This window comes from Oncorhynchus mykiss, chromosome 26 (genome assembly GCF_057628025.1).
Source record: "Oncorhynchus mykiss isolate SJ-2025 chromosome 26, ASM5762802v1, whole genome shotgun sequence".
NCBI classification, from domain to species: Eukaryota; Metazoa; Chordata; class Actinopteri; order Salmoniformes; family Salmonidae; genus Oncorhynchus; species Oncorhynchus mykiss.
Window position 1 is genome coordinate 20021253 of NC_143047.1, and position 288358 is coordinate 20309610.

A 288358-nucleotide genomic window follows, 5' to 3' on the forward strand; every position below is an offset into this window, starting at 1 on the left:
AAACCATGATGCTGCCACCACCATGTTTGACAGTGGGGATGGTGTGTTCAGCTGTGTTGCTTTTACACCAAACATAACGTTTTGCATTGTTGCCAAAAAGTTCAATTTTGGTTTCATCTGACCAGAGCACCTTCTTCCACATGTTTGGTGTGTATCCCAGGTGGCTTGTGGCAAACTTTAAACGACACTTTTTATGGATATCTTTAAGAAATGGCTTTCTTCTCGCCACTCTTCCATAAAGGCCAGATTTGTGCAATATACAACTGATTGTTGTCCTATGGACAGAGTCTCCCACCTCAGCTGTAGATCTCTGCAGTTCATCCAGAGAGATCATGGGCCTCTTGGCTGCATCTCTGATCAGTCTTCTCCTTGTATGAGCTGATAGTTTAGAGGGACAGCCAGGTCTTGGTAGATTTGCAGTGGTCTGATACTCCTTCCATTTCAATATTATCACTTGCACAGTGCTCCTTGGGATGTTTAAAGCTTGGGAAATCTTTTTGTATCCAAATCCGGCTTTAAACTTCTTCACAACAGTATCTCGGACCTGCCTGGTGTGTTCCTTGTTCTTCATGATGCTCTCCGCGCTTTTAACGGACCTCTGAGACTATCACAGTGGAGGTGCATTTATACGGAGACTTGATTACACACAGGTGGATTGTATTTATCATCATTAGTTATTTAGGTCAACATTGGATCATTCAGAGATCCTCACTGAACTTCTGGAGAGAGTTTGCTGCACTGAAAGTAAAGGGGCTGAATAATTTTGCACGCCCAATTTTTCAGTTTTTGATTTGTTAAAAAAGTTTGAAATATCCAATAAATGTCGTTCCACTTCATGATTGTGTCCCACTTGTTGTTGATTCTTCACAAAAAAATACAGTTTTATATCTTTATGTTTGAAGCCTGAAATGTGGCAAAAGGTCGCAAAGTTCAAGGGGGCCGAATACTTTCGCAAGGCACTGTATATATTTTTGAAGGATAAAGGAGTTATACTCCAGTCTAGTAGGTGGCGGTAATGCAACATTTATCGGACGCCAACCGCAGTTAAACCTCATCTAAGAAGAAAGAAGCTTGTGTGTCTGTTATCCCTCCGATTCATATGATCACTCTTTGCTTTTTCTGCCATTCTGCGCCTCGATTCAACCATGTCTCTGTTGAAGTCCGGCAAGGTGATCTCCAGTATTGGGACTTTCTCCCCGTCCCTGGGAGTTTTGTCTACACGTAACAGGTAATACATGCAATATCTGCACTGTCATGTCTGACACGTAGCTACTTTGGTAGTTTGCCATTGAATGAATAGCTAGCAGCACTTAGTTAGCTAGCTAGCCATGCCGCAATGACTCAAGTGGCCTAACTTCAAGTTTACTGAATGGGGTCCGAAGCGGTCATGCACTTACGTCTCTCACCGTAGTTTAGCTATCTACCTAATATTTAAATTACATTTGCTAACTGACTGAAACTCGCATTCATCCATCCGCCGCTTGTCGTGACAGAAATTTCCCGTTCATATCTTTGGGATTGGTCAAGTTATACTTTGTAGACTTCAAGGCTCAACCAGTTCACTGACAGTCGAACTTCGCAAGGTTACTTTCCAACTATGGATACTGATACTGTTATTTGGTGGATCTGTAAAAATATTATTCAGATTTCAGTGGCAGACAATCTGTATGTTGTCAACATATAGTGATCATTCAGTATTTCCCGTGAAAGGAAAATTTATTAAAATATTTTTTATATTTTAGGGTCGCAGTGTCATTTAGCCTTTGAGATTCGACATATTTTCTCGGTTTGATCTCCCTCGCATACCGTAACAACCTAAATCTAGCGTGATCATTGGTTATCGTGTGCAGGCCCCTGGTCGTTGATTGGCCACGGGATGTCCCGGTTTCTACTGAGATGTGACGACAGTAACCGGTGTCCTTTCTCTTTCCATTTGGAGGGCAAACTCTGTTTCTCACTTATAAGATACCGCTTCACATATCTGGAAAACAGGCTGTGTTCGAAAAGCATCACCAAATACACTCTGCATCACTGTCGGGTTTTGTTAGAAAACCGTGCGCCGAGTTACATTATTCTCATAAAAAAATTATTTCGTTCTTTATTCAAGTGCATTTTAGGCCATTAGCAGGCTAAATTCAAGTCTGTGACTCAACATTGGATGGCCCTCATTGGTGCTGTCATCGTGGCATAAATAGGACTCAGTCACTGTACTCCCTGGCCTATGAAGTGTTTACCAAGCATATTTATATTTGCGAGACATCTCACAAGTTAAAATGTACAAAGGTTCTTTGTGTATGTAGTTCGCTGATAATATACCCAGGTTTTTCTCTCACTAACATATTTGTCAGAATCCGATAACAAGTATTAAGTTTTACTGATTGAGGATCTGATTTTAATGTGCAGTCCCAATGTTTCTGACCAGCTGAGTGTTCAATTTTAGTCACCTGAAATCTTTTTGATTTTGGACAATAGGCGTTCTATAAGGATGTTCTATAATGCTATGTAAACAGGCTCTATGACAGGTGACTGGTTCAGTGTGTTCCCTAAAACTCGATGTGGGTGTCATGTCGTCATTCTTGTCTATATTCTCATGTTGCGGTCTTGGCGTTGCTGCCCTTTGCGAAGCATTCGGCTCTAACTATTGCTGTGATTTCCAGGGTGTTTGAACACAACCGTTGAACCTGAATCTCAGTGAGCTGCAGAGTGTCACTGCTCACGTCATAGTGGCTCACCACTACATTGACATATCAAAACATACTACTGTACCAGTACGCACTGGTGAGTAGCATCAGACACAACACGGTTTTAGTGAGTTCATTATTACAGAAGGCTCCAATAGAAATGTAGGCTGTCTAAAACACATGTGATTCTCTGTTGGGAGTCTTGCTGTGAACTTACATTTTTTCCATGCAATGTTCTAAATGGATCTCTAGTTAAGCCTCAGCAGGCCTATAGCCTCCAGTACAGCAGTGAGAGGAATGTGTAAGATTAGAGGCCCTGCTTGCCCCTCTTTCAGAGGTCATGTGGATGAGGTCAGGGGCAAGGTCGTGTGTGTGTGTGTGTGTGTGTGTGTGTGTAATTCTATTAGTTCCTGAACTGGGCCCCTGCTAATTTTCTGTTCTTTCCTCCTCATAAGACACATTCCATACAAGGGGAGATAATCGTTTCGTGTGTGAGAGCATATGTTTGCAGTGCCTGACCTTCGTGTGTGTGGCTGTGGAAAGGGAAGTGTAAAGTATTGGATGGATAATCAGCTTGGTGGGGTCAGTGTGAAAGGAAGATCAGGCTGTAATGACTGGATCCAAAGATATGATGAATGAATGTGTTCTGAATTTCAAAGAACCAATCGTTGCCTTTGTTTCAACCACTCTCCCCCTGCCCTTTAGAGATGTCATTCTGGTAGTGTAGTGGCGATGGAGAGAAATGTTCATGTATTTAGTGCAGTACATCTCCTCCCTTTTATTGACTCCCCCTAATGCCATCCAACCCGGGCCCTTCACCTCGACAGACTTCAGCTGTGTGTAGTGGTGATTTTGTAGTGTGTGAGTGTGGCTTTTCGCTGTGCAGGGACTGGGGGATGACCAGGCATTCACCAGGTCATAGTCCAGAGTGTTGGTCTACTGTGGGTGGTTGGTGCTACTCTCCTCTGGTTGGGTGAGAGCAACCGTTTCTTGAGCAGAGTATAGAACTGTTTACCGTTGAGTTTTAGTCTTTTATTTTAAGTCCAGTTTCTTGGAGAAATATAAGCCTACACTGAGTGATTTAGAAAATGAAACTCGTCCACTATCAAACAAATAAGAACACAAGTCTGCAAAATGATAAATTAAGCTGCTTCTGTTTGTTTCTCCCCCTCCCTTCTGTTGCAGTTCATGGTGGGGTGGAGTGCAGATGGGGCCCCCTGACCCCATCCTGGGGGTGTCGGAGGCCTTCAAGAGGGACACCAGCCCGAAGAAGATGAACCTGGGGGTGGGGGCCTACAGGGACGACCACGGCAAACCCTTTGTGCTCGATTGTGTCCGCAAGGTAGGAATACCATGACAACCAGTGTAACTACCCAGGCTTTCACACACACAGGGACAAGATAACTATCCCCACTATCACCCAGCCATTCATATTGAGGCTCACTCCTCAGAGGAAAGGTGAGTAGATACGCCGGCTCTTATTGTTTTGTAATCCCGGGCTCAGCATTGGGGAAAGGCTAATCCAGTCACACGGCTACTAGCCCTTTTATGTAAGAACCGGATCAGTTAACAAACACGTAGAAGCGTGAAGAAGGTGGTTTCATGTTTTTGAGCTGATTCTCACTATACAAGCTTTTGTGGAGTTGCAGGCCTGTGTGTTTCTGATGGGTGCATTTCTGCTAGAAGTCGACAGATTATGATTTTTCAACGCCGAAACCGATTGATTATTGGAGGACCAAAAAAAGCAGATACCGATTAATCGGCCGATTTAAAAAAAAATAATATTTTTTTTTTTTAAATAAATAAATAAATAAATAAAAAATAATAAAAAAATATTAAAAATAAATTAAAAATAAAAAAATAAATAAAAATAAAATAAATAAATAAATAAATACAAATAAAATTAATAAATACATACAAATTAATAAAATATATATATATATATATATATTTTATTTGTATTTTATTTATTATTATTTATATATATATTTAATTTTTTATTTTTATGTAAAAATGTATTTGTAATAATGACAATTACAACAATACTGAATTAACACTTTTTTTTATTTAATATAATACATCAATAAAATCAATTTAGTCTCAAATAAATAATGAAACATGTTCAATTTGGTTTAAATAATGCAAAAACAAAGTGTTGGAGAAGAAAGTGAAAGTGCAATATGTGCCATGTAAGAAAGCTAACGTTTAAGTTCCTTGCTCAGAACATGAGAACATATGGTGGTTCCTTTTAACATGAGTCTTCAATATTCCCAGGTAAGAAGTTTTAGGTTGTAGTTATTATAGGAATTATAGGATTATTTCTCTCTATACCATTTGTATTTCAAATACCTTTGACTATTGGATGTTCTTATAGACACTTTAGTATTGCCAGTGTAACAGTATAGCTTCCGTCCCTCTCCTTGCCCCTACCTGGGCTCGAACCAGGAACACAACGACAACAGCCACACTCAAAGCCTCGTTACCCATCGCTCCACAGAAGCCACGGCCCTTGCAGAGCAAGGGGAACAACTACTCTAAGTCTCAGAGCGAGTAACGTCACCGATTGAAACGCTATTAGCACGCCAAAAGTCTAAATATTCCTGTTACATTGTACAACCTTCAATGTTATGTCATAGTTACGTAAAATTCTGGCAAATTATTTCGCAACGAGCCATGTGGCCCAAACTGCTGCATCTACCCTGACTCTGTTGCAAGAGAAGTGACACAATTTCCCTAGTTAAAAGAAATTCATGTTAGCAGGCAATATTAACTAAATATGCAGGTTTAAAAATATATACTTGTGTATTGATTTTAAGAAAGGCATTGATGTTTATGGTTAGGTACACGTTGGAGCAATGACAGTCCTTTTTCGCGAATGCGCACCGCATCGATTATATGCAACGCAGGACACGCTAGATAAACTAGTAATATCATCAACCATGTGTAGTTAACTGGTGATTTATGATTGATTGTTTTTCTTATAAGATAAGTTTAATGCTAGCTAGCGACTTACCTTGGCTTCTTACTGCATTCCCATAACAGGCAGGCTCCTCGTGGAGTGCAATGTAAGGCAGGTGGTTAGAGCGTTGGACTAGTTAACTGTAAAGTTACAAGATTGAATCCCCCCCGAGCTGACAAGGTAAGAATCTGTCGTTCTGCCCCTGAACGAGGCAGTTAACACACCGTTCCTAGGCCGTCGTTGAAAATAAGAATGTGTTCTTAACTGACTTGCCTAGTTAAATAAAGGTGTAAAAAAAGAAAAAACGTCCAAATCGGTGTCCAAAAATAACGATTTCCGATGGTTATGAAAACTTGAAATCGGCCCTAAATAATCAGCCATTCAGATTAATCGGTCGACCTCTAATTTCTGCACGATCATCCTGAGCTTAACTCGTATAATGTATACCCATATTGAACCTCTATTACTTTGTGGATGTGTGTTTGCATACTTTTTGTATGTAAGTTTGAGGTGCAGGCTCCAGCAGACCCATGTGTTAGACATCAACAGTATTTCTGCATAGTCGTTCTGAGCTCATCTCATACAGCCCTGCTAAACCCCAACTGTGTGTTACGCTATTAGCTCTGATTTGGCAGGGCTTTGGATCAGTCATGAAGTGTATGCTGAGAAAATGTAATCATTAAAAACCTTTCTACTTCCCCTCCCACTCACTATTTCTCTACCATCCTCCCCGACCCTCTCCAGGCAGAGGCTCTGATTTCTTCTAAGCAGTTGGATAAGGAGTATCTGGCCATCGGTGGTCTGGGGGACTTCACCAAGTCCTGCGCTCTGCTAGCCCTGGGGGCTGACAGCGAGGTCCTCAAGAGTGGCAGGGTGAGTGGATGTGTGGATGGTAGCTTGGAAGCACATTTGCTGTCGGTGTGTTCAGTGAACAATAGAAATGCTATTAACATCTCTCTCCTCTCTTTAGAACATCACTGTCCAGACCATCTCAGGAACCGGCTCACTGTGCATCGGAGCCAACTTCCTGGTAAAGACCCACCTCTTTTAGCAGCTAAACAGGAAGAGAATGAATGCACCTACACTGCCACGGTTGCATTTGGGCCCTTAGCCCCCTAGAACAGTGCACCAGCCTATACATGTCTAAAATGACTGCCTTCTCTATAATATATATTCATTACAAATGATTGTGTTCTATAAAACAATATCTTCATACCGGTAGTACTGCGGAGTGTGTATGGTGTCAGTCAGTTAATTCATTATATTTTTCTCTAGTCTCGTTTCCACAGTGCGTCCCGTGACGTGTACCTGCCCAAGCCCTCCTGGGGGAACCACACACCCATCTTCAGAGATGCTGGCATGCAGCTGAAAGCCTACCGCTACTACGACCCCTCCACCTGCGGCTTCGACTTCAACGGGGCGCTTGATGACATCTCTGTGAGAGAGGGATGGGAAAGGGGGGGTTGTATGATTCCACACTGACATGGAGGACCATTACCACGTCTTGTGATCTGTTTTTATATTGTTATGTTGACTTTATAAGGTTAAGGTGTGGGGGTCTATTTCCGTCATGACTCTGATTTGAATGTTAGTGTAACACTATTTTCCCTCTGATACAGAAAATGCCAGAAAAGAGTGTGATCATGCTGCATGCCTGTGCCCATAACCCCACCGGTGTGGACCCCAAGCCTGAGCAGTGGAAAGAGATCGCTGACCTGGTGAAGGTGAGTGTGCTTACCATAGATATGAAATACCTCAATGGTGATTTCTCTGTAAATGCCCTAACTGGCTAAAGTCTCTGTCACTATTGGGACTCTACTGCTGAAGAGCTTTACTGCCCAGTGCCTACAGGTGTTTTGTGTGAAGACTGACATCTTTACTGTGCCAGACAACTATTTACACACACGGTCTTAATAATAACTCCTCCCCTGTTCTGCTGTTCCTTCAGAAAAGGGACCTGTTGGTGTTCTTTGACATGGCCTACCAGGGCTTTGCCAGTGGAGATATTGATCGTGATGCCTGGGCTGTTCGTCACTTCATCGAGCAGGGCCACAACATTGTCCTGTCGCAGTCGTTCGCTAAGAACATGGGCCTCTACGGTCGGTCTCATTATATATATACATACACACAAAATCTCATATTAGAAGGGTAAAAAAAAAAACTCCCACCGGTATGGTATCTTACCCATGTGTTTTGACAGGTGAGCGAGTGGGAGGGTTCACTGTGGTGTGTAACGATGCCGAGGAAGTTAAGAGGGTGGAGTCTCAGCTGAAGATTCTGATCCGGCCAATCTACTCCAACCCTCCAATGAATGGAGCCAGAATTGCTGCCACTATTCTCAACACACCAGACCTTTATAAAATATGGTAAGTGTGTATACACACACACACAAATGTTGTTTGCCCATTTCACTGATGCTGTGATTTTATAATCTAGCTGACTGCCTAGGAAGGTATCGGAGTTCTCTTTGGAGTGGTCTCCTGTCTCTACACACAACTTCCATTCTGTTTCCTCATCAACCCCCCCTGATTAACCTCTCTCTACACAGGTTGGGGGAGGTCCACGGCATGGCCAACCGCATCATCAAGATGAGGGAGCAGCTGGCAGCCAACCTGAAGAGTGAGGGCTCCACTCACAACTGGCAGCATGTAATCGACCAAATAGGCATGTTCTGCTTCACAGGCCTCAAGCCTGAACAGGTACACACAAACGACCACACCCACTCTTTATATCCACACCTGTACCTTATAACCTTATGACATTTATTATATTAATGTTGGTCATATTCATCAGTTGGAATTAAGTTCTAGTATAATGATAAATTGCATTGACTCCAGGTGTTTGTGTGTGTCTACCCCAGGTTGAGCGTCTGACTAAGGAGTTTTCAGTATACATGACCAAAGATGGTAGAATCTCCATGGCAGGTGTCACCTCCGGTAACGTGGGATACCTAGCACATGGAATCCACGCTGTCACTAAGTAAAAAGGAGAATGCTGGGAGAAACAGTGGGGCACGGTGGCGCTGGACACAATCCTTAACAAAATAATAATGCCCACTCCACCCACCACCTTACAGAGGAGCTGGACATTCTTTAAGACTGTAAATTGTTCAACTTTGACCTCAACAACGAAGCCACCATGTCAAAGGTTGTTTAGTGATGGTCCAATGATCTGCCCTACATTTGACAAATGGTCTGATGTCTGTCTTCTACGCTTATTTATTGTATGTCAAAGTTTAATATTAATTAACTTAATAAATGGCTTAATAATGACAGGTTAATATTTTATTTTAAACCTGCTCTGCCTGCTGTGGTCCAAATTGCTGTCAGGCTACAGATGAGTTTACCAACACTTAGGTTCTGTTGTGTGTATGAACTGTGAACTCTTGTCTGTCATTGCATATTTTATGTAGGATGTGAAAGTTCAACTTTTCCTCAACACCAGTATTGTAGCAGAAAACTCAGATTTTCCAGATAACAATTAGTTATGATTGTCTGGCACTACTTTTAGATGAGATACGGTAATTGATGTTTTAATATGCTTTAGAAATGGACAATGTATGATCATTCTGTCCTTTCACTCAGCCTCTCTCTTGCATTATCTTGTCTTCCATATTCAATATAAATAATTATATTGCTGTACAAGTTTTGTGCTTTTTGCATGAAGAGCAGGGTCTATTGCGTTTTTGCTAAGTGCTGATGAGTGAGCAGTTAGCCAGCCAGTCTTAAATGCCCACTGAATGTCCCTCTAACCCCCCCAAGCACTTGGTTTATGAGGGTTTTAAAGGTGCATTATACAGAAATCGCTCTGCTATTTCCTGGTTGCTAAAATTCTAATAGTTAACCTAATTTAAGTTTGACAAAACAAGTAATGTGTAGAGAATCATTGTACCATCTAAACCGCTGTGAAATATATCTTAAATAACCAAAAGTGTTGTATTTTCAGCTGGTGTACCAAACAAAGTAAGATGCAAAAATGAAACTTTGGCACACAGAACAGATCTACTGTTTCTTAGACTTGTTTTCAATGACTGCTCTATAACTAAACATTTCTATGTGAATTTGGTCCAAAAAGTTACAAATTGCAGCTTTGAAAGGATAGACTGTCCTATGATGGTGCTCTTGTATTTCCACAAGAAAAGGCATTTCACAAGTGTTATTTGGATCACTGGGCGACTCCTATCCCCTCCGTTTCAGAACCAAGAGGTTATAGAACTTCTATTTATTTATATATATATATATATATATGAGAGAAAGTTGTAAAGACCAGTGTTTTGCTCTAATGATCAGCCTTCAGACATTTTCTCTGTGTGTGTCTGTCTGATTGTAGCAAGACAGATTGTGCAGGTAGAATCACCTTTCTGCTGTCTACTCATGAAGATTAATCTGCTCTGTCACCATGTTTGGGTTAGAGCAAAATAATAAAACAATATGGAGCATAGGTTGTCTTTCTCTGAACAATTAATACATATCTAGAATTGAAATAACTGGGCTTATTTTGTAGTTCTTTCTAAAAAAATAATATTGTCAAACTAAATGTAAGAAACTGAACATATACCGTTGGACTACGGCAGTGATTCCCAACCTTTTTAAGTTACTGTACCACCAACTGAATTTTGCTCTGGCTGGAGTACCCCTGAAGTACCCCTGGTTGGGAACCACTGGACTAGTGTAGGACATGATTTTACTATGTGAATCATTGGTTTTATTAGACACAAATCAAATTTTATTTGTCACATACACATGGTTAGCAGATGTTAATGCGAGTGTAGCGAAATGCTTGTGCTTCTAGTTCCGACAATGCAGTAATAACCAACAAGTAATCTAACTAACAATTCCACAACTACTACCTTATACACACAAGTGTAAAGGGATAAAGAATATGTACATAAAGATATATGAATGAGTGACGGTACAGAACGGCATAGGCAAGATGCAGTAGATGGTATCGAGTACAGTATATACATATGAGATGAGTAATGTAGGGTATGTAAACAGAGTGGCATAGTTTAAAGTGGCTAGTGATGATACATGTATTACATCAATTTCCATTATTAAAGTGGCTGGAGTTGAGTCAGTATGTTGGCAGCAGCCACTCAATGTTAGTGGTGGCTGTTTAACAGTCTGATGGCCTTGAGATAGAAGCTGTTTTTCAGTCTCTCGGTCCCTGCTTTGATGCACCTGTACTAACCTCGCCTTCTGGATGATAGCGGGGTGAACAGGCAGTGGCTCGGGTGGTTGTTGTCCTTGATGATCTTCATGGCCTTCCTGTGACATCGGGTGGTGTAAGTGTCCTGGAGGGCAGGTAGTTTGCCCCCAGTGATGCGTTGTGCAGACCTCAATTCCCTCTGGAGAGCCTTACGGTGGTGGGTGGAGCAGGTGCCGTACCAGGCGGTGATACAGCCCGATGCTCTCGATTGTGCATCTGTAGAAGTTTGTGAGTGCTTTTGGTGACGAGCTGAATTTCTTCAGCCTCTTGAGGTTGAAGAGGCGCTACTGCGCCTTCTTCACAACGCTGTCTGTGTGGGTGGACCAATTCAGTTTGTCCGTGATGTGTACGCCGAGGAACTTAAAACTTACTACCCTCTCCACTAATGTCCCGTCGATGTGGATAGGGGGGTGTTCCCTCTGCTGTTTCCTGAAGTCCACAATCATCTCCTTTGTTTTGTTGATTGTGAGGTTATTTTCCTGACACCACACTCCGAGGGCCCTCACCTCCTCCCTGTAGGCCGTCTTGTCATTGTTGGTAATCAAGCCTACCACTGTAGTGTCGTCCGCAAACTTAATGATTGAGTTGGAGGCTTGCATGGCCACGCAGTCGTGGGTGAACAGGGAGTGCAGGAGAGGGCTCAGAACGCACCCTTGTGAGGCCCCAGTGTTGAGGATCAGCCGGGTGGAGATGTTGTTACCTACCCTCACCACCTGGGGGGCGGCCCGTCAGGAAGTCCAGTACCCAGTTGCACAGGGCGGGGTCGAGACCCAGGGTCTGGAGCTTGATGACGAGTTTGGAGGGTACTATGGTGTTAAATGCTGAGTTGTAGTCGATGAACAGCATTCTCACATAGGTATTCCTCTTGTCCAGATGGGTTAGGGCAGTGTGCAGTGTGGTTGCGATTGCGTCGTCTGTGGACCTATTGGGGCGGTAAGCAAATTGGAGTGGGTCTAGGGTGTCAGGTAGGGTGGAGGTGATATGGTCCTTGACTAGTCTCTCAAAGCACTTCATGATGACGGAAGTGAGTGCTACGGGGCGGTAGTCGTTTAGCTCAGTTACCTTAGCTTTCTTGGGAACAGGAACAATGGTGGCCCTCTTGAAGCATGTGGGAACAGCATGTGGGAACAGCAGACTGGGATAAGGATTGATTGAATATGTCCGTAAACACACCAGCCAGCTGGTCTGTGCATGCTCTGAGGACGCGGCTGGGGATGCCGTCTGGGCCTGCAGCCTTGCGAGGGTTAACACGTTTAAATGTTTTATTCACGTCGGCTCCGATATACTCTTTTTTATAAAGATGTATCTGCAGTACGGTTTGTGGCAAATTAATTGGGGAGGATGGGCTCGTGATAATGGCTGGAAAGGAATAGGTGGAATGGTATCAAATACATCAAAAACATGGTTTCCTTATGTTTGTTGTCATTCTATTCGCTCTGTTCCGGACATTATTATGAGCCGTTCTCCCCTTAGCAGCCTCCTCTGCTGCAGTATCTACCCTGCTTAAAACCCTCTCTGGAATGATTTGTGTTGTTCTCGTGGCAGTAAACTACAATTCCCACCACGCACTAAATACGTAATGTTAAATCGTCACATGATCACATCCCAAACAAGTCACATGCCATCGTTGCTTGTTCAGCAGGAATTTCACAGCGCTTGCGGTTGTTGGAGAAAAACAAGCATCGGCGATGCAATAGAGAGGTATTTATCGAATATTTGAGTATATTATATGCATTTTCATATTTTCAACTGAATAGGTTAAAGAATATGAAGATGGGGAGGTCGGTAGCAGCTTTCGGAAACTATCAGCCAGCTAACAACAACTGACGATGATGCGGTGTCCAGTTTGCTATAATAACATCACCAATCAGATTCATTGTTGTGATTTGGGATTTTCTAGGCCTGTTGCTAGATCTGAATCTAAGATTCAGCTGCTTTATATGCAAAGTTGACTATTAGTAAAGCTACCAAATTTCTGTATTTTATTAATGTTTCTAGTCATTGTTTTTGTTTAGGTAGCTCCAGTGGCGTTTCTATGATTTGATTACATGTGGGGCTTAGCCCAAATCCAGAAGGGGAACACTAGTTGGGGGGGTCCGTGGTCATCCTCTCCGGAAGAAAACATTTTCGTTTCAATAGCTAAATGCATCAATCTGGTTAATTTTGAGATTAACATTGAGAGATTATAATTCATTATTAAAGCTGCAACATGTAACTTTTTGGGTGGTTGACCAAATTCACATAGAAATGTGAATCATAGATCGGTCATTCTCATTGAAAGGAAGTCTAAGTATGTTCTATGTGCGCTATTTCTATGCTTAAGTATCGTTTTTTTCTTTAGCTTTCAGTTTAGTACAGAAGCTTCCAAGAACTTAAATATATACCCTACCGGTCAAAAGTTTTAGAACACCTACTCATTCAGAGGGTTTTTACATTATAATGTAAAAAAAAACGATTTTCTACATTGTAGAGTAATACTGAAGACATCAACACTATGAAATAATACATGGAATCATTTAGTAACAAAAAAGTGTTAAACAAATCAAAATATATTTTAGATTAGAGTTTTTTCAAATAGCCACCCTTTGCCTTGATAACAACTTTTCACTCTCTCTCAACCGCTTCATGGGGTAGTCACTTGAAATGTATTTTTATTTTTTACCTTTATTTATTTATTTTCAATGACGGCCTAGGATAACAACTTTGCACGCTCTTGGCATTCTCTCAACTGCTTCATGGACTGAACTGAACTGCCTGTTCAGGGGCAGAACGACAGATTTGTACCTTGTCAGCTCGGGGATATGAACTTGCAACCTTTCGGTTACTAGTCCAACGCTCTAACCACTAGGCTACCCTGCCGCCCCAATTAACAGGTGTGCCTTCTTAAGTTAATTTGGGGAATTTCTTTCCTTAATGCATTTGAGCCAATCAGTTGTGTTGTGACAAGGTAGGAAAATAGGGCTACCAAATCGAGCTATTTTCCGTATACTAACAGCTCAAATAAGCAAAGAGAAACGACAGTACATCATTACTTTAAGACATGAAGGTCAGTCAATACGGAACATTTAAAGAACTTTGAACGTTTCTTCAAGTGCAGTCGCAAAAACCATCAAGCTTTATGATGAAACTGGCTCTCATGAGGACCACCACAGGAAAGGAAGACCCAGAGTTACCTCGGCTGCAGAGGATAAGTTCATTAGAGTTACCAGCCTTAGAAATTGCAGCCCAAATAAATGCTTCACAGAGTTCAAGTATCAGAAACATCTCAACATCAACTGTTCAGAGAAGACTGTGTGAATCAGGCCTTCATGATCGAATTGCTGCAAAGAAACCACTACTAAAGGACACCCATACAAAGAAGAGACTTGTTTGGGCCAAGAAACACAAGCAATGGACATTAGATCGGTGGAAATTTGTCCTTTGGTCAGGAGACCAAATTGGAGATGTTTGGTTCCAACCGCCGTTTCTTTATGAGACGCAGTGTGGGTGAACGGATGATCTCCGCATGTGTATTTCAACAGGACAAAGACCCCAACACACCTCCAGGCTGTGTAAGGGCTATTTTACCAAGAAGGAGAGTGATGGAGTGCTGCATCAGATGACCTGGCCTCCACAATCCCCTGGCCTCAACCCAATTGAGATGGTTTTGGATTAGTTGGACTGCAGAGTGGAGGAAGAGCAGCCAGCAAGTGCTCAGCATATGAGGGAACTCCTTCAAGACTGTTAGAAAAGCATTCTAGGTGAAGCTGCTTGTAAGAATGCCAAGAGTGCGCAAAGCTGTCAAGGCAAAGGTTGGCTATTTGAAGAATCTCAAATATAAAATATATTTAGATTTTTTTTTGTTACCACATGATTCCATGTGTGTTATTTCATAGTTTTTACATCTTCAGTATTATTCTACAATGTAGAAAATTGTAAAAAATAATAAAATAATAATAAAATAAAAATAATAAAATAAAGAAAACCCTTGAATAAGTAGGTGTTCTAAAACTTTTGACCAGTAGTATGTTTAGATGGTAGTGATTCTCTACACTGAGGGCTTGTTTTGTCACATAAACTGAAGTTAGGCAAACTATTTAGAATTTTTGCAACCAGGAAATGGTGGAGCGATTTCTGCATATTGCACCTTTTTAAGAATTTGGTAAAAAGTTATAATAAATGTAGGTAAACTATCCCGTTTTAAAATAGGTATTGAAGAAAGTCCTGCAGGAGATATATTTCCCCTTCAGAGGGTTTGAAAATGTTCATTATAATTAATTTCTCCAAGTCACCTCAACACAAACAAAATGACAAAATAATTGAGGTAAATATGTAGTCTATTTCCCTTTGACTAAATGAAGTGAGATTAAGTTGTTATCCACCTTGCATTTCAATATAACCTATTGTTATTTATGACTTACAGTCAACATGTCCATGACATAGCTTACCTACATGAATGCCTACAAAATGCATAGCCTCTGACAAGCACTAATAATTAGCCTTTTTAGTGTGCAGGTCACACGCCTGACCGAGTGAGGTTTACAACAGTTATCTACTGTGACTCACTGTGTCATCATGAGAACAGTGACCCTGATCACTGAAGTCTACTTTACTGTGATCCTTCTCAGGGTTATGAAGTGAAAATCTCTTGGGATCAGACCTATCTAAAACTAATGATTACATGTCTCTTTAGAATGTGTTTCCGAGGGATGCTGTAAAGCAGGGGTAGGCAACTAGATTCAGCCTAGGGGCTTTTTTTGTTTTTGTCCGAGCGATTGGTCGGGAGGCCGGAACATAATTATAATAATTTTGAACACTGCAAGTTGACCACAACTAGGCCCAAAAAGAGACTGTATTTGAAAATAACAATTTCATACCTTGATTACATTGAGACATGATCATGTCTCTTTTTTTATTTTTATTCGTGGGAATACTTGGGAACAGATTTATTAAGACGAATTCCTGGTGATTAGTCATTTTTTGACCAGTCTTTTTATTTGTTATTTTTGGTCACATTCTGGTGTTGGTGTGTAAAGCAAGGTCAGCCGACAGTACAAGGCAGGGGACCGGGGGGAGAACGCACTGACAAGAACGTGTAGGCTACTGGGAAAGCAGGTTGTAGTAAGCACTTAGAGAGAGCTGAGAAGGTGTCGAGAAGGCCAAAGCTGTAATGTGTGTTTGTCTTGTTGCAGATTGAACTAAGGGTTCACTGCTGGGTGACAATACATCCACTTTGAGGATAAACTGACAAGCAGTCATCTGTGTCCTGAATGTCACAAGAGCCACCACAAACTTTCAGACTGACCCCTCAACCCAAACTCTGAATACCCTCAACTCAGCTCTTTAGTGTTGAAGTCTGTGTTGAACAGAGTAGAGTGAATTTGGGGGTGTTTTAGGTAGTGTTTTTGGGGCTGTGCCAGCCGGGTGGTGTCCCATGGCGATTAACAGTGAGGCGGGGGACTGGGCCGAGGCTGGGAGTGAAGATGCTGGTGAGAGGGCGTGGCTACTGCAGAGCCCCAGTGTGGAGTCCGTTCGCCCCCCTTTGTCAGACAGGGAGAGGAGTGGAGGGGTGTCTGCCACAGCCGCTGTCTTCATTGTGGTGAACGCTGCGCTGGGTGCAGGACTACTCAACTTCCCTGCCGCCTTCAACATGGCTGGAGGCGTGATTGCAGGGGTGGTGCTACAGATGGTGAGCGCTACATACACACTTTTGAGACCGAAGCCTGCACACTCTGGCACTCCAGGAGCAGAAGTGAGAAATACTGCATATATATACAAGGATGTATTCGGTAACACATCCTTTTTTTGTGTGTTGTAGTCCATGCTGATTTTCATCATCAGCGGTCTGGTGATCCTGGCATACTGCTCCCAGGTTAGTAAGTTAATACCCCCCTTATGAACACACAATCTACAATTTAAGACGGTCTTTTCCAGCAGTACTCATCCTAGTGACCCTGTGCTGTTTGTCTAGGTCAGTAATGAGAGCACCTACCAGGAGGTGGTGCGGGCCTCGTGTGGGAAGGTCACCGGGGTAATCTGTGAGGTGGCCATCGCTGTCTACACCTTCGGCACCTGCATCGCCTTCTTTATCGTCATTGGAGACCAGCTGGACCGCTGTGAGTGTTTCTCACACATAGATAATCAACATGTGTACACACACATTTCTAAGTACTTTATTTGAATCCACAAATCACATTACAGTCGAAGAATTCAAAAGGACACGGATATCTGGACGCTTATGGATGCATTTACTTGAAAAGCAGTGCAGATGGTAACAGAATGACGGCACGCGGTTACTAAACTTAGCATCTGCACAGTTCTTCAGCTAAATGTGTTTTTGGAAATTGTTAAAAGTAGGCCTTGTGCATAGAGTTTTCTGGGTTGTTTAACTTTGCAATCATTGTTTTTTGTTTGACATTTTAAAGCGAAGACTTCGATTTTTCACATCACTCTGTTACCGTAGAATTGCCCACCAACTTCTCCAAACCGCTAAGCTGCCTATGACAGCTGACACACAAGGGGCTGGTATTTCAGCAACTTGTCAGCAAAGGTCTGCTCTACGTAGGAGTCAAAAGAGTAACCCACTTCCAGAATGAGCTCCTTCCCCACAACAACAATATCTGGCATATTCCGTATACAAGAAAACACATCAACATCAAACCAGCCTCCTCTGATGGGAATATTTGTGAATAAGCACTGATGGTGGTACTGTCTGTCTCACCTCACTAGCTATCAGGTTAATGAGGCGGTCATGTATAAGTCCTTGAATGAACGGCAACCATTAACAACATGCCATAGACTCCATTACGTTTGACTTGTGTAAAATACAATACAGATCATGGTTTGCAGGGTACCGGAGTTTCACTCAAAGTTGCAGATTGTAGCATTGGATAGCCTTTTTCACCAGGTTTCCGTTTCCTTTATATCTTCAAAAAAAGTTGGTCTCAGATGGATGATGACCCTGCTATCAGATAGCCAGCACTAAAACAATTCCACTGTAAATAAGACGGTAGTCAATGGAATGTTTTGTTTGCTCTGCTGCCTTTCCTCTATTTCTCTCACTTCCTCTACTCACTATCTTTGTCTTTCTGTAGTGATAGCTGCAATAGCTCATTTGCCAGACGGTGTGGTCGGTGGTCACTGGTACATTGACCGTAAGTTCACCATTTGTGCGACTGCTGTCCTGGTCATTCTGCCTCTTTCCATCCCCAAAGAGATTGGCTTCCAGAAATACGCCAGGTATACCTTCCCACATCACCCTTTAGTCTACAACTGATGATTGAATTAGAATTTGAAGCCTGCTTTGTATCAGTAGTCTACATGAACACAGGTCAGTCTGATAGTGCTGTTCTCCTGTTTGTAGTGCGCTGAGTGTTGTTGGCACCTGGTATGTCACCATTGTGGTTATACTGAAATACATCTGGCCTGATAAAGAGATGACCCCCGGCTACATTGCAACCAGGTACGCTAACTGAACTACAGTACCAGTCAAAAGTTTGGACACCTACTCATTCCAGGGTTTTTCTTTATTTGAACTATTTTCTACATTGTAGAATATTTTTTTTTATAGTATAATAGTTTTTTTTTTTGTGGAATTGATTTCCTTCTTAATGCGTTTGAGCCAATCAGTTGTGATGTGACAAGGTGGTATGCAGAAGATATCCCTATTTGGTAAAAGACCAAGTCCATATAATGGCATGAACAGATCAAATAAGCAAAGAGAAACGACAGTCCATCATTACTTTAAGGCATGAAGGTCAGTCAAACTGGAAGATTTCAAGAACATTTTTCAAGAAGTGCAGTCGCAAAAACCATCAAGCGCTATGATGAAACTGAGTCTTAGGACCGCCACAGGAAAGGAAGACCCAACATTAACTCTGCTGCAGAGGATAAATTCATTAGAGTTAACTGCACCTCATATTGCAGCCCAAATAAATGCTTCACAGAATTCAAGTAACCGACACATCTCAACATCAACTGTTTAGAGGAGACTGCGTGAATCGGGCCTTCATGATCAAATTGCTGCAAATAAACCACTACTAAAGGACACCAATAAGAAGAAGAGCCTTGCTTGGGCCAAGAAACATGAACAATGGACATTAGACATCTGAAAATCTGTCCTTTGGTCTGATGAGCCCAAATTTGAGATTTTTGGTTCCAACCGCCGTGTCTTTGTGAGACGCAGAGTAGGTGAACAGATGATATCCACATGTGTGGAGGAGGTGTGATGGTGTGGGGGTGCCTTTCTGCTGACACTGTCTGTGATTTATTTACAATTCAAGGCACACTTAACCAGCATGGCTACCACAGTATTCTGCAGCGATACACCATCCCATCTGCTTTGCGCTTAGTGGGACTATCATTTGTATTTCAACAGGACAGTGATCCTAAATATACCTCCAGGCTGTGTAATTGTTATTTGACCAATTAGTGATTGAGTGCTGCATCAGATGCCCTGGCCTCCACAATCACCTGACCTCAACCCAATTGAGATGGTTTTGGATGAGTTGAACCTCAGAGTGAAGGAAAAGCAGCCAACAAGTGCTCAGCATATGTGGGAACTCATTCAAGACTGTTGGAAAACAATCCCTCATTAAGCTGTTTGAGAAAATGCCAAGAGTGTGCAAAGCTGTCATCAAGGCAAAGGGTCGCTACATTGAAGAATCTCAACTATAAAATATATTTAGATTTTACAATTTTTTGGGTTACTACATGATTCCATGTGTGTTATTTCATGGTGTTGATGTCTTCACTATTATTCTACAATGTAGAAAATTGTAAAAAAATAAAGAATAACCCTTTAATGAGTAGGTGTGTCCAAACTTTTGACTGGTACTGTACATATACAATTCCCACTCATTCAGACCCGTTTCCTACACCCATGGTGCCAGACAGGACATAGAGTCCAGAAATGGCATTTCAGCCCACTGACTTTCATTAAAGCTCCAGTCTACATCAAACTACTGTTCCCATCATGCTTTGTTTGTGTTAATCAGCCAGTGTGTCTGTTACAGCCCGTCCTCCTGGAGTGCAGTATTGAACGCCATGCCCACCATATGCTTTGGCTTCCAGGTATCTGTCTGTGTTTGTGTGTATGAATGTGCAGGGGTGTGCATATGGCTATTTCTATTACTTGATTGAAAATGCTTGAAGTTACTTACATCCTCTCACAATCTCTCTCTCTTTCTCACTTTCTCGAAAGTGTCATGTGAGCAGTGTGCCAGTGTTTAACAGCATGAGAAGGAGTGAACTCAAGCCCTGGGGAGGTGTGGTCACCGTCGGCATGATCATCTGCCTCTTTGTCTACACTGGCACAGGTGTGTGTTTGTTTGTACAGTGTGTGGCTCTATAGTCAGTTTTGAAGCATCCGGGTTTTTTTTATGACATTGCCCATTTCTTGTGTGATTCGTTGATGTGTTAATAGTGCATACTCCCTGTGTCAGGTGTCTGTGGCTTTCTGTCGTTTGGGTCTAACGTCAGTCAGGATGTGCTGATGTCATATCCTCCTAATGACATCGCCGTGGCAATCGCAAGGGCCTTCATCGTCATCTGTGTTATCACCTCCTATCCCATTTTACACTTCTGTGGCCGGTGAGACACTAACCCTACACTACAAAGCACTGTGTTCCACCCATGCCATTTCAGTACTACATTGTTGTGTTGTGTAACTTGTTTCTTCAGGGCGGTGCTGGAGGGGCTATGGCTCCGTTTCCGTGGCGAGCAGGTGGAATTGTGTGTGAGGCGTGAGCGGAGACGCAGGGTGTTGCAGACGCTTGTGTGGTTCACAATCACACTCGTCCTCGCACTCTTCATCCCCGACATTGGCCGAGTCATCTCCCTCATCGGAGGCCTGGCAGCCTGCTTCATCTTTGTCTTCCCAGGTACGACCAGTGTGTCTGATTCTGTGTGTTTTTATAACAGCAATAAGCATAATGCCTGTATATAATGTCTGCTCTTCCCTGCAGGTCTGTGTCTGATTCAGGCAAAGCTCTCAGAAACAGAGGTCCGATCTGCTAGGTAAGACTCGACTCACTACCTGTACATAATCTCCTCTTGCGACTGTTACTAAACACGGATCTTCTCTCTCCCCATAGCTGGCATGGGATGGTGGTTTATGGTGTCATCATGGTAACCATCGGCACTTTCGTCTTTGGCCAGACCACCGTCAATGCAATCTATCAAGACTTCATCCACTATCCGGACAGCCAATAGAATTCTGACCAGGAAGACTCTTTGTTGGAGGAGGTCTATGCTGCTATTCTGAACTTTATTGACTTCTATCAGGATGTGGAGGATCCAACATACACATGCAAACACACTCCCTCCTGTGACATCTCCTGCATGCCGCACGTCTCGTTGTCTCCCTGACGATGAAACCGCTCCATAGCAAGCACTCGTGTCACCCATGGAGCGATGCTCTAGGATTGGACGAGAGTCCCGAGCGCAACCACTGACAATGACCTAACTTTTTTTTTTTTTTTAAGATTATGCAAATGTTATGTTGTTTTTATTACATTTTATTGTGGGAACAGTCCTCAGTGTTTTCACCCCGTTGTGGGCTGCAGTACTAAATCCAGCATACACCAACCACTGCACTACAGGTGGTATCCCATCCCTCAAGAAACTGGGCAGTGGGAGAGGGTACCTCACTCTGATGGGTGTTGTTACTGATGAGTAATGAACATACTGTTTTAAGAATGTGGCCAAACATTTCCATCCATTTTTATAGTCATTTTACAATTCCAATGTTTAAGTGGTTTAAAGACGTATCCTTCAACTGTAGTTCTGAAACCTGTGTAATGTGGCAAGTGTATTATAGTTTTAATTGATTTTGAATGCCTTTGAGATTTCAGAAGTCTGGGGTCTCAGTCTGATTCCTGTGGTTAAAAGATTGTATTGGGCCTAGCTTTAAAAAGACAGATATTTTAAATGTGCTTTACCGACAGAGAGAGATTAGCTCTAGGCTACAGAAAAAGGTAAGAAACATACATCTATCATGTTCAAAGGGATTGTTCCTCAGGGCAGCAATTACTGTTTTACAATGACTTGAATGAGATTGGAAATGCTTGAAATTCAATTACTTTTTGTTTTTATTTGTATTCCATAATTGGAGCCAAGGGAAATAGTTTTTTTCTGAACTGAACCAATTTAGTAATCTGGTTGAACAATAAGCAGTCTTATAGTATCATGAATTCTCCTGTTATCAATCTACATTTTAATAAACATGATGGTTTTGTCATTGAATTCAGATTGTCATAGTTTTGTCCTAAACCCTCATGTTAGTAAAAACATATTGTCTTATCAGGTGAATAGGTACAGTATACATATCTCCCTGGCATATTACATCAGTTATGCTGCAGCATACAATACATGGACTCACCTTGTGCTGTGCTCACTTGAACAGGAAGGTGGCGTGGCGGTCCTTCGTGGGCAAATTTTGTCATCCAAGTCTGCAATTTTCTGAATTTATGGTTCTTTCAAAACAACTGGGAACTCTGGGGAAAAAAACAATGTCAAATCATAATGACGTCATTGATCTTCAGGTTGTAGCTCTAGAAAGAGGATGGATTTACAATTCCGAGTTGGATGACCATTCAAAACATACTTTCCCAGTCGGAGCTAATTTATTCCGGACTTCCCAGTTGTCTTGAACTCATGGAAGTCAAGTTTTTGCTGTTCCGAGTTGTTTTGAGCGTGGAACAAATCATGCGTCATTGACAGCATGGCCAATGTTGAATGTTTATAATTTTAAACTTGGAAAAGAGCCCCAGAATCCCAGAAGTGGAACCACACAGCCACTGTCACTGATTCCATACCAACACACTCATTGTTGAATATGCGATTTACAACTTGTGTAATGTTTATGTCCAGTGGCCGATGAGCACCGGTACGTTTTATCTATTATTTATCTTCATATGACAAGGATTAGCCAGTAGATTGTCGACTTGATCCATGACAGAATTTGAGGTCTACCCTTAGACTTGGCGGTGACGTAGTGTCCCCATGAATGATAGAACAGGGCCAATCACAGCGCAAAGCTCCATGTTTTCTGCTGGCTTGCCCCGCCACCACAGAAAGCACTGAGCTAGGCTGAAACACCTGCATTTTGGTGCTGCCTTCCTCAAGAAAACAAAGAGACCATGTTTGTATGTGGCTTTATTAACTCTATATTTTTTTACAAAATGTGGGGCTTAAATGACAGGTCACCACTGGTGGTGTAGAGAAAATGTGAAAGAATTCTGCAATTCTACCATCGAGCTGGAAGAAAATGTAGCAGTTTAAGCTAATTTCCAGCAATTCTACAGTGAGAGAATTTTGCCATGACTGATACTTTGCGTCTCTGCTCCAAAAAAAAAAAAAAAAAAAATCTGAGTATGTTCCAAATACCTGTTTTTATTGTGTCTGGCTTTTAATTGTTAGTTCTCAAACATGGCATTAATTGTGTTTAAAATACCAATATTTTTCCTCCCCAAAAAATTGCAGACCCCTGCAGTAAGTACCACATTTGGAAAACACATGGACTAGTCAAATGTATTTATAAAAACCTTATATCAGCAGATGTCAAAGTGCTATACAGAAACCCAGCTTAAAACACCAAATAAGCAATGCAGATGTAGGAAGCACTAGAGACATTGATGTATCCTGACTTCTGCAAGAAGGCCTACCTGTAAGTCTTGAAGCAACTAAAAATATATAGCTTAATTTCAGTTAACACAGGAATCACTAGTCATTTCCAGTTAATCTCTGCTACACCGATTGGCCTGTTGTGTACTGAATCTTTAGTATAATGGCTGAGGAGGAGATTTGTTGCTCAATCACCATCCCTGGAATTCACCACCATTATCTTTAAGTGTCTATGGAAGTCACTTAAGATTACGTGGATGTTTTTACACAGTCTGTAATCATGTTCAGTAAAAAAGCTCTTAAAATGATAAATTAATAAGATAAATGCTTTTTATGAAACCATTTATTAGAAAGACAAAGAATGTTGGATTCTTTAAAAGTGCTGATTGGCCTTTTGGCTATTTGAGTTCCATGGCATTTCAGCTCCCTCAAGTGGTGACAATTGAAAACCCAGATACAGAAACTGCATGAGGAAACTCAAAAGGCAAATGATAGCTCTGATGTGATTAATAAGCTGCTAATCAGTTAGAAAGCCAACCAGAGTGACTGCACAGCATCAAAGGAAGATTTGACATGTGATGCACCTAAACATTTCTGTAAGGCTATTAATATGCAGTTTGCATCAAGTAAAATTATACATTTACTGAAATTAAGAAATGGCTTAGTCCGATTACACTCCTGTCACCCCAACTCCAGAGTTGCGCTTTGATCTAATGAACTTAGAGTGCAACAGAAACATTTCATTTGATCACAAAAACAGAACATTTGTTTTCCCCCTTTCCACCCAACACACCCTGAGAAAAATGGGCCATCATCCTGACCCACTAACAAGTTCCATTACAGACACTGGAAGCAGCCCCAGGAGCATGCTCAGTAGGGTTTGTTTGACAGGAAGGACTGGAACATGTCTAAGGCGGGGCCTGGAGCCCACTGCGGCACCATGTGACCAGCGCCCTGAAACAGAAGATGGGATTAGAACGCAGCAGCCTCACCCCTGTTGCATCCACTAATCTCTAAATATTGGTATGTCTGTGGTGTGTTAATGAGTCTGAAGACAGTGAATCAATGCTAATGTACTAACTAAGTAAGTAGTGCTTACCTTCACAGTCAGGAGGGTGAGGTTTCCATACTGCTCGTAGAAGCCAGCAATCTGGTCATCAGATATCCAGCTCTGGTACTTGGTGGTTGTCTGGAAATTAAAGAAAACAGTGAGTTACAAACATGCCAAATACCCAGCATCCAAATCTCTATGCCACAAATACCAGTCTTCAAGAGCTTTACCTTCTGGTTGAGCTGCTCCACAAACCACTTGTCTCCCAGGAAGTTGCAGGCCATGTCAGTGTCTCCGTTATAGACCAGCGCCCGGACACCCAGAGACAGCAGCTTCAGATATACATCCTTCACTGTCGGGTAGATGTTGGTGTACTGTCCTCCCACCACGTCACTACAGAGTTATGGTAAAGATGTCCTTTTTTTGGTTGAATTTTACCCCCTTTTCGTGGTATCCAATTGTTAGTAGTTACTATCTTGTCTCATCGCTACAACTCCCGTACGGGCTCGGGAGAGACGAAGGTTTAAAGCCATGCGTCCTCCGAAACACAACCCCGCACTGCTCCTTAACACAGCGCGCATCCAACCCGGAAGCCAGCCGCACCAGTGTCGGAGGAAACACCGGGCACCTGGCGACCTTGGCATGCACTGCGCCCGGCCCGCCACAGGAGTCGCTAGTGCGAGATGAGACAAGGATATCCCTACCGGCCAAACCCTCCCTAACCCAGACGACGCTAGGCCAAATTGACCTCCCGGTCCCGGCCGGCTGTGACAGAGCCTGGGCGCGAACCCAGAGTCTCTGGTGGCACAGCTAGCACTGCGATGCAGTGCCCTAGACCAGGAGGCCTGTAAAGATGTCCTTTAGGTAATTTACTGTTGTAAAGTTTTAGATGTCCTGTCGCTGCATTTAGACTTCACGAGTGTAATACCTGCAGATGTCCCAGGGTGGAAGTGTATCAGGGATGTGTAGGGCTTTCCTCACATCACCCCGGTTGAGCCAGTTCATCTGCGCTGTGCTGTTAATGCAGGGAGGGACCGCACCCACAGAAGGAGTTTGGCCAGTGACGGACGGCACCTTCAGCAGCTACAGCGAGACACATTACTTACATATCACACCAATATCTTCCATCATAACCACTTCAAACAACTTGAGAATAACCAGAACAACCCTTCTGAACACAAGACTAACAAAATCTAATGCCAGAATGGACTTGAACACTGTATTCCGCCATAGGGGGGCACTTACCTGGAAGGTGTCCCAGTGCTTCCTATAGTTCCTGAAGAGGTGGCTCATGCTCCTCTTATAGGCTCTGGCCCCAACTCCACCCTCACAGTCCATGTAAAGTGCATACTCATTCAACCCAGAATCATACACAATACTAAAGGCCTGGCTCAACTGAGAGGGCAAGAATGAATGAGAGGGAGAAACAAAAGGTACAAGTACCCATTTCTATGTTAAACCCGTGCATGTAATAGTGCAATTTTTGCATTTGATATATAATACTTCTTATCCGATTGTAAAAGTGCTTCCATGTTTACCAGTGTCTTGCAGGCCTCCTTGCTGTTGTTGAAGAAGTTACATGATCCCTTATCACAGCAGTTTGTGTTCAGATCTGTCCAAAGTCTGCAAGAGGATAGTTTACTTAAACACAATGCAATGTCTGATGCTTCTGTTACAAGACAAGCTTGGATTCATATTGTGGGTTTTTCAAAAGGAATTATCCCTAGTCATGTAAACATAACTAAACAGACAGAGCCCACATGAGTGAATGTGTTGTGAGTTTACTGTTCTCCGAAGAGGCCGTGGTAGTAACCAAAGTAGATCAGAGACTGGTCATTCAGGGCATAGCTACTGAGGCCATTACCCACTGCAAAGCCCTGAAAAATACATTGAAGGAGTTATTTTATAACTGTCATACATATTCGAGTCATACCATCCTCTCCTACATAATCATTGACAGGTGGTTGGATAGGATTGAATTCCATTGCATTGCTTTTAATTTATGCTCAGTCTTTAGATTTTCAGAGAGCGTAAGAGTGTAATCCACTCAAAACAATTAAGTCGGTGTGTGAATCAACTCACCTTGAAGTTAATCTTTGCGGTCCCTGTGGCCACACGCTGGCTGAGTGTCGGGGCATATATCCCACCATAACTCTCACCAATGATGAAGAACTCATTCTGTGTGAAGTTTGGAAACTTGGCAAAGAAACTCTGCAGAGCTAGGTAGTTGTCATCAGCCACCTAATAGTAAGGGGGATAAATCAGTTACTATTACTTTAGTATTCAGTAAGGAAGAGTGAACTGCATGATTTCTGAGCCACTGTCAGTGGAGCGCAACACTGGAACGTTCAGATGTCTGTTATACACACTGTATTTCTATGACAAAGAGGTAAATAATTGTGTCCGATTTATTAAATGCGTTCCACTCTCCCGAATGAGACCCTGATCTCACCTGGTCGTCGTCAGTTTTGTACTTCTGGTCATCAGAGTAGGAGTATCCCACACCTGCAGGGGACTCTAGGTACAGAACGTTGGCGATCCTGTTCCAGCTGAAATTATTCTCATACAGAGCGGCCCCATCATCATTCACCTGAGGGAGACAAAATTATGTTGTTATTCTGTGGGACTCAGAATCACTGCATACAATAAGGTTACACTGGGAGACAAACTGAAATCACAGGTCCTGCTAAGCGCATGCTGAAAAGGTAACGTGTGGGAGAACTAACATGGAAGGGGCCGTTCTCTGACAGAAAGCCATCCAGCGAGCTGCAGCCAGGCCCTCCATTCAGCCACAGCACAACAGGGTCCTTCAGTGGGTCCCTCTGTGAGGTCACAAACCTGGGGAAGCAGGGAGGTAGAGGGCCAGGTTAACCGGATATAGAGAGTACCCAAAGACACACTTGGTGCACTCCGCACTTAGTTCTAGACCCCAGGTACAACGGTGTCTGTGGATTATGTTTATGTCCGCGTACGTGGACCTATGTGTGTGTGTGTGTGTGTGTACAGTATGTGTGTGGTCTATAGAACAAAAAAAGTGTCATGTGTTATTTTGTCAATCATTAACTTCTCATAGCAAATGGCAAAGGATGTTCTAGCTCTTAAACGTCTCAATGAAAAGGTACAAGCTACAACACAATGCATGACCAATGCTGGAGGAAGTAGCAAAAGAGGAAGTATAAATCATTATCTAGTCCAGCTTCAGAAGCGTTCTCTTCTTCCTTTGTGACATTCTATTTGAAGAGTTGTTAAACAAGCTTCAGTTGTCTCTGTACTAACTTCTGTATTAATTTACTATTGAGCAATAGTCAATCTTGTAAGTTTATTTGATGACTTAAAAAGATGATACGGTTATTTATGCCATTCATTTATTATATGACCCATTTGGAATAAACCGATATATAGAGATATTGTACATTAGTAAACTAATGTTGTGCACGAGCTGGAGTTTCTGAAAGCATCCCCAACCAAAACAAACACTAAGTTGTTCGTTAGTCAAGGTAGCGACGTATGGCATTACTAATACTCACCAGTAATGGAGAAACTTTCCAGGGCTGGCTTTCAAATAGCCCGACCACTGCCGGTAGTTTGGTTTAAACGACATTCCCGGTAGTTCGGTTACCTCGTCAGGGGCGTAGTTAGCCCATGTAAGACACGAACCAGTAAGGAAACACACCACCAAACTAACAAAAGACATACTGGTCATGTCGAGGACGAAACTAGCCTAATGCGCCAACAATGTTGACCTCAAATGCTAAACTCGAAGTCCTGTGTGCGGAACAATTGCCGTGTCTATGCCCTGTATATAGAAGCACTACAGGTCATATGACTACTAACTGAGCTCTCTAGTCACGTGGTTGATCTTTTGTTTTGACGTTCATCACCGGATTGCGTTTCATTTGATAGGCTACATTTTTTTGCATTAATAATTACTGCCTGCGTCTCGGTTATATCAAGGACGGGCAATTCGATGTATTAGTTACTCAATATGTTAATCAGTCGAAATGCCAGCAGGTAGCAAAACAACTATGGCGAGCTCTGAATCATCGAGAAAAGTATAAAGCTGAAAATATGACAACTAGGCCTACCAAGAATTGGCTACAATTGCCAACATTGTTCCATCATGGCGTAACATTTAACATATCAACGTTTGATATAACATGACAGTGAAGAATGTGAGGGTGGTATAATTAGGTAGCAATGTGTATTAGTTGGGTGAGTGTCAGATAAAATGGTAGCTTATTAGTCGACCTGAGTTTTCAAAAGACCAGTAAAACGAGTAAAAACAAAAAAGACAAGTGAGTATCAGTCATGCGTTTTTATAAGGGTCTCTGGCAAAAGATGCCTGAAAATGCATGTTTAAGGTGACGCTATGCATGTACATTATGCATATGTATGCATGTTAGGCAATCAAGAGTTAGACAATTCATGGCCTACATTTAAGTTGAAATATGATCCATTGACTATTGCATGTTATACATTGACTATTATACCTTTTACATCAACAGTTAGACAATACATAGTTGTCTATGCATAGTCACTTTAATAACTCTACCTACCTACACATTACCTCAATTACCTCGACACCTGTGCCCTCACACTTTGACTCTGTACCAGTACTCCCTGTAAATAGCCCTGCTATTGTTATTCACTGCTGTTCTTTAATCATTTGTTATTCTTATCTCTTACATTTTGGGGGGGTATTTTCTTAAAACTACATTGTTGGTTAAGGGCTTGTAAGTAAACATTTCACCTGTTGTATTCTGTGCATGTGACAAATAAAATGTGATTTGATTTGAATACACAGTGCTTGACTTGGGCAGGAGCTCACTGGAGCTGAGTACTTGCACCTCAGTGTTGTTACTGCTTGAGCTCCTGCACCTCTTATTTTATTTAACCTAGTCAGTTAAGAACAAATTCTGATTTACAATGACGGCTTACCGGGGAACAATGAGTTAACTGACTTGTTCAGGGGCAGAATGACAGATTTTTACCTTATCAGCTCAGAGATTCAACCCAGCAACCTTTCGGTTACTGGCCCAATGCTCTAACCACTTGGCTACCTGCCGCCCCAAAATATAATATTTTAGAATATCTTATAGAATATTTCCTCAAAAGTATTGTGGAGCTCTTGCACCTAAATATAAAAGTACTGGCACCCAAAGTGATTACCAGCACCTATTTCAGGCAAAGTCAAGCACTAACAATACATAGCCTAAGCCCTAGCCTAAACGGGAAAAGTTTCAATATGGTCCTTTGACTATTGAATGTTATACCTCAGTGTGTGTTTAAGGGTCTTATTAAAGTAGGGCGTGTGCACTATTATTAAGCCCCTGGGTCTGTGTGTGACCTCTGGGGTTACGCTGTAGTGCTACAGAATTTATCTCTCTCTCCTTGGCTGTGCTTGTTCTGTAGCCTGCGGAGAACTGAGACACAGTGAACCTTACTAACCCCCATCCCACTATCTTCCCTCTGTGTGTTACTGTGTTCATGTTTGAGTATGTGTGTATGTATCAGTATCTGACAGAATCGTAACACAGATCATGTACCAATATGTGATTGAACAGTGGCCTGCATCTCTCTCTTTTCCCTCAGGTGACTCCGATCAGTGTCTCATTGATGCAAATGTGTAAAGGGGTGTGTCTTTGCCACTAGGATTTCACAGTCCTTTTCTACACACCCTTCAATAATAGTACAATCATCACAGTCAGAAGAGGACAAGCCACCTGAGGCCTCCTAGCCAGCTGCTTAGACAGGGCATCCTCCAGCTTTCATTACCCCATGTGCTTAGCCTTTCTTGCTGGCTGGGACTGAAATCCAGAAAAGATCCAGACATGATTACTGCTGCTTATGTCAGGTGGCAAGTCACTCTTCTCTGATAAGGACACATATAAAGTTTTATGAGTGGAGATGTTTATGAGTTTCTTGTTAAATTGTCTTTCAACCCATTCTCTTAAATGTTTAAATTCCACCTGTGTCTGCGTCTAATGTTTCTCTACTTGTTAAACAGAGGCCAGAAATATATTGAATGCAATAAATGTATATACTAAGTAAGAACAAACTTGGATTTTTTTGCGTGTGCAGCCTATCTCTACGCTGAATGTCAGTCTGCAAGACTTTTGAGTAAGCTCATATTGAGCTTTATATATATGTGTTGTTGGGTGTGGGGACTCCTGTCCTCAAGCAAGAGTTATAGATGCAAAGGGATCTGAGGAAATAAAATCAACTGTCACATTTAAAAGTCAAGTTTTTAACCATTGTTATTTTCTTTACAAACACTTTGAAATAATATAGTATGATTTATCTGTGATAGAAACACCAATCGAAGGATTTTAAAAATGGAATTACAAAGCATCAACAATAGATCCGACCTGCGACAAATTCTTCACCTGGAAGGCCCAAGACTGCCCCCTGAAATCAATGTTGGAGATCATTCTAAGACGTCACATTGAAGGACATAAAGACAAAATACATGGTAAAGCATACTGAATCATCTACTTCTTGAATGATCATTCCCATATCTGCTCTTTACAGAACCTAACACAGATGATAAGGAATTAAATTGTGGGTAAAGCATTGTTAAACTACTTCTGTAGTTTTATTTTTCATGACCTAGTAACTGCTGAAGGTGAATGAATTACAGAATAAGATCTCCCTAGCTCTGGCAGAACTAGTGCGCCCTTGTGGAGACTATGGGTAGTTCACCCTCACTCGCTGTTCCTAGTGCGAAATGCTTTTGAGACTTTCCTGCCAAAGAAGAGGCTGAAATCTGGGACAACTCCATCCTTATGCCAGCCTTTTTACATCAACAGTTGTCACAAACTTCTTTACAGAAATCCAGCCTAAAAACCCCACAGAGCAAGCAATCCAGGTGCAGAAAAACAGTGGCTTGGAAAGGCCAAATCAAATCAAAGTTTATAGGTCATGTACATATATTTGCAGATGTTATAGCAGGTGCAGCTAAATACTTATGCTTCTAGCTCCAACAGTGCAGTAACATCTAGAAACAATACAGTAACCCCAAAAAGTAGAATGCTTGTTTTGGAACATTTGTATTCTTTAATTTATGTTAGTATTGTGGAGTAACTACAATGATGTTGATCCATCCACAGTTTTCTCCTATCACAGCCATTAAACTCTGTAACTGTTTTAAAATCCCCATTGGCCTCTTGGTGAAATCCCTGAACAGTTTCCTTCCTCTCCAGCAACTGAGTTAGGAACATTTGTAGTGACTGGGTGTATTGATACACCATCCAAAGTGTCATTAATAACTACACCATGCTCAAAGGGATATTCAATGTTTGCTTTATTTGTTACTCATCTACCAACACTTCATTGACCCCCTCCAGTTTGCATACTGGTCGGAGAGAGGAAAAGATGGACATGCATTTGAAGGGCAGCAAAAATGTGCATATCATTTTGGAAGATTTCTCCTTTGCATTTAACACAATCAATACTTTTATCCTCAAGAACAGACTTAGAGGAGACTTCGGACTTGATTCTATGCTTATCAAATGGATCACCAACTTCCTCACTGATAGTTCTCAGCAGGTATGAGTTGGCAACACACTCTCTGAGATGTGCACTTCTTCAGTTGGAACCCCACAGGTTCTTTCACCAGTTACATACATATTGTATACAGACAGCTGCTGGAGCCAGTTTCCAGGGTGCCACCTGATAAAATATGCTGACGACACTGCTTTGGTCAGTCTCCTCGAAGGGGATGAGACCGAACCCGGACCAGCTCTGAATGATTTTACTGGCTGGTGTGAGTCATCCCATCTAAAAAAACATACAAAACAAAGGATATGGTGATTGACTTTCGAAGGAACACTACCATGCACACACAATCACTGATAAAAGCTGAGCCCATTGAAATAGTGGAGTACAAATATCTTGGGCTAGTCATTGCCAACAAGCTGTCCTGGGATCAGTGTACTGACACTATTTTAAAGAGAGGCCAACAGGGACTGTTTCCTACGGAAATTGCACTTTTGTAATGTTGACCTAACCATCGTGGTTCTCTTTTATGAATCATTATTTGAGAGCATTTTGTCCTACTGCTTGAACTGCTGGTTTGGGAATATTAAGGTTGCACCAAAAAATAGGTTGGGCAAAATAGTCAGGACTTGCGGAAAAAGCAAGGGGCAGCAACAGTAAGAACTGTCATCTTTCTACCTGGGTAGAGCTCTCCAGACTGCGAATGATATGGAGGTTGACTCTTCTCATCTACTCCACCCCGAATTCCAGCTCCTTCCCTCTGGCCGCAAGTACAGACTACCTAAGGTATAAAAAAAAGAGACTGGGCCAAGTACTATTTTATTCCGAATGCAATTCTGTAATTTAACAAAATGTTGAACTAATTGCACTTTAACATGTAGCCCATTTTTACATTTTATTATGAAAATCCCCTTACCCAGCCTAGTTGCTTGTAAACATCCTTTGCTATTTTTTTTATATAAATTAGTTTTGTTATGTGATATGTTTTATGACTGCTGCAAAATGAATTGCCTCTCTGAGGACATTAACGTTTTCTGAACCTGAATAGTAATAACACTTCTTTGCAAATAATTGGAAAACCTCCCTGGTCTTTGTGGTTAAATCAGTAACACTTAATTTCACAGGGCCCTTATTACAGTGTAATTACATGTGTAATTACACTGTAAAAACCAATAGTGTAATAACAACATGTAACTGGTAGTAAATGCGGTCTGTAATTACAAAAGGTGTAACAATGAATGCTTGTTACCATGCTTGTTACAAATGGGCAGGTTTCAACTAAATTCACAAACTTAATGTTTTGATCCTTCTCAGCTTCATCTGCTTCAGCAACAACTGTCACAAAGGTTGTGACCCCTTGGGGATGAGCTGTGTGTCTGAGAGATTATGCTCAATAGGCTCTAATTACACTGAACAAAAATATAAACACCACCTGTAAAGTGCTGGTCCCATGTTTCATGAGCTGAAATAAAAAGGTCCCTGAAATGTTCCATATGCACACAAAAAAGCTTATTTCTCTCAAATGTTGTACACAAATTTGTTTACATCCTTGTTGGTGAGAATTTCTGCTTAGCCAAGATAATTAATCTACCTGACAGGTGTGGCATATCAAGAAGCTGATTGAACAGCATGATAATTACACAGGCGCACCTTGTGCTGGGGACAATAAAAGGCCGCTTTAAAATGTGCAGCTTTGTCACACAACACAATAACACAGATGTCTCAAGTTTTGAGGGAGCGTGCAATTGGCTGTTGTCAGAGAATTTCATGTTAATTTCTCTACCAAAAGCTGCCTCCAATGTCGTTTTAGAGAATTTGGTAGTATGTTCAACCGGTCTCACTACCATGGACCACGTGCAACCACGCCAGCCCAGGACCTCCACATCCGGCTTACCACTGTAGTGTTGTCAGAAAACTTGATGATTGAGTTGGAGACACGCAGTCATGGGGAACAGGGAGTATAGGAGAGGTCTAAGCACGCACCTCTGTGGGGCCCCCGTGTTGAAGATCAGCGTGGCGGGGGTGTTGTTGCCTACCTTCACTACCTGGGGTCGACCCGTCAGGAAGCCTAGAACCAAGTTGAAAGTGTTCAGACCCAGGGCCGTGAGCTTAGTGATGAGCTTGGAGGGCACTATGGTGTTGAAGGCTAAGCTATAGTCAATGAACAGAATTCTCACATAGAGATTCCTCATGTCCAGGTGGGATAGGGCAGTGTGCAGTGCAATGGTGAATGCGTCGGATCTGTTGGGGCGGTATGCAAATTGTAGTGGGCCTGGGGTGTCTGTCGGGTAAGGCGGAGGTGATATGATCTTTAACTAACCCCTCAAAGCGTTTCATGATGACAGAAGTCATTTAGTTAGAATACCTATGCTTTTTGGGGTACAGGAACAATGGTGGATATCTTGAAGCAAGTGGGGACAACAGACTGGGATAGGGGGAGATTGCATATGTCCGTAAACACTCCAGCCAGCTGGTCTACACATGCTCTGAGGACGCGGCTTGGGATGCCGCACGGCTGTGGCACCCTGTTGCTGGCTTGAATCTGCAGAACATTGTCTCAGGTCTGCCTTTGTGGAGTAGCAACTCATTAACCCCAATGCTCCTCAGATGTGAGGGACGTGGCTCTGGTCCCCAAATCTGTGTTCATAACCAAGTGGTAAGGTGCTAATTACTAGTTGTGAAGTTGTGAATACCGGTTGGATGCATTCATGTGCTTTGAACTCGTTGAGAAACTGCAATTGGTTAATGGCCAAAAAGCTGCATCAACCATAAACTAAAAATACAGCTATCATGCTTGTAAACAATTATAGTGTTAAAAAAACATATTGATAGATTGCCTCTTGTGGTGAATACCACCTTCCCACTTGGTTATGAACGCAGTCAGCTGCAGGATTCAGATACCCTTATCATGAAAAATATGGACTTTTGGGCATTTATTGTTACGGTGATAAACTGCACTTCAGGAGTGGTAAAGAACTCGTAAGGATTGCTATTATCGTAGCGGAAGCTGAAAGAATTTTGGAGTGAGGGATGTAAAGGGTGAAGGGCTGCATGAAGTACTGGCAGGAGCATGGCATCCTCTCAGGTCCCCGGATCTGTGTAGGGAACTGAGTATTTTTTTGTTTTGTTTTGTATGCTGTTTTCGGACATTAGAGGGCATTAAAAGTTTTGTTTTCTCATTTCCGTTTTGGATTTGTTTTCTGAGTAAGCTTGACGCTAATCCAATACAACTTTTCAGGATGTAGTCCCCCTTAAAACTCCACCAAAGAAGAAGGTTGTGAATGCAGCATTTTTAAAGGTAGACTCAGTGATGTGACATAGATGCAGAAAGTAAACAGTTTAGTGGATCAATTTCAGCAACAACTAAGATGCAGCTCGTGGCAACATCACTTGGCTGAGTCTATCCTGAAGAAGGCATGGTGATGCTGAAGCATTGGTAGTTTACCCAATAAACTTCTTGGAGCTTGTATGTAGAGCGTGCTACTCTCTTTTTATAGTTGAATCTACCTTTAACACTAATTTCCTCACTCACACAAAGAGACAAACACTCAAAAGGGGTTTAACCAATTCAAATTAAAAGGAGTCACTCAAATAAGTAAATAAGGTGTAAACCTAAATAGAGCACACATTAGGAGTAAATCAATATTTAAAGCACTTCTAAGTAAATAAATTCAAAATAAAGCACACATGCGGGAATAAAGAAAATGACTAAATTAGAGTCATAGGCACACATGACAGTTAGGGGAGACCAGGTTTGGCTGTCTCGGGGGTTGTTTGTCACAGTGCTTATACTCCCAATCTTAAGGTTGCTTTGTATGAATTCTTTAAAATAATTAATCCACCTGCTCGTCAATTCATGTCAGCGTGACAAAACATTGAGGTGAGGGAAATCTATGTGTTTTTCAATGTTATTATGGCCGTATCCATGAACAATTATGTTTGTTGAAAAGAGGAAGAGGATAACTATATTTCAAACCTATTTCTGAGTTGCTAGGACAAGCCATGTGGTAACTAGCATCATAGTTAGCATTTTTGCTCAGTTAGGGATGGTTGTCACATTGAATTTGGCGTTCCATGTCACTATCAACTCCATTCTAACTATTTGGAGGGTTGGTTGTCACAATCTAACCCGTTATAACAACATTATTAGTGGACATTGCCATTGCCAGTATATAATAAATCCTGAGCTCCATTCTGGGCTTGTACTTTAAAGAGCTCCCTTCGTTGCCTCTCTCTCACACACATATTTTTTCTGTCACACACCTACACACGCAAACATGCATGTGCAAACACACATTCACACACAAATTTACTCAAAATGTAATATGCTGTTCTCAATGAATAAAATGCTGAATTTTGTTAGGAATATTTTTCGATTTATAAGACTGTATGGTATAGGTTATTGCTTAAAACCTCTTAAGGATCGGACCCTTTTTTTCCAATTTTCACCTAAAATGACATACCCAAATCTAACTGCCTGTAGCTCAGGACCTGAAGCAAGAATATGTACTAACCCCGTAGAGGTTAATTTCTTGTTACAAAAGGAATAAGCTACCAGCAACATTGTGACAACCAACCACATTCTGTGTGACATCCAACCCTGCTAATAACTCCATGTTTGAATAAGGAGGATAAAAATGGTCCCCATTTCAACCCAAGAACTTGGTCTTTCTATTGATGTTGAAAAGATTATTGTAAGGGATGCCTGAAAATACACACAAAAGTAAAAAGTGTGACAACTTCAACCCCGGTCCCGGTCTCCCCTACAGCCTTGATAGTATGTACTGACTTGTGTTTGAACAAAACTTTTTGATTGGAATAGTTTTCCAAACAACAAATTGTGATAACTGTGCAAGGGGGTGAATCAGGGTGGCACTTTACAAGACTATCAAGTAGGTCCCAACATTAATATGGAATTCAACCATGTTCAAAATGTGTTGAATTTAGAAGATTCATTAAATGTATTGAACTTATTAGAAAATCTATTGATCTACACAAGTTTTTCACAAGATATGAAAATAATGCATCAGTGATTGGTATTTCTAGTCACTTTTTGAAGAAGCAACAGCATGGGAATGCCTGTCTGTGTGATGCTTGCTTGTCCATCACTTTGTGTAGCCAGTTAGCCAGTTCGCTCAACCTAATTCATGGCTTCCTCGTGCATAAAGGTGGTCAAGGTCAGAATATGGCTTATCTATAGACACACCGGTCTGCCACACCTTAATTTATTAGATCTCCACCTTGAAAGAAAAGCGGGGGTGAACAGCATGCTATTTTCATGTTTAAGTTCAAGGTCAGAAAATGCATATGGAGAAAAGTGTATAAAAATAAATAAAATTCAATTTATGGCTTAACTCAAGCCGGAATCAGGCCTTAGGTGCGCAATTAAAGGAATCTACACAAAAAAGGAATCTACACAAAAAAAATCTACATTTTTTACATTTTTTTTATTTTCCTTTTGATTTGATTTATGCATTGACATGGACTCAGAACATCCAATGTTGATGTTTCTCTATAAATAATTGGAATTTTGAGAGTAAATAACTGAATCTGAAACTAGAAAAAATAAAACAGGGAAACTCAATTTGGGAAAATCTAAACGGAATTGGGGAGAGGGTATGACATATTTATTTAGTATGACAATTGGTGTGTTGTGTTCTTCAGTCTTGGAATATTAGTCACTCATCATCAGCTCCTACAAGATCATAGAAATCATATTCAGTCCTTTAACCCCCTCCCTCATACTCGCACTCAAAATGTTCTCCTTCTTTATATACTGGCTCATTCTTATTTTATTATGAGGAAGAGGCCCTCTCATTGTGTTGTTGTCTCTTTTGGATGGGGATGTGAGGTGGGAATTTCTAGTTTTGGTTTTGGAAGGAGAAGGGGGGCATCTGATTGGGTGTACTCTCCAGATACCCTTGTTCCCCCTTAGTCTCTCATCCTCTGTCCCATAGGGGCCAAATGCTCTGTGGGTTGTCCTGGGCACCGTTAGCCTTTTGTCTGTCAAACAATGCCCCCCCCCCCCCCCCCCCCCCCAACAGGGCAGGGACAGCACAGCGGCCTGGGCTTTCATGTTGTTCATTGTGCATTCATAGCATACGGCTGTCCCTGACCCCCAATGCACCCATTTCCACACAACTAATGCATCAGGTTTTGTCTCTCCAATGTAACCCTCAGACCAGCGTTTAAATAATTTCGACCTTGGCTTGATCCAATACTCTGACCGTAACTGGTCCATGTTATGTGAAAAACGTGGGTTTAATTCCTGCGAAGATCACATAAAAAAAATACAAATAATTAGGCACACTGTCATACATGTCGCTCTGGATAAAAATAATCTGTTAAGTGGCGTGTAGTAAACTGAACTAAATAGTACCATAGTATTTTATTGTGCTGCCCTGCATCTTGAAGCATTGCTACATTTTGGCCTCCATGCTGAATTGGGGTGAGAGGGATGCTACCCCAATTGACTGTCCTACTCCAGTCTTCTCTGTCTGGGCTGGGCCGCCTGGGAAGGCTTCTTTGTGGGTTTATAACCACTGTAGACAGAAATAGGTCAGGCTGTAATTTTGGAAGGGAGCTGCCCCTTTTGGCCCCTCCCCACCTTGTGCCCCTTTGTGTTTAACCATCACACCTTTAGCCTCTGATCCAGTGGTAGGATGCAGAAGTAAAGCACACACATACGCACACTTACACACACAAAAACACACACATTTTAAATACTTTATTTGGATCCACAAAATACATTACAATCCAAAGGCCACACTGTCAGTTAAAGTACAAGGCCAAGACTGTCACACTCACACACACACACGCACGCACGCACGCACACACACACACACACACACACACACACACACACACACACACACACACACACACACACACACACACACACACACAAAATCTTAATCCTAAAGCTAACCCCTATGCCTAAAATAGGCTTTTTCCTCACAGGGACCTGGGAAATATCCGTACGAGGGAGAATTTTCCTTGTTTTACTATCCTTGTGGGGACTTTTGGAGATTTCTGGTATCCATGATTTCTGGTAATTTCAATCTTACGCTTGGGTACTTTCTAAAAACACTGCACTTCAGTACAAGTGACTTTTTGTAGAATGTATGGAGAACATTTTCGCTAACCCTAACCCTTTTCCTGGCATCAACCTAATTCTCCTAAACTTCTACATGAATTCTCCTAACCTGTTACGGAAAAGTCGTAGCTGTATCGAAGTGGCATGTTTTTAGGGAATCTACTTACACATGAGTGACTCATAGAGGGTAGGGGCTTTGCAGAGTAGTGGAAAAGAGTCCTTGACTTGTCAAAAGTATTTCTGCTAATAAACTTTTTTGTGGGTGTATGGTTTATTGTTCATTCTCTATATTGTTCCAAAAATGTGAATGTCATCTTGACATTGTTCTGAAAGACATTCTAATACCGTGTTTTATTCAAGACACTGGGTCAATATACACTGAGTGTACAAAACTCCCCCCCATCGGGACATGGACTCCACCAGGTATCGAATGTTGACTCCAATGCTTCCCACAGTTGTTTCAAGTTGGCTGCATGGTGGACAATTCTTGATACACACAGGAAACTGTAGAGCGTGAAAAACCCAGCATGGTTGCAGTTCTTGACACAAACCGGTGTGCCTGGCACCTACTACCATAACCTGTTCAAAGGCACTTAAATATTTTGTCCTGCCCATTCACCCTCTGAATGGCACACATACACAATCCATGTCTCAATTGTCTCAGGGCTTTAAAAAAACGTACTTAACCGTCATCTACACTGATTGAAGTGAATTTAACAAGTGACATCAATAAGAGATCATAGCGTTCATCTGGATTCACCTGGTCAGTCTATGTCATGGAAAGAGTAGGTGTCCTGCATGTTTTGTACACTCAGTGTATATTACAATAGCGTTTCATTTTGCGCTGTATCGTGATACTCTTCTATATGTGACGCTCCCTAACGCTAACGTGATTTCATTGGCTATCTCCTACGTCGCTCCATGCCCGGTTCGCTGTCAAGTTCGCTGTAAGCGAGATATTCGTGAACAGGAAGAAAAATGTATTGGTTCTGATGGATGAAAGATGCAGTAGGAGGGAGTTTTTAAACTGCCTTTCGAATATTAGTTAAGTAAATGCCCTGAGTAATTGCTTGCTTACAATATATCGATGAAACAAACTCAATTTGAATAGTATACCAACGCTGCTTTGAGGACAACTCATTGGTAAGTACATACGACCATCCATCAGGACACTCGTGACAGGAGATAGCTAGGTACTGTACTGTAGCTAGCTCACGTTATCTAGTCTATTGCTAATCGGGTGAGTTAGTTATCTTGCCACCTAAGTGAACGTTTAGTTAACGAGAGCCAGTTAGCCACCGTTGTTTTAGTTATAGTTATATGCATGTACCTATTGTACATGTATCCAATGTACACTACCTAGCTAGCTACCTTGTTGTGCTAACTACTGTAGTTAGCTAACGTAACTATGGGTGGTTGGCCAAAGTTGCCAAGCCAATCCAGTGGCGGAGGTCTAATCGAAACCGGCATTTACTGCTAACTTGTTATTTTGCACTCATACACAATCTGATCTGATCAAATCAAATTGGAGTAGGGACTCTAAAATATATAACTAGTTACTCCACTCTAGCTTCGTCTCCGTATGCAATGCATACAGCAGGTACAGTGAGTAGTTGTGTATTTTTCGTTTAACTTTACCGTGGTGTCCTCACTTTGCAGACGCTCCCTACGCTTGAAACCATCCCTGCTTTCAGCCCTCCTCCAACGGCTCGAGCACAGGGCCTCATTGCTGTGTGGCTGCTTACTGTGTTTGGGCTCACGGGGAGGCGAACTGGACCGACCACTGACCCGGTGTCGGCACAGCCTTTCTAGGGTTGCAACTATCCCTGCGGTTGCACTGGACTAGGACGGTCGAGGGCATAGGCCCAGTGCTTTACAGCATTTAGGGAAACCTCCCATTCACTATATCATCCAACCGATTCAGACTGGTTATGGAGCTCGAGGTGAGCCGAACCGAGCTGGAAGGTTCCGACGCTCCCCAGTCTCAGAGACACGAGAGGAGCCTCGGACTTCTCACCACGAAGTTCGTTACTTTGCTGCAGGAAGCGGAGGACGGGGTGCTCGATCTTAAAGTAGTGAGTGATGGGCTGCATCTCTTTTGACTGTCTGACTGTGAGAATTGTTAGCTATGGTTTGTTTATGTTTTAGTATATTCGCAGTCTCCAATTTTATAACCTATATAAGTCTAAGCACTGCCATGTTTGATTGATATTGATTGCTACATTGTGTTGTAACAGATGTGCAACATACTCCGAGGAGATGCATGTGGAATATGACATGCACTCAGACACCCACACCAGGGTTTCCATTAGAAAAATGTGTCCGGGAAGATTTTAATTACAATCTAGTAGGTGTTGACTAGCACTGTCATGCTTAAAGGGATACTTCGGGATTTTGACAATGAGGCCCTTTATCTACTTCCCCATGGTCAGATGAACTCGTGGATAACATTTGTATGTCACTGTGTCCAGTATGAAGGAAGTTGGATGTAGTTTTGCGAACCAATGTTAACTAGTGTTAGTTAGCGCAATGACTAGAAGTCTATGGTATCTGTTATCAACTTCCTTAACTGCAAGCAGAGACATTAAAATGGTATCCACGGGTTCAACTTACTCTGGGGAAGTAGATAAAGGGCCTCATTGCCAAAATCCAGAAGTATCTCAATAAATGGCAAATGCAAGGCATGCTTCAATTATCAATTGAGAAATAAAGCAATCATGACCATCAAAACCTTTTTTAACATGGGATTACATTTGGAATTGTTGCGCAATGACACTCCAGAAGCAACGATCTGAGGATCTGCAGCAGCAGGTCTAGCGCTGTCTGACAAGTAATATTCTGTTTAAAAAATTGGCTCTGTACGCTGTGCACGTGTAATACATAAAATGCATGTCGACTAACGAAAATACACACGCCCCAATTTAATTACACAACATTTTGTAAATTGAAGCTGCACTATACAGAAATCAATCCCCCGTTTCCTGGTTGCATAAACTGAAATTAGGCAAACAATTAGAATTTCTGTGACAAAACAAGCAAGTACCGTGTGGGGAATCATTCTGCCATCTAAACAGCTATGATATATATTTTCCATAATGAAAAATATTGTATTTTCAGCTGTTTGAAGCTGGTGTACAAAACTGAAAGTAAAATATGCAAAAACGAAACTTAAGAACAATAAGCATAGAAATAGCTCACAGAACAGATCTACCGCATCTTAAACTTGCTTTCAACAATTACCGATCTGTAACTCACATTTCTATGTGGATATGGTCCTGTTGCCCAAAAGTTACATATTGCAGCTTTAGCCTATAGACCGATAAGCATGACAGTCAAATGTATTTCCATCAACTGATATTTCCATCAACAAATAAACATTTATTATTTGTAATGGGATTGTTTTTTTCTCACGGTCAAATTGACCAGCAACAATTTTATTTATCGGCTTTTCATGTTTTTATTGGCCAAAAGCCAGCAATTACACATGCACTGTGATCGTGATGATTTATACTCTAAAATAAAATAGGAGCTTAAACTCTAATATAAAACTACGTGTAAAACTGTTTTATATTATCTAGGTTAATGTCAGTAAGGAGTTTGAGGAATAAAAGAGGGTAAAACACAGAAAGAGAGTGTGTGTAAAAGAGACAAGCCGTGTCTCATCGCTCAGTGGGTGGCTGTGTCACGGTCTGTCATTATTGTCCGCATTGTTTAGTCCCCCCTCTGATAGGCTCATAGGGTTGTGACCTCTCCTATTATTGGCTACCAGGGCTATGACCCATCCAGTGATTGGTTGACAGGCCCCTGTCTCACAGGCTCTGACCTTTTGTTATTTAACCCCAGGGATATACATTTCCCTCTAAGGAAAATAGCCTTGGTAGGGACATTTGAGTGCTTGCATTTTAAAATCATTCATTAAGTTATTTTGCTTCTGATGAGAGAGGGTGTACTTTGACAGTTGTGTTGTGAGTAATGTTGTTTCTTCTGCTCTTGTAGGCAGCAGACACCCTGGCCGTCAGACAGAAGAGGCGCATCTATGACATCACCAATGTACTGGAGGGCATCGGCCTGATCGAGAAGAAGTCCAAGAATAGTATTCAGTGGAAGTGAGTGTACTTTCGCGCGCTTGTATGTGTATAGGTATGCACACAGTATGTGCTTACATTTCTGTACACTATCTGTCTAAGGGGAGTTGGGCCAGGCTGTAACTCAAGGGAGATTGGTGACAGGCTGATTGACCTGAAGTCGGAGCTTGAAGATCTGGATATGAGGGAAAGTGAGCTGGACCAGCAGAGGGTGTGGGTCCAACAAAGCATCAAGAACGTGACCGAGGACACACACAATAGTCCATATCCTTACTATGTACCCACATACTCATACCTACACCAACATCTAAATTGTTACCCCCAACCTAACCTTAGATAGGTGTCCATGACAGTCCACACCAGTAGAAAAGTATAGAAAAAGAGCTGCACCTCTGTCTTGTCTGTACAATAGCAGAGGATACACTTGCCCGCATTAACACTGTTATAATACTCTGTTAAGGTGTGTGTCTGACCTTAACTCTGACCAACTCTAGCCTATGTTAATCATGAGGACATCTGCAGCTGCTTCAAAGGTGATACCCTCTTGGCGGTGCGTGCTCCCTCTGGTACGAAGCTGGAGGTGCCCATACCTGAAGCTGTAAGTTCGATTTGTTTCTGCCTCCTCCCCCCCTAGTCAGTCCGTCAGTCTTCTCAGGGTGAAAAGTAAGTGTGTGTGTGTGTGTGTTTGTCTCCACTTTTAGGTTCAAAATGGTCAGAGGACATATCAGATCCATCTGAAGAGCGCTGCTGGGCCCATTGATGTTCTGCTCATCAACAAGGACCCAGTTAACTCAACCCCCGTGGTGCTGCCAGTCCCGCCCCCTGAGGAAATGCTGCAGAACACCAAGTCTGCTGCAGCCTCTGCAGACACAACCATTAACACACCCACTCACACATTTGTCAAGACCACCCAGAGTCTGGCCACCGGCAAGCCTAAAGCACATACAGCAGCTAAGCCATCAGGTGACCTCACTGTTATATCTCTCATGGTCTATGAAAGTGTTTTGTCTGCTGAACTCTCAATACAATATCATTGAATTGTCCCATGTCTACATCTGTATTCATGTCTTTCTCTATCCCTACCTACCAGACACCTCCAGCACTGAAAAACCTGCTCAGCAACCACCATCATTGGACACTCGGTCCCTCCAGTCTTCTGCTTCATTGGGCAACAACTTGACTGTCTTTGAACCAATCAAATCCGATTCATCTGACTGTAAGTTAGAATTCAATATGATATGAATATGACTTAAGTTTTTATGCATGCTGGCTTTCCCCTGCACCTCCCTCCGTGCTACTTCATGATCAAACAATTAGCTTAGAATGCCGTTAGATAATTTATCTCTAAGTTTTAGGTTGTTTTTGAATAACCTTAAAACATGATAGGCCTAAGGTAATAATGAGAGGTAGAACAAACAATAACAAAATAGAAAAATCTAATGAGTATTTTGAACAAACATTACAGTTGAACAAAGCTTAGTCTATTATAAAATAATGCATGCAACCCTCCCTATTTCTGTTGTGAACTAAACGGCTTAAAGCCAAATCCCACTAATTAAAATAGCCTATCAAAAGCATGAAGTTAAAATTATGAATACAATTAACCAAATAGGCTATTCTAATGAAGTGTTTAAAGTCCTAAAGTTGCAGCTTTCAAATGCGAACATCTGTGAAAGGCAGTCTATAGGCGAGTCTCTATCACAGTTTTATTTTAAATAACAAATGTTACAGGCAACAAGAAGTCAAATTGAGGAAACAATATCAAGATGGAAAAATGTAATGAAGTCAAAAGAACTTACAGCCTATCAAAGCTTATGAATGAAATTATGTGTAGAGTAAGTCAATTTCCATAGCCTATAATTAGCAATGTAGTCTACAACCTACCTATACAACATATAGAAAGAAACCTAGGCCTAATAAGGGAGGAAGATTAGGCAAAAAAATGTGACTCATTTAATAATTATCCAGTTATGAGGACATCGGCGTTACATGCTCTGCAGCTGAGCCGTTGATCATTTACAACCCATCACATGACACACAGCCAGCGAGGATCCTTAACTGTCACTTGCACTTTGGCACACAGACTGAGGCTGAGCGATATCAAATGAATTAGATAAATTCTAATTTATGTTTTTGCGCGATATTTCAAATGCCTGTATCGCGGAATATTTTTTTTGAGTGTGTATGTTCGCTTGTTCTCATGTCTTTTTGGTTCCGTCTCCTTCACTCCTTCTGTCCTGTGTGCACCTTCCCATTTACACCAGAGATCTATATATAATGACAAGATTCTCATGTCTCTGCCTCTTCCTCTCTATTTACACACACACACACCAAGCCCCTCCCCCTGCCACTCAGAACATCAAAGATGAGAGATCACTTCTTCCTCTCTGACAAACAGGTTTCAACTCGTTATTTGAATTTTGATCCAACAGAATGGGTCATATGGACACAAACACATTGAGACATTATTTTACTGTAATAGAGGAAGTTAACCTTTCTTATCTCTCAACTCCTCAAGTTGCTCACAGAGCAGACACTACTAACAGGAGTATCAATGAACATTGGTTCTGGAAAATGAATGCTCTGTTTGTCACGCACGCATTGCGGTACCACGTACAACTAGCAGCATTTTAGTCAAAGATTGTTATGCTAGCTGTCTAATTTGTTTGAGACCTGTGTTAATGTTCTATAATGCCTGCTACAAGAAGTTAGTCATTATTAGTGAATGTGCATTATACATGGTTCTGGTTAAATTAGTACAAACAGGCCATTTTCATAGACTGACTTGAGAGCCAGATTAGTGATTATTGCAAAAAAGCAGGTTAAATGATTTAGATTAAGTTATTATTGGGTTTTATGGTTGTGGAAGGTGTATTTTTAGACTAGGTATAATTTCACAAGCCCTGAATCCATTTGGATTATTACTGAGTTGTTGAAATGCAGTGTATTTGCCCTTTAATTGTACAACAAAGCTTATTTAGTGAAAACATCAACAACAACAAAATCAACAAATATATATTGTGAATCGCCCATAGATAGGTTTGAAAGAATCGGGAGATGATTTTTAGGCCATGTCGCCCTGACCTAAACACACCCCTTTCGTGCCAAAGCTCCGACCTAGAGGAATACACTACTAAAATAGATTTGGCTCCAATGCATATTTTATCATGATTCCTCTCGCTTGTGGTCCTTTTTAGCAGTCTTTTTTTAATGTATTTTTTTTTTTTTTTTTTACCCTTTTTAAAATAATAATAAATAAATACAATTGTGGGGTTGGCCATTAGGGGGCGATACCATTGCACATTACAATGTTTTATGGGTACTTAATCACGATAGGACAAAGGTTGACCGCCCAACCATAAGCAGGAATGTGATGGAGGGAGATAAACCTTGGCACTGGGCTAGTGTTCCAACGGTCTCTCTCTCACACGTACAGTACCAGTCAAGTTTGGACACCTCTTCATTCAAGGGCTTTTCTTTATTTTAACTATTTTCTACATTGTAGAATAATACTGAAGACATCACAACTATGAAATAACACATATGGAATCATGTTATATCCCAAAAAAACTGTTAAACTAATCAAAATATATTTTATATTTGAGATTTTTCAAAGTAGCCACACTTTGCCTTGACAGCTTTGCACACCCTTGGCATTATCTCAACCAGCTTCATTAGGCAGTCATCTGGAATGCATTTCAATTAACAGGTCTGCCTTCTTAAAACAGAATTTGTGGAATTTCATTCATTCCTACTTAATGCTTTTGATCCAATCAGTTGTTGTGACAAGTTAGGCGTATACAGAAGATAGCACTATTTGGTAAAAGACCAAGTCCATATTATGGCAAGAAACGATAGTCCATCATTACTTTAAGACATGGTCAGTCAATCCGGAAAATGTCATAAACTTTATTCAAGTGCAGTCGCAAAAACCATCAAGCGCTATGATGAAACTGGCTCTCATGAGGCCCGCCAAAGGAAAGGAAGACCCAGAGTTACCTCTGCTGCAAGATGGGCTCCCGAGCGGCGCAGAGTCACTGCATCTCAGTGCTAGAGGTGTCACTACAGACAAATTGGTTAGAATCCAGGCTGTATCACAACCGGCTGTGATTGGTAGGGCGCATAGGGCGGCGCACAATTGGCCCAGCATCGTCCGGATTTGGCCAGTGTAGACTGTCATTGTAAATAAGAATTTGTTGTTAAGTAACTTGCTTATTTAAATAAAGGTTAAATAACTCTAATGAACTTATCTTTTGTTTTAACTGCACCTCAGATTGCATCCCAAATAAATGCTTCACAGAGTTCAAGTAACAGACACATCTCTACATCAACTGTTCAGAGGAGACTGTGTGAATCAGGCCTTCATGGTCGAATTGCTGCAAAGAAACCACTACTAAAGGACACCAATAAGAGGAATAGACTTGCTTGGGCCAAGAAACACGAGCAATGGACATTAGACCTGTGGAAATATGTCCTTTGGTATGATGAGTCCAAATTTGAGATTTTTGGTTCTTACTGTGTCTTTGTGAGATGCAGAGTAGGTGAATGGATGATCTCCACATTTGTGTGGTTCCCAAAGCATGGAGGAGGTGGTGCGGGGGTGTTTGCTGGTGACACTGTCAGTGATTTTATTTAGAATTCAAACCACACTTAACCAGCATGGTGTTAGAGTTGCGTAAATTCGAATCAGGTATCAGGATAAATATAACAATTAGTCACCAATTGTATACTATGTATTTTTTATTAGCTAAGTAAAAAATGGTGGGGCCTCCCGGGTGGCGCAGTGGTTAAGGGCGCTGTACTGCAGCGCCAGCTGTGCCATCAGAGTCCCTGGGTTCGCGCCCAGGCTCTGTCGTAACCGGCCGTGACCGGGAGGTCCGTGGGGCGACGCACAATTGGCCTAGCGTCGTCCGGGTTAGGGAGGGATTGGTCGGTAGGGATCTCCTTGTCTCATCGCGCACCAGCGACTCCTGTGGCGGGCCGGGCGCAGTGCGCGCTAGCCAAGGTTGCCAGGTGCACGGTGTAGCCTCCGACACATTGGTGCGGCTGGCTTCCGGGTTGGATGGCGCTGTGTTAAGAAGCAGTACGGCTGGTTGGGTTGTGTATCGGAGGACGCATGACATTCAGCCTTCGTCTCCCGTACGGGAGTTGTAGCAATGAGACAAGATAGTAGCTACTACAACAATTGGATACCACGAAATTGGGGAGAAAAAGGGGTACAATTTTTTTTTTTAAATGGCAAATGCAACTTTCGTTTATGCGGGCTCACTGTAATACCACGCAGAACAGAGAACTGACAGGATGTATGTAAACAGTGTTCTTATACTGGATAGGCCAACAGACAGGTTGGAACTATCACAGTAGAGGCTGGGCGTGGTTTGAACTTGCTCAGCAGGCGCTCAGGCGGGTCCCCGCCTCTTGGCGCTTCTTGGAGTCCTCCCTCCGTCGATGTATAGATTCCTACTGTTCTGGTATCACCCCCTAGTTATAACAGTTGCTCAGTTCCTACTATTGTGTTGTTCAGTATTTTTCCATCTCAGTTAAACCTCGTGATGACCACCCCTCCCTATCACAACTTTGTAAGATACAGCAAGTCACACCATGTGCTCAATATTGTTACATACAAACACAAGGACAAAGCATCTGCTCGGCTGTTATCTACAGTTTTGCAACATGCAGGTCACACCATGTTACTCAGTTCTTATCACACACACACAAACAGGCAAGTAGATGTAGCAAGCAGTTGTTTACTCTCATGATGATGTTCCAGTGCACAAATGCAGATACCTCACACAACCGACATCAGATAATATTTAATCATATATATATATATATATATATGGTAATGGCTATAATGCAAAATATAGAATCCCACAATGGCTACCACAGCATTCTGCAGCGAAACGCCATCCCATCTGGTTTGGGCTTAGTCCCACTGTCATTTGTTTTTCAACAAGACAAAGACCCAACACACCTCCAGGCTGTGTAAGGGCTATTTGACCAAGAAGGAGAGTGATGGAATGCTGCATCAGATGACCTGGCCTCCATAATCGCCCGACCTCAACCCAACTGAGATGGTTTGGGATGAGTTGGACTGCAGAGTGAAGGAAAAGCAGCCAACAAGTGCTCAGCAAATGTGAGAACTACTTCAAGACTGTTAGAAAAGAGAGAATGCTAAGAGTGTGCAAAGCTGTCAAGGCAAAGGGTGGTTACTTTGAAGAATCTAAAATATATTTTGATTTGTTTAACACTTTTTTTGGTTACTACATGATTCCATATGTGTCATTTCATAGTTTGTCTTCACTTTTATTCTACAATGTAGAAAATAGTAATAATATATATATATATATATATGAAATGCAACTTGAATAAGTAGGTGTCTCCAAACTTTGGACTGGTAATCTGCGTACATTGTTTATCTGTTTAGTAAGCACACACTTCCGACCACAGTGTTATTTTTTACATTAAAACCCTGGCTATCCCCAATGCACTGTAACACAGGAAGCATCTGTGTGGCAACAAATGATGTACAATGCCTGCCTGCTATAGAAGTGTGTGTGTGTGTGTGCAAGCTGTTTTATTTTTGGTTGTTTAATAAATGTACACAGGAAAACGGTGTGTAACTTGGCTCTACTTTATAAAAACAACCTCTAATGTACTTGTATGGTGTCTCTTGTGCCTTGTGTTTTTCAGTGCTGGATTTCCCCAAATACTTTTCTGACATGTTTGACCCCGCTAAAGGTACTGTGTTTGACCCCGTGTGCATGTGTATCATGTCTTAAACTTTATTTAAATGTATCTGAACAGACCCTTGAACTTAATTTCCTGAAATAAAACGCATCATAAACTGTGACTTTGTGTACAGCAGACACTCTCTCACCTCTCTCTCTCTCTCTCTCTCTCTCTCTCTCTCTCTGTGTGTGTAGAGATGGTGAGTGCAGATCTACTAGAGGAACTTATGGCTTCAGAAGGTAAGAGTCTAAAATGGATTATGTTATAAACACCTTTACTTTGACTAGATGATTCCAGTTATTCATGTTTATATCCCACTTTCTCTCACTCTCTCTCTCTACCAGTGTTCTCTCCACTCCTCCGCCTTTCTCCTCCCCCGGGTGACCATGACTACTTCTATAACCTGGATGAGAGCGAGGGCCTCTGTGACCTCTTCGATGTCTCCATCCTCAACCTTTGACCTATGAACCCTGCCACAAGGCCCACATGAAGAGACCCTTTTTTTAAAGAAAGCCAAGAACACATTTTTAAAATACTTGTTTGAGTACTAACAAACAGGTCTATTTTTGGAGTCTTGTAATATAAGCTGAATTGATGAACAAACAGTTTTTGATACTTTTCATACTCATACCTTCATACTTTATTTTTGTTGCGTCCCCTTTGTTGATGTTTGAACAGGGAGAGGATGCAACTTACCCTGGAGAGCAGCCCTCCCCTACAGGAATTATAAGCTTTAATGATGTCATGGAATATATTTGTTGATCTGTGCTACTGAAGTAACAGTGGATGTGTTTTTAAAAGTTGAGTTGTGCTCCATTTGGACCGAGTAAATATGGATTGGGTTGAGGTAAAGATAGCAACCCATTCATTTCCTCAAGGCAAAATCAACCACTACACCTAGGTACTTATGTGCATCTGAAACGGTTGGATAGTAAGCAATATAGTGAAAATTCCATCTAGTCTTTTAGAGGGCTTGGTAGAGCTATTACCATATTGCAGACATATTTGATCCTTTGAGATCTACATGGTGACTAAGGGTAGGAAGGGATAGGTGCTGTGAGGAGCTGCATTGTTTGTATTCTACTGTCAATGAGCAGTGAAGCTACTCCATTGCCCACATAGTGGTGCTAGAGTCACAGCAGGAAGAGAAAATCAGCTCTCTCACCTGCTGCAACCTAGTCTCCTATGAGTCAGGCACACAAGACCAGCCACAACACTGACAACATGTAAATCTGTTCAAAACCTTTACCAGTCCTAATCTTTTGACACTATTGATGAGGCTTACAGTTCTCTTCAGTTGCTGTTGCATTTTATATCTTGTCTGTTTCTCCCTCAGTGTGTGCATGTGGAGCACGTTTTTTGGGGTGTAATTTTCAAAATTCTCAACTCTGAATTCTATTGTAAAATACTCTTTATTTTGGTGTATTTTTCTAGTGAAATGACACTGTCAAGGACAGTACATACATATTTTGTCTGTCTCTTTTTTTTTTTACATCCAGATCCAGATTCAACTATGATATGTGTTCGTTGAGCAGTAAATATTTTTCAAATTTAGTGTCAAATCTGCTGTTTCATTTGTGTTGTTTGGATTTATTGCATATTTATGTTTGTAACCTGCTCATGTTCTGACGAGTTAAGTTCACATCGTGGCAAACTGGAACCAGAAATGAGCATGGGAATTTTTGTCACCCGGCCTATCAGTTCGGGACCGTATATTTTTGGTGAAATGGGATGGCAGCAAATAAGCATCATTATTGTGGGAGATATAGAGAGGCTGAACTATTCTGCAGGTGATATATTGGTTGTATACATAAATGTGTTTGAACTTTTTTATATTATCAGGCATATGCTAATTGTAATCCCCCTATCTCTACAATGTATAAATTGCAGATTGACACTCACACACCCGTCTTTGTTATCATATGTGCAAACAACCTCAGCGTGTAGACACAAATCCACTGAGTAAACCTGCCTATGTTTTTATAGGCTAAGTGAGGCTCAGAGGATATTTGTTTTACAAATGGGAAGTCACTCCTGATTACCTGTATGAATGAAAAATAATATATGAAAACTTTTTTGAATTTTGTATTTTTTTGCATCACATAACACACACTTTTGTCTACTTAGTTGACACCATGAGGAGCATAATATTATGGTATGTTGCTGGCAAGTGGTCAGTAGCTTCCAAACAGGGAGAGGCAATTTAGATTGAGTCAAGGATACAACCTTGGAGTTCAGTGGTATACAAATTATTTCAAGTAGGAATTTAAGTTGTTTTTTTGACAACTTTTACTTCACTACATTCCTAAAGAAAATAATGTACTTTTGGTCCATGCATTTTCCCTGACACCCAAAAGTACTCATTACATTGTGAATACTTAGCAGGACAGAAAAATTGTCAAATTCACTCACTTATCAAGAGAACATCCTGGTCATCCCTGCCTCTGATCTGGCGCACTCACTAAACTTAAATGCCTTGTTTGTAAATTATGTCTGTGTTGGAGTGTGCCGCTGGCAATTTGTACATTTTTTAAAACAAGAAAATTGTGCCTTCTGGTTTCCTTAATATAAGCAATTTGAAATTATTTATAATTTTCCTTTTGATACTTAAGTATATTTTAGCAATTACATATACTTTTGATACTTAAGTATATTTAAAACTAAATACTTTCAGACCTTTACTCAAGTAGTATTTTACTGGTTCATTCACTTTTACTTGAGTCATTTTCTATTAAGGTATCTTTACTTTTACTCAAAATGACAATAGGCTACTTTTTCTACCACTGTTGGAGTTCAATCTTTCAATTAATTCATGACCCGCTCAATTCTCCGAGTTCTAAGTGACTGCTTGCTAAATTCTTTAGGGCTATCTGACTGAAGGTGACAGACTGGCATTTGAGCTTGGCTGAAGCAGTGTAACTAAAGTAGTGGAGCTGTTTCACAATTGAAGAAATTAAACAAGTGTTTTTGGCCGTCTGCCAATCATGACGTAGTGGTGGTACAGAGAGTAGTGTATATGACCCAGTACATCACTGGGGCCGAGCTCCCTGCCAGGCCCTAAAAATTGTCAAAGACTCCAGCCACCCAAGTCACAGACTGTTATCTCTGCTACCACATGGCAAGCGGTACCGGATCACAAAGTCTGAGACCAAAAGGCTCCTGAAAAGCTTCTACCCCCAAGCCATGAGACTGCTGAACAGTTAATCAAATGGCTACCCGGAATATTTACATTCACCCCCTGTGTTTTACACTGACTATCTTTCACTGACTCTATCCACACTCCTACTCTACTCACACACTCACATACTACACTTACATTCCAACACACACACACATGCATATTGACTCCACACACATGCTCACACAGACAAACTTTCACACTCTTTCACATACCCTGTTGCTACTCTGTTTATTAATCTGTCCTGATTGCCTAGTCACTTTAAACCCAACCCACATGTACATAATACATAAATGACCTCAACTACCTCGTACCCCTGCACATTGAATCGGTACCGGTACTCCTTGCACAGTATTTAGCCTCGTTATTGTTATTTTATTGCGTTACTATTAGCTTTTTTTATTTTGCTAATTTTTCTTCCTTGTAATTAAGAGTTTCACGGTAAAGTCTACACCTGTTGTATTCGGCGCATGTGACAAATAACATTTAATTTGATGTGTATGAAATATAAGAGTCACTCTGCACACTGTTCAGTCCGCTCTACAAGTAGGTTGAGCTGGAGAAATGGTTAAACTCAAACGTAACTCAACTTTCTGTGATCGGAACCCCTTTCTACTTGTTTGTGGTTCTTTTTTATTTTCAATTCTTAGAGTTGTGACTGCTTGTCGAATTATTTAGGGCTATCTGACTGAAGGTGATAGAACCACATTGGAGCTTTGTTGAAGCAGTGTAACTGAAGCAGCTGAGGAGTTTCACAATTGAAGAAATGAAACCAGTGTTTTTGGCCCCCTGTCAAACACGATGTAGCGGTGGTATGAAAGATAAGAGTCACCCTGCACACTACTCAGTTGGCTCCACAAATAGGTTGAGCTGGAGAAATGGTTACACTCAAACTCAACTCTCCCTGATCGCATCTCCTCTCTACTTGTTTGTGGTTCTTTTTTATTTTATTTTAATACCAACTGCTGTCTCAACAGCTGTATCCTACAGGCTATTGTTCATAAGTGTCCATATATTTAATAAAAATGCTACATATCGCCCAGCCTTTATGAAGTCAATATGAACTACTTACTAGAACGTAAACGTTTACGTTAGTCATTTCTGTTTCTTAGATCGCAAATGTCACAGACACGTACTTTATGTTGATAGTATTTTTTGTGACAATTTAAAAACCTATTGGCCCATATCAAATGTTTTTAACAGTTTTAAAGCATAGCTTAATCTATATATAAAAAAACCTTGCCTGAACTCATATCTAATGGTATGACTGATGCAGAAATTATTTTATTGAAGTAGCTGACATATATTTACGTTTTTATTTTTAAAATGTTATCATTTGAAATGAGCTGTTCTGAGTGCTGGCTGATGACTTCAAATGGGTGCTGGCCAGTCAAGTAATGGCGCAGACTGCTGTCCTATCTGTGTTACTGCATGTTACAGATTCCTCCCTTTAGTGAGTTGAACAGTAGGAGTCAGGTTTGGGCGCCCACAGCCTTCAATCGCTTCCCTTCAAAATAAAAATCCAGCTATAACTTTGTTTAAAGTGCTGTGGTTCATGACCTGACCTAGGTCATATGAACTATTATGATAATATTAGACAAATGATAATACATATTAAAATTGAAATATTATGATAATATTAGACAAATTATAATACATATTAAAATTGAAATATTATGATAATATTAGACAAATTATAATACATCATAAAATGGAAAGGCAGCATAAACAGACAATGTGTGTAGGTGGCTTCTCTTTAAATCGTGAACAACTCTAATCAAAAAGTTGAATGAACTCCATTTGAGTGCAATTATTAGTGGTGAACACTGTGTTCAACCACAGGTTCATAATCCCTTAATAGGCTAAATTGTCTAAATAGGCTGTAAACTCAGAGTAAGCAAATATCCCTCATGAACATTGTCTGACCTGCTAGTTTTCAAAGCAGTCCAATGTGTGTGGGTGGCATCTAAGAGTCAGCAAATATCCCTGGGTGGTGTGGTTGGTATCTTTAAATGGTGAAGAACACATTTTCTGCAGCCCAGTCACCATGATAGGCTCGGTGATGTTGTTGCTATTTTTCCTCCTGTTCTTCTTGATCAGGGTCCGCCGACCTAAAAACCTCCCCCCAGAACCCCGTCCCCTGCCCATCCTAGGCAATCTGCTACAGCTGGACCCTGTCAACCCCCTCAAAGACCTGGAAAGGGTAAGAGAACTTTACAAAAAATCCACAAACCTGGAAAAGTTTTGTTTACCCTGGGTTTATTTTTGTGTCATTCACTGTATGTTGTCAGTGATTGGCAGTTAACCCACTGTTCCTAGGCCGTCATTGAAAATAAGAATTTGTTCTTAACTGACTTGCCTGGTTAAATAAAAGTAAAAAAATAAAAATACTTTTGAATAGTTACCAGTAATTTGGTTTTGTTTGAAGTTACCCAAACTGTGTGCAGGAAGATATGGTTTTGTAGCGTCCTTACAGACCTTTAAGCTTGAACAAACAACTATGTTTTTAGAAGACTTTCAACTAAAGCATTTTAGATACTAACTTAAAATGCCATTGTGATTCATGTCAGAGCAGCAACAGCCACTAAACTGTGTTTGATCCAAAATAGGTCAGGCTCCAAAAGGTTTTATCAGGCCTAAATCAACATGCACTGTCTCCGCTTTTGAAACAACCCTCAAAAAGGTTCTTGATGGGGATTTGTTTTGTTACAGACGTTTGTTCATCCATATTAATTTAACCCAGATAGTGAGGAGTGTCAATGATACAATACAATAACTTTTCACAGGAGGTTGGTGGCACCTTAATTGGGGAGGACGGGCTCGTGGTAAATGGCTGGAGCGGAATAGGTGGTATGGTATCAAATTCATCATTCCATTCGCTCTGTTCCAGCCATTATTATGTGATGTCCTCCTCTGGAACTCAGTAGTTGCTTGCTATGGTTTAGTTTCGTCTTCAGATGTGTCTGACTTGTCACACAACTTACTGTTCAGCTTGGGAACTCTCTCTCCCTCTCTCTACCTCTGTGTTTCAGCTGAAGAGGCGCTATGGTAACGTGTTCTGTCTGTACATCGGATCACGACCTGTCGTGGTACTGAATGGCCTTGAGGCGGTTTGTGATGCACTGGTGACATGCACAGCTGAATTTTCAGGACGACCAAACCATCTCATGATCAGCGACATCACAGAATGCACAGGTACTGTGTTTTTAACCCCTAGTGTCCCCTAGGCTGGTCCTGGGTCAGCTTTATAATTTGTGATATAATTGTATTGGTGTAGAAGTAGAGGTGACCTTAAATCAGTTTATATAATGCAGAGCACAAACACACACCTCAAAGCTAATCGCTAAGCTAAGGACCCTGGGACTAAACATCTCCCTTTGCAACTGGATCAGTGACTTCCTGGCGGGCCGCCCCTAGGTGGTAAGAGTAGGCAACAACACATCTGTCATGCTGACTCTCAACATGGGGGCCCCTCAGGGGTGCGTGCTTAGTCCCCTCCTGTACTCCCTGTTCACCCACGACTGCGTGGCCATGCACGACACCACCATGATTAAGTTTGTCGACGACACAACGGTGGTAGGCCTGATCACCGACAACAATGAGACAGCCTACAGGGAGGAGGTCAGAGACCTGGAAGTGTGGTGCCAGGGCAATAACCTCTCCCTCAACGTGAGCAAATCAAAATAGTTGACCGTGGACTACATGAAATGGGGGGCCGAGCACGCCCCCATTTACATCGAAGGGGCTGTAGTGGAGCTGGTTGATAGCTTCAAGTTCCTTGGCGTCCACATCATTAACGAACTATCATGGTCCAAAACACCAAGACAGTCGTGAAGAGGGCACGACAATGCCAATTCCCCCTCACGATACTGAAAACATTTGGCATAGGTCCTCATATCCTCAAAACGTTCTACAGCACACCATCGAGATTATCCTGACTGGTTGCATCACCGCTTGGTATGGCTGCTCGGCATCCGTCCGCAAGGCGCTACAGAGGTTAGTGCGCATGGCCCAGTACATCACTGAGGCCAATCTTCCTGCCATTCAGGACCTCTATATCAGTTGGTGTCAGAGGAAGGCCCTAAAAATTGTCCAAGACTCCAGGCACCCTAGTCATAGCCTGTTCTCTCTGCTACCACACGCAATCGGTACCGGAGTGCCAAGTTGGCTACCTGGACTATTTGCATTGAGCCCATTTTTTTATGCCACTCGCTATTAATTATCTATGCATATAGTCACTTTAACCTTACCTACATGTACATATTACCTCAATATACCTCGACTAACCTGTACCACCGCACATTGACTCGGTACCGGTAACCCGTAGTTATAGTCTCGTTATTGTTATTTTATTATTACTTTATACATTTGTATTTTTAGCAAATATTTTCTTACTTGAAAAAAATTGATTGTTGCAAGTAAGCATTTCACGGTATGACAACTGATACTGTTACGTAACTAGCCCACTAATTTTGCTACACTCGTTATGTGTAGGTGTCCTACGCCTAGCTAAATGGTCTCTAACCTGATTTCATGTGTGCATTGTCTGTGAAAATTAAAATTATGCGGACCAGGTGTTGAATGCATGTGCCCGAGGAGACAGCCGAGTTCAGGGCCAGCTCCGTCTTGACCTCTTGAGTCTGCCCAAGCGGATTATCAGTTGTTGTTCAAGGTGGTGACCAAAATACATATAAGCAAAAATAAACTACCAAAATACATGTCCAAAAATAAAGAGGTTAACTAAAACAAAACAAAGATTAGCAGGCTGAGAAGCTCCGTAGCCACCTCTCTCTCACGGATTGACTATCCCCTTGAATGCCTGCACTGTTGTGCTTGGGACCCGGTTGCTGCTGCCCCCTAGGGATGAGGTGTGGAAGTGGTAGTGTGTACTGTATGTACGAACACTAAACTACTCCCCATATCATAACAATATGTTGCCACTGGTGACCTCAGAACCCTAACATAAAAACCACACCGATCGTGTGTTTCAAAAGAAATGTAAACATACATGTTATTCAATCATTACACCCACACTGCTCGCACGTGTCAACGAGCATCTGTGTAGCTGTCACGTTCTGACCTTAGTTCCTTTGTTTTGTCTTTGTTTTAGTATGGTCAGGGGGTAAGTTGGGGTGGGCAGTCTATGTTCTTTTTTCTATAATTTGGGATTTCTGTGTTTGGCCTGGTATGGTTCTCAATCATAGGCAGCTGTCAATCGTTGTCCCTGATTGAGAATCATACTTAGGTAGCCTGGTTTCACCTTTGAGTTGTGGGTGCTTATTTTCTGTTCTGTGTTTTGATTCACCGTTCAGGACTGTTCGTTTTTGTCATTTTATTGTTTTTGTTCAAGTGTTCAGTATTCGTATTAAATACAATATGGACACCTACCACGCTGCGCATTGGTCTGACATTTCTTACTCCTTGTCTGAGGAGGACGAAGACAAGCGTTACAGTAGCCAGGCGCTGTAATAGAACTTGGTTCTATTTGTGATGCTTGAAGCGCTGCAAGTTCCGCCTCTCCCATCTCCTAATTGTTTTTTAGGAGCATTAACCCACATGGGTGATTGAAAGATGAACTAAGGTCCACACTTCAGTCCTGTTAGTGGTGGTAATGCACCTTAAAGCTGGTTGCCAACTGCCATATAAAGTCCAAAGAAAGGGAAGAAGATTGAAGAAGGAGAGATTACTAGAAACAAACTCGGGTTAAACTTTTTATCTGTGGATTAATTGTCGGAGTAGTGGACCTTGTGCATTTCAGGTCAAATAACAACCAAATGATTATATCCAAGGACAAATTAACTAGCAACAGCAAGCTAGTTAGCTAAATTGCCATAAATGTTCAATGCTTTTCGACCTGTCCCCAAATTAATGTCGTTGGTTCAGAGTTTGTTTTGATATTTCAACTTGCGTGTCCTGATCGCGTCTGGTATGGGTGGAGAAAATCAACATGCGGGTGATGGAGCATATGGACCCATGGGCCAGAGGGAGTGATGTCATGATGGGTACAGAATGTAGGCTATACCTGAGATCATCTGTAAAACCTCTCAATTTCTTAGTCATATGAGTACACCGCCTTCTCCAGTTTTCACCCTAACTATAATTTCCTCTTCGGTTCCAGGGCACGATGGTGATCCCTAACCTGTCCTCTGTGCTCCATGAAGAGGGCCAGTGGAAGTTCCCTCAGGAGTTCAGCCCTGACAACTTCCTCAACGAGGACGGCGAGTTTGTGAAACCAGAGGCCTTTCTGCCATTCTCAGCAGGTACAGAGAGAGAGGTAGAGCTAGAGGGAGATAGAGAGGATGCATAGAGACTGAACAAGAGTTCATGTTGATATAAGATATATAAGAGTGTGGACGGTGCATTCGGAAAGTATTCAGACCCCTTGTTTTTTTCCCACATTTTGTTACGTTACAGCCTTATTCTAAAATGTGTTAAAAAGTTTTTTTTCCCCTCATCAATCTACACACAATACCCCACAATGAAAAAGCAAAAACATGTTTTTAGAAATGTTTGCAAATGTTGTAAAAATAAAAAACTGAAATAATCCATTTACATAAGTATTCAGACCCTTTACTCAGTACTTTGTCGAAGCACCTTTGGCAGCGATGACAGCCTCGAGTCTAATTGGGTATGACGCTACAAGCTTGGCACACCTGTATTTGGGGAGTTTATCCCATTCCTCTCTGCGGATCCTCTCAAGCTCTGTTAGGTTGGATGGGGAGCATTGCTGCACAGCTATTTTCAGGTCTCTCCAGAGAAGTTTTATAGGGTTCAAGTCTGAGCTCTGGCTGGGCCACTCAAGGATATTCAGAGGCTTGTCCCAAAGCCACTCCTAGGTTGTCTTGGCCGTGTGCTTAGGGTCGTTGTCCTGTTGGAAGATTAACCTTCGCCCCCATTCTGAGGTCCTGAGTGCTCTGGAGCAGGTTTTCATCAAGGATCGCTCTCTACTTTGCTCTTTTCCTCGATCCTGACTAGTCAAAAATGACTGGAAAAAAATTATGCTGCCACCACAATGCTTCTCCGTAGGGATGGTGCTAGGATTTCTCCAGATGTGATGCTTGGCATTCAAGCCAAAGAGTTCAATATTGGTTTCATCAGACTGGTCAGACTGGTCTGAGAGTCTTTAGATGCCTTTTGGAAAACTCCAAGCGGGCTGTCATGTGCCTTTTACTGAGGAGTAGTTTCTGTCGGGCCACTCTACCATAAAAGCCTGGTGGAGTGCTGCAGAGATGGTTGTCCTTCTGGAAGTTTCTCCCATCTCCACAGAGGAACTCTAGAGCTCTGTCAGAGTGACCATCGGCTTCTTGGCCACCTCCCTGACCAACGTCCTTCGCCGATTGCTCGGTTTGGCCTGGCGGCCAGCTCTGGGAAGAGTTTTGGTGATTTCAAACATCTTCCATTTAAGAATGATGGAGGCCACTGTATTATTGGTGACCTTCAACGCTGCAGAAATGTTTTGGTGCCCTTCCCCAGATCTGTTCCTCAACACAATCCTGTCTCGGAGCTCTACGGATGTCACGTTCGTCATAGTGAGGAGACCAAGGCGCAGCGTAATTTGAATATATTCTTCTTTATTTAAACGAAGAACACTAAACAAAAAACATAAATAACAAAACGAACGTGACGCTATAAACACGCGTGCTGACATGCACCTACACATAGACAATAACCCACAAAACCAAAATGGAAAATGGCAAACTAAATAGGATCCCCAATCAGAGACAATGATAAACAGCTGCCTCTGATTGGGAACCAATTCAGGCCACCATAGACCTACATTTACCTAGACAAACCAAAACCCCATAGATATACAAAAAACCCTGGACAAGACAAAAACACACATACCACCCTCGTCACACCCTGACCTAACCAAAACAATAAAGAAAACAAAGATAACTCAGGTCAGGGCGTAACAACGGACAATTCCTTCAACCTCATGGATTGGTTTTTGCTCTGACCAGCACTTTCAGGTGTGGGACGTTATATAGACAGGTGTTTGCCTTTTCCAAATCATGTCCAATCAATTGAATTTACCACAGGTGGACTCAAATCAAGCTGTAGAAACATCTCAAGGATGATCAATGGAAACAGGATGCACCTGAGCTCAATTTCGAGACTCATAGCAAAGGGTCTGAATACTTATGTAAATAAGGTATTTCTGTTTTTTTATGTTTATTAAATTAGCAAACATTTCGAAAAGCCTGTTTTCGCTTTGTCACTCTGGGCTATTGTGTATAGATTGCTGAGAATGTTTTTTTTTAGAATAAGGCTGTAATGTAACAAAATGTGGGAAAAGTCAAGGGGCCTGAATACTTTCCGAAGGCACTGTACATGTAGAAACGGCTTGTCCACCATGTTTACTACAGCATGTGTATGAAGGTGTCGTCAACATAAATAACTGTGTTTGTGTTCCACAGGCTCTCGTGTATGCCTGGGAGAAGGGTTAGCGCGCACGGAGCTCCTTCTGATACTGGTAACCTTGCTTCGACATGTCCAATTTGTCTCGCCTGAACAAGAAGGTGCGCCTGACTTCCGCCAGATTTTTGGCATTGCACAGGCGCAAAAATCCTACCGCCTGGGAGTGCGTCTGAGAAGCAGCCATTGATGGTGAACTACCGACAATTTTCACTGAGCGGCAATATCACTAAAGCAGCACATTAAATAATGCTATACCCTCCATTGAGTGCCTTATAGTTTTTAATAACACATTTTGTGATCTGTGATGGACAGTCGAAATCAAATGACCTCTTTTCATGCTAAATAAATTAACCTCCTCAACAGGTAAACATCACATAACATGTAAAATGAGGTGAATGAATGCAGCCAGTCCAGAAATAAATTGGATAGTGATTTTTGTGTTTCCTCTTCTCCCAACCATGACTCTTCAAACCACATTCCATACAGACACAGTAAACAGACCCAGACACGATGCAAACATTTCGAATGAAACTAGAGAATATAATTAAATGTAAAAATCCTAAAAACAATACTCAAACAAAAGAACCATGTAAGTATTTTTATTTCTTTATTTTATTAATTGTAAAATAAAATGCTAATAGCCCTCTGAACATACAGAATATTAGTTGACTAGAAACAGTGTATACAACGGTGTGTAAAAGTCATTTTTAAGGGCTAGATCAAACCCAATGAATAAATGTTCGTTTTTTTCAAAGCACAAGTACAGTAGCTATTCACGTTTTATTTTTGATATTAAGCTTTATTTAACCGGAGTCACATTGAGATAAAACTCTTCTACAAATCAAACGTTATTAGTCACATGCGCCGAATACAACAGGTGTAGTAGACCTTTCAGTGAAATGCTTACTTACGAGCCCCTAACCAACAATGCAGTTTTAAAAATACGGATGAGAATAAGAAATAAAAGTAACTTAACATAATTAAAGAGCAGCAGCAAAATAACAATAGGCAGACTATATACAGGCCAGGTACAGAGTCAGTGTGCGAGGGCACGGGTTATTTGAGGTAATATGTAGAAGATAAATAAAAATGTGTTCTTAACTAACTTGCCTAGTTAAATAAAGGTAAAAATAAATAATATTTAAAAAAAAGAGAGCTTGGCATAAATTTACAAATAAAACCCAATACATAAATAAAACACAACAGCACTACAAAACCCACTATAATTAAATACATAATACACAACATTACATATAGAAGAAAAGCAATCGAATTCTGTAACATAAAAGTCTCCAATCAATAATTTAAAATTCCTGAAAGGCAACAGAACATCTAATTGCATAGAAGTTTTCAATGTGTTTCAAAAGACAACTTGGCATCAAGCCAGATACCCAAATACTTATAGTGAGAAACTTTCTCATTTTGGGCTCCATTTGGAGTGAAAATACGCAAGTCCTCAGGGTCAACATTATGGGCTGGCTGTGAAATACATTATGTACATGTATGCGCGAATTGAATGTGAGATTGGGCTGCGCTTAGAGAAGTGCTTCCATAAACCAATTATTGTATTAGTTCTACCGTCAACTTTAATCACCTTATCCCAGTGTTAATCAGCCCACACATACTAGAGACAACAACCCTGTTGACAATACCCAATCCATCCATTTGTCGGTGTGTATCGGAAGAATAATCATCCTTTACGTTTTTATATTGAGATTCATTTTTAATGTAAAAGGGTAACAGCAATTATTTTATGATCGTATATGCCTATTCCAAAAGAGAACCTAAGCCGGTTTTTAATTATATAATCCTTTATCCTAGCCCTATAATACATATTCAGATGTATTAGGTGATATCTTAAAAGCTAATCATTCCGATTCACATCGGCGAACAAGGGCCGCAATATATAACGGCTTTTAAGTCATAATATACCCGACCTTTACAATTAGAACATATCGTATTAAACAAAAAAAAACGACCTTGGTTTTTCTAATGTACAATCTTCAAATTAAAAACATTTAAAAAATCATAGTAGCCTCTCTGTAGTGCCTTTTAGGGAGTCCACTGTAGTTTTCAATATTTTATTTTCCGCTCGTATTTCTTCCATCCTTTTGACTGTGATCCAGTCCTGTTTTTAAGGCCTCAACCTCCCCCAGTAGCCCAGGCAATAGATCACGTTTTTTGAACTGCTCATTCATGCTTGTAAGCATTGCTCTATCTTCTGGAGACATAGTTATAAAAACGTCCCCCTCCAATGTTACGTTTGGAATTTTAGACGGCGGCTTTCCTCCCGTTTCACTCGCAGAACTCAAAGAAAGGTCTTGTCTGGTTCGCTTCGATGTATCCGTTTCTTTCTCGAGCATTTCAAAACGATGATCAATAAATCGTTCCAGATTCTCTATATTATCCAGAATGTTTGTATCGTAGTTATCAGCTAATTCTATTTTTTGTGTGATTAATTCATGGGACAAGCCTTGCCATACCACGCTGTCACGTCATCACCTCTACTAGTCCATTTTTGGCAAAAGGCTGCGAACGTTTAGGTGCATGAATTTCTAACCTTTTTAGGGGTTTGAAATCACCTGGGGTGTCAATAAAAGCCGTATCATTACCTGCCAATCTATTATTCATAACCACAGGCTGCATAGCAATGGGAATTACATTGTCAAAATTGACCCCAATCCTCCCTACATATTGTTTATCTATCACTGCTTGCTGGGGGCGTTGAGACGTAATAGTGATTACCCGTGACAGCAGCGGCTTCACTTTACATTACACCTTTGTAAAAGTGTCAATTTCTTAGAGCTGCCTTGTAGTGATTAGATAGTGTCCACGCGCCAAGGTGATTTCGGTGACTTCCATCATCCCTGAAAAATATTTTGTTGTTGCCAAAAGGTATCAGACATTCATGGAGTGCTAGCAGTCTGCTGAATCTGCCACTTCTATGACCCAGTGGAGGAAGGCCAGAGATGAACGGACACTCAGTCTATCAGCTTGGTCTATAAAGGTCTATAAAATATTTTTTTATGATGCTCTGATCTGGCCAACTAAATGTAATTTGATCTTAACATACATAAGGTAGGCCGTCATTGTAAATAAAAATGTGTTCTTAACTGACTTGCCTAGTTAAATAAAGGTTAAATTAAAAAATATATACAAAAAATAAGACAATACTTGTGCATAAGTGAGAGTACTTTTACATGATTTATCCAATCGTTTTACACTACCAAGTTATCAAGAAACATACAATGTTACAAGTCATCCTCAATGTTTTACAAAATAAAATGCATTATTATTCCCATATAATTATTACAGAGAATCAGACAAATTATGCTACCCTCTGCATATTAGCTATATCTGGAAATGTACACATTTTGTGCTGTTGTAGGAAGCAATCACTCCCCTATTGCTGACTACAAATGATCTATAACTGGGCTTACAACTCACTAACTAGCAAAGGATATGAGCAAAATGTGCACACTTGGCTACATACAGCTCTCGCTTTGATCTCAAAACAAGTGCACCTACTCACGACCGCTCATGCTGTAAACACAGTCCAGCTCAAAGTAAATGGCACAGATCCATATATGGCACTGCTCTATTTGCAAAATAGGTCTACTGCAGGTCTGATTGGTTATGCCGCACCGGTCTGTGTAGAGAATGGGTTGAGTCCTGCTTGTCAATGCAATGGAATCCTACTCCGATGCGTTCTGCCTACAACAAAATCAGGTGCATAGTTAGTTTTGTATACTAAGTCTTGCATCGTTCGTTTTGTTTCTGTATGTTGCATTGAAAGTGGCTAATATTGTGTTGATTCAATCACAATTGCCACAGTAAAGGGAAACATTGATAGTGTTAACTAACAAGGAAAACTCTAGAAAGTTCAGTGAAGTTCAATCTTGTGCTTCTCTCCATGGGCTGATATTTCTTCTGTGCGGCAGTCCTGAGGGATCTGCGTGGCAGTCTCAGGGCTATTGCGCACCCACGTGCAGCTTAGCGGGAACATTGGTCATCATGATAAACAATAGGAGGCCTAGAAGGCTCAGTCTTTTCTTCTTTCTTCGTGGAGCAGATGAAGTTCAACCTGTCCTCACAGTCCCAGGTTCCCCAGTGCTCTCCCATTTTGGCCAGAGTCCCACAGCGGATGTGTTGGGCGGGGCAGTGGGGCAGCTTCCCCCAGTACATGCCTGGTACTCCAGGGGGTTCCTGCTCACCCACAGCTACTCGCCAACCAGGAAGAGCAGACCCATCCACACGTGGTCCGTCTGGGCTTCTGAGATCTGCTGTTGGGTTTGGAGTTGCTCTGTCTTAGAGAGCAGGCTGGAGAGGTTACTGTGGTGCTGCCTGCAGTACTCAAATCAAATCAAAGTTTATTTGTCACATGCGCCGAATACAACAGGTGTAGGTAGACCTTACAGTGAAATGCTTACTTACAGGCTCTAACCAATAGTGCAAAAAATTTATTAGGTGAACAATAGGTAGGTAAAGAAATAAAACAACAGTAAAAAGACAGGCTATATACAGTAGCGAGGATATAAAAGTAGCGAGGCTACATACAGACACCGGTTAGTGAGGCTGATTGAGGTAGTATGTACATGTAGATATGGTTAAAGTGACTATGCATATATGATGAACAGAGAGTAGCAGTAGTGTAAAAGAGGGGTTGGCGGGTGGTGGGTGGGACACAATGCAGATAACCCGGTTAGCCAATGTGGGGGAGCACTGTTTGGTCGGCCCAATTGAGGTAGTATGTACATTAATGTATAGTTAAAGTGAATATGCATATATGATAAACAGAGAGTAGCAGCAGTGTAAAAAGAGAGGTTGGGGTGGCACACAATGCAAATAGTCCGGGTAGCAATTTGATGACCTGTTCAGGAGTCTTATGGCTTGGGGGTAAAAACTGTTGAGAAGCCTTTTTGTCCTAGACTTGGCACTCCGGTACCACTTGCCATGCCGTAATAGAGAGAACAGTCTATGACTGGGGTGGCTGGGGTCTATGACAATTTTTAGGGCCGTCCTCTGACACCGCCTGGTGTAGAGGTCCTGGATGGCAGGCAGCTTAGCCCCAGTGATGTACTGGGCCGGACACACTACCCTCTGTAGTGCCTTGCGTTCAGAGGCCGAGCAATTGCTGCACCAGGCAGTGATGCAACCAGTCAGAATGCTCTCGATGTTGCAGCTGTAGAACCTTTTGAGGATCTCAGGACCCATGCCAAATCTTTTTAGAGCCTTCTTCTCCTTTACCAGGACCAGATCACTGTCACGCTTCTCCTTATATCAGAAGAAAGGGTGTACTTCAGCATAGTTCTCACATAGCCTTGCAAATTTTGCATTACAACACAGTTATTTTTGCCCCCATCTGGTTGCTGAGGAGCCTACATTTTAAAGAGTAAACTTTCCCCTCCAGACAACTTCCACTCTGTAGTCAAGTCATCTCTGTATATGCCAATCCAGGTATAGGTGCCATATTTGCCCCCTACGGATTCAAGCTCATTATCATATAGCTTTTTGATTGAGGCCAGGTCAGTGTCATGCTCTTTGCAGTACTTCTAAGCCTGCTGCTAGATCATTTCTTGTTTCACATAGATGTATTCCTTCTCCAGACTGGAAACCACTGCAAACAGAGCAGTAATGAGGAGCCCAGTGAAGCTGGTCTTCCTCTGTACGATGCCCCAGTGCTCAGTCCCGGTGGATGGAATCTCAGGCCTTTGCTGCTTCTGTCTATCATGTACCTGACATCAAGTACGTGTGCACACCCACAAATCAGTTGGCTCAGTGCCTGTGCCCGTACAGCCCACCAATCAGAGAGGTCTCTCAGTACCTGTGCCTGTTCAGCCCACCAATGAGGAAGCTTTATTTTGTGATCTATGAAAGATAGCTGAAGCCAAATGACCTCTTTTCCTGCTAAACAAATGAAGCTCCTGAAAAGGTAAACATCACATAACCTGTCAAGTTCACAAGGAGAAGCTCAGACTCCACCCACATTGTCTTTGTAGGTCCTATTAGTAAAATTACAGAGCTCAGCACATTTTAATTTAGTCTCTACCACCTTCTTCATGTGGTCCAAGAACATTGTTTACACAATAAAGGTAATATAAGGATTCATAAAATCACCAGGAATTAGCATACAGATGATTTGGAAAATAGAGCTGTTTTAACATAGGTGTAAGAGGGTCCAGCCTGGTCTCATAGAATAGCATAGTACATGTAAATCCAGGACATTCAAATTAGTATGATATGTTAAGTTTGGTATTGTTGCATAAGACAGAAGGTTACTTTGGTTGGGGTGAATCAGTGGGCATATAACCCCAAAGGTTGTGGGCTCGAATCTCATCACGGACAACATTAGCATTTTAGCTAATTAGCAACTTGTCATCTACGTATTACTTTTAAGCTATGTTTCCACTACTTAGCATGTTAGCTAACCCTTCCCCTAATCCTAACCTCAACCCTTTAACCTAACTCATAACTTTAACCTTAACCCTAACCTCTAACTCCTAGCCTAGCTAACATTTGCCAGCTAGCTAACGTTAGTCACAACAAATTGCAATTCATAACATATCATTACAAATTGTAATTTGTAACACACAGTATCATACAAAATGGATGATGAACATCCACAAATGAATGAATACATACCATACGAAACATAACATATCATACTAAATGAAGTGTCTTACATTTACATAAAGAATAATATGAAATGCTTTGAGACCAGGTTGCAGCCAGCGAGGGTTGGACCAATACCACATTTCACAGATCTAGGCAAAACACATTTTGGCTTTGTGGTCTCCAATGGTTTTGAGACTGAGACCACAATTGACTCCATCGTTGATAACAATTGTGATTTACAATATTTGCCAAGGACCAATGTACCATTTTCATTATCTTGAGTGTACTGTCCCCTAGTGGCGATTAAATTTCATAGCAGATCTTTGTTCTCATTTGGAGCACATGGCCTCCTAAACCTAAAGAAAAAAAGGGTCAGCCTTACCCATCCTGCCTTCCCCTAAATCAAAACCTGATATTACGTCCATATAGTCCAAAGTTCCATATTGCCTAAATAGAAAAAGGATAAGTTCATCACAACCATTCTGCATTAGCATAAATCCAACCTTATTTTAAGTCCACGGTTCCATAATGCATGAATAAAAACAAAAAAAGTTGTTCATGCAAAAAAATTGTTTTTGTAAAAAAAATCAATTAATCCATATTTGTACTGTTTAATGTGGTGCAAATATGTATCGGGGACTACTTCAAAGCTATCACTCACAGCCACGTTGTAATATTCGAGTCCTTGAACATGTTTGATTATTTACATATAATTTATCGAGCACAAGATGAACATTCTGCTTTTCTGCTTGGAGCCTTTGAAAGTGGGGTACAGGGCACGTCGTCTCTCCACTATTTCACAAGGAAATTGTTCATTAATAGAGAATGGGGGGTGTTCTTCAAATTCCCTACCCTGTTGTAACAAGGCCATTTTCATTTTGTAGTGGGTAAGCATAGCTACGATCGGACGGGGCCTTCGCTCTACTCTGCCACCAAAACGGTGAGCTCTTTAAGTCAATTGTTTCCACCTGTTCGTCCGTCATTTTGAGATTACATTTCATGAACACTTGTTCACTTTGAAAATGCATCCTTAAATCATCCCTACCTTGAAATAAGCCATGATCTGACATGACTGGATTGGTGAAAGATATTTGGTGGAATCCTTGCCTTCACCCGTCCAACCAGTGATTATTTCAAGAGGGGAGGATGGATGGATCATAGAGTATATATCTATCTCTATCTCTATGGGAAGGATGCCCTCTTCAAGTATTCAAACAGGTCCCTTGTCTCTCCAGCACCCTCTGTTTTGAAGGTCTCCCCAGTGTGCTATGTGTTCTGCAGGCACACTGATAGAGAGGCTGGTGCTATCCTGTTTCTCATTATATATTCCTTTAGCCAACTGAACCCCACAGTGCTGACTGACTGCTGTTTCCCTACAGCATCAATAATACAAGAGGAAGTTATTGTTCCACCACAGGCCACAGTGACACAGAATTAAAGGGCCAGGGGGGCAGGGAGGGATCCTTTCACTTGCCCCACTCAGGTTACGGGGCCTGCAGACAGCAGTCTGATACCAGGGAGCCTGCCACTGTGGCCCAGTACAGGGCCTGATTGTGTGGCTGCAGTGACGGGAGGATGGATGTGTCTGCTGTGACAGCCCACAGAGAGGCGCTGGCTTGGCCATCTGGATAAACCTATACTCCACAGACCCAGAGTAACACAGGATGAGCCCTAGCTGAGAGACAGCTCAAAAGAGAATTAGTCAGTGGGAGACGTGGGACAGCTAGAGAATGGGAGAGATAACCTGGGTGTGATTAATACCATCCAGATTTTCACCCTGTTTGGGCGTCAAGGTGACAGTCCTGACCCTGGGATTGTTTCAAAACAACATTGAAATCAACATATTAGATGCAAAGAACTATTGAAATATAGCAAAACAAGTTTGTTTTATTCTTTCCTAAAGTGGGTTGTTTCACATATCATGGGGAAATCTAAACCTTTTATAGTAAATGCCCTGATAGAAGGGACCACCTCTACAGTATGACATAGTCATAGAGGTTTGTTAAAGTTGATTTTTGTTTATACACATGCAAACGTAGCGTCGTACAGACAACACTTAATCCATTGTCCTGTCCTCCATTGTGTTAAACTCACCTTAGAAAACAGTCAGCTGGCACAAGATAGGGGGATACCACTGAAATATGAGGCTAAACTATGGTCCTAATTCATCCAACTGGATCTCAGGGTCTGGGTGAGCAGGTGCACAAAACAAGATAAACACAGAGAGGGAGAGTAGGAGTGGGAGGGGCTGACAGGGAAACACAGAGAGGGAGAGTAGGAGTGGGAGGGGCTGACAGGGAAACACAGAGAGGGAGAGTAGGAGTGGGAGGGGCTGACAGGGAAACACAGAGAGGGAGAGAAGGAGTGGGAGGGGCTGACAGGGAAACACAGAGAGGGAGAGAAGTTGAAAGTGAGAGAGAGAGAAAAGAGGTAATATAACATTGTTTTAGTGCACATTTATACCTGGAACTTATATTATATTCACAAAGCCTTATAAACACATTTTCAAGGATTTGAAGAACTGAATGGAGCGTCATTGGTGAGTACAAACAATTATAATTCTCTTTATACTCCTTTTGAACTCCTATTGCAGATGTCTGCTGTTTAGTATTTTTGGGACATCAAACAAATCGCAATTATATGGATAGAGATGCATAGGTGGCAAATGTTAACCTATCTTCATATTCTCATAATGTCTAAGACCAGTTTGAAAAATCCTTCTGTGCATATTTCAAAGTCTCACTCAAAACTGCTTCAAGTTTATAGAAAGGATAAAGAATAGACCTCAGTTGATTGAAATCCATGGAAATAGAACTCTATTGTGAGAGGGAAGGTGCTCAGGTGACGGTGACCTGTCATTAAGGTTTAATGTCCACTCTACAATGAAACACTCTACTCCCTGTGTCCACCCCACTGACCCCAACCCTTTTCAAGGCTGTAACAGGGGATGCAGTCCAAACTCAGGGATATGACATCACTCAGGCTTAGGCCACAGACGTGACATCACTGTGACATCATCAGCACTGGCTTGGAGGTGATAGAGAAGATGGCAGTGTTTAGGGTCATGCGCATCGCATTGTTGGTTGTTTTACTGGGAAATACATCAACCAAGAGTTCAGGTGAGGAGACTATCTTACAATTTCTTGTTATGATGTAGTCTAATGGTTTGATGATGCCTTGATATTAATCATGTTTACTGTATCATGCTCAAAATATGGCTTTTCAACATCACTTCCAGCAAGTACAAAAGAGGACCAAAGAGAGCCCATTTTCAAGGAGTTAGTATCAATATTGCATAAAGGAGGGTGGTGGTATCCTAGCAAAGAGTCTGCCTCCCCGGAGAGAACCCAAGACCAGCAGGTCCACAGCGTGGTGAGGAGCATCATGGGAAGTCTGAAGACCCTGGGCCTCCTGCCCAGTAAGAGCATGGGCCTCCCCTCCCTCCAGAAGCCTGTGGACAGGCACCGTCTGTCAGGCTTCCTCTACAATATCTCCATGTACCTCCAGGAGATGGGTGCTGAGATGGAGGAGCGACAGCTCGTCTCTGACGAGGAACAACTGTGGGAGAAGGTATTGCAGTCCTTTATCCAGTCAGAGGGGGGCGCTGCGCTGAGCCAGTGGGACAGCCGGGAGCCCCCCAGGCCCAGCGTCAGACTCCAGGACTGGTTCCTGTCCCTGAGAGGCAGCCCTCACTTGGACGGGCTACTGGGGCTTCTGCAGAGCCTTATGTCCCTGTCTGAGCGGCAACCCCACAGGCCCCTGCTTGACTTCCTGTCCCAGAACTGGAGGACAGTGAGTGCTCTGCTGGAGGTGGCCCTGCAGGCGCTGGTCAGCGGGACCTATGGCCAGGCCAGCGCCGGGCTGCAGGGCTTCATCTGTGCCCTGAGGGGCCACAGTGAATGTGCCTTCAGTGTCAGCTGGCTAACACAGTTCCTCCGCTTCATGGAGACACGCAACTGGAAGCCCATGGTGAACCTGCACCCTGCGAGGATGGGGGCCGATCAGAGAGGGGGCTCGGCTGCTTTTGAGCGCCTGAAACCTTTCAGCATGCCCCCCAAGGTCCTGAGAGAGGAGGGGTTGTCTGGGAATGCCACTCAAGGCAACGTTGGGGACAGAAGGGACATGGGGGGAGACCTGGACTCCCTTCATACACTGCTCCTGCAGGCTTTATCACGCTCCGATGGGGGGCAGAGGGCAGGGCAGCTGGCAGAGCAAAACCCTGCCCTGCTGCAGGGTTTGGACGGCCTCAGAAGGGGATTCTTGCACAGGGTGGGCAGCTCAGTGTACGGCAACCTGAGGAGAAAGGTGTCCCGTGTTACCATGGCGCTGCTTGATGATGTCAGCAGCGTGGTGGACGTGCCACAGCCCAAACATAAGGGCAGATGCTCCGTAGGTGAGTCCATGATGCTCACCATCACCAAAAGGTTGGGGTCAGTTCCATTTCAATTTAGTCAATTCAGTGGATGAGCTGAAATTCAATTAAATTCAATGTTCCTATTTCTTTCCTTGAGGATTTTGAGATTTCACTGAATTAAACTGGAATTGTGCCTCGACCCTGGTGGCTAGCTATACTAAACAAAAATATAAACTCAACATGCAACAATTTAAAATATTTTACTGAGTTACACTTCATTGAATAAAATCAGTCAATAGAAATAAATTCATTAGGCCATAATCTATGGATTTCACATAACTGGGCAGGGACGCAGCCCTGGGAGGGCATAGGCCCACCCACATGGGAGCCAGGCCCAGCCAATCAGAATTAGTTATTCCCCACAAAAGGGCTTTTTACGGACAGAAATAATCTCAGATGTGGCGGTCCTGGGCTAGCGTGGTCACACGTGGGCTGTGGTTGTGAGGCCGGTTGGATTTAATTGAACCTTTATTTAACTAGGCAAGTCAGTTAAGAACAAATACTTATTTACAATGACGGCCTACCCCAGACGACGCTGGGCCAATTGTGCACCACCCTATGGGACTCCCAATCATGGCCGGATGTGATACAGCCTGGATTCAAACCAGGGACTGTACTGACGACTCTTGCACTGAGATGCAGTGCTTTAGACTGCTGCGCCACTCAGGATGGTCTGCTAAATTCTCTAAAACTATGTTGGAGGCAGCTTATGGTAGATAAATTAACATTAAATTATCTGGCAACAGCTCTGTTAATATTCCTGCAGTCAGCATGCCAATTGCACACTCTCTCAAAAGAGACATCTGTGGCATTGTGCTGTGTGACAAAACTGCACATTTTATTGTTACCAGCACAAGGTGCACCTGTGTAATTAATGATCATGCTGTTTAATAAGCTTCTTGATATGACACATCTATCCAGGTGGATAGATTATTTTGGCTAAGATGAAATGCTCACTAAGAGGAATGTAAAGAAATTTGTGCACAACATTTGAGAGAAATAAGCTTTTTGTGGAACATTTCTGGGATCTTTTATTTCAGCTCATGAAAAATGGGACCAACACTTAACATGTTGCGTTTATATCTTTGTCCAGTATACATGCTCTTACTTTTACTGTTCTTATAAAACACTTCAGAGACGGGTGATACATGTTGATCAAAGTCTCTTGAATTTCATTTCCATTCATACTAATCTGATAATATGTCTCAAACAGCTCTTACTCATTAGTCATGAATGATTTAGAGTGAAACATATGACACATGAGAGTGTTTGGACTGACACTGCTTTAAAATCATAATGGCCATGTTAGTCATTGAGAGGATCGGTGTTACCCTGCATCCCATGCCCTAGCTAATCTCTTTGTCCTCTCATTGATGCCAGTAACACTATCTCCTGGGCATTGTGAGCCCAGCTATGCTGTTACATCAGGCCTGATTGTATGGTGCAATTCGCTTTTTCCACCATTGATCTACCATAATATTCACTAGCTCTCTTACACTGTCTGTGATTTTCCATTAAAGTCCCTTTTATCCATCTTTGCAAAGGTGACCTGAGACAGCTAATCTTATGGTAAGTAATCGAGAAAAAAACTAAGCTTATAATATAAACTACAGTATGGACAAATATATCATACATCATGATGGTTTCATTTGATAATTTCCCCTCACAAAGAATATGAGGTTAATAGAAAATATGTTTTTTGTCATATCATAGTTCACCATTCTCTCTCCCCTTGTCTGTGACTTGTAGGGGGATCAGACATAATATCACGTGGAATGCTCAGGCTCTGGGCTTCAACTCGCAGGGCCCTCCCAGCACCCCATCCTTCCTCTCCTGCCCCTCCGTAGAGGGTGAGAGAGGGGACCCCAGACCCCCACCACGCCCCTCTCACCCTAGACCAGCCCTGTCACCCCGCAGGGTGCCCAAACAGAAACAACCACCCAGCTCAACCCCAGTACCCCGCCTTTCCCGTCTCCTCAAGCCCCAGTCTGAGGCAGTAGAAGTTGGCCACAGCCACCTGAGAGAGATGGGGTACTTTGCCTCAGCAGAGATCCTGGAAGCAGCGTGTAACGCCTCTATCCCAGGCCTTACAGGTGTGTCCAACTTCACTGTGTTCCTCTACTGTAACCTGTTTGACGGGGACGATGGGTCTGTGAACCCGGAGGTTGGTCAGGTGGGACCCGACCTACACGCCACATGTTCTGACGCTGCCTGGTACCTGTCTGCAGCCGAGGATGACTTCCTGTGGGTCCACGTCTGCAGCGAGTTCTTCACCCACCAGTTCAACAACACTGTGTGTGCCAACACCTCCTTTTGGCTGAAGAGAGCACACCAGGTACAGTCCATGATTAAACCCCACTTCTGAATGCAAAAGAGTTGGGTTCTCAACTCACTTTTTTAACTTCTCCACAATGTCTAACTACATTCTGCCTGTGATGTTTGCAGGCTGCAGAGATGAAGGACTACCACTACTTCAACCAGTCCAGTATAGGTGACCTGTGTGTGCAGCTGTCAGGGGAGGTGGTGGAGGGCGGGGGCAGCCCAGGGCCTGACGAAGCCTGCCTGGCCCAACTGAGCACCAGGTCCCTCAGCGCCCAGGACTTCAGACGCTGCTTCCTGCCCAACATTTCTGCTCTGGTCTCAGCCCTGTGTGGCAGCGAGTCCCCTGAAGCCCATCCCTCCTACACATCCCTTCCGGAGGGCAGCTGGGCTGCAGAGTACTGCTCCAGGCTCCACAACTCCTCCCACCCTGAATCCATAGAAGACACATGTAACTACAGGAAGTGGAGCCTGCAGCATTTCACCAACGCCACCCTACTGGAGCTCTGTGGCAGTACAGAGGGGCTGAGGGAGTATGTTTGTAGCAATGCCACCCTCTACCGCCGGCTACTCTCAGCCTATCCTCAGCTCTCTGACCTTTGCGTTGACTTGGATGTAGAACAAGAGGACAGGAAGTGCTTCCTCCAGTGGTTCTTTGACATGCTCCCGGCGCCGTACGACTTTGACACATCACAGCTGTGTGTGAGTCCTGCTCCGCTGCTGGTGGAGGCACTGCACAGGCTGAGTGTGTGTGAGGTGGATGGTGGTGAGCGAGGAAGCTGGGTGGAGGCTGTGGGGTACGTGCTGAGGGTACTGGACTTTGTGGTGGGGCTCTCGGCAGGGCTGGATGAGGGGGAGGGGGAGGTGAGGCAGGGCCTGGGTCAGGCCATCCTCCTCTCCAGTCTCCTTGACAACGCCTCATTCTGGGCGACTCTGCGTCCCGACGCCTCACTGAGCGTGCTCCAAACCGTGGGCTTGTTCCTGCGCAGGGAGCAGAGCGCAGCTCTCAAAGAGGACCTGCTCAGCTGCTTCAGTGTAAGCCACATACCTTATACACAGAACACATACACATAAACATAGACACATGAAGGTAATGTGAATGCCTCCTCTGTTCTGACAGCCTGTATTATGGGACCTCATTGAGAGAGAGGACAACTCCTCTGCCCTCAGAGTCCTAATGCAGGTACTGTACACCTTTATAAAACGGTTAGTTGGGATCTTAGATGCAGATTGACTGGTTACCTGTATTAAGGTGAACATTGTTTTCTCTTCAGGAGTACCTCCAAATGCCCAGGGAGAGTATCCGCACACTGGTGATGTCAGCAGAGAAAGATGCAGTGAAGAGGTTTCTGTCTCACATGCACCAGAGCTGGGACCAGCTGCACGTAGAGACCACTCAGGTTTGTCCTCAACACTCTTCAGTTTAGCAATGGATGCTTGAAAGTAGGGATGTTACTGCTACTGTCAATAAAGACCACTGTCTCCCCCAGTCCTCTCAGAGAGAACTGCAGGCCATGGAGACCATGACGTCCGCCTTCATCCACAAGTTCCCTCGTGTGACCCCTGACCTCTTCATCGACCTATCACAATTTATACCTTTCATGTCCGTCTCTGACATCATGAGCTTCCCCACCTCCCTGATGGTCAACACCAGCGTGTGAGTTACTAGGCCTGAGCTGCCATTTTAAGCCAAAGGTCAAAGGTAATCGTGTTGACTGGTTCTGTGTTGAATCATAGGTTGATGGCGATCCGTGACCACAGCACAGAGATGAAGTCTCCACAGAAACAGGCGTTTGTGAAGAGGCTCCTGCAGTCCAGTGTGGTGGGAGATGTCCCTTCCTGGCCACCGTACTTCCTCAGCTCCATCCTCCCACTGCTCCCACACCTCCCAGTCAGCCAATTTCAGCAGCTGACATCAGACCAGGTTACACATCTCATTCCTTATCTACTCTACAGATATTTTCATTTATTATTGTGTACTGCATTGGCATTACTCTGTCATCATGTCCTTCCTTAAGCTGAGTCCCCTGGTGGAGTTTCTGGGAAACACTAGTCTGGATGGAACAAGGGGTCGTCATGTTCTACGGACTCTATTCATTAAAAAAAGGAACTTCACCAGTGATAACATATCGAGGTAGGGTCTTTTGTCTCAAGTTGTAACCTATTCCGCATATAGTGCTCTAGTTCTGACCAGAGCCACAGTGTCCCTTTGTGCAGTTACCAGTGTATTATACCAGAGAGACGAGGGCATTATTTTTCAACAGGCTGGGAGTTCTGGTTTGTTACCTGAAACCAGAGGAGCTGCGTCCGTTTCTGCTGGCTTCCCCTGTGTCCTCTGCTCTTTGGCAGCAGCTAGCTCTCTGTGTGTCTGAGGGACTCATCAGTGCTTCAGGCAGGGTGAGAGAGAATTGCATGTAAAAAATTGGGATGTACTCCAAAAGTTCCAATTTTTTCCTCCAACACACCTGTTAGGATATCAGTAAAAATATCAGTATTGCCATTTGTATATGTATACAGTCCATATCATATGTGAGGGGCTCTGACCCTGTCGATCCTGCTCTTGCCATGTTCAGCTGTCTCTCTGGCTGGTCCAGGCGGTGCGGCCTCTGAACGCCAGCACTCTACCTCCTCCAGCACTGGCCACCCTCAGGGGCCTACTGCCCCAGCTAGGGGCTTCCTTCCTGCAGTCACTGCCCTCACTACAGCTCTTGGACCTGCTAACACAACCAGGCCTGCCCAGCTTCTCCCCAGCACAGGTCAGCACTGCATGGACTATGCCTACACACTGAATCTACCAGTATGTTGTTTTCTGCTGAGCGAACATTACATGTTTTTAACTTCCCCCAGGCTTTCCAGATATTATCCAAAATTTCACAAGACACAAATGTAAGTAAAGGCTTATTAGTGACCTCTTCAGTTATGTTTTAATCTACACAGCTTGTTGTGCATTCTTACAAGGCCATATATGCATGATGATCCTCTCCTTGTCAGCTCACCATGGATACACTGTGCAGGCTGAAGCCCTTACTGCCTGGCCTGTCCCCTGCTGTGCTCAGAGGCATACACTGGTCTGAGATCAGTGGAACCACTCACTGCCAATGCTGGAGCACTCTACTGCCTGACCTGAAGCCTGCCCATAGAGCCATGCTCCACAGGGCACTGCATGAGGTAAGGTGCTCTTGTTTCTCTGTGGGGAGATGACTTTCTCCTCTCTGCCAAACGGTTCTTTATTCATCATTTCCAGTGGCTCTACATTGTCTTTCTTACCACACTGAGAGCAAATGATGACACAGTAAAGATATGGTGGAATTTAAATGCTAACAAACCAATTATGCTGTCAATCATCAACTACCTTATATGCCTAAACGGCTAGTCATTGTGAATTTACCTGGAAGTAATTCCATAAGTACAGTACTTAACCTATTACCAATTACTATTACTCAGGCACATATTCAATTGTTTATTCCATTGCTTTAAAAAAAAAGGCTTTAGCCAGCAACTCAAGGAACTTCACAGCGCAGCTCCAATGTCTCCTGCCGTTTGTGCCCCTGAGGGAGCTGATAGAGGTTCTGGATGGAGAGACATTCCTGAGAGATATGAGCCTGTACAGAGACCTGCCCTGGTCCCCCCAACAGGTGCACATCCATCTCCACTATGCTCCGTCTGAACATACAACACTACTTAAACACCCACTCCTTTGGCTATGGTATAGCATCATTACTGTTGTTGCTCTAGAGGGAAAACCATGCTGCCAAGCTGCCAGTGTGGGCCTGGGCTCCCATTAATCTGCAAATCATTGGTATTGCTTCAGATGAGCCATTCAGGATATTAATGCTCCATACGCCTCAGCCATCATCAAGCAAATTGGTTTGGATGTAGTACAATAGTCAGGAGGGGGAATATAAATGAGTAATGCCTACCCTAAATAGATTAGATTCCTTTCACCACCTGTTTTCTCTCTCACACACACTCTGTCTTTCTGAAATATATAGGCTCAGCTCCTTTTCAAGAGGACCCATCAATCTGAAATCATTACCAGAGACACTGTAGAGTAAGTCAAATGTTATTAGGTGTCATGAGTATGTGCTGTGTTATTGAATATCATGTGATATTCATGCAAATCATTACATGACAAAATGAGAGACTCAGTCAGTACCCAGTTTCATTAGGTTTCCTTCACCTGGATTACAAATGCAATGCAGTCTTCCAGTTACAATTTATTCATCCAATCATCTATTTGGTCTTTAGGGACTTGGGTCATATTGCTGGTGGAATGAGCTGTGATTGGCTAAAGCTTTGGACCAATGAAACTGATTTTTCAGAGTTGCTTCAGTTTGTCAGTGAGTTGCCAGGAGGGGTGAGACCAGCTCTGGTGAGGAACCACAAGCAACCCACATGGTATCCCTCGTGTCACCCTCCCCTCCTCTTTCATCTATATTTAGATACATCTTTCTTTGTCTATAGCATTTTATCTACCATTTCAAATATCAAGAAAAATATTCATGGAATTCTTCAGAGCTTCCTATTTCATACTAGTTTGTTCAGATGTTTTGTGTTTCGTTACCAGAGGAAATGCGTTGTAGAGGAACTGCGGCAAAGACCAGAGGAAGACCTGGATGGTATAAGCCCCTGGTTTGCTGCAGAATTACCGTACGATATCATTCACTCCAAAATATATTGTATAAATGGTCCAACATTTAATCTTTCTCTATACAAGATGAATCTAACCAGATTCCTGCTGTCCCAGGGTGAACCTGATTGAGAGCCTGTCTAATACTTCACTGACAGCCGTCCTGGCTCACATTCAGCAGCACTTTGTGGACTTCCTCAAGCTGCCCCGTCATAAGCAGATGGCCTTAGCAGAAAAGACCATCACTGTGCTGGTGAGGAGGGACTATAATATTATTAGCACGAAATCCTCATGATTAATAAAACATACACACAATTCATCCAAACATAATGATACAGGGTTGGAATGCATGACATTACAATACTTAATAATCAGCTAAACGGATTGTGCTTTGTTGTCATCTGTAGTCATTACCTGCAGTAATTATACCTTAGTAACTGTTCTGGTGTGTCCACCCAGGGCAACTCTCAGGGCCTGGCTGAGGGGGAGCTCAGGGGGGCCTCTGTGGACCTCCTGGGGCCCCTGTTGCCCTTCCTGGACAGGGACACCCTGGGGCTGGTGGACAGAGGGGCCCTGGGGCTGCGGCTGGATGAGCTGAGGGGGTACTGCCTGCCCTGGGACACCCTGAAGGAGATGGCTGCTCTGCTTACTGGAAGAGACCTGCTGGGGTGAGAGACAGCTGGGTCTCTTTTAGGAGATGGTAGAGTGGGAGGCCTGGGGTGGTTGTGAGCTGGTTATGGCAGCACTGGGCTTGTGGGTATGTCATGTATGCATTTATAACAGAAATCTGGTGTGTGTATGTGTGTGTTTATTGTAGAGAGGCATCGGCCTGGACGGTTGGGGATGTGGAGCTTGTTGGCAGACTGTTATTTACTCTCTCTCCAAAACAGATCAACTCCATCCCACTGGTGAGGGCTCCAATGGGCAAAACATCAAAAGCCTTTATAATGACTATCACTTTATCATTGGGTGATGACTAATAAAGCCCTACAGTGCTGTATGTGTGTACTTTTAGCAGGATGTGCTAAGTGTGTTTTACTACCATATATCAGGTGGTGCTGAGTGCAGACACGGTGGAGGAGGTTCTGGCAGGTCAGTGGCACTGGGAGAACAGTGATGTGGGTCAGGCCTGTGTGTCCCAGTGTGTGGACCAGCAGGGCCAGAGAGAGAGGATCCACAGCCTCATACGAGGGGTCGTCAGAGCACAGAGCAGGAGGAGAAAAGGTCATCATTGATCCACTCTCTATATCACAAATGTATCATGCCCACTAGCTCTGAAGGGAAAGCTTGATGATAATGCATTGTGGTTCTAAACTCATTGCGGTCTCATGTCATCTATCCAGTGCCAGTCCCAAGCTGTGGTGACATAAGAGGCACCTTCCCCTCAGCATGGACAGCCAATCAGCTCAGCCGGATGGCGGGGGAGGAGTTGAGGCAGTGCGCAGAGGTCATAGGTCAGGACGCTTCACTGAGCCCTGACCGGCGCAGAGCACTGTGGGTAAAGCTCAGGCAGGTTAGTTTTAGAACATCAGAGACGTTTTGGTTTTCATCACTACCTGCTAAAGATTGGAAATGTGGAAATGTGTTGTGTATCTTGTGCACTATCCTTCACCTTCTTCCAGGCCTACAGTCCAGTTAGAGGCCTGAGGCCAGAGCAGGTCCTGGGGCTGGGCTGTCTGGTCACTGAGCTGGGGGAGAGGGAGCTCCAGGACACTAACCTGACTGACCTGGGTGTCCTGGCCTACCTGGGGGCTCTGACCGACTGGAGCCCAAAAAAGGTGACGAGGCTCCCATATTCCAATCTCACGAGTGATATTTGTAGTGTGGAGGGTTGCCCACTTCTGGTGTTGGTTGTTTGACTCTCCAACCCTGTGTCTCGTTTCAGATGAGAGCAGCAGTTGTTGGTGTGATGCGGAAGAGGAAGTTGAAGGTGGAGCAGCTCGGAGCTGTAGAAGTGGCTTCTCTAGGACACCTGCTCTGTGGTTTCACACTGTCAGAGATCAACAGACTGGACCCCTACAACCTCAGGTCAGTCATGTATTAGAAATACACACTTTATTTTAACCACAGAAATATTAGATTATATACCTTGTGAATAAAGCTCAGCCTATAGTGCAAAAGGCAAAAATGTCATTTTTTGCTGTCTGATTCCACTTGGTGATAATGCTTCCATCAACCCAGTCCTAATGAGTCCTCCTGCTGTTTGACTGACAGCATGGCTACTCTGTTCCTGAGGGAGCTGGCCCTGCCGTGTTCAGAGCAGCAAATGGAGGCTCTGACCGCCCGTCTCTCCAGTCCTCAGGCCTTTGGCCCCGTCAGTACCTGGGGCCCAGAGGTCTTCACTGAGATCGGCACACTAGCAGGTACAGCTGTTCAAATGGGGCAGGGGTTTAAACTCAGAAATCTTTGTTGTAAATTCAGTATATTTGATCCTTAAATCTAAGGAATAGTTAGTTAGTTAGTAGTGACCGGTGAATCCACCCCTCTCGCACGCACACTCATTTCATGAGTCCTCTCTCCCTCCCCGTCTCTCCCTCCCTCTCTCTGTCCAGCGGGTCTGGAGGACATGGTTCTATCTGCTCTGGTACAGGAGCAGGTGGAGGGGCTCATACCCGACGCTATCGCCCTGATTCCCCCCACAAAGATGGCTGTGAGTCTCTCTCTGGTTCACCTCAGGATACTTAAGAGCTGGTTTGGATAATGCTGTTTACATAATGCTCTCCAAACCACATCCCATTTTGTTAGTTGATGCACGATGTGTGTGTGTGTGTTTGTCAGGTGGTATTCAGTGCGGTCCAGTTGTCATGGCTGAATGTGGAGCAGGCGTGGGTGGTCACAGAGAAGCAGTGGGCGGAGCTGAACAGTGGGCAGAGACATGCTTTGGGCCTGGCGCAGTATGAGGGGGATGTCCTGTTAGAGCGCAGAGGTAATAGCATACCAATATCATCATAATGTCATGTTTAACAGTAACTATGTGGTAGTGATATCACTGTGTGGTATGATGTGTTTTGTTTGCGTCCACAGGGAGGAATGTGGCCCCGGCAACAGGGTCAGCTGACAGCCTCACTGTGTGCTTATTGTCTCTATGCTGTATGTTATGGCAACTATCGTGCAACACACAGTAACCCATTTGTATTTATTTGTTCTTTGACCTTTTATTGAATTGTAACATTTGTACTTAAAAATAAACCAAACATTTTGAACTGTGTTCCATTTGTATCCTGGAATGAACCCTTCACCTCATGCTATTCTAATGCCTGACATACTCTGCATGCATCATTCTGATGCGTCTGTGTGTTTGGGAGTATGCTACTCTGTTAATGTGGTTACAGTGTGGAGGGCATTCATTAAATTCAATATAAAAGCACCTCTCGGAAAATAGGGCAGTAGGACACAATTCAGAGAATTAGATGCAATATGGTGACGGCAAGCACCTCATTTTTTATAGTACACAACAATTACTAGTCGATCCCCAAGTTTAATTTGAATGTATTGATATATGCAGTGGGGAGAACAAGTATTTGATAACCTGCAAAATCAGGAGTATTTCCTCCTTACAAAGCATGTAGAGGTCTGTAATTTTTATCATAGGTACACTTCAACTGTGAGAGACGCAATCTAAAACAAAAAATCCAGAAAAATCACATTGTATGATTTTTAAGTAATTAATTAGCATTTTATTGCATGACATACTATAAGTATTTGATACATCAGAAAATAAGAACTTAATATTTGGTACAGAAACCTTTGTTTGCAATTACAGAGATCATACGTTTCCTGTAGTTCTTGACCAGGTTTGCACACACTGCAGCAGTGATTTTGTCCCACTCCTCCATACAGACCTTCTCCAGATCCTTCAGGTTTCGGGGCTGTCGCTGGGCAATACAGACTTTCAGCTCCCTCCAAATTTTTTTTATTGGGTTCAGGTCTGGAGACTGGCTAGGCCACTCCAGGACCTTGAGATGCTTCTTACGGAGCCACTCCTTAGTTGCCCTGGCTGTGTGTTTCAGGTCGTTGTCATACTGGAAGACCCAGCCACGACCCATCTTCAATGCTCTTACTGAGGGAAGGAGGTTGTTGGCCAAGATCTCGCGATACATGGCCCCATCCATCCTCCCCTCAATACGGTGCAGTCGTCCTGTCCAATTTGCAGAAAGCATCCCCAAAGAATGATGTTTCCATCTCCATGCTTGGGATGGTGTTCTTGGGGTTGTACTCATCCTTCTTCTTCCTACAAACACGGCGAGTGGAGTTTAGACCAAAAAGCTCTATTTTTGTCTCATCAGACCACATGACCTTCTCCCATTCCTCCTCTGGATCATCCAGATGGTCATTGGCAAACTTCAGACGGGCCTGGACATGCGCTGGCTTGAGCAGGGGGACCTTGCGTGCGCTGCAGGATTTTAATCCATGACGGCGTAGTGTGTTACTAAGGGTTTTCTTTGAGACTGTGGTCCCAGCTCTCTTCAGGTCATTGACCAGGTCCTGCTGTGGGCTGGGCTGATCCCTCACCTTCCTCATGATCATTGATGCCCCACGAGGTGAGATCTTGCATGGAGCCCCAGGCCGAGGGTGATTGACCGTCATCTTGAACTTCTTCCATTTTCTAATAATTGCGCCAACAGTTGTTGCCTTCTCACCAAGCTGCTTGTCTATTGTCCTGTAGCCCATCCCAGCCTTGTGCAGGTCTACAATTTTATCCCCGATGTCCTTACACAGCTCTCTAGTCTTGGCCATTGTGGAGAGGTTGGAGTCTGTTTGGTTGAGTGTGTGGACAGGTGTCTTTTATACAGGTAACGAGTTCAAACAGGTGCAGTTAATACAGGTAATGAGTGGAGAACAGGAGGGCTTCTTAAAGAAAAACTAACAGGTCTGTGAGAGCCAGAATTCTTACTAGTTGGTAGGTGATCAAATACTTATGTCATGCAATAAAATGCAAATGAATTACTTAAAAATCATACAATGAGATTTTCTGGATTTTTGTTTTAGATTCCGTCTCTCACAGTTGAAGTGTACCTATGATACAAATCACAGACCTCTACATGCTTTGGAAGTAGGAAAACCTGCAAAATCGGCAGTGTATCAAATACTTGTTCTCCCCACTGTAGCTGAAGAGTTTATAGCTGCTATTCAGGTAAAGTATTTGGAGGACCACAGTTAATGATTTGGATTTATATAGCTTTATTGAAGTATATTGTTTGTGAATGTAAAATCGCAAGTTGGGGCATCTGCAAGGCCCGTCTCTCTCAACCTGAACTGAGATGGGTGCAGGGATTTCGATATCCTGATCTCGCTCCAGTCTCTTCTCACACGCAATCAGGTATTTAACCCCATCAACATTTTGAACCAGCTGGACCTATATACAACACACAAACCCAGATAGCATTATCTTTCAACACTCTCTACAACGGCCTATTAAAGCTGAATATTATGATTGTCACTTGTGCATTCTATTCTGTGATCAAGTGATGCAGTGTCTTACCTCTGACTCACCCAGTCTGGTCAGATTAGAGATGTCAAAGGTTGTGCCCACAGCTGCGGCGTCCACGCCACCCATACCTCGCTTCTGCAGAAGCAGGTTGTCCAGTATCTTCTGAAAACAAGCATCCCAGTAAAAAACAAACAGAAAAACAGAGCATTTAGGATCCTGGAATTTGAGAAGGACAGCTAAGCACAGAGATCCCCTGAGCAGTTTCTTCAGATGACTGTTCATGTGTCAACCCATAGGTGAGTGATGTGGTAAGGGCCAGACCTTGCTGAGACGAGGCAGGTTGACCTGAGTCCAGTGCCCAGGTTGGAGGGGCAGGTGAGGATGTAACCCAGCCTCTTGCTCCACATGAACTCCCAGCCCTTCTCCATGATCAACCTCTCCACCTGGTGGTGATGACAACAGCTCATTAAAAGAAAACAAAGTATGAAAGGTTTGTCACTTAAGACACAGTTAACATGTGGGTGTAGGCAATGAATCCAATCACTGATTCTGCTGGGCTCACCTCCTTGAGTCCCCTGTAGAACCTCTCAAACACCCTCTTCATGTCACTGCCCTTCTCCATCCAGATGATCAGGGTGTGGTCCTCCTCATTGATCCACAACAGGAAGTTCTCCTGGTTGTTGTGCCTTTCCAGACCAACGGGTTATCTCCATATGTTTCAGCGCCTATAAAATGCTTTCTATTGTTTGGTTTTAGAGTTCTGCTTTTATCAAACCATTATACTTAACAAATGCCCTGTACATCTAGCCAATCCCTTGCCATTCCTGCACAGGTTAAGATCGGGGATACTGGTATATCAAACAGGAAGTGATCCCGTGAACTCCAAAAACAAGTGCTAGGCATCTCAGTGATAGAATAAGGAAATGAAACAAATAAAAACAATTTTCCAACGCAATGTGTGGTGCAGAGTGTGTTTTCCTCATGTCAATGAGCAGCTGCTGCTCCTAGTCAGTCATCTGTCCTGTCCCTTGAGTTCCCCCTGCAGGCTGTTGAGGGTGTCCACCACCAGCTCCACCTCCCGGCACGCCGCCCAGCAACAGGCAGAGGGCAGGCTCAGATGCTCAGGCCCTTCCACGCAATGACGACACGTAGCACTCATCAAACTGACCTGCCCGGTTCTGATAAGAGACTATGGTAAGTACTGGCTCACTTGAACAGTTTAGAATGTAGATATGTAGGTCTGGTACCTAGTCAACTGGGTGGTTGATGCAATGACATTTCTATACTTATATCCATGGACATTCCCATCATTCTGTACCTTGCTGGCATCCAGGTCTGTGGGGAGAGATTGTGTATAAATGTATGGCCTTAAATAAATGAAACTTTCGTAACCAACAGCAATCACAAAGCAAGGGCTTCTGTGTTATTCTTTCCTTTCAATACTTCTCTCTACACACAAAAAGGGGGAATATTGGGAGACTCTGCAATTAAGAGTCTGCAGAGCACATGCCTTCACTTCAAGGCAGAATTAAAAACTGCAGTTGATCCCCTTTCATCTAGGTTTTATCTGTATAACACATTTATAAGGAATGGGTGACGCTCCAATATGTGTAGTAGCTTTAGAATATATTTTTCACAGTGACCGCCATTAGATTTTTTTTTAAATGCCAGAAAGATTTAAAAGTTCCAGAAAGATAGGTAGTAGGCATAACAATTCACTGTGAAAAGACACGGACCACACAGGCCGTTGTGATCCATCCCGATAGGACTCCTCGTCTCCGGCTACCATGCCAACAGTCTTTATGAAGGGGTGCCCAGGGTTGTCCAATCCTGTCTGGATAACATTGTCCATAGGCAAGGGAAGGTATGATGTGACTGGCCTTGCAGTTGTTGTGTTTGAGTAAATCAGGGAACTCTGAACTGTGAGAGAAATTGAAGGTTGGTCACACTATTGAAATAAGTACAGACAAAAAGGGGGTACAGTGATAGCACACCCCTAACGAATGAATAGGTGATGGAGGCTGTGGACACTGGGATCTGTCCCTGTCTGTCTGGGATAACCCGGCATGGTACAACCTCCTGATTTGAGCTCCTGTGGTGACATGCTCTCTGTTCAGAAAATAATCCTGCTGTAGCAAATGCCCATACTCCACTAAGAGACAGGACTCCTATGTTGCACTTCCGAGAGGACAACAGCTTGAAGAAACATGAGGAGATTGCGTTACTGATACTAGCTGCTGTCCCCTTGATCCCTCATGAAAAGTACTACTGAATTACTCATCCCTACTACTCAAGAGCTACATTAAACCTACTGGTTTTACTACTTGATTGCTATTGAGATGTGTAGTAAACCAGTAGTGATTTATGTAGTAATTTAAGTACCGGTAATAATGAGTGATACATTGGGATGTTTCACTACATATTTCCTACTCAAATCACTACATAAATCTCCCTTAATGACTACTGTGCAGCTACTGAGCTTTTGGGTATCTACTACTTAAAATCTACACATACCCACATAATTCCTACATGTTCACTATTGGATTACCACACAACGCCTACACATTACTGATGTATGCCTACTCAATCCCTATTTAATTACTACTGCCAGTGCCATCTGTGTGTGTAGTGTCGTGTCACTACTGAATTGCTTCTGATCCTTTTTAATTTCCTACATAAACCCTTTAGAATTACTATTGAAAACATTCACTACCGTTTATCTATTTAAAATCACTACTGACATCTTCTTGTTTCACTACTGTCACTACTAGACTAGTGCACGTTATTGCACTTTTTATTATTATTACATGAATTACATATTAAATTGCATATTTATACATTTTTGTTAAACCCTTTGGGGTCTTTGACTTAACTATCTTCAGATCCTCTTTTTTGTTGCAGTCACATTTCTCCACCACGTGACTTTTAGAAAATAAAGATATGCAGCAGTAAAATGTAGGCATTGTGTATTAATACAATTATAAGCCATTATTTGTCATCTGCTAACATAGGTCACATAAGACAACAAAGAAAAACATTTGATAAACAATGTTAAATCTTACCAACAATGGCCTCCAGTCTTTTTATGTCGAGGGCCTCCTTGGCAACATGTCAAAAGAGGTAAGTAGAATGGATAAGTACACCAATATGAAAATACTGTACATTTGCATACAAACACACTTATTAGGTATCATGAGGCTGCATACTGTAGCTACATTTCAATGGTGCTAGCAAAGAGCTAGGATAAACTCAATTACATCTCTATGACAACGGCTAACGCCTAAGACCGTTTTGGCTAGCAATCTTTTTGATGTGGTGAAAAGTTAAATCAACGACTAAACAACGACGTGAAAGTATTCATAAATCACGATGGAAAGATAATTTACAGATGGTACCAGCATAAGGGCTATAAAAGCCAGGATGAGGAAGGATGGAAGATGATTACATTCGGGATTGTCAAAAACAGTAACGTTAGCTATCTGACAACAACCAAATACTTCCTGTTAGGTCTTTTTCTGCGATCGCGAAAAGCCAGTGTAATCTGGCTGTACTGTTGTGACACTTATTTAATACCAACATCAAGTTGTAAAAGCTCTACCTGATTACTAATGAAAAGCTGTGTAGTAAAGCTGTAGTGTTTTGACTACTTATTTACTAACAACATCAAGTAGTAAAACACGATTACTACTTGAAACACTGGCTTTCCTACTGAACTCTACAGCAGTGCATGAACTACACATTCACTACCCAATCCCTACAAGTCCCTACATAGTCACTTCTACAACAAGCATAGGTTTTGTATAGTAATTCCATAGTACTTTTTCATGAGGGATTCAACTGTATCAAACACCATAACATATCAGAAAGTCTACAGTAATGTTAGCTAACTTCCTTTTCACACTATGATGAGTGTTTAGGTCATATATTAGGCCTATTGTCCCTCCATCAGTAAATTCATATGATAGGTAATTTAAGGTATGTTGTCCTACCTAACTAGCCTCTTGACTGGAGGACTATACGTATTAATCTAATAACACAGGCTGGTTAGCTAACCTAGATAGCTAGCAAGACTGGTTCGCATCAAATAGCGAATGTTGGGTTGTTGGATCAAATTTATTTATATAGCCCTTCTTCCATCAGCTGATATATCAAAGTGCTGTACATAAACCCAGCCTAAAACCCCAAACAGCAAGCAATGCAGGTGTAGAAGCACGGTGGCTAGGAAAAACTCCCTAGAAAGGCCAAAACCGAGGAAGAAACCTAGAGAGGAACCAGGCTATGAGTGGCCAGTCCTCTTCTGGCTGTGCCGGGTGGAGATTATAACAGAACATGGCCAAGATGTTCAAATGTTCATAAATGACCAGCATGGTCAAATAATAGTAATCACGGTGAACGGGTCAGGGTTCCATAGCAGTGAACGGGTCAGGGTTCCATAGTTCTGCCGCAGGCAGAACAGTTGAAACTGGAGCAGCAGCAAGGCCAGGTGGACTGGGGACAACAAGGAGTCATCATGCCTGGTAGTCCTGAGGCATGGTCCTAGGGCTCAGGTCCTCCGAGAGAGAGAAAGAGAGAATTAGAGAGAGCATACTTAAATTCACACAGGACACCGGATAAGACAGGAGAAACACCCCAGATATAACAGACTGACCCTAGCCCCCCGACACAAACTACTGCAGCATAAATACTGGAGGCTGAGACAGGAGGGGTCAGGAGACACTGTGTCCCCATCCGATGATACCCCCGGACAGGGCCAAACCGGCAGGATATAACCCCACCCACTTTGCCAAAGCACAGCCCCTACATCACTAGAGGGATATCTTCAACCACCAACTTACCATCCTGAGACAAGGCCGAGTATAGCCAACAAAGATCTCCGCCACGGCACAACCCAAAGGGGGCGCCAACCCAGAAAAGAAGACCACATCAGTGACTCAACCCACTCAAGGGACGCACCCCTCCTAGGGACAGCATGGAAGAGCACCAGTAAGTCAGTGACTCAGCCCCTGAGAATCCCAGTGTAGAGAGGGGAACCGGCCAGGCAGAGACAGCAAGGGCGGTTCGTTGCGCCAGAGCCTTTCCGTTCACCTTCACACTCCTGGGCCAGACTGGACCTACTGAAGAGATGAGTCTTCAATAAAGACTTAAAGGTTGAGACCGAGTCTGCGTCTCTCACATGGGTAGGCAGACCATTCCATTAAAAACGGAGCTCTATAGGAGAAAGCCCTGCCTCCAGCTGTTTGTTTAGAAATTCTAGGGACAATTAGGAGGCTTGCGTCTTGTGACCGTATGTACGGCAGGACCAAATTGGAAAGATAGGTAGGAGCAAGCCCATGTAATGCTTTGTAGGTTAGCAATAAAACCTTGAAATCAGCCCTTGCCTTAACAGGAAGCCAGTGTAGGGAGGCTATCACTGGAGTAATATGATCACATTCTTTGGTTCTCGTCAGGATTCTAGCAGCCGTATTTAGCACTAACGGAAGTTTATTTAGTGCTTTATCCGGGTAGCCGGAAAGTAGAGCATTGCATTAGTCTAACCTAGAAGTAACAAAAGCATGGATACATTTTTCTGCATCATTTTTGGAAAGAACATTTCAGATTTTTTCAATGTTACGTAACTGGAAAAAAGCTGTCCTTGAAACAGTCTTGATATGTTTGTCAAAAGAGAGATCAGTGCCCCGAGTAACGCCGAGGTCCTTCACAGTTTTATTTGAGACGACTGTACAACCATCAAGATTAATTGTCAGATTCAACAGAAGATCTCTTTGTTTCTTGGGACCTAGAACAAGCATCTCTGTTTTGTCTGAGTTTAAAAGTAGAAAGTTTGCAGCCATCCACTTCCTTATGCCTGAAACACAGGCTTTCAGCGAGGGCAATTTTGGGGCTTCACCATGTTTCATTGAAATGTACAGCTGTGTGTAATCCGCATAGCAGTGAAAGTTAACATTATGTTTTCGAATGACATCCCCAGGTAGAATATATAGTGAAAACAATAGTGGTCCTAAAACGGAACCTTGAGGAGCACTGCAATTTACAGTTTATTTGTCAGAGGACAAACCATTCACAGAGACAAACTGATATCTTTCCGACAGATAAGATCTAAACCAGGCCAGAACTTGTCCGTGTAGACCAATTTGGGTTTCCAATCTCTCCAAAAGAATGTGGTGATCGATGGTATCAAAAGCAGCACTAAGGTCTAGGAGCACAAGGACAGAGCCTCGGTCTGACACCATTAAAAGGTAATTTGCCACCTTCACAAGTGTCGCCTCAGTGCTATGATGGGGTCTAAAATAGAGGTCGACCGATTAATCGGAATGGCCGATTAATTAGGGCCAATTAAAAAATGTCATAACAAGCGGAAATCGGTATTTTTGGACACCGATTAAAAAAATATATAGTTTACACCTTTATTTAATATTTATTTAAATAGGCAAGTCAGTTAAGAACACATTCTTATTTTCAATGACGGCCTAGGAACGATGGGTTAACTGCCTTGTTCAGGGGCAGAACGACAGATTTTTACCTTGTCAGCTCGAGGATTCAATCTTGCAACCTTACCGTTAACTAGTCCAATGCTCTAACCACCAGATTACATTGCACTCCACGAGGAGCCTGCCTGTTACGCGAATGCAGTAAGCCAAGGTAAGTTGCTAGCTAGCATTAAACTTATCTTATAAAAAACAATCAATCAATCATAAATCACCAGTTAACTACACATGGTTGATGATATTACTAGTTTATCTAGCATGTCCTGCGTTGCATACAATCGATGCAGTGCGTATTTGTGAAAAAGGACTGTTGTTGCTCCAATGTGTACCTAACCATAAACATCAATGCCTTTCTTAAAATCAATACACAGAAGTATATATTTTTAAACCTGCATATTTTGCTAAAAGAAATCCAGGTTAGCAGGCAATATTAACGGGGCGGCAGTGTAGCCTAGTGGAAGGTTGCAAGTTCAAACCCCCGAGCTGACAAGGTACGAATCTGTCGTTCTGCCCCTGAACAGGCAGGGGCTGTTCCTAGGCCGTCATTGAAAATAAGAATTTGTTCTTAGCAGACTTGCCTAGTTAAATAAAGGTAAATAAATAAAAATTAACCAGGTGAAATTGTGTCACTTCTCTTGCGTTCATTGCACGCAGAGTCAGTGTATAGTCAACAGTTTGGGCCACCTAATTTTCCAGAATTTTACATAATTATGACATAACATTGAAGGTTGTGCAATGTAACAGGAATATTTAGACTTATGGATGCCACCCGTTAGATAAAATACGGAACGGTTCCGTATTTCACTGAAAAAATAAGCATCTTGTTTTCGAGGTGATAGTTTCCGGATTCGACCATATGAATGACCTAAGGCTCGTATTTCTGTGTGTTATGTTATAACTAAGTCTATGATTTGATAGAGCAGTCTGAGCGGTGGTAGGCACCAGCAGGCTCGTAAGCATTCATTCAAACAGCCCTTTCGTGCATTTTGCCAGCAGCTCTTCGCAATGCTTCAAGCATTGGGCTGTTTATGACTTCAAGCCTATCAACTCCTGAGATTAGGCTCGTGTAACCGATGTGAAATGGCTAGCTAGTTAGTGGGATGCGCGCTAATAGCGTTTCAAACATCACTCGCTCTGAGACTTGGAGTGGTTTTCCCCTTGCTCTGCATGGGTAACGCTGCTTTGAGGGTGGCTGTTGTCGATGTGTTCCTGGTTCGAGCCCAGGTAGGAGCGAGGAGAGGGACGGAAGCTATACTGTTACACTGGCAATGCTAAAGTGCCTATAAGAACATCCAATAGTCAAAGGTTAATGGAATTCAAATGGTATAGAGAGAAATAGTCCTATAATTTCTATAATAACTACAACCTAAAACTTCTTACCTGAGAATATTGAAGACTCATGTTAAAAGGAACCACCAGCTTTCATATTTTCTCATGTTCTGAGCAAGGAATTAAAACATTAGCTTTCTTACATGGCACATATTGCACTTTTACTTCTCCAACACTTTGCTTTTGCATTATTTAAACCAAATTGAACATGTTCCATTATTTATTTGAGGCTAAATAGATTTTATTGATGTATTATATTAAGTTAAAATAAGTGTTCATTCAGTATTGTTGTAACATAGGAGGGCCAAGCACAGGAAGCAGCTCTTTCAGTAGTTTAGTTGGAAAAGGGTCCAGTATGCAGCTTGAAGGTTTAGAGGCCATGATTATTTTCATCATTGTGTCAAGAGATATAGTACTAAAACACTTGAGTGTCTCCCTTGATCCTGGGTCCTGGCAGAGTTCAGGACAACTGAGCTTTGGAGGAATACCCAGGTTTAAAGAGGAGTCCGTAATTTGCTTTCTAATGATCATGATCTTTTCCTCAAAGAAGTTCATAAATGTATTACTGCTGAAGTGAAAGCCATCCTCTCTTGGGGGAATGCTGCTTTTTAGTTAGCTTTGCGACAGTATCAAAAATACATTTTGGATTGTTCTTATTTTCCTCAATTAAGTTGGAAAAATAGGATGATCGAGCAGCAGGGAGGGCTCTTCGATACTGCGCGGTACTGTCTTTCCAAGCTAGTTTGGGTGGGGCCATTTCCGTTCCAATTTTCTGGAAGCTTGCTTCAGAGCTCGGGAATTATCTGTATACCAGGGAGCTAGTTTCTTATGACAAATGTTTTTAGTTTTTAGGGGTGCTACTGCATCTAGGGTATTGTGCAAGGTTAAATTGAGTTCCTCAGTTAGGTGGTTAACTGATTTTTGTCCTCTGACATTCTTGGGTAGGCAGAGGGCGTCTGGAAGGGCATCAAGGAATCTTTTGGTTGTCTGAGAATTTATAGCACGACTTTTGATGCTCCTTGGTTGGGGTCTGAGCAGATTATTTGTTGCGATTGCAAACATAATAAAATGGTGTTCCGATAGTCCAGGATTATGAGGAAAAACATTAAGATCCACAACATTTATTCCATGGGACAAAACTAGGTCCAGAGTATGACTGTGGCAGTGAGTAGGTCCGGAGACATGTTGGACAAAACCCACTGAGTCGATGATGGCTCCGAAAGCCTTTTGGAGGGTCTGTGGACCTTTCCATGTGAAGTCACCAAAAATGTGAATATTATCTGCTATGACTACAAGGTCCGATAGGAATTCAGAGAACTCAGTGAGGAACGCTGTATATGGCCTAGGTCTGTAAACAGTAGCTATAAAAAGTTATTGAGTAGGCTGCATAGATTTCATGACTAAAAGCTCAAAAGATGAATTTTTTTTTTTTTTTTTTGTAAATTGAAATTTGCTATCGTAAATGTTACATGCTGACCAGACTGGACACGTTGCGTGCGCGAGAGTCGCAAAATAAATGTAGAAATCCATGTTATTTAATTATTGCACCCACACTGCTCGCACCACGATGCCCAGGGCTAAAATAGAAGTCCTTTCTATTTCTGATGCAGATCGCGCTGCAAGTCCTGCCTCTTCCATCTCCTCATTGGTTTATAGAAGCAGGTACCCACGTGCCATCTCCTCATTGGTTATACCCACGTGGGTGATTGAAAGACTAACTGTTTTGCCAATAGTTGTGGTAATATTATGAAAGTTTAGATGCAATCACCATATGAAAAAGCCTGGGAGGAGGAGAGATGACTAGAAATGATTCGGTTGGCCGTTTTATGTGTGGATTAATTGTCGGAGTAGAGGACCTTGTGCAGATCAGGTAAAATAACTCAACGTTTATATGCCTGGACAAATTAGCTAGCAACAGCAAGCTAGCTAAATAGGACAAATTAGCTAGCAAGTGCAAGATAACTAGCTAAATTGCCATACATGTTTAATGCTTTTCGACCTGTCCCCAAATGAATGTCATTGGTTCAGAGTTTGTTTTGATATTTTAACCTGCGTCTCGTGATCGCGTTTGGTGTAGGGGGACAAAATAAATGTATGCACAATGGCTCACGCTCGCAGCCGGTTTGGGTTCAGTGTTAGCGACACCTCCGCCTTTGCGGGAGATATGGTCACTAGTGTAACCAGGAGGTGAGGCCTCATTTAACACAGTACATTCATCAGGCTTAAGCCATGTTTCAGTCAGGCCAATCACATCAATATTATGATCAGTGATTAGTTCATTGACTATAACTGCCTTGGAAGTGAGGGATCTAACATTAAGTAGCCCTATTTTGAGATGTGAGGTATCACAATCTCTTTCAATAATGGCAGGAATGGAGGAGGTCTTTATTCTAGTGAGATTGCTAAGGCGAACACCGCCATGTTAGTTTTTCCCGCCCTAGGTCGAGGCACAGACACGGTCTTGTGAGGATTCTGTGTTATGCACTATAGCCCGTTACCATATATGTGATTGAATATTATCTGCTGTTGGCTTGTGTGGATGTATGTGTCATGCAACATAGCTGACTTGAGACATTGTTAACAGTTTCAGGGCCATGGGCCTTTCTCGTGATGGAAAAATACAGAATAACATAAAAACGGACACATAAAGAACGTAGTGTCGGGAACAAACAGGCTTTTGTTAGATAACAGGAGCCAGGTGCGTGATAACTGTATCGAGCATGGGTGCATAGATATTCTACACAACTACTGACCGCTGAAGCGCCTAGGGGGCTGGGACCAGCTCGGGCGCCAACAATCAACAATAGGCTGAGTGAGCTTAAACCACGCCCAGTCTCTACTCTGACAGGCCGGCTCGGAAGCAGGAACTACTTCTGTCAGAGTATATTATAATATCTTTGTCAGGAACAAGTCAGTTCTCTGTTTGCCCTGCGAGGTGTGACAGAGAGCCCATATATACGAAAATTGCATTTACCACTTATTGCTTAGCTAATAAAAAAATACATAGCATACAATGCGATGACTCATTGTCATATTTATCCTGATACCAGATTCGATTGACGCAGCCCTAACAGTCTCAATGGGGATAGCTGAGCTGACTACACTGACCGTGGTAGTGGCAGATTCCACTAAGCTGGCAGGCTGGCTAACAGCCTGCTGCCTGGCCTACATTCTTATTTCCTTGTGGAGCTAGAGGAGTTAGAGCCCTGTCTATGTTCTAGATAAGATGAGAGCACCCCTCCAGCTAGGATGGAGTCCGTCACTCCTCAACAGGCCAGGCTTGGTCCTGTTTGTGGGTGAGTCCCAGAAAGAGGGCCAATTATCTACAAATGCTATCTTTTGGGAGGGGCAGAAAACAGTTTAACCAGCGATTGAGTTGTGAGACTCTGCTGTAGAGTTCATCACTTCCACTAACTGGGAGCAAGCCAGAGACAATTGCTCGATGCCGATACATCTTTCTAGCTGATTTGCACGCTGAAGCTATGTTACGCTTGGTGACCTCTGACGGTTTCATCCGAACATCGTTGGTGCCGACGTGGATAACAATATCCCTATACTCGCCAGTTTTAGCTTTAGCCAGCACCATCTTCAGATTAGCCTTAACGTCGGTAGCCCTGCCCCCTGGTAAACAGTGTATGATCGCTGGATGATTCGTTTTAAGTCTAATACTGCGGGTAATGGAGTCGCCAATGACTGGGGTTTTCAATTTGTTAGAGCTAATGGCGGGAGGCTTCGGCGTCTCAGACCCCGTAACGGGAGGTTTAGAGACCAGAGAAGGCTCGACCTCTGACTCTGTTTGCTGTTTAATGGGGAGAACCGTTGAAAGTTTGTCGGCTGAATGAGCGACACCGGTTGAGCATTCCTATAGCATTTCCATCCAGAAGCCATGAGAAAGTTGTCTGGCTGCGGTGACCATGCGAGGGGATTTATACTACCATCTGTACAGACGCGGTTTCATCCTTTCCTACACTGAAATTACATTTGCCTAACGATTGCGTCTGAAGCTGGGCTTGCAGCACAGCTATCCTCACCGTAATGCGATAGTTCTCCTGTATATTATGAGTACAGCGACCAATTAGAAGGCATCATGTTAATGTTACTACTTAGCTTCTGCTGTTGGAGGTCCTAACGAACCATGTCCAGATAAAGCGTCCAGAGTGAAAAAGTTGAATGAAAAAAAAGTTGAGTGGAGGAAAAACAAAAAATATAAAACTGTAATTAAAAAGTAAAAACCGTAAAGTTAGTAAGGTAAGCAACAAAACGCACAGCAGCACGTAAACAAGTCTGCAAGTTGTGACCGGAAATGAGACGTTCAAGTTGGTTTGATAGGTTTAACACTAAAATGGGATATTTAATTTAACATTCTAGAACACAACTGATCAAGGGGCGCTGAACGTAATCACTGCCAGTAGTCCAACCAGCCGCAAGATGGAGGTATTATTCCTAAAGGTTTTAGCTAAACTTTTATTTGAGTCGACCACTGACCAATGTTCGGTGGAAGATTAAAACATTTTTCAAAATTCATTTTCAATCTAACTACTAACAGGGTTGCAATTGTATTTAGCCTTGGATCAGACAAGCCAATGAAAGTGACCAGATTGAAAAGTATAATAATGTCGTTGATTGGCTGAGTAGGCTGGCGTAATTAAGCTACAGTTTGCACCAATGACCTGCATGTCACGCGGTAGGCTATTCAACAGCGTGTGTAGGTAGCATGATTACACGCTCCATCCTTTTGCAGCCATTAAATGGCAGTGAGCAGCTGTATACTTCGACAGAGCCAGGTGGGTTTTTGTCTGGGCAAAGGCAATTTAAAAGACTGGGGTGGAAGGGTTTGCTTCGTTTGAGTTCTTCTTGAAAGGCTCTTCAGCTCAGAGCTTTTGAAAACTAATTTGTAGTGGTTGTTTTAGGGTTGTGTGTGAGGGCCCTATTATTTAAAACCTAAACCATAATGTTATGCATATAGGCTATATTATAATGCATATCTGATGCTCATCAAAATGAAAACATCTGGTCTTTGCACTACCCCCCTAAAAAACAATTATTAACACTGTGCAGACAATATTTGTTATATATTATTCCAGCAGATGGCGCTATACTACTGTGTATATTACTCTTGAGCAGTAGGTGTGTCCAAATCCTGTGCATTTTCTCCTTGCCCTCGTTCGCCAATGACGTATTTCCTGAGGGGCTATGTGATGTGGACCCCTCAGCTGTTTTGAGAGGGTTCATACAATCATGTTTTATTTTGTAACCATTAACAATGTAGAATGGTAGTTGTAAGACTATATTCGATGAATTAGTATATCGAAGAAGACAGGGGATCATGCATAATGTAAACGGGAATTGGTAAGCCTACAGAATAAACCCTCCTAAGGCATTGGAAAGTTTCCTGATAATTGAGGCGCTCATGGGGTGTATTGTACTGGTGTACCTTCGTTCCTAGAAGAGGCCAGACTAGTTGCTTAGTGCGAGGAGTGTGCTTTGCCTGTCATCGGCATTGCCTTGTCCCTATCAACGGAGACACTCGGGCTGTAACTGTCTGTGTCCGCCAAAAGGGCATTACGAGCCTGGCTGTAACGTTAGCTGAAACATGACGCCGTCGACGTTGATCCCGGTTGTTGTTGTTCTGTGAGAGTGGGTTTGTGTGAAATTATATTCCGATCACCGTCCGAATCGGAAAGATCAGAGAAACAGAAGGCTGGGGATTAAACACGGGAAAAATTGTGTGAAGGAGCGCGTGCTCTGAGCGCCGCAGAATCGCAGTAGGCTACATTGTATCAAGTAGTTGTAGCTGATAACGCGATACAGTGTTGCTTTACTGAAATACCAGCGGGAGACGATTCAGGAACTTCTTGTATTCGAAGTTTATCGCCCAGCTGTATGCAGTTGTCAAGGACATTTGTGGTAAGTTGTCTTTTTTTATAGCAATAATAAGCCATTTCTGCTATGAACCACAATTGTTGTCATAAAATATAATGAGACTTGAATGGTTTAATGACACGTGGGATAACTTTTTGAGACACGAGCAGAAGTTTTATTTTATAGCCTAAGTGGGCATGTTGACTCATTGGTATAACTGCCAAAAGAGGAGATATTCACTGTTTTGCGACCAACATTAAGAAAGACGTCTTGAAAGACTTTTTGATTTGAATTGTAGCTTGGCTCCTTATGATTTGAAGAAGGATCTATTCGGCGGAGTAAACGCTATTACTGTAGCTTTGCTACTGTATATGATTAATAATTTTTTCATGGTAATTTAATACTTGTGGCAGGGAATATTCATTATCTGCAAGCAACATACAATGGAGTGTTAGAGGAGCTCAAGACAAGAAGACCGTATATTGTAGTATGCTGTAAATGTAAAACCTTAGGACCTGGATATTTTTTTGTGGATTGTGATACAAATGTATTGTATTCATCACGTATTCAAGTGATTATCACCTTTAAGTGCCCCTGTCATGTCTCCGTGTTAGAGTGTGTGTCAAAGCACAGCAGTCCTCTCCCGGAGTTCCAATTCGCCTATGGGGAAAATGCAAATTCTACAAATAACCACTGGGCTCTGTGAAAGTTTGTTCCTGTTTGAGATTTCTTGACTTTCTAGCCATTCTTCATCTCCTGAGCCAGTGGCCATGTTTTGATTGCTAGTAGGGAGACCTGACACCTCTGGCAGGGGAAATGCTGAAGTATTCTAACCTTGGGCACTGCTCTGTGGTTTGCCAATGTTATCTCCTGTCAAGGGCAATAGCAGCATCACCACCCCCATCTGCAATTTGACTTACACTTTGTAGAATGTAATGTGTTTTCCATTTGGCCTTTGGTGACCCTTTTTAGATAATTTCAAGCAGAGTTATGAAATGTATGACTACTTGCTGATTTGGATTCACATTTGTCTGTTAACACTTGTGCAGCTTTATAATATTTGCTGCCAAACCTTGACGTATGGTATCATTTACTCTGCTAACACTTATGAGCACTGGCAGCAAAATGGCTGGTTTCCCACTTTTTCCTGCGAGCAGTAAAGTAGTTGAGCTTTTGTTATTCCACGGTGTATGGTTTTTATACTGACATTAAACTCCGGCTGAACGGTTGAGTGCCCAGATGAGGTCACTAGGGGCGGGTGTACTTTGAGCCATGCATGTCTGTGAAAGTTAAAGGGTGGCTTGGGGAAGGTGCACACCTCTGTCTGTGTGTGCTGCCTCCGCATCAGATCGGACTGCATCAGAATCACAACAACAACATTAGTCTGAAGCTCAAAGGTGAGCTGCATATTTTACAGCTTTTTCCCCCTTGAAAGTGTTAGTAATGTCATTTTGGAATGTCAGGTTCTTGTTTCTTGAGCTGTCAATCAGTGCATATTCCTGCTATTGTAACAGTGCGGTTCAGTTAAAATTGCCTTGTATTTGGTGGCTTTGGCCATGTGTTCTGTCAGAATAATACATCTGTTCTGAAAGCTGAAGTTGTTCCACCCGAGTTTGCATACGGGTACTTTTTGTTGAGTTTTGTAATTGTTTAGTGATGAAAAGATTCATCACCCCCTCTAAAATATAATGATGTTGCCGGCCAGTTCGACAACAAAACAAGGCATTGCATAAAGTGGAAATGTTGCTGCTTGTTAGGTGGGTATGTTTTGTCGGGTCTATTGTAACAGCTGTAACAGAACACACTGCCTGGAGCACTGGACAGGGATTTGACCGCCACTCTGCCAATGGATTTCACATACCATAGTATTTCAACTAGGTCTTTGAAAGGTTCTCATTGAATGAAAACCTGGAATGCATCAAATGTTAATTCAGATAATTATTTTGTCTTGTTTGTAGCCTCTGTAATGTTTTGGTCGCTTTTGAGCTCAATAAACAAGTTGTTTTGCCAGAAGCTGAGCAGGTTTTAAGACAATGCTTAATCTGGACCTCTACATTAGAAGTTGACCGATTTTATGATTTTTCAACACCGATACCAATTATTGGAGGACCAAAAAAAGCCAATACCGATTAATCGGCTGATTTTAAAAAAATAAATAAAAAAAACCCACATGGTTTAAAATATATATATATGTATATGTATATGTATATGTATATGTATATGTATATGTATATATATATATATATATATATATATATATATATATGTATATGTGTATATATATATATATATATATATGTGTGTATATATATGTGTATATGTATTTGTAATAGTGACAATTACAACAATACTGAATGAACACTTATTTTAACTTAATATAATACATAAATAAAATCAATTTAGTCTCAAATAAATAATGGAACATGTTCAATTTGGTTTAAATAATGCAAAAACACAGTGTTGGAGAAGAAAGTAAAAGTGCAATATGTGCCATGTAAGAAAGCTAACGTTTAAGTTCCTTGCTCAGAACATGAGAACATATGGTGGTTCCTTTTAACATGAGTCTTCAATATTCACAGGTAAGTTTTAGGTTGTAGTTATTAGAGGAATTATAGGACTATTTCTCTCTATACCATTTGTATTTCATATACCTTTGACTGTTAGATATTCTTATAGGCACTATAGTATTGCCAGCCCAATCTCGGGAGTTGATAGGCTTGAAGTCATAAACAGTGCTGTGCATCGGGAATAGCTGCTGGCAAACACAGGAAAGTGCTGTTTGAATGACTGCTTTCAAGCCTGCTGCTGCCTACCACCGCTCAGTCAGACTGCTCTATCAAATATAAGATCATAGACTTAATTATAATATAATAAACACACAGAAATACAAGCCTTGGTTTCCGGATTTGACCATATTAATGACCTATCATTTTGGAAACAACACACTTATTCTTTCAGTGAAATACGTGACTGTTCCGTATTTTGTCGAACCGGTGGCAACCCTAAGTCTAAATATTCCTGTTTCATTGCACAACCACAAACTTGAAATCGGCCCTAATTAATCGTCCATGCCTATTAATCGTTTGACTTCTACTCTGCATTGTGTCTTTAGCATTGCATATAATTCTGTAAGTGGATCATAAATCTTTGGGCACAAAGAAGTTTTGGTGTGCCCGAATAAATGTTTATTTTATGTAATGTTATTTGTGATGGAATTAGGATACTATAGTACAAATTTAAACATTTAGTTATGAGTCAGGAGGGATTTTTTGTCATCCCTATACATTTCTGAAAGGCGCAGTCAGAAGTAGTTTTATAGCTAGATCAGTATTGAAGCGATTTTAACTGTGCCATGCTACTTTGTACCTCTGCCTGCTATTTTTATCTTTAATGGGTTGAATCCTCCAGGATTGTTCACTCAGCTTCTCATTTAGCATATTCATGCCATGCAATACTATCTCTGCTTTGTTTCTGCATTTCAAGACAGTCTTTTTTCCAGCCGATCTGTAATTTGCATTTATTGGGTTTCAATTGCCAAAAGTGCTTCAAAGGGGAGCCGAGCCTTGCATGTTTTTTCATATTTTCTTCTTTCAAATTTCCTGTGTGGAACTTGAGCCTCCAAGGTTCCTCAGCCAGAGCCCAATCCCAGCTGAGGTCTCATAACTGACTGACTGCCAATGGCTAACACTCATCCTCATAGGGGAGATTTCAGCTGGTCGTCCCATCACTCTCTCTCTTGGACTCGCTCTGTGACTCATCATCATCCAATTTCCTTTTGAAAGATCGAGCTAGAAACGAAATGTTATGTTCGATAAAGTCTTCTTGGAAGGTTGAGGAACAGGTAGGGCCAGTGTTCTTTGTAGCTTTTTGGGCAGTTAATGGAAGGACGGAAGTCTCAAAGCAGCCTCAACCACATTCTCTGAAGTCAGCAGGCTACATTTCTTAATTGGTTTTACTCTGAACACCTCTCATACTAGTGGTTAGGGATCTCTATGGGGTTGGAGAGTTTTTTTTTTTTTTTTTCTTCTTCCCATGATTCCTGTTCACAATGCTCTTTACTTGGAAAAATTTCTGACATCTCATGAGTGAAAACCTAGACTAGTCTAACCTAGACTAGTCATTGCTGGGCGAAAGTCTCTATCTTGGCTTACAGAAGGAGAGGGGAAGTAGAGTTGTACATGTGTGATCATAAGCTTTGCATTATACATGGTAAGAGACATCCACTTCTCCACCACCTCCAGTGCTGAGAAAAGCCAAGAAGCAAAGTTAGGAGAGAAATAATTCTGGATTTGTTACTAGTTTGTCAGGGGAACAGGCTGTTAAAGTCTGCCACACACAAACCGTCTGCATTTGCAATCAACATTTTCATGCTATAGAAATTGGTATGGACTCTGTTTCCTTCAACTAATGATTATTGTTTTCTTTCAAAGTGCCTTTTGTAATTCCAAATACAATACGTATTTAATTGTCATAGCTTCACTGAAAGGGAGAAGTAAGGACCTTGGACTCCTTTACCTCAAAAGTAATTACAGTCTGTTGTTAATCTGGTATTGTTCCCCTGTAAATGTTGATATCTTCACATCACTCCGCTCTCCTTTTGTAATTCTGTTGCAATGTAACAAGTGAGCAAACCTTGGCAGGATTGATGTCTCTCTGACAATACATACTGCTTCAGCTCACTATTCCAGCACTCTGAATAGAAGTTGTAAGAGTTGTTGTTCTCATTGTGCTGAGCTCTGCTACATGTTTCTAACTCTCTCTCTCTTCTTTGGTGATCCCGGTGCAGTGACTGTCCTGTGCGGTCTCTCTCCACCCCTGTTTGTCCCCCCGGCCTATCATAAAGACGCTGAGCTCAGGGACTGCGGTGCTGTAGGACCCCATGGCTCTGGGCCTTCCATCCTCCTCCATGGGCCCCTGGTCCCGGCTTGCTGAGCAGCTGCTGTTGGGGCTCCTGCTGGTGTCTGGGCTGGGCATGGCCCTTGGTCAGAGGGTTTACACCAACACATGGGCCGTCCACATCGCTGGAGGACCACACGAGGCTGACCTCATTGCCAGTAAACACGGCTTCGTCAACCATGGCAATGTGAGTTGTTGGGGATTCTTCACCCTCTTTTGTTTGTCTCTGTGTGTTTTGTCTAAGTGAATAATTAGGGAACATCTACTGCAGAAAGTGCTGCTCTAGACCGCTTTTCCCACGTTGCCTTTTAGTGCCAAAATACCTGACCTTAAATTGGCTTAAATATTTATTAGACTTGGAAGCTGCCAGCCTCTGAGACACTCGGAACCAATTTAATTATATCACTTTACTATAGCAGAAAAAATACATCTTTAAAAAAATATTATATCGGAGTAATATTGACAGTTTGATATTTATTTCCCATATAACTTGTAAATAGCAGTGCTTCTTCTGGAGATTTAGGATACATATTAGTTTACCATAGGCAGTGGTCCTTATAGAAACCCCTTGATGACTGAGTTTTAGTTAATCCATTCCAGAGAAATTACTCACCCAAAAGACTAGTTACCTGAACGACTGCAGCATTGCCTTTCTGGGTAAGATGCCTCTTCTGTTACTCTCTTACTGAGAGTGGCTGACCACAACCTCCATACGAATCAAATCACATTCTATTGGTCACATACGTGTTTAGCAGATGTTATTGTGGGTGTAGTGAAATGCTTGAATCATACACCTGTGTGTGTCTGGAAATTTCTGCATTGTCCTGAAAGCATCACTCTGCTTTTCACACAGCTTTGATCTCATTGCTTAAGGGGAGGAGGCCTTCAAAGTCCCCCCCCCCCCCCCCCCCATATGCTCAGCCTGCTGTTTTGTTTGTGGTAAATGAGTTTATCAGAAAAATGGCCTCCCTCATCTCTCTGACATGTTAGCATTCTCAACACTAACAGTCTTCCATGCTTTTCAGTTTCTGTTCAATTAAACATCCCACAAACATTTTTCTGTGGTGGTCTTCCTTTGTCGCAGATGAGAGGCAAGTCATGGTACATTTCATGTGGCATTAACAGAACTTACTCCCCGTCTTCTCCTCAATGTGTTGTGTTGTGGCATTGTTTGCATAGCTGAGCTGTGTTTGACAGGAACAGATGATCCTATAGGAGTTTCCTGACTGGAACGCCCAATCAGAGCGTGGGTGAGATGGGACTTTGAACTATGAATTGCACAATGCGGCTGAGGGAAGACTAACAGGCAGTGACAGGAATGGGACTCCGATCCAATGAGCAACACAAGGGTTGGGTTTAGGTTTTCACTTTTCCTTTCCTTCCTTCCGTTTTGAGGACAATCTATGAATAATTAAGCTCTCCTTGGGATAGTTTGTTGTTGGTGCACCAGTGGGGGGGGGGGGGGGTGCAAGAAATGAAACATTTCCTGTTTGTAAGTGGGCCATTATATTCTCTGGTTGTAAGTGGGCCAATTATATTCTCTGGTTGTAAGTGGGCCAATTATATTATCTGGTTGTAAGTGGGCCAATTATATTCTCTGGTTGTAAGTGGGCCAATTATATTCTCTGGTTGTAAGTGGGCCAATTATATTCTCTGGTTGTAAGTGGGCCAATTATATTCTCTGGTTGTAAGTGGGCCAATTATATTCTCTGGTTGTAAGTGGGCCAATTATATTCTCTGGTTGTAAGTGGGCCAATTATATTCTCTGGTTGTAAGTGGGCCAATTATATTCTCTGGTTGCTCCATCAGAAGACTTCAATGTGGGCATGATGAATAGAATGACTTTGTTTTTTTGCCTCTGTCTTTTTGCATCCATTTCACATTTAACTTTTATAGCTTCCTTCCTGGTTCGCCTGTATCCTGCTAGGCAACTAAATCTCACGTCTTCCAGTTAGAGATCATTCAATGATTCATCTGGTCATGGAAAATATCAGTGTAAGATAATAATTATTCCGGTGACATAAGGTGATACCGTTTAGTTTTTTTTATTTTTATCATTCTGACATGTCTATGTAATAGTTTCCATACAGATTTTTGGTATGCTGCCTACTTTGGAAATGTAGTGGCTGTTTGTCAATTTCCTTTAAAATGCCCCTTTGCCTAAAGGTCTGTTTTATACTAATGCCATGGGCAATAATGTTGATTTATCAAATAATGATCTGAACCACATAGTAAACATCAGCTTAGTCCTTTTTAGAGCTCAGACCGACTCAATAAAGGTTGCAAATGGGGGGTGGGGGGAGGAATCTATCAATGGTTTCTGAAAACTCACCAGAGAGAGATGAAATAAGATTGCTTAATCCCTTTGGGGAAAATATGTTGGGAAAATAACTGGATTGTGAAATCACTAGCTAGTGAGCAAACACAAAATGGTTGCAAGAAAATATTATATTTTTTTTAGTTTTCTTTATATAATATGTTTACATTGCATCCATGAACAGATTATATTTTGGGCTATGGGAAGGTCAGACAATAAACCTTCCCTCACACTGACTCCTATTTTGTATTTAGTGGGTGTATAATGTCAGTAATTGGTAGTGGTGTGGGCTTGTTGGCTGACGTGTGGGTTACTGATTGGTTCTAATGGAAAGGGGGACCCAGTAATTCTTCCTTCTGAGGGAATTGAAGGAGAGTTTAATCAGCCTGCCCTGCCAGTGTGACCGGTGACCGGCCCTAACGTGGTAGTTTGAGTTTATTTTATTTTTACAGGGACAGTGCACATTAATCAACATTTCAGTAAAAGTGCCAGTTTTAGCCAGCTGGCTAATTTTCAACCGCAGTCCCTGAGCTTAGCTTAGTTTACCTCTGTAGCAGTCGGTCAACCATGGACAGTAGTGGATATTTGGGGGGCGAGGTAAGGGATTGTTGCTCCTTCTTCCACATCAACTGACCCCTCTTTCCCCTGTGTGATATGACAGTAATTGAAGAGCTTGGTCGTTTACGAAGCCAGGCTTCCTGCACTGGGGCAGGCTTGGACTGTGGGTCTCTCTGTTGACAGATGTTAGGCTTCTCCATTTTAAAGACTATACCCCACCACTCTTCACAGGGCATCCATTTTTGATTAGGGCACCCAGATCAGCCACCTCACTGTATTCCGACAGCATTTCTTACCGATCAACAGGAATGTTGCAAACTAATCAGTAATCTCACTGTGAAATGTCCAATGGGCTTGTTTTTACTGTGATTACTGGTAAGCCATTAACTATGTGTTGGCCATAAGGGAGTAAGGAATCCAGACATGACCATTAGAGATACTTACTCAGACTGTGTCCAGGAAACTGCGAGCTGTGTGTGGGCGTCTGTCTGTATGACTGCTGAGTAGATGTGTCCCATCACCATAAAGGGATCTGAACATGTTGGAGACTTAAAAAGCTGTTTTGAGCCAAAATGGTGAAAAGTTTTGGGCCTCCGTTCGGCTGACCAAAGCCAAGTTTAGCCAAGCCTCATTGGTCAGATCAGTAACTCTACTCAGCTAATGTTCTTTACTCTGACCTTTTTGCTCTGCAAAACAACACTATTTTCTCTACATGGTTATACCTGGCCCAGCCCCAGACCTACAGCGGGGAGGGACATGCTGTAATCACAACACTTCAGCTTTTATAAGCTCTTGTCCTCCACTTTAGAGTTGTCTGGAAATGGAGTCTGAAATGTCGTTATGTTTTTCTCTCCGCAGCAGTGTGGTATTGGAGTCTTCTCAGACTCCAATACCACACAGATTGCTCTTCCATTGCCCTCGGGACTCTTCTTGAGTAATAAGGCAGCCAACTTCCTCAATACAAGCGTGGCACTTCTGTGGTGTTTGTCTAATGGTATATATTTGGCCTTCATGTTTACTCAATTGCAGTGGGCTCAGTTAGAGGACAAAGTTGACCCTGTCATGCTGTTAGCTTTCACACTGCTAGTGAGTACTCAGTCACTGTGTGTGTGATATTATAACGCTACCACCTCCAACGTGGCTACAGGAAAACCACAGTGTTTTGACATCTGCATAGGCTGTTGTAAACACATTATCTTGACACCCAGATCAGCCACCTCACTAGTAGTTTCTACATGCCTCATCCTCTGTCTCTTATCAGCTTGGTGACGCACTGCGTGACCTTAACTCCCTCAGACCCAAATCATAAACCTTTCGGGAGGAAAAGCCCTTTCACAGGGTGACGTGGCATGAAACCTGCAAACGTAGAAATTCCCAGCCAATGTGTCCCCAGAAGATTGAACATCGCACCTAGAGCAGCACTGACTACAGCAGTGTTTGTTTTGTGGACAAGGCAAGGCCACAAACGGCATCAGGCAAGGTTGATCACTTGATGGGCTGTTAATGCAATGTGTGCAGACCCCCCCCCCCCCCGCCCCCCCACTCATTAAAATAGACCATTAGGCAAAGGAGAGGGGCCAACTGGGCACTAAGAGTGAGAGGGAGCGAGGAGCTCTGTACGGCCTGCTTGGCTGAATGAAGTGGGAGATGATTGGAGTATGGTAATGAAGGGAGCAGCGTTTTACATTTACGAGGGGGTGCTGGGGTGTAGAGCAGCGAGTCTGAACTCGCCATAGGTGGTTGTGTGTGTGTGTGTGGTAAAGGTCATGCTGGGGGTGTTCCGTCCGTCTGTATTTTGAAGGCCTTTCGGACTCATCTCATTACCATGTGGATCAGTTCATCTGCTTTATCTAGCTTTATCTAGCTGTATAGAAGGCCATAGCTTGAGCCCACAGCTGCATGGACTGGGGCCTTACAGAACCATGACTACACCTTACTACATGGAACAGTCACATATGTTCAACCAACAGTACATCATTTATGTGCCGTATCTGGAAGGAGATAAAACGATCATGCAGAAATGCAATAATACCAATGCAGAGAGATTCTCTATTGAAATAGTTGTACTTAATGATCTGCCTGATGCAGTGAGGCATCCATCGCCAGTCATTGTGCAAAAGCAATTGTAGTAGATCTCTAATCAAAGCAGTGATTCTGCCTTCCCTGGACTGATGAAGGAAATGAGGGTTGCGTGAGCAGGACCTGGTGAGGAATGGCATGCCCCAGCTGTGGTGTGGGGCTGGTGTGTGCAGGTGTTGTATTGAAGTGAAGGGAGGGCAGGGGGATCACAGGCTGCAGCTGAGGGGTTTTATGACCCCCCTGATTGTCCCTGTAGAGTTCCCCTCCACCCCTGGGACTCAGCAGCTCTGGCCCCTGGCTGTTTTTTTTACAGCAATGAGCCACTGATCTCTCTGTTAAAAACGCAAGCACCTTTTTCTAATTTCACTGTTAAAAGTGGATTTGATAGGTGGCCAAATGGCCCGAGAATATATAATTTTTCTCGTTGCGTGCTAGAGCTCTCCGACAATGCAGGTGTACTGCGGTAGTTGGCGTTTCTCAACTTTGGGTGTTTTGCCTAAGCTGTGTCTGGCCTGCCTGAGACGTCTCTACTCCATCATGCCTGAGACGTCTCTACTCCATCATGCCTGAGACGTCTCTACTCCATCATGCCTGAGACGTCTCTACTCCATCATGCCTGAAGCTCATAAAGCCTGTGATGTTGTTGATGAGGCTTGAGTCCTGGTGTTAAACCTGTCCCTCTGCTGGAATAGTCTGCTATTTCTGGGGCTCACCTCGTCTCGTGTGGTTTACTGCCCCTGCCTGGCTTAATGGTCTCATCTCTCTGGTCCTCTTTCTATCTAATCCTGATTAAACACATCTATCCACAGTCAATTACTGTCATTATAGAGTGATTTCACCCTGGCTTTTATAACATGGGTGACCTTCTGGCACCGTCATTGGGTTGGGATAAGTCGACTAGCAGAAGTTACACACACTTGTATATGAAGTTGAGGTGTTTGAAAAGCAGTGTTTGCATGATGGATGTCTTTCTTTTCTCCACCTACTTTCACATAGTACATAGTTCCCAGGAATTTAGAACAGGTTTGTGCTGTTTCCCTTTTCGAGAAGAGATGCAAATGCCTTGCTACTGGTGTACAGATCTTTAACAAAATCTGCCTTTTCTGTCCCATTTTCTTTAATGACAACTTCTTTTGATTATTTCTAGACAGATGTGGGAAGGAAGCTGATTAATAAATAAATGCCTCATTGTTTCCTGCACACGCACATCAAAGTAGAATCCAGCGTTTCTCAGAACCCTGCCGTTTCCTTTTTTCTCAAAGAGCGCTGTGGTTTCTGTCACTAATGGCTGATGTGAACGCTTCCTGTGTTCATGGTGTAAGCTAGGATGAGGAAGTGCAAGGTGGGGTACTCTTATTAGAGAAGGTCAAATCTCTTCATCTTTATGATAATAAGAACAGGAGCCTCCAGTTCATTTCACTGGTTGAACCTCCAACTCTGTGCCTGTTGTGTTAAGAGTACTCTATCCCTTCTGTACTACGTGGAACCACAACGCACAAGGCCTAGCATTAAACCCATACATGATCTAATGGGGAAGGATGGTCCATCTCTGCCATCGTGAGATGGGCTGATTCTAATCAGTGCTGGTACAGACCAGCACCATGACTGGGCGTGATTAGTGTTAAAGGGGGCAATTCCATCTAAAATGCCCCATGAGCATCAACATGTGAAGTTCATAGGCTCATGTCAAATGAAGGTGAAGAGTCTATCCTTTTTGAGAAATTAAAGCATATACATTTTTCAACCATTTTCCATCCTACAAATTAGGAATAAGCAAAGGCGTATCAATAACGGAATTACTGCAATGGAATTGGCTACAAGGGGAGATGATGGTAGTCACAAACCACAGTTGGTTCACCTGCTTACTGTCCTTCCTTCCACTGGCATACTGTTATGTTCAGCTCATAACTTTTATATTTTCTATTTTTTTTCTGGTGGTCAAAGCAAGACTGTGAGAAAATCTGGACAGCCCCTCCCTCTCACTCTTACTCTCTTTCTCTCTCTGCTGCTCTCCCTCGTCTCTCTCCAGTTAATGGGCACGTTCCTCTGCCTCTGCATTGCTGATGCCTGCCAGATCTTACAACACCTAGATTTTATCAGCTAGCCACATATGTTACAACAATCTGTCAGTTGGTGACAGTAAATGACGTGCCATGCAATCGGCGTCTGAGCTGCATGCGCCTATTTACCTACCCTCTTTATTTACTGTGACAAGCATCTTCACTGACAGACACTGGATGTCCATGGACGTTGAAAAGTAGTTCATTGAAATTCAGTCAATCCACCCTGGCCGGACCAAATCTGAACCAATCAGACGTCTGTTTCACAAGTTTGCACAGCACAGCAGTGCACACTGGAGTGGAGTACAGTATAATGTACTATACTGAACATATCTACTGTACTCTACTCTGCTCTACTGTGATGTTCAAGCTTGTGAAAAACAGATGTATATGATTGGTTCAGATTTGGTCCGGGCCAACCAAATGTGGTCTAGTTTGGGGGCGGAGCTCATTATAATAATAGCCCGTGTGTAGATTAATACCCAAATAATTGAAATATTTCCCCCAAATGTCTACCTTTGTGTACCAATTCAGGCTACATCACCATGAAGATAATGATATCCATAATTATGAATTTCTGTATAGTACAGCTCAGGGACCAATGTTATAATTCTGTTACCGGATGTAAATACACTTCGCCTACTACAGTTCAGTAACCAGGTGTCATGTCATAGCTGACAAGCCATTCTTTCTGCAGACTTAATATTAATTCGTAGCAGATTTATTTTATTTTTTGTAGAGAAAAAAAATCTAATTCTGTTACCAAACTTTGCATCTGCACAGTTCTTCCAGTAATTGTGTTTTTGTGAAATGTTCTATGTACAGTGCCTTGCGAAAGTATTCTGCCCCCTTAAACTTTGCGACCTTTTGCCACATTTCAACATAAAGATATAAAACTGTATTTTTTTGTGAAGAATCAACAACAAGTGGGACACAATCATGAAGTGGAACGACATTTATTGGATATTTCAAACTTTTTTAACAAATCAAAAACTGAAAAATTGGGCGTGCAAAAAGCCCCTTTACTTTCAGTGCAGCAAACTCTCTCCAGAAGTTCAGTGAGGATCTCTGAATGATCCAATGTTGACCTAAATGACTAATGATGATAAATACAATCCACCTGTGTGTAATCAAGTCTCCGTATAAATGCACCTGCACTGTGATAGTCTCAGAGGTCCGTTAAAAGCGCAGAGAGCATCATGAAGAACAAGGAACACACCAGGCAGGTCCGAGATACTGTTGTGAAGAAGTTTAAAGCCGGATTTGGATACAAAAAGATTTCCCAAGCTTTAAACATCCCAAGGAGCGCTGTGCAAGTGATAATATTGAAATGGAAGGAGTATCAGACCACTGCAAATCTACCAAGACCTGGCCGTCCCTCTAAACTTTCAGCTCATACAAGGAGAAGACTGATCAGAGATGCAGCCAAGAGGCCCATGATCACTCTGGATGAACTGCAGAGATATACAGCTGAGGTGGGAGACTCTGTCCATAGGACAACAATCAGTCGTATATTGCACAAATCTGGCCTTTATGGAAGAGTGGCAAGAAGAAAGCCATTTCTTAAAGATATCCATAAAAAGTGTTGTTTAAAGTTTGCCACAAGCCACCTGGGAGACACACCAAACATGTGGAAGAAGGTGCTCTGGTCAGATGAAACCAAAATTGAACTTTTTGTCAACAATGCAAAACGTTATGTTTGGCGTAAAAGCAACACAGCTCATCACCCTGAACACACCATCCCCACTGTCAAACATGGTGGTGGCAGCATCATGGTTTGGGCCTGCGTTTCTTCAGCAGGGACAGGGAAGATGGTTAAAATTGATGGGAAGATGGATGGAGCCAAATACAGGACCATTCTGGAAGAAAACCTGATGGAGTCTGCAAAAGACCTGAGACTGGGACGGAGATTTGTCTTCCAACAAGACAATGATCCAAAACATAGAGCAAAATCTACAATGGAATGGTTCAAAAATAAACATATCCAGGTGTTAGAATGGCCAGGTCAAAGTCCAGACCTGAATCCAATCGAGAATCTGTGGAAAGAACTGAAAACTGCTGTTCACAAATGCTCTCCATCCAACCTCACTGAGCTCGAGCTGTTTTGCAAGGAGGAATGGGAAAAAATGTCAGTCTCTCGATGTGCAAAACTGATAGAGACATACCCCAAGCGACTTACAGCTGTAATCGCAGCAAAAGATGTCCATCTCCTAAAGGCATGGCTAACTATGGCAAGCTAAGGCCTATACACTATATGTAGCAAGACTGGAGGCCTATCTGTGCACCACAGGCATCCGGAGTGTTTATCTGTTAGATGCCCCATCTGTATAGTTCTTGTTTTCGCTCTAGACTTCTCTGTTCTGTTGTCAGAAGTCTCTCTGCTCTGTCTCCTTCCCAGTGCATTTACCTTTGTTTTGATCTTGTGATTGTGCGAAACGACAAGATCATTTTCATGCAAGGTAATGCACAACACATCCGCATGCTCATCTTTTTAGCAGTTGATCTCTGGCATAGAGCTGGACAATGAGGACTAGACGATTGTAAGTGCGCATTGCAGCGGTGCCAAATTACTTTTGGTTCCAAATGTCCATGGGCATATTGTAGTGCAGTGCCAGAACTCCCTGCACCTACTGTAAATCACCAGGCCTGGTGACAGTGAGGACAGATGAAAGCTTGCCGCTGCAGAAAAACACTATGTAAGCACACACACACACACACACACACACACACTCTCTTTGCTATGTTGACCGAAGTTGGTTTTGATAAATAGCTTTACCATGTCTCAAATTGGACAGAGGGCAATCTTGAACGATATAAATAAAATCCAGTGTTCATGGGAACTGTGTGTGTTTCCAACTCTTCAAGTCTCTCTACTAGCTGCTGGACCTGGGCCACTCCACCAGCCATAAATCATCTGTGACCCTTTTTGTTTTACTCTTGATGCTTTCTCTAGCCCTCTAAAATGTAGCTATGGCTAATGTGGAACAGAACCTCAGGCTCAAATACAAGAGGCTGGACTCACACAGCCCATAATTGGTCCCTGGGGAGTCCAGGCTATTGACTGGGAGGCAAAAGGGGTTTGAAGTGATTTGCTGGAGAGCAAGGAATGAGGAGGTTATTGGGAGAGGGCGACACAGAGAAAATGGCGCGCTGATGTTTTTTGAGGCCCCACTAGGCAGAATTCGGCTCGACTCCACAAAGGTGCTTTCTCCTGTGCACAGCACCAGTTCAGGTCCTAAACATAACTGAACTCACCCATATCATGCTCCCTCACCCCTCTTCATACAACTTCTCTCAAACACAAACTCCTCTTCAACCCCTACTCCCCCTTTTCTCTCACAGCCTGAACAGAAGGACTCTCTCATTATATGGTTTCTTGGAGAAACTGTTGGCGCCCATTGTGGTGTGGTAAGGTGACTTTGTTGGCTTACGAGTTACCACTCCCTTGGTTGGAGAGACTGTATTGGAAACACTTTGGCTATAGATCTGCTGTGGTAAGTATTGCATTATGGCTTTGCAGTGTTTTGTGACATGGCACACTTGTGCAATCGCTGTGTCAATCTTTAACAGGCCTGTGACTGTGCTGTGGACTCGGCTGTGGCCTACTTTAGCCAATGAGAGCTGACGGGTCTAAGGGAGCGTGCAGCTTCTATACAGCCAGAGCAGGATGCCTCTTAGAGACTGCAGCTTTGAATTGCCGTAATATCACCGCGACTGTGGCCCTTAGACCTAACCATGGGAGTTGGCCCTTAGACCTAACCATGGGAGTTGGCCCTTAGACCTAACCATGGGAGTTGGCCCTTAGACCTAACCATGGGAGTTGGCCCTTAGACCTAACCATGGGAGTTGGCCCTTAGACCTAACCATGGGAGTTGGCCCTTAGACCTAACCATGGGAGTTGGCCCTTAGACCTAACCATGGGAGTTGGCCCTTAGACCTAACCATGGGAGTTGGCCCTTAGACCTAACCATGGGAGTTGGCCCTTAGACCTAACCATGGGAGTTGGCCCTTAGACCTAACCATGGGAGTTGGCCCTTAGACCTAACCATGGGAGTTGGCCCTTAGACCTAACCATGGGAGTTGGCCCTTAGACCTAACCATGGGAGTTGGCCCTTAGACCTAACCATGGGAGTTGGCCCTTAGACCTAACCATGGGAGTTGGCCCTTAGACCTAACCATGGGAGTTGGCCCTTAGACCTAACCATGGGAGTTGGCCCTTAGACCTAACCATGGGAGTTGGCCCTTAGACCTAACCATGGGAGTTGGCCCTTAGACCTAACCATGGGAGTTGGCCCTTAGACCTAACCATGGGAGTTGGCCCTTAGACCTAACCATGGGAGTTGGCCCTTAGACCTAACCATGGGAGTTGGCCCTTAGACCTAACCATGGGAGTTGGCCCTTAGACCTAACCATGGGAGTTGGCCCTTAGACCTAACCATGGGAGTTGGCCCTTAGACCTAACCATGGGAGTTGGCCCTTAGACCTAACCATGGGAGTTGGCCCTTAGACCTAACCATGGGAGTTGGCCCTTAGACCTAACCATGGGAGTTGGCCCTTAGACCTAACCATGGGAGTTGGCCCTTAGACCTAACCATGGGAGTTGGCCCTTTGAGATGGACGGTCTCGTAGTGCAGAGAAATGTGACTTTCTCCTCCCACCTCTTTGGTGGTTAACAGTTTACCTCTGCATTGTCTTTGCCCCCCCCCCCCCCCCCCCCCCTTCTCCCATCCCCCTCTCTGCTGCGCCCCCTGACATTCATTACGCTGTAATGATATTCATCAAAGTGTCTCTGGCATCTTGCGAATGGTAGAATCAACTTTGTTTTGCTCCAGAGTTGGAGTTGAGGCATGGGACATTTTGATGGTTTTGGAACACGTATAACTTTTTGTAACCTTTTTGGTGATGAGCCTGAAGGCAGAGCATTATTATGAAAGGACCTTTCATCATCTGCGAAACCATCCTCAACTTGGCCCGTGAGAACAGTCCGTAGTCGAGGGTAATGCATTACAAAAGCTGCGCTTGTTTGGTGCTGCGTAAAGAGACATGACCTGAGTATGACGTAAACCTCTGGACAGAGCCGGGCTGGGATGGCCGCACCCCGACTCCCAAACAAGAAAAGCCAGCTGGTCAGCAGTAGCCGACATCTGTAGCCGACATCAGAGGAGTGGACACCCAGATCGCCAGGGACCAGAGACGAGCCAGGGGAACTTCAGTGTCTGTTATTCCCCTGCTCCCTCTCAGGACAGGGATGGGTCAGGGCTGAAGGACTGAGGTGAACCACTCACAAGTGCTGTAACTAGAGCCAGATGTGCTGAGGGGACACAAATGCCCGCACACACTCACAAACACACGAAACACGCTGGGTCACCTCTCCTCACATCTGACAGGGATGTGTGTAGAAGGCTGTGACAGTAATTGAATAACTGTGTAACTAAAGGTTATGGATAAAGACCTTGATGACCATAAAATAACCCTCAAAACGGTTAAATAGGCTTACATCCATTTTAGGATTTATTTTAACTAACTTTATATTCATGTAGACAAAGTTGTCCTAATAGCAGGAGTGTGCTAATGATTTAAGCAATTGTTTTGCTAACTCAGTCTGTCTATTCAACTTTCTACATCTCCTCTCCTATGGCACTTCAGTAAAAATATTTTATGTGGCCATTCTTTTATACTTTGTTATTATTCAACAGCAGTCGACAAGGTTGTTCTGGCTCTGAGGCCTATGATGAACTAATGTGTCGTGGACAATGTGCCAATCCTCTCCAACCTGGCATGGTATAATTTGATACTGAATAGTTTCTTAATTTGTATACTAATCCATGCTGATCAGGCCCGGCTCTGGCTGATATGCCGCCCTAGGCGAGAAAGAAAAAGTGCCGCCCTCTTATCCCTGCCAAGTAGAATAGTAGCCTAGGCTATACAGTGTCGGCCTGCAATGCATTTTTACGAATGCCCATGTAGTAGCCTCGCATTTGAAAAACAGGCAATTTAATGTTAATCACTGTCATTTGGTTATATTCATTTCTGTGAATGCATGTATTATTTACCGTTCTCACGCCTGCTACGTGCAAAATGTAGGAAAGTGCCCATTTGGCAATGTCTGATTTCTTTCATGACTCACCACCTCTACCACTAATAAGCTGAGCTTCCCAGTAACTTTTTCTTCACCTCACACAATGGTAACGAAGTCTGTTTTTCTCACATCTATTGCAAAAGATAGTTCCTTTAGTATTTGAAAAATCTTTCCAACACTCCCGGGCCTCTAATCACCAAGCCAAGAGCAAAATATCATGATCTGAAAATTCCATATATCCAGTGGAAACATCATTTAATCTGTCCCGAGCTCACTGAAGGCCCAGAATAAGCTAGTTGATACAATGTTTCAAATTCGCTAGCACCAGCTTCTGGCTGAACCCAGTTGATGATTTGATACAATGTTGCACTTCACTAGCAATAGCTCAAGTCAAAGTGAGGCAGGGAGGTGGAGTAGAGAGATGAATGTGATAACTAGAATTTTTAACAGGATATTTTCTGTTTTTTTATTTTTCTGCTTTAGGCCTATGTATTTGACTTAGTTGACAATGGAAGTTATAGGCCTACTGCTGCACTGGTCTAATAGGCCATCTCTGAGTTCTATGCGTTCATTTCTTTAGTCGCCAGTGGACCACAGCGTATCAATGTGTCCACATGGCAGAGGCTGGTGCTCTCGCCTTAGTTGAATTTTAACTTTTAGATTTTGAATTTTGAATTTTTCTTCATTTTATGATTAACCTATCTAGGACTGGGGTTCCGCAACAGCCAGTGAAAGTGCAGGGCGCCAAATTCAAATTCCTCAAGCATACAAGTATTTTACACCATTTTAATGATAAAATTCTCGTTAATCCAGCCACAGTATCTGATTTCAAAAAGCATTTACAGCGAAAGCACCACAAACGATTATGTTAGGCCACCACCAAGCCATAGAAAAACACAGCCATTTTGTCTAGCCAAAGAGAGGAGTCACAAAAAGCAGAAATAGAGAGAAAATGAATCACTAACCTTTGATCGTCATCAGATGACACTCATAGGACTCCATCTTACACAATACATGTATGTTTTGTTTGATAAAGTTCATATTTATATACAAAAATCGGAGTGTATATTGGCGCGTTACGTTCAGTAGTTCTAAAACATGCGGTGATATTGCAGAGAGCCACATCAATTTACAGAAATACTCATAATAAACATTGATAAAGATTTGACTATTATAAACTTCTCCTTAATGCAACCGCTGTGTCAGATTTCAAAAAAACTTTACGGGGAAAGCAAACCATGCAATAATCTGAGTACAGCCTTTAGACAACAAAGCAGCCAAAGAGATACCTGCCATATTGGGTAGTCAACATTACTTAGAAATAGCATTTTAAATATTCACTCACCTTTGATCTTCATCAGAATGCACTCCCAGGAATCACAGTTCCACCTTAAATGTTTTGATTTGTTCGATAATGTCCATCAGTTATGTCCAAATATTTTCTTTTGTTAGGGCGTTTGGTAAACAAATCCAAAAGCGGGTTCAGGTCGCTCCGAACATCGGACAAAACGTTCAAAAAGTTCCGTTACATCCGGTAGAAACATGCCAACTTAAGTATGGAACCAGTCTTTAGGATGTTTTTAACATAAAACTTCATTAATGTTCCAACCAGACAATTCCTTTGTCTCTACAAATGAAGTGAAACGTAGCTACCTTTCACGTGAGCGCGCCAGACCGAGGCTGTGGCACTCTGTCAGACCACTCACTCAAAGAGCCCTTATGAGCCCCTCCTTTAAAGTAGAATCCTCAAAACAGGTTCTAAATACTGTTGACAACTAGTGGAAGCCTTGGGAAGTGAAACATAACTAATATCACCCTGTATCTTCAATGGGGGCTGAGTTGAAAAACTATAAACCTCAGATTTCCCACTTCCTGATTGGATTTTTCTCAGGTTTTTGCCTGCCATATGAGTTCTGTTATACTCAGACATCATTCAAACAGTTTTAGAAACTTCAGTGTGTTTTCTATCCAATACTAATAATAATATGCATATATTAGCATCTGGGACAGGGTAGGAGGCAGTTCACTCTGGGCACGCTATTCATCCAAAAGTGAAAATGCTGCCCCCTATCCCAAAAAGGTTAACCACATGACAATGATTTTTTAAATTTAAAATGTTATTGAAATGAAACTTCCACAATAATGCACATAATAAATAAATGTCATGCAGATTGGTAAAAATGGTAGGATAAATTGTAAGCTTCTCCAAACTTCCCCTGAAAAGAACCCGCATCAATCAAAGCCACCAGCATATGTCAGACACAAGCAAATATTTATCCTTTCCTTAAAACGTATGAAAAAACGTAGGTCTACCTTAGGCTTTCCGGATAGGCTATAAGATAATGACTTGACAAGGAAAGTATGAAGGCGACAACTATGCTGTAGTATGACGTTGGCAACAATTAAAATAGAAACAAATGCACGCATAATGTCCATAGCCTATTTATCAGTGACGCTGATTATTGAGGTGGAGTGTGTTGGAAATATTTTTTAAATACTGTAAGGACATATAATAATCTGGATGTTGACTTACTGTGTGAGGTGAAGACAAAATGATTGTGAAGGCCAGCTTATTAGTGGTGGCGAGTTTAGACAATCAGACATCCCCCAAATGGGCACTTTCCTACATTTTGACATTTGAGAGAAGCAGGCCAGGTACTTCTATGCATGCTTAGGCGCGTACGCTTCGCCGACATTAACGAGACGGAGAAACCAGACACATGCTCATTGCTCACATGGAGTGCGTAAATAATGGTATGAAATAAACAAAAACGTGTTTCTCACAATTGTAGCAAACAACGTCTCCTCTACGAGAATGATAATGGTAAATAACTAATACATGCATTAACAGTAATTAATGTAACCAAATGAAGAGGGTTTAACGGTACATTTACTAGGCCTACGGTGTCATATGTAATGGGGAATTGATAAAAAAACAAAACAATCAAAGGGCAAACAATTCACACAATGAATACGCAAGAATTGTCGGGAGACAGCTGAGCGCATGCATTCTGGAGAGGGACGCCATTCTTTGCCACCCCCCCATTCTTCTTGTTGCAACATCTTAAATTATACTGAAGACACTTATCTTCACATTTTAGATGCTTTTTACTGACAACCGCAACTCAATTAGCTAGACATATTGCAACATGCGCTGTGCAAATTGCAGGCTTCCGAAGTGGGTATAGACCTACCCACTTGTGACTTCAAACAATCCACAGCTGTTTTGGGTGTCCGAAAGATGGCACCCTACACAGAGCAATATTTCCATTCACTGCCCTGGGGCATTGGGACAATTTTTTTAGGCCACAGGAAAGACTGCCCCCTACTGGCCCTCCAACACCACTTTCAGCAGCATCTGCTCTTCCGACCAGGACCCACCCTGCTTAGCTTCACCCTGCTTATGCTGCTGAATAGTTTCCTGTGTGTATCAAGAATGGTCCACCACCCAAGGACATCCAACCAACTTTGCATAACTGTGGGAAGCATTGGAGTCAACATGGGCCAGCATCCCTGTGGAATGCTTTTGACACCTTGAAGAGTCCATGCCCCAATGAATTGAGGCTGTTACGAGGGTGGGGTGGGGGTGCAACTCAATATTAGGAAGGTGTTCCTAATGTTTGGTATACTCTGTATGCCCGTTCACAAAGTTTCCTGAAATAGCCTGTTTGGACTCTTCTTTAATAAGAATGCCCCTGTCATGATTTCATCTTCTAAAAAGCCCATTTTCAGCAGCTTAGGCTACATTCTTTCTGTCATTTCGGCTTCCTCTCTTTGAAGAACATATGCCACTGTAATCAAATGACCGCAGGAGCAGGGTTTGTGACGCAAATATTTTGGGAAAAGAGGAAGAAAACCCTTCGGACCTCAGCCCTATGGGTGTGTACTACACACACCGGTCTACTACTACCGTCTAAAGCTATTAGATGGAGTCAAGGTTACAAAGAAGCTGAGATGAATCACCTAAACCTCTTAGTAGATACTTGTGTATGTGGACACCTGCTTGTCTAACATCTCATAAAAGGCATTAATATGGAGTTGGTCCCCCCTTTGCTGCTATAACAGCTTCTGCTCTTCTGGGAAGGCTTTCCACTAGATTTTGGAACATTGTTGCGGGTCTTGCTTCCATTCAGCCACAAGACCATTAGTGAGGTCGGCACTGATTTTGGGCGTTTAGGCCAAATCAAGTTCTGCCATACCGATCTCAACAAATTATTTCTGTATGGACCTCACTTTGAGCACGGGGACATTGTCATGCGGAAACAGGAAGGGGCTTCCCCAAACTGTAGCCACAAAGTTGGAAGCACATAATTGTCTAGAATGTATGATGTAGCGGTAAGCTCTCCCTTCACTGGAACGAAGGGGCCTAGACTGGACCAAGAGAAACAGCCCCAGACCATTATTCCTCCCCCACCAAACTTTAAGGTTGGCACTGCATTCGGGCAGGTAGAGTTCTCCTGGCATCCACCAAATCCAGATTAGTCCATTGGACTGCCAGAGAACGCGTTTCCACTGCTCTAGAGTCCAATGGCGGCTAGCTTTACTCCACTCCAGCCGAAGTTTGGCATTGCGCATAGCAATCTAATGCTTGTGTGCGGCTGCACGGCCATGAAACAAATTTCATGACGCTCCCGACGAACAGTTATTGTGCGGACGTTGTTTTAGAGGCAGTTTGGAACTCTGTAGTCAGTGTTGCAACCAAGGACAAATTATTTTTACGCGCTGCGCACTTCAGCATTCGGTGGTCCCCTTCTGTGAGCTTGTGTGGCCTACCACTTCACGGCTGAGACATTATTGCTCCTAAACATTTCCCCTTCACAATAACAATAACAATATTTTCACGGAAACATGGCTCACTGGAGAGACGCTATCGGGGGCGGTGCAGCCAGCGGGTTTCTCCACGCATCGCGCCGACAGAAACAAACATCTTTCTGGTAAGAAGAGGGGCGGGGGCGTATGCCTTATGACTAACGAGACATGGTGTGATGAAAGAAACATACATCCTTCTGTTCACCTGATTTTAGAATTCCTCACAATCAAATGTAGACCGCATTATCTACCAAGAGAATTCTCTTCGATTATAATCACAGCCGTATATATCCCCCCCCCCCCAAGCAGACACATCGATGGCTCTGAACGAACTTTATTTGACACTTTGCAAACTGGAATCCATTTATCCGGAGGCTGCATTCATTGTTGCTGGGGATTTTAACAAGGCTAATCCGAAAATAAGACTCCCAAAATTTGATCAGCATATCGATTGCGCAACCAGGGGTGGAAAAACCTTGGATCATTGTTACTCTAACTTCCGCGACGCATATAAGGCCCTGTCCCGCCCTCCTTTCGGAAAAGCTGACCACGACTCCATTTTGTTGATCCCTGCCTACAGACAGAAACTAAAACAAGTGGCTCCCACGCTGAGGTCTGTCCAACGCTGGTCCGACCAAGCTGACTCCACACTCCAAGACTGCTTCCATCACGTGGACTGGGACATGTTTCGTATTGCGTCAGATAACAATATTGACGAATACGCTGATTCGGGGTGCGAGTTCATTAGAACGTGCGTTGAAGATGTCGTTCCCATAGCAACGATTAAAACATTCCCTAACCAGAAACCGTGGATTGATGGCAGCATTCGCGTGAAACTGAAAGCGTGAACCACTGCTTTTAATCAGGGCAAGGTGACTGGTAACATGACCGAATACAAACAGTGCAGCTATTCCCTCCGCAAGGCTATCAAACAAGCTAAGCGTCAGTACAGAGACAAAGTAGAATCTCAATTCAACGGCTCAGACACAAGAGGCATGTGGCAGGGTCTACAGTCAATCACGGACTACAAGAGGAAATCCAGCCCAGTCACGGACCAGGATGTCCTGCTCCCAGGCAGACTAAATTACTTTTTTGCCCGCTTTGAGGACAATACAGAGCCACTGACACGGCCTGCAACGAAAACATGCGGACTCTCCTTCACTGCAGCCGAGGTGAGTAAGACATTTAAACGTGTTAACCCTCGCAAGGCTGCAGGCCCCAGACGGCATCCCCAGCCGCGCCCTCAGAGCATGCGCAGACCAGCTGGCCGGTGTGTTTACGGACATATTCAATCAATCCCTATACCAGTCTGCTGTTCCCACATGCTTCAAGAGGGCCACCATTGTTCCTGTTCCCAAGAAAGCTAAGGTAACTGAGCTAAACGACTACCGCCCCGTAGCACTCACTTCCGTCATCATGAAGTGCTTTGAGAGACTAGTCAAGGACCATATCACCTCCACCCTACCCGACACCCTAGACCCACTCCAATTTGCTTACCGCCCAAATAGGTCCACAGACGATGCAATCTCAACCACACTGCACACTGCCCTAACCCATCTGGACGAGGAATACCTATGTGAGAATGCTGTTCATCGACTACAGCTCGGCATTCAACACCATAGTACCCTCCAAGCTCGTCATCAAGCCCGAGACCCTGGGTCTCGACCCCGCCCTGTGCAACTGGGTACTGGACTTCCTGACGGGCCGCCCCCAGGTGGTGAGGGTAGGCAACATCTCCACCCCGCTGATCCTCAACACTGGGGCCCCACAAGGGTGCGTTCTGAGCCAACCAAGTGTATGTGACAAATAAAATTTGATTTGATAACAGCATGGGTAGTTCTAGCAGGGAAGAACTTTGAAAGTCTCTGAGCTATTCAGTATGGCCATTTTACCTCCAATACTTGACTATGGAGATTGCATGGCTGTGTGCTCGATTTTTATACACCTGTCAGCAACGGGTTGTGGCTGAAATTGCCGAATCCACTAATTTGAAGTGGTGTCCAGACTTTCAGAAAGTTCCCATGCTAGAGGGCCAAGGAGACTTGAGACTTCTGCTGAAGCTTGTTTTTAATACTGAGCTGTTGAAATGAACAACTATCAATCATGCTGATACACTTTTAAAAGGATATTCCTCAAATATTTGGTTGTAAAGGATACAGCGTGTGGGAAGGGAAAGTTAGTGTCTTTTGTTTCTGGCAGCTGGAGCTGGGTTCATTGTTCACTGTTGTGCAAGCGCTCAGGGAAATGGTGTTGGCTGGCGTTCAGCAGATTGAATAACTCCTGTAGGTCGCTGGTGCATGTGGCTGGATCTAATATCACGGACCGTCCACCCGGGACAGGAACCACTGCCTTCAACTAGGTCCGCTTGAAACCCTGCCTGCCAGCCATCCCCTGGATGACCTAGTCTCTCACAGCCAAGCACACACGTGCACTCTCTGACTGTTGGAGATGAAGTGACCGCTTGGTGTGTTTTCAAAAGGTTAACGCTTAGATCAGATAAGACTTTTACAATGAAAACAATGAAGTCTGCCTTAAAAGCCTTTTAACCAGTGTAATGGTTGTGGTGGTGGTAGTAGGATGAATGCAGGGTTTGGGTGGAGTTTTTATGGTCTCTCTTTGTAATAGGAGTCATGGTGGTGCGTGTGTGTGTCAGATCTTAGTGTAGATTTGAGCTGTCTGCTCAGCACCTCTCTGTAACGTTGTAGCAGAGTAGCTGGGCTCACATTTCAGATCTCCGGTCATCATTACCACATAGAAATGTAACCTGGGTATCATTTTCTGCTGGGCTTATTGTGTTATGGATGTGCTGCTGCTTTATTTTAACATCATGAATGAATCAACAGGTCATACATTGCATTACATGCTCTTACACCACACGTGCACACACAGGCCTGTGTTGTAAGGAGGGCTGCTGCATTAGTCATGCCATGCTGTGGGTCTCTGGTCTCATCCTGCGCACTGCCAACACCCCAGAGAAGGCTGCTTGTAGCCACACTGATACTGGCATCCTCCTCCAGTCTCCCTATCTCTTTCCTCACTCTCCACCTCTCTCCTCTTACCTCTCTCTCCCGCACTCCACCTCTCTCCTCTTACCTCTCTCTCCCGCTCTCCACCTCTCTCTCCCGCTCTCCACCTCTCTCTCACGCTCTCCACCTCTCTCACGCTCTCCACCTCTCTCTCACGCTCTCCACCTCTCTCTCACGCTCTCCACCTCTCTCTCACGCTCTCCACCTCTCTCACGCTCTCCACCTCTCTCACACTCTCCACCTCTCTCACGCTCTCCACCTCTCTCACGCTCTCCACCTCTCTCACGCTTTCCACCTCTCCCTCCCTCACGCTCTCCACCTCTCCCTCCCTCACGATCTCCACCTCTCCCTCCCTCACGCTCTCCACCCCTCCCTCCCTCACGCTCTCCACCCCTCCCTCCCTCACGCTCTCCACCCCTCCCTCCCTCACGCTCTCCACCCCTCCCTCCCTCACGCTCTCCACCCCTCCCTCCCTCACGCTCTCCACCCCTCCCTCCCTCACGCTCTCCACCCCTCCCTCCCTCACGCTCTCCACCCCTCCCTCCCTCACGCTCTCCACCCCTCCCTCCCTCACGCTCTCCACCCCTCCCTCCCTCACGCTCTCCCTCCACCTCTCTCTCCCTCCACCTCTCTCTCCCTCCACCTCTCTCTCCCTCCACCTCTCTCTCCCTCCACCTCTCTCTCCCTCCACCTCTCTCTCCCTCCACCTCTCTCTCCCTCCACCTCTCTCTCCCTCCACCTCTCTCTCCCTCCACCTCTCTCTCCCTCCACCTCTCTCTCCCTCCACCTCTCTCTCCCTCGACCTCTCTCTCCCTCGACCTCTCTCTCCCTCCACCTCTCTCTCCCTCCACCTCTCTCTCCCTCCACCTCTCTCTCCCTCCACCTCTCTCTCCCTCCACCTCTCTCTCCCTCCACCTCTCTCTCCCTCCACCTCTCTCTCCCTCCACCTCTCTCTCCCTCCACCTCTCTCTCCCTCCACCTCTCTCTCCCTCCACCTCTCTCTCCCTCCACCTCTCTCTCCCTCCACCTCTCTCTCCCTCCACCTCTCCCTCCCTCCCGCTCTCCACCTCTCCCTCCCTCCCGCTCTCCACCTCTCCCTCCCTCCCGCTCTCCACCTCTCCCTCCCTCCCGCTCTCCACCTCTCCCTCCCTCCCTCCCTCCCTCCCGCTCTCCACCTCTCCCTCCCTCCTGCTCTCCACCTCTCCCTCCCTCCCGCTCTCCACCCCTCCCACTCTCCACCTCTCCCTCCCGCTCTCCACCTTATCTACTGTACTGTTCTCTCCCTGACACCTACAAGACTCATGCTACTCATGTCTATTCTCAACTTTGCTCTTCCCCCTCTTGTCCCCTATCACCTTCCCTCTCTGTTGATCATTTCACCTCCCTCCGACTCCTAGTCACATCACACACATCACGCCATTACCTCCACACGCCACCATACACTCAGACTTTGATTTGTTTTTCTATGGTTCCAGTAATGTCTTGGTATCGTGCCAACTCCACGGAAATCATTATTTTAGAGGACATTCGCTCCTGAGTACACCATCTGTACAGTAGTTTATTTTATTCAGTGTTTCTTTTTAAAGTGTTTGATGTCTTAGTGCCTTGTCGTGCAGTCATCAGACTGCAGTATTAAAGCTGGCAACTTAGTCAGGATGCGACTTGATTCTGTTCCTCTGAATTCTCATTACATTTCACTAGAAAGCTTTGAAATGGTTTTGATCTTGACAGCACAGTTACTCACAAGAAAGACAGGAACCCAGTCACTAAACATACCAGTAAAAACAGCTTGTATGATCTAGGAGGCTGTATGTCTGTTCCTGTTGCTGTGGGGTAGCGTACGTGGGAGGGTTGGTGTTTGGTGTCTGTCTTGGTCTTTTTACAGTATCTGTTGCAGTGATGCATTTGACTGCTTGTGAATATTTTATTATCAGAGATGCAGGTTTTCCATGAAGGGACCACAGCCAAGCAACCCCACCCCCTTTGTTTTATCAGTTGTTAATGAAAGTTGACTCTCCACTCCACATGAGCAAATTGCTTTGAAGACTGTTCTCATATTCCCTGTTTTGATTTAATTTGTGAAATACACAACTTGGCTGTGACAGCAATATATTTAGATTACTTTGCGGTTGTCTGGGCTTGCTAGCAGTAGCCAATAGCCAGCCAGCAGCCCTGGGTGGAGAATTGCACCCTGGGAGTTAAAATGCACTCTGGGAATCGTAGTATGCGGTGTAAAATCCATTGAATTTCTATGGCATGTAGACTATTGCAATAAAGAAGCTTCAGAAATGAGCTTCAGAGTTTTTGTTTCGGAACTAAACTATTAATTTAATACAATAAATGATTTAGCTGTAATGAATAATGAATCTTAGGTCTTATGAATGTCATTTGACCAAATATTATGGCCCTGAGAAAATTAAATCAAATTCAAAAATATAATTTAATACGGATGTAATTGTATGAGTCTCAGATATGACAAATCATAAGGAAAATGTAGCACTCTGTTTTAATATGGTGTTTTATTTTTTAAGAAGTTATAATAGAAGATATATTTTAGTTTTTCTACCTGTTATCAACATATTGTTGTTCAATGTAAAAAAATAAATAAAGCCCTATGGTAATTCTGTGACTTTAGCTAATATGCTTTGTTTTGCCGTGGTATGTCTTTGGTATCGTTTCGGTATCAAGTATTGGAATACAAACCTGGTATCAGTATTGAAGTCAATATTCTTGTATTGTGAAGTCACATTTTTTAGTGGTTATGACGGTTATATTCTTTTCATGACGGTCTTCATCCATAACCACTGGTTACACAGTTATATGGTAATTGTGCCAGTCCTATCTGGGTCTGAAGCTGGTTTGGCTGAGTGGGCAACACCACAGACTAGGACAGAAAGCTAGAGAGGTTATAATTGGTAGGCCTCAGTTCTCTCTCTCTCTCTCTGTGTCTCTCTCTGTGTCTCTCTCTGTGTCTGTCGGTCTGGTCTGTGAGACTCAGACTGCAGCCTTTCTCTGGAAGTCCAGCTTCCTTCCATTCCTCGACTTGCTTGTACACGAAGTAGACCACAAGGCCTGCAATTACGGTGCATGTGAAATAGCTGAGAAATGCGGTCGCCTGCGAGGGAGCTTTCCCAACCGGTGGGTTCAGTCCTCACTCTGCAGGCCCTTAACATTGTCCCCTCGGACGCAAAACCTGCCCTCGACAAACCCACTGAGACTGTGAGCGGCTCAGCTGAGGCCAGAGAAACCTCTCATTATCACTATCAGTTTGGCTTGTTTGTTATTTTATAACCACGGCTTCTTTGGAAGTCAAACTACAGACCGTAGGTTGAGCAGTAAGTTCGCTTACAGTAAACAGAGGCTGATGAGTCTGCTGCTTCCGTCCCTCTCCTTTCCCCAACCCGGGCCTAACCAGAAACCCTCTGAACATACTGACAACAGTCACCCACCTTTCACTCCACAAATGCCGCTGCCCTTGCAGAGCAAAGGAAACGACTTCTTGTGACGACACCGATTTGAAACGCTACTGGTGTGCACTGCTAACTGGCTAGCCATCACACATGCATATTAATGCACACTTGTACATGTGTGAAATAGGACAAATATAAGCACCCACCAAATGATGATGATTATTATTATTCACACCAGTTACATAAGCAGCATTTTTCTGTTTGCATGTTCAAGCTCAGCCTCGGCGGAGGATGGTGAAGGGTATTTCATGTTCAAGCTCAGCCTCGGCGGAGGATGGTGAAGGGTATTTCATGTTCAAGCTCAGCCTCGGCGGAGGATGGTGAAGGGTATTTCATGTTCAAGCTCAGCCTCGGCGGAGGATGGTGAAGGGTATTTCATGTTCAAGCTCAGCCTCGGCGGAGGATGGTGAAGGGTATTTCATGTTCAAGCTCAGCCTCGGCGGAGGATGGTGAAGGGTATTTCATGTTCAAGCTCAGCCTCGGCGGAGGATGGTGAAGGGTATTTCATGTTCAAGCTCAGCCTCGGCGGAGGATGGTGAAGGGTATTTCATGTTCAAGCTCAGCCTCGGCGGAGGATGGTGAAGGGTATTTCATGTTCAAGCTCAGCCTCGGAGGAGGATGGTGAAGGGTATTTCATGTTCAAGCTCAGCCTCGGAGGAGGATGGTGAAGGGTATTTCATGTTCAAGCTCAGCCTCGGCGGAGGATGGTGAAGGGTATTTCATGTTCAAGCTCAGCCTCAGAGGAGGATGGTGAAGGGTATTTCATGTTCAAGCTCAGCCTCGGCGGAGGATGGTGAAGGGTATTTCATGTTCAAGCTCAGCCTCGGCGGAGGATGGTGAAGGGTATTTCATGTTCAAGCTCAGCCTCGGCGGAGGATGGTGAAGGGTATTTCATGTTCAAGCTCAGCCTCGGCGGAGGATGGTGAAGGGTATTTCATGTTCAAGCTCAGCCTCGGCGGAGGATGGTGAAGGGTATTTCATGTTCAAGCTCAGCCTCGGCGGAGGATGGTGAAGGGTATTTCATGTTCAAGCTCAGCCTCGGCGGAGGATGGTGAAGGGTATTTCATGTTCAAGCTCAGCCTCGGCGGAGGATGGTGAAGGGTATTTCATGTTCAAGCTCAGCCTCGGCGGAGGATGGTGAAGGGTATTTCATGTTCAAGCTCAGCCTCGGAGGAGGATGGTGAAGGGTATTTCATGTTCAAGCTCAGCCTCGGCGGAGGATGGTGAAGGGTATTTCATGTTCAAGCTCAGCCTCAGAGGAGGATGGTGAAGGGTATTTCATGTTCAAGCTCAGCCTCGGAGGAGGATGGTGAAGGGTATTTCATGTTCAAGCTCAGCCTCGGAGGAGGATGGTGAAGGGTATTTCATGTTCAAGCTCAGCCTCGGCGGAGGATGGTGAAGGGTATTTCATGTTCAAGCTCAGCCTCAGAGGAGGATGGTGAAGGGTATTTCATGTTCAAGCTCAGCCTCGGCGGAGGATGGTGAAGGGTATTTCATGAAGGTTTGATGTTGGAGGATGAGTGAACTCCTCTGACTGAGAAAATGGTGTAAATGTGCAATCAATGCTGTCTTTTTAATGGAGGTGCTGGGCCTGCACATTCAAATGCTCCAACACCATCACTTAATTACAATAGTCTCTGAGGGGTGTTAAACCCTTGAAAGTTTTGGTTGGCCCTCCTGACATCTCTCACTGCTGAGCCAGAGGGTGGCTGGGGGCCAACAGTGACCTGTGACCCTGAAGCGGTTGTCATGGTGACCGGCTGGCTGGCCGCAGGGCTCAGAGTAGGGGTGGACCCTTGGGGACAGAATGGAATGTCCCCCCCCCCCCCCCGTGGGGTGACTGACCTGGCGTGCCTGTATAGCACACTCCAGGTCTGAACACCACAACCTCACAAAACACACACTACAATCACTGCCAAGAACATTGTTCACAATGGTCTAGTACCCTGGACAAGAACATGTCACCGTTTTGAAGGTTTTAAATCAGTAAATAAATAAACCTTTATTTAACCAGGTAATCCACATCGATAATGACCTCTTTAAAAAAAAAAAAAAACTGGAGTTTGTCGATGGTCTGCTGCTTTGACTGTGTGTCTCTTGTTTTCTGTTCTTGGACATTGTCTGCTGATGAGGGGTGTCAGGTGAGGAGGCTTAGTGTTTGGCTGCTGTTTGGAGGAGAAGAGGAGAGGCTGCCAGGTGGCTCTGTGTGCTCAAGAGGGCATTGAACACATCCTGTCACCGCTAGGGAAGGCCCTGCCACCCTGCCCCTGGCTCTATACCCCGCTGCCATGGTGTTTGGCAGAACGGCAGGCTTTAAATTTAGACTACTGCTGGGAAGACACCTGATTCCAGTACTACTGAGAGACAGTAGAGCGTTTGGCTTGACTGAGTTAACAGTATGCACACACAGCCCTATCCAATCTCCACACCTCTGTGATTTTACAGGGACAAAAGCAACATGAGCGCAACTCCTGTATTGTTTGTGATTCAGTGCCTGCTTGCTTTAGCTGGGCTGTGCATCTCATTTATGTGTTCTCATGTCCTGGTTCGCGCCTGTGTCTGCCTTGCATCCTGGAAACAGTGTGTCTGATTGGTTTATTTGACGTTGGGCCCAATTCCGAAGTCTGTGACATCAATCTGAAATACACCCACGTTATTAGTGTTCAGTGGGCTCCTCATAGACACTCAGTGTTGATGATGAGACTGGGGTTGTCCTCTGCTGTGCCACCGCTCTCTGTATGAATCATTTTGTGTCCCTCTCCTCTCCTCTCCTCCCCACATCTCCCGTTGCCTGAATTATTTGGTTGGATGAATTTATTTATTCATTCCGGCTGCTGAGAGAGAAACTCTGTGTGGAAATCAAAACAAAATTGACCCAAATATGCTGGAAATGCAAATGTTTTTTTCACACCGAGAAATGTGTTGATTCTCTCGGAAATAGCAATAGGAGGTCAAGTCCTGTACCATTATCGCCCATCACTCTACCGGTTGGATGAAGCCGTTTTCATTTTAGTTTGATGAACAGTCACTCCACTCCTCCTACCTGGCTTGTGAACCAGCAAGCCACCTATTATAGGCGCTTCCTAACCATCGCACGGCACTAAAACATCCCTGATGTTTACCCAGTACAGAATTGTTTGACTAATGATCAACCGATATGGACACTGGTGCTATGCATCGTGGTTGCCCAGTGCACAAGAGGAGCAGAGCAGTCTGCCAGTTTTGTCTAGTTTCCCCTGCAGCTCAGTCTATAGGCCTACACTCCCAACCAACACCTCCCCATCACCTGACCCTCCTGCCTTCTCTGGTCTCTGTCAAGGGTTAAGAGCCTAATTGTATTAACCAATCAGACCTCTTTGACAGTTGGCCTCCAAATGTTTAATGAACGTGAGACAACCAGAGCATATGTTTTACCTGCAGGCTGTGTGTGTGTGCCTTGTGCATTTTGTGCGTGTGTGTATGCGTGCGCCCAGCTCTCTCAATCAGTTATCTTAAATTGTGGGATTGATTGTGTTAATCCTACTGTGAATGTCAGTCAAGCAGGTGTTTCACAAAGAGCTTCCCCATGCAGTGTCCTTCAGATCCAGCCCTCATTGTGCCCTGGCTAAGAGCTGGAGTTCCCACCACACCCTCTGGTACCCTGGGAAATGATCCTGTACTTAAAATATATGCTTTTATTTCCTCCTACATATAAATCTCCAGAAAGTGATTCTTGAAAATGACCCTCTCTTATCCATAGAAACACTATTTCCTGGAGATTTTTTTTTGCCAACATGTGATTTAATGCCACCCTATTTGATATCTATTACAGTTTTGACTTTGGGGAGGGACTGGCGAATGCTGAGCCAACAATGCCATCCGGTGTGAGAGAACAGCCTAAACATAATACCCTGTCACTTACACCTCCAGTCGATCATCATCTTCTGCTTCTGTCTCTGCTAGGGGGGTCATCAAATTACCCCAAGGCCCAACCACTCTCACTGTAATGTTGTCTGTCCCCGGCTCTCTGTAGATGGAGGGGTAATACACTGAATCCCCCAAATAGAGAAATGGGTCTCTGTCAGCGTCTCGTTTGTTGGAGTGTGTTTTGGCTCAGTGATTACGTACTAGTGGTTTTAATGCTGAGTAGGATTGTGAGTTGGATTAGTTTTGACAACTTGTTTTGAAGACCAGACACAAACACGAGATCACATACAGTGTGGCAGATGAATAAGCTACTACATGTTTTGTACATGTAGAGAAGTCTTCTACAATCCATCTGGTGACTGGAACTTGTAGGACCAACAGATCTGATGTGAGTAATGTTAAGCCTTTTCAATTTCCTCTGTCTGTGGCAGGGAAGTTCAGGTTTTGAAATGTTTAACTTTAGATTTTGACACCCCAAACATCCAATATTGTTGTACATAAACGATCATAATAATGTTTCAAGTCTAGCAGCTATTCTACCCCCGCCCTGCTTAACAAAGACCACACCGGTCAATATTTGACCATAAACTGATTTTATCGTTGCAACTTCGTCTCCAGGGGAACGGGAGTAACTAACAGTCTTGGAAAGGGGGGGGGGGGGGGGGGGTGTGTTGCTCCATTTCATGTTGACTCTGTTCACCTCCAGTCAGAGGGCCACCTGGGATTGAGATGTTGGAAAGACTAATGAGGATGGGTCATGTGAGGAGATGGAGAAAAGGAAGGATGTTGATGAGAGAGACTTGAGGCAAGGACAGACTTTTAAGACACTGCATACCTGTCTGTATATGCAATTGTTGTTGGATTGGCGGGTGAGGGCTAGGGCCATTCCCCCCAGAGATGTCCGGGAACTTGCAGGTGCCTTGGTGGAAGAGTGGGGTAACATCTCACAGCAAGAACTCAAGGACTGCACCAGATTTGCCAGAAGGATATGCACTGCAGTACTTAATGCAGCTGGTGGCCACACCAGATACTGACTATTGCTTTTGATTTTGACCCCCCCCCCCGGGGACACATTGTTCCATTTCTGTTAGTCACATGTCTGTGGAACTTGTTCAGTTTGTCTCAGTTGTTGAATCTTGTTTTGTTCATACAAATATTTACACATGTTAAGTTTGCTGAAAATAAACGCAGTTGACAGTGAGAGGACGTTTCCTTTTTTTGCTGAGTTTAGTTCAGTCACATTTAGTCTGGGTTTGCATTGACATCCATCACTTAGTTTGAGCTCATTAGTGACTCTGGAGGAGAGCGGTGGAGAGCCTGTGAGACTAGGCCCAGTCTAACTGTTTCTCACTCAGGACAGAGCTGCTTTTAAACTGCTTTTAATTCCCAGGGTGACTGTGACACTTCTGGAGAGCCCTCTGGAAAGTCTATTATAGCTGGTCCAGGAAGGGGGACCAGTTTTAGCTCCCCAGAGTAGGAGCAGTAACAGAGGTAACCTACCCCTCTGAGGGGATGGGGACAGGACTACTACTTTAGAGAACTGTTAGAGGCTGTTAAGTCTCTTCCCTCCTCAGAGGGCCCAGTGCTGCTTCCATGTTTCTGTTCTAATCCTGTTCTGTATATCCTCCTGCTCTACTCTTACAAAGTGCCTAGGAGTGGAGAGGTGAGAGAAGGGAGAGTGGAGAGCTATAAATAGATCCAGGAGTTGATCTCATTAGCCTCTGGTCTCCCCGGCCTATCATGATGACTGAACCCACCTGAGAGTTGGCCCGCTCGGCTCTGCGTCGTGTGATAGGAGGGGAAATGAAGTGCAACCCTGGAGAAGGAACGGGAGCCATGAATAATGAACGAGTTCATCAGGATGGCTTTAATGGCTTCTGGTCTAAGAGGTACGGTACAGTTGCCATGGATATAGTGACCAGAACCCTTCTACCCCTTCTATCCACGCGCGCACACACAGTGCAGAACTCACTGTAGTGCCCTTACTTGCTGGTACCTCTGTCAGCATTGTTGCCCTCTTGTGTGCAGTAATGTTAACCTTTTAAAATGTTTTTGGAATGTTGAATACTCCAGGCCACAATGACAAGTGATCAAACTGTGACACTGTTAGTCTGGTTCCACTGGCATTGCTGTGACTCACTCCTGCATTAATGTTATCCCTCATGTTTATTCATCAACACACATTCATTCTGTTGAACCCAGAAGCATGTATAGCGTTACGATGTGTGTGTGTGTGCGCGCAGTCCCGAGTGGTACTCTCTCCATGCATGTCTACACACACACAATGCCATTTGTGCCAGCGCTATAATTTCCCTGTTGCTGTGGGACATGGCGGGCTGCTCCATGGTAATGCAGAGAGGAGCCTCGGCCTCGTATTAGATTAGATTTAGCGCTCCCTCACAGAGACCTGTGCAATCATCCAGCCTGCCCTGCCACTGATAGGGCCAGCTCCCTGGTGTCAGAGCCTGATGTTACCCTGCTCAGAGAGAGAGAGGACGTGTTACTGGCTCAGGTTTAATGAAATAGAATTCCAGACCTGTCAAAGTTTGAGCTTGCCCACCAGGCTGCATGAAAACATACACATTTTAATAGATTATTTCTGCACAGGGTGGATATGATTGCAATGAGGGTGACCTTTCATGTCCACAATAATAAACAAGTGATGCAGAGCAGCTAGATTTGTAAGGCAGTCTGGGAATTGCCTTACGATATGATATTATCACAACGATATGATATTATCACATACTTACTGTAGGTGTCTATGTATTGGGATTTTCATTATTAAAATGTATTCAGACCCCTTGACCTTTTTCACTTATTCTAAAATTGATTAAATTGTATTTTTTCCTCACACAATAACCAATAATGCCAAAGCAAAAACGGGGTTTTAGAAATGTTTGCAAATGTATTAAAAATTAAACACTGAAATATCATATTTACATAAGTATTCAGACCGTTTACTCAGTACTTTGTTGAAGCACCTTTGGCAGTGATTACTCCCTCAAGTGTTCTTGGGTATGACGCTACAAGCTTGGCACACCTGTATTTGGGGAGTTTCTCTCATTATTTTCTGCAGATCATCTCAAGCATTGTCAGGTAGGATGGGGAGCGTTGCTGCACAGCTACTTTCAGGTCTCTCCAGAGATGTTCTATCGGGCTCTGGCTGGGCCACTCAAGGACATTCAGAGGCTTGTCCCGAAGCCATTCCTGCGTTGTCTTGGATGTGTGCTTAGGGGTGTTGTCCTGTTGGAAGTGGAACCTTTTCCCCAGTCTGAGGTCCTGAGCGCTCTGTAGCAGGTTTTCATCAAGGATCTTGCTGTACTTTGCTCTGTGAAAATGAAAGTCATCCAGTAAAATATTACTTGAGTAAAAGTATTTCGTTTTAAATGTCATTAAGTATCAAAAATAAAAGTATAAGTCATTTGAAATTCCTTATATTAAGCAAACCAGACAGCACAATTGTATTTTTTATTTATTTACAAATTGCCAGGGGCACACTGCAACACTCCGACATCATTTACTGATGAAGCATTTGTGTTTAGTGAGTGTGCCAGATCAGAGGCAGTAGGGATGACCAGGAATGTTCTGTTAATAAGTGTGTAGACCATTTTTCTGTCCTCCTATGCATTCAAAATGTAACAAGTGCTTTTGGGTGTCATTGAAGTAAAAGTTGTCAAATATAAATAGTCAACGTTTTTTGGGGTGTACTTTTCAAGTGTTTTTACTTAAGTAGTTTCCACCACTGTCTGGAGGTCTGTCAGTGACCATTGGGTCTTTGTCACCTCCGTGACCAAGGCCCTTCTCCCAAGATTGTTCAGTTTGGCCGGGCGGCCAGCTCTAGGAAGGGTCTTGGTGGTTCCAAACTTCTTCCATTTAAGAACGATAGAGGCCACTGTGTTCTTGGGGATATTCAATACTGCAGAAATGTTTTGGTACCCTTTCCCAGATCTGTGCCTCGACACAATCCTGTCTCTGAGCTCTACGGACAATTCCTTCGACCTCATGGTTTGGTTTTTGCCCAGACATGTACAGTCAACTGTGGGACCTTTTTATATAGGCAGGTGTGTGTGCCTTTCCAAATCATGTCCAGTCAATTTAATTTACCGCAGGTGGACTCAATTGTAGAAACATTTTAAAGGATGATCAATGGAAAAAATGATGCACCTGAGCTCAATTTGGGGACTCATAGCAAAGGGTCTGAATAATTATGTAAATATGGTATTTCTGTTTTTAATTTAAGACATTTTGGACAAATGTCAAACCTGTTTGTCCATTATGGAGCTTGACAAGGAGAAATATTAATTTCATCCATTTTATAATTTAAATGTTTATTTGACCTTTTATTTAACTATGCAAGTCAGTTCGCCTCTCTACGGTACGCTAGCGTCCCACCTCTTCAACAGCCAGTGAAACTATAGGGCGCTAAATTCAAAACAGAAATCTCAGAATTAAAATTTTACACCATTTTAAAGATACACTTGTTGTAAATCCAGCCGCAGTGTCTGATTTCAAAAAGGCTTTACAATGAAAGCACACCAAATGATTATGTTAGGTCAGAAAAACAGCCATTTTTCCAGCCAAAGAGAGGAGTCACAAAAAGCACAAATGGAGGTAAAAATGAATCACTAACCTTTGATCTTCATCAGATGACACTCATAGGACTTCATGTTACACAATAAATGTATGTTTTGTTCGATAAAGTTCATATTTATAACCAAAAATCTCAGTTTACATTGCCGCGTTATGTTCAGTAGTTCCAAAACATCCTGTGATTTTGCAGAGCGCCACATCAATTTACAGAAATACTCATAATAAACATTGCTAAAAGATGCAACTTATGCATGGAATTTTAGATCCACTTCTCCTTAATGCAACCGCTGTGTCAGATTTTTTTTTTTTTACTTTACGGAAACAGCACACCATGCAATAATCTGAGTACAGCGCTCAAAGACCAAAACAGCCAAACAGATATCCGTCATGTTGTGTAGTCAACATAAGTCAGAAATGGCATTATAAATATTCACTTACCTTTGATCTTCATCAGAATGTACTCCCAGGAATCCATGTTCCACAAATGTTTGTTTTGTTCGATAATGTCCATAATTTGTCCAAATACCTCCTTTTTGTTCGCGCGTTTAGCACAGTAATTCAAATTCATGTCGCGCGATCACTAGGTGCAGACAAAGTCAAGAAGTTCCGTTAGTCCGTAGAAACATGTCAAACGATGTATAGAATCAATCTTTAGGATGTTTTTAACAAATCTTCAATAATGTTCCAACCGGAGAATTCGTTTGTCTTCAGAAATGCAAGCTAACTCTCACGTGAACACGCGTGGCCAGCTCGTGGCTCTCTGGCAGACCCCTGACTCATTCCCCTCTCATTCGCCCCCACTTCACAGTAGAAACATCAAACAAGGTTCTAAAGACTTGACATCTAGTGGAAGTATTTGGAAGTGCAATATGACCCCATAGACACTGTATTCGATAGGCATAGAGTTGAAAAACTACAAACCTCAGATTTCCCACTTCCTGGTTGGATCTTTTCTCAGGTTTTTGCCTGCCATGAGTTATGTTATGCTCACAGACATTATTCAAACAGTTTTTAGAAACTTCAGTGTTTTCTATCTAAATCTACTAATTATATGTATATTCTAGCTTTTATGGCTGAGTAGCAGGCAGTTTAATTTGGGCACGCTTTTCATCCAAACTTTCCGAATGTACTGTATTGCGGTTCATTTTTGTTGCAATTAAAAGTGCTATTAACAGTTGGCTCACTATTTAAAAAGACGGAGAGCAAGCTATAGGATGAAAAATACTGTAGTTCTGACTCAGGTACAGCTGACCAGCGCTAGCTAATGCTACCTACCTACAGAGTTAAAGTATCAATATAATATTGCAATATGTAACTGTATGGATTTTTCCCCCTATTACTATTGGTGGGTGACTTTACTTGATTTGGTTGCGACTGCGAGCGAGGGAGTTTTTTTTACGTTAGATGTGTGGCTGTGATTATATAAAGGACTCTTTGGACCGACTCCTTTGGATTTCATGCGCCATGCTTGTTATATCAAAGGTTCTTTGAGTCACTACTTCAGGCATTCCTTTCCTCATTTTTGATTTGAATGAAAAACATGTGCAAATCTCAGACAGAATTGCACAGCAAGAGAAGAAAAAGTATGTTCCTCTTCTGATACTGCTGTTTTGAAGCTCCAGTCTCTCGTAAAGTAGGCCAATGGCATGGTGGGGAGTGTTTGTGTAGTGGGGGAGTGGTAGTCTTTGTAGGGTAAGATTATGGTATATTTGTACTGTAGGCCAGGGGGGATAGCTAGTCTGTGTAGGATTTTAGATTCTATTTAGATAATTTTGTAAACTGTAGTCACTCAGGTTGCACTAGAGCTGTTTAGCAGACCCATTCTGAGCCTGTGAGGCTACATGAAATTACCCCCCCCGAATCTCAGAAGGGGTTCTCTAGTCCACATGAACATTCCAGACAGGCTCTTATTATATTACCTGCCCATTTTAATAGCAGTCACCACCACTGGGCTGGGTAGAGTTGATCCCCATTGAAGGGGCTGTGTGCTGGGATCTGTATGCCAGGTGTGCTGGTGTCGTCTCTCGTGGACAGATTCTCGTGTACAGAGGGTTTTCATCATTGATTATTTGGATGAATCGGTTGGGTGAAGGCTGTGCTTAAACTGATGCATTTGATTTTCAAGCCTGTGCTCGGATGATAAGCGGTTTCCACTAGATTCCATAGCCACAAGGCCAAAAAGCACATTTTTGTTGATTAATTTTTGACTATTTATCAACATGAAATTAGTGGAAGAGAGGGGTTTGGACGAGAGTTTCCGTTTGCGAGGGAGGAGACTTCGCTACCTAATCACAATTGTTAATGTCCCCCCCAGAAGTAAAACAAATGACAAACTTTCGCAATATAATTTTACTTCTGGGTAATCAAGGTTGCTTGTGGTGTGGCGAGGTGGTTGTGTGTGTATAGTGGTCTGGCACTTCTCAATGGAACTGGTTTAGTTGGCGTCATGTCTCCTTTGGACCTGTGTGTAGGTGTTTGTTTGTTGCCATTTCAGTTGGGTGGTAGTGTTTTGGTGTGTGTGTCTGTGTTCCCCCCCTTTACTGCAGCTTGTTAACTCGCTGATGCACAGGCCCAGTTAATGGGGCATCTCGGCAGAAGTGGCCCTGTATCTTTTCCTACTGCCTAGAGTAAATATTAGCTTTCCTCTGGCCACATGCTCTATCCTCATGTCTCTTCTCCTGTCTGAAGCCCTTCATCCTCACTGGGTTCACAAGCTGAGAGAAAAAAGTAGAACATCTGTCCTGTTTGATTGTTATTATAATGCACCACACACATACACTCCCATATTGAGAAACGTATTTATGTCCCCTATGTGGAGGAGTTTTTTTTAGTGTGTGTTCTTCTTAGAGCTTCTCACTACTGCATGGCCATGGACAAAGTTCAACCTAGATAACAGAACCTCCAATGCAGGCTCCAGTTGCAAGAGGAGTATCATTTGTTTTCATGCTTGAAAAGCCAGGGCACTGAATGCTTATTTTTCAGATATTGGTGAGATGGTTCGCCGTCAAGCTGTGACATGAAAGTCATGATTTGATTTCTGGAGCTCTAGAAATAGTGATTTCATTTTATCAACAAGCAGATTAAAAACAAAGGAAGGGAAACCAAGCCATGTTTCTTGGTTATTTACTTGGAGGAAAAATTGAATTCATAATAGCAGCATGAAGCCATATGTCTGCCTTTTCTGTCCGTCTGGCTCTTACGCTGAAAAGTGTGGTGGAACAGATACCATTTCATTTTTTACATTGAATTATTTCCACTCTCAACCCCTTCACACATGCTCACACACATACGTACATTTGCGGTCTATTATTTAAACATTGCACCTCAGGTCTCAATGGCTGAAATTGCGTGTTAATTTTGAACAGCAATAACTTTCCAATCTCATATCTGTGCTGCACGCTGCCTCTGTTCCCAAGGCGAACGACTGTCCAGCATTTCTATAACGTTTGTCTTGCTTAAATGGGTCCTGGGGAGTGTGACTTAATTAAAAGCTTAAATGATATTCCCTCCTAGTGAGCACTAGGATTCGTTTTTCCTGTGGCTACTAAGTTACACTCCACCAGCTCTCCTCTCTCCTCTGTTCATATAAAGTCTGTTTTCTCCTTGGTGATTTGAAGTGTTGAACAGAGACTTCAACACGTTTTGTGCAAGCTCCATTGAATTGTGACCTCCGTCTAACCATTTCAACTGTCAAAAAGAAAGAGTACGTGCTCCTTTTTAAAAGGCTTTTTAGATTTAATTACGTTTTTGATTGAGGCCATTGATGTGTGGCTTTATAAAACTGTCTTACATCCTGTCTGAGTCACCTTATAAAATCAAACTTTCACTCCATGAGGATATTTAATCCAGTGAATGTAGCATGAACCTCCCAAGGACAGTTCTTCATTGTGCCAAAACATCTCAATAGACCAGCTATTATTCTCAATACTGTTCAATTTCAGACTTGTACGGAATGTTAACGCTCGATACAGCAGTCAACTGGTCAAGTCTGGTCGAAACGCACACCTGTGCATCCCCCAAAAGTTAACTCACTATACTGGCCTAACATTAAACTGAAACATTTAGTGCGTCTTCTACCAATTCTCAATTAGGGTATGCAGGCGGTATATCAATATATTGATGTACTACATCAACAAATTGAAACCAATCATGTTTTGTTAAAGCCCTATTCACCATGAGGCCTGCTGAAAGGTTGTGTTGATAGTTGGAGTACTCAGCTCTGAAATAGACTGGCCCATCTCTCCTAAAGTACAGATGGCCACATTCATCTGTGATGTGTTGCTTGGTCATGGAATATTCTAAACATGGTCTTGTATAAACTTTAATTTACAATCCAAAATGGGTAACTAAGGTATAAAAAGTATTTAACACTGGGCCTTTTGTGAATTTCCCTTACATTACAACTGTCACCTCTGTACAATTTAGAGTAATCTCACACAGGTCTTAATGGGCTGTTTGTTCAGTGTTTCTGCGAGGCCAGCTGTTTGTGCCCTCAAAGGACCAGTCAACTTTAACCTTTTGACCTTTACTCACCCCCTAACTGTAATGCCCCTGAAAGCACTATGCACATCAACATTGGGGGACGATGTTGTATTGGGTCAGTGTGCGTTATTTAAAACGTGTGTTGAGTCAAGTTGCCTTTATGCATAGTTTGCCCTTATCACTTGACTGGCCACAGTGTTCCAAAGCACAACACTGGTGATGTAGAAGAGTCCCATCTGCTGAGTTGTCAGGTGCTCAGCCGTATTGATCTGGCTGTAATTGATTATGATAGAGTCTGAAGATAAAGGCTTCTGTTAAACCGTGGCTGGGCTTTTGCAGGGCCCTGTAATTGCATATGCACGCTGTCCCTGTGCTTATCTCACTGCTTTCTCCCAGCACCATACAGCGCTGTCAGCTTAAAGACCTCGGCAGCCAGGCGAGTTATGCCTCCAAGGACACTCCTCGTCAACACCAGAGACTGACAGCCTCTGCAGCAGTTGTGCTACAACAGTTTTACACACCAATCCACTCCATAAACTACACTGGTGCTCCTGCTGCTGGGGGTAAAGGGATGTCCTGTCCTTCGCTTGAACTTAAATAAACCCAGTGGGTTTGGCCACACGACATGCTAACAGATTGTGTGTGTGCCTTTCCTGTGTTGTGGTGTAGCTGATAGTGGGCGCTCACCCCCAAACCATTGACCACCACGAACTGGAAAGCTTATGTTTTACGCGCAACTATACGCACAACAGTTTCTAAATACTTTGGCCAGAGTTTAGTTGTTATTTGGTTTCTGTAGTTATTGTCATTAAAATGCCAACATTTTATCACCCAATTCTTATCTAAGTCAGTTGTTCTTGTCAGCGCTATTAAATCCATTACTGTAAGCTGTTTTCAGAACAACACAGGCAGGCAGTTTACTGTTCTGAGAGTGATACGCCCTGTCAGACAGTGCAGAGAGAGGAATTTGGTATCTTGTCCGGAATGGGCTGGTATGTGGATAAATGAGTGTGCTGTAGACGCACCGTTTATCTGGCAGGCGGATGGATGCGGTGGTATGGCGCTGCCGGAGTGAAGGAGAAGTTCTGTCAAAGTTGTAAGAAAATCAAATCAAGTTTAATCTGTCACATGCTCCGAAAACAACAGGTATTTGTATTCCATCTTACAGTGAAACCCTTACTTACAAGCCCTTAACCAACAATGTTTTAAGCAGTTAAGGAAAATAATAAGTGTTAAGTAAAAAAAATAGAAAATAAAGTAACAAATAATTATGCAGCGGCTATATACAGGGGGTATAGGTACAGAGTCGATGTGTGGGGGCACCGGTTAGTCCTGGTAATATGTACATGTAGGTAGAGTTAGTGACTATGCATAGATTATAACCAGAGAGTAGCAGCAGCGTAAAAGAGGGGTCTGGGTACCTTTTTGATTAGCTGTAAGAAGAACAGAATGCATGTCTGCTCACTTGTGTATGGCTCCCAAACCATTTATCTCAGGTAATACATGTTTTGACTGGCATGCTCATCTACATTAAAGTTTGCCTGTCTGGGCCATGGTGAATGGAGCCATGGGCCATGGTGAATGGAGCCATGGTGAATGGAGCCATGGGCCATGGTTTGAATGGAGCCATGGGCCATGGTTTGAATGGAGCCATGGGCCATGGTTTGAATGGAGCCATGGGCCATGGTTTGAATGGAGCCATGGGCCATGGTTTGAATGGAGCCATGGGCCATGGTTTGAATGGAGCCATGGGCCATGGTTTGAATGGAGCCATGGGCCATGGTTTGAATGGAGCCATGGGCCATGGTTTGAATGGAGCCATGGGCCATGGTTTGAATGGAGCCATGGGCCATGGTTTGAATGGAGCCATGGGCCATGGTTTGAATGGAGCCATGGGCCATGGTTTGAATGGAGCCATGGGCCATGGTTTGAATGGAGCCATGGGCCATGGTTTGAATGGAGCCATGGGCCATGGTTTGAATGGAGCCATGGGCCATGGTTTGAATGGAGCCATGGGCCATGGTTTGAATGGAGCCATGGGCCATGGTTTGAATGGAGCCATGGGCCATGGTTTGAATGGAGCCATGGGCCATGGTTTGAATGGAGGGAGGTGGGTATTTATTTGTATAATCTGGTTAGATTTGGTTGTTGTGCTAATCTGAGAGGCGTATAATCTGGAGTTTGGGGTGCTCTAATCTGGAACTAAAGACAGACTCACATTAACAACCCACTTGAGCAGACTGGAAGGAGAGCGTAAGAAGGAAAGACGAGAGGATGGTGGATGAGGGAGAGAAATGACTCTGGGAGGAGCTGATGTAAAATTGGTACCAACAAGGATGAGGAAAAGGCGTATTATTCTGGCAGACTGAATGGCAGAACAGACCCATCTGCCGTGTGTGGGCATATGGGCCCGGCTTGGCCCAGCTCGCCTTACCATTATTAAGGGAAACTGCCTGTTAGCTCCAACTGCAGCCCAGTGCAGCGTTACCTGGCGCTCTCTCTCTGCCACCTCCCTTAGCCCCGGCCCTAAGAGCAGCAGCTGAGACAGGGTGTGCCTCCCAAGACATTCTCTAAACCTGGAGGTGGTGTTTATGTTCCAGCGCAGAATGTAAATAAGTTGGGAAATCATTTCTGGGAGATGTGTTTTTAACTTGTTCCTCTACTGGCAAGTATGTATTTCAAAGTTTGTTGATTTTATAATAAACTTAATCTTAAGAGGTTAAATCTAGGTTGTTTCTAGAAATATTGGCCATTGGCTGACCTCTGTACTAATCAAGTGACTCTATTGTGCGTCACTTGGGAAATTAATGTAAAAAATGGAGGCTGTGAATCATTTTAGACGTGTTGAGTCAAACACATTGTTCCAGATCCATACCTGTCTTTACTCTTTCCACATGTGCAGCTCTGTAGCCATTGGAGCCGCTCTAATCACCAGAGGTATTCCCTTCCTGAGCTCTTAACTCCTTCTGGAATAGAGAAACTTTAACTTCACTTTGTTCCCATTATGCCTGCCCCTCCAATTTGTCTCCAGACATTGGGCTTTTTGTAACACCTAATTGTGTCTACAGTCTGAAGACGCCACACCTTATAAGTGCATTCCCACAAGGGAAACTTGGCAGGGCTCGAGTAGAACGAACCAACAAACAACCCAACAAACATGCAGTTATTCCAGAGCCTGTTGCTCTGCATCCCAATGAGGCTGATGGATTAGCGCTCCGCTCCAGTAATGGGCTGAGAGGAGGAGTGCCAGAAGTCCCATTCTGCTTTTAACAGTGGCTCACTGCTTCTCACATTTGTAATGGTGTCTGAGCCGGCTGTTTTCCACATTTTCCTCTCTTATCTAAACTTCTTTGGTGTGTAATTGCAGCAAATGGCCTGTTTCCCCCACAACCGACTAGTTAAAGTTTACTGCCCGAACGTGGATGCCAGATTAGATGGATGACAATAAGGCTTTTATGTTTGGTTCACAAATGCAGACACAGGGCTAAAATAACCCAAGGGGCTTTTAGTCGTGGTGGAATGGGTTTATGTTTGTGAGTCCATACGTTCGTAAGTTTACGCGTCTTTCCAAGAGTGCGGTGTATTCTTGATGTCTGTGTGTGTGCGCTCTACTTGGTCCCGCTCCGAGAGCGGAGTCCTACCTGACTTCTACTGAAGGGTCAGGGGTCGTCTTTGAGCTAATTGGGTTCGCCTCGCTCTGGTCAGGACATTCTGGGGTCACACTGCTTTCAAATGTCAGCCTCCAGCCGTGCTCCATGCCAGCCAGTCCTGAGAACAACAGAGCATCAATGCCACAGCCTCTCTTCCCATTCAACCATCTCTGCCGTAAACCTTGCCAAGGACCGTCCACCCAAACATCTTTTGAGAACCATTCGTGAATTCACCTTTTGTATACAATGATACTACATTTCTCACATCCCAACTAAAGTCAGCGGTGAGTGTTTATAGAGTTATTACATTGTAAAACAAAAACATTCCACACTCTTTCAACTGTCGCCTAGCAGCAGTGAGGTTTGGCACGAACCGTCATGACTTCAACCACAACCCATTATCTGATTTTTATCAGTGTCAAACTCTCAGGCTTAAACCATTTGTCAGACCTCTATTGAATTCCAAGGCCGCAGCGTTGGCTAATTCTTAACCGTAATTTCCAGGCTAATGAAGCACTGTAAAGCGGATGGGCGATCTTAAGTAGCGATCACTTTAGCTGAATCAATCCTGGCTGCTTTGTTTCACGCGTCCCTTTTACTTGGCGTTGATGTGATTTAAGAGCTGCCTTAATGGACCCCGCGGCTCTCTGTTGAAGCCATATCTACATATCTCCCTCCACCTCCCTCAAGTCTTTGATCGAAGCCCACCCTCTCATGCTGTTATCTAGGCTCACACACACAATGGGGCCCTCAGTGCTCCAGGTCTTCTTCCCTTCTTTCTTTAGCATCCTATCTCTTCCATCTCTGGACGGGACAATGGGCTCTGTGGAGCCGCTCATGTGATGTCAACATTTTATTCAATTTTCATCCCGCTCTCTCATGGGTTAACATTCTGTTCTTACACACACACACACACACACAAACTCCCCATCTCTTTGTTGGTGTTTGTAATGGTGGGTCGGGCTCTGGGAGGCATTTCATTGTGAATCATGTCATATGCTCTTTCTGGGTTATTGCCTCTCTATTTTCCGCTGGCTGTGTTCTGAGAGGGGGGATATTTGTAGTGACCTGCTTGGAGCCGGCTTGTTTTCTGGGATTTAAATGGGAGCAAGAGAGGCTGAACCCCCCCCAGAGTGGAGGAATGGTGTTCTATTTCCCCTCCACTGCAGCGTCTAAACGGTACTGTACTGCCAGCCAAGACAAAACGGCACAGTTACTATGTGGCCTGAAATACCCCAGCCTAAATGGTCAACTTGGTTATATAAGGGCCATACTGTAGCTGGGTCATGCTAGGCCTATTCATTCAGAATAGTCCTTCCTAGCCATGTCCCAGCCCTAGCCATGTCCCAGCCCTAGCCATGTCCCAGCCCTAGCCATGTCCCAGCCCTAGCCATGTCCCAGCCCTAGCCATGTCCCAGCCCTAGCCATGTCCCAGCCCTAGCCATGTCCCTAGCCATGTCCCAGCCCTAGCCATGTCCCAGCCCTAGGCTTTGTCACAGCCAGGATGGACATATTGTACTATTTATTATTACATAGTCTGCCACAGTTCAGTCTGAAGTCATTCTCTGGTTTTCTAAAGCAGTGCCCTCATTTGCTGTAGACATGTTATGATCCACCTAGACTACCGTGTTAATGCTGTAGACATGTTATGATCCACCTAGACTACCGTGTTAATGCTGTAGACATGTTATGATCCACCTAGACTACCGTGTTAATGCTGTAGACATGTTATGATCCACCTAGACTACCGTGTTAATGCTGTAGACATGTTATGATCCACCTAGACTACCGTGTTAATGCTGTAGACATGTTATGATCCACCTAGACTACTGTGTTAATGCTGTAGACATGTTATGATCCACCTACAGTACTGTGTTAATGCTGTAGATATGTTATGATCCACCTACACTACTGTGTTAATGCTGTAGATATGTTATGATCCACCTACACTACTGTGTTAATGCTGTAGATATGTTATGATCCACCTACAGTACTCTGTTAATGCTGTAGACATGACACTTCTAACTGACAGGCTTTAGTTAGCTACAGTGATTTATACACTTCCATTCTTTCTAATGAAATCATTAATTGGCCATTCAGAACCCATCAGGCTGACATTAGGTTGAGCTCTGCTCATTCACAAGGTCTGGGTGGGCGGTTCAGCACTCACTCTCTCGCTCTCTCTCTCTCTGAACATTTAACCTTTTTCATTTTTGATTGCTGAGGGCCTCATTTGGTCTTTCTGGTCTGACAGTGCTCCAACTTCACACTTCCTGTCGCTGGCTCTGTCATTCTTAGCGGGGGAGGGATTGATGCCCAGCCCAGCCACACCATCAGACTACCGTCTACCATCACATGCTGCTCTGTCATTAGGATAGGTGCAGAGGTCATATGGAAGGTTGACTCATCAGCACTGTATGTGTGTGTTTTCACATATTTAGCCCAGGACTAGAGGTGTTACACCCGCTATGACTAGACTGAGAGCAGAGGATTATTGGACAGACATGGCCTGTGCCCTGTTTAACCAGGTCTCTGTGTCAGACAATTTCTCTTAAATATATGTGCACTGTACACACAGTGTGTCCCAAACCATCTTACTCAGTGAGGTCACGGCCAGGGCAGCAGCTGTGATCCTGCCATTGACCTTGTTTTAACCAGGGCCCGTAGCGCTCCACTACCCTCCTTCAGGTCGTTAGTGCAGCTCGTTCTCAATTAGTGTCGCTGTAGTGCTGAGCTGTAGTGCTGAGCTGTAGTGCTGAGCTGTAGTGCTGAGCTGTAGTGCTGAGCTGTAGTGCTGAGCTGTAGTGCTGAGCTGTAGTGCTGAGCTGTAGTGCTGAGCTGTAGTGCTGAGCTGTAGTGCTGAGCTGTAGTGCTGAGCTGTAGTGCTGAGTGTTTTCAACTTTGTCTGAGCTTTCTAGAGAAGGTGTCAAAGCAGGGCAGGTAGTTTCCTCCTGAGCTCCGAGAGCAGCTGAAGTGTGTGGGTGTTTTGTGGTACAGTAACTCAGACAGGGTATGTTTACTGCAGCGCTGTCACCCCCTCAGACTCTCCAGGAACTCTGCTGTAACTCATGAAAATAGCTGTATAAACAATGCTGGAGGGATTACATATACTGTTTGATGATGAATACTGGTGATCAAATTCCTTGACTTAATGAAATCACAATGAGATGAATGGATTCCTATGTATATTTTCATGAATCCATAAGTTAGAATGAATTGGCTGTTTCATCCTTCAAACTTTAACACACGCGTCAAACTCATTCCACGGAGTGCCGAGTGTCTGTGGGTTTTCGCTCCTCACCTGGAATTTAATGATGAATTAAGGTCACTAATTAGTAAAGAACTCACCTGGTTGTCTAGGTCTTAATTGAAAGGGAAAAACCTGAAGACACTAGGACCTCTGGAATGAATTTACTTTAACAGGACATTGTCTGTCTTCACACCCCCTCATGTATAATACGGGTGGATTTATATTTGTAAAGTATCTAGTGATTTATCTTCAACATCAGATTTGCAACTTTTCTGTTTACACTAGACTGGGATGTGGTGTGGCCAAAAACCACATTCCTGCATCTTGTGAGTGCAGCTATTAGCATACCGCTAAAATCATAGTATATAAACAAATTGCAATTCAAACTATACAGGAGCTTCTCAACTAAATTGTGTTGCACACTTGATTTAATGCAATGATTCACAAATGTGTGGATACTTTTAAAAGCAGAAAATGCTGTCTACTGATATAAAGTTAATTCTTGCAGGTTCATGTGGTGTGGGAGAGCTGTTTTTGCACTGAGCCCCCTCTGAGTGGTAATGTCTCCAACACTACCGTTGGAGCAGGATTCCCCTCAGGGTTCCCCTTTAGGAAAATGTGGTGCCGGACATTTGACCGGCAACATTTGAATATACCGGACATTTGAGGAATTCTCCGGACCCATATGCATTGGGTGCGTAACCTGATTAAGGCGTCCACCCGCGGTACGCAGAATGACAGAAATCACATTTAGAATATGGTAATTCATTAATTAATGGAACATGTAAGTTGAGGATTCAACGATGTGCTGTCCTTACCGAATTCTGATGTTCACTTTGAACATCAAATCAAATCAAATCAAATTTTATATGTCACATACACATGGTTAGCAGATGTTAATGCGAGTGTAGCGAAATGCTTGTGCTTCTAGTTCCGACAATGCAGTAATAACCAACAAGTAATCTAACTAACAATTCCAAAACTACTGTCTTGTACACAGTGTAAGGGGATAAAGAATATGTACATAATGATATATGAATGAGTGATGGTACAGAGCAGCATAGGCAAGATACAGTAGATGGTATCGAGTACAGTATATACATATGAGATGAGTATGTAAACAAAGTGGCATAGTTAAAGTGGCTAGTGATACATGTATTACATAAGGATACAGTCGATGATATAGAGTACAGTATATACGTATGCATATGAGATGAAAAATGTAGGGTAAGTAACATTATATAAGGTAGCATTGTTTAAAGTGGCTAGTGATATATTTACATTTCCCATCAATTCCCATTATTAAAGTGGCTGGAGTTGAGTCAGTGTCAGTGTGTTGGCAGCAGCCACTCAATGTTAGTGGTGGCTGTTTAACAGTATGATGGCCTTGAGATAGAAGCTGTTTTTCAGTCTCTCGGCCCCAGCTTTGATGCACCTGTACTGACCTCGCCTTCTGGATGATAGCGGGGTGAACAGGCAGTGTCTCGGGTGGTTGATGTCCTTGATGATCTTTATGGCCTTTCTGTAACATCGGGTGGTGTAGGTGTCCTGGAGGGCAGGTAGTTTGCCCCCGGTGATGCGTTGTGCAGACCTCACTACCCTCTGGAGAGCCTTACGGTTGAGGGCGGAGCAGTTGCCGTACCAGGCGGTGATACAGCCCGCCAGGATGCTCTCGATTGTGCATCTGTAGAAGTTTGTGAGTGCTTTTGGTGACAAGCCGAATTTCTTCAGCCTCCTGAGGTTGAAGAGGCGCTGCTGCGCCTTCTTCACAATGCTGTCTGTGTGAGTGGACCAATTCAGTTTGTCTGTGATGTGTATGCCGAGGAACTTAACTTGCTACCCTCTCCACTACTGTTCCATCGATGTGGATAGGGGGGTGTTCCCTCTGCTGTTTCCTGAAGTCCACAATCATCTCCTTAGTTTTGTTGACGTTGAGTGTGAGGTTATTTTCCTGACACCACACTCCGAGGGCCCTCACCTCCTCCCTGTAGGCTGTCTCGTCGTTGTTGGTAATCAAGCCTACCACTGTTGTGTCGTCCGCAAACTTGATGATTGAGTTGGAGGCGTGCGTGGCCACGCAGTCGTGGGTGAACAGGGAGTACAGGAGAGGGCTCAGAACGCACCCTTGTGGGGCCCCAGTGTTGAGGATCAGCGGGGAGGAGATGTTGTTGCCTACCCTCACCACCTGGGGGCGGCCCGTCAGGAAGTCCAGTACCCAGTTGCACAGGGCGGGGTCGAGACCCAGGGTCTCGAGCTTGATGACGAGCTTGGAGGGTACTATGGTGTTGAATGCCGAGCTGTAGTCAATGAACAGCATTCTCACACAGGTATTCCTCTTGTCCAGATGGGTTAGGGCAGTGTGCAGTGTGGTTGAGATTGCATCGTCTGTGGACCTATTTGGGCGGTAAGCAAATTGGAGTGGGTCTAGGGTGTCAGGTAGGGTGGAGGTGATATGGTCCTTGACTAGTCTCTCAAAGCACTTCATGATGACGGAAGTGAGTGCTACGGGGCGGTAGTCGTTTAGCTCAGTTACCTTAGCTTTCTTGGGAACAGGAACAATGGTGGCCCTCTTGAAGCATGTGGGAACAGCAGACTGGTATAGGGATTGATTGAATATGTCCGTAAACACACCGGCCAGCTGGTCTGCGCATGCTCTGAGGGCGCGGCTGGGGATGCCGTCTGGGCCTGCAGCCTTGCGAGGGTTAACACGTTTAAATGTCTTACTCACCTCGGCTGCAGTGAAGGAGAGTCCGCATGTTTTCGTTGCAGGCCGTGTCAGTGGCTCTGTATTGTCCTCAAAGCGGGCAAAAAAGTAATTTAGTCTGCCTGGGAGCAAGACATCCTGGTCCGTGACTGGGCTGGATTTCTTCCTGTAGTCCGTGATTGACTGTAGACCCTGTCACATGCCTCTTGTGTCTGAGCCGTTGAATTGAGATTCTACTTTGTCTCTGTACTGACGCTTAGCTTGTTTGATAACCTTGCGGAGGGAATAGCTGCACTGTTTGTATTCGGTCATGTTACCAGACACCTTGCCCTGATTAAAAGCAGTGGTTCACGCTTTCAGTTTCACGCGAATGCTGCCATCAATCCACAGTTTCTGGTTAGGGAATGTTTTAATCGTTGCTATGGGAACGACATCTTCAACGCACGTTCTAATGAACTCGCACACCGAATCAGCGTATTCGTCAATATTGTTATCTGACGCAATACGAAACATGTCCCAGTCCATGTGATGGAAGCAGTCTTGGAGTGTGGAGTCAGCTTGGTCGGACCAGCGTTGGACAGACCTCAGCGTGGGAGCCACTTGTTTTAGTTTCTGTCTGTAGGCAGGGATCAACAAAATGGAGTCGTGATCAGCTTTTCCGAAAAGGGGGCGGGGCAGGGCCTTATATGCGTCGCGGAAGTTAGAGTAACAATGATCCAAGGTCTTTCCACCCCTGGTTGCGCAATCGATATGCTGATAAAATTTAGGGAGTCTTGTTTTCAGGTTAGCCTTGTTAAAATCCCCAGCTACAGTGAATGCAGCCTCCGGATAAATGGTTTCCAGTTTGCAAAGAGTTAAATAAAGTTCGTTCAGAGCCATCGATGTGTCTGCTTGGGGGGGGATATATACGGCTGTGATTATAATCGAAGAGAATTCTCTTGGTAGATAACGTGGTCTACATTTGATTGTGAGGAATTCTAAATCGGGTGAACAGAAGGATTTGAGTTCCTGTATGTTTCTTTCATCACACCATGTCACGTTAGCCATAAGGCATACGCCCCCGCCCCCCTTCTTACCAGAAAGATGTTTGTTTCTGTCTGCGCGATGCGTGGAGAAACCCGTTGGCTGCACCGCCTCGGATAGCGTCTCTCCAGTGAGCCACGTTTCCGTGAAGCAAAGAACGTTACAGTCTCTGATGTCCCTCTGGAATGCTACCCTTGCTCGGATTTCATCAACCTTGTTGTCAAGAGACTGGACATTGGCAAGAAGAATGCTAGGGAGTGGTGCACGGTGTGCCCGACCAGAAGACCGCCTCGTTTCCCTCTTTTTCGGAGTAGTTTTTTTGGGTCGCTGCATGGGATCCACTCCGTTGTCCTGTTTGTAAGGCAGAACACAGGATCCGCGTCGCGAAAAACATATTCTTGGTCGTACTGATGGTGAGTTGACGCTGATCTTATACTCAGTAGTTCTTCTCGACTGTATGTAATGAAACCTAAGATGACCTGGGGTACTAATGTAAGAAATAACACGTAAAAAAACAAAAAACTGCATAGTTTCCTAGGAACGCGAAGCGAGGCGGCCATCTCTGTCAGCGCAAAGACTAGGAGATGTCAGTATAACTGTCCACTGCTGTCCCGTCGATGTGAATCGGGGGTGCACCCTTTGCTGTTTCCTGAAGTCCACGATCATCTCGTTTTGTTGATATTGAGTGAGGTTATTTTCCGGACACCACATTCCGAGGGCCCTCACCACCTCTCCGTAGGCTCTTCACGAACCCTTGCTAACAAGTTGAATCAGCAATACAAAATGTGGTTTATTTATTTACTAAATACCTAAATAATCACACAGAATTACATCTACACAGAATGGATCACACATTGATTACAAATTATGTCATAAAGGAAAACGTCCCTAGCGGACGGAATCGATATGACGGCTGGTTACACAAAGAAAGGGGGTTGGGTTTTGAATGAAAGAGCAGGAAGTGTGAGGAACAAAAATATTTTGTCTCTATCGGGCCATAGGCAGCAATGCTATCGTAAATATAGTATCTTATGCATTCTAAATAACCGCACATTTGAAAAGGAAAATGCAATAAATATTTACTCTGAGGAGGTATCACTGCTTTAGTAAATAAAAGTTCATACCAAGTTGCCATACTTTAAGCTCATGCTATATTCTGGCTGGTATAGTCGATCCTTCATCCCTTTTGGCGTGTTGGTCGTCATCTTCACGTTGAAATTCGATGCTAATTTTGTTAGGTTCTTGTCATTCAACCAGAGCTCACACTGAGGTTGGCTTAGTTCTGTTGGTGATCTTGTCCTTTTAACGCAGGGGCCGCAAGTCCTCACGTCCTTGGAACAGGAAGTTGAATTTTCATCAGCGGGTTTATATAGTGGTGAAAGAAGGGTGTGTTTCATAGTTTACAACCAATGTCTGTTCACTTGGGCGGGGCCTCTTGAGTGAGCAGAGTTTCTCTGACAAACGGTTCTCTCATTTAAAAAGCTACAATTACATTTAATCTTTTCAAATAGTTTCATATTTTAACATTTAAATTGCACAACAATTCCATGTGAATCTGAACTAGAATGTGTCGACTTTCCAAGATAGTTTGTCATCCTGTCATTAGTACTAATGTCTCAGACAACAACTGATCTGAGATCATATTCATTAAGTACCAAAGCATATTTTCAACTGGTTGGATTACCGAAATATTGGTTTTGTTTCCCACCATTTGATGTTACCAGACTCTGTTACGAAGGCTTTACAAGAGTCAACTCTATAAAGTAGAGAGAGAAAAGGGGAAAGGTATTTATGGGGGTCATAAACCTCCCCAACAGGCCAACGTCATGACACTATCTTCACCACCTGGGGGTGGCCCGTCAGGAAGTCCAGGACCCAGTTGCACAGGGTGGGGTCGAGACCCAGGGTTTGGAGGGTACTATGGTGTTTTACTCACGTCGGGCACTGAGAAGGAGAGCCCACAGTCTTTGGTAGCTGGCCGTGTCGTTGGCACTGTATTGTCCTCAAAGCGCGCAAAGAAGTTTTAATTGGGAGCAATACATTGATGTTCGCGACGGGGCTGGTTTTCTTTTTGTAGTCTGTGATTGTCTGTAGACCCTGCCACATGCGTCTCGTGTTTGAGCCGTTGAATTGCATGCTTTCAGTGTTACATGCTTTCAGTTTTGTGTGAATGCTGCCATCAATCCACAGTTTCTGATTAGGCTTTAAGGTTTTAATAGTCACAGTGGGTAGAACATCTCTTATACACTTCCTTAAACTCGCTCACCGAGTCAGCGTACACATCAATGTTATTGTCTGAGGCTATCCGGAACATCCCAGTCCACGTGATCGAAGCAATCTTGAAGCGTGGAATCCGATTGGTCAGACCAGCATTGGATAGACCTAAGCACGGGCGATTCCTGTATTAGTTTCTGCCTATAGGAGGGGAGCAACAAGATGGAGTTGTGGTCAGATTTGCCAAAATGAGGGTGGGGGAGGGCCTTGTATGCATCGCGGAAGTTAGAGTAGCAGTGGTCGAGTGTGTTACTCACTTGTGTACTGCAATCGCTATGCTGATAGAATTTAGGTAGCCTTGTTCTCGGATTAGTTGTGTTAAAATCCCCAGCTACAATAAATGCGGCCTCAGGATATATGGTTTCCAGTTTGCATAAAGTCGAGTGAAGTTCCTTGATGGTCATCTTGCTATCCACTTGCGGGGGGAAAGACACGACTGTGACGATAACCGAGGAAAGTTGTCTTAGGAGATAATACGGTTGCTATTTGATTTTGAGGAATTCTAGGTCAGGTAAACAAAGACTTGAGTTCTTGTATGTTGTTACAATTACACCATGAGTCGTTAATCATGAAACATACACCCCAGCCCATCTTTTCACCGGGAGATGTTTGTTCCTGTTGGCGCGATGCACGCGATCCCTTTGGCTGTACGGACTCCGACAGCATGTCCCCAGCTAGCCATTTTTCCTCTGAAACAGGATATCACTTTGGAAAGCAACTCTTGCCCTAATTTCGTCAATTTAGTTAACACATAACCCGGTCCTGTCGAGCCTCACTAGCCAGATGAAGCTAGCTGGCCGCTTATAACGTTAGCTTTGGGCAACAGGGTTAAGTAACTGGCTAGTTATTTATTTTCATGAACTGAAGTTCAATTTCAATAGGCGGACAACAAGTCGCTACCTAGCTAATACTTACTCACACGGATTCCTAAATCATTGCTAAGAATAATGAAAATTACTGCAGTTTCTACTGATCATTGTTTTCAGGCAGAGTGTATTGGTGCTAGCTAGGTACCAAGCTAAAGCTAGCTAGCTACCCCAGAAGTTGCGGTCGAACAAATAGTGCTTTATTACCAACCCACTATTGTAAACACATTGTTTGCTTGGTTGCAGACTTTTTTTTGTACAGATTTGCCAGTGCTACTGATAGTAGTGATGGCTCTTATCTTGCATGTGCAAATTCAGAACACACAGCATTCTTTAATAGAACTGTGTTATTTGACATGTCAAATGAAAAGCTTGTTTAATGCGTCATAGTATTATTTGAAGTGTATCTTTTTTGACACGCAAAGACCCAAACAGCGTTCCATAGTATGTAGTGAAGCTAATAGCAGTGACGCTATTATTGTGTAACTCTGGTAGGGCAATATCTGAAAATTAGCTCACTTGGTAGTGTGTACCGGTGCTCGACCAGTCGCGAAAGCCAACATCACCCACGACAGAGAACGGTTGATTGTCAAGGGCAATAAATGTCATTATCGTGGCGTTACTGGATTTTGCCTTTGTCTCGCTGAATTTGTTTTTTACTCTTTCAAATGATTGTTCAACTTGTTGACTGCTCGATCGACACAGCAGACATATGCAGTAGACTATCCAATAATGTTTGTTCCATAATGCAGTTAGTGGGAAAACACCATTGTCAAAAGGGCACTGAACATGCAAGCAGTTTCATGTGAAAATATCCATTAGAAATGTTCAAAGAGAGGCGACCTAATAGCGGCTACTTTGAAGCAAGGTAAGACATGCCTCATATGAATTAAAACATTTCTGGTTTCAAACGATTTAAGTAAATGTTTTTCGAAATGCATACTGCCTCCAGCTTATTGCAAAGTGGTGTGTGACACGCCAATGAAGCCTGCCTTCCGTTGCAGTTTGATGTAGAGGTCAACTGATTATGATTTTTCAACACCAACAATACCGAATGAACACTTATTTCATCAATAAAATCAATTTAGCCTCGAATAAATAATGAAACATGTTCAATTTGGTTTAAATAATGCAAAAACAAAGTGTTGGAGAAGTAAAAGTGCAATATGTGCCATGTAAAAAAGCTAACGTTTGAGTTCCTTGCTCAGAACATGAGAACATATGAAAGCTGGTGGTTCCTTTTAACATGAATCTTCAATATTCCCAGGTAAGAAGTTTTAGTCCTATAATTCCTACAACCTATTTCTCTCTATACCATTTTGTATTTCATTAACCTTTGACTATTGGATGTCCCTATAGGCACTTTAGTATTGCCAGTGTAACAGTATAGCTTCCGTCCCTCTCCTTGCCCCTACCTGGGCTTGAACCAGGAACACACCGACAACAGCCACCCTCGAAGCATCGTTACGCATGCAGAGCACGGGAAACAACCACTCCAAGTCTCAGAGCGAGTGATGTTTGAAATGCTATTAGCGCGCACCCTGCTAACTAGCTAGCCATTTCACATCGGTTACACCAGCCTAATCTCGGGAGTTGATAGGCTTGAAGTCATAAAAAGCTGCAAAACACACGAAAGTGCTGTTTGAATGAATGCTTACGAGCCTGCTGGTGCCTACCACCGCTCAGACTGCTCTATCAAATCATAGACTTAGTTATAACATAACACACAGAAATACGAGCCTTAGGTCATTCATATGGTCGAATCCGGAAACTATCACCTCGAAAACAAGATGCTTATTCTTTCAGTGAAATACGGAACCGTTCCGTATTTTATCTAACAGGTGGCATCCATAAGTCTAAATATTCCTGTTACATTGCACAACCTTCAATGTTATGTCATAATTACGTAAAATTCTGGCAAATTAGGCGGCCCAAACTGTTGCATATACACTGACTCTGCGTGCAATGAACGCAAGAGAAGTGACACAATTTCACCTGGTTAATATTGCCTGCTAACCTGGATTTCTTTTAGCTAAATATGCAGGTTTAAAAATATATACTTCTGTGTATTGATTTTAAGAAAGGCATTGATGTTTATGATTAGGTACACATTGGAGCAATGATACGCACTGCATCGATTATCTGCAACGCAGGACACACTAGATAATATCTAGTAATATCATCAACCATGTGTAGTTAACTAGTGATTATGATTGATTGTTTTTTATAAGATACGTTTAATGCTAGCTAGAAACTTACCTTGGCTTACTGCATTCAGGCAGTCTCCTCGTGGAGTGCAATGTAATCAGGTGGTTAGAGCGTTGGACTAGTTAACTGTAAGTTTGCAAGATTGAATCCCCTGAGCTGACAAGGTAAAAATCTGTCGTTCTGCCCCTGAACAAGGCAGTTAACCCACTGTTCCTAGGCCGTCATTGAAAATAAGAATGTGTTCTTAACTGACTTGCCTAGTTAAATAAAGGTGTAAAAAAATATATTTAAACGGCCAAATCGGTGTCCAAAAATACCCATTTCCGATTGTCATAACTTGAAGTCGTCCCTAATTAATCGGCCATTCCAATTAATCGGTCGACCTCTAGTTTGATGCCACGTTCAAGACTACTTTGGAAAAAAACAAGCTCCGACTGGGGGAAGAAAAACAATTCTAACGGTCATCCAACTCGGAATTCGAAGATCCCTGAAATCATGATTTGACCTCCTTCCCAGTTGTCTTGAAAGCACAACAAGACCTCCGCAGCAGTGCTTGCTCTGTATGACAGATTTTCCACTCAAAGGCTCTGTATTTGTATGCTATACGGGTGTGATAAATAAGAAACATAACGAATAAAATGTACACGCACCAATTTATTTCCACTCAATTATGCAAAGTAATTTATAGACCAATTTTTAAGCATGACCAGTCTAATGTATTTACATAGACTGGTATTTCCTTCAATGAATAGGCTGAAAAGCATTATTTTACACAGGGATTTTCTTCTACCTGCGCCAATCTTATTTATTGGCTTTTCTTTGATAGGACGAAAGCAAGCTATTACCGGGTAATGGACAACTTGTCCCGGAGGTAGTGTGAGAGACATCTCTTAAAGAGATTCCATTTTTAACGACACAAGTATCTCTCCTGGACCTAGTTTGTGTCGTAGAAGTAGTGTAAAGAGGCCCCTTGCAAATGGAATGCCTTATCTCCCTAACATGTTGGGATTAATGACTGTGTTTGTGTGTGTCTGCAAGTATTGGGTGATAATATTAACAATAATGTGTATGTGTCTGTCTGCAGGTATTTGGTGACATCTATCACTTCCGGCACCGTTCTGTGGAGAAGAGGTCTCTGTCGGATCACCGAGGGACGCACGTCCGTCTACAAAAAGAGCCTCAGGTAAGACGCCTTGGGAGGAGGTGAGAGTGTGTATAGATGATGTTGGGTGGGTGAGTGTGTCAAAGTGGATGAGGAGGTTGAGAGTGAGTGTGCAGCAAGAGAGGGTGGAGGGATGTGAGTGTAGGGGAGGATGGGTTATATCAATAACATGACTTCACCAGCCGCAACAGAGGGTGGGGGTTGGATTGGGCTTGTTGAAAGATGATTCATTAATCTAGAGTCATACTGTAATGCACCTCCCAATTAACAACACAGCCAGTGTGAGAGGTGATGGAGGGCAGTATGTGAAAGAGGTTGAGAGTCACTGTACTGTAGCTAGGTTGGATTTGTTAATTTATATTCCATAACATGACTGGCGGAGCCGTTGGTACTACATCACCACCTGTGGAGCAGCCATTAGGGAGGCAGTGGGGGTAGGGTCGACGCAGAGGGGACCACGGTGAGCTAACAACCACAGGGCAGAGTGCCAGAGACCTGAGCTCTCATTTATCACCCTCTTTTAATGGATGTCTCGGACACCCTACAGCATCTGCCTGGTCCGGTTCCTTTCCCTGCTTTATGTTAGGGCTGGGAGGTGAGAGCATGCTAAACATGCTACTCACATACACACACGTATACAGTGCTTGGCTATACTCTGGTGTCTAATGATCTCATTCTCAAACCACCTCTGAATATATTAGGTTTCCAGTTTGATTTCTAATGCTTGTCATGTCTGATTTCTCTTCCACTCCTATTGTGTGTATGTAGTCTGTACTGTGGGTGTTTGAATGATGGGTCCCTGTTTAAAAGGTCTGTGATTAAGTGTCGCTGGGGCTGTGTGTAGTTCACTCTGTGGTCTCCTGGTCTTGCGTTTCCCTCTGTAGCTCTTTGGGCTCTGGTTGTGTTTCAATGGCTGTGAAAGTCGAGGGTTTGAACTGCGGCACAATGAATGTCCTGCCATCTGCAACAGCCGCTCAGAACCGCTCCGCTGTTTGTCACTCAGCGCAGCTCAGGTCCAGATGGGAAGATCAGAGAGAGAGGGCTAGTAACTAGTAACGCAAACTCAGATTCATGTCCAGGAAAAGCTAACATGCACGTGCAGATATGCACACACAGTCACACTCAGCACTAGTTCCTCCCCTGACTAACTAATGTTGGTGCTGTTGTGGGCTGGTTCTGCTAATGGGGGTGGCTGGCAGTTCACATGCTGTACAAAACACAGCTTTAAAGGTATGCAGGACCTGCTGATTCAGAGGTACTCTTCCCCTCCCATATCCAAAGAACAGATGTGTGTGTTCTTATGGGGGTGACTAGGTGTGAATGAGCAAGACCTGTGGTACTAACTGACATCCCCTGGGAACCCACAATTGAAAATCCCCTGTCACTATGGAGTGTCATGGGAAGTCCATTGTCTTCCCATGACACTCCCAAGAAGGACTAAGTGCTACTGCAGTCTGCCAGTGGTCATCTCTCATACCCAGTCCTGTTCCTGTTGACTGTAGAGAACCCATGTTTTGGTTTCCCTGCGTTATGGGAGGTCATTCAGCCAGCGAACTGTGTGGCCAAGTCTCGCTGCTGTTTTGTCTTGAGCAGGCGCACGGTGAGAAAAGCGTTGTGTGGCCTATCCTCTTACCCTTAGCAGCACAGCACCAAAACAACACTGCTCCCGCCCCGCCCCAACCCCACTCCTCTCCTCACCACTCAACTGATGGGATTTCCTCTCTCGCAGCTGCTCCATTTCCTGTTGTTGAATTCCTTTTCTCCCTGAGCACCTCAAAGAAAGGGGAACCTCCTTGCACCTCCCTCCCTGCACTGCTCAGGTCAGTCCTGTGGCCCACAGCAGTCACACTGGGGGAGATGGATCTCAAACAAAAGCAGCAATAAACCCTGCTCAAAGACCCACATTACTGTGGACCAAATGGCCAGGGACTCTGCCAAAACTCAGCCTGGCTGACAGACCCCGCTGATCGGGGAGCTAATGCCTGGGCTTGGCCCGGCTGCTCATTCACATCTAATGGTGATGCATTACTCTAATATTGTGTTGCTGTTGTAAGACCATTGCTGTAGTGAAATTGTGTTAGTTAGGCCTAAATGATATACCCATAGAAATGCCATCAATCCAGCCATCAGTATTACCAGTTATTCCTGGGCAGGCCATGTGGTCAGGGAAAACCCCTGGACCTAATCATTTTACAATCCATACAGCTACCGTTACTACAGCAATGTAATACTACAGCCATGCTCTGCCATGGTAATAGCACTCTAGCTTTGGTGTGGGCCTAAGGTTGTGTTCATGTTTGGTTGTGTTCATGTTTGGTTGTGTTCATGTTTGGTTGTGTTCATGTTTGGTTGTGTTCATGTTTGGTTGTGTTCATGTTTGGTTGTGTTCATGTTTGGTTGTGTTCATTTTTGTATATGGAGGGGAAGAGAAGAGAGCAGGAAGGAAGGCACAGAGACCTGTCTGCTCAGTATCTGCAGGACAGCAGCGTTTAACCAAGCAGCCGGGGTCTTGTATGTGAATGGTCTGGAGCAAAGAGAAAAGCCGTCTCAGATAGCTGGCATCCGGACCCATTTATAATGGAGATCTTATCTGTTAACTGCTAGCTGGTTCCCTCTGTTCTGTTCCACCTCACTCGGTCTGTTTAAGAATTCCCGGAGACTCCCTCTCTGGCTCGCTCCAATTTTTCCCTTTTCAAACATTTGCTTAATTATCTCTCTTTGCGATAGGGAAACTTTGGCAAAGGCCTTTAAGTGTAATTAACATTGGAAGCGTCTGTCTTTCTTGACAGAGGATCGGATGGTAATTTGTGGTAACTTTGTCTCCGAGTTAAACTTAACTTCTCTTGTCTTAATGTGTTGATTTTAAATCCATCCATTCAAAATGTTTATTCACTCCCTGTCTCATAAGAAAAACACAAGCCTCTCATTAACCTCTCTGGGATATGTGGGACGGTAGCGTCCCACCTCGCCAACAGCCAGTGAGAGTGCAAATCACCAAATTCAAAACAATAAACATCTCATTATTAAAATTCCTTAAGCATACAAGTATTTTACACCATTTCAAAGAATAAATTCTCGTTAATCCAGCCACGGTGTCTGATTTAAAAAAAATGCTTTACAGCGAAAGCACCACAAACGATTATGTTAGGTCACCACCAACTCACAGAAAAACACAGCCATTTTTTCCAGCCAAAGAGGAGTCACAAAAAGCACAAATAGAGATAAAAAAGAATCACTAACCTTTGATCTTCATCAGCTTACACTCATAGGACTTCATGTTACACAATACATGTGTGTTTTGTTCGATAAAGTGCATATTTATATCAAAAAATCGTGTTACGTTCAGTAGTTCTAAAACATGCAGTGATTGTGCAGAGAGCCACATCTATTTACAGAAATACTCATTATAAATGTTGATGAAAATACAAGTGTTATACATGGAATTAGAGATATACTTCTCCTTAATGCAACTGCTGTGTCAGATAAAAAATAAAAAAAACTTTACGGAGAAAGCAAACCATGCAATAATCTGAGTACAGCGTTCAGACAACAAAGCAGCCAAAAAGATATCTGCCATATTGGGTGGCCAACATTAGTCAGAAATAGCATTATAAATAGCTTCTTTTGTTAGGGCGTTTGGTAAACAAATCCAAAAGTGCGTTCAGGTCCAGCCGAACGTCGGACGAAAAGTTCAAAAAGTTCCGTTACAGCCCGTAGAAACTTGTCAAACGATGTATAGAATCAATCTTTAGGATGTTTTTATCATACATCTTCAATAATGTTCCAACTGGAGAATTCCTATGTCTGTAGAAAAGCAATGGAACGAGAGCTAACTCTCTCGTGACCGCGCCTCAGAGCCTGTGGCACTCTGCCAGACACCTGGCTCATTCTTCTCTCATTCGGTCCCACTTCGCAGTAGAAGCCTCAAAAAAAAAAAAAAAAAAAAGTTCTAAAGACTGTTGACATCTAGTGGAAGCCTTAGGAAGTACAACATAACCAATATCCCACTGTATCTACAATAGGGGCTGAGTTAAACTACAAGCCTCAGATTTCCCACTTCCTGGTTGGATTTTTCTCAGGTTTTTGCCTGCCATATGAGTTCTGTTATACTCAGACATCATTCAAACAGTTTTAGAAACTTCAGAGTTTCTATCCAATACTACTAATAATATGCATATATTAGCACCTGGGACAGAGTAGCAGGCAGTTCACTCTGGTCACCTTATTCATCGAAGCTACTCAATACTGCCCCCCGGTCACCAAAAAGTTAATGCTGTTTTCTGGGGGTGATCCATTAGGCTAATTTGAAAAGATCAGTCCTATGGAAAGGATTGGTTGCGCCATTTTTTTTTTGTTGCCTTCCCATCCTCAAATCAAATGTTATTGGTCACATACACATGGTTAGCAGATGTTAATGCGAGTGTAGCGAAATGCTTGTTCATCCTCTATGCAGTCAGGCGCTACTTGATAACCCTGTGCATTTTAAGAGAGGGATTTAGCTAATCTGGAATGCTATCTTTCATGACTGACCTGTTTTTAATCAATAACCTCAGAGATACTGACGCTGTCTGAGCTTAGCAGACTGTTCATTAACAGTCCAGAAACTCCATTTTCCATCTGAACCTCCGGTTTTCCATCTGGAACATCAAGGTAACAAACTATCAACAGTGTTCTTTCTGGTTGTATTGTGGTTGGCAGAGTTCATGAAAGCAATGACAGGCTCCATTGGTCAAATGCAGACTGTAAACAGTGTTGCCCTGAGTTACCATAGAGACTGTTGTTTTTATGGAAAGTGAGTTTCTCCCTAATGTGTGTTCTCAGTACACACACCACATAGTGAGCCCAGTACCAGCAGCTAATCTGCATGCTTGACTGAGTGTGCTTGAGCTGTGATTAAGGGGTCTTGTAGCAGGCCTTGTTAATGCCTTGTTTGCAGGAGGACGAGCCCAGACTGTGGCATGGCACAATTACAGGGGTCCTCTCCCTCCCTCTTTTGGCCCTCTCACTCTCCGCATGGCTGACCTAGCCTCATTCTGTGGCCGCCAGTAAATCGCAGAGTAAGAGACTTAACAGTCAGGGAAAAACCATGTTGCTTCTGGCCATGCAATATCACTGTTTCCTTTTTGAACATTATTTTTGATGTCGCCTCAGTCGTCATTATTCTGTGGGGAGCTGGTGAGTGTAAAGCTGATGACTGGTCTGTGGGGAGCTGGTGAGTGTAAAGCTGGTGACTGGTCTGTGGGGAGCTGGTGAGTGTAAAGCTGATGACTGGTCTGTGGGGAGCTGGTGAGTGTAAAGCTGATGACTGGTCTGTGGGGAGCTGGTGAGTGTAAAGCTGGTGACTGGTCTGTGGGGAGCTGGTGAGTGTAAAGCTGGTGACTGGTCTGTGGGGAGCTGGTGAGTGTAAAGCTGATGACTGGTCTGTGGGGAGCTGGTGAGTGTAAAGCTGATGACTGGTCTGTGGGGAGCTGGTGAGTGTAAAGCTGATGACTGGTCTGTGGGGAGCTGGTGAGTGTAAAGCTGGTGAATGGTCTGTGGGGAGCTGGTGAGTGTAAAGCTGGTGAATGGTCTGTGGGGAGCTGGTGAGTGTAAAGCTGGTGACTGGTCTGTGGGGAGCTGGTGAGTGTAAAGCTGATGACTGGTCTGTGGGGAGCTGGTGAGTGTAAAGCTGATGACTGGTCTGTGGGGAGCTGGTGAGTGTAAAGCTGGTGACTGGTCTGTGGGGAGCTGGTGAGTGTAAAGCTGGTGACTGGTCTGTGGGGAGCTGGTGAGTGTAAAGCTGATGACTGGGTAAAGAGAGGAAAGCAACACTATCTACTCTGTTCCATGACTGCAGCCTGGATTAGAGATCAATGGAAACTGTTGCTTCCTGACAGGAGGTCACGTGGACTCATGGGTAATGGAGTGAAGTCGGATGGTACATCCCAATAGTCTAACGTAGCCATGCCCCACTATTTCATCTGATATCCCCTGCTGTAGGACACCGATAAATACCCCATGTTATCTCTGTTTTCATATTGCTGCTGTCAGTACAGTAGCGCCCCACCCCCAGTCCCCCATTCTTCTTAATGTGTTGACCTTGTGAAGGGGCCACCCACTGTGGAAGCATCTGTTCCAGTGTGATTCTGTACAACTGCCACCAACAAGGGCCTTTCAACACTGATTCATGTAAACACGTCCGTTTTAAAACTTCTGTACACCAATTATTGGTTGGAGGGCAGCGCATAAAGGTGTGTGTTGTCGGTAGTAACCTTGGTGTTATTGACGCTCTTGTGGTTTGAGCTGTTAGCAGAGAGGGGGCTGCTGTGGTTCCTGGTTGTCCTTCATGCCTGCCTCTCTGTCCTTGCAGCAGTCTCTTGCCTCCCTGCTGCAGCTTCTCGTCCACACCCCTCTCTCCACTTCCCCCTCTGCCTGCGTCCCTTTCAGCCACTCCACTGTACGGAGAGACAGCAGCCCGTAGAGGGGTGTGATGCAAGGTTGTCGTTGTGTGCTATCTGCCTCTGTCCACACTTTCTGCCGCACACCGGCTGGAACTCCCAGAGAAGAATATCTCAAATCAAATCACATTTTATTGGTCGCTTACACAGTTTCTAGCTCCAACAGCGCAGTAATACCTGGCAAAAAATAAAACACAATGCACACACAATCCAGAAAAATCCCTCCCTGCTTACTGTTATTACCAGGGCTTTGTGTGGGGAGGAAGAGCACAGTGAGGAGGGAGACTGAGGATAAAGACTGGGTGTGTGTATATATATCCTCCTTTCTATGTTGTTTTTTTGTTTGTGTGTCTGTCTCTGTCTGCGTTAATGTGATTTTGTGTGTGTCTGTGTGGCCCCCTATCTGACCTCATCTAGCAGTTGTAATTAGTCTCAGCGCAGGCCGTCGTTAGGCTCGGTCTCTAATGAGGAGCTCCTGAAACGTATGTTAGAACTGCTGTTCCCTTTATCTCTCTCTGCTGTCATCCCGCTCTGCTTGCTGAAACTAGATTTCTCTTTCATTCGGGGGAAACGGTGACCCTCATGTTCCCTCCTGCTCATCGTTATTCCTTATACCCTGTACTAATGGTCTTCCTCTGGTATATTGAGTGCCGCATTAGCACGGCTACTTCAGTAATGGCCGCCCTCTGGTTGAAATCCCTGTTACTAGAGGAGTAGTGGCGTTCCCATCAGGATATTAAGATGGTGAACGAGTCTACTTGAAGATGGAATCCGCAGCAGGGGAAACGGCGCCACTGTTTGCCCCACGGCTTTTGTTTTTGTTTTGTTGACGAAGTGGATGTGAGGAGTGTCGCCCAATGTGGTCAAAAATTGCAGTACATATTGCTGCTTCTCACTAGTACAATGTCTAATGAAGAAGAAAAAATAACAGTTTGCATTAACTTGTTGTAGGATGTGGTAGTTTCACCATTAAAGATTCCAGCTTTAATGTGGAGTGCCCAAGCTGAATGTAATCACGTCTCTCTGTTTAATGCCATGACTGATGCCTCTGTGTGTGTGTGTGTGTGTGTGTGTTCCTCAGGTGACGTGGGCAGAACAGCAGGTGGTGAAGAGTAGGAAGAAGAGGGACATCTACACGGAGCCCTCAGACCCCAAGTTCACTCAGCAGTGGTACCTGGTGAGTAGACCAAGTCTGGCTGACGTTTAACAATCTATCGCTTTATTATCTCTCAATAGGAAAAATATGAGGAAGAATGTGTCTCATGCGAGGGAGAGAAATCAATACCCACTCTCAGCTCTTCATTGCTGTCATAAATAAGCCACAATGGCTTCCTCAGTGTATGGACTGAAATTTCAGAAACAACCTCTCAGACAACTTCAGACTACTGCCCATCACTGAAGCCACTGTGTTGTCAGGAGACAGACAGTTCAAACCTCTTCTCAGTTGATCAGTAATTCCTCCCTGTGCTCGGCTGTGTGCAATGTTATGTCTGGATGCACAGGGCTCTATAGAGCCTGTATCTTTATTAAAAGGGAAATGACATAAGAGCCCATACAGTGGCACAGCAGAGCCCAGCGCTCTGTTTGATCGGTCTGCCCATTCTCCAATAACTCAGTGGATATTTCCCTGTTGGCCGAGTAAAAAAATCAACTTTACTCTATTCAATATACTGTATTAATACATGGCGGCCCTTTGTCTGAAGGAGTGGGTGTGATTTAAGCGTCTTGGTCGATGCAGAATGGACTGCTTAATGACCATGGTCTTTTAGGAGTCCATTATCAGAACGGCATACACATTTGGGTTTCCAGTCTTAAATTGAATTCATCTATTTATTCTATTCCCCAGACAATGGCACAGTCCCCGAACGAGGCCGTGAATATAAATAAAGGACTGAAATTAAACCAGTCTCAGTTATTGACTGTATGTATCATCTTAAATGCAAAGCACTTTGACAAGGTTACACAGTCTGATCCAGTGGTCCATGAAAGAAACGGTGGGATAAACAAGTTGTGATTTCTCTTCACTTTGCTCCACCTTTAATTAGTCTCAAAGAAGGTTCAAGGCAATATAAAAGAGTTGATTGTAATTCTCAACAAACAAACATTCCTCGCTTATTCTCTGGAGCTGAAGCAAATCCAATTTCGCCCCATGTCCCCGAGCTGCTGCTGTTGGGGGGGGTGCTGACTTCACCAGTGTGACTAGCTACATTTAATTCCCCTCCGGAGTTCACAGCTCTGTCGCACACAGCTCGCTCGCGAACTCTCCAGGCACACTGATTTGACTTAAGCAGTTTACTATCATGCCACAGAGGGAGTCAGGGAACCCGGGGCCCTGCGATGGAGAAGTATGGAGAGGTACAGCTGGTGCTGCTTGCGGTTAGTGGGTTTAGTAAGGCTACTGTGGAGTGAGGTACGAGGAGTAGAGAGTATGCAATGAGAAGGTTGTGAGGGTGTAAGGAGTGTAAAAAGGGTATTTTAGTTTTAGTGGGAGCATGTAGCTGTAGCAAAGGTATAATGTTGTAGTGTGGTGTGAATAAGGGTGTAGGTGTAGTGTGCATGTAACAAGGGTGCAGTCAGGCAAAGCAGTGTTCTAGATGGGGTGCTGCTATATGAGCCTAGTCTGAGAGCCTAGTCTGAGAGCCTGAGCCCAGGTGATTCTTGGTGGCAGAAAGTATCTGTCGTCAGTTTACACTGTGTCTCTATGATAAGGACATGGATAGACTTTGCTGCTACTTCCTCTGCTTATTCTTATGTATGACCGCAGCTCATATCACTGGTCTGTCCCTCATGGATGAAAAATAAATAAATAAAAAAGCTCAAGGCACAGTGTGAGATTTCGAAGGCAGGACAGTTTGTTCATGTGCCAATATTTAATGCAGTAAGCGGTCAATTTAGGTATAGGAAAAATACAGAAATACCAATGTCCAAGACCATTACAAGAGCCTGGAGAATTTTCAGGGTAATTTCCAGATTTAATCAGGATTTTCTGAGTGAGATGGATCCACACAACCATGGCCAAAGCTTTGATCTATCTGACACCGAAGGGGTGTGGTATCTGACACCGAAGGGGTGTGGTATCTGACACCGAAGGGGTGTGGTATCTGACACCGAAGGGGTGTGGTATCTGACACCGAAGGGGTGTGGTATCTGACACCGAAGGGGTGTGGTATCTGACACCGAAGGGGTGTGGTATCTGACACCGAAGGGGTATCTGACACCGAAGGGGTGTGGTATCTGACACCGAAGGCCTTGGATGAGAGGAAAATAGTAGGACGCTTTTCAGACAAATTATATTAAATTTGCGGCAGCATTTTAGAGAAATGGCTGTGAACTGCAAGGCCTCAATCATGGTATTTGACCAATGGTCAAGTATGATGTGGAGAGAATACCAAAAGGCCTGTGTAGAAGTCTCTGTAACATTACCCTGGTGGCTGGTTGCCCACTAACAGAGACCCTCGGGGTGGCTCTGATGAGAGACGTGTTCTGGTCTGGGACTGATGCTACATGCTGAGTGACGAGCCTGTCTGTCTTTGTCTGCCTAGCACCACAGGATGTTGTAAGCCTGTCTGGTGCCACAGGATGCCGTCTGCCTCCCGTGGGGATTTAGTCATTTTCTGTTATGATTGATGTCTAATGCAGTCTGACACACCACCCAAACACTCATCTATATATTTCTGGTTGGAGACGATCGCGGTATATTTTTTTCATTTCATAAAAACAATTATAAACTGGGTCGTTCGAGCCCTGAATGCTGATTGGCTAACAGCCGTGGTATATCAGACCGTGTATCAAAACATGTATTTTTACTGCTCTAATTACGTTGGTATTAAGTTTATAATATCAATAAGGTACCTCAGGGGTTTGTGGTATATTGCTTAATTTGATGATGCAAAGATATAAGTTTGATAATTTTTGTCATTTAACGTGTGTCTTGTAATGGATCTTTAGACTCCATTGACTGTTCTTGGTGTTTTCTACTCCACAGTACAATGCTAATCATCGTGACCTGAATGCTAAAGGTGCATGGGAGCTGGGCTACACTGGGAAGGGAGTGGTGGTGTCCATCCTGGACGATGGTATAGAGAAGAACCACCCAGACCTTATATCAAACTATGTGAGTATCACCGTCATCTTACCCCTGGCTTCAAGGCTGGGGCTGCTGCATTTCAATAGTTTAAGGTGGCTTCCTTTCCATGATCCATGTTGATGAGGAGAGGAGGCCATTTTGGACTATTGGTATTCACCCCTAGACTTTTACTCTTACTCCTCTTATCATAATGAGTGATTCTGATTGTCTCTGTCTGCATGTAGGACCCAGACGCCAGCTATGATGTGAACGACGGAGATCCAGACCCTCAGCCACGATACACACAACTCAACGACAACCGGTAAGACCCTGATTTTAAAAAAGACACTGTTTCAGTGACAGCAGAATTTGTTCTCCCCGTGCCTAACTTGATTCTTTATACAAATCTACCATTGACGTCAATGCATGATTAACATGGAAATACGAGTCACGGCGTGTGCCCATGCCACATTATGATTCAGTTCTGAGAGAAGAGACGTGTAGGATGGTTCTTATATTAGGCAATACTTAACGCATTACACGGGAATCGTCAGGCCTCTACATGAATAGGTTGTTTCATTGTGGTGTCCTCATAAAAAATACTGTCATTTCTCAAGCTGGGTGTGTGGTTCTATTGAAGAGAGACAGAGGAAAAGATCTGGAATAGCTGGGGGGGGGGGGGGGGTAATGGAGTGAGTTATGGGCACCGTCACTCTGGCTTGGGTCCAGGTCTGTCAGCTGTTAGAGCAGAGCTTCTCTGAGTGAAAAGAGAAAGGGACATGCACTCAATGAATGTGACAGTTGAGTTATTTTAATAAGCCGGGAGACAGATTGAAGTAGTAGACTCTTAGAGGGTTGGAAAACATGTCAATGGGTTTTGGGTCTCCCCCCAATCGAGAGCAAAAACATGTGCTTTAGAGTCTTAAATCACCCAGCTGCTAACAGGGCATTTCTGTGGCCTAGTTAAGTGGAGTAAATCTCCTGGGATTAAGTGAATTTGTGAAGAAAGCAGCTTTACTGCAGTGGCCTGAGCAGATGGCATTAAGACTTGTTTACTACCGCCCCAATGTCTTCTCTGCTGCCCTGAATTGATTGAATTAATTTCATCAGCGTTAACGAATACAACAAATCTCCTGGCTCTGGAAAGGCCTGCTCCTCTCGTTCTGCTCCCCTGCATGCTTCCCCTTTCTGACTTAAATGTGTGATTTTCCGTAATCTGCTGTTTTCGGGCTGCTAGCCAAATACCCTTTTTTTAATCTTGAGGCTAACCATGCTTGGTGATGACAGGCAAAGAGGGTTATAGTTAGACGCTGGTGGAAATCAAAGGTCTCCAACTGAGACTGCATGGGTCTGGAGCAGGCACTGTCCACATGGAGGCCAGACTGGTGTAAGGAGTGATGGAGATGGCCTCAAGTAAAATGACAGTGCATACATTACTTCCTACGCTAGTGTGTATAGCCATAGGTCTTGAGCCTCCTGCGGTCAAGGCGAGAAAGTGAAACGGTGGAGTAAGAGCCAACGCCAATGGAGCTCTGCCACTTACCCCACACACGCGTACACACACAGAGCCATCCATTATGATTCCCCCAGCATACACACAGAGCCATACATTATTATTCCCCCAGCATACACACAGCCAACAGACAGTTGATTCCCCTATCCCCCACACACAGTGCAGTAAATGCCTTTGGACTGAGAATCCTCCTGGCTTGTCCTCTCCTCCCTGCCTAGCTCACCCCAGCCCTTATCTCCGGCCGCCCAGCTCTGCCTCGCTTCCCCGTGGCAGGACTGAGGTGTGTGTAACTGCGTCGGTTTGGTGTAGGCGTGTGTGTAAACACCCTGTGGGCAGGCTGGAGCTCTGTAAGGCTGTGTAAGGGTCTGTTCCCTGCAGAAAGCCCAGCTCTGTTCACCTCCATAAAGCTCCCTTTCTTCCACTGCCTGAGGAACGCTCCTCTGCAGCAATGTGGCCATTCAGCCCCGTGATTCTCAAGTCAACATGTGATCTGGCCCTGTGGCTCTGCAGCCATACTGTCTTAGAACAGGAGGATCAGTCTCTCTAGGGGCCTCTGCTGTGAGCTAAAATTGGAATTGGGGGGGGGGGGGGGGGTTATTTTTATGCATCAAATGTTTCCCAAAATGCCCATCCTCAGCTGGGAGTGGCAGGCTTTAAAGCTAAGTCTAGCGCAGGATAATCTCCATAAGATTTGAACTGAGCTTCTCTTGTAATTGATTTAGCCAACGGAGGCTTTTCTGTTGTTTGAGGTATTTTGGTAAAGCAGTGGGAAGGGGACTTGATGTATTTTTTTTTATGTCCTGGAGGAAGTTGATTTTATCACGCGTTGCTGTAACTGCTGTACTATGGCTGATATCATGTTATTCATATTTTAATTAAAAAGAGCCAGGGAGTTTGAATCGTGCTTTACATTAAGTTGGCTTGCTGCAAGATACCATCAAGGACAAGAAACTTAGATTAACTGTACTGTAGTTGTACACACACACACACAGCAATGTAGCTGTATATTGGGTGAACATTGGGGATATTGCTGGTAGCAGTAAGTGTTGGTGATCATCTGACCACCTTTTCTCAGGCATCCAGGGTGCCAGTGCTCTGTGTCTGTTAGTGCAAGACAGAAAGAGCTCTTGCTTTGTAACAGGAGGCATGTGTGTTTGTGTAGTATTTGCTTTCAGTTTCCACTGTATCGCTGTCATATGTCAGGTTGTGTACACACAGCATGAAATGTCTAGTACACACACGTTTGTGTCTGTAACAAGGCTGCAGGGGCCAAAGAAAATAGTTCAATTGATGTTATATAAGGTTGCATTCTGACTTATCAAACATTGCTATCAGTTAGAGGAGGAGAACGCTTGTTCTTCATTACAGCCCATCATTTCTCTGGAACATTAAATCCCTCTTCCTAATGTGACCGGTCGTCAGTGTTGGGAGGAAGGCTCTAAATCAGGAGCACTCAACAGAACAACGCAGGTTGATTCATTTTACAGCGTCTCAGATTAGTTACACAAGATGTTTGCTTTGTATTCCCCCCCTGCCTCTGTTCCATAAACACTGAGAGACATTTTGTCCTGTAGGTCAACTCATTAGTCAGCTGATTGAGTAGGAGCGGGGCCAGAGCAGTTGTCCAGATTTACCTCTGGGCAGGCAGGCTAATGATCAGCTGGGGCCAATGGCCCAGCCTCAGAGAGCACAAATGATTTTCTTCTCAGTAATTCATTCAGGTTAGGGAAAAACAGCGCGTGGAAGGAGCGCCCTGTCAAGCTATCAATAGCCCAATATGGCATCTGAGCGAGAAGAGCTCTCAGATAGGGAATAGGGTTCCATTTGAGTAGTCTGTCTATGTAGTGCACTGCTTTTGGCATCATTTAAAAAGTAGTAGTAGGGTGTAATTTTGGATTTTGAAGCAGGACTTCAGTGGACTGGACGGTATTTTACAGCTTGGACCTGTCGTAGGAAGTTTCATCACGTTACACAACGATAATAGGTGTAACTTTATGTATGACCTGAAAGGACTTAATGGCTGTTAGCACTGTGTTTCTGCTCTGTAGGAAACCTCTAAAGTGTTCCACCTGTAGTTTTTCCCACATAAAAATATTTGTCTTAATCTCTGTTCTTTTAACAGTTGGCTCCGTTTGAAATATTGTGTCTTTATGGAAGTTCCACCTGTGGTTTCCCCTTGTATTAACATTTATTATGATAATGTTAAGACCTTTAAGGAGGCAGCTGGTTGCCATGGGGATGTGAGCACCAAATTGGCTGCATCATCCCGAAAGTTCATCAAACTGTAGCCTTATGGTTTCAGCACTCCAGTTCCACACCAGTATGGGAGCCATGTTCTATCGAAACTGATAACTATGAAATATGAGTTCCAGCTAAGGAGAAAGCAAAATCAGCATTCTCACAGCACAATGATAATGTTGTTTTAGCTTACCATGGAAATCAGCTTTCTTGTTTTATTTTAATATGCCCTTCAGTTAAGTTAGTCCAAACTTCTGGGAGGTTTGTCTCGTTCCTCTCATAGTTTATCATTCCAACACCGTCTACAGTATCCTATCCTCAGTTTACCTTTATGTATTACTTTCTGGCCAGCTCAGTTGAAAACTGGCTTTGTCCGTGGTGTTAAGACTGGAGATGGCCTTGTCTCTGCTCCAGTAGTTCTGGTCAGGCTGACTTGCAGCTCCTTGGGGACCTGCCTCATTTCCTGCTCAACTGCAGCCCAGAGGAAGGAAGGAAGGAAGGAAGGAAGGAAGGAAGGAAGGAAGGAAGGAAGGAAGGAAGGAAGGAAGGAAGGAAGGAAGGAAGGAAGGAAGGAAGGAGTTTCCCCTTCACACTGTGCTTAAGTTTTTTTTAATTTTTTCGTAATCCCCCTGCGGGTGATGTTTTGGGCACGGTAAGCTCATCCTAGATCCATACCTAATGGTAAATTCTGCTTGGAGGAACGGCCAGCTGACGGAGATGGATTGTTTGACCTACTGCAGTTGTCAATTAAAGCAAGGACGAAGACAATTGACCCAACGTCATTACATAAAAGGAAAATTAACACTTGGTCTAATTCAATGTCAGTTTTGAGTTCTAGCCTAGGATTGGGGAGCTGATCCAAGATTTGTGCCCATCTTCCAGACTACATTAGAGCAATTACTCAGAATTAGTCTGTTTCAACGTGACTTTGGTGAGGTATTACCCTATGGGTGTATCGGAGTGCCTGGACACTGCCTGTCTGCTTTTAGTTGAGTCATTGTTTAAGAATCTTTGAGTAGAAGGTGTTTCCTCCACACAGTGATGTGATGCAAGTAGGGCTGTCTGTTCTTTGAATGAATGCTAATCCAATGGTTAGCTTTGGGCTGGCAGCCAGCTGTAGCTGTGTGTAAGTCTCAGTCTTCTCTCCAGACATGTGTGTCTGTAATCAGATAATGCCTGTTGTGTTCAACTCATTGACATGGCTTTTTGTTGCTCTTATCCCTCTAGATAAATATCACTGTTGTGTGGAGACTACAGAGGATTGTTACACAATTAGGGCAGCAGCTACGAAGGCAGCAGAGTGGGCAGCAGGTACCTTATAAAAAAATCCAGCACATAAGCAGAGATCTTTAGCCACAGAAAGTCCGGAATCGTAGCCACTATTTTTAACCTCAAATATGAGACCATCGTGTGTGTGTGTGTGATAGACAGACAGACAGACAGACAGACAATACAAATTGTTATTCAACCTGCCTGTAACAGATGGTCCAGGGATTGGATCAGAGCTGATCTCATTACAAACAGTAACCATTGAATAAAACTGAAGGGATAACTATAATCTATTACTGATGATGCACCTCCTCTCTACATACTGTAGTTTATCATACCAGCACAGTGCGATTCGGAGTCTTTGTGTTGAGAGTCAGTGTATTCGTTCATGAAATATAAGATGGAGGCCGACCCACTCACATGAGTCAGTGTCTGATCCCAAGCAAGTACATTTAGTTCATCTATATTATATATCATTGATGGTTGTTTTATGGAAGGCTTTTTAACTGCACACTTTATAGCAGTTATATAAAGTAGAGTTTCTGTCCTCTGGTCTGTGACTGATGGTAAGTGAGGCTGCCAGTGTGTCAGATCAGTCCAGACTGTGTGTCAGGGGGATATTAAGGCTCTGTGATGTTAATTTATCTCACTGTGACTTGATGAGAGATGCCGCCCTCCTCCCCTGTGGGAGTGAGAGACGTCACTTTGTTCTGCCAGAGTGGAGCAAAGTGTGTTTTGATAGGCCAATTCATCTGAGCCCCCTCGTATAGCCTACACCAGAGCTCTGCTCAGTTACAACCTCTGTAACCACACCACGAGGTTGGGTTCAATCCCATGTCAATGCCAGGCTGAGGCAATGCAGGAAATCGAATCAATTGAAATTCAATTTGGCGGCAGGTAGCCTAGTGGTTATGAGCATTGGCCTAGTAACCGAAAGGTCACTGGTTTGAATCCCGAGCTGGCTAGGTGAAACATCTGTCAATGTGTCCTTGAGCAAGGCCCTTAACCCTACTTGCTCCTGTAAATCGCTCTGAATAAGAGCATCTGCTAAATGACTGTAAACCAATCATTGTCATAGAAAATCTTGGGAATGTTATTTTTGTTTGTGTGCTTCCATTGCATCAGGAAATTAGTTGGAAGTGACCGTGACTCTGGCCAGCTGGTTGAACCCCCAGTGGTTATTTGGCTGGAAGCCTGGAACATAATATTAACCCAAGACAATCATCCAAAACACACAATCAAATTTGAAGTTTTGTATTGGCCTAGTCAAAGTGCAGACCTAATCCCAATATGACAGGACTTGAAACAAGCAGGTCATGCTTGAAAACCCATGTCGCTGAGTTAAAGTAGTTCTGCATGCAAGAGTGTGCCTAAATTCCTCCACAGCGATGTGAGAGACTGATCAACAACTACAGGAAGCATTTGCGTTCAGTGGTGGCACAACCAGTTAGAGTGTAAGGGGGCAATTACATCGGAGCAGGGACTCTACAAGGTATCGAAAGCTTTCCACAGCAATGCTGGCCCATGTTGACACTGCTTCCCACAATTGTGTTAAGTTGGCTGGATGTCCTTTGGGTGGTGGACCATTCTTGATACACACAGGAAACTGTGTGAAAAACCCAGCAGTTTTGCAGTTCTTGACACAAACCGGTATGCCTGGCACCTACTGCCATAACCCATTCAAAGGCACTTAAATCTTTTGTCTTGCCCATTCACCCTCTGAATGGTACACATACACAATCCATGTCTCAATTGTCTCATGGCTTAAAAATCTTTCTTTAACTCTCAGGGATAGGCGTCCCACTAGCAGGACAACTTTCAGTGAAACTGGAGGGAGAGCAATTCAGATAAATAATTATAAAAATGATGGATATTAAACATTTAGGAACATAAGTGTCTTATATCGGTTAAAAGCTTAAATTCTTGTTAATCTAACTGCACTGTCCGATATACAATAGGCTTTACAGAGAAAGCATGCCATGTGATTGTTTGAGGACGACGCCCCACATTAAAATATTTTTCCACCAGCACAGGTTTCATAAATTCACAAATAGCGATTTAAATATTTGCCTACTTTAAAAAAATCTTGCTCTGATTTGTCATCCAACGGGTCCCAGCTACATGTAGTGTCGTTTTGTTAGATCAAATCCTTCTTTATATCCCAAAAGGTCTGTTTAGTTGGTGCTATCGAATTGAGTAATCCACTCGTTCAACATGCAGAGAAAGGGATCCAAAAAGCTACCGCTAAACTTGGTTAAAATGAGTCAAAATACATTTCTATCTAATCCTCATATACCCTAAAATGTAATTAAACTATAATATTTCACAAGGAAAGAAGTATGTTCAATAGGAAAACGATATTAGCAGGTGCGCGTCCTCTTCGTCACGCATCCTCTTTGTCGCGCGCATAGACTAATTTCCAAGTCTGTATCCCAGTACTAAAACTCATAATTCTTCCTTGTTTGGGAAGAAACAAGCCTGAAACCTTGACCAAAGACCACTGACATCCAGTGGAAGCCATAGGAATTGCATACTGGGAGCTAGATTACATTTCTTCCCTATATGTTTGATTGGAAGAGCATGGGCTCTCCCCAAAAAAATCTGGTTGGTTTTTATTTGTATTCTCTCCTACCATATCTATTGTGTTAGTCTCCTAGATTATTTTAACATTTCTACAAACTTCAGAGTTTTCTTTCCAATGGTACCAATTATATACAAATCCTGGCTTCAGGGCCTGAGTAACAGGCAGTTTACTTTGGGCACGCCAGTCAGGCGGAAATTGAGAAAAATAGACCTTAGCCTGAATTAACCTGTCTCCACTTCATCTACACTGGTTGAAGTGGATTTAACACATTTCATTAATAAAGCATCATAGCTTTCAGCTGAATTCACCTGGCCAGTCTGTCAGTGTACATTCCTCATTAAAGAAGACTTCATAAACCATTTCTTCAGCAGTTCCAGCACCTCCAAAAGCCCACTTTCACCCTAGACCAAACTGGATGACCGTGGCATGTTTGCTTTTTTCCCTCTCCATTGGAGCAGCAACCCACAGTCTGTAAAGGTCCACTCACTCGGAGGATGTGATTGACTGGGCTGCTGACCCAACCAGTTATGTCCTCCACATTCTCTGAATGAGGAGGTCAGATAAGCACATTGTGTGGCTCTGAGATGGACTGCTGCTGTGCTGTGTTGCTGGCCAGTCACCTTCCCACCATTGTGGGATTCCTGACCCTGGGATGTCTTGCACCATGAGAGACACCAAATGGTCTCTCCTGGATCATTTTCAACCTTTTTAGAAATGTTCAAATGCCTTTAGTGGTGCAAATGGATCAAAATGCCCTTGTCTCGTGGAAAGAACATTTTGCATCAAAAGGATTGCACGTCTTGGATTCTGGAAGATGTTCAGATTGGGATATTTTCCACATCCTTTGATTTTACCCTAGCAACATCACATGCCAGATGAACGTGTCAGATAGACCTACGTGGATATGTATTTGTCAGAGGCAGATATGACTCTGAAAAATGTGTCATTCTTTAATGTGTTCTTCGAATTTTCTTTGAATTACTTCTACACCTTCTACCCTTCACCATTCAAGCATGTCGTTAAAAGGCCCTCTGGTCCTGCAGTTAATCCAGGTTCCATGACACTTGTTAGTGGGACATTGAGCACTCGGGTAACTCTGACATTAATCTTTGACTCACAGCTCATAGCCGCGTCTAAAGAGATCTCAGATGGATTGGTTGATCCACAGTGCAGCGCTCTCTGATCCTCTTGTTTAATGGGGCCTGGTCTTCATCCTGTGGGTTTAATGAAATACATTAGCCTAGCCTAACGCCCATCAGTCAGGCCTGGATAAATGAGGTTAAAGTGTTGCGGAGGTTGTTTGAGTACAGCTGACCCCCCAGAATTAAATGGCAGTTAGAAGATGTCCCACTATAAGAGAGGTACTGGAGGCATTAAGTCCCTTTCATATTCTTTAATTGCTCATCGAGGGCCATGGCTAACAGCTTGCATATGCTGCTGCTTTCATAGAGCTCTGGTGGCTCAGTCACAGTGCTCCATAGAGCCACATGCTGAGACCACATGCAAGTTATCAATGGAGGGTGTCAGTCTCTCTCAGCCCACTAGGGTATTTCCCGTGGGTTATGATAGAACACCATAGTACTGGTTTATTTACTCACCCTGAATGGGAGCCTGCTGGCTGGGCTGCTTTCCTTGGCAGTGGAGCTGCTCTCTGCTGATCTGGTGTATCCGACCCCTGGCATTATACGCTCCCACTGATTGTCCTGGGGAGCTGGTGGTTTGGAGGACGTTTAGTGTCCGTGTCCATCCGGTGGTGCAAAGCGAGCGGAGGAATGAACCTGACTGGAATGTGGTGGTCCACATTCTCCCACCGATCCCCTACAGCGCTGAGAGGGAGAGCTCAAACCGGAGAGGCACAGACCCAATGAAAAGCCCTTTTGTGGAAATGGCAAATCTAATTTGTTTCCCCCACCGTAAGATGGTAGCATGTCAGCTCATTTTGCCTTTCCTTGCTGCCGGCAGGCCCCGCAGCCCCAGACTCATGGTCAGGCCTGCTGGAAGGGAACAGTCTAGTGTTTCATGACCCTCGCTCACTGACTGACTGACTGTTTTTCTCTGGGCTACAGCTGAGTCGGAACAGCTGAGAGGCAGCCAGAGCCAAGGACTTGTCTACATGAGTTTGTTTTTTGTCGATGGCCACAGTATCGCAGGGAGTGCATTCCTACACAACCTCCTGTATCTGTTAATTTACTCTCTCCAAGAGCTCCATTCATAGATAATGCACACTGCCTGGAGACAATTATGTAGTTTGTAGCTAATGTACACTGTGTTTATTTGGGTAAATCACATCAAGATGAGGACATATATTCTCTCCTTCCCCACCGTTCTCTCCCTCCCTCCGTTCTCTCTCTCGTTCATTTGCTCACTCTTGCTCGTTTTCTCTCTCTCGTTCTTTGTCTCTCTCTCTCTCTTTCCCTCCCTCCCTCTCTCTGCCTCTTTCTCCCTCCAGGCATGGGACTCGTTGTGCAGGGGAGGTGGCAGCGATGGCCAACAATGGGATCTGTGGAGTCGGAGTGGCCTACAACGCCAAGATTGGAGGTACAGTACCGTAGAACAGAGAGTGATTGATGTCATCTTTCTCTGTTTCTCCTCCATCTTTCAATTCTTCACGTTTTCTGACTGCTAAGACGTGTGCTGCATCCGTACTATTCTGAGCTCAGTTTGAGCAGGAGTTGCTCAAGGGTAACTCTTCCTCCTCCACTTCTCGCCCGAGATGACAGTGAGGCTCTATGAACATTAGGTGTGTGTGATAATCTGTGTGCAGCGTGACTCCTCTGAGTCCATGCCTCAGTGTAAGCGTGTGTAATCCCTTTAATTAGAGCCATCTCTTTTATCCAGTCAGTTCATGCTCTCATCTCATTACCCCTCTGCATGTTTTATCTCTCCATACCGCTGCATGTTTCCAGCTGTCACAGCCCGGCTAAATCCAACTCATAGTTTTAGTCCTTATTGGTCACATCCAATAGCTGTCTGCCGCCACTTCTCTACTGTCTGGAGTAGTACTGTCTCATTTAAACGATGAACATACATGCAAGTCTTATTCAGTTAGTCGAAAAATAAGTTTCACATTGTATGCCTCCTGCATTCAGCCTCTTCAGCACGACTACTTCCTTTATAAAGGTAGACTCCACACTGGGCAGTGATTAAACAGTCTGCCTTGGAACCTGCGTGTTAATGAGATGGTTAATGAGCAGCAGCTTCTGCTCACCTTCCCCACTCAGAGGACAGAAACTTTCTGACCAACCACAGTCCTTCCAAGACTGCAGCAAGGGTGCCCTGTCAGGCGTAAAGGAGTGTGAAGCAGAGGAACAGCAGTTTGTGTGTGTGTGTGTGACCTACCCGCAGGCTTGGCCCAGTCCGGCAGCTGCCTGTTAATAAGTGAGTAGAAATACCCACTTCTATAAATAAATATTTTTTATTTCACCAGGTAGGCTAGTTGAGAACAAGTTCTCATTTACAACTGCGACCTGGCCAAGATAAAGCAAAGCAGTGCAACACAAATGACAACAGAGTTACACATGGAATAAACAAACATATAGTACAGTAGAGAAAGTCTATATACAGTGTGCGCAAATGAGGTAGGATAACGGAGGTAAGGCAATAAATAGGCCATAGTGGTGAAATAATTACAAAAAAGCAATTAAACACTGGAGTGATAGATGTGCACAAGATGAGTGTACAAGTAGAGATACTGGGGTGCGAAAGAGCATAAAAATAAATAATATGGGGTGAGGTAGTTAGGCTATGTACAGGTGCAGTGATCTGTGAGCTGCTCTGACAGCTGGCGCTTAAAGCTAGTGAGGGAGATATGAGTCTCCAGCTTCAGTGATTTTTGCAGTTCGTTCCAGTCATTGGCAGCAGAGAACTGGAAGGAAAGGCGGCCGAAGGAGGAATTGGCTTTGGGGGTGACCAATGAAATATACTTGCTGGAGCGCGTGCTACGGGTGGGTGCTGCTATGGTGACCAGTGAGTTGAGATAAGGCGGGGCTTTACCTAGCAAAGACATATAGATGACCTGGAGCCAGTGGGTTTGGCGACGAATATGAAGCGAGGGCCAGCCAACGAGAGCATACAGGTCGCAGTGGTGGGTAGTATATGGGGCTTTGGTGACAAAACGGATGGCACTGTGATAGACTGCATCCAGTTTGCTGAGTAGAGTGTTGGAGGCTATTTTATAAATGACATCGCCGAAGTCGAGGATCAGTAGGACAGTCAGTTTTACGAGGGTATGTTGGGCAGCATGAGTGAAGGATGCTTTGTTGCGAAATAAGACGCTGATTCTAGATTTAATTTTGGATTGGAGATGCTTAATGTGAGTTTGGAAGTAGAGTTTACAGTATAGCCAGACACCTAGGTATTTGTAGTTGTCCACATATTCTAAGTCAGAACCGTCCAGAGTAGTGATGCTGGGCAGCGATCGGTTGAAGAGCATGCATTTAGTTTTACTTGCATTTAAGAGCAGTTGGAGGCCACTGAAGGGGAGTTGTATGGCATTGAAGCTCGTCTGGAGATTAGTTAATACAGTATTCAAAGAAGGGCCAGAAGTATACAGAATGGTATCGTCTGCGTAGAGGTGGATCAGAGAATCACCAGCAGCAAGAGCGACATCATTGATGTATACTGAGAAGAGAGTCGGCCCGAGGATTGAACCCTGTGGCACCCCCATAGAGACTGGCAGAGGTCCGGACAATAAGCCCTCCGTTTTGACACACTGTTTGTTTGAGAAGTAGTTGGTGAACCAGGCGAGGCAGTCATTTGAGAAACCAAGGCTGTTGAGTCTGCCGATAAGAATGTGGTGATTGACTGAGTCGAAAGCCTTGGCCAGGTTGATGAATACGGCTGCACAGTATTGTCTCTTATTGATGGCGGTTATGATATCGTTTAGGACCTTGAGCGTGGCTGAGGTGCACCCATGGCCAGCTTAGAAACCAGATTGCATAGCGGAGAAGGTACGGTGGGATTTGAAATGGTCGGTAATCTATTTGTTAACTTGGCTTTCGAAGACCTTGGAAAGGCAGGGTAGGATAGATATAGGTCTGTAGCAGTTTGGGTCTAGAGTGTCACCCCCTTTGAAGAGGGGGATGACCGTAGCAGCTTTCCAATCTTTGGGGATCTCAGACGATAAGAAAGAGGTTGAAAAGGCTAGTGATAGGGGTTTCAACAATTTCGGCGGATAATTTTAGAAAAAGAGGGTCCAGATTGTCTAGCCCGGCTGATTTGTTGGGGTCCAGATTTTGCAGCTCTTTCAGAATATCAGCTATCTGGATTTGGGTGAAGGAGATTTCTAGAAAGGCCATACTGTGGAGGGCCTATTGCACTGCCCCTCCACCAGCTTTAATATCATACACACCTCAACAAACACAACTATGTCTTACTATACACGTGAGGACTTTTTGCGGCCCAACAATTGATTCCCATTCAAAATCGTATTTTACACCTTACCCTAAACCTAACCCTAATTCTAAACCTAACCCCTAAGATACCTTTTTTCACAAGTGAGGACCAGAGATATTTCCTCACTTCTCTGAATTGTATTGGTTTATTATTCTTGTATGTCATTCTGGTACTCACAAGTATTGTAAAACGTGTATACGCACGCACACACACACACACACACACACACACACACACACACACACAGACACAGACACAGACACAGACAGACACACACACACACACAAAGAGAGAGAGATCAATCTAATATCCTATCACTCTATGGCAATGACTACCAATGAAAGGCAGGTCTTTGTCATCCCACCAGAAATCCTACCACTATTCCAGAGCACAAACTGTAAGCTCAAGCTTTGACCTTAAGATTTAGAAAGCTGTATTGGCTTCAACCCACCTACAGAAGAATCCCTGTGTGTTGGTGGAGGTAAGGGGTAGCAGAGATGGGCGCAGCGCTCCCCAGATAATGGGCTATCTCCTCCTATAAAACTATTTGCTCGTTTCGTTCTGAGCTCTACGGGGACCCTGAGTCAGGGCCCTCGCCGCTGGATGCCTTTGGAGAACTTCAAAGGGCTGAACTCTGTTTGTTTACTTTAACCGGTATGAGGGCAGTATGGATAGCTTGACCCTCCATGCATCAAAGCAGCCAACGCGTTTGTTTTGAAGATGTCTGCCTTCGATTTCTCAGATTTCTATCTGCTGGGCTGAGAGAAAGAGGATGAGGAGGCTCCGAAAACTGCCCTGGAGGCTGGCGCTAGAAAACGTTCAGAATCGATGGCTTTAATATACAAAAAGCATTGGGATATCCCAATTCAAGTGTCCCTCTTCTGCCGAGGGGATTTGTGCAAAGCAAAGTCCACCCGGATTCAAACTTCATCTGTTTTCTTGGGAGGGAAACAGAATGTTCTCATTTATGATCTGTAAACGAACCTCCAGTATCAGAGCTTCTTCAGATCTAAGACTTATTTATCACCAACTCTGCTGCTGACTGTTTGTTTTTCTGTGGAACACTTCCTACCAGTGGTTTTGGTATTTGAGTTTAACCTTGCCTGCATTTCTCTTCAAAGAAAAGGAGTAGATGGTTATTAGAGTGTGTGTGTGTGTGTGTGTGTAGGAGTGCGTATGCTGGACGGCGAGGTGACCGACGTGGTGGAGGCCCAGTCTCTCAGTCTGAACCCACAGCACATCCACATCTACAGTGCCAGCTGGGGCCCCGAGGATGATGGGAAGACGGTGGATGGGCCCGCCAAGCTCGCCAAGGAGGCCTTCCTGCGTGGAGTGACCGAGGTGTGTGTAAATATCTGTGTGTTCTGGGCCTCAGTTGTGTGCCGCATTCCCAATGCCTGCCTCACCATCCCAATGCCTGCCTCTACACACAGATAGTAATTATGTAGTAAACTATTCAACCATTTTGAAGGACAAAGGCAGCTTGAACAACGCAAACGCACTTCATGACCCAGACGATTATGAATGGGGAAATTTGATTTGGTCACAGTGGAAGTATCAGGCTTTCTAAACTCCACTAAGGATAAAATAATAAATGGCCTGAACAAATACTGTAGGAAAAAGAATCCTCAATACAAAGCACTGAAAATATTGTACATTCATAACCACCTGAAATGCACTTTACACAATCAACTCTCTTCACATCACTACCGTACCACAATTGTAGAAGTGATTTCAGAATCTGAGTGGGAGGATAATTGTGTTATGAGAATATCTCAATTAAACGCCATTGAGCTCAGGTCACGTGCACATTTTCTTTTGCATGTGAAATGCTAACAGTTGTAAATAGTTCATGGGGCTTTAACGTTAGTGTGGCAGGATTCAGAGAGACCGAAGTCTTAGCTCCAGCTCCTCCGTCTCACATGGGCATCCGGGCAGAGCATTGGCATACTGCAAACTCTGAGACAGTGACGTACTGCCAACCCTGAGACGTTATCTCTCTGTGTGTGAGAGAGAGACTATTGCTTTTAGGCATTTTGATAACTACTTAAAGAGCAGGAAGGTTACTGGTCCTGGTCTCTAGTGTCAATAGGAAACAGTAGCTGGTTTGCTGAAGGCTCTGTGTCTTTAATGGGCTTCTTACTGTATACAGCTTCCACCAAAACAAATGTGATTACAAATGCTTATACTATAGTTAAGCAATAAGGCACAAGGGGGTGTGTTTAGTCTTTGTATGTGTGAGTGGAGGGAACAGTAAGCATCCCGACTGCAGACGTATAGGGGCCATATGCCAGGCTCTCTTTAGTGTACACATGGGAGTCTGCATCCATCTGATCCCAGTTCTAAGTGTAAGAGGGTGTGAGAGAGCCAGTCATAAAGCATAGAGCCGAGCCAGGGCCAACGGGCCATTCAGACAAAGAACCATCAGACCTTATGGGGCAAACCCCATCTGAGGGCCATTACTGGTGCCCTGTCTACCGCCATTTATTACAGGCCTGTCAAATAAAAAGCATATGGCATGTAAACACACTATTCTATAGGGAGCCAGGGCATCATCAGTAGCGCCAGTCTGTTGTTTACACTGTTCATGATGGTTGCGTGTGATGGTCAATGCGTGGAGGCAGCACCACCCAGCACAATGGAGCATTCTGTGGGACTTTGATATTTATTCACTTTGAATGCTGAATAGCACAGATGATTTATTGCTCAGGGTTTGTTGACATACGGTCCGGTCCCTGTTGTCTTGTATTGCGGCCGTGGTACATTAAAGCTCTTTGGATTCAAAGCGTCTGAGTGATCACACGGTCCTGTGATGTATGGATGAGCTGTGGCAGGTCTTTCAAAGATGGACCCTGGAAATAGTTGTGCTGTAGTATCAATGGGAATCTAATTTAGATTGAATGACACTGTGTTCCCCTCTCTCATTAGCTGCGCCACACCAAGATACACATGCATGTGGTCATGTACGTCAGAAAGGCCTGTCTAGAAGTGGTTGTCTAGGTTTGTTATTGACTCTGTTCTGTCTGTCCGTCTCCCTCTCCCTCTAGGGTCGTGGGGGCCTGGGCTCCATCTTTGTGTGGGCATCAGGGAACGGCGGGCGTGAGAAGGACAGCTGTAACTGTGACGGCTACACCAACAGCATCTACACCCTGTCCATCAGCAGCTCCACCCAGAATGGCAACGTGCCCTGGTACAGCGAGGCCTGCTCCTCCACCCTTGCCACAACCTACAGCTCTGGCAACCTCAACGAGAAACAGATAGTGAGTTCAGTAGACACGTGCTCGCGCACACACATACACACGCACACATATACACTTACAGTGGCAAACGGAGCGGGGAACACGGATTTTGATTAATTAACATACTGAACACACAGTCTCATTCACTCCCAGTGTGAGGATCATGAGGAGTGCGGGAAATGTTTGTCTGTACAGTCTGAAAATGGGCATGTCAGAAAACATTCAACTGAGTGGTGGTGTGTATGCAGGGTGGAGGAGTGTGTGTGTCGGGACTCCTGTCCTATCCTGTGAGAGTCTTGTGCTCTGTGGTTCCAGGGCCTCAGTGATATTATGTTGCTAACTGCAGTGGGAGATCACACAGCTTCCACTGAGCTTTGAAGAGGAGGAAGTCTATTTTACAGCATATTAGTCAGGGGAATGATGTGTGTGCTTCAGTGAGATGGATGGAAACGTTTGATGTATAGCCAGGGTGTTGATGTATAGAACCAGGTTGACTTGGCTCCTGGGATCCGTAGAGTATCTCAGATGGTTGAATCCGGAGCCAAAGCACTAGTCCAGACTCTCTAGCTGTACTCTAGAGGTTTGAGCGTTTCTGGATGTCCTAGTTAGCCTGTATCCTGTTGCACTTCTTTCTTATTTCTGTTGCACTTCTTCGTCGGTGTTCCTATTGGTTTTAGTGCTCCTTCTTCCAGCCAGATAGAATCTAAGCCAAATGCTTATTGGACTGTTTGGTTCTTCAAGGCAGGTTGTGTGTGTGTGTGTGTGTTCAGTCTGGAGGAATGGCTGAGTCAGTTCTCACTGGCCTGCCTCAGACAGCCATGGCCTGCAGTGACACTCTCTTTCCCGCTTTCCTTTTCTCTCTCTTCATAAACTCTTGCTCTTTGCACTCTTTCCCACCCGCCCTCTGAGGCCCATTTGAATGAAGAACTGTAAAACGTTAAAATCCCATCTCCATGTCTCGCCCTTGCACGCACACACACACACACACACACACACACACACACACACACACACACACACACACACACACACACACACACACACAAGGTGGAGGATGGAGAGCCTCTCACTAGGAGAGATTACAGTACAATACTGTATAATGGATGTTCATCCCAACCTCTTGCCATGAGGCATGCTGTACACACGTGATTAATGAATTGGTGTGTTTCCACATTCATGAGTAATCATGTTAACCATGTGTTGATACATAAATGTTTATCAAAGTAGATGGGGCTGAGTAGAATATGATTTTTATAGTGTATAACTTACACTCCTACTGATTGTTTCAATAGAAAGTTCTTTATTTGCCCATATATTAGGTGTTAACATTTCGGCCCGGTATGTGCAGCACCATATCTAACTACAAACTCTCTTCCTGTCAGGTGACAACGGACCTCAGACAGAAGTGTACTGACACCCACACGGGCACCTCCGCCTCGGCTCCTCTGGCTGCTGGGATCATCGCTCTTGCACTGGAAGCCAAGTGAGCGACTCTTACCACCTGTGTCTATCTGTGTCTCTGTCTCTTCTTTTGGTTGTCTCTGTTTGTCTCAATGTCCCCTTGCTTGTTCCTATTTTTCTCTGTCTGCTTCTCTCCCTCCTTTGTGTTTTTTATTGTCTGTTCACAAATATTTGCTGTCTGAGCGCACACACAGATGTCTCAGAAGTACGACAAACTCTTGGGGGAAGGCAACTGTCTTGTAATAATGTATTGTGGATCAGAATAGATGAGTCAGTTATCTCCTATCATTCTGTTATGAACGTGTCATCAGCTCAGTACTGTAGTCTGATTTGGGAACAGGGCACTTGTGACCAGTAAAAACCTTCTGTAATTCCCTGTCCATTAAAAGTGTCCGACTGTACTGCAGGGCTTTTTGCCTTTCCCTTCAGTCAAAGCTGACCTTTCAGTAAAAGAGAACCGACGAGGTTTAAACTCAATGTTTCGCTGGGGTACTATACACTATTTAACTCTGTTTTACTGTAGGCTTTTACTGTTGCTCTGCTGGGTGGAACTGCAGTAACACAGGGTTTTATACAGAGAACAGAGGAGAGTGGGAGAGCAGAGATGTGACTGACAGAGGGATCTGGTCTCTTTATCTTTTCAATGCAGTAACATTAAGCCTGATGTTCAACTTCTAGTGCACATGGGCACCTAATGCCATTTCTTTTGCAATTTGTTGCTATGCATTGTGGTACAGTAGGATATGTTGTTGCATGTTTTACTGTCTTCATAATCATGTTAAGTGTATTTCAGATCTGGAATCTTCTATATTGATGAAAGGTATGGTTGTGTGTGTGTGTGTGTGTGCAGTAAAAACCTGACATGGAGGGACATGCAGCACTTGGTCGTGAGGACCTCTCATCCCGCCCACCTCCTCACCAACGACTGGAATACCAATGGGGTCGGCCGAAAAGGTACAGCGAGGCGTTCCATTAGCTGAGCTCGGTTGACCATCACTCCCGTGCCCTGCCAGTTACACAATGGAGACTGATCTATATTGTATTTACATCAATTGATTTAAAGTTGCCTACATTAAAAAATTACAGAAAGCCATGGATCCAAAGTTCAGGGAGAGGTTTTACTGGGCACACAGCAGGGTACATGCAATAATCTAATAGTGAAGAGGCCCTTATTGAGTTGGAACTGGAATCGTGATGAAGTAGCCTTTCAGCAGTCTATCGATCTCTCTTTTTCCTTCTCTCTCTCTGTCGCTCAATCTCAGTGAGCCACTCATATGGGTATGGTCTGCTTGATGCCAGTGCGATCGTGGCTCTGGCTGAGAACTGGACCAATGTTGGGCCCCAGAAAAAATGTGTGCTGTCCATGGTGGCAGAGCCCAGGTGAGCTACACACACACACACACACACACACAACAGCTCTACCAACTCGACCTGTAATACCACTGTTTGGCTGGCAGGAGCATCAGTACTAGCTTCATAGGGATTACATTGGTTTTGGGTATAGTACAGTTAACCTATCAGGTGATTAACATATAATACACCTATGTGATCCTTATTAGAATAGGATGCTTCAAATTGTGTGTGTGAGAGTGTCTCACATCTTGGGGTGGGGTCGGCTGTGGAGGTGATGAGCGCTGCTTTGTGTGGGCTGGTTTGTGATGGCCCGTAGGTGTGAGAGGTGCACATGTGGGACCAAACTGTCATACCTCAGTGTGACTGCACGTCATGTTTAGATTCTGAGCATGGCACCGGGAGCCCATTGATAGGCTCTGCTGGGTTCTTGTGTGTGTGCTAGGGTGATGATATTTTGAACCTGGGGGAGCATGTTTAATAAGGGAAATAATCACTTACAGATGAGTCTCTTTCTGCTTACATGTTCTCCACGCTGTCCTGGCTGTCTCTAAACCTCTGTCAATATTTTACTCTTTCACTCTCTCACTCCTTTGCTCTTGCTCTCTGTTCCTCTCTCATTCTCTTTCCCTCTGTCTTGTGCTCCTTCTATCTCTTCCTCTCTCTCTATCTATTCCCTTTACACTTTCTCTATCTCTCTTTCTCTCTCCCACTTTAACCCTGCCTCTACATACTGTAGCTGACAGGTTCCCAGCCCTGTTGTATTGTCTCTGTACTGGTCCCCAGATCACAGCCTACCACTGGAGCCTGTGTTACAGGTGTTAGTGGCATGGTGTTTGTGCAGTGTGCATTGTACAGTGCAAGAGGTGTTGCTTCTCCTTCACTCTCTCTGACTGTTGCGGATTAGATCCTAACATTTTAAGGGATTTAATTAGGAGGAAGCGGTGTGTTTTTACACCCAGTTCACCGATTACGGCCCGTATTTTCTATTAGCTGGACGCCATGGCTTTTGTAAAGCCTCATGCCCTCCTCTCTCTCCTCCTCTGGGTTCAGTTGTAGTGGATGTGTGTAAGCTGCTAAGCGGATTGGGGGGAGTCGGGGGAGCCTGGTACTTTTCTCCTGTAGAGGACAGGGCTGCTGCAGGACCTGAGCTGCTAATCCTGTTTCAAGGCCGCAAACCCTGTGCCCTCAGCAGGCTCTCACTCACACACATACTTCTCTCACACACTAGTCCAGAGCGACAGTCACACACTCATGCAGCATCACTCACACACTCAGAGAACAATTATAGTCATGCACACAGATGCTGTCACATGCTCACTCCCAGCTGTGACATCTTCCTCACAGACACCAAAAGCCAGCAACATGAGAACACAAGCCTCTTTAATCACTATGCTGTCTTTGTGGAAATGTATGTATTTGGTCATATATGCTGATGTGCTGTTTATCTGTGTGTCAGGAACATTGGGAGCCACCTGCTGATCACCAAGACAGTGGACGGCTGTGTTGGGACAGCCAACCATGTGAGCTCCCTAGAACATGCCCAGGCCCAGCTCACCCTCTCCTACAACCGCAGGGGCAACCTGGGCATCTACCTGACCAGCCCACAGGGCACCCGCTCCACACTGCTCGCTCCCAGGTACACACACGCACACACACACACACACGCACGCGCGCACACACACACACACAGTGTATTACATACTTCCTGTCTCTCCTCTGCAGGCCTCATGACTACTCATCAGAGGGCTTTAATGACTGGGCTTTCATGACCACACACTCATGGGACGAGGACCCCCGGGGGGAGTGGACCCTGGAGATGGTAAACGTGGCAGGGGCCAGCGACTACGGTAAGACACCTCATTTACTACCTTATTTGCTATTGTTATGTCTGGAACATTGTCTGGGAGCTCAGAGAGAGAAAGAGAGTGACAGGGTTTCTGTTAGTGCAGCCGTGTCTGACTAGCAGTGTCACTGAAAGAATGTGTGTGTGACGGGATGTATGCTTGTATTTGCATTTATCTGTGCATCAAATGTGTTTGATTCATTGATGTACTGCGTGTGAGAGTGCGTGCATGTGCAGTAAGTGCTTGATTTATGTGTTAATGAATTTGTTTATTTCATAGTGTGCGTCAGTGCATGTGTGCATCTAACGTCATTCATGTGTTGATGATTGTAGAACCCACCCTGAAGAGTGCCAAAGCCTTGCTGGTGTAGACAGTGGCTTGGAGATCTGTGCTGTTGTTGCTTATGTGTAACACTCTCTCTCCCTCCCTCGGTCTAGGCACTCTGACCCAGTTCACCTTGGTGCTGTATGGTACAGGCTCAGACTCTCCCAGCTCCACAGCCAAGGACCTCTCTCAGCCCAGTAACGGCAGCTGTAAGACTTTTGACCTACAGCAGATCTGCATTGGTAAGAATGTTACTGTTGGTTACTGTAAGAGAATGTACATTCTGTACCTAGGGTTAGGCAACTAGGGTCTCGAAGAGCTGTGGTGTGCCCAGGCTTTTGTTCCTGCACAGCACAAATGCACCTAATTTCTAATGGATCAAAAGTCTGCCCCACTGTGGCTCTACATGCTTCAGTTACCTACCCCTACCCTAAGCCTAAATTTAATGAACAGGTACATTTACACTGCACACTGTACAGGTAAGACCGGAGAGATTAAACACTGGCTCGCATATCAAAAGTGTATGGCTTGTATAGGTTAAACCCTAGAGCAGGAGTCTCCAACAGGTAGATTGTGAGCTACCAGCAGCTCGCAGCCCACCTATGATAAGCTTGCCAATGAATTCTGAAAGTACATGCATTTTTTCATGTGTTCTATCACAAACTGTTGTAAACATAAGGCTCCCTCCCGGCTACTATCTAATCAAAGGCACATTGACATTATCCCACCCCTGGTTAGCCACTGTTGACTTAGAAATCCAACTCAATTAAATGTGAACAAACATTTAACCTCACAGAACTAGGCTATATCATGATTATTTGTATGAATTGGGTGGCCATTGCTTTGCAAACTCTGCCATGTTCTATAGACATCAACACTTGTCTTCTGATGTGGTTTAAGCATTGACATGGACACCATTTTTGTTGTTTTCTTTATGAATAATTGTTATATTGAGAGTAAAAAATACAATTAAACTGCGAGAAGTGAATTTAGAAAATACAAAACACAATTTTATGGGGCCTGTCATGACAAATACTGTTTATTAACCATTATATTACCTGGGCATATTGACAGAAAGCACAAATCTTGTTCACTAAGGATCCGGGGAAGAGTTGCATGGTAGAGGAGAATAAAATAATGTGCCTATTTAAAAGCTGTAAAAAAAGAGTAGGTTGTGACATGTTTACATTTTTAAAAGTATAGCATTCATGCTAGAGTTTCGAGACCACTGCCCTAGAATAAGACTGGGAGAGACAGGAACAGTCTGACCCCTGCAGGATCCCCTGGGTATCGCAATTTAACACTTGTTGGTATACTGTATCAGATAGTGAGTGGCGTAATGGCATAGATGTAGGTTGTGAAGCAAGAACTCTGGATGGTTGAGTTTGTTGATCAGCTCGTCCTCAGAGACATCTACTGCGATAAAGTAAACATGGGGGCAGATTAGCGAGGACTGCATTTTCCGAGCTAAACTAAGACGCACCTCCAACACACAATTCTGCCCCAAAACAATCCTAAAAACAGGACAGGTAAAACAATAAAAATGGCATTATGGAATGGACAACCAGTGGGTTACATTGGTTTCAAGTTTGTATCTGTACATATTTGACGAGCTGATCATAGTGGAAAATAAAATACTTCTGCATTAGCTGTTGTGTTAACAAATTGACTCATTGCAAGTAGACCCAGGATAACTCCTGATAAAGTTGGGTAACTTAGTCATGGGAATCAGGACTAATAAAGCAACTGCCTGTTTTAGGAACAGTAGGCCTACCAAATGGATGGACATTCATAAAATTCCATTTCAGGCCGACACTGTAGGCTAAACCCCACCGACTGACACCAACATCAATTGGGTGTCTTTTTTTGGTCCTGTCCGGACCAGTCTCTTTTTTTTTGGTCCTGTCCGGACCAGTCTCTTTTTTTTTGGTCCTGTCCGGACCAGTCTCTCTTTTTTTGGTCCTGTCCGGACCAGTCTCTCTTTTTTTGGTCCTGTCCGGACCAGTCTCTCTTTTTTTGGTCCTGTCCGGACCAGTCTCTCTTTTTTTGGTCCTGTCCGGACCAGTCTCTCTTTTTTTGGTCCTGTCCGGACCAGTCTCTCTTTTTTTGGTCCTGTCCGGACCAGTCTCTCTTTTTTTGGTCCTGTCCGGACCAGTCTCTCTTTTTTTGGTTCTGTCCGGACCAGTCTCTTTTTTTGGTCCTGTCCGGACCAGTCTCTCTTTTTTTGGTCCTGTCCGGACCAGTCTCTCTTTTTTTGGTTCTGTCCGGGACCAGTCTCTTTTTTTTTGTTGATTTCCACGCCCACGGATGTAGATTTTTGGTCCGGACCAAATCTGAACCAATTATAGACGTCTATATTTGGTTTGGTCTGGGCCTCCCGAGTGGTGCAGTGGTCTATGGCACAGCATTGCAGTGCTAGTTGTGCCACTAAAGATTTGGGGTTTGAATCCAGGCTCTGTCGCAGCCGGTCGTGACTGGGAGACCCATAATTGCCCCAGCGTCGTCCGGGTTAGGGAGGGTTTGTCCGGCATGGATGTCCTTGTCCCAACACGCACTAGCGACTCCTGTGGCGGGCCGGGCGCAGTGCACGTTGACATGGTGCGCGGTGTTTCCTCTGACACATTGGTGCGTCTGGCTTCCGGGTTAAATGGGCATTGTGTCAAGAAGCAGTGTGGCTTGGTTGGGTTGTGTTTCGCAGGGCGCCCGTCTCTCGAAATTCGCCTCTCCCGAGTCCGTATGGGAGTTGCAGCGATGAGACAAGACTAACTACCAATTGGATACCACGAAATTGGGGAGAAAAACCGGGGGGGGGACCTAACAAATGAAAACATTTGGTTTGGTCTGGACCGACCTTCATTTGGTCCCAACATAGACGGCTGGCTATAAATGACATATTTTTTAACTTTCATTAAGAACTGAAATTTTACCTGATTTCAACATCTGGAAAATAGGTATTTTAAACATCTGGAAAATAGGTATTTTAAACATCTGGAAAATATGTATTTTAAACATCTGGAAAATATGTATTTTCACCTTTCATTCAGAACCTAAAATGAACCTCACTTCAACATCTGGAAAATACTTAATTAATGGGACTATTCTAGTTTTGTGGGGGTATAGGAGGAGGGTGGGAAAGCAGAACGGCCAGGACCGGGCCTGGCTGTGATCAACACATTCAGCCAGTTAGTAGATGACAACTCTTATTAGTGCAGCCAGACCAGCCCTGTAGACATACTGTATCATTTGTGTTGGAATTTCATCCCTACTGCTCCCTCTTCCCCCTTTCCTCTTGCCTCTGTCATCAACCCCTTCTCCCTCAACACTCTCACTACTCCCACCCTCTTCCTCTCTCTTCCTTCCTCTCCTCCCTCTGTCATCAACCCCTTCTCCCTCAACACTCTGTCACTACTCCCACCCTCTTCCTCTCTCTTCCTTCCTCTCCTCCCTCTGTCATCAACCCCTTCTCCCTCAACACTCTGTCACTACTCCCACCCTCTTCCTCTCTCTTCCTTCCTATTGCCTGTCATCAACCCCTCCTCCCTCAACACTCTGTCACTACTCCCACCCTCTTCCTCTCTCTTCCTTCCTCTCCTTCCTCTGTCATCAACCCCTTCTCCCTCAACACCCTGTCACTACTCCCACCCTCTTCCTCTCCTTCCTCTGTCATCAACCCCTTCTCCCTCAACACTCTGTCACTACTCCCACCCTCTTCCTCTCTCTTCCTTCCTCTTGCCTGTCATCAACCCCTTCTCCCTCAACACTCTGTCACTACTCCCACCCTCTTCCTCTCTCTTCCTTCCTCTTGCCTGTCATCAACCCCTTCTCCCTCAACACTCTGTCACTACTCCCACCCTCTTCCTCTCTTTTCCTTCCTCTCCTTCCTCTTGCCTCTGTCATCAACCCCTTCTCCCTCAACACTCTGTCACTACTCCCACCCTCTTCCTCTCTCTTCCTTCCTCTCCTCCCTCTGTCATCAACCCCTTCTCCCTCAACACTCTCACTACTCCCACCCTCTTCCTCTCTCTTCCTTCCTCTCCTTCCTCTGTCATCAACCCCTCCTCCCTCAACACTCTGTCACTACTCCCACCCTCTTCCTCTCTCTTCCTTCCTCTCCTTCCTCTGTCATCAACCCCTTCTCCCTCAACACTCTGTCACTACTCCCACCCTCTTCCTCTCTCTTCCTTCCTCTCCTTCCTCTGTCATCAACCCCTCCTTCCTCAACACTGTCACTACTCCCACCCTCTTCCTCTCTCTTCCTTCCTCTCCTCCCTCTGTCATCAACCCCTTCTCCCTCAACACTCTCACTACTCCCACCCTCTTCCTCTCTTCCTTCCTCTCCTTCCTCTTGCCTCTGTCATCAACCCCTTCTCCCTCAACACTCTGTCACTACTCCCACCCTCTTCCTCTCTCTTCCTTCCTCTCCTTCCTCTGTCATCAACCCCTTCTCCCTCAACACTCTTGTCACTACTCCCACCCCCTTCCTCTCTCTTCCTTCCTCTGTCCTCCTCTTTTCCTGCTGTCCCCTTTCATTTGATCCTTCCTTTCTCTCCCACCCACTTCAACTCTTTCAACAGGGAGAGAATGACAACTGATTATGAACCTAGTAATTAGATATGGGTAATGGCCTGTCTGACCGTGTAGGCTGGAGGGAATGCGCCTTGGGTGGATGCAGAGGGGAGGTGTGGAGCCTCAGTAGCTGTGTGTGTGAGATTAGCTTTCCAAATCATTGGGGGAGATAAGGAGTCACAGGGTGCTGCAGTGATAACACACTAATGCCACTGCCAAACTGTTCACATGGATGTGCAGACTTAGTACAGATAAATGCTTCAGAGTTTATTAGAAAGTCCATATATCTGCGATATTATTTCCAACTGGGTTGGCAAAGCACGGCTCAGGGCATAGATATGCTACATTGCATTTCTCCTCAGATTGATGAGCGATTTACACACGTTGCATTTGTCTCAGCACACAATCTGCACAGCTCATCAACACATTCACACTCCAGACAGTTTGCGGCAGGAAACTGTTCATTCTAGCAGAAGCTACATCAACATTATGCAGCTTAAGTTGAGGGCACATTCACAGGCTCATGATTTTAATGCCCCAGAATGAGGCGACACGTAATGTGCTGCATGATTGTCGTGGCAAACTATTCAAATACAGTTCACATATTTGAAGCTTTGTGTGAACTATATCCATTTATTACCTACCGGTGGTTGTGCACTAACCGTGTTAAATGAAGAATTTGAACACCAGCAGTACTAAAATATGTCTGTTTCTCCTCTTGTCTCCTTGTATGTAGAGTGCAATGGTGGCTACTACCTCTTCCAGCAGGGCTGTGTGAGGGGCTGTCCAGCCGGCTACACCGCAGGCTCCCAGCTCCTCAGTTACACCATGGGGAACTCTGTGGATCCAGCCTCGGTCCCCTCCTGCCTGCCCTGCCAACCCCCCTGCCTGACCTGCAGCGGTCTTAGCCCCAGCGCCTGCCTCTCCTGCCCCCCTCACAGCCACCTGGACCCTGTGTCCAGCACCTGCCTGCACCTCAACCAGATCCAGAGGGAGTCCCCCGGCAACTTCATGGTGGGCCAGGGCAACACCGGTCCCCGCCCAGAGCTCAGCTCCCGCCTGCCCGTCACCATCGCCGTGCTCAGCTGCATGATCATCATGGCCACCTTCGCTGGGGTGTTCGTTCTGCTGCAGCTGAGATCTGGAGTCCTGGCCAAACTGCCCTCACTGGAGGAGGCCGGCTCAGGCCTGAGGGGGGGCTTCGGCCTGGGGGGCAGCAGCAGAATGGTGTCGTACCGCGGTATCCCTACAGTGTGGGGCGACGAGGGGGTGAACACTGACTCCGACAATGACGAGTTTGACGTCCACAATGAGAAGACTGCCTTTATCAAAACACAAAGTGCTCTTTAACCCCCTCCTGTCTTCAAATTCCTTCTTTCTACAGCCTCTCCCCCCCAATCACTCTTGAGTCGTCTAATTCCGGGCTCCCTGTCCTCCTCATGGTCTCCTCTGGTTTCTCTTTCCCTGTTTCACTCCCTCGTTCTTCCTCTCATCGGGTTTCATTCCCCAGGTTTAGTGTTCCACTCTGTAGTGGGTGACGTGATGCGAGACTGGAGTCACGCGGAACAGGGATGGCCTGAGCGCGCTCGGCGCTCGCTTCACACTCGGGTGCTTTTCTATTAAACTGTCTCTCCGTGCCCTTTCGCCCTCAATCACCATCAGACAGAGTGTTTTCTGAACACAGCCCATTTCCCGGACGGCTCCAGGGTTTCCCTGTCACAATAAACAAACCATTATTGTTTGCTCTCTCCCTCCTTTTTTTCCCTTCTTCAGTTCCAGTGCAGTAGCCAGATGAGATTGTAAATTGGGGGTACACTGTGTGTGTGTGTGTGTGTGTGTGTGTGTGTTGAGTGGACAGTAAGATCCGGTCAGGTTCTGAGAAGCCACAGTGGAGTCGTCAAAGTCCCACGGTTTTGGTGAATCAGCCCCAAGCCCTCCCAGAGCTGCGGTGTGTCCATGCTGCAGTATGAATGTGTCTCTCTCAGCTCTGGCTGGATACAAGGCTACGAGTCCATGAGACTAGCAACGCTCACTCTACCCCCAGCATGAGGGGGGGGGGGGGGGGTTCGGGCCGAGTGCTCGCTCGCTGCCAGATCTCCAAAGATAGGTCAGCAGTTCACCTAGCTAGGCCGCCACACTTTACTGGGCCTCAGATTTTTGACCAAAATAATATTGCCTCTATGATTAAAACCCCATTCCCAAGGAAAAAAGTACCTAGGACTAATTAAATTGGCTTTCCACTTAAGTCTTTTAATTGCTCAGCTTCTGAGGGTGAGCGTGTTAGTGAGATGTATTGTGGATGGGGCTCAGTACAGTAGAAGTGACTTTTAACACAAGGGTTTCTCTGAGCAGCTTATACAGGTAGTGAGAGGAGTGTGTGATAGAGAGAAGGGTTTTACGCACTGCAGAGGAGAGAGAGAGAATAACACAGTCTGGCCATGATTACCGGACGGGGCACTCTACTCTCTCTACTCTGCTGCTCTTTTAATGCTGTTCATCACACACACTTTGCACTATGTTGGTCTTATGTGTCTGAGTGTGTGCCGGCCAAGTGTGTGAGCAGGTGTCCAGTTGAGCAAAAGGAAGGAATGACCACATTAGGAATACTAAGGATGTGGTTGTGTTTGTCGGCTGAGTTATGATACTGGTTGGCCTATGTAGTTTCCCTGTCTGCTGTTCTTTAAAGAACTGCCTATTTCAAAGAACTGAGGTTGGCTATAATAAGCAAACATCTTTTATCTGTCTATGAGACTTATCACTGCTTCTCTCCACTCGCCCTCCAGTCGTCATCAGGGGTGTCGATGCAAACTACAGATAATCTGTTTCATATACTTGCCAATGAATTATATCCTGAATGACACTACAGCTCAGATGTGTTCCAAGGGAGTTTTTTTTTCTATTCAAACTGTGTCTTTATTGAAACACTTAAGTGAATATTTGGCTGCATATCTTCCTTCTACAATCTCCTGTACCTCATTCATTCATCCATTGGACAAATATTGGATCCATCCATCTTTTTTTTTATTTTATGTTGAAGTTATTTTTCATTTCCAGCAGATAATAGGGGGCTTCGCTGAGAGGGGTTGTCATAGTGACAACATGCATAAAAGATTGATGCAGCTGCTCATCCCGTCCTCACTCGGATCACACAGCAGAGTACATGTGTTACATAGCGATGATGAAGGATTATATAGGTCAAAGGTGAAAGCTTTTCAGAAAAGGATATTTCTTTTCAAACCGTAGGAGTTTTCCTTTCACTGATTTACACTTCTACAGTAATAAGAAGACTGAAATGTCTATCTACAGTGCCAGGGCTGTAGGGCTGCATTCTCGCTCTGTTATTTCTCTTTCTCTCCTCCCCTACTCTGTCTTGGCACAACTTAAATGTAAATTAATATATCCTGATTTATGCCCTCTGAATATATTGTTTTCAGGATTGTTTTTTAAGGTGGTGGGGGGGGGGTGGGGGGGGGGGGGGGGGGGGGGGTGATCCCTGTGCTTTAAATCTTATGTAATTATAAACATTGCTGAGGAAGACTTAATCTTCAACACACAGATTGGGGAGTTGCTATCCTCTGAATGCAAAGTAATGACGGCCAACTTTGAGCAAAATATGTAATTATTACAGAGATGGAATAGTGTGCCATTTAGCCCTGGCTGATGTAAGGTGCAGTAATGCTGTCATTGATGATAATTTTTTCCCTTAAAATTAAGTAGTAACCGATAAATCCTAAGAGATTTTTCTTCCTACCAGAATTATAGTTGAGCCGCGGCTGAGGCAATCATTTGAATGCCCCAACGTACTTCCCCCACTTACATTCGTTTCATCTAAGTTGGTCACTCCTGAATGTGGAAATCTCTATTGCATTATAACAGTATGTCTAAGGAAACGGACAGCTGCTGGGGAGGAGGTTGCGCCCTTTGCAGTGCAGCCTCAATACTACATCTGACTGCAGCAGAGTTTCTGGCATTACCAAAGACAGGGCAATTTAGAGTTGTGTACAGTTCTGCTTCAGATTGCTGAGCCTGAGTTAGGGAGATGACGCAATCTGAGGTTTTCTATATGCATTGATTCATAAATCAGATGACTGTCCTCTTTTCTTTTAAATCTTTTTTTTTTAGCCCTCTCTGTTATTCCTGCTTTTTAATGCAGAGACCTTTCCCTCTCCACCCCCTGCTTGGTGTCGGTGGTGGAGCAGAGACAATCTGTATGCTGAGATGCAGGGTTGGATGTGGAGGGAGCAGATTGAGAATGTATCCCATCCCCATACACTAAAGGGCTGAGTGAGGCTGTGTGTGTGTGTGTTATAACTACAGAAGAAACACACTCATGGGGGTTAAACAGAGCTCTGGACATGCGGCCCATCCAGCTCTGTCCACCTCTCCACACCTCTCCTTATCAAGTCTTTGGCCTGGGGCTACATATTATACCTTACAGAAACAGTGACCTATGAATAATGTAAAAGAATGACTACCTTAGATGGGACAGAACTCTAAAAAAAGGCCTATTTTTGTACTATATATGGTGCAGTGTAATTTTCTTGTAATTTAAAGATTTCTTTTTTTGCTCTTGTTAAATTTGTCCTTTTTATTTAATTGATAGATTCTATAAAAAATAAAGATCTATGCAAACTTGAGGATTTGTCATGTGCTTTTCTATGTGATTAATGGTTGGCTGTATTTCAAGAATCAATATCTTCTGTCCAGCTAGATTGAATTGAGTAGAGTACTTTATTTCACCTGAGTGCTGTGCTCCAGTACAATGACAGTTCATATATAGAGTCAAAGGATAGCTCTACAGGAGTTGGACAATTGTGGTAAATGAAAGTAAAAGTACAACTGTTTCTTACATCCGCAGTACTGTGTATCACACCAGAAGAGCTACAGCATGTGGCCTCCACCCGGGTTGGGTAGGTTACTTTCTTAACATAATCCGTTAATTACTAAACTCAGCAAAAATAGAAACGTCTCTTCAGGACCCTGTCTATAAAAGATAATTAGTAAAAATCCAAATAACTTCATAGATCTTCATTGTAAAGGGTTTAAACACGGTTTCCCATGCTTGTTCAATGAACCATAAACAAGTAATGAACATGCACCTGTGGAACAGTCGTTAAGACACTAGGCCATTAAGGTCACAGTTATGAAAACTTAGGACACTGAAGAGGCCTTTCTACTGACTCTGGGGAAAAACACCAAAAGAAAGATGCCCAGGGTCCCTACTCATCTGCGTGAACGTGCATTAGGCATGCTGCAAGGAGGCATGAGGACTGCAGATGTGGCTAGGTCAATAAATTGCAATGTCGGTACTGTGAGACGCCTAAGACAGCGCTACAGGGAGACAGGACGGACAGCTGATCGTCCTCGGAGTGGCAGACCACGTGTAACAACACCTGCACAGGATCGGTACATCTGAACATCACACCTGTGGGACGGGTACAGGATGACAACAACTGCACGAGTTACACCAGGAACGCACAATCCTTCCCATCAGTGCTCAGACTGTCCGCAATAGGCTGAGAGAGGCTGGACTGAGGGCTTGTAGGCCTGTTGTAAGGCAGGTCCTCACCAGACATCACCGGCAACAATGTCGCCTATGGGCACAAACCCACCGTTGCTGGACCAGACAGGACTGGCAAAAATTGCTGTTCACTGACGAGTTGCAGTTTTGTCTCACCAGGAGTGATGGTCGGATTTGCGTTTATCGTCGAAGGAATGAGCGTTACACTGAAGCCTGTACTGTGGAGCGGGATCGATTTGGAGGGTCCGTCATGGTCTGGGGCGGTGTGTCAATCTCAACGCTGTGCGTTACAGGGAAAACATCCTCATCCCTCATGTGGTATTATCCCCCTTCCTGCAGGCTCATTCTGACATGGTCCTCCAGCATGACAATGCCAGATACTGTTACTTTTGATTTTGACCACCCCCCCACCCCTTTGTTCGGGGACACATTATTCAAATTCTGTTAGTCACATCTGTGGAACTTGTTCAGTTTGTCTTGTTGAATCTTATGTTCATACAAATATTTACACATGTTAAGTTTGCTGAAAATAAACGCAGTTGACAGTGAGAGGACGTTTCTTTTTGTGCTGAGTTTAGTTGTCCAAATTGTAATCAGTAACGTAACTTTTGGCCAACGTTACCCAAACTCAGTAACGTACATTCAGTTACTTCTGGAATACTTTCCCCTTAAGAGGCACAGGTTAACGTTTTTCGTCATGAATCTTGTTCTGGAGGCAGCTATGCAGAGTGGTCACTAATTGCCACAGTCATAAAATATGATTTTAAACCTAACATTAACCACACTGTTAATGCCGAAGCTTAAATTAAAAACAAAAAGCGTATTTTTTTGGTTTCATTAATTTTTACAATATTGACTGCAGCTGACCCAGCGGAAATCGCTCAGCTCTGCGTCGAGGACAAGACTCATCTCATTAAACGTCAACCTGTTAAGATGCATTAGAAAAAAACTAAAATGAATATTACCAATTGAACAACATCCATTGCAGGATAAATTAGAGTTGGCCATAAATGGAGAGTTGGCCATAAAATGTTGCATTTTACTTGATGGGTTGGTTACGTAGGCTTATTCTAACCAATTGCGTTCTACTACAGATAATGCTATTACGCTATATCTTTACATAAAAAAAACACCAGTCTGTCAGATTTCCGGTCATTCCAATTAATTTAATACCCCTTGATCTTCAAGAATAGGATTTGGATATATAGATTAGCCAAATTGTTTTACCTCCGCATAACCCCAAAACTAAGGACTAATTAGCCTACTCTGTTTATGATTTATTTTGATGTTATGGAGGATTGATTAGGCTCATTGCTTTGAGTTGAAAAAGTAAATGCTGCTCTCGGGAATGGCATGCTTTGAACACTCCCAAAAAGTGCTTTTTTGCATGTGAAAACTGGAACGAGGTAAAGAGTTTCAAGTTGGATATTCAACGCTTTCAACCCTCAATAGCTTTCAAACCACTTGAGCTTTCAAACCACAACTTTGCACAGGTCTTATTTTCACGATTTGGACATTCAATCGCATTCCAAAGCTAATAAACATGTGGAAATGTGAGCAGCATTTTGTATTCCTAGTTGAATTAGTTAGGGAGCGTAAACAAAGTACAAACTATTTATACATTAGAAATTCAATAGCTCCCTGGTTGTGACCTACTTGACTCAAACAAGGTTCAGAATGTCCACTGTCTACCCTTCTATATTGCACACCCTTTGGTTTGTTCATTTTCATCTCACATGTTTTTACATTAATTTTTCAAACTTTAAAATATCAATAGTGCCTTGGTCATGTGACCTACTGACTTCAAACCAGGTTCAGAATGTCCACTCAGTGGGCCTACACATTGCACACCCTTTAGTTTGTCAGTTTATCTCACTTGATTTTACATGAATTATTCAAACTTTAAAATTTCAATAGCTCCTTGGTCATGTGACCTGACTTTAAACAAGGTTCAGAATGTACGCAGACTACCCTTATATATTGCACACCCTTGAGTTTGTCCATTTTCATCTCACTCGATTTTACATGAATTCTAAAACGTCAATAGCTCCTTGGTCATGTGACCTACTGACCTCAAGGTTAAGAATGTCTACGGACTCTGCCTTCATATCACACGTATCTGACTGATAGAGTAGTTAACAGTGATTACTATTATCTGTCTGACCCCCTTGCATCCTCAAACCCTCCCAGGATATTACAATCTCACAACGCAGGATATTCCATGGTCCCTACATTCCTTTCTAACAGTCCTCAAGCTTCAATAGGACAGTCAATGACTGTAACGGTTGAAAGTCAATGTTATCATTTTAGCATAAAATGTTGTCTCCAGTTTCTTGCTTTCTCGGGTCCTGCTGAGTGAACGGTAATTGATGCCTTTTCAGTCTAGCTCCAGTTAGGTGTCATTATGTTATAAGCACCCCGCCACACCACTCCCGTTTCATAACACCCTCAAACCTTCTACCATTTGTCTACACTTCAAGAACCATGAGAGCCCTCTAGCTGTAGACGCCCCCAGATCCATGACAACTGAGATTCCCATATCCTTAGCTTGTAGGTCTAAAAGCGTTTTTGTCCATACTATGTTGAAATATCAAAGAGTAAGCATTTTTTTTTGACTCTGGAAAGTCATTTCAAGTCAAAGCCTTGTTTTCCCTGGTACATAAACGTATACTACTAACTAGTTCTGTTTATTTTGACTTTGCATCATAAAAATCTTGTTGGGAGCTGTAAAAACACTTTCACAGATGTATGTTAATGAAGAAATCCTACTGCTCAGTGCAATGGTAAATGTTAAGTCAGCTGTGGGATATGGACAGTAGAGGAGGATGCTGTTGTAGTGACAGTAGAGTCATCACTATTTTCAGGGCTTTGTTTTTGAGGGTCACAGCACTGGAGAATAACCTGGTTCTGATCCAGATGTACCGGACTCATTTGCCTGAGGGTGGCCTCTAAAATAGTGAATACAGTTATGTTTGCTTGTACACTGGTCAACCTTAGGCACTGCATGCAATACTTGCTGTTGTTTGTAATAGTTATTGTCATGTTTTTGTCCACATTTGTTTGGAAATACGTGTAACTGTCCTTTGTCGTTGGCGCATACAGCTGCATGGTACTGTGATATTAGTTGTCATGTTGTCACTAAGCTGGTTGTTGTTAGTCTAAAGCATACTTTAAAGTTTGTTTCATATTTTCATTTGTCACCCAGCTCTTTGCCTCGAGTCCAGTCTGCCTTTCACAGCCCTTATTGAAAAGACGACATTGTAATTCATTTGGTGTTCAAACAGAGGTCGCACAGGTAGGCCTCATGAAAAACAATTTCATATGCTCTTTTTAATCACAGTAATAGGCAGTGATTTGTCAGTCACATTGAGCTTGATAATGTGAAAGAATCCTTTTCATAGCATCACTTTCATATACTGTACATTAAGACAAATCCTTCTACTGTGAGTATTAGCACTCAGTTTACATAACCTGACAATGACTTGATATTTGAGGGCATTCACAACAAGCCACCTGCAGACAACTTACAAAATGCAATAGTACAGTTGAGAGTTCCTTTCTCTGATGAAAATAGTTATTTGATGCATGGCCTACTATCTTTTGTGTAACACAAATGTATAACATTCACACCACAACTACAGGTTGTAACTAGTTGTTTTCCTGTGCAGTGATCAACTTATATTCTGATGCCTTTCTGTCACTCAGAAACACAAAAAGCTATCGACACAGTTCATCACTAAGTTTTAATGTCTTTACAGAAAACATACCACAAAAATAAAATGATGGAGTTAACAACACATTAGAAACAGAGCGTGTCATGAAACTGGCAGATAAAGATGACAATGGAAAGGGAAATATTGATGATGACCAGAAATTCAGTCAACAGCAACTACATCATTACTCCAGAGACAGAAGGTGAGGCAGAGGCTCTGGAGGACAGGAAAGATGACATACAAGCACAAAGTGATGAAGAGTACTCCAGAGACAGGGACAGAATAAGTGAGTGATGCTAAAAGAATGACCAGACCAGGGGGCAAAGTCATTTTACATTTCTATTAAGATGGACAGGTGGAAGAAAATAAAGCCCTTACCAGGCTTCCTCAAATGTACAACAGCCATGGACAGATGTGCTTTATTCTGAATTTAATAAGGTCAATCCATGCTGCCCCTTGGCATTCAAATACCAGCAAATCAAAGCTAGTCACATCCGGATAAAAGCCTCACCTTACTTCTGTACCTCGGCCCCCTGCACCTTTCAGTCGTGTAAAGTGTAATACATGTTTAAACGACAAAAAAGGCCTAGAAAATATAGCAAATATGTCAACATCATGGTATTCAGACTTGGTGAGGTGACACACTAACGGAGTGAGAGAAGATGTAGGCCTGTAAAGATATATCAGAAGTGCAGTAGCAAAGGCAGCACAAAAAGGTGTCCGCAGCTAGCACTACAGACAGTTAAAAAACACACGCACAGAAGAGATTTTGGCAGGCAACATTACAAGAAGCCCTTCAAAATATATTCTCAAAGTGATTGGGGCTGAAATCAGAAAGAGCACAAAAGGTTTTGAAGGAGTGTGCCACAACTTCAGCTACTACATCTGGATACAAGCAGCACCTCCAAGTCGAGCTGTTTTGGCATTCACTTGTTCACAGAAGAGGGTTTGAAGATCCTAGTTGAACATCTGAGAAAGCGCAGTCCAGTGTCTCTTCATCTTGATGCCACTGGTGAGATTGTGTCTAAAATTAGCAATCAAAGTAAAAGAGTTCTGTACTATGCTCTGGTTCTGCCCGGAATGGTCAAGGATAAACCCCCCCCTCCCCGCATCTGAGATGATTAGTGTTCAGCACTCCATCCCAACAATAACCTTTTGGTTAATGGAAACAGTATGCAAGGTCTCACAAATGACAAGCTGCAAGATGAGACAGGTGGAGGCTGATTTCAGCTGGGCGCTGATTGGAAGTGTATTGCTCTCATTTAACAAAGAGAGCATCACTTGTTATCTAAACAGAGCCCACAGCAGAGTCTCCTTGGAGGAAAAAGAAGATTGCGAAGACTTCACAGTGCTCCATCTGTGCTCTGCCCAGATCCTTAAGGCTGTCGCCCAGGGATTTGGGAAGAAAACAAATGACAATGGGCTCAACGAGTATGAAACTTTTTGGTTTGCCTTGTTGCTCAACAGCACCTCTTTCTTCAAGGCACTCAATGCCTTTAGACAAGTGTGTGCTTTTCATACCACAACATAAAAGTAATCTTGTGGATGAGAATCACAAAAGCATTTAGATGAGAGTATTGAAGTCCGAGAAGGTGAAAGTGGAGGACGTGATGAGAGATTGCACTTTTTCATTAACTGTCATGTCAGCAAAAAAATAAAACAATATGTGGACAATCTCCCTTCACACGTGAATTTATGTCAGTTCTTAAACATTCGCAGAGTCTTCTGCAGGAGACACAGACAGGGCCTGAAAATAGTTCTCTGCCCTGGGATAATCAATGTTCTAATGGACACTTCCATGGCCATTTCCCCCCATATGGAGTGGGATACTGCTGGGTGACCTTACAAGATATTGTAATGTGACCAACACAACATTGCAATCAGTGAAGTCACGGGACACCAACTGCTATGTGGAACAGTGGTTTTGGATCCTGAAGCATTCCATTTTGCAAAATAAGAAATTCCTCCGTCCAGCTGAATTCATTTTGAAAATGCATGCCACCCTCTAAGGAAGGTATAGGGAGCACATAATAAAACATGATCTGCCAGAATCACTGTTCACTAAATCCCGCTACCGCAACAAGTTGCTGGACCAGGAAGAGGAGCAGTGGGCCAAGAGACAAAGAAAATACTCACCTCACAAGTCAAGGTCAAAGTATTTCCAGCCTCCCAGACAATTACCTGAGCCAAAGAAGAAGGGTAAAAAGAAACCAGCAGGGAAGGCACACCACAAGAAATATGAAAGCAGGGATGAGGCAACATCACTCCAAGACAACCAGGCTGCAGGCCAGGTATGTTTTTTTTCCCAAATGTTAAAGGATTGTGATAGTTTGTTTTCAGTTCTTGTTTAAGCGGACAATAACTCTTCTAAATGTGTTTAATTTGCATATTGCAGGTCACAGCTCTGTGGCGAAGAAACAATTGCGAGGTGGTGGTTGCTGTTGTGAGGTCTACAAAGTCCTCTTTCCTTCTTCATCATTCTCAGTTTAAAACTCTGCAGCCCCATAAATGGATTGTGGGTGAGGTAATAAATACTAGTCATAACATGACTAAGCATTTTTTTCAATCACAATTCTCAACATATCTTGGGGAAAAAAATCATACAGTATGAAGGATGAACATAGAAGTACATTAGATTAGGGGCGGCAGGTAGCCTAGTGGTTAGAGCGTTGGATTAGTAACCGAAAGGTTGCAAGATCGAATCCCCAAGCTGACAAGGTAAAAATCAGTCGTTCTGCCCCTGAACAAGGCAGGAAACTGGATTTGGACTTGAATATTTATGGCCCTTATTCTGTCACTTTAAAGTAAATAGTGAAGATGTGTCATCACGTACATACAGTATTGTCAGCAATAACACACTTTTTTGACCCATTAAATTGCATGTAGCCAGAATACAGTGCCTTGCGAAAGTATTCGGCCCCCTTGAACTTTGCGACCTTTTGCCACATTTCAGGCTTCAAACATAAAGATATAAAACTGTATTTTTTTGTGAAGAATCAACAACAAGTGGGACACAATCATGAAGTGGAACGACATTTATTGAATATTTCAAACTTTTTTAACAAATCAAAAACTGAAAAATTGGGCGTGCAAAATTATTCAGCCCCTTTACTTTCAGTGCAGCAAACTCTCTCCAGAAGTTCAGTGAGGATCTCTGAATGATCCAATGTTGACCTAAATGACTAATGATGATAAATACAATCCACCTGTGTGTAATCAAGTCTCCGTATAAATGCACCTACACTGTGATAGTCTCAGAGGTCCGTTAAAAGCGCAGAGAGCATCATGAAGAACAAGGAACACACCAGGCAGGTCCAAGATACTGTTGTGTAGAAGTTTAAAGCCGGATTTGGATACAAAAAGATTTCCCAAGCTTTAAACATCCCAAGGAGCACTGTGCAAGCGATAATATTGAAATGGAAGGAGTATCAGACCACTGCAAATCTACCAAGACCTGGCCGTCCCTCTAAACTTTCAGCTCATACAAGGAGAAGACTGATCAGAGATGCAGCCAAGAGGCCCATGATCACTCTGGATGAACTGCAGAGATCTACAGCTGAGGTGGGAGACTCTGTCCATAGGACAACAATAGGACAACAAAAGTATATTGCACAAATCTGGCCTTTATGGAAGAGTGGCAAGAAGAAAGCCATTTCTTAAAGATATCCATAAAAAGTGTCATTTAAAGTTTGCCACAAGCCACCTGGGAGACACACCAAACATGTGGAAGAAGGTGCTCTGGTCAGATGAAACCAAAATTGAACTTTTTGTCAACAATGCAAAACGTTATGTTTGGCGTAAAAGCAACACAGCTGAACACACCATCCCCACTGTCAAACATGGTGGTGGCAGCATCATGGTTTGGGCCTGCTTTTCTTCAGCAGGGACAGGGAAGATGGTTAAAATTGATGGGAAGATGGATGGAGCCAAATACAGGACCATTCTGGAAGAAAACCTGATGGAGTCTGCAAAAGACCTGAGACTGGGACGGAAATTTGTCTTCCAACAAGACAATGATCCAAAACATAAAGCAAAATCTACAATGGAATGGTTCAAAAATAAACATATCCAGGTGTTAGAATGGCCAAGTCAAAGTCCAGACCTGAATCCAATCGAGAATCTGTGGAAAGAACTGAACACTGCTGTTCACAAATGCTCTCCATCCAACCTCACTGAGCTCGAGCTGTTTTGCAAGGAGAAATGGGAAAAAATGTCAGTCTCTCGATGTGCAAAACTGATAGAGACATACCCCAAGCGACTTACAGCTGTAATCACAGCAAAAGGTGGCGCTACAAACTATTAACTTAAGGGGGCTGAATAATTTTGCACGCCCAATTTTTCAGTTTTTGATTTGTTAAAGTTTGAAATATCCAATAAATGTCGTTCCACTTCATGATTGTGTCCCACTTGTTGTTCATTCTTCACAAAAAAATACAGTTTTATATCTTTATGTTTGAAGCCTGAAATGTGGCAAAAGGTCGCAAAGTTCAATGGGGCCGAATACTTTCGCAAGGCACTGTATATTAGACAAATAAAAACAAAGGCAAATTAATGATGTTTGTTTTAAATCTTGATTAACAATCCTTCTAACCAACCAATATTCTCTGAAATGTCTATGTATTTTAGTTTATGCTTAATTATTTGTGGAATTTCTAAAGGATTAACTATTGATACATTTTTGGGGGGCTTAGTGGCAAGCATGTGAAATGATTTATTTCAGGTGAACTTCGGTAACTACAATGCTGACATGAGTTTCTTGAATGTGAACCAGAACTACTGGAAGTTCATTGTGAGTCAAATCCTTTTTCCAAAATTGATTTAGGTACATTTTTGTGAAGAGGTATGAGGGTTGTGATATGGGTGATTTAATAGTAAAATCATTTAAGGGATCAATACATTTCTATATTGCTTCCCCAGTATCTGCATGAACCATCAGGCCAAGTGTTTTTGGTTGACCCTGCTGGACAGAAAGAGAAGGAGGAATCGGAACACGCTGCATTCAAATTCAGGTCTTAGTTATTCCATTGTACTGGATCTAATACATATTAGCATTTTACATACATTCATAAGTGTAATACTTTTTTTATTCCATACTGTGAAAAACTCTCTTGGCTGCTGGCTGTCACTTTCAGACATGCGCAGAGCAGACTTAAACCACAGGGGTTCTCTGTAAAGAGAGAGTAATCCAAAAGGCACAGACACACCCCTTGACTTTCAATTGGCACCGTTGACCTGTATGTATTCTCTCCTGATTGGCTCTGTGGGGTTTAGTCAATGGGAACTCCTTTGCCGGCCCCATCATTAAGTTTTTACACAGTCTGGCAGTCTGACTAAAGTGCCAGAGGTATGAGGAGAGACATCCTCCTTTGTATTTATAGGAACAAATATTTCCTAACACTTTGGATCATATTCTTGGACAATTAGAAGACGCAATGCGTCAATGCAACAAAATACAAATACTAATTACTGTCCATGAGTAACCTCAAGCTTGTGGGTGTTTGGGCCAATAAAGTGCCAACTCAATTCTACCACTGACTAGTCTCTCATGCCCCTATGAACGGGGACACAGGGCAATAGTTTTTAATCTAAACCAGCCCTTTTTTACACTAACCCCTAATTAGGGCTCTTTTCTTGACACACAGTAGCAGTTTAACAGATAAGAAGATCAAGAAGTAGATTGTTGTAAGGGTGTATTACATCCTGTGCTGGCCCCATTGTCATATCCATTCTGGATTCTGAGTGGTAAAATCACAGCTAAAAAATGCCTCTGTATGTGTTTACTGTATGTGGGAATGTATTATGTTTGTCCTACATGTAGTGTTGGTACATGGACTATTCATCAACTGCATATATCATAAATTGCTATTGCAAATATACTTATTATGTTCAACAACTGACATTTTCAGATATTATTTTGACAAATACAGGCTATTTTGTCAGGACAAGATGCTAGAATATGCATATAATTGACAGCTTAGGATAGAAAACACTCTAAAATTTCCAAAACTGTAAAAATATTGTCTGAGTACAACAGAACTGATATTGCAGGCGAAAGCCTGAGAAAAATCCAATCATGAAGGGACTCTTATTTAGAAAACTCTGCGTTCCTATGTGTCCCTTATTGAGCAGTGAATGAGATATCAACCAGATTCCTTTTTCTATGGCTTCCCTAATGTGTCTGTCACAATACATAGTTTCAGGCTTTTATATTTATATAGAAACCATTATACACAGGCAGTTAGAAAAGCCAAGGCTAGCTTTTTCAAGCAGAAATTTGCTTCCTGCAACACTAACTCAAAAAAGTTCTGGGACACTGTAAAGTCCATGGAGAATAAGAACACCTCCTCCCAGCTGCCCACTGCACTGAAGATAGGAAACACTGTCACCACTGATAAATCCACCATATCCACCATCCACCATCCACCATCCACCATTTTCATGCTTTCCACCTGGCTACTCCTACCCCGGTCAACAGTGCTGCACCCCCCACAACAACTCGCCCAAGCCTTCCCCATTTCTCCTTCTCCCAAATCTGCTCAGCTGATGTTCTGAATGAGCTGCAAAATCTGGACCCCTACAAATCAGCCGGGCTAGACAATCTGGACCCTTTCTTTCTAAAATTATCTGCCAAAATTGTTGCCACCCCTATTACTAGCCTGTTCAACCTCTCTTTCGTGTCGTCTGAGATTCCCAAAGATTGGAAAGCAGCTGCGGTCATCCCCCTCTTCAAAGGGGGTGACACTCTTGACCCAAACTGCTACAGACCTATATCTATCCTACCATGCCTTTCTAAGGTCTTCGAAAGCCAAGTCAACAAACAGATTACCGACCATTTCGAATCTCACCATACCTTCTCTGCTATGCAATCTGGTTTCAGAGCTGGTCATGGGTGCACCTCAGCCACGCTCAAGGTCCTTAATGATATCTTAACCGCCATCGATAAGAAACATTACTGTGCAGCCGTATTCATTGATCTGGCCAAGGCTTTCGACTCTGTCAATCACCACATCCTCATCGGCAGACTCGACAGCCTTGGTTTCTCAAATGATTGCCTCGCCTGGTTCACCAACTACTTCTCTGATAGAGTTCAGTGTGTCAAATCGGAGGGTCTGCTGTCCGGAACTCTGGCAGTCTCTATGGGGGTGCCACAGGGTTCAATTCTTGGACCGACTCTCTTCTCTGTATACATCAATGAGGTCGCTCTTGCTGCTGGTGAGTCTCTGATCCACCTCTACGCAGACGACACCATTCTGTATACTTCTGTCCCTTCTTTGGACACTGTGTTAACAACCCTCCAGGCAAGCTTCAATGCCATACAACTCTCATTCCGTGGCCTCCAATTGCTCTTAAATACAAGTAAAACTAAATGCATGCTCTTCAACCGATCGCTACCTGTACCTACCCGCCTGTCCAACATTACTACTCTGGACGGCTCTGACTTAGAATATGTGGACAACTACAAATACTTAGGTGTCTGGTTAGACTGTAAACTCTCCTTCCAGACCCATATCAAACATCTCCAATCCAAAGTTAAATCTAGAATTGGCTTCCTATTTCGCAACAAAGCATCCTTCACTCATGCTGCCAAACATACCCTTGTAAAACTGACCATCCTACCAATCCTCGACTTTGGCGATGTCATTTACAAAATAACCTCCAATACCCTACTCAACAAATTGGATGCAGTCTATCACAGTGCAATCCGTTTTGTCACCAAAGCCCCATATACTACCCACCATTGCGACCTGTACGCTCTCGTTGGCTGGCCCTCGCTTCATACTCGTCGCCAAACCCACTGGCTCCATGTCATCTACAAGACCCTGCTAGGTAAAGTCCCCCCTTATCTCAGCTCGCTGGTCACCATTGCATCTCCCACCTGCAGCACACGCTCCAGCAGGTATATCTCTCTAGTCACCCCCAAAACCAATTCTTTCTTTGGCCGCCTCTCCTTCCAGTTCTCTGCTGCCAATGACTGGAACGAACTACAAAAATCTCTGAAACTGGAAACACTTATCTCCCTCACTAGCTTTAAGCACCAACTGTCAGAGCAGCTCACAGATTACTGCACCTGTACATAGTCCACCTATAATTTAGCCCAAACAACTACCTCTTTCCCTACTGTATTTAATTTATTTATTTATTTTGCTCCTTTGCACCCCATTATTTTTATTTCTACTTTGCACATTCTCCCATTGCAAATCTACCATACCAGTGTTTTACTTGCTATATTGTATTTACTTTTTGCCTTTACCTCCCTTATCTCACCTCATTTGCTCACATCGTATATAGACTTGTTTATACTGTATTATTGACTGTATGTTTGTTTTACTCCATGTGTAACTCTGTGTCGTTGTATGTGTCGAACTGCTTTGCTTTATCTTGGCCAGGTCGCAATTGTAAATGAGAACTTGTTCTCAACTTGCCTACCTGGTTAAATAAAGGTGAAATAAATAAAATAAAATAAATATTAAGAAAAATGAGCCTGAACAACAACATTGCGTCAGTGGTCAGCTGGAGGCTCTCGAGTGTTTGTGCGTAAAAGACAAATGCGGCCATTGTTTCTCTCTTTCCTACTAAGAAGCCACCCGTCCCGGTTGATAAATTATCAAATAGATATTTGAAAAACACCTTGAGGATTGATTATAAAAAACATTTGCCATGTTTCTGTCGATATTATGGATCTAATTTGGAATATTTTCCGCCGTTGTCGTGACCGCAGTTTCCGGTGGATTTCTCAACCAAACGTGAAGTACAAACGGAGGTGTTTCGGCTATAAAAAATAATCTTTATGGGACAAAATGAACATTTGCTGTCTAACTGGGAGTCTCGTGAGTGAAAACATCCAAAGCTCATCAAAGGTAAACGATTAAATTTGATTGTTTTTCTGATTTTCGTGACCAAGCTGCCTGCTGCTAGCTAGGCATAATGCTATGCTATCGATAAACTTACACAAATGCTTGTCTTGCTTTGGCTGTAAAGCATAATTTCAAAATCTGAGATGACAGGGTGATTAACAAAAGGCTAAGCTGTGTTTCAATATATTTCACTTGTGATTTCATGAATAGGAATATTTTCTAGTGATATTTTTTGTCCGTTGCGTTATGCTAATTAGTGTCAGTTGATGACAATTCTCCCGGATCCGGGAGAGGGAGTTCCAAGACACTTTGGTGCTTACAATTCATTCTCTATTGTCATGGACTTGGTGGGCACTGTCATCTGTGATCTTTGTGATATGACTTTCTTTAAGCACGTACTGATGAAACTGTCACTTAATAATTTTTTTCTTAAAGTCTACAAATGCTCTACATTTATTCACTCTGTGATAGGGTTGGATCCTATATGCTACTTTTATTATTCTCCTGTAAATGGTTCAGTGCCTGTAATTTAGGCTGTAAGACAATTTATGATATAACACAATGGATGGCTAATTCGTCATACTGCATTGATATTTGATATTATTTATAACGTGTTCCGTTTTGTATGTCAACGGTGGTTCCATGTGCTGTGCCGAGGAATGAAGACAAGAGTTCAACAGAGTAAAGAACACATTCTGGAAGTGCAGTCTGTTGTTGAAAATGTATGCTATACCCCATCCACACAGAATAGGCTCTGAAAAGTACATCAACTAGGGATAAAGAGAAAGTTAACACTGAAATGTTTTGTACTTAAGTAAAGTTTCTGTTGGCATGTTGGAAAATATTAAAGGTTTACAATTTGTTATTATATTTTTATTCATTGATTTACTGGCCTCCATTACTGTGGTTAAATGATCCGTATATGTATTGACCAGCAAACCCACTGCAGCCTACCTCACTAGCTCACTCTCCATCCCTGCTTTGGACATTTAATAGCATGACTCTCGTACTTTGGCCTTTTCCTTTATGGTTGATATTAACGATGATAAGTAGATATTATTTGTCTCTTTTTGTGTACCGCTGTTACACAAACAACAGTGTGCAATATATACAGTTGAAGTCGGAAGTTTACATACACTTAGGTTGGAGTCATTAAAACTCTGTCTGTAAACAATTGTTGGGAAAATTACTTTTGTCATGCACAAAGTAGATGTCCTAACCGACTTACCAAAACTATAGTTTGTTAACAAGACATTTGTGGAGTGGCTGAAAAACGAGTTAATGACTCCAACCTAAGTGTATGTAAACTTCCGACTTCAACTGTAAGTCAGTGATTGCGTCCGTAACTGTTTGTATGAATTTACATACAATAAATGTTAAAAGCATGGAGAGAGAGAGAGACTGTTGCTGTACTCCCACATAAGGCCCCTGCTTTTGGTACCATTGAAGGTCACAGTTTTCAGCCAGGCAGCTGGAAGATGTCACCATCCAGGTCCATGTCACAGCATGCAGTGACCTGATAGGGAGATGACAATAAATGGATGATGTACCTTTCATCACCAAAGCCATGTTAGCATTTACTGCACATGTTGCTGAACAATTTAACCCTTTTGTTAGTGTCACTGATATATGAAAATTCACATACAATATTCAGTTCATAGGCATTGATTAATACCTCGAGGGCAGGCACTTCATGTTTTCAATTTAACCAACCTGGAAGACCAGGTGTATTGAATTTAGGCAATCACTGAAGTGATCAATTAGCCCAGTTGATCAGGGCTGTGTTCAGCACATAAAAACCTAATAGAACGTTAAATGGAACTTAGCTCTACGGAACGACCAGTTGAAAAACAGGGAGGGGTTGGGTTGTGGGTTCAAAACGCACCGCTGACATTTAAGTATGCCACTCATTGCTTCAAGCCACACCCACTGAACGGCACAAATGTATCTCAGTCTGTTCAAAAATGTTTTGGGAAAACGTGTTCAGTACAAACCGTCGCAAACGTTCAAGTGAACTGAACGCAACTCTGGTGTACGGCACTCCAGGAAGAGGGTTGCCTTTTTTCCCTTTACATTTTTTTTTAACAACAAATCAATACATAAAGCACATGAGGGAACACAAGCATACATAGATTACAAACAATGGACAATCGAGCTAGGGGGTACAATATCACATTACAATTACACAAGGACCTTAAGGGACATGCATATTCTAACAGCTTTTTTGTCATTTAACCGCATTTAACCGTCTTAAAATACAGTTCAATTTTTTTTGTGGGGTACGAACATGTGGTTTTCTGTTTGTAAATTTACATTTGTGTATATTAAATTTGGCCAAAAGAATAATTAAATTAATTACATAAAAATGTTTCAGCTTATTTCTATTGTATGTAAAGAATCCAAACAGTACATCTCTCCACAATAGTGTAAAATCTTCATAAATGTGTTCAATTATAAACCTACTGATGTCTTGCCACAGTTTTCTTACATGCATACAATGCCAAAAAAGATGCAACACTGTTTCTGGGTGGTCATTACAAAAGGAGCAATTTGAGTTGATGTTTTCCTTAAACTTCTTCATATAGTGGTAGGCAGGATAATATTTATGAATAATTTTAAAGGAAACGTCCTTAATTTTGTTAACAAGTAGGTATGTGTGTGGCAACATCCAAACTTTTTTCCAACAGATATTATCAATAAATCCATTCCAATAAGGCATGACATAAGGTATAGACACAACATCCTGCTGAAACAAGGATCGTATCGCTCTGTTGTTGAATGGACCATAAGAGAAACAAATCTTTCCTACTGATGAGTCAACAGGGTCAATAGAAGGTAGGCTCTGAGGGTCAGGTCTTGACACGTTCCTGAATAACATTGCAACATCTAAGGGAATGGCATCTAAAACAATTGCAAAATCTTTAGGTGTTACAGGGACCTTGTAAAGTGATAAGAATTCTTTATAACTGAGTAAAAGACCCTCTGCATTTACCAGTTGTCTCACCAATAGGATATTATTTCGGAACCAATATTCTAAAAACAGAGAGGTATTTTTATACAATATATCCCGATTATTCCATATATAATATCTGTGTGGAGAAAAATTGTGTGTATAAATTAAGGACCATGACAAGAAAACCTGCCGATGAAAAGCAGAAAGTTTCACTGGAACTTTGTCAATATTATAATTGCAAAACAACATGAAGTTAAGGCCACCAAAAGTAGAGAAGACATGATGAGGAATAAAATTCAAGATAGAAGTGGGTCTTCTTAGGAATTGTTTTATCCAATTGATCTTAAAAGTATTATTTAAAGTAGTAAAGTACAGAAAATTCAGTCCACCATTCTCATAAGTGTTCATTACAACAGTTTTCCTAATATAATGGGTACGGTTTCTCCAAAGAAAGTTGAAAAGCATCTTGTCTATCTCCTTGCTTATTTTACTGTCAAGATATAAAGATAGAGCACCATATGTTAGTCTAGAGATACCTTCAGCCTTGGTTATTAGGACTCTACCTTTTAAAGATAAGTCCCTCTGTAGCCATTGATTTAGTTTCTTCTGGGTTTTTTTAATAAGAGGGTTAAAATTTAGTAAGCCTCTAGACTTCTGATCCTTAGTAATGGTTATGCCTAAATATGTACGTTCTTATTTTACTGGAATACCATAATATGAAGGTGTCACACAATCTTTGACAGCTATGAGTTCACACTTATTAATGTTAAGATATAGACCAGACGCTTTGGAAAAGGATTGATCGATATGGGAATTTGGTTAGCGTCTTTCAGAAAAAGTGTAGTATCGTCAGCCAGCTGGCTTATAATAATTTCTTTACCAGCTATGGAAATACCTTGTACAGGACTATTATTTAAAGAATTTGCAAGGAGTTGGGTGATTAATAAAAACAGGTACGGAGAGATAGGACAACCTTGCCTAATTCCTCTCTTTAACTCAAATCTAGGTGAGGTGCCATATTTCAATTTGATAGAGCTGTTACCATTTGCATAAAGAGTCTTAATAGCCTTACAGAAAAAATCCCCAAAGCCAAGTCTCTCAAGGGAGTGGAAGAGAAACTGATGCTCTATTGTGTCAAATGCTTTATAAAAATCTAAAAATAATATGAAACTATCCTCAGTTATTAGGTCTGAGTAGTCAAGTATGTCTAATACTAGTCTGACATTGTTAGAAATATGTCTGTTCCTCATGAAGCCAGACTGTGTTTCATCAATGATTGCATCCAGGACTTCTTTACTTATTTTTGCAAGTAGTAAGGCTAATATCTTATAGTCATTATTAAGAAGACAAATTGGACGCCAGTTATCGATGAGCAGCACTTCTTTTTTAGGCTTAGGTATCAGTGTTATTAACCCCTGACTCATTGTAGGAGGGAGAACATTGTTTTTAATACTCTCTAAAAAGACTTCAAATAGGAAGGGAGTTACTTGTTCAGAAAATAATTTGTAAAATTATGATGTAATTCCATCAACATCTGGTGATGTATTGTTCTTTAGATGTTTGATAGACCCTATAATCTCTTCAACTTTGATGGGTTCATCACACTGTTTAGATTCTATATCACTGATAGAGTGAACATCATTTAGTGAGTTAAACATATCTGTGGATTACTGACAGTACATAGAGCTATACAATTTTCTGTAAAAATTGCTACGGTATTTAGCGATTCATTTTTGGTCATCTGTAATAACACCATCAATGTTTAACTTATGGATAGTGTTATTTTTAGAGTGATATTTCTCAAGTCTAAAGAAATAGGATGAATTCTGTTCTCCCTCAATCCATTTTTTCCTAGATCTAATAAAGGCTCCTTCTGCTTTTAATTTATATATGTTATCCAGTTTATTTTGTAACTCAATTAGTTCCATCTTCTCCTCCCCCAAGAGGTCGGCTGGGGACCTCTGAGAAAGGGAAGTTATCTTAATGATCACCTTTCCTCCTCAGCTCTTCTGGTCTTAGCAAGATTACTACCATATTTTCTAAGGAGTTTGGACACCTCAAATTTAAAGAGCTCCCAGTTCTTGCAATAAGATTTTTCTTCACAAGCCCTTTCCCAGAAGTGTGAGAGCAGATCTTTAACCTCAAATTTAACTATATCATTATTTAATAATGAGCTATTTGGCTTCCAGTAGGATGCTCTACCAAGGTTAGTATCAGGGGTAAATATTTTGATATCAATGTAAATAGCCCTATGGTCTGTGAGGGGAGTAGTACAAATATTTGTAGTAACACACTCACTATCAATACATTTGGATATAAGCCAAACATCTATTCTGGATTGTCTGGAACCTGTTTTGTTACTCCAAGTGAATGATCTTTCGGCCGGAAACCTCTCTCTCCATATATCAGTAAGATCAAACTTTTCCGTAAAAAGTATTAGACCTACATTCTGATTGGTTGGCCTACCTGGGGGCCATCTATCAGTTGAATTATCTATTGTAATGTTAAAGTTCCCTCCTATCAATAATAACAAATTGGGAAATTTAGATAACCAATGAAGTATGTTTCTCTATAGAGTCAAGCAACTCATCATTCTCATGTTTGGTGTTGTACCGTAGAAGTTTACAGTAATGAGTGTAATGTCATTGTAACTCATCACAAGACAAATAAAGTAACCAAATGGGTCACATTCCGGGTGTAGAATATTACCACCAAAGGTATTTTTCATTGTAGTGACCCCAGCGGAGCGTTCAGATCCATGGGAAAGCCAAATGTCGTCGCCCCACTGTGACCTCCAGAAGTTGGCATCAGCTGAAATTGAGTGAGACTCTTGAAAAAAGCAAAAATATGTTCGAAATTGTTTAGCAAATAAAAATAAGGCCTTGCAATTCACATTGTATCGTAACCCCCTAGCATTAAGAGAAACTATAGACAAACACAAAACAACAAAGATTATATAAAAGTATAAACTGTAGTAGGAGCAGTGAATGTAAACGATAAGGAACCGAGATCTGCACCATTTAAGTCAATTTAAAGTGAAAATAGCTTATTCCATAACCTTTGAGCTAGACGTTATCTGGTTTTGAAATTCAACTCAACTGAAAATTATGTTTAAGACCAAACCAAGGGTTCTTGTAGTAAGAGAGACTAAAAACCCCCTTTAGTGTAATCGGAAACTATTCAGAGAAATAAAACAACAAATAATAATTTAAATAAAAGGGTACCTACTATTTTAGGTACATATGAAAACTGATCATAAAATATATTTTTTTACATATAAACGTTCCTAAGACCTTTTTTGGAAATAAGTATTAATAACTAAATAGAGCAATAACCGTGTAAAGTCAGAGCAGACCTGTATGCCCTTTAAAACAGTATCTTAGTTACTGTATACATAAAAAATAAATACAACTTTCAATCTTCTTCGTAAGTTTGTAAACAAAATAGGTCTTCTGGTCTTACAAGAACAAACTAATAAATTGAGGTACCTGAGTATTCCTGAAAAATAGTCACCTGATGCTTGTTAGGTAAACAACATAAGGAAAATGAGAATACCATGGCTGAAACCATCAACCTGTTCCTTCTGGTGAGATTTTAGGGAGGAATGTGGATTTCTGAACCGTTGATGGAGCCTCCCCTCATTTCGTGCTATCTTGATCGTTGGCCACAACTTGTTCCTTTTTTCTATGTCTTCCGGGCTGAGATGCTCGGCGAAACGCATACCATGGCTCTGAAGGAAGGCGTTCTTCCTAGCAGCTTTCCAGACAGCATCCCTGTAGAATCTGGTAGTGAATGGGATGATGATACCCATAGGTCTTGAATCGTTTTGCTGTTGCTTCTTGCCGAGGTGATGCACAACGTCGATGGTATCACCAACTTTGTTCTTCGCTGCAGGCAAAACTTCTTGGCTGATACGGATAGCACATCTTCATTCTCCACCTCTGACAAGCCGTAGAGTCTCAGGTTCCATTTTCTTGTATATTGTTTCAGATCAGTGAGACGTCTATGGTAGACATTGTTATTCTTTTCCACCCTTTCCACATTTTTTTCAACTTTTGCCACTCTCGTTTTCACATCCTTGATTTCACCTTATGTAAACTCCAGTCTTTTTCAAAACTTCGATAACCATGGTTGGCGTCACACCTGGACTTGATGAGTAAGGAGAGGGTAGCCACGATGTCAGAGTTCATGTTGGGTTTTTTGGAGGGTGGAGGTTTGCACGGAGTAACCGGTAAATAGGGGAATTCGTCATCGTCATCTTCAACAGCATTCGAAAGCATGATATTATCCATAGGCCAAGCGTAGTTATGGCACGTTTCTCTCTTGTTGATTAGCAATAGAACGGCTAACTTCTTCCTTTCTTTTTTTTGTCATGACTTTGCATGTACATGCCGAAATAAAAATAGTAATGACTGTAAACTTTCTTTTTTTTTCACAATCTTTCTGAAGTTTGGTACGGAGCTCTGTAAAAAAGCGTCTGTTCAAGCCGCCATCTTGGCACCTCTCAGGAAGAGGGTTGCCTACCCCTGCTCTAGAGTCCTGTGGTGCAAGGTATTGGGCAACAGCTTTCTTCCAGGGCCCATATCCCCAAAGCTCTCACAGTATGGATAATGATCTAGGACCTCCCCCTTGTCAATGTAAACTTAAAATCAGTACTCTTTGTGAATATGGGCCCTGGCTTGTCAGTAATGTCCCTTCACCTGAAATACAACAAAGAAGTCACCTTTTCCTAGAGAGATTTACACTGTTATCAAAACGTCACGCCAGGGTAAACCTACACGAAATTCCCTATGGGAAAGTGAATGGAGGAAAACTATTAGAACAATTTCCCCGTTTGCCCACTAGGTTTTATGGGTATTATGACTCATACTGTGGTCATTAACAATTCCTTTAATTTATATTTATGGTGCATTCTTATGCATGTACATTTCATACTAATACATTCCATTGTGCTGTAGGCAGGTGTTCTACAGCATTTTCAGAAAGTATCATTTTGGATCATGAGTGTCACTTGGGCAAGTGCTGTAGGCCAACCGCTGCTCAAGCTAATGATGCGTTCCAACTTAGTCACCTGCTTACCTCAATGATTGTCCCTGTCTATCCACCCAGTTAATGAGATGTTATGTTCTTGAACTGTGCTGTACCAAGCCTTCCGTCCCGAAGAGGACGCAGTCACTCACCTCCCCAGTCAGTCCCGCTGTGGTAGGACAGCGCTAGCTTCCTGCTTTTATGTTTCTGATGCGAGTATGGTCGCGGAGCCAGACCAGTGATATCAGTAGTAACTCACTGTAACAGTTTCTGTCCGCACAATTAATGCCTCCTCGATAAGAATCGTCATAGCCTTACATATGCTATAAATCCTTGAAATTTAGGAGTGGACTGCTTGCAATAACCTGAGGTGAGAATATTTTTTTCGGACAACGTAAACTCATAGTACACTACACTACAGTATACTATTATTGAACTCTTAATGATAGCCTACATGGGCTATTGATAATGATACCATTTGTATCGGATTCAACAGCAAGCTACACATGCACATATCACCTATGTAGTTAGATAAAGGATTTTGTGTAATCGAATTTCGATCAAGGTAAATTCATCATCAGGGCGCGTTTACATGTTCAGTTGTTGGTTTCGTCAACATATTACTCATCCCTGCTGTATGTACGCAAAACAAATGTATAGATTCAACGTGCAATAATTTCAAAGATTTTACTGAGTAACAGTTAATATAAGGAAATCAGTAAATTGAAATAAATAAATTAGGCCCTAATCTATGGATTTCACATGACTGGGAGTACAGATATGCATCTCTTGGTCACATATACCATAAAAAAAGAAGGGGCATGGATCAGTAAACGTATCTGGTGGGACCATCATTTGCCTCATGCAGTGGGATACATCTCCTTCACATAGTGTTGATCAGGCTGTTGATTGTGGCCTGTGGAATGTTGTCCCACTCCTCTTCAATAGCTTTGCGAAGTTGCTGGATATTGGCTTGAACTGGAACGTGCTGTCATACACGTTTCTCCAGAGCATCCCAAATGTGCTCTATTTGGTAACATGTCTGGTGAGTATGCAGGCCACAGAAGAACTGGGACATTTTCAGCTTCCAGTAATTGTGTACAGATCCTTGCGACATGGTGACATACATTATCATGCTGAAACATGAGGTGATGGCAGCGGATGAATGGCATGACAATGGGCCTCAGGATCTCGTCACCATATCTCTGTGCATTCAATAAAATGCATTTGTGTTTGTTGTTCATAGCTAATGCCTGCCCATACCATAACCCCACCGCCACCTTGGGGCACTCTGACACTTTGACATCAGCAAACCTGCATTCCTGCAGTCAGCATGCCAATTGCACGCTCCCTCAATTCAAGAGATCTGTGGCATTGGGTTGTGTGACAAAACAGTACATTTTAGAGTGGCCTTTTTTTGTCCTTGGCCATCAGGTGGATGGATTATCTTGGTAAAGGAGAGTGGTTATGGATGATGCCAGAATTCCAGTAGGCTGCATTATGTTAAGCCTCAAGTCCAACTTATTTTAATGTTTTTCTCTGTAATAGTATAATAAACTCACTTAGTAAAATTATACTAAAACGAAAAAAAACAGTTTAGAGCCATGTCACACTTCTCAGCACTTCTGTATTTCAAGAGGAAGTGCTGCCTAACTGTTTTCTCCCTTTGAAATAAATCACCCAGAAGTGAAACCCTCCACATGCCACATTTGCTCAGTTACACAAATACAACTTGTTTAAATAACCAGTTGTGTAGTCTTGGAATTCTTATTTAAACACCTTGGCCTCACTAAGTTGAACTAATTCAAATGACTCTACAGTCCGGTAAAGAAAGTACACCCAAAGGCCAGAGTCTAGACTGAGAGGATAAATCCCATGCATTCTCATTCAGTTTTTCTTTTCATCTTCCTGCACCTTATTAGCCAGGTCACGTGTGTGGTTCATTCACTCAAATCCACTCCAGTGTCTACTGTCTACAGTTTGACTGGGTTCCCACTCCTCTGGGTGCATATCTGATGGGGTTTGGGGAGGACCTGTGGTGTCCCCAGGCCCACGCGGCCCTGATGCGGCTGCAGGACTCGGAGCTGCGTCTGATGGAGGTGATGAAGAAGTGGATGAGCCAGCGGTCCAAGAGCGACCGGGAGTTCTCTGTTCAGCTGCACCAGATGGCTGCCATGGTTGAGAAACTGGAGGGGCCCCAGCCTGGGGGAGGACTGGACTACATCAGCCAGCTCAACCAGGTTCTTTACGGGTCCTTCCATTTGATTGACATCTTTTGTTTTGAATGAAACTTTTTATACATATTTGCCCATCATAGAAGTGGTCAGAAAGTAACTTTTTGGACTTGAATGCCAAAATATTTAGAAGATAGAAGTGCTCAGTGTTGACCCATTTTCCATACCTCACCCCAACATGAGACATCCATGTCTTCATCACTGGAAAATATAAACGGTTGGGTTTGATAGTGACAGTTGTTTTAAATTATACTGTCAATCTTCCATAGGAAACCTATTGAATATAGATAAAAGAATAGCCATTCCTATTTAAGTTGACATTCCACGGTGGGTGGATCAGTGGCCATCTTTGTTCAATGATGTACCATCTAAATGGCAGTGGTCTGGGATATGTCCATTTTATGAATTCTATTTCTATAATTGAAATGACATTCACCCTGTATTCAAAAGTATACTGCGTCTCAACCAATGGCGGGCACAATATAAACATCTCAGATTCTGTAAAATAGGGTCTAAGCTACAACATAAGCCAAAACAAAAAAACAGCGTAATTTACTTGTTTGTAGGTAATTGATGTTAAAGGGTTTGACAACCCTGTTTACATTTTTTTATTATGTCAAACTCAACCGTTTATCTTTTCCAGTGATTAAGGCATGTATAGTATGCCTCATGGTAGGGTGGGGTAGGCAAAATGGGTTGACTTTGAACACGGGTTGACTTTGAATCTCCTAAATATTTTTGCACTCCGGTCCAAAAAGTCAATTTTCTGACCACTTTCTGACCATGGGCAAATATGAATGGGAACTTTCATTCAGTGATTGAAATCAAATGGAATGACCCCTACACTATATCAGTGGGTTTTAGCAAGCTCATTGGTTTAGACATTAGGCCACATCCACCCCCAGCTGCAAAGTGGACTTGACATTTCAACAGTATTGATGATTGAGCATTACGTTTGATCAGTAGATGGTGATACGCAGAGTATTCTCTTTATTAATTCGGTCTCTTTCTCTCTCTCTCTCTCTCTCTCTCTCTCTCTCTCTTCCTCTTTCAGTCGTGGGGTGTGCTGGTGGCTCAGACTGAGAGTTTGAGTCGTGTGATGCGGCGGCAGTCTGAGGACCTGCAAGTTGGGCCTCTCAGCAAACTGACCCTGCTGATCAGAGACAAGCAGCAGCTCAGGAAGACCTACGCAGAGCAGTGGAGCCAGCTCAGCCAGGAGCTCAGCAGGGTCAGACACACACACACAACTACACAGATACACATACACACACACACAAACAGATGAACATATCACTATGTAAAACTCAATTTGCCCTGATAAATATTACCAGGAACTTTGTAGTCCTCCACCAAACACCTTGTCAGTTTGCTTTCAAAGTGGGAAGTAGCTTCCACTTTCACATGCTGGCTTTCAGCCAAATGCTTGTGCTGGAGAAATATGCAGTAGCCTACAGTGTTGAAAAAATCACACAAATTTACTGAGAGTGGTGCTATTTCTGAGTCTTGTTTGTACAGTGCCTTGCAAAAGTATTCATCACCATTGGTGTTTTTCCTATTTTGTTGCATTATAACCTGTAATTTAAATAGATTTTGGAGGGGATTTCAGGTAATGGACATACACAAAATATTCCAAATTGGTGAAGTGAAAAAAATTACTTGTTTCAAAAAAACTAAACAAAAATTACAACTGAAAAGTGGTGCGTGCATTTTTTATTCACCCCCTTTGCTATGAAGTCCCTAAATAAGAGCTGGTGCAACCAATTACCTTCAGAAGTCACATAATTAGTTAGATTGTACACAGGTGGACTTTATTTAAGTGTCACATGATCTCAGTATATATATACACTTGTTCTTAAAGGCCTCAGAGTCTACACCATCACTAAGCAAGGTGCACCACCAAGCAAGCATCACCATGAAGACCAAGGAGCTCTCCAAACAGGTCAGGGACAAAATTGTGAAGAAGTACAGATCAGGGTTGGGTTATAAAAAATATCTGAAACTTTGAACATCACACGGAGCACCATTAAATCCATTAATAAAAAATGGAAAGAATATGGCACCATAACAAACCTGCCAAGAGAGGGCCACCCACCAAAACTCACGGACCAGGCAAGGAGGGCATTAATCAGAGAGACAACAAAGAAACCAAAGATAACCCTGAAGGAGCTGCAAACCTCCACAGCAGAGATTGTAGTATCTGTCCATAGTACCACTTTAAGCCGTACACTCCACAGAGCTGGGCTTTATGGAAGAGTGGCCAGAAAAAATCCATTGCTTAAAGAAAAAAAAGAAGAAAACAGGTTTGGTGTTCGCCAAAAGGCATGTGGGAGACTCCCCAAACATATGGAAGAAGGTACTCTGGTCAGATGAGACTAAAATTGAGGTTTTTGGCCATCAAGGATAACGCTATGTCTGGCACAAACCCAACACCTCTCATCACCCCGAGAACAATCATCCCCACAGTAAAGTATGGTGGTGGCAGCATCATGCTGTGGGAATGTTTTTCATCCGCAGGGACTGGGAAACTGGTCAGAATTGAAGGAATGATGGATGGTGCTAAATACAGGAATATTCTTGAGGGAAACCTGCTAAAGCAACACTCGAGTGGTTTAAGGGAAATGTAAATGTTTTGGAATGGCCTAGTCAAATCCCAGACCTCAATCCAATTGAGAAACTGTAGTATGACTTAAAGATTGCTGTACACCAAGTTATCCGTTTTTTGTGTGTTCTAGTTTGTTTCACAATAAAAACATATTTTGCATCTTCAAATTGGTATGTTGTGTAAATCAAATGATACAAACTCCACAAAAATCAATTCTAATTCCAGGTTGTAAGGCAACAAAATAGGAAAAATGCCAAGGGGGTGAATACTTTCCCTAGCCACTGTAGCTCATACTGTATTTGGTTTGTTTGTTATGAGTTCTGATGGTTTCTTTGGTTACCACTCTATTTTAGAGACAGTATACATCTCTATGTAGAGCCTTTTGCCACTGATCTTGTCAAACAGGAAATGTACAAATAACAATGATCAAAGATCCTGTAACACAAAGGGCTATTACTGTGACTATTAATATTACTATTATAAAGGCGTATTGTGCCGAAAGAGCTTACGTAGGAATACTGTTATCACCTGAAACAAACAGTCAAAACAGACGGTCACCTAATCTCTGAAATATGATGTGCTTAATATGAAGATCATGGCATAGGTTGCAAAGAAAGCTGTTTTAAACGTTGGGCTTGAAATAGTTAAATGAATCACAAATGTGTGAATTTAATGCATTTCCTTTTCACCAGTGTGGATGTGCAGCAGGCGCTCCTCTTTGAGATGCAGAGCTGCACAGTTATTGTAACTTCATTAACAGACAGCACTCAGTTGAAATGACAGCCAATGGGATGTAACTGAGTTTGGCCATTGTTGTCTAATTGAGAATTGCTCTTGCATAGCAAATGCATTTTGATGAACAAAAGCCATCAGGGACTTTAATATGACAATAGTTTTTGCCCTTTCCGTGATTTATATCATTACCATATTATGGCGAGCAAATGATGTGTTAATCTTTAATGAATTCCTGGGTTTATGGGTTGCAGTTCGTACGTTTCCTGGGTCAGGTTTTGCCTTAGTACCTTGTACAGTGCACTACAAACAAGTCACAGACCTAATGCAGACATCCTCTGCACTTTGGTAGTGCAAGGTATAATTAACCTTTTGTGAACTTTTGTGAAACGTCACAGCACTGTTGAAAAATATATGGCAACTAGAAATCAACTGGATGGTGTTCAGAGATAGATGGGAGGGGTTGAGTGGAGTTGAAGGATGGTATTAAAACAAACAAGATAACTATTGTAAAATATACTGTGTCCGTAAATCAATCAATCAATCAATCAATCAAATATATGTCACAAAGTGCTATACAGAAACCCAGCCAAAAATCCTAAAGGACAAGCAATGCCGATGTAGAAGCACGGTGGCTAGGAAAAACTCCCTAGAAAGGCAGGTATCTAGGATGAAAGTGGAAATGATGCAGACAATTACATTGATGGAAGCTACAATCTATCTGTAATATTAAAGCTGATCTACCCCTTAAAAATATATATGTATAGTTATAATTAACCTTAGGTCAGTGGTCACCAACCGGTCGAACGCAATCGACTGGTCGATCTCAAGGCATTCCTCATCGATCACCAAACATTTCTGTAAATAAAACTACGATAAAGCCTTGTTCCTATTATTTTTTTTGTGCTGTTGGTGGTAGGTGCACTTCATTCAGCAGCCCCAGTCCCGGGAAGGCAAAGTGTTCCCATTTTGAACCATTTCATGTCTGAAGGTAGAACTCCTAGAGAGCAAATCAAGTGCACCGGCGTCTTCACAGAAAAGTTGATACCTATGAAATGTAAAAACTTCTAAAACGATGGCTATGAAGACTCAATGAGTACAGCAAAGAGCTGCTGTTTTCATGAGTAAGTTCTTGTTTAAGTTGTTATTCAGAACTGTCAACATTTTGTTCAACATTTTGTTCAACACTTTTATAAGCCATAAAATACACTTTCTCCATAATTCCACTCATGCTACAAACAGCACTGCAGCTGCAATGAATGAGTGTAGCAAATTTTCAATAAGCTTGCATTGTTGTTATTATTAGCGGATTTTTTTAATATCAAGGAATATTTAACTTTCTCTGGTCATAGGAAGAACAACATGAATTGGTACATGAGGCAGAAATAATGCAGTGTGACTTGAGTTTTGCCATCAGCTAGAAGACTGTTCTCTTTTCTCAGCGGAGGGACCGCTGCTCCCTCCCTCTCCTCAGACTGACCATCAGATGCTGGCCATCAGTCCAGTAATAAATATATAATAATATTATGTTCACTCAGCTCACCGCCTCACAAGTACTACATCAAATGATCTATTACCAGTGTGATCATATACCTACATTTTTTAAATATAATTTCAAAAATTTCTGAGAATAACATAATTGGCAGGGCATTTCAAGCATAGCCAATATGCAGTGATAATGTATTGGGCCATCCGAGCCTACTGCACAAACATCATTGCTACAGAACTGTTTTTAATTGGTTAATGTAGGCGTATGTTTTTTAAGTAATGTTTTAAAACATTTTTTAACATGCATGCTCAACTTGTGTTTTGACTCAGAAAGTGATCTTGACTCAGAAAAGGTTGGTGACCACTGCCTTAGATGGTGGCTAATGGAAATGTTAAGGGTAAAAAAATGAAGTCAAACCAGTTTCTGTTACCAGGGCCTCTCTGACGTCACCGACCACTTCCTGTGTGCTTCTACTTCTGAGTTGAGAGGTGTTGGGATACAGACCGGTAGGGTCTGGGTCCCGGTCTTTCCTGTCTGGTCTTTCTCCTCTCTCTTGTCTGTCTGTGTTGTCTCAGAGGTGGTAAAGCTGGGGTCAAACAAAAGCCTGCATTGTGAAGGCACTCCTGCTTTTAACAAACCACACCCGTATCACTTGTTTGTACAGTATCACCTCCACTCCTTTTTAACTCCCCTCCTTTCCCTCTCTGATGACGGTGCTGTGTGGTTAGATAGTAGAAATGTATTTGAGGACTCTCATTGTCCTCAGAGAGTGGCTGAATATCTCTCTACTCATCCCTTTTGTTCTTCAATTTATGCACCTTGTTTGGATGAGGTAACACTAATATACCCTTTCCATTTGTCAGGTGACCCAGACAGAGCTGGAGAGGCTGAAGGCCAGCTATAGACAGCTGGTGAGGGATGCAGCGCAGGCAAAGAGGAAGTACCAGGAGGCCAGTAAAGGTGGGGAAGCTCACTCTGTCTGGCTCCGTCTCATTTCTCCAAACAGCACAGACACACTCTCACTTTGACTGACTGAAAGGATTACATTCTGGACAACAGATGACCATTACCTCCTGATGATTCACCGAATTAACACAGTTGATCATATTACTAGTGACTATTTGTCATGTGTATTGTTTTTCCATTCTATGCTACATTTGTGTGTGTTCTACTGATATATATATATATATTATGTCTTATGTTTCTTTAGATAAAGAGCGTGAGCGTGCAAGGGAGCGCTATGTGAAGGCTACTCTGAGGCTCCATGAGCTTCATAATGAGTATGTGCTGTCAGTCAGAGCAGCCCAGGTGTACCATCAGCACCACTACAGCCAGGCCCAACCTGCCCTGCTCATGGCACTACAGAGCCTACAGCAGGAGATGGTACTCGTACTGTAAGTGTATGTGTGTGAGGGAAAAGCACAACTCTGTCAGTGAATTCCCAGTCAGTGATGAGATCATATTGTGTGTGTGTCCACCGTGGTAGGAAAGTACTGTGACTATGGTCATCCTATTGTTACACTGCATGGTTTTGTATCTCACCTAATATCCTTCCCTTTTGATAAGAATTCAAGCACTCTCATGGGAAGTTTGATATAATAGTTTTTGGCTGTTGTCCAAACCCACTAATGTAATCAATACTGGCCCTGGAGACCCACAGTGTGTTTCAGCCCAGTACTATACATACAGTGCCTTCGGAAAGTATTCAGACCCCTTGACTTTTTCTACATTTTGTTACGTTACAGCCTTATTCTAAAATGGATTAAATAAAACAATTTCCTCAGCAATCTACACACAATACCCCATAATGACAAAGCGAAAACTGTTTTTTATAAATTTTTGCACAATTAAAACAAAAAACTGAAATACCTTATTTAGATAAATATTCAGACCCTTTGCTATGAGACTCGAAATTGAGCTCGGGTGCATCCTGTTTCCATTGATCTTCCTTGAGATGTTTCTACAACTTGATTGGAGTCCACCTGTGGTAAATTCAGTTGATTGGACATGATTCGGAAAGGCGCACACACCTGTCTATATAAGGTCCCACAGTTGACAGTGCATGTCAGAGAAAAGCCATGAGGTCGAAGGAATTGTCCGTAGAGCTCTGAGACAGGATTGTGTTGGCACAGATCTGGGGAAGGCTTCCAAAACATTTATGCAGCATTGAAGGTCCCCAAGAAAACAGTTGCCTCCATCATTCTTAATTGGAAGAAGTTCGGAACCGCCAACATTCTTCCTAAAGCTGGCCGCCTGTCCAAACTGAGCAATCGGGGGTGAAGTGTGGTGGCAGCATCATGCTGTGGGGATGTTTTTCAGCAGCAGGGACTGGGAAACTAGTCAGGGTTTGAGGAAAAGATGAACGGATCAAAGTACACAGAGATCCTTGATGAAAACGTGCTCTAGAGAGCTCAGGATTTCAAACTGGGGTGAATGTTCACCTTCCAACAGGACAACGACCCTAAGCACACAGCCAAGACAACTCAGGAGTGGCTTCAGGACAAGTCTCTGAATGTCCTTTAGTGGCCCGGCCTTGAACCCAATCGAACATCTCTGGAGAGACCTGAAAATAGCTGTGCAGCAACACTCCCCATCCAGCCTGACAGAGCTTGAGCGGATCTGCTGAGATGAATCGGAGAAACTCCCCAAATACAGGTGTGCCAAGCTTGTAGCGTCATACCCAAGAAGACTGGAGCCTGTAATCGCTGCCAAAGGTGCTTCAACAAAGTACTGAGGAAAGGGTCTGAATACTTATGTAAATGTGATATTTCAGGTTTTTTTTTTTAAAGAATTAGCAAAAAATGTCTAAACAGTTGTTGCTTTGTTATTATGGTGTATTGTGTGTAGATTGATGAGGGGAGAAACAATTTAAACAATTTTAGAATAAGGCTGTAATCTGACAAAATGTGGAGAAATGTAAGGGGTCTGAATACTTTCCGAAGACACTGACCTATTTAATAACGGATCATCAAGCCTTTGATTAGATGAAGCAGGTGCGTTAGTGCTGAGCTAGAAAAAAAGCCTGCACACCCAGTGGGTCCCCAGACCAGGGTTGAATAATACTGCCCTGACCTCTACCAGACCTTTGACTTTTTCCCTGTAACCCAGGAAGGAGATCCTGCAGGAGTACTATGACATGTCCAGTATGCTCCAACAGGAGGTGGTATCTGTCCACGAGGAGATGTCTACTGCTCTGAAGGCCATAGAGCCACACAAAGAGTACGAGAGTTTCATCCATCAGAACAGGTATTCGGCTGCAAGTTGCTCTAGATAAGAGAATATGTTAAATGACTAAAAGGTAAATATGCTGATCTTAGTGCAGTCAAGAGGCTGAAAAGTTTCACCGTGTGTGTTCAGGTCTGTAGGGGAGGTTCCGGTGTGTGTGGAGTTTGACTCTGGTCTTCTGGAGAACACAGATCGACTAAAGACTGGAGAGCTGGAACTAAATGAGCTTACAGTGGAGGGGATCCAGCACAGGTTAGTTTATACGCAAACACAGACACAGCGCAATCAAAAAGTATTCAGACCCCTTGACTTTTTCCCCATTTTGTTAAGATACAGCCTTATTCTAAAATGTATTCATTATTTTTTCCCCTCATCAATCTACATACAATTCCCCATAATGACACAGTGAAAATAGTTTTTTATTAAAAAAAAATGCACATTTATAAAAATAGAAATACGTTATTTAAATAAGAATTCAGAACCTTTGCTATGAGACTCGAAATTGAGATCAGGTGCACCCTTTTTCCATTGATCATCCTTGTGATGTTTCTACAACTTGATTGAATTCCACCTGTGGAATCAATTGAATTGATTGGACATTATTTGGAAAGGCACACACCTGTCTATACAGTATAAGATCACACAGTTGACAGTGCATGTCAGAGAAAAACCAAGCCATGAGGTCGAATAAATTGTCCATAGAGCCCCGAGACAGGATTGTGTCGAGGCACAGATCTGGGGAAGGCTACCAAAACATTTCTGCAACTTTGAAGGTCCCCAAGAACAGTGGCCTCCATCATTCTTAAATGGAAGAAGTTTGGAACCACCAAGACTCTACCCAGAGCTGGCCACTCAGCCAAACTGAGCAATCAGGGAATAAGGGTCATGGTCAGGGAGGTGACCAAGAACCCGATGGTCACTCGGACAGAGCTCCGGAGTTCCTCCGTGGAGATTGGAGAACCCTCCAGAAGGAGAATCATCTCTGCAGCGCTCCACCAATCAAGCCTTTATGGTAGAATGGCCAGACGGAAGCCACTCCTCAGTAAAAGGCACATGACAGCCCGCTTGGAGTTTGCCAAAAGGCACCTAAAGATTCAGATCATGAGGAACAAGATTCTCTGGCCTGATGAAACCAAGATTGAACTCTTTGGCCTGAAGCATGATGGTGGGAGCATCGAGCTGTGGGGATATTTTTCAGCAGCAGGGACTGGGAGACTAGTTAGGATTGAGGGAAAGATGAACAGAGCAAAGTACTGAGAGATCCTTGATGGAAACCTGCTCCAGGCCACTCAGGACCTCTGACTGAGGCAAAGGTTCACCTTCCAACAGGACAACTACCTTAAGCACACAGCCAAGACAATGCAGCAGTGGCTTTGGGACAAGTCTGAATGTCCTTGAGTGGCCCAGCCAGAGCCCGGACTTGAACCCAATCGAACATCTCTGGAGAGACCTGAAAATAGCTGTGCAGCGATTCTCCCTATCCAGTCTGACAGAGCTTGAGAGGAGTTGCAGAGATGAATGGTAGAAACTCCCCAAATACAGGTGTGCCAAGCTTGTAGCGTCATACCAAGGAAGAATCAAGGCTGTCGTCGCTGCCAAAGGGGCTTCAACAGAGTACTGATTAAGGGTATGAATACTTATGTACAGTGGCGCAAAAAAGTATTTAGTCAGCCACCAATTGTGCAAGTTCTCCCACTTAAAAAGATGACTGAGGCCTGTAATTTTCATCATAGGTACACTTCAACTATGACAGACAAAATGAGAAAAGAAATCCAGAAAAACACATTGTACATACACACACACGCTACCGGTCAAAAGGTTTAGAACACCTACTCATTCAAGGGTTTTTCTTTATTTTTTACTATTTTCTACATTGTAGAATAATAATGAAGTCATCAGAACTATGAAATAGCACATATGGAATCATGTAGTTACCAAAAAAGTGTTAAGCAAATGAAAAAATATTTTAGCTTCTTCAAAGTAGCCAACATTTGCCTTGATTACAGCTTTGCAGATTCTTGGCGTTCTCTCAATCAACTTCACCTGGAATGCTTTTTCAATTGGGTTGAGGTCGGGTGATTGTGGAGGCCAGGTCATCTGATGCAGCACTCTATCATTCTCCTTCTTGGTCAAATAGTCCTTACACAGCCTGGAGATGTGTTAGGTTATTGTCCTGTTGAAAACCAAATGGTAGTCCCACTAAGCACAAACCAGATGGGATGGCATATCTCTGCAGAAACTGTGGTAGCCATGCTGGTTAAGTGTGCCTTGAATTCTAAATAAATTACGGACTGTGTCATCAGCAAAGCACCATCACACTTCCTCCTCCATGCTTCACGGTGGGAGCTACACATGCAGAGATCACCCGTTCATTTACTCTGCATCTCAAATTGGGACTCAACAGACCAAAGGACAGATTTCCACCGGTCTAATGTCCATTGCTCGTGTTTCTTGGCCCAGTAAGTCTCTTCTTATTATTGGTGTCCTTTAGTAGTGGTTTCTTTGCAGCAATTCGACCAGCAATTCGTCTTATTCATGCAGTCTCCTCTGAACAGTTGATGTTGAGATGTCTGTTACTTGAACTCTGTGAAGCACTTATTTGGGCTGCAATTTCTGAGGCTGGTAACTCTAATGAACTATTCTCTGTACAGAGGTAACTCTGGGTCTTCCTTTCCTGTGGCGGTCCTCATGAGAGCCAGTTTAATCATAGCGCTTGATGGTTTTTGCGACTGCACTTGAAGAAACTTTAAAAGTTCTTGAAATTTTCCAGATTAAAATAATAATGGACTGTCTTTTCTCTTTGCTTATTTGAGCTGTTCTTGCCATAATATACTAAATAGGGCTATCTTCTGTATACCACCCCTACTTTGTCACAACACAACTGATTTGGCTCAAACGAATTAAGGAAAGAAATTCCACAAATTAACTTTTATCAAGGTACACCTGTTAATTGAAATGCATTCCAGGTGATTACCTCGTGAAGCTGGTTGAGAGAATGGCAAGAGTGTGCAAAGCTGTCATCATGGCTACTTTGAAGAATTTCAAATATAAAATATATTTAGATTTAGACACTTTTTTTTTTTATTACTTCGTGATTCCATATGTGGTATTTTATAGTTTTGATGTCTTCACTATTGTTTATTATTCTACAATGTAGAAAATAGTTTTAAAAAATACCTGTAATGAGTAGATGTGTCCAAACGTTTGACTGGTACTATATATATATCACACACACACACACACACACACACACACACACACACACACACACACACCACACAACACACAACACACACACACACACACACACACTCTCACTCTCTCTCAACACCAACAACACATTTCACCCCTTTGTCCCCCTTCTCTCCCCATGTCTCTCCCCCTCTACCAGGTTGACTGTAGTGGAAGAGGAACTGCTGTCTCTTGCTGGTAATGTGGTTTCCCAACAGGCCTCAGTCAACCAACTGGAGTTGGAGCTGGAGGCAGAGGAAGAGGGCATCAAACGGGGTCAGAGGTGAGGTGATATCCACATGTACAGGAAGGTCCAACTTTACATGGGCAAGCATACTTGGTAAGCACTTAGGCAGATGTAGTGTAATTAGATAGTACTTACAGCTGTTATACCTGATAATATGATAATTTATCCTGGGTAAACAGAATAGAATTATATTTCTATGGTCTGAACCAGGATAAAGTTGGCTCTGGCTGCACCAAACCACTGTCTTCACCAACACTGACTAGAAATAAAAGAGTAATGAATTTTGGCGTTGATCTGCATCATATCTGTGCAGTGTGTTGATCTCCTTTCAACGGTGGTGTTCATCTGCATCTCTCCTATCAGAGTAGTTTAGTCTGCTCTCCTCTCTGCTATGGCTGGCTAAGCTGGCTGCTCTCTGGGGGACAGACTCACTATGCCTTATGAATATAACATGGTGATATATGAGGAGACTTTTCAAGCTTCTCCTCTCATTTGTCTTGGTTTAGATGCCTGTCCGCTGTTATTAGAAGTTACTAATAAGCTCTTCGTGCATAGATGGAGCAGCTGTGTTGACTGACACTAGCCTAATGTTCTCTGGTGCCGAGGGAAACATGCCTCTCCTTAAGCAGTCATGAGTTTGATGAAACACTTTGGAAATCAACAGATACAGACAATGCTTCCTAGATTAGTAAATAACTATTTTACCCAAGTGGTGATGTTAGTTGATGTAGCAGTGTAATATCTGAAAGTTAAGTAAGGAAGAATTCTGTCCACAAATATACCCACATATCTATTATATGTCAAATGTTTATGATTAGTGAATGCCATCATGTATTTAATTTGTTAGATACTCCCTATTAGCTGAAATATATATTTTTACAAAGCCATTTTAGCTATCGCACTAGCTGATTGGTTCAAACAGATTCACAAATCATGGGAATTTGTCACACTATGAAGACGTCTCCCTACAAGGCTCGTGCCTGGTCTGGTCTGCTCCCATGTGAGAAACGTGCTAACAAACATTTGTGCTATGAACTAAATAAATACTGCACTCTGACCCACAAAACCTCTTCACTAGATTCATGATAGTGTTGTTAGACAAAGTAAGGATAGTGAACTTCAAAACGTGATGTAGTTTTATAGGAATTTGCAGCTGTTGTTGAGTAAATACATCTGCTACCTTCTGACATGACTTACGGCATCTTTAACCCTACTTCTCCCATATAGAATATCTCAATTAAACTATACTGTTGGTGAGTGCCCTGCGGAAGTGATATGGCTAAGGTGTAGGAGATGGGCCAGTGAACCAGCATTCTTGTGTAAAACCATCGGGCATGTCAGTTACGCTGTAAATATATTGACAGTGAGGCGACAGTCAATGGAATTGTTGCTACTTGTTGTAATGGAAACACATTGTTCCACAGTATCATCACAATGCTTTAATTGATGAGCTGACAGGCTGCTTCTCTCTCTGCAGGGTTTACCAGTTCAGTAAGAGGCATGCATTGGAGGAGAGCCGACAGCAGGTGATGCTGTCCCTGGGAGCTAGAACTAGGCTGGAGGCACAGAGGTTGCTGCTGAAGGGGAAGCTGGAATGGCTGGGATCCAGTGAACCCCCTCCTGCCTTGGGGCTGGAAGAGGACCGTATCTCCCTGTCCTCCATCACCTCTAGTGTAGGTCTCTCTCTCTCCCTCTCTCCCTCTCTCTCTCAAACACACACACACACACACCCTCTGATCCCTGCCACTCATCTGAAAGAGATACCATGCTTCCTGTGGTTGAGATGATCTCTGTCCCTTGTGTCTGTTTCATTGTCTTGTCTATTATGGGAACCTGACCTGTGATTGCACTCATTGTGTAAGATGTTGTAAAACATGACGTTATTGGCTCTTGTTCGTTTCTAGTCCTCCATTGTGTGTTCAGAGTTCAGGTTCTACTCATTCATTACAGTACCTTGCAAAAGTATTAACCCCTTGGCGTTTTTCCTATTTTGTTGCATTACAACCTGTAATTTAAATGGATTTTTATTTGGATTTCATGTAATGAACATGCAGAAAATAATCCAGATCAGTGAAGTGAAATAAAAAAAATTACCTGTTTCAAAAATTCAAAAAAATAAAAAACAAAGTGGTGCGTGCATATGTATTCACCCCCTTTGCTATGAAGCCCCTAAATAAGATCTGGTGCAACCAATTACCTTCAGAAGTCACGGAATTAATTAAATAAAGTCCACCTGTGTGTGTCACCTGATCTGTCACATGATGTCAGTGTATATATACACCTGTTCTGAAAGGCCCCAGAGTCTGCAACACCACTAAGCAAGGGGCACCAACAAGCAAGCGGGACCATGAAGATCAAGGAGCTCTCCAAATGGGTCAGGGACAGAGTTGTGGAGAAGTACAGATCAGGGTTGGGTTATAAAAAAATATCAGAAACTTTTAACATCCCACGAAGCACCATTAAATCCATTAATAAAAAATGGAAAGAATATGTCACCACATCAAACCTGCCAAGAGAGGGCCGCCCACCAAAACTCACGGACCAGGCAAGGAGGGCATTAATCAGAGAGGCAACAAAGAGACCAAAGATAACCCTGAAGGAGCTGCAAAGCTCCACAGTGGAGATTGTAGTATTTGTCCATAGGACCACTTTAAGCCGTACACTCCACAGAGCTGGGCTTTACGGAGGAGTGGCCAGAAAAAAAGCTATTGCTTAAAGAAAAAAAGAAGCAAACATGTTTGGGGTTCACCAAAGGGCATGTGGGAGACTCCCCAAACATATGGAAGAAGGTACTCTGGTCAGATGAGACTAAAATTGAGCTTTTTGGCCATCAAGGATAATGCTATGTCTGGCACAAACCCAACACCTCTCATCACCCGAGAACATCATCCCCACAGTGAAGCATGGTGGTGGCAGCATCATGCCGTGGGGATGTTTTTCATCGGCAGGGACTGGGAAACTGGTCAGAATTGCTGCTAAATGCAGGGAAATTCTTGAGGGAAACCTGTTTCTGTCTTCCAGAGATTTGAGACTGGGACGGAGGTTCACCTTCCAGCAGGACAATGACCCTAAGCATACTGCTAAAGCAACACTTGAGTAGTTTAAGGAAAACATTTAAATGTCTTGGAATGGCCTAGTCAAATCCCAGACCTCAATCCAATTGAGAATCTGTGGTATGACTTAAAGATTGCTGGAAATCAGTAGGAACCCATCCAACTTGAAGGAGCTGGAGCAGTTTTGCCTTCAAGAATGGGCAAAAATCTCAGTGGCTAGATGTGCCAAGCTTATAGAGACATATCCCAAGAGACTTGCAGCTGTAGTTGCTGCAAAAGGTGGCTCTACAAAGTATTGACTTTAGGGGGGTGAATAGTTATGCACCCTCAAGTTCTTTTTTTTTGTCTTATTTCTTTTTTGTTTCACAATAATACAAAAGATGTTGCATCTTCAAAGTGGTAGGCATGTTGTGTAAATCAAATAATACAAATCCCCCAACAATAGTCATCATGCCAGGTTGTCCTGAGGCATGGTCCTAGGGCTCAGGTCCTCCGAGAGAGTTAAAGAAAGAGAGAATTAGAGAGAGCATACTTAAATTCACACAGGACACCGGATAGAACAGGAGAAGTACTCCAGATATAACAAACTGACCCTAGCCCCCCGACACATAAACTACTGCAGCATAAATACTGGAGGCTGAGACAGGAGGGGTCAGGAGACACTGTGGCCCCGTCCGATGATACCCCCGGACAGGGCCAAACAGGAAGGATATAACCCCACTTTGCCAAAGCACAGCCCCCACACCACTAGAGGGATATCTTCAACCACCAACTTACCATCCTGAGGCAAGGCCGTGTATAGCCCACAAAGATCTCCGCCACGGCACAACCCAAGGGGGGGGCGCCAACCCAGATTACACTGACAGTCTCACACAAACCCATTCACACACACACACACACACACACCGACGCCATACACACATAATTTCACAATATTCATATGCTGCTACTCTGTTCTTTATTTTACTCTTATTGTTATCCATTCTGATGCCGAGTCAAGGTACCCTGCCTTTATGTACACATCTACCTCAAATACCTTGTACCCCTGCTCAGTGACATGGTACTGGTACTCCCTTTTATACAGCTTCATTCTTGTGTTACAATTTGTATTTTTCTTATTTTCTTATTTATAACTGTGCATCGTTGGGAAGAGCTCCTAAGCTTAGTGTTTCATAGTATTCTAATACAAACTGATTTGATTGAGTACAGCACAGTAAAGAAAACTTAATAGGTCAGTACTGTACTTTACAGTATAGTAGAGTTTAGTACACTACAGTAGAGCACCCTAGAGTAGAGTACAGTATACTTTATTGTATAGTACTATACTTCACTGTACTGAACTCTGCTGTGCTGTACTGAACTCTACTGTGCTAATCTGTGATGTACAAACTTGTGAAACATAGACGTCTATGATTGGTACAGATTTGGTGTGGTCCGGACCAACCAAATTTCATCTTGTTTTGGGGCGGTGCTCATTAGAATAATAGCCGGTATGTAGAATAATACCCAAACAGGATACATCACCATGAAGAGAATGCCATTCATGATTATGCATGTCTGTATAGTAGAGTTCAGCACCCATGATGTCATTATGTTACCATCACTCTGTTACCGGGTGGTAATCCACTTCACTTACTGTAGTTCAATATCCAAAATAGAGATTTTTTTCAAACTCAAGGTATCATGCTATAGCTGACACCCCAATCTTTCTGCAGACATCTTTGAATCTTAATTTGTAGTAGATATTTAAGAGTTTTTGGAAAACGTGGTCACATAAAAAAACTGAAGGAGATTTTACAGTCATTCTGTTAACTTCTTATGACTGCAGGGGCAGTATTGAGTAGCTTGGATGAAAGGTGCACAGAGGTGCCCATATTCAACGGCCTGCTCCTCAGTCATAGTTGCTAATATTTGCATATTATTATTAAAATTGTATTGGAAACACTCTGAAGTTTCTAAAATTGTTTGAATTTTGTCTGTGAGTATAACAGAACTCATATAGCAGGCAAAAACCTGAGAAATTCCACTTCCTGTTTTTTTTCTTCTGGGGGTGGCAGATTTTCAACCAAGGTCTCATTGAAATTACAGCGAGATATGGATGAGTTGTCACTTCCTACGCCTTCCACTACATGTCAACAGTCAATAGAACTTTGTCTGATGACTAATGTGAAGGGAGGTCGAATGAGACAGGAAATAGTCACCACTGCCACGAGTTGACCATGCATTCACTATGCGCGTTCACAGGTAAAGGACCTGCGTTCTACCGGTCATCTGAAGTCATTCTAATTCTCCGGTTGGTACGTTATTCAAGATATATGTAAACACCATTCTAAAGATTGATTCAGTACATCGTCTGACATGTTTCTACTGACTGTTACGGAACTTTTGGACATTTCGTCACGTTATAGTGGACGCGCTTTGTGACTTTGGAATTGTTTACCAAACGCGCTAACCAAAGTAGCTAATTGGACATAAATAACAGACATTTTCGAACAAACCAAGCATTTATTGTGGACCTGGGATTTCTAGGACTGCATTCTGATGAAGTTCATCAAAGGTAAGGAAACATTTATCATATATTTTCTGGTTTCTGTTGACTCCAACATGGAGGCTAATTTGGCTTCTGTTCTGATTGCCGTCTCAGATTATTGCATGTGTTGCTTTTTCCGTAAACTTTTTTAAAAATCTGACATAGTGGTTGCATTAAGGAGAGGTATATCTATAATTCCATGTGTATAACTTGTATTATCATCTACATTTATGATGAGTATTTCTGTTGAAACGATGTGGCTATGCAAAATCACTTGATGTTTTTGGAACAAGTGAATCTAATAAGCCAATGTAAACTCAGATTGTTTTATATAAATATGAACTTTATCAAACAAAACATGCATGTATTGTGTAACATGAAGTCCTATGAGTGTCATCTGATGAAGATAATTCAAGGTTAGTGATTCATTTTATCTTTATTTCTGCTTTTCTGTGAATGCTATATTTCGCTGGAAAATGGCTGTGCTTAGTGTGGTTTGGTGGAGACCTAACATAATCGTTTGTAATGCTTTCGCTGAAAAGCCTATTTGAAATTGGAAACTTTGGTGGGATTAACAACAAGATTACCTTTACAATTATATAAGACACATGTATGTTTTAGGAATTGTAATTATGAGATTTCTGTGGTTTGAATTTGGCGCCCTCTATTTTCACTGGTAGTTGTCATATCGATCCCGGTAGTGGGATTGCAGCCATTTAACAAACTTTACATCTGCACTGTTCTTGCAGTAAATGTGTTTTTGTAAAATTATGTGGAAATGTTTAGAAGTACTGCTTGTGCATAGAGTTGTATGACTTGTTTAACATTGCAATCAGTGGTTTTTGTTTGGCATACTTTTAAATAAAAAAATTCCAGCGTCATTCTGCTGCCGTGGAATTGCCCTTATGTAACCTTACAGTTTAACTAGAAGGCATCTGAACTACTGACTGACTCAACCAGTCTGTTCTGTACTGAGGACAACCTATTCTCGTGTCTCGTTCAGACAAAACCATCTCTATTGAAACAGAGGCATGATTGAGGATCTTGGTGCTTTGCATACTTTGCTGTCTGTCATGGTGTTGACTCGAGTGCATTCCTTCACTCATCGTGCTGTTTTATCCAGATCCGCCCTAAAGCAAACAAGTATTTTCTTCTTTGATATTCTCTACTCATCATTTTTGTAATGTTTTGTGATATTGTGACATTCTCTCCTCATCTGTGGATTATGTTAAGTGTTTCTGAGTGCTGTTACATGTTGTTATTATTAACACAGGTACTGGTGGTGATGAGCATTCCTAAAAGAGAGGTTGATGATGGTTGTGCTCTGTGTTGTTTCAGGAGAGGGACGGCCTCAGAAACCTCAGTGTGGACGGCATCATTAGCCACCTTAGTGGCCTGTTCAAACCCAAATACACGGTCAGTGATGTAACATACAGTGTTCATAAATAGTCAGCTATGGTCATACATACTACACAGTTGTGGTCATACCACTGATGCAGCATACACAATCTGTTATGTTCCTACACGGTCAACTATGGTCATTCATTGTCTGTGAGGCATTATTGTGATCACCCCTGTCACAGATGGACCTGTTCTGTTTTCACCCACCTGCTGCCTTTGATTTATCTGTCTCTGTCTATTCAAACAACTCAAGTCAGACAGTCAAACAGTTCCCTTGTCAAACAGCAATTGGCCGTGTTTTCTATGTAAGCCAAACTGTTCAGAGTAGGACTCCAGTAGTAAAACGCCTTGTTTCTCATCTGTCTTTCCTCTTTATCTATCTTATCTCTAGAGATGTTTGTTGTAGTATGCCTTATCTTGTCATCTGAACAGTAGGGTCTTTTTGAATTGGCGCCATGTTGTCTGTAGTAAACAAAAAATCACTAGGTATCCATGTGTGTGGTCTTTAGATATACATTGTATTGTTTTTGAGCAGTGTGTTTTGTATCTCCTGATCAATGTTGTTGGCAGCTGTATCTTCCTTGTATCTAGTCTCCTTGGCAGTGTATTGTTGCCCTGTCTATGTATTCGTCTGTGATGTAGTGGTAACAAAGTTGGTGGGTAAACTCTGATCGCCGGTTGTGGTGAAAAATGTAATCCTTCCTATTCTTTCAATGCATTTATTCCGCAAAAGGTGTGTAAACTGCTGGGCAAAAAAAAAGGTGTGTAAACTGTGTTGACTTGTTTACCCTCCACTACACCACTGGATGTACTTTAGTAGTGTTTGTTCCCCTGAATCTCATCTAGAGAGACACGTGTGGGACTCATGCATCTCAAACCGCACTAATCTCACATTGAAATCAATCTATTGTTTATGAATGAGCCTCACAGTGGGCGCTCCATGCCCAGGTCCCTCCTTACCTGGCCCCTCATTGACCTTGCTGTGTGAACCCCCTCCAGGTGCCCCCTGCCCTGTCCCCAGTCCCAGAGGTAGAGCGCCCCCTGGAGCAGCAGAACTGGTACCACGGAGTCATCCCCAGGCTTGAAGTCCAGGAGCTGCTGAGGTGTGATGGAGACTTCCTGGTCAGACAGAGTCAGGGCAAACAGGAGTATGTCCTCTCTGTCCACTGGGCTGGCTCTTGCAGGCACTTCCTTATCCAGAGCACAGACGTGAGTGAGTGAGTGAGTGAGTGAGTGAGTGAGTGAGTGAGTGTGCGTGTATTTACAATATGATCATGTCTGTACAGTTTGTATGGTTATAAAGTGTGTGTGTGTGTGTGTGTGTGTGTGTGTGTGTGTGTGTGTGTGTATTTACAATATGATCATGTCTGTACAGTTTGTATGGTTATAAAGTGTGTGTGTTTAGAATATGTACCGCCTGGATGGAGAGGGATTCCACACCGTTCCCATGCTGATGAACCACCTGGTCTCGTCACACCAACACGTCACCAAGAGGTCCGACATTGTCCTGAAGAGACCTGTCCTAAAGGTAACGCACCTGCTGCCCACACACACACACACACAGGTCAACTATAATCTGTTGTCGATCTTGTTTTACCTTTGTTGAAAAGTCCATTGTTTTGTTTTATTGTGTTTAATTCAAGGTTCCCCAATGCTTTATTTGTCTAAGTATTTCTTAAATATAACGTTATTAGTTTCACTTAACTAAATAAGGATTACATTACACTCCCACATGTTGAGTTATCTTTCTCTAGTAGTTCTGTAATTACATAATGGACTCCTTTATTTTTATTGTACCTTTCATTTATCAGGGAGTTATACTTTTACAGATGAATTACGTAAAATGTTATCTCAGATGGTGTTCTAAATCTGTCCACAGTAAAAGCCCTCAGATGCCCTTCTCATTCTGTGCTGTGGGACATGTGGCTGTTGGTTAATGCTTCCAACAGGTTGAGAATAACGATGCGGCCATCAATTAAGTCTGGGGCCTAGAAAAGTGTTGTTATTGGGCCCCGTGTCTCCGTTCCTGTGTGCTGGTGTTGGGTGGACCTGTGGGTTTAGGGAGATGTGTGAGTCAGGGGGTGTTCTTGTATGTATATATGTAGGCCTATGTTTTGTGTGTGTGTGGAATAGCGACTTTGTAGTGTGTGCAAAACACTGTGTGTGTGTGTGCCTGCATGCGCACCTCTCCTGAGCATGTTGGGAGCGAATGGGCTCGGAACACACCTGCTCTGCTCACCACTCTGTGTGTAGCAGCTGTCTCAGCGTTAGGATCCATCAGATTTTAATGAGCTCCCAAGATCCACATACTCATACTTGCTCTTCATCCTCCTGCAGATTGCTATACATACCACACTCACATGTTCTCTAGAGTCTAGAGCTGCATACATACTGTACTACCCCCATGCTGCCCATCAAAAGGGCTCCAGTGTTTTTCACACACTACAAGGTCTCCATTCTACACACACACACACTATTTTACACAATGCAGTTTTAGAAGTTTGTCCGAAATGCTCTACCCATTCAGAAGGAACAGCAGCACCGGTGTCTCTGATTGGTTCCTCTCTATCTCTCTCCCTCCAGGACAAGTGGGTTCTGGAACACGATGATGTCATCCTGGGGCAGAGCATTGGCCGGGTGAGCTCACCACCTGTGGAATGTCTGTTTGGAGTTATGAGAGGCTCTGATTGTCAGGTTGGCATTCTGTTTTTGTTTTAGCCAAGATCCAGAATGAAGCCAGATGTGTGTCTGTTGTCCAGGGTAACTTTGGAGAGGTGTACAGTGGTCGTCTGCTTTCTGATAACACACCTGTAGCTGTGAAAGCCTGCAGAGAGAACCTGGCCCCAGAACACAAGAACAGGTTCCTTATGGAGGCCAGGTCAGTCTGTTTCTCTCCCTCTCTCGTTCTCGTTCTCAGTCTCTCTCTCATTCACATTGACCTTGCTGTCTCTCTCTCTCTGCTGTGCAGGATCCTGAAGCAGTATGACCATCCTAACATAGTGAAACTGATTGGTGTCTGCACACAAAAACAACCCATCTATATCATTATGGAGCTGGTACAGGGTGAGCCAATCTGTCGAGGGCCTTTACAATCTAACCACAGCTACAGTACATTCTATCATTACAATGGACTAATAAAGTGTGTGTGTTCTGCCAGGGGGAGACTTCCTGTCCTTCCTGCGCTGTGAAGGTCACAACCTGAAGTCAAATATGCTGGTGAAAATGGCAGAGAATGTGGCATCTGGCATGGAGTATCTGGAGAGCAAGAAATGCATCCACCGGTGAGAGGCTAGGGAGATGGATCTAGTCTTCCCAGCTATGGAGCTGTATGAAGGCTGACATACAACAAGATTACATTTCCTTTGATTGCACAATTTATTCTAGATGATGAAACAGATTGAGGTTTTTGGGACAGTGAAGTTAACCCAGTGTGCAGGGGTTACTGAAGCCTATAGCGTAGGAATGACCCTAGGAGTGTTAAGCTGCTGTGTCGCTGAGGAGGTAGTAGAGGAGCAGAGGACGTAGGGCTCAGAGCCCTAGCTCCTGGCTCATCAGAGGAGTGCTGGATAATTAACCCAGCAGGAACACATCCAGGCTGGATGCTCCAGCCCCCGTTACCCTCTAACACTCCTCCTAACACTGCATGTCAAACTTCCCCCGCTCACTACTATACCCTGCATCATGGAGCCCACAGATGACAAGAGGGGCTGATTTTCTCTCACTTATTTATCGGCTGTCATTTGCTTCCTTCACTCGCTCTGACTCTCGCTCTCTTTCTCTCTCTCTGTCTCGCTCTCTCTCTGGCTCTCTCTCTGGCTCTCTCTCTCTGTCTCTCTCTCCCTGGCTCTCTCACTGGCTCTCTCACTGGCTCTCTCTCTGGCTCTCTCTCTCTCTCTCTGGCTCTCTCTCTGTTTCGGTCTCTCTCTGTCTCGGTCTCTCTCTCTGTCTCGGTCTCGGTCTCTCTCTCTCTGTCTCTCTCTCTCTGTCTCGGTCTCTCTGTCTCGGTCTCTCTCTCTGTCTCTCTCTCTGTCTCGGTCTCTCTCTCGGTCTCTCTCTCTGTCTCGGTCTCTCTCTCTGTCTCGGTCTCTCTGTCTCGGTCTCTCTCTCTGTCTCGGTCTCGGTCTCTCTCTCTCTGTCTCTCTCTCTCTGTCTCGGTCTCTCTGTCTCGGTCTCTCTCTCTGTCTCTCTCTCTGTCTCGGTCTCTCTCTCGGTCTCTCTCTCTCTCTCGGTCTCTCTCTCTGTCTCGGTCTCTCTCTCTGTCTCGGTCTCTCTGTCTCGGTCTCTCTCTCTGTCTCGGTCTCTCTCTCTCGGTCTCGGTCTCTCTCTCTGTCTCGGTCTCTCTCTCTGTCTCGGTCTCTCTCTCTGTCTCGGTCTCTCTCTCTGTCTCGGTCTCTCTCTCTGTCTCTCTCTCTGTCTCGATCTCTCGCTCTCTGTCTCGGTCTCTCTCTGTCTCTCTGTGTGTGTGTGCAGGGACCTGGCTGCCCGTAACTGTCTGGTGGGAGAACAGAGCAGGGTGAAGATAAGTGACTTTGGGATGTCTCGCGAGCAGCAGGACGGGGTCTACTCTGCCGCGGGGGGCCTCAAACAGATCCCTGTCAAATGGACAGCCCCCGAAGCCCTCAACTATGGTACCTGGCTCTGCCCCGCGCCCACAACACTCACAACCATCCCTTTCTCCCCTCCTCTCTTTATTCCTAAATCTCTATTTGTATATCCCAAGGTTAGAGAACTCACTAAACACGGCAACAACCTGTCAACCCAGACATCATTCCGTACCCTGTGATCAGTGTACTGCTTTTGTATTTCTCTGAAATGTCATCTCTAACAGACACACGCTGAACTGGGGTTGGAGTGCTGGCGAAACATAGAAGAGTTCTGTCAGAAAGAAAGTCGGAACATACCTTTTGGGGCTTAGAGGAAGTTTCATTTTTAAAACTTTATCACTACTTTTCTCAGGCTGTGATTGTGAAATAGTGTGCTGTAGTACAGTTGAATAGGATCATCATCAAATGTAATAGCTGTCTCAATGCTGCCCCCTGCCTGTGTTTCAGGGAGGTACTCCACGGAGAGTGACGTGTGGAGTTTTGGAGTTCTCCTATGGGAGATATTCTCCAGGGGAGTCACCCCCTACACCAGCATGTCCAACCAGCAGACACGGGACGAGGTGGAGAAAGGTACCAGCGAGTCATTGAGATTTCTAACATGAGTCAGAATTTGCTCTGTAGGAGTTTCAAGTTTTAATGTCACATGAACAAGTGCAGTGAAATGCCTTTCTTGCAAACTCAAATCTCAACAATGCAATGTAATACTGGACCAAAAAAACACGAGAAATATGAGGAACACAATAAGTACGTAAGCATATTATATACAGGGTCAATTCCAATACCATGTTTACAATGTGCAGGGATACTGGAGTGATGGAGGTAGATATGTATAGGGGTAAGGTGACAAGGCACCAGGATATAAGATAAACAGAGTAGCAGCAGCTTGTATGCGAGTTGGTGTGTGTCGAGTCAGTATAAATGTATGTGCATATTATGCGTGAGTGAGCAGTTGGAGTGAGTGTGCAGGACTCTGTGAGTGTGCAGGACTCTGTGAGTGTGCAGGACTCTGTGAGTGTGCAGGACTCTGTAAGTGTGCAGGACTCTGTGAGTGTGCATAGACAGTGCAAAAATAAAAAGGTCTATAAGGATACAAGGTTAACTCAGACAGTCCGTGTAACTAGTTTAGGAGTAGAGATGCAACATTATAGAAGTGTATAGAACAGACATGACTCTGGGTAGAATATGGAGTTAGGTCAGCTCTATACAGGCGTCCAAAACATTACACCCCTCTGGATTAACCCCAGGTGAAGCCAACCTGATGTCCAATCATGCTCTCCTGTCCCGTCTCCTAGGATACCGGATGCTAGCCCCAAACTCCTGTCCTCCAGATGTGTATGCCGTTATGTGTCGCTGCTGGCAGTACGACTCCAGGAACCGGCCGTCCTTCAGCAAACTCAGGACCGAACTCAGTGCTTTATACCAGAAACTGTCCTTACTCAAGTGACTTGTTTGATTCTCTTTTACCTTTTTATATGGAGCAGATGTTAGCCTTTATTTAATATTCATTGATTATAGAGAACCAGTTGCTATGTGATTTTGAATTTACCATATTTAAGTAGTGATGATCCAACAGGCTGTGAGACCACAGGTAATATAAGTACACAGGACATGTGTGTATTGAAAACATTGGTACCATATTCTACAAAGTAGCATATTCTATATCTGTTGAATATTGCTATTGTTTACTGTATTACGTTACTGTAAATGTACAAATTGAATGTTTTTATTAAATCAGCTTTAAAGAGTTGATGGGATATTTTTCTCTCTTGTCTTTTTTAATATACACTGAACAAAAATTTGAACGCAACATGTAAAGTGTTGGTCTCATTTTTCATGAGCTGAAATAAAAGATCCTGGAATTTGTCCCTACACAAAAAAAAAATGTATTTTTTTTGTGCAGAAATTTGATTACATCCCTGTTAATGAGCCTTTCTCCTTTGCCAAGATAATTAAATCACCTGACAGGTATGGCATATCAAGAAGCTGAATAAACAGCATGAACATTACAGAGGTGCACCTTGTGCTGGGATCAATAAAAGGCCCCTTAAATGTGCAGTTCTGTCACACAACACAAAGTCACAGATGTCTCAAGTTTTGAGGGAGTGCGCAGTTGGCATGCTGACTGCATGAATGTCCACCAGAGCTGTTGCCATTTCTCTACCATAAGCTGTCTCCAATGTCGTTTTAGAGAATTTGGCAGGAGATCCAGCCAGCCTCACAACTGCAGACCACATGTAACCGCGCCAGCCCAGGACCTCCCAATCTGGCTTCTTCACTTGCGGGATCATATGAGACCAGCCATCCAGACAGCTGATGAAACTGTGGGTTTGCACAACCTAAGTTTTTGACAGTTTGTGCAGATATTCTATCTCAGGGAAGCTCATCTGCATTCTCGTCATCCTCACCAGGGTCTTGACCTACTGCAGCTTGACGTTGTAACTGACTTCAGTGGGCAAATGCTCAGCTTTAACAGCCACTGGCACCCTGGAGAAGTGTGCTCTTCACGGATGAATCCCAGTTTCAACTGTACCGGGCAGTTGGCAGACCGCGAGTATGGTGTCATGTGGGCGAGCGATTTGCTGATGTCAACATTCTGAACACTGTCCCATGGTGGCAGTGAGGTTATGGTATGGGCAGGCATAAGCTATGGACAATGAACACAATTTAATTTTATAGATGGCAATTTGAATGCACAGAGATACCGTGACAAGACCCTGAGGCCCATTGTCATGCCATTCATCCATCACCTCATGTTTCAGCATGATAATGCATGGCCCCATGTCACAAGAATCTGTACACAATTCCTGGAAGCTGAAAATGTCCCAGTTCTTCCCTGGCCTGCATACTCACCAGATATGTCACCCATTGAGCATGTTTGGGTTGCTCTGGTGCGATGTGTTCAACAGCATGTTCCAAGTTCCCGTCAAAATCTAGAAACTTCGCACAGCCATTAAAGAAGAGTGGGACAACATTCCACAGGCCACAATCGACAACCTGACCAACTCTATATGAAGGAGATGTGTCGCGCTGCATGAGGCAAATGATGTTCACACCAGATGCTGACACATTCCCCTACCTTTTCTTTAAGGTATCTGTGACCAACAGATGGATATTTGTATTCCCAGTCAGGCAAAATCAATAGATTAGGGCCTAATTTATTTATTTATATGATCTGTAACTCAGTAGAATCTTTGAAATTGTTGCATGTTGCGTTTATATTTTTGTTCCGTGTATTTTTATGAATTCAAATCCTCTGATCATGATGACGCCAGTGTTTTCTACTGCTTTTTAAAGGTGGCCACTAGAGAGCAGCGCTGTGTGTATGAAAGAGTGATCCACTTACAGTGAGGCTAGTGATGAGACAGTTCACGTGTATATAACTACTGTACAGTATTGTATGTGACACACCCTCGGCACGGGACCTCGTCTAAACATTGATACTGGCACTATCACATTCTCAGAACTTTATTTCTAGTGATTGTGCCCATCATTTAATTCCAGATTCTTAGACTGGCCTTTGTCTACAGGCATCAATGTGTTTTTATTCAGATCTTTCATGTCAAGACCTTATATCATTAAGACCTTTCACGACAATTCTAAATGACAAGAGGGGAAACAGTAGGCTGTTCCTAGATCTGTTTGTGTATTAGCCAACTTGACACGCAATGATAGTCAGAATGGTTGGATAAAGCACATACAGATCTGAGACCAGACTAGCAAAACAGAGTTCTAAAAAGGAGCTAAAAGACAACGGTGACACTCGTGACTCATCACTATAGCTCTTGATTCCGGAAGGTCAGCAAATCGCATGACAATCAAGTTAACTGACTTGTGAGTCACTTTCTCATGAGCAACCACCTATTTATTATACAGGAGTGACACCAGAGACTTCTGAGGACATGCTAACCCCTTCTGTGGAATCACACAAACACTGCTACTATTCATTACTTAGAATGAGGCCAATTATTGGGGAACGTCATTGTTAGCCAAATATGTCACATTATTCTACCTAGCAAGAGTGAGAATGTGCTATATCAGTAACCAAATCTGTGGAAATTGTGCCTAACATTGGCCATTTGTATTGTATTTTTATTGTACATGTGTATAAGATCAAAAGCATGAAGATAACACAAAGAAAATAGAGGTTTATAGTCTTGGTAAGCAGTGGTCGGCCCATCTACCGACTGATCCAGGGAAAAGACAGATGAACGTACAGGAGAGGAGCCCAAGTGATTTGGATCCTGTCTGTTGTAGAAGAATGCAGACCTGTAATATGGCAGTGCTTAATAGCCATTTATCGTCTGCTGATCTAACAGGAGCAATACCTACACAGTCCTGGGGGAGTGGCAGCAATTCACTCATCCCCCATCTTCAGCAAATAGCATGACAGGCAGACAGCCAGGTGATAAAAATGTCACATTCTCTGTGATTGTGCAACTAGCCTGACGTGAAAAGCACCTCGCCAGTTAAGCATGTTCAGTCACTTTCTGCATCAGCTGAATGTCTTAAGATGAAGGGGCGGCAGGTAGCCTAGTGGTTAGAGCGTTGGACTAGTAACCGCAAGGTTGCAAGATCAAGCCGACAAGGTACAAATCTGTCGTTCTGCCCCTGAACAAGGAAGTTAACCCACTGTTCCTAGGCCATCATTGAAAATAATAATTTTTCTTAACTGACTTCCCTAGTTAAATAAAGGTTTAAAAAAAGAAAGAGTGTGTTCGGTCTCTATAGAGAACAACAAACAAAGAGAACCCATCTGATATTTATCTTATTGACTCCAGTGGATGAAAATAAAGTATGGCAATGGGCTTTATCTCTTTTCAGTTATAACACCCATTTTCCCTCAAACACACAGGTAGTCACAGACAGTCATTACTAACTACACAAATGTATATGCATAAACACAAACTTTGAGTTAGTTTGAGTCAAAGATGTTGCAACTACCCATTTAATGTGTGCAAAAGTAGGGCAGAATTCACCCTTTGTTCTAAGTGAGATGTAAGGAATGGGCTGGTTTGAAAAGTAGGACCAAATTCACTCTGTTCCAGGAGTTTCCCTCGATTCCTGTAACAGAGTGAATTTGGAACGTTGACTTTAAAAGCCACAATGACTATAACTCATGATTGGATTGAATTACCGGTCTTAATTTGGCCCGAATCTTGTAGACATGACATGGATTGCTGCAGTTGCAACATATTTGACTCAAACTAACTTTGTGTTTATGTACATTCATTTTTGTAGTTAATATCTAACTACTAAACATATAACTTATATTAAAGTTGTATTGATAATTATTGATATTGCAGCATTCAACACTAAGTGGTGTGTCTCTAGGTCTTTAGTAGTTGAATATTAACTACAAAATGAATATGCATAAATGCAAAGTTAGTTTGACTCAAAGATGTTGCAACTGCAGCTTCCTATTTCATGTGTATAAAAGTAGGGCCAAATTCACTCTTTGTTTTAAGTGAGATGTGAGGAATGGGTGTCTGTTGATTCCTGGAACAGAGTGCATTTGGTCCTACTTTTCAAAATCAGTCCCATTCCTTATCTCACTTATATCAAATAGTGAATGTGGCCTTACTTTTGTACACATAAATACTGTATGTAGCTGCAGTTGTTCTAAGTGAGATATAAGGAATGAAACTGGTTTGAGAAGTAGGACAAAATTCACTCTGTTCCAGAAATCAACACATAAAATAATAAAATAATATGCAGAAACACAAAGTTACTTTGAGTCAAATATGTTGCAACTGCAGCTACATACAGTATTTATGTGTACAAAAGTAAGGCCACATTCACTATTTGATATAAGTGAGATAAGGAATGGGACTGATTTTGAAAAGTAGGACCAAATGCACTCTGTTCCAGGAATCAACAGACACCCATTCCTCACATCTCACTTAAAACAAAGAGTGGATTTGGCCCTACTTTTATACACATGAAATAGGAAGCTGCAGTTGCAACATCTTTGACTGAAATTATCTTTGTGTTTAATTATATTCATTGTTGCAGTTAAAGGGGAACTACACTCGCTGAATTGGCCTCGTTTTTTGGCTTGCTCCTCAAGAAATGCTGGAGGCCATAACAGAAGCCAAATGTGAGTTGGCTTGGGGGTGTGTTTTGATGTGGGTGTTTCTGTGTGTGTCCTTGCCACACCCATCTGTCAGAACCTTGCCCGCAGCTGGTTCCCCCACTCAATCACAACAAACAAACTGCTTGCAGGTTGAGTTCAGTAACTACAGGCAGATAGATGTATGAGGAGATGCCGGATGAAGTGTTGAACAGGTCAATAGCCTACAGAGTAATATGAGATGAATGCAATTGCTGAATTTATGTAGATATTCTAAACTATGTGTTTTGATAACTTTCAAATGTAGTAACAGGTCCATGTACAATAAACAACCGTTTACGTAATACATAAACCATATAAGCAGTGTTCTGCTAATACAGCAATGTGCAATGTCTTTCTCAGGGATTTTGTCTGGTGGTAATAGGGCTACCTTGGCAAACATGTCAGAGCGGTCATAACTTCCTGTGTGGTGTCCCGTACACAACAGGAATTTCCTGATCCTGATGCAGAATACATATGGGTTCTCCCTCCCCATAATGACTCATACCATTCAATTAAATAATATAAAACGACAATACAAGTTAAAGTTGTCTAGTAAAATGTTAATGCTGAGTGCCAGGTCTCTGTCCATTCAGTGACGTCAGTATCAAGCCTGTCTGTCGGTCAGGACTCTATCACATCATCTTGCAAGTCTCCAAGTGCTGGCTCCATAGAGCCTCTTGATATCTGACAAACATACACTCACTGGCCAGTTTATTAGGTACACCCATCTATGTAGTACTGTGTCGGAACCCCATTGCCTCCAGAACAACCTGAATTCTTCAGAGCATTCTACAAGCTGTTGGAAACGTTCCACAGGGATGTTAGTCCATACTAATGCTATGGCATCACACAGTTTCTGCAGATTGGACGGGCGTACGTTCATGCTGCGAACAGCCAGTTCTATATCTTTCCAAAGATGCTCTATTGGGTTGAGGTCTGGGGACTGTGCAGGACACGCAAGTAAACTGAACACACTGTCATGTTCCAGGCAATGTTTTTCACTCTTCAATTGTCCAGTGTTGGTGATCGCGTGCCCACTGGAGCCGCTTCTTCTTGTTTTTAGAAGATAGGAGTGGAACCCTGTGTGGTCGTCTGCTGCAATAGCCCATTAGTGACAAGGATCGACTAGTTGAGTGTTCCAAGATGCCATTCTGCACACCACTGTTGTACTGTGCCATTATTTGTCCATTTGTGGCCCGCCTGTTAGATTGCACGATTTTTGCCGTTCTCCTTTGACCTTAATTGCCAATCTCCTTCGGCCGCCCACAGGACTGCCGCTGACTGGATGTTTTTTGTTTGTCACACCATTCTCAGTAAACCCTAGACACTGTTGTGTGTGTAAAGCCCAGGAGGGAGGACGTTTCTGAGATACTGGATCTGGCACTCCTGGCACTGACTATCACACCATGCTCGAAGTCCCTTAGGCCACTCGTTTTGCCCATTCTAACATTCAATCGAACAGTAACTGAATGCCTTGATGCCTGTCGGCCTGCTTTATATAGCAAGCCACTGCCCCGTGACTCACTGTCTGTAGGAGCAATCCATTCTTATGAACAAGGTATACTGGCCACGGAGTGTATACTATGTTAAAGTTTGAACAGGTCAAACTCAACCTACCTAATTATGGTCTCCTCATCAACAAACATTGTTGAGCAGGCAAGAGGTGAGGCTGGAGGTAAGGTTTTTTGTCAGCGCCCCATTGACGGGCATGGCAGCGTAGATCAGCTCCTGGCCCCTCATCAAAGATACTGGTCGGCCATACACAAACACACACACAAAGCACTGATTACATTATCAATGGTGGTTATGATTAGCATGGTGGAACCAACCTGACTGCTGTATTCACCTTTCTATTTCACTTCAGATATAATGATATGTGAAGTGAAATACAATGGTAAACACAGTGAGCAGGCTGGTTCCAGCAGGCTAAGTTATGAAGGGGAATTGGGGAAAAACTCTAAACTGTTTTGACCTTTGACCAGGTCAAATGTCACCAACCTGTTTCAAGTGTCATTCCTGTTCCATTTATAGGAATGCGCACAGCTAGGGCATGTCTTCATGATGCTGAAGGTCCCCCTGCTGGTCTTCTCTATGTTGCATGTTCGGCTTTAAACTGGACATCTCTGCAACAGGCAATCCTCATAAACAATGTACTTCCTCATCTTATGAGGTGTTGTTGACTGGGAGGGCCCGTGACAGGATTATTCAATAGATGCACAAGTGGTAAATTGCATTTTGTTCTAAAGAAAGGTCAAAGCTTTTTTTGCACTTCACAACCGAAATGACTTCTCCTTGTATCTGCTTGGCTGAGTAATTAACCAACTAGTTTATCAAACCGAGTATTTTTTTAGACACATTTTCACATAACACACATTACCATTGTTGATGAAGCCGTCTGTGTCACCAGGGCAGTAACTTGGGTCAAGCTAAATCTAGGTCGTCACTAGTTACCACAGGCACAAAGTTATAAACGCCGCCTATTTCTACAATTACACTTCTTTGAATGTGATTTTAAACCTAACCCTAACCACACTGCTAACCTTATGCATAACCCTAACCTTAAATTAAGACCAGGAAGTGAACTTTTGTACTGAATGACTGTAGCACCAGATTGTATTAGATTCAGGCCAGTAATGCCGCTATGGTTTGTTGCTCCAGTCCTAGTTCACTGTATTACTGAGACGTGTTAGCTACCACCATAGCTGCATCCATTATTTAGTTTTGCCCTAGACAATACAGAACACACTTGTATGAGCTACAAACTAACTTTCAAACTCGACTTGTAGGGAATACCGTTAACTAGCCTATAGCTAGCTAACCTGCCTCGCTAGCATTATCAAATGATAACTTTACATAACCAGCAGTATCTAGACAATACACAATAAACTTGTATGAGCTATGAACTAACTAGTTTGTATTATCAAAAAACTTGCTAAACAAAAGTATATGTACTCCTTCACATCATAAATGTACTCAGATCGCTACAGGCTCTGGGGGCCTGAGAGGGGAAAGCATCTTCCGACAGTATTCCCTGCAATGTTTTCAGCCTTGAAATCCTGGATATCCAAGAACCTTTTAGCCACTTTCATAATGATTTTGTTAGCTTGTCCTGTACAATGAATCACCTGCGCAATAAACACAACAAAATGAACCTTCTTCAGCGATTCATCTTTCAGGATCTCTCAACTGACTGACATCCACAGACTGTTGGGCATCCACTGCCATAGCTTCATCATCTCAACTAGCTGATTTGACCATTTTCACTGTCTCTGCATAGGAGACCTTCTCGACAGCCCTGATCGTTCCTACTTTGACCTCCTTCACCCTAACAGGGCACTCAGGGAACTCTGGAACCTGATTCCCATCACAATTGGAATACCTTGCATCCTCAGACTCTTCAACAATAATATTCCGTTTGCAAACGCTTGACGTGTGGCCAATTCTTTAAACATTTATGACATTGAAGCTTTTGTACATAAACTCGCACCGCATATCTCATATATACCAGCTTTACATAGGTCAGGAGAAATTCTTAATCTTACATCAATAATACAGAAATGCTTTCCTCCCTCTTTCCATTCACAGGGTGGGTTAAGCAACGTGAATCAACTAGTCCTGCCATGATCACAGTGGTGGAAAAAGTACGCAATTGTCATACTTGAAAAAGTAAAGATATCTTAATCGAAAATTAATAGAATAGAAAATAGTCAAAGTGAAAGTCACCCAGTACAATACTACTTGACTAAAAGTCTGAAGGTATTTGGTTTAAAATATACTTAAGTATCAAAAGTAAATGTATAAATCATTTCAAATTCCTTACATTAAGCAAACCAGATGGCACCATTTTCTTGGATAGCCAGGGGCACACTAACACCCAGACATCATTTACAAACAAAGCATTTGTGTTCAGTGAGTCAGCCAGATCATATGCAGTAGGGATCACCAGAAATCTTGTCTTGATAAGTGTGTGAATCGGGCCGTTTTCCTGTCCTGCTAAGCATTCAAGTACTTTTGGATGTCTGGGAAAATATATGCAGTAAAAAGTACATTATTCTCTTTAGGAACTTTAGGAAGTGAAGTAAAAGTAAAAGTTGTTAAGAATAGAAATAGTAATGTGCAGATACCCCAAAAAACAACTTAAGTAGTACTTTAAAGTATTTGTACTTAAGTATTTTAGACCAGGGTATCCCAAACTCGGTCCTGGGCCCCCCTTGGGCGCACGTTGTGAGTTTTGCTCAAGCACTACAAAGCTGATTCAAACAGCCAACTCATCATCAAGCTTAGATTATTTCAATCAGCTGTGTAGTGCTAGGGCAAAAATTCAAATGTGCACCTAGTGGGGTCCCCAGGACCGAGTTTGGGATACCCTGCTTAATACCACTGCATGTTCTTTGAGCAAATACAATTTCAAAGCTAGTGCAGTTTGTAGTGCAGTTAGGGAGCTAGTACATATAGAACAGATTACATTGCTAATAAAGATTTTTCAAAGCTAGCACAGCAATTTCAAAAGCAGCTAATAGAGCAAAGTGTTGGGAATAGTCGATTTTTAAACATTAGCTGTAAAGACTCAGGGCCTGATTTATAGCTAGTTTTGGTTGGCTTCTCTTCTCTATGAGCCAGTCCACTTTACTACCCTACTGGCTGAGCTTTGAACCACAATGTCTTCAGGGCCTGATTGTCACAGAATGACCTCGGTAGGGGTCAACAGAATAACCCAAAACGCTGCTGCATAGACATTCCAATTCATAAAAGCGTGCTTCTTCTATATGCAAAAACTCCAAAAATCTCCAAACTTCTCAGAAGCCTATCTCCCCATCCCTCAGCGATACCTGAGTTTTTTTTTGGTCCACATATCACGATGCAGGAAACCTTATGACTCCGTCAGGGGTTTTGCGTCAGTCTGTGACATCTTAAAAGTGAGTTATCACATGACTAGCCATTGTGAAGTATTTCACGTCAGTGAGGTATGATGAAGTGTATCTCTGTTGTAGATCAGTGCTCTCTGTCAGCAGGCTATCAAGAGTGTCAGGCCCTGCTATGAGTGAGTGTGGGTCGGTGTCACCCAGAGATAGCTGTCTGTCTCTCATTCCTCTACGCTATCACCTATCTCATGAATGCATACTGTATGCATACTATATGTCTCTAAGCATCAACCAAGGTGCACGAACAAAGGAGCAAACTGGAAATGTGAGAGACTCTGATAATTCTTGGTAAACCTCCCAGCTGTATGGGTTATTAGTGACATCCAGTCATTAATCACCTGGCGAAGGATGTATTCTCTGTGATGTGAGCCAAGGGAGGCTTCACTCCGAGCCAATATGTCGCTCAGACTGCTGCATCACCATGTATCACATAAATCACGTTTGATTCGTTTTCACAGTAGAGATGGCATGAGTGATGAGGAGCTTTCTGAGACAAAGGTAAACAATCACTGGGCTTGGGCCTTAATGGAACTTTTACTGATGTTCCTGTTATCTTTTGCTTGGTTTCTATTACTATGGTATAGCAATGCTACAATGCAGAATGAGTGGATTATACATCTTCTTATGCTTTAAATCCCTGACTTAAAGGAAAAACCCACTCCAAAACCATACTTTGGTTTTCTTTTCATTCGTCTACTGTTGATACAGTCCCGAAATGTTTTGCATGTTAAAGGTCAAGTTTTCAAGATGTCGGACATTCAAGAAGCAAGGTGTCACTTGCCACATCATTATGATGCAAAACGCATAGTGTATTTTCCTTTAAGCCAGCAAGGTGGAAAAATCTGCCATTCTACCCTTGAGCAAGGCAGTTAACCTCCAACGACAACTGCTTCCCGGATGCCGATGACGTGGTTTAAGGCAGCCGTCCGCACCTCTCTGATTCAGATGGTTAAATGCAGAAGACACATTTCAGTTGAATGCATTCAGTTAAAACAACTGACTAGGTATCCCCTTCCCTTCACATCTCCGATGTTGCGTCATTCATATTCACTGTCTCTCTCCTTCACAGCTATAGCCTGGTCCCAGATCGGTGCTATCATTCCAACTCCTTGTCACGGAAAACAATGAAAGACATGATAATTCAATAAGTATTTGGTAAGAGAGCAAAAATAGACTGGCTAAGTTTAAGGAGCGAGGTCCCTGTTGCTTTACACTGCACTTTTTCTCATAACTTCAGACCTCATGTGGTTTTACCCCCGTCAGTGGTGTCAGAGATGGTTAATAGTGTTATTGTATTGCAGCATTGGCAGGCAAACCACATTCACTGTTTTGGGCAGAGCGGGCTAAGAAAGCAAAAGTCAGAAATTGCCTAAAGTATCTGTGGTGCGATGTTCTGTGACTCACCTGCCAATTGATTGGCAGCTCTCCATGAGACCTTATGGTACATCACTGGTGGAATGTATCCATGCCGCAATGACAGTTGAGGACACCACACCATGTAATAGAGAGCCTTGTAGGAATGTAGCTTTGAAGATAAGGATCTAAGTGAGTCCATAATATCCCTCGGTCGCATTCTTTCACTGATTTGTTTTGTTTGTGAAACGTTTGTATAACTCACCTTGGCCCAACTGAATGGTTGGTCTTCTGCAGGTACTAGAGGCTAGTGGCTATGTCTGACGTTCACTCAAACTTTTAATTAAAACAATCACTGAAAAAACCTGAACTGTCTGTAAGGCATTGCCCTGGTTTAGTCTGTCTCTAATGGTTAATTCTTTGAGGGCTGTTCGGGCTCATAACAATGAGGAGGTGAGACCCAGTCATACATTTCTTTTTGAATAAGGTTGTTGTATTATTCCGAACCATCAGAGAACTCCTTATTAGACAACCTATTAGAAACGCAAGGCACTTTTGTCCTCGTACAATTGAGTTGTCTGTAAACAAAACAAATCAGGCCTACTCATCCAACATACTTTGTTGAAGTGATATCCCGTAGTTGAAGCCTCAGTGCCAGTCAGGTTGTGCTATCATGCCAATGCCAATGTTGGCTTGATAATGACAGCAGTGAAGTTGGCATTGGCAAGAGCACAAACAGAGATGGGACCAGGCTACCATAGTTGAACACTGAAGATACCATTGTAAAGAGACACCTCAAACCTAATCTGAAATGCAATAAGCAAAATAAAAATGTATACCACTCTTATTGTTGCTACTACAGCACAATTGGCAATCATTATAGCGTTATTATCATTGCATTTCATGTTGATTACAGTACAACATCAATTTATGTTTTACCTAGCAGTTTTTTATGCTTCTGTCACTAAGATCTTGTACAGTACCAATACCATGAGTTTGTCCATAAATTCCCTCTGATTATCAACTGTCAAAAACTACAGTGGATGTTAGAATAGCAAAAGAAACGCTCCAAGGCCTTGATCATAGTTAAGATAAGAGTCATCAGCGAGACACCAACTAAGACAGCAACCGACATCATGCTGTGTGTGTGTCCATCACGTGTTCTTATCAGACCCCGATGTGCACGCGTCACCTGCATACCTAGAAAACACATGCATTTAGGAGGATGTTCTCTTCTAGTACAGGTATACAGGTTCTTGTTGATACAGTGTACTGAGTTCACTAAGGGTTCAATAATACTGTATTTCATCATATATTCAGTAGTTGGCCTATGTGGTTAGCTACTGATGACTTTAGAAGATGTTGAAATGAATTTTCTATGTTTTTTCAATGACTGATCAACGAAAGTAGAGTTTGGTAGGGGCACAATCAAGGCCAAATTTAACTCAAAATCATAGCTAAAGTTTGGGCTCTACTGAAAACCACATCAGGGAGTCTCCAAGGTAAACGAAACAACATTGTTCCATATCAAGGTCCAGGTGAGAGTCATTTTCTTTACTGAACATTTGTTTCAGGATTAGATTACTTGAATTTCTAATTCTCACACTCCTCTATTCTCTCCCTACCCTGAACAAAACTTTAAGATTACAGATTCCATTTAATTGAAAAGCCATTTAATTCAATATACTTTGTTCAAAATACATATTTACTAGTAAGATTATGTTACCCCACATTATACTGCCAGTTTCCTCTTAGTGCTCTGGCTATGTACATAACCCAGACTGATACAGGGCTGCTGTTCAGTGAAGGCAGCGTGGCACATGGAGTTACCGGATGCCCTTATAGCCTCAGATACACCTCATTACCACTTTGGGCAGATGACTGGACAGATATTGCTCTGTGTGTGTCTATTTAAATTGATACAGACATAAGCAAAACAGTTGGTATGTTATCCTGCAGGCCTGTGTTGTATGTCAGAAATGCCCCTGTTGCCTGCATTGTTTATTTAAGATCAATCCACACATCACCATCAACACTAGTCAGGGCACCAAGTAGCATCACCCGGACAAACAAGCCTCTATGTAGGCTGTAAATAATAATATTTTCTATTGCACTGACCTTAAATTCTATCAATAATGCACCAACTAAGTTGCAAGCTATGGGTAGAAGATTTGGTACTGCAATTTGCATAGCCTTGGTGCTCATCTCAACATTATTAGGCTACATGAATTATGTCTGCTCAAATGGATTAAGGAAGATGTTAAACAAAAAGGATAATTTGTTTGTCCAAACATAAATATTTAAATACATGTTAATTCATACATAACAGACAGCGGATAGGGCAATATCCCCCCAAGATGCAAATACAGTTCATGGTAACTCAAAGCAGCCAAAGCTGAGGTTGCTGATCCATCAGCTGCTTTCTTAAATAAACACTGCAGGTACAAGGGGAATTTATTGCATACAACACAGTGCTGTGGTATAACATACCAAATGTGTTGTTTATGTCTGGTGTTCAACCTTCCTAAGTTCTCCCATGTCACCCTGCTTTTCCGTACAGTCCACTGGCTTCCAGTCGAAGCTCGTATCACCATCAAGACCCTGGTGCTTGACTACGGAGCAGCAAGGGGAACTGCCCCTCCTTTCCTTCAGGCTATGTTCAAACCCTACGTCCCAACCCAAGCACTCCGTTCAGCCACCCTTGGGCTCTCAGCCCTCCCACCTCTAAGGGAGGGCAGCTCCCGCAGCCCAGTCAAAGCTCTTCTCTGTCCTGACACCCCAATGATGGAACAAGCTTCCCACTAAAGTTAGGACAACGTTCCCTGCCCCTCTTCCGAAAACCCCTGAAACCCTACCTCTTTGAAGAATATCTGAAATAACACTCATGTACCATCTAAACCGCTGTAAAATATATTTTTCATCACCAAAAATATTGTATTTTCAGCTGTTTGAAGCTGGTGTATAAATCCGAAAGTAAAAGATGCAAAAACTAAACTTGAGCATGGGAAGCATATAAATAGTGCACATGGAATAGATATATCACTTCTTAGACTTGCTTTCAATGAGATTTACAGATCTATAACTCACATTTCTATGTGCATTTGGTCGGGTCGCCCAAAAAGTTACATATTGCAGCTTTAAATGTTGTATATATCTGTCTTTTGAATACAAAACATGTCAACCATGACCTACAGTATTTGTAGTTTCCCTGACCTTCTCTAATGCAGAATGTTGTTTGTAATGAATACAGTTATATCATTTCTGCTTTGTAACTCCAGGCCGCAGCCAATGTTCTTAGTGCAAGTCGAATTATTCTGTAAGTAAATCTCTGACACTTCTACTTAAGGTGACATTATGAATGGAATAGTGGTCATACAATATCATACGAATTATAGGAAGTACAGTACCAGTCAAAAGTTTGGACACACCTACTAATTTCAGGGTTTTTCTTTATTTGTACTATTTTCTACATTGTAGAATAATAGTGAATACATCAAAACTATGAAATAACACATACGGAATTATGTAGTAACCAAAAAGTGTTAAACAAATCCAAATATATTTTATATTTGAGATTCTTCAAAGTAGCCACCCTTTGCCTTGATGACAGCTTTGCACACTCTTGGCATTCTCTTGACCATCTCCACCTGGAATGCTTTTCCAACAGTCTTGAAGGAGTTCCCATATATGCTGAGCACCTGTTGGCTGCTTTTCCTTCACTCTGCGGTCTAACTCATCCCAAACTATCTCAATTGGGTTGAGGTCGGATGATTGTGGAGGCCGAGTCAACTGATGCAGCACTCCATCACTCTCTTTCTTGGTCAAATAGCTGTTACACAGCCTGAAGGCGTGTTGGGTCAATGTCCTATTGAAAAACAAACAATAGTTCCACTGAGCACAAACCAGATGGGATGGCGTATCGCTGCAGAATGCTGTGGTAGCCATGCTGGTTAAGTGTGCCTTGCATTCTAAATAAATCATCAACAGTGTCACCAGAAAAGCACCCCCACAACCTCACAACTCCTCCTCCATGCATCGCGGTGGGAACCACACATGCAGAGATCATCCGTTCACCTGCCCTGCATCTCACAAAGACATGGCGGTTGGAGCTAACAAATTTGGACTCATCAGACCAAAGGAAAGATTTCCACCGATCAAATGTCTATTGCTCGTGTTTCTTAGTCCAAGCAAGTCTCTTATTATAATTGATATCCTTTAGTAGTGATTTTTTTGCAGCAATTTGACCATGAAGGCCTGATTCACACAGTCTCCTCTGAACAGTTGATGTTGAGATGTGTCTGTTACTTGAACTCTGTGAAGCATTTTTTTGGGCTGCAATTTCTGAGGCTGGTAGCTTTATACACCAGAAGTTAATGGGTATCTGTAGGACGACTGTACAGTGTAAGTCTGAGGTTTACATACACTTAGGTTGGAGTCACTAAAACTTGTTTTTCAACCACTCCACAAATTTCTTGTTAAAAAACAAATGTTTTGGCAAGTCGGTTAGGACATCTACTTTGTGCATGACACAAGTAATTTTTCTAACAATTGTTTTCATGACAGATTATTTCACTTATAATTCACTGCATCACAATTCCAGTGCGTCAGAAGTTTACATACACTATGCCTTTAAACAGCTTGGAAAATTCCAGAAAATTATGTAATGGCTTTAGAAGCTTCTGATAGGCTAATTGACATAATTTCAGTCAATTGGAGGTGTACCTGTGGATGTATTTCAAGGCCTACCTTCAAACACAGTGCCTCTTTGCTTGACATCATGGGAAAATCAAAAGAAATCAGGACCTCAGAAAAAAATTGTAGGCCTCCACAAGTCTGGTTCATCCTTGGGAGCAATTTCCAAATGCCTGAATGTACCACGTTCATCTGTACAAACAATAGTCCTCAAGTATAAACACCATGGGACCACGCAGCTGTCAAACCACTCAGGAAGGAGATGTATTCTGTCTCCTAAAGATAAACTTACTTTGGTGCGAAAAGTGCAAATCAATCCCAGAACAACAGCAAAGGACCCTGTGAAGATGCTGGAGGAAACAGATACAAAAGTATCTATATCCACAGTAAAACGAGTTCTATGTTGACATAACCTGAAAGTCCGCTCAGCAAGGAAGAAGCCACTGCTCCAAAACAGCCATAAAAAAGCCAGACTACGGTTTGCAACTGCACATGGGGACAAAGATCGTACTTTTTGGAGATATGTCCTCTGGTCTGATGAAACAAAAATAGAAATGTTTGGCCATAATGACCATTGTTATGTTTGGTGGAAAAAGGGGGATGTTTGCAAGCCGAAGAACACCATCCCAACCGTGAAGACAAGTTGGGTGACAGACAGACATACACCACAGAGTGATTGATCAAACATGAGTAAACACAGTCACAAAGCCCAATTATCTTATGTTAACAATCACTTAAGCACCTTGAAAGAAATGCTAAGTAACATGACCTGGCAAGAGATGAACGACGACTGCACCATTAGATATTTCAAGCACTGTCCATCTGTAACCTCAAACACTGAAGGAGGGATTGGTGCACTTCATAAAATAGATGGCATCATGAGGGTGGAAAATTATGTGGATATATTGAAGCAACATCTCAAGACATCAGTCAGGAAGTTAAAGCTTGGTCGCAAATGGGTCTTCCAAATTGACAATGACACCAAGCACACTTCCAAAGTTGTGGCAAAATAGCTTAAGGTCAACAAAGTCAAGGTATTGGAGTGGCCATCACAAAGCCCTGACCTCAATCCCATAGAAAATGTGTGGGCAGAACTGAAAAAGCGTGTGCGAGCAAGGAGGCCTACAAACCTGACTCAGTTACACCAGCTCTGTCAGGAGAAATGGGCCAAAATTCACCCAACTTATTGTGGGAAGCTTGTGGAAGGGTCCTGAAAAATTTGACCCAAGTTAAACAATTTAAAGGCAATGCTACCAAATTCTAATTGAGTGTATGTAAACTTCTGACCCACTGGGAATGTGATGAAAGAAATAAAAGCTTAAATAAATAATTCTCTCTACTATTATTTTGACATTTCACATTCTTAAAATAAAGTGGTGATCCTACCTGACCTAAGACAGGGAATGTTTACTAGGATTAAATGTCAGGTATTGTGAAAAACTGAGTTTAAATGTATTTGGCTAAGGTGTATGTAAACCACTGACTTCAACTGTATATGGTTGGGTCAGGAGGAGCCAGGGGGCTTTGGGAGGTGCTGAGTAGAGGAGAGTCAATCACATTATTGTGTTCACTGATAATAGTGGACAGCTGTGGATTAGTGAGGAAGGGGGTCGAGGTCAGGTCAGGTGAGATGACATTAAGGGAGAAGGAACAGTTTATTGCCCGCATCACTTGACGTCCTGCCTAGTAATAAAGATGTAATATTTAGAGGGAAGGAGGAGACTCCTCCCAAATTGGGATATATATACTACAACTAGTGGAAATATGTTTTGTCTTATGCAGCTGTATGACCCAATGGGTGAATAAACTTGGTTTAAGCTTTACTAATCGTCCTTAGGTTCTAAATAAACAGAGTAAACTTAACACAATAATATGGACTTTTACCAAATAGGGCTATCTTCTGTATACCACCTCTACCTTGTCACAACACAACTGATTGGCTCAAACACATTAAGATGGAAAGAAATTCCACAAATTACATTTTAACAAGGCACACCTGTTAATTGAAATGCATTCCAGTTGAGTGTGCAGAGCTGTCATCAAGGCAAAGGATGGCTACTTTGAAGAATCTCAAAAAAATATATATTTTGATTTGTTTAACACTTTTTTGGCTTCTAGATAATTCCATATGTGTTATTTCATAGTTTTGATGTCTTTGCTATTATACTACAATGTAGAAAATAGTAAAAATAAAGTAAAACCCTGGAATGTGTATCTGTGTCCAAACTTTTGACTGGTACTGTGTATCATCATACATCTTATCCAGTTGTACAGTACAATAGCATACAAATTGGATGACTTAACTTATCAAACATCTTGGAGGATGTTTAGTATTATACTTCTTTCTCTGAGACCAGGTTGCTTGTTGCCCAGTAACAACAAAGGAGATCTCCTCTAACAACAAAAAATGGCAAAAAAAATTCGGATTTTCCTCTAACCCCTCCAATGAAACATGTTGTTTGTGACAAACAATCAAATGCACGGGACTCTCTGCTGCCTCATGTCAGATGTCATCTATCAAGGTGCCAGAGGGCAGGAAGGGGAGGGAGGGTTTGGCGCTGGGTAGGGCAACAGCTGGCTCACACTGAGGACACACCTCTGTTTTGTCCCATATATACCTGTAGTGATGCAGACTGTAGTTTCAGGGTCACAGCCACACTCAGGGCAGGTCAAAGAGCAACACTGTCTCAGTACTTACTCAGCCACCACCATGGGGAATTGCAGCCAGGGATGCAAAGACTATTTCTCTCGGCAAAAGAACACCAACATCCGTCTTACACTGCCGGTAGTCTGCTTCGTCTGGCAGATTGCCATGATCATCCTCTTCGGAGTCTTCATCCGCTACGACAAGGAGTCGAACGCACACTGGGTAGAGACCAAGGCCCATGACAACATCACCAGCGACATAGAGAATGACTTCTACTTCAGATACCCCAGTAAGTACATTCATAATCACCGGTCTGCCTGGGGCATCCTTTAGGTTGACAATATACAGTAAATGTATGATTCATGGTTTCATCTTCATTGAAATGACAAAGACTCTGGTTATTAATAAGAAGCATGCTTGCTGTTTGATCAGATGACAACCTTTGATCTCTAGGATGTTTGATTTCCCCTGTGAAATCCTCTGGACAACGATCTCAGTCTCAGTTATTTTGAAAGCATCTATTCATTAGTGGACTAATGCAGTAGCAGAACAAATTTGCCTCCCTAACTTGGGTTAAAACTACGTAAACTCTTTACCACATGTTGGTCAGTGCTTATTTCCAATTTGTCTGGTTCTAGCTTGGTTCATAACAGCTTCTGATGGGCATCTTTGCTGATAGCCAGGCTGAATGAGTGACAAGTTAAGTTTACTCGTGATGCTATGTGGCATCTGTTTCCTCTTATAATATGATGTGTTTTGATTTGTCAGGGATTATATCCTACCTGTAGCTCTGGCGTGTAAACTGACAGGGTGTGTATCCTACCTGTAGCTCTGGCGTGTAAACTGACAGGGTGTGTATCCTAAACCTGCTAATCTGATGATGACATTTCCAGTTGAACATGTCAAGTTAACAGCTTTAAAACTTTGACCAAATGGTACAGAACACCAGGACTGATTTTTATTAAAAACTATGCAACTACTGAGAGCCCCTTGCATTGGATGCAATAACATGTTTCATTAACTATTAGGATTTATTTTACACTTTTAATAATTATCTCGCTCTCCCTCTCTCGCTCTCCATCTCACTCTTTCTCCTTTTAACTCTCCTCTCTCCAGGCTTCCAGGATGTCCATGTGATGATTTTTGTGGGTTTTGGGTTCCTCATGACTTTCTTGAAGAGGTACAGCTTCGGTGCGGTCGGCTTCAACTTCCTCATTGCCTCCTTCGGCCTGCAGTGGGCTCTGCTAATGCAAGGCTGGTTCCACTCTCTAGACCCCCAGACAGGAAAGATCTTCATCGGTGTTGAAAGGTATGCAACTGCACTGATGTGCATCTATGAGGCTGCAATTTGTTCAGTAATTAGAGTGAGAACTGATGAGGTGTGCCCACACATAGGAGAGGGGAGGAGGCTTAGTCCGTGAGTTGCTACTCATACTGAGACAATGGCAGAATGGTTGTAGGAGCAATACAATGTACCATAGACTCTCTTAGGGTTAAGCAAGCTGTCACCATGGGTTAAGTGGTGATGGGTTAAAACAGGTACTGGAAACTGGCGGTCCGCGGGCATCATATTATTATTATTATTTCAACTGGGGGGGACTCACTCGGGGTCTCAACTTACTATTGAGAGTTAGAATAATAGAATAAACTAAGTGCAATTTCAAAATGTGGTTGTGCATCAGCAGTCACTCAATTAGCCCATGTCAGCTACATTTTTTAGATTGGTGAGTTAGTCTAGCGGCCAGCTATCTAGCATGATCGTAATACCTACCGGTGTGGGGCCCATCGATGCAAATATTTGCCTCCACCCCATGCCAAAATGTGCTGTATTGCAGGAAATTGACTTCATGGGGTCACCCCCATCAAAGTTGCCCATCCCTGGGTTCAACTGATGGATGGGTTCTTGTTCTGAGAATCTCAACAACAAGAGGCGGGGAGGTTTAAACCATTTAGGTTGACTTCATCACAAATATCATTATCCTTGAGACTTCTCTCCCGTGGTATTCATATTGAAGGGCAGACTATCATTACTCTCATAGCTGAGAGAAAGACCTGAAGGAGGATTACTTACTGATCTAGTCATTCAGGTTTTACAACTGTATACATGACTGACTCTCTCACATGACTCTCCAGTAATAATCTCCACCCACCTGTGTCTTCTATCTGCAGTCTGATCAATGCTGACTTCTGTGTGGCGGGCTGTCTCATAGCCTACGGGGCAGTGCTGGGCAAAGTCAGCCCGGTCCAGCTGTTGGTTATGACCCTGTTTGGTGTCACTCTGTTCGCTGTGGAAGAGTACATCATTCTGAACTTACTTCATGTGAGTCCCATCAAGCACTCTCTGGGCGTACAACTATTAAATTAAACACAGTGTATTAGCCATGGTTGGATTCATTGAATTCGCCCTATAACCCTGATATAGTAACGCATTTATGTAATCTCAATGACCTGCAGCCACGTAATCACATGGTTTGGTACACCTGGTAACAAACAACTGTCTCTATCCCCACAGGCTAGGGATGCCGGTGGCTCCATGGTTATTCACACCTTTGGAGGTTATTATGGTCTGGCCATCTCCCGGGTCCTTTACCGACCTAATTTACACCAGAGCAAGCGTATGCAGGGCTCTGTGTACCACTCCGATACCTTCGCCATGATTGGTGAGCTAGTTGTTCATTGCATAAACATATGAATGGTTCTGATTGGCTCTGTGTGGGTTTCACTCCCTCTGGTGATGGTGACCTATCTTTAGTTTGTAGAAGTTTTCTGCCATGGCACTGTTCCTGTTCTGAAGTGTGTGTGATGATCGGTGTGTTTCAACTGTGTTGTCCCTTCTCTCTCCTCAGGCACACTGTTCCTGTGGATGTTCTGGCCCAGTTTCAACTCGGCCATTACTGACCATGGAGACGGTCAGCACAGGGCTGTCATCAACACCTACCTGTGCCTGGCCTCCACTGTCCTCACCACAGTGGCCATCTCCAGCCTCTCCCAGAAGACTGGCAAGCTCGACATGGTAAGAATCATCACTATGTGTATGTGTGTTTGAATGTGTGACATTCTCTGTAACTGTGTATTTGTGACACTAACTGATTACCTCTCAGTCTGCATAATCCTCCTCTGCGCTCATCTTGTTGACTGACAACTTTGAGTGTCATGACTGGTGCTCTCTCTTGCTTAACAGGTGCATATCCAGAATTCCACCCTGGCGGGGGGTGTTGCCTTGGGGACAGCGGCTGAGTTTATGATCTCTCCCTACGGCGCTCTGATCGTGGGCTTCTTCTGCGGCATCATCTCTACCATGGGCTACATCTTCATTTCTGTGAGTCTCAACCCTGGCCACTCACAGCTTAAAGCTACAATGTCTTGTTTTGTAGGCATAGTAGGTTCTGTCCTAAGAAAGGCATGCCAACTCTTACAGCTCTTATTTACTTCTTATGAATGATGTTGGGCCACACTCAAAAAAGAAGGTATAGCACTCTAAATGGTTGCCTAATCTTTGGGCAGATTCCTTTATGGTAAACGGTAACACACTAATTGGGGCTGTTTACGGGTGTGTTAAACTTTTCCCTGTCTCCTCCCAGCCCTTCTTGGAGAAGACACTGAAGATTCAGGACACGTGTGGAATACACAACCTGCACGCCATGCCTGGGGTGATTGGCGGGATAGTTGGAGCCATCACTGCTGCAGCTGCCAGCGAGTCAGTCTACGGAAAGCAGGGGTGAGTCAGGAGACCCGAGGGCCTAAGGCTACACAGCCAAACCACATGAACCTGAACAGACAATCAGAACACATATTCCCCCACAACCTCTCATCAACCAATCATATCACACAGTTACTGTATGTCACAGGACAGATCTTAAACGATGAATGTCATTTTACACCAAACAATTTATGTCAATTACAGTTTAGACTGTAGTCTAACAGTTAGTTGGAAATATACAGAGTCATTAGAACACTAAGCCTAAATATGGCACACAATCTGACTGTACATTGTTATTTTCTGTCCAGGTTGATCAACACGTTTGACTTCACTGGAGACTTTAAGGACAGAACTGTGTTAACTCAGGGTGGATACCAGGCCGCTGGCATGTGTGTGTCCATCGTCTTCGGGGTTGTAGGCGGAGCTATAGTCGGTGAGTTTGGCCACGACAGCCTAGCATCAGAGATAGAGAGGAGCCATGGGCATATAAAGGGTGAACTAGAGGTGATATGGGTGTTATAAGGGGTGACGTACTTGAAGGAAAGGGACTGAAGTTAAACGCTATCTCCTCTGTTCACAGGTTCCATCCTGAAGTTACCCATTTGGGGTGATCCTGCTGATGAGAACTGCTTCGATGATGAGGTGTACTGGGAGGTAAGAGAACCAGCCACTCATCACCTGCTGTTCAGAATATAGCCACTAGGTGGTGCCATTGTCTTTGATTTAGTCTCACGTGACGACTTACAGACCTTTGAGATCTACATCTGAATTTTTATGACTAAATGTAGAAAAAAATGAGAAATAAAGATCAACTATAGTAGTCGATAAAACTATTGCATTACACTGACCACACTGAAGACATTTCACACAAGTAGGACAATAAAAGCTAAATCACCTAGGATTTCTTCACAGCTCCCTGATGAAGAGGAGGAGCATCAGGAGAGCATCCCTCCCATTCTGGAGTGCAACAACCACATGATCCACAAGCAGCAAGACCTGTAAGTCCATTCAGCATGCTCTGTTTGACCATATCACACAAATCGTTAGTGATTTGTTGAAGTTATAATCAAGGATTATTTTTAAATACAGTAGTTGTTTATAGATAATCCAATCTTTTCTCAAACCATTATGTTCTCTGTTTATTGTAAAAAAATAGTACCTTTATTTAATTACTAATCATTCCACAAGAGAGAGCAGTGGAGGGAAACATTTCTGTTTTTCTTTCTAAGTCTGTGATGTTGTGCTCTTATCCTAATAGATCTGAGTCCAACTTCTCTGTGGAACACTGTGAAAGCTAAATACAGAGGTGTGAGGACACCACTACCCAAAGACGTGCTGCTGGACCACGGAATTACCACGGAAATCCAACAGACAACCGCACTCCCCTTAAATGAAGGCACCTATACAAGGAACATTAAAACTTGCTTTCTTTCATCTTATGTTAAGGTCATTACCTACATTTGAAGCCATTAGATACTGTACGTGCCTTCAGCCCTCCCCCCACCACCCACACCATTAGATCACATACACTTCCTAGATGGTTATGCACTGACACGGAACACTGTGTCCTGAATTCTGGTAAAATGCTGATCTATTGCAAGGACCTCTAAGATCTGCACTTAATCCACAGTATGTATGTGCAACTATAACCTACTACACAAAATGGCCAATAGAGCTTTTCCTGAGTATTGGTATACTGTGTAATATGTTTTATATATATATATATATATATATATATATATATAGTTGATATATATATATAATCACACACTGTGAAATCTTTGACCACAACCACAGAATTGAATGAGGTTGAGGAAAGGATTTTTTTATGAAATTACTTTGACCAATCCTCATTCTGTGGCCTTGTATGTTGTACATTTTCTTCCCATTTTCTTTTCAGATCATTTTTTATTTTAATACAGCTGGTGCATATGTGAAGAGGACTGTAGTTTACTTTTAGTTAAAAGTGAATATTTTGTCTATTGTGCTCTGAAAAACCCCCAAATGGTTTTGTTCTTTTTTCACAATGCAGGAGTACCCTTTGAGTCCCCAATGTGATCATTTTCTTTGGTTAAATACTTTAAATGTACTTCTACAACTTATCACTGACTCTTTGTTTGGGATAACGATTTAAACTTTACTTGAACGTTTTTGGTAACATAATGCATTTAAACAGCTTTTAAAGCTACGTTTATGCCAACACATTTTCATCGCTATCTGCAATGATTGAATGTATCCCCTGCCTTCTGAGAAGCCCTCTGTCTTCCACCTGTTAATTATGTTTTTACTGTGCTGTCTGAGTGACAAAAGTTATTTAGATGTTTTATGTAAATCTCATTCTATACTCAAAATCATGTTTATTTAAATGTTGCTACTCATGTAACTTAACAAATAAAATGTGATGTTAGATATACTGTGTTTGCCTCTTCTCCTTGATAGTTCCACAGTCATGTAAGCTGGATGTCAGTATGTGTATATCTGATGTCATGCTCAGTGTGAATGAGAAGATACTGTACATAAGATGAACATACAGACCAGCATGATCAACATGAACTGTAACAGGTGGGGCCTTTTGAATGTCCACCACTGAGGTAATGAAGGGCTAAAATCAATGACCTGCTATCCCTTTAAAAGGCAACTGCAGTCAGCAATTTTGGAGAGGGGAAACACTTTAAACACAAAATTACTTTTTCGCAGCAGGTTAGGTAAATTAGCGTAGCGCTTTAGGAGACTGAGGTTAAGGTTAAGAAAAAGGATTTGGGTCAGAGTTAGCAAAAACGAACCTGCTGCGAAAATCTCTTTCTATGGAAGTGCTGTGAAAAGTGTCCCCCTTTTGGAGAGACTACTACTATGGGGCCTACACCATGTGACCATGTCTGTTTGAGGATGATGAATTGTTTGAAAGTCATGGTAAGTCTATTTCAAATCAGTAATATCATTGAAATTGTTTTGAATATATGAATCCTGTAAATATTGACTGTAGGTGTAACACAATGCTTTGGGACAGACTACAGCTAAGGAGAGTTTGAAAGGAGTTTTATGTAAGTTGCCTCTGAAACTGATCTAATGTCTGTATATTTGCAAGTTGAAATGTTTAAACTGGCATTTGCAAGTTTAAACTGGCATTTTCATGTGTCTTCTAGAGACTTAATACAGCAGCTGTATTTTAACCTTGATAAAACAGTTTTTTAGTCTAAAGCCACTAACCCAAAAGTTTAGCTATTTAATTGTATTGAGTACATTTTTGGTTAGAGTTTAGGTATGCCTATCTCTGCAAGCTTTTTAAATGTCCCAACATGTTTAACAGGAATTTGTCATTTTTGGGATGTTTTTCTTGGGCTATCACTATATTATTGGCTACTGCTTCAGTGATAACTTAAAGGTGGGTTTGAAAAGTGTGTTGTGCTCAAGTGTTTTCCTCATAGAAGTGCTGTGAATCCCTATTTTCTAGTCCAATTACTCTGAGCATGTCACAAGTGTAGAGAGGAGTAGGCAGGCTCAGGTTCAAACCTACTGAGTTTATTAACGCACATACATACATACAGTATATACACACACACATATATACTGTATAGATATATAATAATATCAAAAAAAATATATATATATACTACCGTTCAAATGCTTGGGGTCACTTGGAAATTTCCTTGTTTTTGAAAGAAAAACACGTTTTTTTTGTCCGTTAAAATAACATTGAATTGTTCAGAATTACAGTGTACAGTCGTGTCCAAAAGTTTTGAGAATGACACAAATATTGATTTCCACAAAGTTTGCTGCTTCAGTGTCTTTAGATATTTTTGTCAGATGTTACTATGAAATACTGAAGTATAATTACAAGCATTTCATAAGCGTCAAAGGCTTTTATTGACAATTACATGAAGTTGATGCGAAGAGTCAATATTTGCAGTGTTGGCCCTTCTTTTTCAAGACCTCTGCAATCCGCCCTGGCTTGCTGTCAATTAACTTCTGGGCCACATCCTGACTGATGGCAGCCCATTCTTGCATAATCAATGCTTGGAGTTTGTCATAATTGGTGGGTTTTTGTTTGTCCACCCGCCTCTTGAGGATTGACCACACGTTCTCAATGGGATTACGGTCAGGGGAGTTTCCTGGCCATGGACCCAAAATATTGATGTTTTGTTCCCCGAGCCACTTAGTTATCACTTTTGCCTCATGGCAAGGTGCTCCATAATGCTGTAAAAGGCATTGTTTGTCACCAAACTGTTCCTGGATGGTTGGGAGAAGTTGCTCTCGGAGGATGTGTTGGTACCATTCTTTATTCATGGCTGTGTTCTTGGGCAAAATGGTGAGTGAGCCCACTCCCTTGGCTGAGAAGCAACCCCACACATAAATGGTCTCAGGATGCTTTACTGTTGGCATGACACAGGACTGATGGTAGCGCTCACCTTGTCTTCTCTGGACAAGCTTTTTCTGGATGCCCCAAAACAATCGTAAAGTGGATTCATCAGAGAAAATGACTTTACCCCAGTCCTCAGCAGTCCAATCCCTGTACCTATTACAGAATATCAGTCTGTCCCTGATGTTTTTCCTGGAGATAAGTGGCTTCTTTGCTGCCCTTCTTGACACCAGGCCCTCCTCCAAAAGGCTTTGCCTCACTGTGCGTGCAGATGCACTCACACCTGCCTGCTGCCATTCTTGAGCAAGCTCTGTACTGGTGGTGCCCCGATCCCGCAGCTGAATCAAGTTTAGGAGACGGTCCTGGCGTTTGCTGGACTTTCTTGGGCGCTCTGAAGCCTTCTTCACAACAATTGAACCGCTCTCCTTGAAGTTCATAATGATCCGTTAAATGGTTGATTTAGGTACAATCTTACTGGCAGCAATATCCTTGCCTGTGAAGCCCTTTTTGTGCAAAGCAATGATGACGGCACGTCTTTCCTTGCAGGTCACCATGGTTGACCTAGGAAAAACAATGATTCCAAGCACCACCCTCCTTTTGAAGCTTCCAGTCTGTTATTCGAACTCAATCAGCATGACAGAATGATCTCCAGCCTTGTCCTCGTCAACACTCACACCTGTGTTAACGAGAGAATAACTGACATGATGTCAGCTGGTCCTTTTGTGGCAGGGCTGAAATGCAGTGGAAATGTTTTGGGGGATTCAGTTCATTTGCATGGCAAAGAGGGACTTTGCAGTGAATTGCAATTCGTCTGATCACTCTTCATAACATTCTGGAGTATATGCAAATTGCCATCATACAAACGGAGGCAGCAGACTTTGTGAAAATGTATATTTGTGTCATGCTCAAAACTTTTGGTCATGACTGTAGACATTTTTAATGTTGTAAATGACTATTGTAGCTGGAACATGATGATTTTTAATGGAATATCTAGATAGGCGTACAGAGGCCGATTATCAGCAACTATTACTTACTTACTGACTTTATTGTCCTCATGTGGAAATGTTGTTGCGGTGTCATGTACACGTTTAAAGTGGCGTTTAAATACAAAACAAAATTGACAATACAACTTTCATAACAGTTACGTACCAATAAATAAAAAATGTTTTAAAGACTAGCCTCCTGGCCTTACTGAGTCGATAGGAACATTAACATTATTTAGGAGGGATATCACACCTGGCACAAATTATTGTCTAGTTCTGTTTTTCCTGCTGAGGGGTGCTGATATCTGCACCCAGAGGGGAGTAGTTCAAAATCCGGGTACAGGGGGTGGCTTGGGTCTAAAATTATTTTGTGAGCCTTGCAGAGGGTCCTGACCTGAAAGATCTCATCCAGGTCTGACTGTTTAACTCCAAGTACCTTGCTTGCTGTGGTGATAATCCTTCTCAGCATATTTCTCTGGCTGACAGTGGCATTGCCAAACCAACAAACAATACAAAAAGTTAAAATACTCTCAATGAAAGATTTGTAAAACAGAGTCAGGATAGTAAAAAAACACCCGCAAAACACCAGTTTCGACGTCAACAGTGAAGAGGCGACTCCGGGATGCTGGCCTTCTAGGCAGAGTTCCTCGGTCCAGTGTCTGTGTTTTTTTGCCCATCTTAATCTTTTCTTTTTATTGGCCAGTCTGAGATATGGCTTTTTCTTTGCAACTCTGCCTAGAAGGCCAGCATCCCGGTGTCACCTCTCACTGTTGACGTTGAGACTAGTGTTTTGCGGGTACTATTTAATACTGTTGCCAGTTTAGGACTTTTGAGGAGTTTCTCAAACTAGACACTCTAATGTACTTGTCCTCTTGCTCAGTTGTGCATTGGGGCCTCCCACTCCTCGTTCTATTCTGGTTAGAGCTGTTCTGTGAAGGGAGTAGTACACAGTGTTGTACGAGATCTTCAGTTTCTTGGCAATTTTTCACACGGAATAGCCTTCATTTCTCAGAACAAGAACAGACTGACGAGTTTCAGTAGAAAGTCTTTGTTTCTGGCCATTTTGAGCCTGTAATTGAACCCACACATTCTGATGCTCCACTAGTCTAAGGCCAGTTTTATAGCTTTTTTAACAGTTTTCAGCTGTGCTAACATAATTGCAAAATGGTTTTCTAATGATCAATTAGCCTTTTAAAATGATACACTTTGATTAGCTAACACAACGTGCCATTGGAACACAGGAGTGATGGTTGCTGATAATGGGCCTCTGTAATCCTATGTAGATATTCCAAAAAAATCTGCCATTTCCAGCTACAATAGTAATTTACAACATTAACAATGTCTACACTGTATTTCTGATCAATTTGATGTTATTTTAATGGACAAAAAATGTGCTTTTCTTTCAAAAACAAGGACATTTCTATGTGACCCCAAACTTTTGAACGGTAGTGTGTATATATAGAAACTCAGCAAAATAAGAAAAGTCCCTTTTTCAGGACCCTGTCTTTCAAAGATCATTTGTAAAAATCTAAATAACTTCACAGATCTTCATTGGAAAGGGTTTAAACACTGTTTCCCATGCTTGTTCAATGAACCATAAAAAATGAATGAACATGCACCTGTGGAACGGTCATTAAGACACTAACAGCTTACAGATGGTAGGCAATTAAGGTCACAGTTATGAAAACTTAGGACACTAAAGAGGCCTTTCTACTGACTCTGAAAAACACCAAAAGAAAGATGCACAGGATTCATGAACATCTGCGTGAACGTGCCTTAGGCATGCTGCAAGGAGGCATGAGGACTGCAGATGTTGCCAGGGCAATAAATTGCAATGTCCGCACTGTGAGACGCCTAAGACAGCGCTACAGGGAGACAGGACGGACAGCTGATCGTCCTCACAGTGGCAGACCACGTGTAACAACACCTGCACAGGATCGGTACATCCGAACATCACACCTGCGGGACAGGAACAGGATGGCAACAACAACTGCCCGAGTTACACCAGGAACGCACAATCCCTCCATCAGTGCTAAGACTGTCCGCAATAGGCAGAGAGAGGCTGGACTGAGGGCTTGTAGGCCTGTTGTAAGGCAGGTCCTCACCAGACAACACCGGCAACAACGTCGCCTGTGGGCACAAATCCAACGTCGCTGGACCAGACAGGACCGGCAAAAAGTGCTCTTCACTGACGAGTCACGGTTTTGTCTCACCAGGGGTGATGGTCGGATTCGCGTTTATCGTCGAAAGAATGAGCGTTACACCGAGGCCTGTACTCTGGATCGATTTGGAGGTGGGGGGTCCGTCATAGTCTGGGGCAGTGTGTCACAGCATCATCGGACTGAACTTGTTTTCATTGCAGGCAATCTCAACACTGTGCGTTACAGGGAGGACATCCTCCCTCATGTGGTACCCTTCCTGCAGGCTCATCCTGACATGACCCTTCAGCATGACAATGCCATCCGCCATACTGCTCGTTCTGTGCTTGATTTCCTGCAAGACAGGAACTTCAGTGTTCTGCCATGGCCAGCGAAGAGCCCGGATCCCATTGAGCATATCTGGGACCTGATGGATCGGAGGGTGAGGGCTAGGGCCATTCCCCCCCAGAAATGTCCGGGAACTTGCAGGTGCCTTGCTGGAAGAGTGGGGTAATATCTCACAGCAAGAACTGGCAAATCTGGTGCAGTCCATGAGGAGGTGCACTGCAGTACTTAATGCAGCTGGTGGCCACACCAGATACTGATTGTTACTTTTGATTTTGACACCCCCTTTGTTCAGGGACACATTATTCTATTTCTGTTGGTCACATGTCTGTGGAACTTGATCAGTTTATGTCTCAGTTGTTGAATCTTGTAATGTTCATACAAATATTTACACATGTTAAGTTTGCTGAAAATAAACGCAGTTAACAGTGAGAGGACGTTTCTTTTTTATTTAGTTTATTTATACACACATACATATAAATAAAAGCGGGACGAAACCCAAAATGCAAAAAAGTACACAGGAAATAGTAGGAGAGATTCCTCTCAGGAAAACAAGCAACATTTACAATGACCAACAAAGACAAATGACAGAGGGAGTATATATACAGTGACAGAGTGGGGATTGGAACGAGGTGCGTGTAATGATGACGAGACAAGTCCGGGGTTGATGAGTGAAGGGCGTTTGCCATCAGCAGGTTCAGCAGCAGCTAGAAGGCTGGCGACGTCGATCGCCTGAGCTGGACAGGAGGGGAAGCCAAAGCGAAGGCTGGTGTGACAGAGCATACCTACCAGGAATCAGCTTTGGACCTTTATTGTGTGATGCTATTGCTCCCATAGTTATCATAAAGCTTTTGCAATGTATGTAGGGTCCTTTGTCCTGTCTACAGTAAGTGAGATCTTAGACCAGCACCTTTGACCTCACCATGTGTTAAAATCTGAGCTAGTAAAAATAAAGATCCTGCTCTTGTGCCTTGAGCCACAGCCAATCAGAGGTATGTAGCAGGGTTCTCTGTCCTGTCTCACGAAGCACAACCCGATGTCATTATGACCTAGCCTGGCCACTTCCTCCGGTCAAAGTTGGGAGTTGGAGGGCTTAGAGAGGTCAATCCAGAGGCCCAAGCGGCTGTATTACATAACCAGAGACACATGTTTAGCCTTATAGGGCAACATGTTAGAGGTTAAAGGTTAGATCAATCTCTGTCACACTCTGGGAAGTGAAGAGCACCCCTCTGACTAACTGAGGCCTGGTATTGGCCCGACCATCTGTTACTCTCAGCCAAGTCCCTCCCCTCATCTCTCACCCTGTGTTTTCTGTGACAGGTATTATTTTAACGTATTGTTGTATATTTGAATGTGTATATGGATGTGTAGTTTAATGTGTATATTGTATTTTGGTGTGTATTGTTGTGCTAAACAGGGCACATCTGGAAAAGAGACCTTGGTCTCAGCATTGACTCCCTGTCAAAATAAAGGTTAAATACCCCACTGATGTGGAATATGTCCTGTGTCTTCTGTCTGAGACTCTCTATGGTATGTTCATTATAGGTCTGACAGACATGATTATCGCCATCATTGTACCAAGTACCCCTGAACAACTCTTACTTTCACTCTCATATACCCATACACATTTATACTTCAAGAGTATCTGCATCAGGTCAAAGAGGGGGGTTATTAGTATGACCATAAACACAGACAGAAAGCAAACCATGTCATTTCTCGCTGAGCATATGTGAGGGCGTGGTGGGTTAAGGCGAGGGTCTGAGCTGGCCTGATGGAGGTCTGTTGCCTGTCCATGTTGGTCATACCAGACTGGTCACCCTCAGGGCCAACCTTTCCAATCCCAGTATTCTCATGGTAATGAGGCCTAACAGAGATCCTGATCGCTGGACAGACCAGTCAATAGGGTCATTTCCTGATCCATCACCATGGCGTTTAATGAACTCTAAACACTCAGTGTGGACACTAGCTTTGTGCCTGCCTGACAAACCAGCTGGTTTCATGAGTGAAGAGGTCACACATTATGATTTATATATTTAAGCTTAATTATGAGGTTACTTCTCTTAACTATCAGTTTGAACAATAGTTTTCAGAATATTTTACAAGGAACACTTTATTCACAATAGAAATGGTCTTCTACATTAATGAGTAGCAAAATATACTGTATATATCTGCATTTGGAAAGAATTGGACAGCTTCCTCATGAATCTACTCTGGAGCAAGTTCAGTGAGCGCATGTCCCTAGATTTGGCCCCTGAGCCCTGAAGTGGCTTTATGAGGAATTCACCACTTCTAATCCTGATGGGAGGAAAGTCAACCAGGGTGCAGCAACTCCAGCCCAGGTTTAGGGGATTACATGGGATAAATTAGATGGACAGCAGGGGAGAGCAGGGAGGGTGGAGCAGTGATTTCCCTGATTCACATAGCTTTCCCATGAGGAGGTGGGAGGAGGGAGGAGGGATTGGAGCTTCAAACTGAGTGAGAGAGAACACGAGACAGAAGAGGTAAAGAATGAGAATGAGGGGGAGAAAGTGAGAGGGAAATGGCTTCATATATCTTCTTCAGGCTAATCAAACAAGGCTGTGGGTTTGAGGGGCCGACAGAGGGGGATGGAGGCGGGATGCAGGAGGAGGAGGAGGCAGTGGGACTGTAACAGAGATGTCCCTGTTAATCCTGTGTTTGAAGAGTGCAGGCGGACAAGCAGGTGGGCAGACCCTCCTATAGTCCCCCCTGAAAGGACCCGGGGTGCTGGAGGAGATTGGAGGGAGCTCCTCTCCTGGATCACATGACCCTGGGAGTGTGTGTGAAACCACTCTGCCTACCATTGTCCCCCGTGAGGCCAACCCTATGTGAAAGGCTGCAGAAAGCCTGTAATCAGATTAAAGGTTGCTAGGAAGAGGGGGGCCAGGTTTTCGGGGAACGTGAAGGGGGGGTGGTCGCTCTCTAATCAATACCTGCCATTGAAGTGCAGGAGAGGGGCTAAATAACGCAGCGGGTGGGCGTGGGGTACTGGGCCGCGGGGACAAATTGGCCTGTTGTTGGAGGGGGGATAACGGCTGGGCTGGGAGGAGTGGCAAAATCAGTAAGCTTGGAGTGTGGTAGAATGGGTGGGTGGGAAAGGGGGGACCGGGAGAACTCAAAAGGTGGCGGCCCTCTCCCCTCCCGCCCTGGTAATTATATCACTTTTGTGAGCTGATTGGAGCAGGCTGCAGGGTCCATCTGGGCCGATAGATCTCTATTCTCAGACTCACACTGGTCTTACCAACCCACCACTCAATGAACTATCAGGGGCTCCTCTGCTCTTAACAGGACTCATCATCATCAGGCTTCATGAGAGGTCTGTCCCTGTCAGTCAGCCATCATACAACACCACAGCTCACTAATGACAGACAATAGGCTTCTCTCTGCTTCCCTCCAGGTCCCAGGTGGACCATTAATGGAGAAAGAACTTCAACTAGTCGCACCATTTCATTGTAACACTGAGGCTGTGGATGGTCTTTTGTGCTTAGGTGCTTGAATGGATGTGATGTGGAAGGAATGAATGAATGTGAAAGAGGTTTCTGGTTGGGAAGGACACCCTCTTGAAACATTTTGGAAAGTGAGAAGCATCAGGGGTGGAATATAACATAAAGGAAACTTCTCATCTCATTTTCATTTTCACACACAGAACTACGCCTATTGCTATATTTTTTTAATTTAACCTTTATTTAACCAGGTAAGTCAATTAAGAACAAATTCTTATTTACAATGACGGCCTTGCAAGAGGCAAAGGGCTCCTGTGGGGACAGGGGATAAGAAAACAAGTAAGTAACAAGTAAGACAAAACGGACAACACAGACAGAAAACACTGGCAACAGCACAAATACACCAGCAAACAAACAGTGGATGTGTGTGTTTTGTTTGTGAAATAAAACAACATGCTTCCTTACGTAAGGAAACGCAAACTAGTGACATCAGGTGACAATTAGAAACAACTCCTACCAGATCCTGGAGCTTTAGGTTGGCTTGGAGGGAATTCCAAGACCAGGGGAGTAATTTCAAGGACTTTTTCCATGCTCGATTCTAATTTTCAGGACTGTTAGCATAAAACAACATTGAGATTTGAGCTTCTTTTCATTAAAGCTAGGAGAAAGGATAGATAAAATAGAAGTTTTCCTAAAATGGCCTTCTAAATAAAAATGCACCAGTGTTTGAGCCTGAGTGTTGCTAGTGATGTCCACCCCACAACACAGTAGAGATCACACGATTGGTGACAATAGAAGGGCCCCACATAAAAAAATAACACAGTTTATTATAGAATACTACAGTACTTACTATAGAATTCTGTAGTAAACTGTAGAATACTATACTATGCAATGTAGTATACCTCAATCATGTGTATACTTACTTCAGAATGTTGGAGTATACTGTAGAATAAATAGTATAACAGTAAATACTGCATTATACAACAGACCACAAAAACACTACATTAAATTTTACAGTAATGTCTGCGAAAACACGACAGTCTGCAAAAACAAAACAGTAATTATTATAGTAAACTCAGAAACGTCCTCTCACTGTCAACTGCCTTTACTTTCAGCAAACTTAACGTGTCAATATTTGCATGAACATATGATTCAACAACTGAGACATGAACTGAACAAGTTCCATAGACATGTGACTAACATAAATTTAATCATGTGTCCCTGAACAAAGGGGTAGGGGTCAAAATCCAAAGTTGTTGCGACGTTGTTGCCGGTGATGTCTGGTGAGGACCTGCCTTACAACAGGCCTACAAGCCCTCAGTCCAGCCTCTCTCTGCCTATTGCGGACAGTCTTAGCACTGATGGAGGGATTGTGTGTTCCTGGTGTAGCTCGGGCAGTTGTTGTTGCCATTCTGTACCTGTCATGTGTTATGTTTGGATATACCAAACCTGTGCAGGTGTTGTTGCACGTGGTCTGTCATTGCGAGGACAATCAGCTGTCTGTTTTGTCTCCCTGTAGCGCTGTCTTAGGCATCTCACAGTACGGACATTGCAATTTATTGTCCTGGCCACATCTGCAGTCCTTGCAGCATGCCTAAGGCACGTTCACGCAGATGAGCAGGGACTATGTGCATCTTTCTTTGGTGTTTTTCAGTCAGTAGAAAGGCCTCTTTAGTGTCCTAAGTTTTCATAACTGTGACCTTAATTGCCTACCGCCTGTAAACTGTTAGTGTCTTAACGACCGTTCCACATGTGTATGTTTATTAATTGTTTATGGTTCATTGAACAAGCATGGGAAACCGTGTTTAAACCCTTTTACAATGAAGATCTGTGAAGTTATTTGGATTTTTACGAAGGTCCTGAAAAAGGGACTTAGCTTTTTTTTCTGAGTATATACTACAGTATTTATTATTTGCATATACCCTGCCCATTACCCTCCCCATATCCCAATTTGTGCCACCCATAAGTGAGAAAACTACATGCCAAGTATAAACCATATATTGTGTTCCCTAGAGGTTATTCTCTACAGGATTTATGTCCTGACCTCGGGACGGTTGAGCAAAAGTAGGCTAACGTGATTAGCAGGAGGTTGTAAGAAACCCCCAAAAAAATCCCAGGACATAGAGTTATCTGACATGTGCAGAAAGCTTAAATTCTTGTTCATCTAACTGCACTTCCAATTTACAGTACCTTTTACAGTGAAAGAATACCATGCCATTGTTTGAGGAGAGTGCACAGTTATGAACATGAAAATGTATGAATAAACCAATTAGGCACATTTGGGCAGTCTTGATACAACATTTTGAATAGATATGCAATAGTTCATTGGATCAGTCTAAAAGTTTTCACATACTCTGCTGTCATCTAGTGGATAAAGTCTAAATTGCGCCTAGGCTAAAATAATTCATCATTGCCTTTCTCTTTCATTTCAGAGATGACGGCACAAGACATTTTTTCTTTGAATGAACTTTTACCAGATCTAATGTGTTATATTCTCATACATTAATTTCACATTTCCACAAACTTCAAAGTGTTTCCTTTCAAATGTAATCAAGAATATGCATATCCTTGCTTCAGGTCCTGAGCTACAGGCAGTCAGATTTGGGTATGTCATTTCAGGCGAAAGTTGAAAGAAAGGAGCGGATCCTTAAGAGGTTTTAATTAAAGGAAAGAGCAGAAGCTCTGAATTATCTGTTCAGACCTCTGACCAACCAACCATCCAATACTACAGGTCATGGAAAATTTGCTCTTTGAGGATTTTGTCCCACAGATTTCCTCAAGGACAAAGCCCCCACTTCTATCACAAGGATAAAAAAACTATAGTAAATACTACAGTATACTAAAGTCTGCAAAACACTACAGTAATTACTATAGTATATTACAGTTTTTTTTGCTACAGTATTTATACTATAGTAAACTGTGAATAGTAGAATATACTACAGTCATGTCCGCAACACTACAGCAAATATTTCAATTAAAAAAAACAACAGTGAATACTATAGTATTCAGTAGTTCATACCATAGTTGTCACGTCCTGATCTGTTTCACCTTTCTTTGTGATTGTCTCCACCCACCTCCAGGTGTCACCCATTTTCCCCATCAGTCCCTGGCTACTTATTCTGGTGTTCCCTGTTTGTCTGTTGCCAGTTTGTCTTGTCAAGTCAACCAGGGTGTTTTTCTGTGCTACTGCTTTTCTTATCTCTCTATTGCTAGTCCTCCTAGTTTTGACCCTTGCCTGCCTTGACTCTGAACCCACCTGCCTGACCATACTGCCCACCCTGACCTCGAGCCTGCCTGCCACTCTGTACCTCCTGGACCTTGTTTATGATTTTTTGCCTGTCCACGACCATTCTCTTGCCTGCCCCTTGGATTGTAATAAATATCAGAGACTCGAACCATCTGCTCCTCCGTGTCTGTATCTGGGTCTCGGCCTATTTTTTTCATGTGGGGCAGCATGGTATACAGAGTCAAGAGCCTTCAGTGTAGAGTTTGAGGTTTACACATAAATAGGATCACCTTAGTCCAACGCAGATTAAAAGTACAACAAATCAACTATTTCTGGTGACAAACGAACAACAAGCCTCAAATCGTACAGATTTTGTTGAATGTACTTCCGGCGCCGACAGAGATGGCCGCCTCGCTTTGTGCTCCTGGGAAACTATGTAGTATTTTTTATTTTTTATACGTTATTTCTTACATTCTTACCCCAGGAAATCTTAAGTTTTATTACACACAGTCGTGAGGAACTATTGGATATAAGAGCAACGTCAACTCACCAACATGATGACCAGGTATACGACTTTCCCAAAGCGGATCCTCTGTTTGGTCCACCACCCAGGACAATGGATCGGATCCCAGCCGGCGACACAAAGCAACAGCGCAGCAGAAGGGGCAGACGGAGAGATCTTCTTGTCAGGCTCCGTAGACGGGCACATTGTGCACCGCTCCCGAGCATACTACTCGTCAATGTCCAGTCTCTTGACAACAAGGTAGACAAAATCAGAGCAAGGGTTGCGTTCCAGAGAAACATCAGAGACTGTAACGTTTTTGTTTCACTGAAACATGGCTTACTCGGGATACATTATCAGAGTCGGTACAGCCAACTGGCTTCTTCACGCATTGCGCCGACAGAAACAAACATCTCTCTGGTAAGAAGAAGGGCGGGGGTGTATGCCTTATGAATAACGAGACGTGGTGTGATCATCACAACATACAGGAACTCAAGTCCTTTTGTTCACCTGACCTAGAATTCTTTACAATCAAATGCCGACCGCATTATCTACCGAGAGAATTCTCTTCGATCATAATCACAGTCGTGTATATCCCGAACCACTGCTTATAATCAGCGCAAGGTGACTGGAAACATGACCGAATACAAATAGTGTAGTATTCCCTCCCGCAAGGCAATCAAACAAGCTAAGTGTCACTATAGAGACAAAGTAGAGTCACAATTCAACGACTCAGACACGAGAGGTATGTGGCAGGGTCTACAGTCAATCACGGACTACAAAAGGAAAACCACGATGTCTTGCTCCCAGACAAACTAAACGACTTCTTTGAAATACAGTGTCACTGACACGGCCCGCTACCAAAACCTGCGGGCTCTCCTTCACTGCAGCCAACGTGAGTAAAACATTTAAACGTGTTAACCCTCGCAAGGCTGCCGGCCCAGACGGCATCCCCAGCGGCGTCCTCAGAGCATGCACAGACCAGCTGGCTGGTGTGTTTACGGACATATTCAATCAATCCTTATCCCAGTCTGCTGTTCCCACATGCTTCAAGAGGGCCACCATTGTTCCTGTTCCCAAGAAAGTGAAGGTAACTGAGCTAAATGATTATCGCCCCGTAGCACTCACTTCCGTAATCATGAAGTGCTTTGAGAGACTAGTCAAGGACCATATCACCTCCACCCTACCTGACACTCTAGACCCACTCCAATTTGCTTACCGCCCCAATAGGTCCACAGACGACACAATTGCAATCACACTGCACACTGCCCTAACCCATCTGGACAAGATGAATACCTATGTAAGAATACTGTTCAACGACTACAGCTCAGCATTTAACACCATAGTACCCTCCAAACTCGTCATTAAGTTCGAGACCCTGGGTCTCGACCCCGCCCTGTGCAACTGGGTCCTGGACTTCCTGACGGGCCGCCTCCAGGTGGTGAGGGTAGGTCACAACATCTCCACCCCGCTGATCCTCAACACTGGGGCCCTACAAGGGTGCGTTCTCAGCCCTCTCCTGTACTCTCTGTTCACTCATGACTGCGTGGCCATGCACGCCTCCAACTCAATCATCAGGTTTGCAGACGACACTACAGTGGTAGGCTTGATTACCAACAACGACGAGACGGCCTACAGGGAGGAGGTGAGGGCCCTCGGAGTGTGGTGTCAGGAAAATAACCTCACACTCAATGTCAACAAAACAAAGACGATGATTGTGAACTTCAGGAAACAGCAGAGGGAGCAGCCCCCTATCCACATTGACGGGACAGTAGTGGAGAAGGTGGAAAGTTCCTTGGTGTACACATCACGGACCAACTGAAATGGTCCACCCACACAGACAGCGTGGTGAAGAAGGCGCTGCAGCGCCTCTTCAACCTCAAGAGGCTGAAGAAATTCAGCTTGTCACCAAAAACACTCACAAACTTTTACAGATGCACAATCTAGAGCATCCTGTCGGGCTGTATCACCGCCTGGTATGGCAACTGCTCCACCCACAACCGTAAGGCTCTCCAGAGGGTAGTGAGGTCTGCACAACACATCACCGGGGGCAAACTACCTGCCTTCCAGGACACCTACACCACCCGATGTCACAGGAAGGCCATGAAGATCATCAAGGACAACAACCACCCGAGCCACTGCCTGTTCCCCAGCTACCATCCAGAAGGCGAGGTCAGTACAGGTGCATCAAAGCTGGGATAGAGAGACTGAAAAACAGCTTCTATCTCAAGGCCATCAGACTGTTAAACAGCCATCACTAACATTGAGTGGCTGCTGCCAACATACTGACTCATCTTTAGCCACTTTAATAATGAAAAAATGTATGTAATAAATGTATCACTAGCCACTTTAAACAATGCCACTTTATATAATGTTTACATACCCTACATTACTCATCCCATATGTATATACTGAACTCTATACCATCTACTGCATCTTGCCTATACCGTTCGGCCATCGCTCATTCATATATTTTTATGTACATATTCTTATTCATTACTTTACACTTGTGTGTATAAGGTAGTTGTGAAATTGTTAGGTTATATTACTTGTTAAATATTACTGCATGGTTGGAACTAGAAGCACAAGCATTTCACTACACTCGCATTAACATCTGCTAACCATGTGTATGTGACAAATAAAATGTGATTTGATTTGAATGATGTTAAAAGCTGTTTGGGCTTTTTCAAAAGCCAAAGTCAAACGGCTGCCATTTGAATAGAGAACAGTGTCATCTGCATAAACATCTACATCAGCTGTCTCAATATGTCTCCAAATGTTGTTGATCTAGATAATAAACAATAGGGGACCTTAAATTGATCCTTGAGGAATACTTCAGCACAGCTCTACGGTGTCCGACTTACAACCATCTGCCTTAACACACTGGGTTCTATTTGACAGATAGTTCACAAATCACTCCAGAGCGTGAGTAATCCCAAACACGTTAAGCTCTGCACCAAGACAGTATGGTCCACAGTGTCAAATGCCTTTGACAAGTCTATGAATGCAGATACACAATGCAGCTTCTTATCCAGGGCACAGTGAACATCATTCAGAACCTTCAAAGTTGCTGTGACAGTGCTGTGGTTAGAACTGAAACCTGATTGCATACCACTGAAAATATTGTTTTCCTGGAGGTAGGCCTTAAACTGCTTAATGACTAGGGATTCCAATACATTTGCCAGAACAGACAATTTAGATATGGGCCAATACTTATTCAGTAGAGTGGGATCAGCTCTTTTCTAAAGAGGTAGGACAAATGCTGATTTCCACAACTTGCGGATTTCATTACATTTTAGGGTGAGACGGTATGTTAAAAGAGGAGCAATTTTGTCTGCAGCTAATTGTAGTAGGTGGGGGTCTAGATCATCAGGGCAAGGGGATTTGTTGACATCAATTGCTTTCAGGGCTCAAATTACTTCTGAGGCAGAGAAAGACGAGAAGGAGAACCTGGAGAAGGAGTGCCTTGCAGAGGGAGAGGGAGTGTCAGGTAATATAGTCATATATCACTATTCTTTCCTGATCCACATTCTTTCATGTCAGGTGACATAACTGGATGTGTGTTGATTTTATCTATCAAGTTCTTTCAGGTCACTGAGAAAAGGATACTGCTACCTGAGACTGTTGTAGTCGTAGATTGGTTATTTTCCACTCTGTGAGAGAGGTAGATTCTAGAGACTGTTTTTTTTTTTACAAAGGTGGATGCTTACGTCGATGGAGAAGTGCCCTACAATACCTCCATGTTTCCATCACCAATCGTCACCTCCTCACAGATAAAACACTATTCCTTGTAAAATATTTGTTTTGCCATCTGACATTAGTCCATCTGTTGGGGTCAAAGGGGATGTTCTTGGGAGGGGATGACTCTGTAGAGGAGTCACTGAGGGGGGAGAACCAGAGAAACATCAATTCATAGATGGACTGGGCTTTGATCAGGAAACAAAAGCAGCAGGATCAGTGATGGTGTGAAAGGGGTGGCGAGCGGGGCTGGATTAAAAGGATCCAATTAGTTGCTCCACCTGCATCAGGCCACCAATTAGAGTGGGAGTAGGCTGGTGGGGAAACGTCTTATAGTGCCGTCTAATCGAGAGGTGATCATTAGCCTTTTATAAACCAATAGCTTGGTTTGATTGGCAGGTAGAATCAGAGAGTGAATAGGAGATGGAAAGGGTATAATGTGTGAAAGTTCTGTGTAGCTGCTACAATGCTCAT

General features: G+C 43.2%; 10 protein-coding genes and 1 long non-coding RNA gene across 19 annotated transcripts; 9 read left to right on the forward strand and 2 right to left on the reverse strand.

Moving 5' to 3' along the window:
- Positions 1–991: 991 nt before the first annotated feature.
- LOC110506579 (aspartate aminotransferase, mitochondrial) lies at positions 992–10080 on the forward strand. The gene is made up of 10 exons (XM_021586307.3): positions 992–1228; positions 3867–4023; positions 6385–6513; positions 6611–6670; positions 6916–7077; positions 7260–7364; positions 7589–7739; positions 7841–8006; positions 8189–8339; positions 8501–10080. The coding sequence occupies exons 1-10, from the start codon at positions 1146–1148 to the stop codon at positions 8621–8623; spliced, it is 1287 nt and encodes a 428-aa protein (XP_021441982.2). The 5' UTR covers positions 992–1145; the 3' UTR covers positions 8624–10080.
- A 2357-nt stretch (positions 10081–12437) lies between these two features.
- Positions 12438–22071, forward strand: LOC110506580 (sodium-coupled neutral amino acid transporter 7). Of its 2 annotated transcripts, none has more exons than XM_021586308.3 (12): positions 12438–12549; positions 16020–16516; positions 16646–16699; positions 16799–16943; positions 17922–18066; positions 18191–18289; positions 19842–19899; positions 20030–20144; positions 20271–20418; positions 20509–20708; positions 20793–20844; positions 20922–22071. In XM_021586308.3, the coding sequence occupies exons 2-12, from the start codon at positions 16262–16264 to the stop codon at positions 21037–21039; spliced, it is 1389 nt and encodes a 462-aa protein (XP_021441983.2). In that variant the 5' UTR covers positions 12438–12549; positions 16020–16261; the 3' UTR covers positions 21040–22071. The 2 variants fall into 2 exon arrangements, with proteins under 2 accessions (XP_021441983.2, XP_036819766.1); XM_036963871.2 differs by having other exon boundaries at positions 12456–12549; positions 16224–16516.
- Positions 22072–23779: 1708 nt separating this feature from the next.
- On the reverse strand, positions 23780–28605 carry si:ch211-122f10.4 (Cathepsin A-like protein). The gene is made up of 11 exons (XM_021586309.3): positions 28030–28605; positions 27229–27340; positions 26955–27092; positions 26585–26743; positions 26288–26379; positions 26041–26125; positions 25748–25897; positions 25431–25585; positions 24733–24895; positions 24551–24640; positions 23780–24405 (listed from the first exon to the last, which is right to left on the reverse strand). Exons 1-11 carry the CDS (start codon positions 28203–28205, stop codon positions 24322–24324), a joined length of 1404 nt encoding a protein of 467 aa, XP_021441984.3. The 5' UTR covers positions 28206–28605; the 3' UTR covers positions 23780–24321.
- Positions 28515–30551, forward strand: LOC110506583 (uncharacterized). The gene is made up of 2 exons (XR_002471000.3): positions 28515–28797; positions 30095–30551. It is a non-coding gene; the product is annotated as an uncharacterized LOC110506583 (long non-coding RNA).
- A 9444-nt stretch (positions 30552–39995) lies between these two features.
- LOC110506584 (transcription factor E2F4) lies at positions 39996–51983 on the forward strand. The gene is made up of 10 exons (XM_090222406.1): positions 39996–40238; positions 40755–41170; positions 43092–43201; positions 43283–43443; positions 43669–43778; positions 43882–44143; positions 44271–44396; positions 49874–49921; positions 50107–50151; positions 50257–51983. The coding sequence occupies exons 2-10, from the start codon at positions 41027–41029 to the stop codon at positions 50370–50372; spliced, it is 1122 nt and encodes a 373-aa protein (XP_090078532.1). The 5' UTR covers positions 39996–40238; positions 40755–41026; the 3' UTR covers positions 50373–51983.
- Positions 51984–55054: 3071 nt separating this feature from the next.
- LOC110506235 (cytochrome P450 2D9) lies at positions 55055–61766 on the forward strand. 2 transcript variants are annotated; one of them, XM_090222407.1, is made up of 5 exons: positions 55126–55293; positions 55877–55940; positions 56123–56285; positions 59209–59350; positions 61508–61766. In XM_090222407.1, the coding sequence occupies exons 4-5, from the start codon at positions 59215–59217 to the stop codon at positions 61693–61695; spliced, it is 324 nt and encodes a 107-aa protein (XP_090078533.1). In that variant the 5' UTR covers positions 55126–55293; positions 55877–55940; positions 56123–56285; positions 59209–59214; the 3' UTR covers positions 61696–61766. The 2 variants fall into 2 exon arrangements, 1 of the variants encoding a protein (XP_090078533.1); XR_016492279.1 differs by lacking the exon at positions 55877–55940 and having other exon boundaries at positions 55055–55293.
- A 9403-nt stretch (positions 61767–71169) lies between these two features.
- On the forward strand, positions 71170–81923 carry LOC110506585 (stereocilin-like). The gene is made up of 26 exons (XM_021586311.3): positions 71170–71242; positions 71362–72516; positions 74082–74106; positions 74287–74872; positions 74983–75891; positions 75977–76039; positions 76131–76256; positions 76347–76513; positions 76594–76780; positions 76875–76990; positions 77121–77253; positions 77430–77612; positions 77704–77742; positions 77848–78024; positions 78342–78491; positions 78849–78907; positions 79105–79228; positions 79424–79506; positions 79604–79739; positions 79946–80154; positions 80304–80394; positions 80539–80710; positions 80830–80999; positions 81109–81264; positions 81372–81514; positions 81701–81923. Exons 1-26 carry the CDS (start codon positions 71170–71172, stop codon positions 81921–81923), a joined length of 5655 nt encoding a protein of 1884 aa, XP_021441986.3.
- A 3024-nt stretch (positions 81924–84947) lies between these two features.
- LOC110506106 (creatine kinase U-type, mitochondrial-like) lies at positions 84948–86769 on the reverse strand. The gene is made up of 4 exons (XM_090223401.1): positions 86654–86769; positions 85480–85603; positions 85244–85360; positions 84948–85079 (listed from the first exon to the last, which is right to left on the reverse strand). The coding sequence occupies exons 1-4, from the start codon at positions 86767–86769 to the stop codon at positions 84948–84950; spliced, it is 489 nt and encodes a 162-aa protein (XP_090079527.1).
- Positions 86770–97868: 11099 nt separating this feature from the next.
- On the forward strand, positions 97869–198927 carry LOC110506586 (furin-1). 4 transcript variants are annotated; one of them, XM_021586313.3, is made up of 16 exons: positions 97869–98638; positions 103380–103676; positions 157925–158023; positions 165521–165616; positions 168425–168553; positions 168751–168827; positions 178559–178647; positions 182672–182844; positions 184551–184763; positions 186125–186225; positions 187054–187157; positions 187466–187583; positions 189013–189192; positions 189279–189403; positions 189838–189966; positions 195027–198927. In XM_021586313.3, exons 2-16 carry the CDS (start codon positions 103473–103475, stop codon positions 195638–195640), a joined length of 2451 nt encoding a protein of 816 aa, XP_021441988.1. In that variant the 5' UTR covers positions 97869–98638; positions 103380–103472; the 3' UTR covers positions 195641–198927. The 4 variants fall into 4 exon arrangements, with proteins under 4 accessions (XP_021441988.1, XP_036820097.1, XP_036820095.1 ...); XM_036964202.2 differs by having other exon boundaries at positions 97895–98638; positions 103437–103676; XM_036964200.2 differs by having other exon boundaries at positions 97904–98080.
- Positions 198928–220443: 21516 nt separating this feature from the next.
- LOC110506107 (tyrosine-protein kinase Fes/Fps-like) lies at positions 220444–247462 on the forward strand. Of its 4 annotated transcripts, none has more exons than XM_036963972.2 (19): positions 220444–220730; positions 222283–222600; positions 223649–223822; positions 228281–228377; positions 228628–228811; positions 230526–230663; positions 230775–230894; positions 234034–234156; positions 235598–235793; positions 241042–241119; positions 242104–242313; positions 242510–242632; positions 243688–243741; positions 243864–243982; positions 244073–244167; positions 244262–244385; positions 245575–245732; positions 246156–246278; positions 247001–247462. In XM_036963972.2, exons 2-19 carry the CDS (start codon positions 222376–222378, stop codon positions 247150–247152), a joined length of 2493 nt encoding a protein of 830 aa, XP_036819867.1. In that variant the 5' UTR covers positions 220444–220730; positions 222283–222375; the 3' UTR covers positions 247153–247462. The 4 variants fall into 4 exon arrangements, with proteins under 4 accessions (XP_036819867.1, XP_036819868.1, XP_090078535.1 ...); XM_036963973.2 differs by having other exon boundaries at positions 220447–220730; positions 222340–222600; XM_090222409.1 differs by having other exon boundaries at positions 220519–220730; positions 230575–230663.
- Positions 247463–265414: 17952 nt separating this feature from the next.
- Positions 265415–271549, forward strand: LOC110506587 (ammonium transporter Rh type C). Its single transcript, XM_021586314.3, has 11 exons — positions 265415–265723; positions 266551–266743; positions 267604–267754; positions 267947–268094; positions 268281–268447; positions 268616–268753; positions 269016–269152; positions 269443–269567; positions 269715–269788; positions 270047–270132; positions 270393–271549. Exons 1-11 carry the CDS (start codon positions 265498–265500, stop codon positions 270430–270432), a joined length of 1485 nt encoding a protein of 494 aa, XP_021441989.3. The 5' UTR covers positions 265415–265497; the 3' UTR covers positions 270433–271549.
- Positions 271550–288358: the final 16809 nt, after the last annotated feature.

Excerpts from the sequence above, each read along its gene's own strand:
- LOC110506579 (XM_021586307.3), top strand. The coding sequence starts at position 1,146 with ATGTCTCTGTTGAAGTCCGGCAAGGTGATCTCCAGTATTGGGACTTTC. Across the intron at positions 7,078-7,259 it reads GGGCGCTTGATGACATCTCT|AAAATGCCAGAAAAGAGTGT; the intron begins GTGAGAGAGGGA and ends CCTCTGATACAG. Across the intron at positions 8,340-8,500 it reads CAGGCCTCAAGCCTGAACAG|GTTGAGCGTCTGACTAAGGA; the intron begins GTACACACAAAC and ends TGTCTACCCCAG.
- LOC110506580 (XM_021586308.3), top strand. The coding sequence starts at position 16,262 with ATGGCGATTAACAGTGAGGCGGGGGACTGGGCCGAGGCTGGGAGTGAA. Across the intron at positions 16,944-17,921 it reads TGGAGACCAGCTGGACCGCT|TGATAGCTGCAATAGCTCAT; the intron begins GTGAGTGTTTCT and ends GTCTTTCTGTAG. Across the intron at positions 20,419-20,508 it reads ATTTTACACTTCTGTGGCCG|GGCGGTGCTGGAGGGGCTAT; the intron begins GTGAGACACTAA and ends TTGTTTCTTCAG.
- si:ch211-122f10.4 (XM_021586309.3), bottom strand. The coding sequence starts at position 28,205 with ATGACCAGTATGTCTTTTGTTAGTTTGGTGGTGTGTTTCCTTACTGGT. Across the intron at positions 26,744-26,954 it reads ACAAAACTGACGACGACCAG|GTGGCTGATGACAACTACCT; the intron begins GTGAGATCAGGG and ends CCTTACTATTAG. Across the intron at positions 24,896-25,430 it reads CCACCCTGGGACATCTGCAG|TGACGTGGTGGGAGGACAGT; the intron begins GTATTACACTCG and ends ATAACTCTGTAG.
- LOC110506584 (XM_090222406.1), top strand. The coding sequence starts at position 41,027 with ATGGAGCTCGAGGTGAGCCGAACCGAGCTGGAAGGTTCCGACGCTCCC. Across the intron at positions 41,171-43,091 it reads GGGTGCTCGATCTTAAAGTA|GCAGCAGACACCCTGGCCGT; the intron begins GTGAGTGATGGG and ends CTGCTCTTGTAG. Across the intron at positions 43,202-43,282 it reads AAGAATAGTATTCAGTGGAA|GGGAGTTGGGCCAGGCTGTA; the intron begins GTGAGTGTACTT and ends TATCTGTCTAAG.
- LOC110506235 (XM_090222407.1), top strand. The coding sequence starts at position 59,215 with ATGGTGATCCCTAACCTGTCCTCTGTGCTCCATGAAGAGGGCCAGTGG. Across the intron at positions 59,351-61,507 it reads CTTTCTGCCATTCTCAGCAG|GCTCTCGTGTATGCCTGGGA; the intron begins GTACAGAGAGAG and ends TGTGTTCCACAG.
- LOC110506585 (XM_021586311.3), top strand. The coding sequence starts at position 71,170 with ATGGCAGTGTTTAGGGTCATGCGCATCGCATTGTTGGTTGTTTTACTG. Across the intron at positions 75,892-75,976 it reads ACCTGCTCAGCTGCTTCAGT|CCTGTATTATGGGACCTCAT; the intron begins GTAAGCCACATA and ends CTGTTCTGACAG. Across the intron at positions 77,254-77,429 it reads TCATCAGTGCTTCAGGCAGG|CTGTCTCTCTGGCTGGTCCA; the intron begins GTGAGAGAGAAT and ends TGCCATGTTCAG.
- LOC110506106 (XM_090223401.1), bottom strand. The coding sequence starts at position 86,769 with ATGGACAATGTTATCCAGACAGGATTGGACAACCCTGGGCACCCCTTC. Across the intron at positions 85,361-85,479 it reads TCTACAGGGGACTCAAGGAG|GTGGAGAGGTTGATCATGGA; the intron begins GTGAGCCCAGCA and ends CATCACCACCAG. Across the intron at positions 85,080-85,243 it reads GGTCAACCTGCCTCGTCTCA|AAGATACTGGACAACCTGCT; the intron begins GCAAGGTCTGGC and ends GCTTGTTTTCAG.
- LOC110506586 (XM_021586313.3), top strand. The coding sequence starts at position 103,473 with ATGGCTCTGGGCCTTCCATCCTCCTCCATGGGCCCCTGGTCCCGGCTT. Across the intron at positions 184,764-186,124 it reads ACCTCAACGAGAAACAGATA|GTGACAACGGACCTCAGACA; the intron begins GTGAGTTCAGTA and ends TCTTCCTGTCAG. Across the intron at positions 189,967-195,026 it reads CCTACAGCAGATCTGCATTG|AGTGCAATGGTGGCTACTAC; the intron begins GTAAGAATGTTA and ends CCTTGTATGTAG.
- LOC110506107 (XM_036963972.2), top strand. The coding sequence starts at position 222,376 with ATGGGGTTTGGGGAGGACCTGTGGTGTCCCCAGGCCCACGCGGCCCTG. Across the intron at positions 242,633-243,687 it reads TGAAGAGACCTGTCCTAAAG|GACAAGTGGGTTCTGGAACA; the intron begins GTAACGCACCTG and ends CTCTCCCTCCAG. Across the intron at positions 243,742-243,863 it reads TGGGGCAGAGCATTGGCCGG|GGTAACTTTGGAGAGGTGTA; the intron begins GTGAGCTCACCA and ends TCTGTTGTCCAG.
- LOC110506587 (XM_021586314.3), top strand. The coding sequence starts at position 265,498 with ATGGGGAATTGCAGCCAGGGATGCAAAGACTATTTCTCTCGGCAAAAG. Across the intron at positions 267,755-267,946 it reads TCATTCTGAACTTACTTCAT|GCTAGGGATGCCGGTGGCTC; the intron begins GTGAGTCCCATC and ends CTATCCCCACAG. Across the intron at positions 269,153-269,442 it reads TCAGTCTACGGAAAGCAGGG|GTTGATCAACACGTTTGACT; the intron begins GTGAGTCAGGAG and ends TTTTCTGTCCAG.